The 246,550-nt window shown below is 42.8% G+C and overlaps 9 protein-coding genes, 1 long non-coding RNA gene and 1 other non-coding gene across 30 annotated transcripts in view; 6 read left to right on the forward strand and 5 right to left on the reverse strand.

Moving 5' to 3' along the window:
• Positions 1 to 61,214, reverse strand: part of MECOM (MDS1 and EVI1 complex locus) — a 327,724-nt gene extending 266,510 nt beyond the window's left edge. For all 5 annotated transcript variants that reach the window (XM_039557123.1, XM_039557119.1, XM_039557124.1 and 2 more), the window contains exon 1: positions 61,048 to 61,214. In XM_039557123.1, the coding sequence (XP_039413057.1) occupies positions 61,048 to 61,084 (37 nt within the window). In that variant the 5' untranslated portion in view covers positions 61,085 to 61,214. The remainder of the gene's footprint in view (positions 1 to 61,047) is intronic.
• Positions 61,215 to 86,029: 24,815 nt separating this feature from the next.
• TRNAV-AAC lies at positions 86,030 to 86,102 on the forward strand. The gene has a single exon. It is a non-coding gene; the product is annotated as a tRNA-Val (tRNA).
• A 187-nt stretch (positions 86,103 to 86,289) lies between these two features.
• MYNN (myoneurin) lies at positions 86,290 to 98,291 on the forward strand. 2 transcript variants are annotated; one of them, XM_039556839.1, is made up of 8 exons: positions 86,290 to 86,353; positions 87,010 to 87,305; positions 89,165 to 89,979; positions 91,616 to 91,775; positions 92,421 to 92,599; positions 92,828 to 92,911; positions 93,339 to 93,425; positions 94,572 to 98,291. In XM_039556839.1, the coding sequence occupies exons 2-8, from the start codon at positions 87,040 to 87,042 to the stop codon at positions 94,838 to 94,840; spliced, it is 1,860 nt and encodes a 619-aa protein (XP_039412773.1). In that variant the 5' UTR covers positions 86,290 to 86,353; positions 87,010 to 87,039; the 3' UTR covers positions 94,841 to 98,291. The 2 variants fall into 2 exon arrangements, with proteins under 2 accessions (XP_039412773.1, XP_010395705.1); XM_010397403.4 differs by lacking the exon at positions 86,290 to 86,353 and adding an exon at positions 86,838 to 86,882.
• On the reverse strand, positions 89,974 to 109,858 carry LRRC34 (leucine rich repeat containing 34). Of its 3 annotated transcripts, none has more exons than XM_039556840.1 (13): positions 109,324 to 109,858; positions 108,843 to 108,961; positions 107,842 to 107,963; positions 107,619 to 107,683; positions 106,771 to 106,854; positions 105,634 to 105,762; positions 104,279 to 104,374; positions 102,742 to 102,896; positions 102,482 to 102,637; positions 101,216 to 101,342; positions 100,750 to 100,949; positions 99,271 to 99,371; positions 89,974 to 90,812 (listed from the first exon to the last, which is right to left on the reverse strand). In XM_039556840.1, the coding sequence occupies exons 1-12, from the start codon at positions 109,633 to 109,635 to the stop codon at positions 99,317 to 99,319; spliced, it is 1,620 nt and encodes a 539-aa protein (XP_039412774.1). In that variant the 5' UTR covers positions 109,636 to 109,858; the 3' UTR covers positions 89,974 to 90,812; positions 99,271 to 99,316. The 3 variants fall into 3 exon arrangements, with proteins under 3 accessions (XP_039412774.1, XP_019140225.1, XP_019140226.2); XM_019284680.2 differs by lacking the exon at positions 89,974 to 90,812 and adding an exon at positions 109,169 to 109,236 and having other exon boundaries at positions 96,723 to 99,371; positions 109,324 to 109,413; XM_019284681.3 differs by lacking the exon at positions 89,974 to 90,812 and having other exon boundaries at positions 96,723 to 99,371.
• A 1,887-nt stretch (positions 109,859 to 111,745) lies between these two features.
• LRRC31 (leucine rich repeat containing 31) lies at positions 111,746 to 125,888 on the reverse strand. The gene is made up of 10 exons (XM_010397402.4): positions 125,566 to 125,888; positions 124,966 to 125,220; positions 123,953 to 124,102; positions 123,407 to 123,574; positions 120,800 to 120,967; positions 119,767 to 119,934; positions 118,846 to 119,013; positions 117,624 to 117,791; positions 116,317 to 116,484; positions 111,746 to 115,163 (listed from the first exon to the last, which is right to left on the reverse strand). The coding sequence occupies exons 1-10, from the start codon at positions 125,576 to 125,578 to the stop codon at positions 114,844 to 114,846; spliced, it is 1,746 nt and encodes a 581-aa protein (XP_010395704.3). The 5' UTR covers positions 125,579 to 125,888; the 3' UTR covers positions 111,746 to 114,843.
• Positions 125,889 to 133,597: 7,709 nt separating this feature from the next.
• On the forward strand, positions 133,598 to 153,467 carry SAMD7 (sterile alpha motif domain containing 7). Its single transcript, XM_010397525.2, has 9 exons — positions 133,598 to 133,758; positions 141,056 to 141,159; positions 141,868 to 141,994; positions 142,139 to 142,275; positions 143,373 to 143,451; positions 145,810 to 146,489; positions 147,155 to 147,276; positions 147,543 to 147,653; positions 148,311 to 153,467. The coding sequence occupies exons 2-9, from the start codon at positions 141,057 to 141,059 to the stop codon at positions 148,581 to 148,583; spliced, it is 1,632 nt and encodes a 543-aa protein (XP_010395827.1). The 5' UTR covers positions 133,598 to 133,758; position 141,056; the 3' UTR covers positions 148,584 to 153,467.
• A 3,517-nt stretch (positions 153,468 to 156,984) lies between these two features.
• SEC62 (SEC62 homolog, preprotein translocation factor) lies at positions 156,985 to 173,638 on the forward strand. The gene is made up of 8 exons (XM_039556745.1): positions 156,985 to 157,080; positions 164,968 to 165,076; positions 165,457 to 165,562; positions 166,578 to 166,788; positions 168,491 to 168,583; positions 170,601 to 170,661; positions 170,964 to 171,083; positions 171,641 to 173,638. Exons 1-8 carry the CDS (start codon positions 157,045 to 157,047, stop codon positions 172,105 to 172,107), a joined length of 1,203 nt encoding a protein of 400 aa, XP_039412679.1. The 5' UTR covers positions 156,985 to 157,044; the 3' UTR covers positions 172,108 to 173,638.
• On the reverse strand, positions 171,080 to 181,489 carry LOC109144356. The gene is made up of 3 exons (XR_002045075.3): positions 181,403 to 181,489; positions 176,016 to 176,151; positions 171,080 to 171,312 (listed from the first exon to the last, which is right to left on the reverse strand). It is a non-coding gene; the product is annotated as an uncharacterized LOC109144356 (long non-coding RNA).
• On the forward strand, positions 181,079 to 184,916 carry GPR160 (G protein-coupled receptor 160). Of its 4 annotated transcripts, XM_039556746.1 has the most exons (3): positions 181,474 to 181,565; positions 181,938 to 182,121; positions 182,616 to 184,916. In XM_039556746.1, exon 3 carries the CDS (start codon positions 182,670 to 182,672, stop codon positions 183,687 to 183,689), a length of 1,020 nt encoding a protein of 339 aa, XP_039412680.1. In that variant the 5' UTR covers positions 181,474 to 181,565; positions 181,938 to 182,121; positions 182,616 to 182,669; the 3' UTR covers positions 183,690 to 184,916. The 4 variants fall into 4 exon arrangements, with proteins under 4 accessions (XP_019140173.3, XP_039412680.1, XP_019140172.3 ...); XM_019284628.3 differs by lacking the exons at positions 181,474 to 181,565; positions 181,938 to 182,121 and adding an exon at positions 181,079 to 181,331; XM_019284627.3 differs by lacking the exon at positions 181,938 to 182,121 and having other exon boundaries at positions 181,477 to 181,565.
• On the reverse strand, positions 184,547 to 215,668 carry PHC3 (polyhomeotic homolog 3). Of its 8 annotated transcripts, XR_005602606.1 has the most exons (16): positions 213,670 to 213,738; positions 210,752 to 210,899; positions 209,858 to 210,016; positions 208,384 to 208,461; positions 206,705 to 206,863; positions 206,174 to 206,272; positions 204,821 to 205,055; positions 202,468 to 203,342; positions 200,892 to 201,042; positions 200,318 to 200,571; positions 199,459 to 199,615; positions 198,080 to 198,194; positions 197,203 to 197,353; positions 196,880 to 197,111; positions 196,623 to 196,723; positions 192,950 to 193,036 (listed from the first exon to the last, which is right to left on the reverse strand). XR_005602606.1 is itself a non-coding variant. In XM_039556741.1 (15 exons), the coding sequence occupies exons 2-15, from the start codon at positions 210,875 to 210,877 to the stop codon at positions 192,882 to 192,884; spliced, it is 2,946 nt and encodes a 981-aa protein (XP_039412675.1). In that variant the 5' UTR covers positions 210,878 to 210,899; positions 215,500 to 215,668; the 3' UTR covers positions 184,547 to 192,881. The 8 variants fall into 8 exon arrangements, 7 of the variants coding, with proteins under 7 accessions (XP_039412675.1, XP_039412671.1, XP_039412670.1 ...); XM_039556741.1 differs by lacking the exons at positions 196,623 to 196,723; positions 213,670 to 213,738 and adding an exon at positions 215,500 to 215,668 and having other exon boundaries at positions 184,547 to 193,036; XM_039556737.1 differs by lacking the exon at positions 196,623 to 196,723 and having other exon boundaries at positions 184,547 to 193,036; positions 206,705 to 206,830.
• PRKCI (protein kinase C iota) lies at positions 215,543 to 242,920 on the forward strand. 3 transcript variants are annotated; one of them, XM_039556743.1, is made up of 19 exons: positions 215,543 to 216,170; positions 216,677 to 216,721; positions 223,289 to 223,410; positions 227,847 to 227,936; positions 229,298 to 229,348; positions 230,472 to 230,557; positions 231,585 to 231,725; positions 232,571 to 232,625; positions 233,107 to 233,165; positions 233,633 to 233,809; positions 234,533 to 234,630; positions 235,605 to 235,691; positions 236,283 to 236,418; positions 236,926 to 237,013; positions 237,932 to 238,057; positions 238,161 to 238,240; positions 239,181 to 239,270; positions 239,573 to 239,688; positions 240,400 to 242,920. In XM_039556743.1, exons 1-19 carry the CDS (start codon positions 216,055 to 216,057, stop codon positions 240,485 to 240,487), a joined length of 1,851 nt encoding a protein of 616 aa, XP_039412677.1. In that variant the 5' UTR covers positions 215,543 to 216,054; the 3' UTR covers positions 240,488 to 242,920. The 3 variants fall into 3 exon arrangements, with proteins under 3 accessions (XP_039412677.1, XP_039412678.1, XP_010395698.1); XM_039556744.1 differs by lacking the exon at positions 216,677 to 216,721 and having other exon boundaries at positions 215,958 to 216,170; positions 240,400 to 240,586; XM_010397396.2 differs by lacking the exons at positions 215,543 to 216,170; positions 216,677 to 216,721; positions 230,472 to 230,557 and having other exon boundaries at positions 223,288 to 223,410; positions 240,400 to 240,586.
• Positions 242,921 to 246,550: the final 3,630 nt, after the last annotated feature.

Genomic DNA, 246,550 nt, shown 5'->3' on the forward strand with positions numbered 1-246,550 from the left:
TTCAGCAAATTCCCATCCTCTCCTTGCAAGGAGGGAGGAGGAAGTTGCAGGGCGATTGTAACTCCCAGCCGCGAGAGATAGCGGCGAGCCGGGAATACTCCAGTTGGGATTGCTGCTGCTTATCGGGTTGCAAAATCCCATCCTATATTTAAATGGCATTCTTTTTTGCATCAAATTGCCCGGCCATTCCACACTAGAACTGGGTGAGCCTGCTCAGCAAAAGCTATAAACACTGAATATTGCAACGCTGCAATTCAATTTACAAAATAAAGTGACCCATTTACTCTGATAAAGGGAGAAGCAAGAAGATTTTAAAGAATTAAATTGTGGAACAGAACCAAAATTTTTAAATTATGAAAATTAACTTGATCTGAATAATTTTCCCAGTTCTAATAAAAACATAGATGAGGCTTTCATAAAAAAACATAGTTTAGCATAAGAATATGTGAGTTCTTATTACTTTTCATAATCTTTGTATTGCAGGCAAGCTGGAAGATTTTGGATTCCCATAGTGCCTTTCCTAAAGATGGCTCTCATTTTTAAACACATATGGGGGGAAAAAATAAATTCAAAAATATCCAAACCAAGAAGTGGTGTCAGCTACAGAAAAAGGCAACTGGGAAATGGCACATTCGAAATGGGAAGGGGTTTCTGTGTTACTGTGCAGAAAGACCCACGAGCCACAGCCAGATATGTACATACCCTGCAGAGGTGGAGAAACCACCCTGATGTTCACATCCAAAACCAAGACTTCCACTCCAATGCAAGGAAGCCACGTACCCTTGCAAAATGACTTTCTTGCAAACAAACATAAAGTTAACTGTTTAAAAGGAAGAGAAATAAACCCATCAAGGTTCTAACTGTTTGTAGCTGCTCTTCCACCCTCAGCACACTCTACAGTGAAGCACCTCCCCGTGGACTGCAGCACTCCATCCCGGGTGTGCTGCCATCCCATGCCCAGACGTGGCAGGGCAGTCCAAGGACAACCTGTCAATCTGCACTTTGGATTTCCTGACTTTTGTTAGCTTAGTCATAGCTTTAACATGACTAAAATATAGACTTTTCTATGTTCATCTGGACTGTCCTGTGGATGCCAGCCACAGCTCTGGTTCAAATGCTAAGGAAAACATCACAGCGAGGCCTCTCCTCCACGGGACGATTGACTCATGCAACAGCCACGGCACTCTCCAGGTCGGGAACAGCAAACAAGGTGAATGAGGTAAGGGAGGTCATTCTTCATAGCAATGGTCTCAGGAGAATGGGAGAATCCAAAAATAAGATATTTGTTGACTGGATGCCCTTGAGCTGGCAACCAAGCTGGAGTGGTAACAGAGCCAGCAATGGACACTGGGCTGGGCTTGCTGCTGCCAAGCAATCCCAGTAACCAGTGAGAGTTAGCAGGAGAGAGACTGTGTGATTTAATAGATTAATAAATAGGCCAGGAGCCAGTCACTCCCAAGTTTTAATCCTGGCTATGACATCAGCTGGAGTTGGAACCCGTGGTGTGAAATTTGCACTTTTAAGCAGGGATGGATGTAAGGATGCATTAACTGGAAGGTGAAGCGGCCACTGCCCTACACCCACTCCCATTCCCCTCCATGAGCACCACCACCAACCACAGCACACTTGCCCACTGCTGGACCTGAGGAGCAAGTCTGAATTTCAGGCTTATTCTTCAACCAACCAGTGCATCCATGTCCTGATGGGGAAAGCTTGGCTCTGATAATTTTAAGTGGCTTAAGCTCTATTGAGCTTAAGGGAGTTATTCAAGTCTTACAGCCTGGCAAGCCTGCTTTGCTACCCTTGCTTCTTTTAAATCCTGCTCTTAAAAGTCTTACTAGTGACATTTACAGAGGAGCTCTTCCTACAGCCCTGGCCCATGGAACTGGCAGTCCTGGGAGAAGCTCTGTAGTTGTACCGATCTGGACGTGGCTGTAAGGTGCCAGCTGACAGCATTGTTACTCTATACAAGTCTGTATTGGCAGCTTGCTGGAGGTTGGTGATATCTGCAAGTTCTATTTCTGACAGAACAAAATTTTCTGGACCCATGTCTCTGAAATAAAGGATTGTAGCAGCTTTTGTTTTCAATTTCCTGTTAAAAAAAAAAGTTCTAAAAATGTTTAAGAGAAGAAAATCTTAGTTAAAAAAATCATTAAAAATTAAAGTCTGTTGATTTGTATCATGATAGTCTCAGTTTTCACTTGCTGATTTGGTAGGGACAGAAGTTCTGGCAGAGGTGTGACTTTGAAGGTGACAGTGTCCATTTAACTCAAGTTCAGTACCTCCTCTCTTGCTGTACCTGCCTGGCTTCTGTGTGTTCAGCAATCAGAGTAAGAGCCAATTGATTTTAGTTTATAATGATCCCACAACCTTGGAGGTGCACTGAAAGGGAAAAAACTCCAGCACCCTCTGCTGTCTGCACACATCCTACGCCAGGATCCACCACCAGCAAGTCTGGATGTTTACAAAACCCTCACCAGCTTCACACAGGCTGCAGAAACTGAGCCCTGGAAGAGAGTCATATGGGACTCAGTTTAGATGCCCAATTTGAGGTGAAATGCCATCCTACAAACTGTCTGTCAAGTACAACAGAAATCTGAACCATCTGCTCAGAGGTGGGCATGCTCAGAGACACCTACAGCAGATAAATCCCACCTTGACAGTCTGTGAACTGGAAGAAATGAAAAGCTTTGGCACAAGGACACATTACAGCAGATGGTCTTGTCAGATGTTTTGCCAATGTCAAATTTGGTAGGACAAAGTGAGAGATTTTTTTTGGGTTGCAGGGAACAAGTTCTGCTCCCTGGCAGCCAGAGAAAGATATGAAAATTCAAGAAACAACACGAGCAGGAAGAGCCAGAAGGGCAGGGACTGCCACGCTGGAGAAGCACCTATTTGCTATTAAATCTGGGCTTCAAAAGGTTTTCTCCCACCTAGCTCATTCCAAATAGCCTAATTTCAGCAGCTACATTTTTGTTGTAATAAAGCGCCTATCTCCTGTCACCAACACCTGGGAAGGAAGAAGACCTGCCAAAAACACATTCTAGGAAAGTAACATTCTGTACCTTTAATATCTCTAAAAGTTACAGGTACCTGGCTGACTCTAAAAGTCCACTACAAAAGAGATCCTCATAGAAAACTTGGGTGAATTAATGCCTTCACCCAGATGGCAGAAGGAACAGATTTCTTTCCAAAAATCCATGTTTCTGTCAGGGAGAAGAATCAGTCACTTTCACCTGCAGCAGTTTTCAGTTGTTGAGGAGATACAACTCCTGCCTCACCCAGCCATTTTGTCTCTTGGAGATGGGAGTGAGTGCACTTCTCTATCGCCTCTGATGGTTTTTTCTTTAAAACTACACAGCTCCCCAAAGGAAACACAGAAATGCTTTCAAATGTCATCTGTCAGAAAATCAGACCATCCATTGACACTACAGAAGCACATGTGAAATCAAAGCTAAAGAAAACTTGCTCTTTTAAATGAACTGAACTAACATCTTTGTTTAGCCCATGCATGCCAGCAGCAATTTAACTCCAGAAAGCAGTAATTTCAAGCTGCTCGAGCTGCCATGATTCACCACTGTGAATGATTTTGCCTTTCATGGCAAACCGGGAAGTTGTGTGAATGGCTTATTTTCCTGCTCCGATAAGCTCCAGCTCATCATTTTGCATATTTGTCTTTGTTTCTTATTTTCCTCTGACATAAAAATAATCTGAAGAATCAAAGGAAAAGACCTGAACAGGAACGATGATCTCAAAACTTATTTAGTCGTCTGCATCTGTGTGGGAGCAGCCGCTCTCACTTCCTGCCAGTCACCTGTCTGCTTTATTTTTCCACGTCCAAGGACGTTCCTGCAAGGCAGAGCTTTATCTTTCTGACTATTACTCAAAAATAGCAGAACTGAAATGCCAAATAAAATTGGAAAGCTCTGTTTTGGACCAACTCCCACCTCACTTTTTGGTTCAAAACAGAAGTGTGAAGTAAAAGAGACATCACTTTTTCCAGCAAAGTAAACATCGGTGCATCTCAACACTCAGTCAGCACATCTGGGGTTTGACCCATCTCATTTTTTATGTGACCCAAACAGGCTGCCAGCAAGGCTGTCTGTGAGCACCCAGAACCTGGAGAAGAGCTTCATCTTCAGCTGACATTGAACACCACTCCACACGGGTGATACGTCTGCAAAGCTCCCGGGCCATTCCTCAAAAGTTTTATTTTCCACAGCCCACATGTTCACAAAGCTCACAGGTGGTGACAACCATCCATCACCAGGAATGTGCTCCAAGTGCTCTCAGTCTTCCACACACATCAAGAGGTTCTCAGCTCTACCTGAAAGAAACAATGGTTTTCCTGCACGTACCTACACAGCTCCTGAGCTGCTTTCTGAAATGGTTTCCCTTTTGAACCAGCTGCAGAAGGATTTCCTGGAGTAAGCCACAAACCAGGACTGTGTGAGACAGCTCCGCTGGCTTTTTCCAGGAGGTCCATCGGGATGGAGGCGTGGCTTTATTGCTACAGTTTATTACCAAAGTCAACAGCCAGGGTCTTGCACTGGTTGGAAAAGGGCCTGCAACACACTCTCAAAGTGTCCTGCTGCCCAGTTCTGGGAGATGCAGGGTGTCCTTTTTACACCTCTCACTCTTCTGAACTCCTCTGCAGGCCAGCTGTTCACCTAGGAAATGTTAATTCCTTCTTTTGCACACATTTTATCAGCATTTCCCACCCATAACCTGGCTAAAAGAGAGGTGTTTGCAAACTGCAAACATCCCCTTGGGCACCCCATTGCCGAGGTCAGCTGGACACTGCAAGGTGAGGATGAAGAATATGTTTGGGGACCTCACAGTCTCTCCAAATGGCTGCTGCAGATGACCAATTTTGTACCCTCATTGTGCTGTGTCCCAGGACCAAGCGTCCTCCTGCTTAACCCGAGCCCGGCTGCTGCGGCTTTCAAAGAGGAAAATTACTACAGCTCAGCCTTTTCCAACTGGAAATGATTATGCTTTTGTTGCTACCGAGGGTGCTCCTTGGCAGGCAGCCCAGGCACCACAGGTAATGGCCGCAACAGGAGGTGCCGCGGAGACATTGGCATTTTGTGGCAGGGGAGAAAAGGGGGAGAAGGCACTATCTGAGAGCCCCACACAAACAGCTCAGGGTAAACCCATTTGTCAGAGTGGCAAGTGACCTTTTCCGTTCACCTGTGATTAAGGAACCAGATTTCTTCATTAAGGCAAATAAACCAAATTAAGACGGCTGGGTGCAGGGGATTCAAGCAGCTTTTGCCACCCCAATCCTTGAGCCCATCTTATTAGAGCAGCCTGGGAAGTGGAAGGAGTAACTCGGGGCAGGTCAGGGCAAAGCAGTGCTAAATCTGTGTCTCTCGACCCGTTGTTAATCATCTATTCTCTTTCTATAAATGAATTTGGAATGTGGAGCAAATCATACTAAAAGATTTCTCCTCCTTGCTGAATACTTCAGGAGCTTTAAGGAATTCAGCTCAGGAGCAATGCTTCATTCAGGGCTGTTGATTAGTTCCACCGTGGAGTGCACTAGACAAGACAATAAGTAGACGACAGACACAGTGATTCATAGATTACTCTGCTGAGAGTTGCAGGTGTTTCAGGATCGAATGAAAGGAAAGGAGGTTGGGTCAGTTCTCAAACCCCCTTCCTGTTAAAGGATTAGCATGGGTATCCCAAAGTTATTAAAATCACTCTCATAAATATAGAAGTTGGAGTTTTTCCTCAAAGTTTCCTTCCCCCGCTGCTCTTCTCCTAGCAGAAACAGCAAATGGAGTTTAGAGCTGGCAGCAGCGCCAAACTGAAAGCAAAAAAAAGGAGCCAGATCCTCACCTGGTATAAACAGGAAGAGTTTACAGAAAACTTTGTATAAGAGTCCAAATAATGGATTTAACCAAAGCACTGAAAAATTTCTGACTTCCCAACGGTAACATAAAATGTATGCAGTCACTTAAGATACATGTATAGGACTACACAACCCTTTTCCTTTATCAATATGAAGTAGAAAAAAACACGGGGTAAAAGGATTGTAGGGGAGTTGGAGAAAAGGAGAGAAAACTATGCACCTTGCTGAAGCCAACAGAAGAGACTTCCTGCCTTAGCCTGGGGAGAGCAGGAGCACAGGGGAGGTACCAGCCTCAGCATGGGGACACAGGAATGGTGCCAAAGCCACATCCCCTCAGTAGCACATCAGCAGGGAGACCAGGCAAAGGGGTTTTGCTCTCCAGGAGTACAAAAGGGAGGGAGCTAGGAGGGAAGCAATCTAATTTAACCATGTGCCCTGCTTAGCTAAAGCAAAGAGCTGGTGCTGCTGCAAGCGCTCAGCCACCCACATCCAGGGAGACCAATTGCCACCTTTTCCAAAGATAAACCAAAATCCACTGTTTCTCCACACTTCCACAGGATCAACACTGCCACTACCCCCCGACACCGCTCTGCCAAGCCTTGCAGAACCCTGCACTGACGTACACAGGCCCTCGAGGAACCAGTCACCAACATACTTTTGAATCTGAGGCTTCAAATGGGAATGCAAATCCCACATTTCATGCATCACGGGGTGTTTTACGCTTTGGCAGGGAATGAAAGTCACCTAAGAAGCAATTGCCATAACAGGGTGATGAGCACAATGGAAAGACATTTACAGGGCTAAACATATTATTGGTGTGTCTGGTTTGACAGAGTTTCGGGACAGCAAGACACGCAGTTCACTTATCAAAAATATGTTTTCAACCAGAAGCACAGTATTCTACTCTGCTGTCCTACAAACACCACCTAAAATAGCAATTAGGAAGTGCTATGAATTATAAAGCAATTTGTATTTGGTGTATATTAAGAGTAAGGCATTGTGTTCCTCTGGGATTTTGACTTGAGGAGATTCCAAGTACGTAAAACAAAACAAAACAAAAAATCCTCAGTGATTTTTTGTCAAATCATAAAAGATACACTAAACAGAGAAGATGATAAGCAATATCTGTGTTTTTCCACTTTTAGAACCACATGCAAACCAAATTCCTTTTTGTCTTTGATATTTGGGGGGATTATTCATTTTTTAAAATCCACCTGCCAGTCTTAAGACATGCTGAATGGCAGCATTCATGTTGACTGCCACAGTTTCTTAAGCACATTTTATCAAATGTCTTTTACTTGCAAGTAAAGCTATCTTTCTCCTGTTTTTCTTTCTTTCTTTCTGACCTGTAACCATTAAAGCCAAATTGGGCTGATAAGAGCAGGTCCCAGTGAACATCCCTGCAAGGGATGGCAGCAGGTCCCCACTGCTGTCCATGCTCCCCTTCCCACTCCCTGTTAACCCAGGGCTGAGCTCTGGCCATCAGGTGAACAATTCTCCACCTGCATTTCTTGCAGCCTGGTTGGCAAAATCTGCCAGGTGATGGAGGATGAGCAAAACCCAGGAGATTCTGGAAGGAGACCAAAAGCTGAAAGAGATTCTCCATCTCCAGCCAAGACCAAGCTTGGCTCAGAGCCCACAGCTGCTCCCCAGCCAGGGCCACTGGGCAGCTCTTTCGTGCTGGATGGGAAGAGCAACATCCATTTAGCAACTGGCCTCAGCTTTTTCACTCAGCCTGGAGGGAAAATTCACGCCTGCAAACAGCAGCTGGGAAGAGCCAGGTGGGAAGGTCTGAGCTGCACCATCCACATCAAGGACATGCTCCAGGCTGGGAAAGAGCAGCGCTCCCTGAGCGGGCAGAGGCAGGGTGAGAACTTGTCCACATGTGTTTTACCCCAGAGTCCAGCATAACAGCATTTCAGTGGAGGGTTAAATAAAGTTGGAAAATAATCTATAAAGCGCACTTTGATGTCTTTTGGGATAGAAGGCTCTGTACTGTGCACAGCAGGGTGAGCTACTATCGCTGAAAAGAAAAGCTTCAAAATACTGAAATGTGCAAGATCACTCAGTACTAAAGTTATTCCATGATGAGCCAGGATAAAAATTATTTGCTAAACAGACGATCTATACACAAACAAAACATGCCAAGAGGCTGACACCTGATCCTGGGTAGGCATGGTGTGGAAAAACCAGCCCCTGGCAGCACCCCTCCGGACCCCAGTGTCCTCACCTACCAAAGCCTAAAACACACTTGTTTGTAGTTTGTCATGTCACATTAAATTGAAATCTTTCATTGCCTGGGCGGGAAAGATAATAGAAAGCAACATTTCAAGGTGATCTACCCTTCCAAACATAATCTTTAGCAAATTAATAATTAACCAACTTTTTATTGGTCGGCTGATACTGCTCCAGATATGAAGTTTCAGGCAAGGCACCAGTGAGATCTCACACAGCCGTACTTATCTTAATTAAGCACAAGTGAAAGGATATTTCTGCTAACCCAATTAATTTGGAGAACCTTGGGGTAGGAGCAGCAGGAGTGTGATGATGCAGCTCTGCATCCCAACCCACCCCTGAAGGCTTTTCCTCCTGCTTTCCACCATCCCCAGGTGACCTCGTCAGGGAGCCACTTGTCACACCTTCAGAAAAAGGCGTGCATAGGCTCTGCTCTGCCTCAGGGATCATCTCCCTCGAGATTTGGCCCGTGCTTGGGTACCTCCACATGGGATCGGGCATCCTTTCTCCCAGGTTCTTCCCAGCCTGCCAACTGCTAAACTTCCAGCGTGCCTGCAGCCCCCTTGTGGAATGAGGCCGAAAAGAGGCATTGTTTTAATTTAAGAGCACAGAGTTGTTTTTAGCTGCCACAGGGCTGATCCCGCAGGTGCTGCAGGCTCCTGAGGCAGGAGCAACTCCTGGTACGCCTCGGGATGCACTGGAGCCTGACGGAAGACTCAACTCCATATCATATTTAAACACCAGCAAAACGTTTGCATGGTTTTTCCACAATCCCTCAGCGCGGGCTTCTGGTTGAGTTTTTTGTTTCAGTTCAGCCCAAAATTGGGGATTTTCCTTCAAGCCTTGTTTCCAGCCCTCCAGACCAACTCTCCGCTTGCTGCAGGACCAGAGGCACTTCCAAGCCTGTGCTGCAGGCTGTCCAAGCGCCTTTCTCACTTTCACTGTTACCCTGATAAAACAAATTGCAAGAGATACCAAGTCCCTTTTAATTTCACTTTCACTGCAAACATCTCGATGCTTCTCAAGATGGCACACCCTCAAAATCCCGAGTGCCATGCAGGAGGCAGACAGTGGTCCAGGAGCAGAGGCTCCCGGAGAGAGAAGCACATTTAACATGCAGTGCTTCCCCAGCACAGCATATCAGGGAGAAGTGGGTGGGGAAAAAAAAAAAACCAACCCCACACTGTGGTGTTTGTAATAAACTGAGAAACTTTTTTGACTTTCATGATGTACATATGGCCGTTAATTTCCATGTCATGTTATGATTTTTGGCTGAGCCAACAGTATGTATGTGTGGATAGGAGCAAGCAAAACAAATGCATTTTGTATTCAAATTTATACAACTCCATACATTTTTATGCTGTTTATTTGAAAATTAATTTTGGCTTAGGCCTTAGAGACAGCAAATGTTGTCAAGATTTGAGGGCTACCTGAAAAGCCTTGGGGACAGCATTACCCTTATGCATAAGAAACAGCAAAATAAAATAAAAATAAATGAATTTCCAAATACGTCATGGCTAATCCCTTGAGCTGACCTACAAATGAATTATAGAGGGTTTGCTACAGGACTGAGTAGATCTTGTGATTTCACTGAGAGATTTATCTTATTTTCCAACTTATTTTCATATCTTATTTCCTTTTCTTTTAGAATTAGACTGTAAATAAAAGAGCTAAGACCGAATGAAGCTCCCTTTCACCACACTCATATTGGATTGATAAATTAAAACGGTGAGATGAGTTTTGTATGACCCATCCTCGAGGATTTGGGAAATTTAGCCGATGCAAAACAAGGCATTAATTTGGAGAGGCCTAGCTACTTACAATGCTTAGTATTCTGACAATGATGAATGGCATCATTCCAAGCAAATGGTAATTTCACTTTTTGTGACAGTACTTTAGAGCAAAACCGACTTTCTTCACACAAAGAATTTGCAATCCTATTGAACAGAGGCTGTACCTGAATATCAGAAATCCTTCATTGTTTAAGTATCATCTGATATTCTTGATTGGCTCCAGACTGAAGGTTGCAGTTGAATTAGGGAGAACGGAGGTTAAGTCCTAACCTTGAAAGATTTAGCAGCCATTGAAACACTGCCTTTGGGCACTTATTGGCCTGTATTTATCAAAAAACTTTTCAATTCAATGAGGGGAGGGAGAAAACACAAAACTTGTCACATTCATCAAGTGAAGCCACTGGAAAGACATCTACAGAAGAACACCCAAAAAGCATAATCTTTCAGAAGAGCTGATAGAAATGGTAATTGGATGGGATGAAGAATAATACTTCTAAAGCAGGGGTATAGAGAATATAGCTAAAAAAATCAAGGTCAGGAGAAGAGAATGCATCCTTTTCAACTTAATAAAACTTACATTTGCCTTTTGTATTGTGGAAAATATTCCAGGTACCATTTCTAATTTATTTCTGCATAAATACTTCTGAGTGAAAACAGGATTACAGACAAACTGGCAGCAGGTTTTCTTTTAGTTTACGTGCAGCAAACATAAAAGCATTGTTAGTAGATACAATTAGAAAAAAAAAACCCACAACACAAAACAAACTCCAGGACTTCCCTATTATTTAGAAATGTGGCTCAGCCTTCAGAAACACAGAGAGCATCTTTAAAAAAAGCATCTCCCTAAGGCACTCAAAAGCCACCTTCTATGATTGGCAAAGAGCACTGACATTGTCTCCCAAACAGGGAACAGAAATGATGAATCATAAAAACTTGATTGCACTTCTTCCTGCCTCCTCACTAACAAGCTAATCAGACACACAACGAGTGTCATGTGTAAACGGATGAGTTGTCCAGGGATGCTATATTGTCCCATTTTTATCTTGCACAAACACCTCTGGCCTGAACTTTGAAGGCTTTTGGCACATTTCTCAGGTTTTGTATCAGGGGTCCTATCCAGCTGGTGAAGGAGGGGAAATACTGAAGTGCTGTGTTGCTCTGCTCGCCGGGGTTGCACGGATGCAGGTGTCTCCTTACTGACGAAGACATCAGCTAAGGGGAAAAAAATCTGCAAAAGGTCAGTATCTGCACACACGAAGCCTCCAGCCAGCTCCCTAAACAGTTAACAAACAGCACCTACTACCAAAACATCCCCATAAATAATCCCTGTAATGAAAGTAGAGATGAAAGCATTTGTTAATTTTCCATAGTCCAGGGAATTTGGCTATTGATGCCTATTAATCCAAGAAATATAGCATTATATTTGTCAAGAGCGTCTCAGGATGTAGGGCTGGAGGAATAACCTGTGATTTGTGATGTCAACATTTTCTCCCCCAGACCAGGTACCATATTTTAGTGCTACAGGACGTTTAGCAATAGCGTTGACTGATCTACTCAGGGCACTATCCACAAGGTTTTCCCACTCCAAAGTACCTGAAAAACAACATTTGCCAAGCAGAACTGCAGGTCGTGCCCATTTCAGAAACATTCACCTCAGCACATGGTGGGAATAGGTCAGACATGATGAAAAAGGCAACCAAGGACAAAAAACATAGCAGCAGCCTGAGAATCTGTAATTTGGGGTGAAACCTGCCATCTGGTCTTCAACACCTTGACATCAAGAAAGCAGTTACAGAGGTGCCCTGGTGTGCCGAGGCATTTGTGGACATATGGTATGTTTTACCATTAACTGCAAATTTCCTTACTTTTATTGTTTTCTGTCACAAGCATAATGTTTGCTTTAGCACAGATTTGTTGCACGAGCGTATTTATTGTACATTTCATGTTTTTCCCAGCCACTCCCCACTTCTCGACGTTTTTGGCCTCCACACTGGTCCAGGCCATGTCATGCCACACCAGGGACCCATCCTGGGGACACTGACTGCCCTGTGGGATTTTGAGCACCCATTTCATCATTGGAAATGCTCCATGCCATGACAGGGGTCTGCAATCCAGGCTCTGCGTTTTCTTCCACACTGCTTAAAATCCCCTATAAATCACCATCTAACTGCTTTACACTTCTCCTTAGCACAGGGGCCTGCCAAATCCCCCCAAGCTGCCCACCACCCTGCCAATGGCCAATCTCCTCAAGTATTTTCCTAAAGATTTTTATTTTCCTGTCCAAGTCAGACTGGACATTCAGGCACATTTAGCTCTGGCACAAGCAGAGCCTGCATTGCCCCCACTGGGTGCACCATGCAGCGTCTCCTCCCTTGTCCCATCAAATAACCCCAGGAAGAAAACCAGCAGCTCATGGGAAAAATCAGATACAATCCTGGGTAACTCAGTGTCACATAATTCCTACATGGTCACAGCTGAAATAAAACCACATCTACCTCAGTGTCTGAAAAAGCCAAGGAAGGATTTTTCAGGACATGGCCTGTAACTGCAGAGACACAAACTGGATGACCACAGTCCACATGGTGATGGTGAGACTGGAAAAGTCATGCTATTGGTGATGAAAGAGAGAGGCATTCACAACATCACTGCTTTTAGGTAAAATCTGACTTCAAACATGTGAAAATTAAACATATGTTGACTATGAAAAGAAGAACTAACCTCTCACATCTACAATAAATTCCTGTATCACCTGTAGCTATTCAGAGACAGATCTTACATCCCATCTCAACAACCCTCAGAGCTGCTCTTTGATAGCAGAGTAAGTTTTGACCGATCAGAAGCTGAATAAACACCTCAGAATTTGGCCCTCTGATGTTGAGCAACCAATCTTAATTTAGAGAGTACATTTCCCAAAATACATTAAAAGTGTAAGTCTTTAGTACAGCAGGCTCCAGGAAAGCAAACAGGACATTATTTGTGGCAATGGTGGTGTGGGTGATTTTCCAAAAACAGGCTGGTTTGTGGGAAATCACTGAATTAATCACTGCCCCACATAAAAGGAGTGGATTCTACAATGATTTCAGCATGCTTCTATGAATTTATTTTTCTGCCTAATGCCACCTGTTTCACTGTCAGTTCCTCCAGCCACATACCGAGGCATCGCTGAGGGGGTCAAAGCAGCAAAATTCCTGGGGACCATCTGCTTATTCATAACCCCCAAACCCATATTTCCATCTCGGCATCATATACGCCCTTATCGGGGGGCATTGTGCGCTAATGACCATTATTTAATTAACAGATGAAGAAGCCCTGAAAGCCGTGCCGGCAGATTTTGAACTTGATCTTCTCTCATTTGCTGTCAGGCAAGACCAGATAAATGACAAGTATTTCGAGAGTCTGCAAAGGCCCTTTAGAACAGCTGCACAGGCTTCACCCCTTCTTTGCAGCAGGTTTCTCACTTAAGAAAAAAACACGCTTCATTACATCGCCTCTTACTTGAGCTGCAAGGGTCTATTCAAGGAAGATAAGCCTCTTAGAAATGAAGTAGCGTTGAATTTAGGTTTTGAGTGACAGGAGGAAGGTTTATCCATTCAGCAGACAATACTGCTTTCTCTGCATTAATCTAGGAGGCGGACAATGATCTGTTTTTTAGGCAGCATCTCATCTCTTTTCCCACAGCAGAAGGTGATTAGAGTTCGGAAGCAGGGACTGTGAAAGAAAGGCGAGCGCTATCTCCCAAGCCCTCCTGTTTCCTGAGCGGGCAGGAGGGAAGTTCTCGGCCAAGTGCATCAATCACAGGGCTGGCACTCAGGATGGCCTCTGGTCAGGGGCTGACCGGGGGCTGGCAGGTGAGGGCACGGACACCCCTGTAAAGCCCAGCCCTGATCTCTGCAGACAGACACACTTGCTCAGCAGAGGGAGGGTCATAACCCCATGTGTCTCGTGCTTGGGACCGGGGAAAGCTCCATGGTGTGAGCCCAGGGTAGGTAATATGTGTCAGAAATCTCTTTTTATTAAGTGGGTCCAGCCAAAGGGTTGCTTATCAGTGATGAGCATCAGCATTTCTCACTCACCCTGACAGCAGCACTCTGCCCACCAGCAGCTCCATCCAGGAGAGCTCCCAACGCTCACAAAGAGGGTCAAACTCATCTTGCTTTGCAAAGAGGGCAATCAAGCAACTAAGAATCAGATTTGCCTGAGACCACAGCAGTAGAATGATTGACCTCAGAAATTTTAACCTTCCTCTTCCTCCACGGGACCTCCCAGTGGACTACACACAACCAAAGGAGACAGGAGCCAGCTCAGGGAGTCTGCTCACCCCATGCACACTCCAATAACAGTGGTCAAAGACAGCTATAACCTATTTGTGTATCACATCAGCTCCATTTTCCATGTTCAAAGAGCAACCTGCAGTTTCAGTCACCTCTCTGCTGGGAGAGGTGAACTACCAGGAGGCCACATGAGAGCGAGGCGGCCACAACCTGCCCAGCAGCACTGGCATTTCTCCCTGCTTTTCCGAGATTTGTGCCCCCAGCTGTCAGGCTGCAGGGCATTTAAGCACTTCAGCATTTCAAGCACACATGTGTAGGCATGAGCAGGCAAGGAAGCAGGGGAGGCAAATATAGTCAAAGGTGAATGAGTAAGCTGCACAAATTCTGGTGCATGGGACAAGACACCAAGATTTCCAAATAATTATTAAGCTATCCATACACGCATCTTCCTACATACAAAAGAACCTGCAACTTCAACTATTTCCTTCTAATCAATATAGAATTTAAATCTTCACAAATTAATGTTGCAAATACTGACTAACCCACGGAAATCAAGTTTCTCATCCTGGTTTGACAGGGAACGCAGCAAACGTTATACCCATAACCAAAGGCTGTTGCAATCCACTGGGGAATAGCAAGATTGAAAAAGCTAAGATCAAGGCATTTTGGAAACCGCATCCTTGGCTGCCCAAGGACCTGTTCAGAGCTCAACAAAAAAATCCAAGTCTACATGAGCTGAGTGATCAAAAAACAAAAAACTTCCTAAAAGTATTTCTGTCATCTTACGTAAAGCCCCACGGACACTATTTTTAAATAAGCAAACCCTCTGTAAGACAAACATTTTCTACATCAGAAGGATTTTGTTGTGTCCCAGAATGAAGCAGCTAAAGGGAAGCCTTTTTCATTGCCAGGACACTCTGAATAAATTTTTAGGGGCAAGACTGCAGCCCTTGCTGCTGTTAGCGACAGCCCCCAGATCAGACTGCAATGTGCTGCAGAAACACGGCCAACCTTCCACAAATAAGGAGCGTATTGACACATTTTCTCTTCACCCCTTTGTGCTAAGCCTGTGTAACTGTGCTTCAGTGAATGGCTTTTTGTTATTCTTATCTCCGCGCCTCAAAATTCCTCAAAACACATCTGTCACGGCACAGCTTGAGAGCCAGCCCCGAACAACTCCGGTGTCACAGCTCTCCTGTCTCCTCTCCAACCTCCCAGGTGGGAAGAAGTTTGCACAGACATTTCTTTTGCTCATCGGAGCATGGCTGGCGTGCCGAGTCAGCAGCACGCAGACCCACGTCCTCCCCTTTTTTCCTTCTTTCCCCCACCCCATCTTTTTCTTTTTTTCTTTTTTTCTTTTTTTCTTTTTTTTCTTTTAAGAAGACTTAATTGCTTCGTTTCAGATGTTATGTTTAACCTCAGGAAATGGTACTATAGACATGGCAAACAACTTTCTGGTTGTTTCCAATCAGTACCATATTATAAAGTACAGCCAGTTAAGAATCCTATTCATTTTCTTGCCCTGTCATCTTGATCTTATTTGAATGTCTGGGGAGCAGGAGGTGCTCGCTCGGCCCCACATTTCAGAAGTGGGGGCAGGAACGTCTGTGCAATGTGTTAGAGACACTGAAAGTTTTCATTTTTGACTCCTTAATGAGAGCGACCTTTGCCACAGGCTGATGAGTTCCATACCTGTCCTGGTGTGTTTTCTGAAAACATTTGACACTGCTCACAGGTTTGACGGGGATATGACTAATGAAGTCTTGGTATAAAAATAATGGGCTGCAATTGCAAGTCATTTGTGTGAAACCAAACTCCTTAAAAACTTGTCTCTGCTCACTTTCTGTTTTCTAAATGGGTCAATAATACGAATCAGATGGCTTGAAGGAATAGACCCCCAAATATTTCCTCTCTCCCTTCTATAAATTAGCTGCCATTTTGTGCAATTTTTGTTGCCTCCAGGCACGGTTTAAATTGGACTGTAGTTACTAGATTGCTGGAGCTATTGCAAAACGTGTAGGCTAATACATAATACCTTGTTTTTGTTAAATGTATAGTAACAGCTCTTCTTGTGAGGTCAAGAGGCCCAGGCTGCTACTACTTAGAATGCACAACAATTTTATGTAAAGTAATGGGGAGGCAAGCAGGAGCATGAGTTTCTGCTGCAACTTTTGAATAATCAAAAAAACTTATGTATTGTTTTCACCTATTTTTTATCAGCTACAGAGGAGAGTGATGCCTGTTGTAAGGCTGTGCCTTGCCTTTAGTCCCTGCTGTGGGAATTACTTGTGGGCTGGGGGAGTGCAGCACCAGGAACCTCCCAGATTAATCACAGAAGGGCATTTTGGAGACACACCTCCATGGCTCATCCCCCACTACCAAAGTTTGAATTCTCTTTTCAGTTGAATAGGTACATCATGAATCTGACCACCTGGGTAGTCAACTCAGAATATATAACACACTGCAATGACAACAGAAATACCCTGGAAGCTCATGAACTGTGCTATTATTCATAGCACAACTCAGTGTACCACTGACTCTTCCAATTTTAGCATCAGTACTGAAAATTTGAGTTTTCTTTAAGCCTCAGCTCTTGGAATCATACAAATATATGAGGATTTTAACTATTAGAAGCAGCAGCTTACTCCATGAGAGAAGATGGCCTGAAATTCTCACCCAAGCTACCTTAGACAACTCAAAACCTTGAAAAAAACCCTAAAGAAATCCACGTACTCTAACTTCCATGCTTCCAAGGCACCTAATTCATGGGCTTTGATTGTTAAGAACTGGGAAGCCTGTTACAATTCCTGTGAAAACTCCTGTCATAAACTACTCTGATTTTAATTCATCCTGACACTGTTTGTTGACAACAGGTCCATACAGATCCTAACTTTCCTTAACATATCAATTATTTCAAGTCCCCCCTCCAAAAACACCCTGCAACCTGTGGGCTACAATAAAAGGAGAAGTAGAGGCATGATGAGGCTGTATTTACATGCTCTGGTGGAAAAGGGTTCATATTGTTTGGTTTTAGAGCCCACATGGACTAGAAGGGGCCACCACTGCAGGGACCTCCAGCCACCGCTGGGAGTTTTGTTTGATGTCGAAATACGCAATCGAGATATTTTATATGAGATACTATTTTAGACACATTTGGATAGGCAATTGAAAGTCAAAGGCCAGCATTTTTTCCCTTCGGTTCAAGGATGCCTGTGTACCCCCCACAAGCACAAACACACATTGTACTCCCGTACGTGTGTGAGCATTATGGATGCGTGGAAGGAATAATCCACACAGGTTACAGACATTTCCCATTACATCCTGTGTGCGGGCTCGTTAGACCAAAGCTCATTTGTACTCAAAACGCGCAAAGTTAGGAACATGCATAAGCCTTTGCAAGACCAGGGCTTAAGTACACACTCAACCTCAAGCTCCAGGTTTGGACATGCTGTTCTTCAGCCCCAGAACAAACGCAAAGCTCCGTACAACTAAATATAGCCAGCATACAAGAGATTTTGTTTTGTTTTCTTTAGCAGCTCCCCTGTGACCCAACAGAAGTTACGAAACCAAATGAATGTAATAGAGCGTTCATTCCCTGCTTATTGATGTTGCCTCACCCTTGGGCATATTTGCAAAATTTCCTTCTACATAATAAAAAATGGCACGTCGCTCGCTGCGGCCAGTCGGGCTGCGGGCCGGCACCAGTCAGGCACAGAGGCTACTCGCGGCTAAATGCCTGCTGCTCCTTCAGGACAAAGGCACTCCTGGACTCAGGTAAACGGGATATTCAGCAAGGATGGTACAATGGTTTGTTGGTGGTGTTGCCCAGAGATAGAGCAGTCTCTTGGTTGGGAGTTTGCTCACAACACAGATGCACTGTGTTCAGTGGACACACAGCTTCCCTTGGAAGAGCCACACGTCCCATTTCATCATCTTTTTGCCTGCAGAAACAAACACTTCTACTGTCACTGACATTTTCCTTTCCTCCAGCCCCAAGCAGCTGCCATCAATGGTTCACACATTAGACACAGTTTGGCAGAAATAGCAAGAGAACAGAAATGACAGAGTCCACATTTTTCTGTCTTCGTTCATGGATTTGCTGATAAATCCCCTTTGGCCAGACGGAGCTGCTTTACTCCTACCCTCCCACAACCTGTGTGGATGCAACCCAGCCTTGGAAGAAGAGCATTCCAACACACAAGTACTCAGGATCCCACCTCACCCCCAGGTAAGAAGGTGACCTGGCTGATGGTGAGGGCTCCTCTGCGTGCCAGCTTCACACAAAAAAAACTATAACTACAAACTCTGGCATTTTAGTATCTACAGCTACCAAACTCTACAGTCAGAAATCAGGTCACCTAGCTTTAGGGAAGGCACTTCTGAGCAAGTGCACACCCAGGCTCTTGCTGCAATCAATGGAGGAAGATTGGAGACCACACCCCAGGGGGATGGATTCACTATGGTCTTCTCACTCTCACCCACTGAGAGGGCTTTCAGTGCCGCATCAAGGTGGATCCAAACATTCAGACAGCTCAGGATAGTCAAGATGGATCTCACCCTCTGTGGCAATCTACAGAGAAGTCCTCTCATCCTTTCTGTTTCAAAACCTCTCATATTTTCTGTTAAAGTATATGATATCAGCCATGGCAGAGTGAGGGTCTTTGGCAAAACTGTACAGCTCACTGTGGGATTTTCTACTTTCTGAACTGTCTTTGTTTTTGCTGGCTCAGGCTCCCTTATAGGTAACTCTGCACATATTTTCACCCTCCCTGTGAACCACAGTGCACACTGAAGCTAAACCTAATTTGCAGTTTGGGTATAAACGAGTAATTAGGCATCTACTCCTGCCAACATTCGTGCCAGCAGTTTAAAGCTGGTATGGAATTACTAGGTTAAAATTGCACCTTACACCTTGACACCAGCTCTGAAGAGGTTGGTCCTGGGGTATTGGACATTACATAAATATATGCACAGCCAGGATTCTTTTTAATATATCTCCTTAATTCAAGGGCCCCATTATATATAGTGCTCAGGACGGGAAAAGGAAGACTTGTACCCACTTGGGGGGGTGGGTTATGGTTTAGCCACCAACTTTCCTTTTTGCTCACACAAGGGCTAATTCATAGGTTAAGTGGAGGATTATAGATGATAGAAATGCAGCAGCCCTTTTCCTTTCCTCCCCATGCTTTTCATGTAAAGAGAAAGAAGGCTTCTCTCATCCCTTCTGCAAAAGTGTCGACACATTTCCATAGCTCTGTGAGAGGACCTGCCATTTCTGTCACTCTGCTACCCCTTGTCCTTTTGTCCCCACAGCATCTTATTTCAGCTTGGAGAAGAATAATTCATGGCTTCAGAAGATAAACCCAGATTTCCTAGGAAATAATTCCATAAGAAAAGCCTGGACTGTAACCAAGCCTGGCATAACATGAACCCAGTTCTCTTTTTCACTGGTTTGTGAGTTTTGCGACAACTTTAAGAGAAGCAGAAGCAGCCCTTTACAATATGTCTCTTTCAAAGCACTATCTCAGCACACCAGCACCTGCAAAGCCACTCTGGGGCACGTTTTGTCAGTGGGAACAAGGTGACAGCGTGGAAATTCAAGGACTGGACAAGTACCAGCCTGTCTTCCAGTACCCAGCTGTACTGCCCCATCAGAGCAGCTGTCTGCCTTTGCCTGGCAAAACTTTAACTAAATACCAACTTAGAGAAATCAAAAAGATTGTTACAATGGCCTAAGGATGCAAAGAGCCACACGGAAAACAAACATGTGGGAACAGAGAGACCCACTGGGCTGCTGAGGAGCCAGAGTTACGGACTGGAGCTAAACTGTGACCATGGATTTGCTTAAAAAACACCCTGCTTGTCCTGAAAACTTAGGAAAATCTACAGGCAGATCCCTTTTGCATTTTTGCATACATTGCAACTCAAGGACAAGGTATAGGTTCTGCGGGTGGCTGCATTTTTCATCATAAGTTATCATATGCAATAAGCACAACAGTAAGTAAAGCTCAGATATGAAACCCGTGTAAACTTTTTGCTGGCATGAAAATTAAGGTTTCCCCTAACCTTCCAGTAATTTAAATACTTTCCCTTGATAGTTACCCCCTTTGTTTCTCTCAATATTTTTTGTTTTGTTTTAAAGGAATACTTGGAATTTTAGCATGGGATCTGCAAATTGCCTTTTTTTCCTGACCCCTCCCTGTTAAAACCTTGACTCTCTTTGGAGCACAAAACAGAGACATTTGCTGGGTTCCCAGAGGAAAAAGGGAAATGGAGGGAAAAAAAGTGAATTTGAAAAATGTATTTTTTGAGGGGGATAAATGCACATTCCACCCTTGTTCTTTTATGTAGGACTCCCATCTATCTTACTCAGAAGCTCTTTGGGTTTTGAAGAGTAAAGTGGGGAACCAATAAATGTCTTTTTATGAAGAAAAAAAAAGTTTAGGCTCATCTATACATGCTTTTTTCATGTATTTTCTATGGAAACATGGCCAGAGCTCAGTTTCCACCTTAGGTACATTTTCCCTACTTAATTAAACCCTCTTTCCCCACATGACAAATGGGCCCTTCTCAGGAAAGGGCATGATTGCAGGCACGGGTGAAGTCAAAGAGGGCATTCTTAGTGATTAGACATGAAATACTGACTTGGAAAACAGAGGTTTTGAATGTAAAGAGGGAATAACTTACTGCATCCTCAGGGTAAAGATAATTTATGCATCCTTTGCCTAAGTGAGTTTTCTCTATCTGTTTATTTTGGGTTTAAAAAGTCTATTTATCTGGTTGGGTGTACTTTTAAAAATGTACTTCCCACGGCCCTACTCTTCTGTTTAGTGCTCATATTTTTCCCAAGCCAGATTCATTAGAAATATGGCCTGGATGATATGTGAGCTTTCAAGCGTGGCATGCAGAGAAAGCACGGGCACCGACGGGCCAAGTTTGGGGCCAGTGTCTCGGACCGACCCCAAAACTGCACACTGCCAATGTGCAGGATGAAAAAGTCATGAATTAGGAGAAGGGGGACCAAAAACCATGAGATCGTTTTTGTTTAATGAGGTATTGGGCTTGGTGCTCCAGGAAATGTTTTCAAGTGCTACTTTTCTACAAGTGGTGCTGGAAATTCTCTGTATTTTCAATGAAAATTGAGGTTGCCCCATTTGCTTTCCCTATAAAGTTTTGGGCTGAGAGGTGTCACCAGCTGACACTTGCAGCCAACAAGAAAATTTGGGAGGTTTCTTCCTTTCGTCAAAGGCACAATGAGCACCAGGGAAACAACAAGAACTGAGCTGAGGAACTGGGGCAAGATACAGGGCAGCAACACAGAGGAACTGAATATATTTGAGGGATACCAAATGTACTCAATTCCTCCCACATCCTAGAGCTCAAGGACCACTTATTTCCTTAGCAGTTCTGTTTCTACTTAGTTCAGATAGTGCAAGTTCCTCCAGTTTAAATGGGGAACTAGTTTGAGCACAGGGAAAACAAAACAAACTAAACTCCACCATAAGACAAATTTATTCTTGGTAGTCCAAGTAACTTCCAAGTAACATGGCTAACACTGAGTTCAAAAGGCACTTGCATAAGAAAAACCAAAAAAGAGTTCACAGCCCAGCAGAAAAAGTGGCCAACCCATGGTTTTGGTAAAGTTCCCCCATTTTGCAATTATAAAGAAGCCTTCTAAAGATTTCTGTGGAGTGGAACTTTTAATTTCTACCAGGCATTAAACTGTATTACAGTGTCTGGTCCACTTTTAAATAATAAATCAATCCCTCACTGATTCAGATGTTCCTCATATTCAGTTCACAGGATCTCTTGATCAGGTGCTTGTACTTCAGAAAAGCAGTGATTTCTGCCCAGGTGTGCTTGGGTAGAAATTAACCATTTAGAGAAGATTGGTTGTGTACAGCTGTGGTTTAAAATTGGGAACATTTTTTGAAATAAGGACTATGCATGGCTGACATTCTTCCTCCAGTTTTACAGACATGCAAGGGTGCAGCAGGAATGCAGAGATTGGCCATGTTCAGACCTGAGACACATATTCACCTGTGGTTTAATGAGAGCAAAAATAAAATTCATCATACAACACATGAAAAAAACAGAATGGAAGTTGGCACCATGGAAATTCAAAAGATTCTGGCCCAATCCCATTTTCTGCACATATCTGTGGGGTTCTCCAGCACATGACCAGCAGTGCACCCCACATGCTGCCCCACCACACAACACAGCCCTTCCAAGAGCCCCTTGCACCTCTCCTCTGACAGCCAGTTTTCCAGATGGAAACAATTCCCTGCTTGCTCCTCGCTCCAACTTATCTCCAAACAGCCTTGCTTGCACTTCCCTCTGGTGATGAGACCTCCTTGGAGCTGATCCACCACTCGCACGAGCCGCCAAGGGTGATGCCAAGTGCTTCGTTCTGGTAATTGCTACATGCCGAGTACTCGGAGTAGGAAAAACTACTCAAAGCTGGGCCCAAAACCAGGAATAAACCCAGCATATATCCACAGCTCTTTTCTGCCATACCTTAGGGATGGTAAAACACCCTGGCAAGATCCAGCCCCATTCCCGCAGCTCTCCCTCCCGTGGCAGCAGGACTCCTTGCATGAGTTGGCGATGGCTTGCACAGCAAAAGAGCTGCAGGATCGGGCCTTTAATTGCTTAAAAATACACTACCCACCAATAGTTACCTAATTTAGCTGAATATATTACCTCTCTGCTTCATAAATCTTAATTAAAGCTGTTAGTTTTCCTATTATATGATCAAGAAACGCCCCATTAAAGTTAAGCAGTTTCTCCAAGTAATTATATACATTATGTGGTGTGAGTGTAAAGATGCATATAGCATTCCACTACCAATTATTTTGCATACCCTGAGAAGCACTATCTATTAAATAAAAAACTTGCAGAATTTCATTAATGCACGATTTTTTAATCTCCCAAAAGTCGAAGCTGTCCCACAGGAGCTTGTATGCTCAGTGTTGGCTCCTTATAATACAATTTAATGCTCACAAACACAACTAAAGTATTTAAGCATTTACAGAGGTTGTCATAAGTGCTTTACTTATTTTCGATCAAATTCAAGTCTACGTTTAATACAGTTAACTGTGGTTATTTAATTTCAAAACTCAAGAATCCAACCTCAAAAATTTATAACAATATAAATTTAGTTACGTTGATATAGGATATGTATGCTACTGGGAAACCATTTTTCAGTAAGAAGTGTAGAATTGTAAGACCTAAAAGGAGTTATTTTTTAAAGTAAGCATTATTTCAAATAAACCTTGTCAGATTTCAAATAATATTTTCCTATTCGTCTGCAAAATGATTTCCTAATTTTTAGTAGCGCGTTTCAAGCCAGTGCTAAATGCTACCAAAAACTAAATGTACTTTAATTACGCTTTCTCTTTTGGTGAGAATTTCATGTAAATACAGAACAAATATTAAACTGAGATCTTGCAAATATCTTAAATACATTATTAACCAAAGCACTTCATTTCAGAGCAACTGGCTAGAGAGAACGAAATTTGGAAAATTATTCTTAGCTCCCCATAGACAGTGAATTTATTTCCTGACCACATTAACAATTAAAAGGTACATGCAAGATGTTAGATGTTAAAATATAATGGAAGGAGCTTAACATCTGCTCATATACTGCAAGGAACCAACTCCCACCCCTAAAAGTAACCTAATCAGGCTTGCAAGAATGTAATATTTTACTTTCAAACAAAATATTATTCTTCAAAAACTGCACAGAGTCAATCAGGCACATAAAAAAGAGGAAAAAGGAAAGCAGAAAGAGCAACAGCCCTGTCAGATGCTGACAATCTTTGATCCAATACAGTTTCGTATCATCCCTCAGAGCTGACAGTGCATTATTAATTGAAACATTGGGGCTGTACTTAGTCCTCTTCTGTAGGAATTGTAATATAATTATATCCCATAGGCAGAAACAATATTTCCACCTCTGCCCCTGAAAAAGTAGTCTACAAACTGGCTTAGAAATGCGTGAAACAAAGTAGCACCCACCACACTACTCATGGTATCGGTACTTGGGGTGCATAAATCATGATGCATAGTCTGTGGAAACAGATACATGAGAAGAGCAAACAGTTTTTATATAATGTATTATGAAAGCATATTGGATAGATTGATTTCAAACAATTTGGCTGGGTTTTCTTTTATAATCCTCCTTTTCTCCCTGTTTTTAATTTTTGCACAGATGCAGTTATATAAATAGCAGTATTTCCTGGAATCCCCAAAACGTCAAACCAAACATATTTTCCAATATTAAATGATTGCATTCCATTATATCATTACCACTTAGAATGGGCTATAAATTCATTGATTGAAGAGTTTAATAGCAATGCCTGATCTTTTATATACCATACTTTCACTAATAGAAAATCGGCTTCTTCTGAAACATTAGCACGTTACCCTTTCTAGTAAAGCATATCAAATCACATTAGTGAAAAAGTTGCCAAGTCAAATGGAAGTTTGGTGCCAGTTTTCCTCCTTTTTTTTTTCTTTTTTTTTTCTCAAGAGGCAGAGAGAGAGAGTGTGAGCAAGAGAGAGGGGATTAAATTTCTTACTAAACTTGTGGCAGTGAACATAAAATATAATAATACTCCTTTAACATTCCTATCATGATTTTGGTCCTAGCACTTAAACCAGCCAAGGACTGAAGGAGTTAATACTTTAAAATGTGCAATAATTCAGAGAGCTGGCTCGCATGATTTGCAATACACTTTCTTCTCTGCAAGATAGACTCCGGAGCAGACGGATCAACAAAAAGAAGTAGGGGGAGAAAAAAAGGACAACTCTACAACCAATCAAACCAAATGCCAGAGCAGAGGGCAAAGGGATATGGAAACTGAGAAGATAGACTTCCAAGTCCTTTCCTGAAAGTGCTTGGATTTTGAGGAGAGTCCAACATCGCCTGACAAAAGTGTCTTTGTGCAGCAACACTGGGGAGAAGGGAGGAGAGCTCAGGAAACCTAATGAAAACAGGCCAGGCCTTGTACATTAGACCCCATGGAGAACTTTGAATCATACGAGCTGCAGACAAGCCCCGAGTATGTAATGCCAAATTAAAGACCACCAAATATGGGGAGCATCGGAGCAGCACCGGGGTGGATGCGCTCCTGGTGTGGGCCAGAGGATTGCTCAGTGCTTCCCTCCATCCCATCCCATCCCCTGCAGAGAGCCGAGCATCCTGGGGCAGTGCACTGTGCCTCCCCTGCAGGGACCTGTGGCTCATTTACCCACTAAAGAAAACAAAATGCATTTTTTTTAAACCTTTTTCTGCAGTCTGGTGGAATGTTAGCAGTGTTAACATGCTAACAAAGAGGGTGATGATCTGCAGCTCCCATTGCAACATCCTGATGTGGGTCTGAGCTGTCACCTCCTCACCTGTCCCATCCTGCCTGGCTTTCCACCATCATCTTTGTATTTTGGGATAGACAGTGTACTTATTCTTGTCTTTGGAGGACTCACAGGACTTTAGCAAGGTGCAATCTTTGCAGCTCCCCCTCACACAAAGCATGTGGCTCGTGATCTGAGCAGCAGGGCAAGAACAAACCAACAAACTGCAAACTCCTCACGCCCAACCACCGCAATGTTCCAGAATCAAAGTGTGTTTGTCATTCTTCTCCCACCTGCTCATCCTTTCCCACTGGTAACATTGCAGCACATCATCTCCATCTTTCAAAACAGGCAGGGTTTGCTTTGCACAGCACCTAGTCCCAGATTTCCCTGCCTGCCCTCCCCAGGCTCCCCAGGGCATCCTGTCTGTACTATCCATTCATATGAAAAGCATCCTGATCCCATTTGTCATTCTCACACTGCCACCCTCTCCCTACAGGGCCCTGCATGGAGGAGAAGGCACCAGATGATGTGCCTAAGCAGTGCTAAAGTCATTATAGAAGTATTTAATAAACTCACAACTCTGCTTTCATGCAAATCAGCAAAAAAAAGCTGCAAATAACCTGATTAAGAGCAGAGGAAAGCCTTACATGTGCCTTGATTTGTGTCCCATCTCTCCCTTTGACAGCCCATGCTCCTCAGCTTCCCCAGCCTCTGGTTCCAGGATGCAGCAAGAGGGATAAGCCCTGAGCAGGGGCAGGCACTCCCACCATCCCTGCTGCAACACAGTGACAGGCAGCCACACATCCCCAATTATTAATTCCTATGTAAAGTTGAATGCATTTTGCACTAAAAACCTTGGGAAAATCTTCTTTTAAATAACCTAAGCATTCTGCCCAGTGCTCCTTCACCAAGGGAAGCTCATGGACAAAGGGGATGAGTTTTGCCCTGTCAATGCTGCTGGAAACTCTTCATTTCAAAACCGTTTCTTAAAATAATCAGTGGATGAAAAATTTTAAATCTCTCCATTTTAAGGGCAGTGTAACACAGAGATACACCTCACCCAGCAGTGAGGCAGAATGAGAGCCATCAGAAAATAAACCAAAAGAGAAGAACCCACCAAGCAGGTGGGGGCATGAAGGGGGCCCATTTGTCCCTCCCTGTAACAGCCATGTATTACATGAAATTTGGATGCACTGGACCCATTTCCTGACTGGTGACAATGGGCACTGTTGCTTAGTGGGCAACAAAGCTAAACCTTCTTGCAGAAGAGCACAGAATTTATTCCTGTTAAATCCAGAAAGCTTTTAGGAAATGTAAAAGTAGATGGTTTGTGGTAAAGGAGAAAGGAGGTACAAAAAAAAGCAAACCCTAAAGTAACATCTTGATTTAGCTAGAAAAGACCAGCCCCTTTTTAGCTCTGAATAACAAATGTGAAAAGAAAATCCCCTGTATTTAAAGTAACACTTAGAAACATGAACACTGTGTTTCCTCAGCAGCAACTGAGCCAACTCCTTCACTCAATCACCTCAAGTGTAGAGCAGCACCAACTGCAGTGAGGTCACACTTGTGTGAGTGACCTCCATTGGCCAAACCCAAGCGCCCGTACCCGGCGGAAAGCCAGAGCAATCTCCAGCTTTGGTGGGATTGCCCTGGATTTGCACCAGTGTCGCCAGGGGAAACACGTGGACCAACAATTCCTTAAAAGCTCAAGGTGGTTGTTTCCCTGCCTCCACTGACTGTGAAACCTCAGCGAAGGCAGTGGCATTGCACAGACTAGATCACTACAGGTTCTGGTGATTTCTTTTCTGCTAGATATTTCCTGGTATTGGATATTTCTGGCAAAGTTTGTCCTTCCTTTATACAATAGCAATCTTGCTGGATGCTCCCTCAACATCTGTCTGGTGCAAGCTTGACCCACAAGTCAGAAAACTCTTGGTTTTCCAAAGTCTTGTAAGAAAAGACCTTTGTACTGTCACTACTATTTGAATTCAGTTGCTTCCCCTTTCTTTGCTTCTTCCCTCTCTGCTGGAGTGTGTGCTCCTCTCCACCACTGCTCCAGAGTTCATTTTCTCTAACTTAGCCTAATAGTGACCCAAACTACTGCTCCTCACAGCACAGAATTTCCACCGTCTCTCAAGATATTTTTTCTTTCATTTCCCCATCAGAACCCTTCCAGACCTTTGTGTCCCATCTGATCCTTGAAATATTATCCTTTAACCAGGGACAGAAAAGGCTGTTCATCTCTCACACCTCCTTTCTCCTCCCAGCTCCCCTTGTCCTCCTGCCATTGCCCACGTTCCCTTCCCACTCTCACATCTGTGGTGCCACAGCATTTCAATGATTCCATACACCCACAACTTGCTTGTTCCTCTCCTTCTCCAGCAGGCTGGTTAGATATATAGATCTATATACAGCAAGAGGGTTCATCGATCTATTGATTTCAAGACAATTTAAAGCGTGTTTGGCAAGATACCATATGAAGACAGCCCTGTGGGCCATTCTTCATCCCACTACAGTTGATGGGATTGTTCAAGTCAACATCAAGACCCAACACAGCATTTTTGGTTCATAAGCCAGAGACTTGCTTTCATGTTGCCTTGAATATTCCTTTTCGAGTCATCAAATTTACAGTCAGTCTAGTCCCAACAACACATCTGATTACTGATAATTAATATACTTACCAGGCCACAAAAATGTACTATATTTATCCATCAAATGGAATCTTCTCTCATGAATGGCAGGTAATTTTTACTAAAAAGAAAATGGATGTGCCAAAGAAATTTCTTAATGCTATTTGTGCACAGTAATAGAAAAAATAATTAGAATAGTCTTAATTCCCTATTTGAACCCTGGCAGACTAATATGGAGCTGAAATCAGGATCACCATTCTGATGGCTGTGAGATTATACCACTAGTATTTTATAAAGATCAATTCATCACTATATGCATTAACAACATATCTCCAAAGCTTCTGTCTCTAACATCTAGAGTAAAGTTAAAATAAATATTAAGGGACACAGAATAAGAAAAAAAAAAGACCATAATACTGCTAGACTGCAGAAACCCAGATTTGACTTGAAAGCTAATTAATATTTCAGGGGTATCTGAATCCCAGTTTTGACTTTTGGGTTCTTTGTTATAATTTATAAAAAAGTTTTTTCCATCCTTAACATGAGGTGGATTCATTTCTACTGTCATTTACTAAAGACTGGACATACCTTGGGGCTACAAAAGAGCAAAGACGATGGCAGCTTTGGCTTTTCTGGGGAATGGCGGGAGAGGGACCTCTTTGCCTGCACACCAGGCACTGTGAGGGCTCCCAGCACTGTTACTAAATTAATACAAAACACCAACACAGAGAGTGCATCTCATTTTTTAGAGCCGTGTGTTTTCCGAGCTGCTTATTCAATAATTCTAACAACTTCTAAACCCGCGACTCATGCTGCACGTGTCCTTTCAGTGGGAACCGTAGGTGATGTGATCAAAGTTAGCCTACACCTAATCAGCGTGCGAGACATAATCAAGAATCTTTTTTTAAGATGTGTTCAATTCAGCGCAGGGCAAAGACTATTAGTGTTTTCCTTATTTACTACGGTTTGGGTGAAATTCCCATTATTTCCATTAATACCGTTCCCACCATATCAATTATTATAAGGTGCACTCAATAACGCAGCTAGGTTATACCTCGAGCAGTGTCTTTCAGTGCGGTTTCTCAAGCAAACAAGATTTACATCCTCATGCAAGATCCACTGCTCTACCAAACTAGTGCCATATGTCTCTTTCTTTCCATCATCGCCCCAGTGACAAAATCCGCTGGGTAGATTCAATACGGAAAAGAATGTTGGAAGGTCTGCAAAGGAAAAGGAGGCAAAAGAGAAAGTTGGATGGGATTGATTAAAGCAACACTTAAGTGTGTTGAAACAAATTTTTCCCTACTGTGGCAGAAGAAATCTGTCACAACAGATTTAGTTGTAAATCGTCCTATCAATACACAGAGAGGAGGAAACTCATGGGGAAGGGTTTGGTTATATATTGAACATCCCAAATCTGCACCCATTGGGCAACCTAAACCAGCAGCACCACATGTGTGTACATCTATGAAACAGCACCTCCACTTTCCTTTAATACAAAATTCCTCAACACCTGGATGCTTCCATGTCATGAAATAAATGCTTGTAGAATAAAAATTTACAGTCCCTCACATGCATTAAATTTGTTTAAACAGTTTTTCAAAGCAAGAGCCTTTTTTTATCTTTCTTCCCCCACCCCCCCCCTTTTAAATGGCGAGCTGTATTTTATAATGGAGCGCCAGCTCTCCGGCGAGCCTCCATTCTTCCAGCCCTGACAGACTGTTTGTCAGCTAAACTCCCCTTGTCATGTATCCCCACCACTGCCAACTCATGCACGGAGACCTTCACTTTTACTGCTACCACTTGCACCCTGCGCAACCTTTGTCATTGATCACTGATCCAACCCAGTGCCCACATGTTCTTCAAGTGCCTACACAAGTAATGAGGTACTTGTGGTGTAAAATTAAACTGTCAACTGTCAGCGATTGATAACCACAGCGAGAGCTGACCTAGAACACCTGCACCCGTGGCCAAGACAGGTGTGACACGTTTGATCGCTGAGCCCTACTAGTCAGCGTGACCCGACGGTGTCCCTCCATGGATTCTGCCCCTGACAGAGATGCCGTATTTCAGCCCCAGGTTTCCATTGCTGGTGCAGGAGCAGCCCCCTCCCCAGCCACCACAGAATCTCTCCTCCACCACAGGGGCTCCAATGTGAGCAACTCCACATTTTGGTGATGACAGATATTTATGGCCACAGAACATCTTTCTACCTCCCCATCTTGTTGTTCCTGCTTCTGATTCTTCTTCACTCCAGCTTGGCAGCAGCACCCACATTTATCAGCACTGTTCACCCCCTTTATCAAAGCTTTTGTGAGGACCCCAGGGCTCAGTCAGGGTCTTCCATCCCACAAGTGCATTGATTTAGGAACAGCATGGAGTAGCATTTATGGTTATTCTTATAGTGCAAAGCCTCTGGTTCTGCTTCTGCGACACTACACAGCAAGAGCACAGAGCTGAGTGTTGCTTTGGCATCGTTTAAGTAAACTCAGTCTGATGCTGTTGGGAGCGTGGAATAGGAAATCTTCATCCTCCTTCTCATCCACTCCATCACTGCAATGGAGAAACCCATCCCTCTTCACCCAGATCTAATTAGTTTTAGCTGTGTTACTACACAATGTTTAGCCTTCAGTTCATAATGAAATATTTTTACTCATAATTTTGAACTATTGATTTTCATTTTAAGCAAAGAGGGGCTTTTAAGGCACACACTGTCTTTTAAAACCCCCTGAAACACATCAGAAAATAATGGCAGGAAGGTTTCTCCCCTCCCCTCCAACAGTTGCACTATATTAAGTTCATGTGATGAGAAGATAAAAATCTATTAACTTGCTGCTGACCTTATCGACACAAAGATCTCTGCAGACATTACAGGAACCATATCTCTTCTGACTTTTACATCCAGAACCTCATGCACCAGCGTCCCAAACCAAATATAAAATCTTCATGATGAGTGAAACAGTGACACATACTCCGACTCCGGTCCTGCCGGCTGGCGGGAGACACGGGGTCCTCTGGGGCCTGGGACCAGCCTCTACTTTCAATTTGACTTCAGGGGCAGATTTTTCACCATATGCTGCTGGGGGCTCTGAATCAAAACAGTTTCCATAGGACCATATGCTACAAGGCAAATGTGCTGGATGCAGAAAGGCTTTCTGCTCCCCCATATCACCATGATGTATTGCAAACATAATTAAAGGTGAGTAACGCGGGCGCTCCTGTTTGGGTTAATCATTCCTTTTTACAACTGAAGCCAGTATAAAACAAACCAATTTTCAAATTAGACCAAAAGTCCATCTAAATACACATTGCTCACACACTCTCACACCTCCCACATTTCCATGTATGTGGCAGACGACTCCTCTGCACAGACAGTAGCTCTGAAAGAGCAAAGGATTTAAGTTTTTTAATTTTTATTATTATTATTAAATAAAAGCAGAGCAAGGACTCATAACTGCCTGTGATTCTTCTCCCATTTTAGCAATCAGTGAAATGGGACTGTCACAAGCACCATCATGCTCCAGGTGCCAGAAGGCAGGGATCAGGTGATCTCCAAAAGGCAGCAAAGGGATAGATAGCAGGCAGTAGGTGCCACCAGGAGGGCAGCAGCTTTTGCTGCCCCTCAGCTCTGCCTGCTGGGAGGCAATGGATTTCCAGGCCATTAGAAATAAACCTGCACAGGATTCCAGCAGGACTGCACCCCAAACAGCCCATGGTTGGATTATAACACATGAAATTAGGACATTGTGATACCATCAATCTCTGTTCCTGGGGTTTGCCAGAGTCACCAACACCTAAATTTCAGGAGAATTTGTTCAATAGTGCATTTAAGGGGATTTTGCTTGATCTGGGCCAACTCCAGGGGTAATTCAGATACAGCTCAGCAGGTAAGGTGTCACATATGCCCATCACACACGAGAGGCAGAGCTCTGTGTCAGCAAACCTCAGCATCTCCCAGCCCACAAACAGAGCCAGCACTCCACCCAGCTCCTCCACGCTTCGATTAAAACCTAGACCCCAATGCCAACAAATCATGGAGCAGCCAAATGTTTTCAGAAGGTATCTGGAACTCAACCGAGCTGCTCCCAAAGCTGCACAAACATCTAAGCCTGCAGAGCAGTTTCCTGGTGACGAGTCAGTGTGTGCAGTTATCACCTCCTCACCAGGGAGGCGTCAGAGCCAAACACAGGAGAGTTTTCTGGGACATCCCATGACTCACGTCTCCTGACCTTATGCCCTGCTCTGGCCACCCACTGCAGGAGACGAGCTGCTGGGCCAGAGGGACCTGTGGTCTGACCCAGCACATCTGGTTTTATGTTTGGGAGTGTGCTCACGTAATTTTCTAGCAGTACCTGGAAAATCCTCAAGTGTGCTATTAATTTGAAAGGCCAGTGTCCTTCCAAAGCTCCTGGCATGCCACCGCAAACCGCTTGAGGAGCTCCAAGCTGGAGCAGTGCCCATGCCCCATCCCTCCCCATGGCTCCATACCCCTCCACATGTTTCACTCCAGAGAGCTCAGAGGAGCTCGTGGTTAAGACAAGGACTGGCCAAACCGCAGTCTGTATCCCCATTTCAGCCCCCCATGTTCCTCCATGATCTCTAGGAAAATAGTTTCATTTATGTGCTGCCCAATTTACTCTTATTTTACAAGAGCTAATAGCAACACCCATCCCACAGAGGTGTTGGGAAGTGAATGAGGTGGTTAAACACGCCTAAGCCACATTCATATCACAAGTAATAAAAATACATTACAAATACCTAACAATAAAGAAATAACATGACTCAAGCCACTGCTGGTTGTGGTTGTGGTTTTGTGAAACAAAAAAATCTTACTGATGGGGAAAATTGCTGATGATTTGCTTCACAGAAAGAAAAAATAAACAAGTACAGTATAACACGGAACAAAGTTACAGTTTGATCGATGATACTCTTTATATTAATAACCAATGCAGGCTGAAGAATTTGGATGTCAATTCAAATGTTTTCAGGGCTCAGAGATGGAGCAGAGCTCTGCATGCAGCAGTCCTGACAGAAGGATTGCAAACAGCTCATGTTCATCCACTCCAGGCACCAACATCTGATACTGGAACTGCAACTCACTGCGTTTGCAAGCAAACCCCCATATTTTTATTGCCTATGCAGTTTTCTGTAGCTTTGATGCAACCAGGATTTGAAATTGGTGCACTACAATGGGAGTAGATACGTTACTTCTCACCGATGCTCCCTGCAAGACACACTGAGGTCAGACTGCAAAGCAGCCCAAGGAGAGATCAGTATGTAAAATATGTCTGGAGCACCACGTTCAGCTCACTCCAGCATGCGCCATCGAGGAGAAATTAATGATATGTGGAGAGCTCATTCCAGATGATCACAGTGACCAAAACTCTTGGACTTAGAGACTCCTATTTCTTTTCTCCCCCCTGCACCCAGAGAGAATCCCTCTTGTTTTTATTCTATTCACAGAGCTGACTGGAAAACCAGAACTTCCCCAACCACCCAAGTGGAAGCAAAAGTGCTGATTTCAGAGCAATAAGGGCAAAGCAAAACCCAGATCATTCACCTCCCATCCTGGGGTTTTGGAATCGAGAACAGTGCACACCTTCTGGCATCACAAACAGATACATAAAAGTAAAATTAAACAGCTAAGCTCTTGGGTATTCCTTGGGACAAGAAAAAAGTCAGCAAGAAGTGACATCAAAGATAGTCTGTTTACATATTGAGGGACCTGTCTGCTCGTCTCTTCACATTGATTTTTACGGTACAAAAATATTATTTCAGTGACAAGGATGTAAACCTTATTCAAAACAGGATTTAAACCATATCCTGTGAGTGAGGCATCTCTTCAGATAGCCTGCCTGCACTTACAGCATACCGAAGGCATGCTGATTTTCGTCTGCAGTGTTTGTTAAGAGGGTCACAATATCAGGAAGCAGGAGAAGGCTCATCAAAGCCTCCTCGCTCGCCTTCACCGCTCATCAGCTAGACAGTACCTTGTTTTTTAAAGCTGGGCGGAAATGCATCTCCAGTGACCCATTGTTAGAAACTTCCTTTTGTCTTTAAGTTTGCTGGAAGGAGTACGGGGCCCCTTTTAACTCTTTTCCAATAGGTAATTTCCCTTAATTAGGGCTCTCATTACAAGTGAGAATTTATCAGACATGATTAAAGAAGCATCTTGTCTCTTTCCTATCGCCTCAAAAGGGGCATATTTTGATCTCCCAGCGTGTCTTGCAAACACAGATAAGCACAGGCACTGAGCTGGGAGATCACAGCAGAAATTTGGCCCGCTCAGAAAGTTCATGTTTGGAACTCGGCATCCTCAGAGCTTCCCTCTGAATTGCAGGGTGTCAGAGCTGCCACTGTGGGGGAGCGGGGGGCTCCCGGGGCAGGCAGGAAGCCAGGCAGATGGGACAGCAGAGCCAAGCTCCGGGGCTTCTGGAGCCACTGCTCCTTAAAAACCCCATGTGCGCTACACAAATCACCTTCCTTCGCGTCCCTGGGCTTCACGCCTTCAGAGCATCCATTCCGTGCAGCCATTCCCTCAATATAAAAGGGCGACTCCTACCTATGCCCTTGGGGTTTTAATGAAAAAACCCAAGTATCACCATTTTGGAACACCCCTCAATGCATTTCCCCCAGCTGAATGTGTGAGAGGTCTGATACAGAGCTTGCTGAACCAAAATCCTGCATTCACATAATGAGTTTGCTCTACAGGTGCAGCCCTCTTCCGTCAATGCCCCAAACACTGGCCTTGCTCCTGATGCCTTCTCCTCAGTATCTGCTTCCCCAACAGGAGACAATCTCCCACTGACTTCCAAGGCAGCTGGATTGTGCTGGTATGTTGAAAATGTACTCGGGCTCTCAGTAACATTATTTACTTTTAATAAGCATGAGTGATAAACTCATGGCCAAGTGTACTGTTTTATAGAGTAACTATGGAGATGCAAGTTATTGTTTGCTTCTGTGAACTAACCAAAAGCACCTAAACTCACAACAGCAAGAATATTTATTTGCACCAAAAGAAAATATGCTTTCCAACCTCAAAACTACGTGCTTACTCTCATTAATGATCTAGTATTTACACTCACATTGAGTACAGGGTGAGCATTAGTCTGACAATAAAGAAGCAATAAGGAATTTTCCAAACATTAAAAACATTCCTAATCTGTGAATCACCTACAATCTGAGGTGTCACAAACATTCATCTCCATATGTGTCACCCACAAACATCTGTCCCCTCTTCCTCTCGCACGAACACGCATTCCATTCAACCACAGATACAATCAGGCTTTAATTTTATTTTTCTCACATAATGTTAATCAAGAGCTAAAAAGATAATTTCCTTCTACCACAAAGCAATTCCACTGTGGTGGAACAAACTGTTATCTTAAGTTTCACAGAGCAATTGTTCAATAATTCCTGTTTGTGGCTCTCTTCCAAATCCTTGAGAATAGCTCAGGCTGCCAACCCTTCTTAAAAAAAAAAAAAAAAAAAAAAAAAAAAAAAAAAATCACAACAGAAGCCGAAAAGCACTTGCTGTCACTCAGGGGTTCAGTGGTGGCAGACTCGACCATTTCTCAGAAGAAACTCCAGCTCTGAGACTCCGACACGCAGAAATGCACTGTCTGTTTGAAGACAATTGCCTGGAAAGATATAAGCTCCCAGACTGTAAATTTGTCGCAGCACTGGCCCTCTGAGATGGTGTTATCTTGGCTTGGTGATTTCAGTGAATTGGAAGCTCCATGAGGAAAAATAATAATAAGGATACTTGGCATTTCTGCAGTGCTTTCTACATGCAAAGCACAGAACAAGCTTCAAGTGTTTAATGTTTATTAAAGAATGGGAGGGTGTCTTGTTGCGTGAAAGGAAACTGATAACGTGGATTTCTTCAGCAAAAGTAATAAAATGTTCTGTTTCTATGGAAAAAAAAACCTAAAAAAAATAACAACAGCCCTTAGTCAGAAAGTACCCTGCATGTCAAAATCACAATTAATTTTAGCCCGTGATCTCACGGAGGAAGGGAGAGTCATTTACTACAGCTCGTACAATGAGCAGCACAACAGGGCGCTGCCCTGCCCAGCAGTGGGAGCTACATCAGACAAATATTAGAGCAATATTAATCACCACAAGTGAAAGTGCAGCACCAAGCTGCCATTTTAAAGTGTCTGCGTCCGAGCCGAGTGAGGAATAGGGCAGGGAGGGAGGTCCAGGGGCTCAGCCCAACAAGCACAGGGCACATGGAGCTGAGATCCCACCTGACCTCCAAAGCACCCCAAATTAACCCCATGGCATCCTGGCCAGGATTTTCCCAAGGGTTTGGCCATGACTTGCTCAAGGCAGACCCCACTGCTGGGCAAGTCTGCTGTTATCCACACCACTCTTGCATCATGTTCAACCCCAATGCTAAAAGGAGGGGTAAACCAGATGGTTTTTGCTCCAGAACATCAATATCCACAAAGATAATCTGTATGAGTGGATCAACCACAATTTTGGCTTCATTTAAATGTTTCTTTAAAATTCTTCCACTTTGGTACAAATGTATGTACCCAATGAAGTTATTCTCACTCTAGAGCAGAGTAAATTTTAAAAATCAAGCCTAGACCTCCTTCTCCAACCAAGAACAAAAGAAAAGCCCAGCAGGTTTTTCAGGGCTGGAATACACTGTTTTATCCAGTCTCTAAAATTTTTGGACTAAGAATAGAACAGAGAACAATCCAATCATTCTGGAAAGATGTTCTCAGGGCAGAAGAGGGAAAACAAACAGACGTAAATAACCAGCAGCTGCAGAAGAGCACGGCTGCATCCATACCTGCACTCTGCACAAAGGCAGTGAGATTTATACCAGGTACAGCTGAGATGAAAACCCTGCTGTGGAGTTAAGCAGGACTGATCCCCCACCAGCCCAGAGCACTGGGGTTATCTTACTCCCCCTCCCAAAAGAAGACAAAAAACCCCCACAAACACATTACCATCAAAGACAGGCTTCACATTAGCCTTTTGACCTGTTAGAGCTCACACATCAGATTAAATGCATAGAACCACCCCCAACAATGAGCATCAGCAAGAGCCCCTTGCCACAGTGTTAAAGCCCCATGGAAGAGAAGCCAGCTAGGCTTTCCTGCTGCAGGTGGACCATTCTCCAACCCATGTAGCTCAGTGTCTCTGCTATGGCACAAGGGGTTTGTCCTGTTGTGTCTCTGCTCTGGATGGAGCTCAACAAAAGCAAAATCAATAAGGACATGAAGAGGGGAGATGATAGATCCCATACTGCATTTTTGACGCTTCTGTCCTCAGCCATGGAGGTACAACGTTGAAATAATTGCCAGGAGTGAAGATATTTGTTAATTCCTCTTCTCTCCCGCAGCTTGCCAGGCAAAGCAGTGTTTATAAGGCCAGGTTCTTTTCATAAATCCTCGCACAAATCCCACTGAGGTCAGCTGGGGTGCTACACAAGCCTCCCAGACCATCAGCGGAGACCACATCTCCCATTCCAAATCCAGGTCCCCACATTCAGTAATTTACCTATTCCACCCCAATCTCTCCTGGCTTAACATCCCTGACTTTACAGGCGCAGTTCCCTTTAAGTTGCTCCTGGCTTAGAGATGCAGACATGGGAGAAGGGCCACCCTGGGCTAAAACACACATACACGCACATGACTTAACACCCTGATCCTCCAGGATAAACTATGAGCCTGTAAATCACCACACTTCCAGAAAACAATAGCCACCTCTTGTTTAAATAAAACTGCACCTGCTACATTAACATACCACCGAACAATCGCTTTGTTTTTCACCAGGCATCCAGGCTGAAGCCACGCTGCTTCCTGACCCATATACTCAAAGGGTATTCTTAGAAGGGGAGAGGGGTTTCACAGAGCGCACCAGTTTAGCAGTGATCACCTTCCTTCCTTCTTTTGTACTGGGGATACGTGGCTTTGTTTAGCTTTCAACAGGTTTATTTCCATCATGGCTCTTCCAAGACCTTGCAGCCCTTCTTTGGCAAACGTTGCCTCTTTTTGTTTCCTGTCTTGGACTATTGCAAGCTCTGAAGTGCGATTTGGGCCAGTTCGAGTAATTTTTCAGGAGATTCTTCTCCCATCCAAAGAGTTTGGGCCAAGCAGGTGCCAGCTGAAAACCTCTTTGCCAAATGTTGAAACATGGCAAAATTGTTTTGCTCTCCCCCCAGCAGGTTAATTGTGATGCTTGTTTCAAGTTTATTTATCTGTACTCTGTGATTTCTTATTGATTGTGCTGGAACGCTCTTCTAGTGAAGTTATTTTGATCAAAAAATGTGCTCAGTCATGATTGAAAAATGGACTGTTGGAGAGGTTGGGTCATGGATGCAGGGAGCAATAAGAGTTTTGTAGAAGTAGGCAGTGGATACAAGAGCCAGCTTCTCCATTTCACAAAGAAACACAGTGTCTCCAGGGAGGAGCACGGATGGGGCATTGCTAAGCCAAAAGAACGTTTTATTCCTGAATCTGAGCCCAAAGCAAACCCAAATCCAGCCTGGCCAGTACATTTCTGCTTAGATGTGCATCTCAAAACAAGCACCCTGCCTGCACTCCCGTGTCCACCCACGGCCAGGAGCGCTTCCTCACAACCAGCTTTCCAGGAACGCAGTGCCCACTCCTCCTCGCATCCTCTTCCTGGACGCCTGCCCCACGCCACGCTTCCTGCTCGTCCCACACTGCTCTCGGCCGGATCCAGCACCTCCCAGTTCACGCAATCATTTCCACTCTCAGCTGCCTGAAGCCAGAGAACTTTGTGGGAGCTGTGCTCCATAGCCCCAGTCAACAGTAACATGAAAGTTCCAGCCATTTAAAACTACAGCTGAACTTATAAAACACCATCTGGATTCAGACCATCCTACACAATCATAAGAATATCGGTCCTGCTCCTGCAGGCACTACTAGTAGGTTACTCCTCTTCCTTTTATTCAAATTACAGCACTGCAGCCTGAGCATCGAGTGGCTTTTAGCGAAGCAGCTCAGAATTGAAAAGAATCTTATCAAACTGCATTTCAAGGCACTGCTTGGAGTTTCAGGTGAATTCTGGAAGCCAGGTTGCAAAGACAGTCTTCAGTGAACTGACTGAGCACCATGGGAACTGGGATTTCCTCTCACACAAACCAGCAAACACACAAGTCCACACCAGCACCTACCACGACTCTTTCATAACAACACATCTCTGCATGCCTCATCTACAAAGTGCCCAACCAGTCCACTCTCATTATTGTTCCTTTCCAATCCATACAGTAAATTACTTTTAAAAAGCTTCCATATGCAAGGCATGACATTTCTCAAAGTCCCATATAGTGGAAGAAATTACCCTGAAAGCCAGGATAACCTCCTGGTCCCTCCATCAACAAGATGTGTAGCCCTATACCAGGAAAACAGATGCCAGCTCTCCTGAAGATCTGCCTTGACCAGCACTTGCTCTGCTGCACCCTCCCCTGTGATGGATCCCAATGGACATCTCTGGCCAAAGCCTCGGCCAAACCCCCCAGCAGCACCATGTGATTTCACTGCCTCCAGACCAGAGAGCCCAAACCGGGATGCAAAGGCCTGCTGTGCCTCATACCAGGTCCAGCACCAAGATGGCCAGTGGGAATCACCAGTGTCTGCAGAGTTTCGCCTCTGTGAGTCTCGCCAGCGCTGAGTCTCAGCAGTGACCGCAGCCACCCGTACACGAGTTGTCACTGTGCCAAAAGAAAGGCCACCTGTGGGACAGCCAGGTGCTGGGAAGCCTCTGCAGCCCAGCAGCAGCTTGGGGTCAGGAGGAACCAGTACATCTTACAATGAAGGGAAACTGAGCCAAGCTCTGGACCAGTCCCTTCCTGACACAGGGGCATTTGAATTATGGGTCAAGAACAAAGCACCCTGTTAATAACGGTTTGTTTCGTGCAGTGAAAAACGTGCAATATTGGGTTCACAAGCTGAATTCCAAGCTGCCTGGCCATTTTCCCTTCAATTTTCCAAATTTATTGAAGTATGAGAGCTTGGCTCTCTTTATAGTGTTCAAATGACTGACACATCACTCAGTCATGGAGACTCACATCCCCTTTCTCTGCCATGTCTGAGGGCAGAATCAACTCTTGCATGAGCACACACTGCCCAAGTTCAACATCTACCTGTGCATCCACAGGACAGTTAATTCCTACTGAGCCCTCAGTTATCAGTCTCCTTTTATTTTGCTGTGCTGGGGGCTCCTCTCCTACCTTGCTCCTTCCAAAAGCCAGTCAGTTCTATCAACAACCCTCCCCCAAACGCAGTGATTAACCCTGCAGGCATCTCTGGAATACAGATGACAGAGAAGCCACCATTGCCAACATCTCCCAAACTCACAAGGGTCAGAGGCACATTCTCATGTAGGAGATGAGAGAGATACCTTCATCCTCATGGCAGATGGTTGACTGCTAGCTGTAGATACATCCAACACCTGCCAAGCTGAGGGACCAGCTTGTGTCCCAAGGGGGTAAAGAAAAAAAGGATAACTGGGGAGGGAGAGCAGAGGTTGTCGTTCAGCCTTGGAGCAAAGCCTAGAAGAAGCACCACTTGCGTCTTTGGCCCCCACACCCTTCCCCTGCTCTAGTCACTAGAGAGTACTTCTTCCCTTCCCTTTTATCAGTCAGGCTCACAGATTGAATGTTATCAATTGACAGCTTTAAAGCTGAGGAATTGTATAAATTAAATACAGTCCGCAGCAAATATACTGAGGAGCTAGAATTTATATACACACTAGATATGGGAGCTCTTAGTTATTACCCACTTAAGGCTATGGCACTGATGAATGGTAAGGCCACCCCATCCCTGAAGGCACTTTTCATTACCCACAGTACAGGAATATTGAGAGAGTGTGTGTATGTATCCAGCATGACTGCTCATTTCCATAGTTCTCCATCAGGTTTGCATTCAGTTTATAAAATAAAAAATTACTCCAGGGACACATTTCACTCATTCCAGAACCCTTCCTCTCTCTCTCTCTCCCAGCCCATATCCTGGCTGCCTCTCTCCTTCTCCTAGACCCGATACTGTAACAATGCCTTTAAATCTGATGGTGCTTATTAAATGAAACAACTTAATTACTATCAGTATATAATGTTGTGTACTTCAGCCTCAACCGAGGCATCTGATCCCATTCTGCTCCTGACCTTTAATGGCCATCAAATCAAAGTAATTTTGGTCAGCTCAGTGCAGCTCTGACACATGCCCAGGTCAGGAAGATGAAGGGACACTAATCTACCATGTTACCCTGCCCATTGTTTAATACCTTTTTCAATAGAATCTAATAACTGGAGAAATGCCAGTTTTCTGTCTAGTTTGGGTTAAAACCTCTTTCGCTGAAAATAAATAATTATGGAACATTCTGAATAGCCCAGGGTTTACATAATTGGTGCCTCTTAGACAGAGCAATATACTTGCCTTTGAAGTTTGCAAGGAGAGGAATTTAGGAATTCAAATCAGCAGCAGCGCTCCTGAGTGCACTGTGCTCTCCATCTTGGAGGGACCAGCGCCAAAGCAGGCTTAATTAAGGGAAGTGAAAACCACTTTCGATTCACCAAGGTAACACAACAAGTGCATTGCTTCCTCTGAATTGTGGGGAAAATAGCAGGAATGCTTCCACTCAACGACAGCTATTCTGCAGGCTGGGACTCGAGTCCTTTGGAGGGGAGGGGGGAAAAAAAGAAACCTATCATAAAATAACCAGTACCCCATGCATAAAGACAACAGGAGTGTTTAGGTTCAAGCATTACTATTTATACATATTGTTTCCCTAGTGCTAAACAAAACAGGTTTTCCCATGCCAAAGCAAGGGATGCTGCCAGGAGAACTAGACACCCTGTCTGGATCGGACAAATAGCTTGACCTATTGACAGGGCAGCTGGATGCAACAATATTTTATAGTTTGCTAATGCACTTGCATTAGGCCACTCCCAAAGCAACCCACGCTCCAGCAAAAAAAAAATAAAAAAAACCCTAACAATCTAACTGCAGCATGAAAATGTCACATCAAGGCAGATACCAGCGACTTTCTGGCAAACCAGCCCTGGCTGCATCAAATGCAATAGCAGGAAACTGGGGAAGCATTTAAGGATTGCCAGGTTTCAAACCAGCCCTGCCTTTGCGTTGGTGAAAGAGGGAGACTACAAATCATATCTGCCCAGCTTTTGAAAACGCCAGTCACGGAAGCTGAGCAGAAAGCACAGAAGGATGTTTTTGTTAATTACCTGTTTCTCCACTGCCCATTCTTTACCTGAAGCCATTAGTCATGTAACAGAGCGGGCAGGTAACAAAACCCAGCGACGGAGATTTATAGGGCATCTCTCAACCCCAGGGTCCCACAGCAGCTTACAGGGTTGGGATTACATCATGCCAGAGCTCTTCAAAGGCTGAGGGGCCAAAACCGCCCTTGGTGAAGCCTCCACCACCCCGCAGGTGCCGCTCCAGGTCAAAAAGAGCTTCGCAGAGCCACAGGGACAGACTTCGTCCCTTCCAGCCCCCGACCAAGGGGAGCAGAAGCAGGATGTGGCAGGCTCTGTACAGCTCAGCCTCTGCACTATCCATGCGAGGGAAACAGGGAGGAATGCCATCAGCTCCGGGGGAGTTGTACGGGTGTAACTTAGAGCAGGGTTTGTAATCAATCCTCACCCAGACACTTACTTGAGAAGGAATTCAGGGTTTGGCTGTACGTACACCAGAATCACTTCACAACCACTGAATACATTTGTGATGTAATTGAATCCCTCAGTGATTTTTCTTAAAGACAAACCTTATCCATTTAGGGTTGATTCTGCATCATTAAAGTTAAAGGGAGTTTTGTCACTTACTTCAGTGACAGTGGGGCTGAGGAGGGATCGGGGCAGAGCAGATCACTCCACACAGTGTATCAGCTGCATCTCTGGCTGTCAACTTCTCCAAGAGTCAGGAAAGGAGTATTTTTCCATTGTTTTGGAGGAAAGTTTACTCTTAGAGGGCACAAACATGAAACTTGACCAGGAGTGTGTGGCCATACTTTGCCCTCATCCAGGCTGAAGTAAATCCCGAGGGAAGCTGCTGAAATCAGCAGGGAACCAGTCTCAGCCGGGGCAGTGGTCAGCTGGACATGGAGGGGTTTTAGCACTGCCATTATGTGCTTCCCCCACACTGGCTTTGCAAGAAAATAGTATCCTCTCTCCAGACACACAAAGCCGAAGTGCAAAATATCCTTTTGATTCAAAAGTAAGCACACAAAAGCATTTTTCCTCATGAACTGCCATGCAAACCTTTTCCCTTCTTCCCGCCAGCCGTTCTCTGCGTCTGATCCCACATCTGTTTGCCCTGAGTGGAAAACACTGGTGAGTTTAAATGGCATGAGTCAACTTCCATAACCAAGAAGGGCACAGCCTAGACCACCAAATCACAGCTTATGAGTCTTTCCTAGCATATTCTGAGATAAAAGATCTCAGTTTTATTCAAACAGAGCCAAACCCTGCTGATACCTAATTTTGCTTCTATTACCTCATTAATAACCTGCAGACATTTGCAGCTTACACTTCTTTATGTCTGCATTGTGGTTGTCATACCAAGGCACGAGGGCTATTTCTTGTTGTATTTGTTTTGGGTTTAATTCCCAGTTCTAGTCTACGCCTCTGCCACCTTTGCAGAGCTGGGCTCAATTAACCCTTTTGTGTTCTCTTTGCAATGAGCTGCAGCAGTCGACAAGCTATACATGATCTTTTAACAGTATTAAAGTATTCATGTGAAAATATTCATTGACAGCTTTATGTAGCGTGGCAATCACTAAAAGTGGCATTTAAAGTACAAAAGTGGCATTTAGTAGTTGAGTGTAAGGGCATGTTCACGTGTCAGTTAATTGCAAACATGTTTAAAATGTGTATTTTCAGCTAAAAACAAACCTATATGTTTAACAAATACTTTTCATATTGGTCAGACTGGCAAAACCAAAAACAAGTTAAAGTAATTTGACTGCATCAGGTAAACTCTTTAAAAAAGGGTTTTAAATGAGGGATAAAACTGTTTACAAGTTTTTAACTGTAAAATATTTCTTTTCTTCTTGTATCTTGCCAATATCAATAAAGAAACAACATGTATAAATATATATAAACAGACACTTGGCATAAGAACACAATTCATGAAATATGAGTAATAGAGCAGGAAAATTCAAAGTATATTTCTTTTTTTACTGTACTGAATGGACAGGTTACTGTAAAGAATACATTATGTGCAAATGGATGAAAATATAAAGTGCATGCAGGATATGTAGGATGTGAACAGGGTGTTCATTTCCAGGTAGAAATGCAAACATTTTGGTTCATTTCAGATCTCACTTATACTGCACTACTTGGTGTCATTTCATTGACTCCCATGTATTTGGACTTGAGTCCAGCAAAGCACTTAAACACATGCTTAGCTTTAAGCGCACAATAGTCCCCTTGAAGTCAAATTAAGCACATATTTACGTGCTTTGCTGGATCAGGGCCATACTACAGATTTACACAGATGTAAGTGAGCTCAGATGAGCTCAAGCCACAATGTTTGTGTCCAGATTCAAATCCAATTGGCAAATGCTTTCAAAAGCCGGAGGTATTTGGATTAGGGGTTTTGGTCCAAGCCAATCTGTAACTTTAGTACCTGAACCCGCATTTCTTGTGCGCCCAAGACTCCCATCGGCATTAGTGGGAGCTTTGGAGGCACAAGAAGTACAAGAGCAAGACCTCTGGGACTAAAGAGCCAATTTACTTAAACCCAAATTATAACATTTTTTAACCTTTAGATTAAACCAAACTCCCACCAGAGTTCAGCCCTCGCTCCATTACATTTCTCACCCAGAATCTGGATTTTTTGTTTATCGTATTACTATTGCTTTTGGCCAGCATTCACTTTATTATATAACATTAACCTAGGAAAAACTAATGGGCACCATCAAATAGCTGTTAACATAAAGCACTTACAAACAAGTGCCATTAGTGGACCAGCAGACAGCACAGGAACTCATTTATGTTACGTCTGTTAACGCTGGATAAACACGGATTTACAATTTTTAAATGGCAAATGATGCCTCAGTCTGGTCGGAAATCAACTGACAGGTTTCTCAGAGGCTTCACAGGTCCAGCAATCAGGTGCCACACACTGAACCCCCAGTTGGGGTACACCAGCCAAGAGGTGCTGGAGCACACGCCGACACGCATTTTCACCCACATGCGCCCACCTGCCTCCAACATCACCAGATTTTTCACCTGGGGCATCAGACAAGCAAGGCCCTTTCTATATGGAAAAAGAAAAATCTTCAAAGCATCAGGAACAGAGGTTATCACCTCCCACTCTGCACGGATCAACAGGTTCCTGCTTCTGGTATTGCTCAGAGCAGAGGTGGCTGCTGGCTTTGGGAAGCTTGTGGTTCCCATAAATGTGGGAAACACTAGCAAAAACATGGGAAATCCCCCCAGCCCAGCACTGAGGGCAGCACAAGAAGCTGGAGAGCCCTTTCAGCAATTCCTACCCTCTCCAGAGAATGCTCCTCATCAGCAACAGCCTCCAACACCCACCTCACCCTTGCTGTGGTCAGCAAAGCCTCTGTGGGACAGCTCTGCTGGTTTTATCAGATGCTCTTATAGGATTAGCACACCTTTTCTTGCTTATTGACCAAAACCAGAGCAAGGTGGTACTATTCAATCACCTCCATTGCTGCAAATACAACAGGCAAAGCTCTCACAGCACACTGTGAATGTTCAGGAGAAAGGCAGGTCCTGAGCACCCTTAAAACCATCTCCACTCTCACACACGACTGACCAGGGCAGCAGGGAACTAAAGAAACTCAGCAGATTCTGCTGCTGCCTGATGGTCATCCAAACCTGCAGCCAGAAATTAATTAATTTTTCCCTTTTCTATAAATATTTCTATACATCAAGGAAAGTACAAAGAACATGGCAGAACCACAGGGCTGGAAGGAGACACAGCAGAAGCGCACTAAAGGCTGCAACACAAAGTGAAACTAGATGTGGCATCCAACATCTATTCCCATAACATTTTAGCTGTGGATGGGGAGACTGTGCTGGGAACAGAGTGCTTTGTCGTTCCCCCGAGCTAATCTCCAACTTGATCTGAAATCACACAGGGGAGGAAAAAAAACCTCTTCCTCCTATTGCTTTGGGATTTTGTAACCAACACTGGGGAAAAAGAAAAAAATCAGTGCCAGTAGACACAATACTAAACAAGCGCAAACTTTGCAGAAAAAAAAAAAAGAAGAAAAGTAGGTATTTCTCAAGGAAACATCAAACCATTTCTTGTAGCCTCTGCCCAAAATACAGGAGAAATAACATTTGGTTGGCACCAGGTCTAGGGTGACACCTTGAGACTCCTGTTATAGCATGTACTTACACCCAGGAGATGGAAACACCCTCAATTTTTGAACGCAGGCAGCAAAATAGCAGCAGCACACTTTGCCAAAGCCCAAAATCACCCCCTGGCCCAAACCCACCACTGAATGAGCAGTACCTGAGATCATGACTCCACACACAGCTTCACCTGGAGCAGGGTGAAAAACACATTCCATGATGTCCTACAGGACAAACAGCAAAATATTTGAAAGAGAGAAACCTGCCTTCTGTCCAGCACAGAGCCAACTTTCCTATTCCTTAATTAACTTGCAAACAAGTGTAAAATAGAGAGCCCAATTTCACCTGGCACAGCTGAGCAGGTCCCTGCACAGCTGCATGGAGATGAAGCTCAGGAGATGTAGAATCACCCTCAAAATCTTTCTTTTCTCTTTGTACTGAGTGACCTTCACTCCTGTAGCTCCCACCAGCCTTCACTCCTGTAGCTCCCACCAGCCCCGTGTCTCATCCCCTCTCAGGCCATCTGACACAGTGAACACACCTGTGAGCTTCTGAAAATCTGAGAATCCTGATGCAATCACTGAATGAAATCAGCTGGACAGCCTGGGTACTTGAAAGGCTGTAGAGGACAACATTGGCAGGGCACAGTCCCAGTTCGTTAGTACATAATTACAAAAGCAGATGTCCTGCTCTTCTGTATTGCTTTTTGCTGGTTTTTTTCTTGCAGAAAATTATACCTTAGTTAACTGCCTTTCTTCACTCAAACATTCAGGAAGCCAGTAATGATATAACTCTAGTCTAAAATTTACTTTTCCTCAGGTGGTGTTGCACATCTCAAAAGAGTTTTTTAAAGATATTATATATTTTTTTAATAATCACCAAGATCAGCGTAGCTCTAATACTGGAGAAATATCCTAAAAACTGATATAGCACCGAGGGCTACAAAACACAAGAGTGACTGATGTGTAGTCCTGATAATTCTGTATATCAGGAAGTGGAATGAGAGATGGATAGATAACATAATATTGTTATATAGCCACAAAAACAAGCCCATAAAGATATTCCCAGAAATTAAAGCCCAGGCTGTCTCACCATGATTCTTTGCTGTGAAATAAATGATACCTCTGGAAGAATGCAAACCCCAAGGACACACTGGAGTACAAAATGGAGAGAAAAATCCTTATTTTAGAGAACTGAAACTATTTTCCACTTCTAAGTGTTAGAGACTAAATACCTTGACAGAGTGAAGATTGCCCTGTATCTGCTTTCTCCGCCTCTGGATGAATCCCAGGAGGAACAGCCAGCACTGAGTCCATCCCCTGCCAAAGCAGGCTCTACTGTCACACCAGTTTTACACCAGTTTAGCTCCTGTGCTCTGGGACTGCTTCTTCAACATTCTAAGAGGAAAAACCCCCTCGAGCCAGTGCTGTCTGTGGTGCTCCTGCAGCTCACAGAAGCTACAGGCTGGGGAAAAGGTCTGTCTGCTCCCGCTTCTCTGATGGTCTAGGAAAAGGTATCTTGGAGAAGAAAGGGATAAGAAGCTCCAAGAACAAGAGAATTTGGCTGAAAACCCCACCAGTAAAACATACTTTCTCCTGCTAGCCTCCTGCAGAATATGTCTTCAAGCTATTGGCAGATTTGGACACACATAAAGTATCTTTTGCTAAGACATTTTCACGTTAAGTTGATCCAGATAATTTCTGAAATTAAGTACCTTCTTCCAACTTAATGTGTATCAGCCATGTACTTCTATTAACTCAGTCCAGTGTCAAAACCTGCAGTAGAGGTTAATATTTGGACATAGCTGTTTTTCTAGCTATTCATATCACTTTTATTTCCTTTCCTTTTTTGTTCTTTCCTTAACCTCTTTTTTACTGCTGTTAAATTCCTTGCTTTCATTTTTGCAGGAGTTCAGCCTTCCAGCCCACTCTCCAATGCTGTTAGACATCAGCTCAGGCTCAGACTTATTACTTCTGATATGACACTCCTCAGGCAGGGAGCCTAAAGCAACACTGCTCCCTCCAGCCCTCGCAGGCTTCAGCTGGATCCTCACCGACCCACAGAGCACAGCTATTTCTGCAGCAGGAGCACAGAGGGAATATGTGGACCTGAAGAGTAAGCCCAGCACCTTAATTTACACTGAGCCTCTGGAACGGGAGACTGAGCTGGAGGTCAAGATGCACTGAGGTGATTTAGCCATGTTAGATGGCTGAGATCATGTATAAATATATTTTTATATATTTATATATAACTGGTATAGCACTGGGGAAGGAGAGGAAAGCAGGAGAACAGCATATTCAGGTCCTATTTGAAAAGCACCAATCATCTCTTAAAACGGATGTCCTGAATTATTCCTGTGCAGAAAGGTGCCAGCAGAGCTGATTTGTTTGCCTCCTTCTGCTTGGAGGTCTGACAGCAATCCATCAGACACGTCCCATCCCCCAGACCTCTTCCCCCCACCATCCCTGCCTACTGTCTGGTCACTTCCACCTTATTTCCAGTTCTGCCTTTGCTGCTGACAGTGGGAGACAGCCCTTCTTTCTAGGAAGGTTGGCAGGATGAGTTTGATGGTTCCTGGCTGTTGTAAAGTGGGTAAAAAGACATCAGATGTTTTCTTTTTCTCTCCACTCTGTGGCACCAGGAAGTGCAGCATATGAAAAGGAAATACGGTCATTGGAATTAATATTCCTTTTTTTTTCCTCTAGTTTCTTCACCTTTTTTCATTTCCCATGGTGGTCTCTGCATTCTCTTGTCTCATTCATGCTACATAAATAGTACTGAGCCCTGATGAGGTCTAAATTCTGTTCAAAACCCCAGAAAGGGCTTTTAAGGTTATATCTGAGTCCTCAGACCAGTTAGAACTGGAAGAAGAAATGTCTGTGATTTAGTGTCTAACAAACAAACCACCAAGGTCAAGATGGCATCTTCTCCCATATTGATGACCACTTCCCTCAACATTTGGAGCTGTTGCATGTATGAGCAGTACTCCCTTCAATGCCCAGCCATGTTTAATTTCCCCTCTAAAATGACTTCCCAAAGAGAAGTGGGTGTGAATTATTACATTGTAAAAAAAGGTTTTTAAAAGATGAGCCATGCCAAGTGTGAAACAGTTATTGTGTGAGGAGCAAACATAGTGGAGGCTTGTCTTGTGAATTCTGGACCTAGGTTTGCACACAGCCAAAAGGCTGAGGGACAAGTGATTTTAATAGCCTGGTTTAGAAAATGAGCCTGGAGATTGTGGTGATCACCTCACCTGTAAAAACCAGGTCTCTTAAATGTATTTCAAACCAGAAATGCTTCACTCTCCAAAAATAAATGTATGTTGCTCATCCCTGGACCTGGGTCAAACTATTCCTGTTTCTTTCAAGGATTATCCCTTCCAAGGGCTACCCAGCCATGCTGGCCTCAACCTTCAGCTTGCCACAGCAGAGCTGAGTGCTGTTGCCCTGTCCTGCCCAGTGGTCTGATCCAGAAGCCAGTCCAGGTCTGATTGATTTTGGGAATCTGGAGTGTATGGTACTGCTTCCCATGGCAGACCCAAACACTGTAGGACCTTGGCTCCTAACATTTCTCCCTATTTACAAAACGTTATATCTAAAACCATTACGCTGGTAACAAAATTGCAATCAGAAGCCCGGAAATTGCTAAATAAAGCCCATTTTACTGCTTAACTTCAAGGAAAACCATAAAATTATCAGTCCTCTCTTTCCTCGATATATTTTCCTCGCAGTTTGCGATGCTCCGTGGGGTATTTTGCTATGTGAACTCCGTGATGGTTTGGCTCCGAATTATCCGAACATAAAACTGAGCTTATGGAGCCTCACTCAGAGGTTGTGTGGACCCTTTTTATTGGCAGGGACTTAAAAAGAACCTTAATAAACCTTATAGGCTTGAGGGACTTCTTGGTTGCTGGCTCTTGCCAGCCACACTGCTCAGGTCCCTCTCACAGCGCCCGCGTGGAGAGCGGGCTGGAACCACAATCCAGGGATTTTATAGGGCTGGATTACCCGTCGGCGTTGCCTTCTTCCTTCCCTGAGAATCTCAGAGCTGTTTTCTTTGAAAGCAAGCAGGTGATGCTGCAAGGATACTCATTGCTTAATGCAGCTTGGTCACCCAAGAAGGTGGACACGGCCAAAAATAATAGGGTCGGCTAAAACAGAGCCGGGGGGCCAATTGCTTGTAGGGGGAAAGGGCTGATGTGATTAAAGCTGAAGCACGTTCACCCATGTGCAAGCCATGGAGTCCTGACTCTGTGGATTTTCCTTAAAGCATCCATTTCTCCTCAGGATTTTGTTACTGCCTCCAATGATGCTGTAATTGCACGTGTAGGGCAGCAGGCCCCAAGTTTAATCTGCATTTCTCAGGGCCCAAGCTCTGTGAGGGCTGCCCGTGTTTGCACAGAGCTCAGCACAACAGGCATCCAGTCCTGGCTGCATTCTGTGGCTGCTGTTTTAATTCAAGTCATAATAAATAATAATGGCAGGTTGGAAATAAATCTTCTGTGTTTGGTCCATGACTGATCCTTCAGCTTGGTGCTTGGTAGAAGCCCCAGCTGGGAAGGTTTGCTGCATCCCATCCTGGTTCTGACTCTGTACCACCCCTTCTGGCTCAGTCTCAGCTCAGTTTTCATTCAGGGCATTGGTACAATACAGATAATTTCACCTTTTCACTCATTCTGAGGCTGGTCACTGATATTAAAGATACTGCACTGATATTAAGACACTGATATTAAGACACTGCACAGGTTTATTCACTCAGATCTCTCTGATCTGCATCATCTGGGTGACCTAGTGCATAATTTCTTCATTTCTCAGTTACCTTGGCTTTATTGGGAAGCACAAACTCCTGGACAGTAATTATTCAGGCAGAGCACAGCTGCTTAATAGCATTTTCACAGGCAGCCAGTGACTACTGAAATCCTGCTTTCTATATGAACTGAAAGAATCAGGACAAATATCTCATGGTGTTTATATTTTACAATTAAGAAGTCTTCATTTTTGCTGTAAATCATCATTATCATGGCACAGTAACAATGAAACAGCAAAAGTATAAAGCAGTGCAGTTAGCTCAGATACAGCTGATATCTCTTTGCTTTTCAGTGTTGTATATTCTTAGACCAGTGCTCCATGCCAGTCCCTGGAGCCAAAAATACATCAAGAGACTAAAAAAAGTAAAAGAGACATCACTTCAAAATTATTTCAAACAACATATTTCCTTTTTTTTCTTTATACAGAGCCACAAAGAGAAAGGGAAAGATTAAAACTCACCAAAAGCATTGCTTAATTCCTCACCAAGGTGCAAGTAAATAAAACGTGCCACGGTAAGTTCAAATCACAAAGTTTTCAAGAGGGGAAGGTTAATCATTTCTGTCAAATGTTGGAAATGTTAAATGGTTTTTAAATCAAAAATATAGGCACCACCAGTGACTCAAGCTGTGCTCTAGACATGTTTGGGGTGATTTTTTTCCAGCAGTCAGTGCTTGTCTCTCACATACCTTCTGTTTGTCTGAGATGAAATCGGGAGGCAATAAATGGAGCACTTATTGGAGGCACCAGGTACTTTCAGCAACAGAGCTATTTGTTCAGAAAGTACAAATTCAGGCTGTCTGGAGAACCACAGTCCTTGGAATGGAGAACCAGGGGTGCTGGACCCCTCCCACATGCCCCAAGTGCCCACCGCAGCCCTCAGAGGTCCTCAGCCCATGGCAGAGATGGGGCACAGTGGGAAACGGGGATTCAGAGTCACCACAGTCCCCCCATCAGCAGCGTTCATATTTCATCCTAATGGCTGAAATGACTCTTAAATGAGGCCAGATTATAGGGCCAAGCTAATTCACTTAGACTGATGTAAATCCAGGTATCTGTTACAGCATCACATGTTGGGGCTCACCGCAGAGCAAAAGCTGCTGATAACCCCCCGCCCCCAAGGATGAAGGGAAGCAGATTCCTCCCAGGCAGACCCAGTTCAAGGCCCGTTGAAGTCGGTACAAGCTCCTTCAGCTCCAGTGGGTTTGGGATAAGGCCCGCAGTGAGCTCTGAGCCAGCTCTGCTGCCAAAACGCAAAATCCTTTTCCATTGGCTTTGCCAGTTTGGTGTTAATACATGTGTGAAGGAGCTTGGGGCAGGGGGGGAAGTTTTTGAGGGTTTGTTTTTTTTAAGCTGAGGAATGATTTCACCCCTGCCAGCATGTGGACTTTATGCAAAAGAACAGGAGAGGAGGCGGGAGATCTTTTTCCTGAAGCCATCAGCTCCGTGCTGCAGCATCCCAGCAGAGGGTGGATATGTCCTTCACAGGGACCCCTGGGTGCCTAAGACTGGGTTAGTCCCCTCTCTCTGCTGCAGAAGGGCAAATCTGGAGTCATGGGTGGGCATCAGTACAGAACCCTGCTCACCACACCCAGATGAAACAAAAGGAGGCCTGATAAAACATGGGATGTGGGAAAAAAGTATCCCTCAGACACAGGTGAGCCTCCCATCCCAGTATAACAGGACCTGCTGCAAGCTGGTATCATTTCTGTCCCATTTTCCCTAATAAACAACACTGCCTGAAGCCATCCTCCAGCTTTCTCTGCCACTCAGCTCTTTCCTCACTGCCTAGTTTTACATTGCACATGTCCCACACATGATGCTGTTGCCCCTTTGACTTTCCAGGGGAAGGGCTCTGCCTTCCTGTGGCTTTCAGAGCAAGTAGCCCGGCTGGTCTCGGAATTAGACTGGGGCTTTTCCAGGCTGTCTCAGTATAAACAGTTGCAGTAGGGCACATGTTATATGGTAAGATCATCCGAAACCAAACATTTTCCCACTGCACACAATAAACATCCATAATAAATTACATTATACAAAATATATTTATGGCTAATTTTTTAATTTAAACCACCTGGGAAATTTTTGTTAGGCTGGTTGATATGAAGGTCTCAGTATTCTGGTAATCTAATGATATCTAATAGACAAAATAGTATGATGTTACAGCAGTCTCAAAGCTTTCATTTTCTGTATCCCTCTCAGAGATCAAACTGGCAGAACTCATATTTTTTGAAATTTTATACATAATTGGTGATGCAATTGCCAAAAATAACCTATTCATAGAAGTCTTGCTCTTCTGGTTTCTAACTTACTGTAATCACGGAACAGAGCAGCACTCTGCTTTGCAATGGAATACGGGTTTGGGTCAGGGAGCAAGGGCTACGACTGTGTGGCAGTTTCCATTCTGAGGATTATTTTACAGGCAATTTAAATTTAGTTTGGAGTTTAAACAGGGCTAAAATGTACTGCACCCATTCAGACATATAAGCAATTTTTCAGAAAAGAAATAAAGCTGTAACTTTGGTATATTTCTTTTCTGAACCAAAATTTTGCTCCAGTGTAAGATTTTCTAAACAAAAGCTATTGGTGTCAAAGGAGACAAGAGTGCTTCTGTTGCATAAATTAAGCCCAGAACTGTAATCCTTCCACCATAAAACTCTCATGCTCATCACAGATCAGTCAAGATTTCCAAAAAGACTCAAGACCATCACAGATCTCTGTCTAGTCAATACAAATCCCAGCTCAATCCGTGCTGTGGATCTGCAACGAGCGCTTGCGGCTTGGTAGTTGCTGGACTCATTTTAAAGTGCAGCCCATAGCTTTAGCTACTTCCTTGCCTCCTGTTGTTCCTGGGACTTGGAGGCCATGTGGTACATTTCAGCCTTAACTCTGAATTTCCTTTATTCTGAGATCAAACTCTGACATTCCCTCAAGGTAGTGGGGGTTATGTCGTTGCGTATATCCCAGTTTAAAAGATAATGCTTCACTGAAACAGACCACAGCATTAAACCCTGAAATAAAACGAATTGTATTTCACTTTCCGACTCTTATGGCTGGATTAACTTACATTTCTTTCTCTTTGTTACATATTTAGCACCAAATACAATATTCATTGCAGGCTAGCTTCCCTCCTCCCACACGTATCCGTGCCTGCCCTTTCTTCCAGCAGCACTGGGGAAGGCAATGCCTCGGCATAGCCTTGAAATGCAAACAAAAGGGAGGGAACATAAAGTCAATGAGTGATCAGGCAGGGCTCCTTATACTCTGAGAATTTTGATTTTTTTATTTAAAATGGCAATGCAAAGGGGCAGAGTCCTGGGGACAACAACATCCGCTTCTCCTTAGCTTCTCCATCCCGTTCCCTACCTGGCTCTTTCTCTGCCAGTAAACACCTCCCTCCAGCAACTCCTGCAGCAAAGGGGTCCTGGAGGTGCTTCCTGATGCTTACTGGTCTATATCATGATCTATACTGGTCTTGTCTGGCTGTTAAGAACTGCAGCAGTAACCTGTTGCACAGAAACACAGCAGGAACCCACTGGAAATCCATCACAGAGCAGTGATCAAAACACTGACCTCAGACCCCGCTCTCAGAATCCAAACCTCATCTCCTACACCCTATTCCTCCTTCCCAACTTTGAAAAACCCATCATTGCCTTTGCCCTCAGACCCAGGGACAGGGCACTCTTTAGGACACCTGTGATCCAGGTAAGCAGTGCTAAGGATGGAAAACACTTCGAGCCAGACATTGGTTCTGTGTGGTCGGAGCTGAACCTGGGTTTTTTAATGACCATTTCATTTTTAAGTGCATTCTGTGATCCTAGCCTTGAGCTTATGCCTCCATATGAAACTGCACTGCTTTAACTGGGTGCATAGATTATAAAACCAGGAAGAGTGGTCTGGTCTGCTCCCCCTGTATAACACAGGCTACAGGAATTCCCTAAATTAATTCCTGTTTGAATTAGCTCATATCTTTTTAGAAAAACAGCCAACCTTAATTAAGACAAAGGAATTCCACTGATAGTAAAACCCACCCAGCTCTCAGTAAATAGTTTTACTGGTTAAATACCTTCACTACTTAAAATATGAACTGCATTTCTAATCTGCATTTGTTCAGTTCTACCTCTGTCTACTGAATAACATGACACTTGCATCTGCTAGTTTGAAAACTATGTGGGATTAAACCTCTTTCTGCTCTTCATAAGCATAACTAAACTGAAATGATGTCAAACTGATTGTATTAAATTACAGCAAAAGAACACCGACTTGCTCCAAAAATGACAGCAAACCTAGTTAAATTTTAAATAAACAAATATTATGAATTCTTAGTTGGAAACCTAAGTGTCTGAACAAGCCCTTCCAAAGTACATATGTTTAAAAAGTGGTTTACTGCAAAGCAAGGCAATTCTGTGGACAAGGTTTCATTAGCTGAGATTTATAAAACTCCATCTGCTTCCCCACTGCCCTTTCCTCATCTACCCTGGTCTGGAGCAACCACCAACACTTTCTTTCTTCCACCACATACCTGTCCTGGCAGAAAATTCATCCCACTTTCTTCTTCAGAGAAGAAAGAAGAGAGCTTTATCAGGGAGCTGTGCTCCCCAGGACAGGCAGAAATACCTTCTCTGTCCAGCCACCTTTACTTCCATGGGAAGGCAATAAAGATTTTACAATGGATACTCCCTCCACGGAAGCACACAATTAGTGCACTTGGGAAGCATCCCAGGGAACAACACCCAGGCTGCTGCACATCAACACTGTGTTCCCTACATGCATCCAGAATGTTTCAGAGCCTTTGTGGGTGTACAGATATTGGTGTCAGGACTAGAAGCACCCCAGGAGCCTGTGCATACCACAATTCTCTCTAAACTACACACTGTACATATATTAATCACAATTAAAAGTATCAAATGGATTTACCTGCACACGCAGACACAGGTATTATACACATAGATAAATATATCTCCACAGCATAACCTGAAAAGTATGTTCTGAACACACATGTATGCACACATCTCCACGAGCACAGCCACATCCACACTTATATAAGTAGGTGAATAGGTGAATATGAACACTAATAGCCATTTATGGCAAACAACAATGAAAGCTGTCCCTGGAGCCCGCCTAGAGTACGGCAGCCAAAATGATTGAGTATGTACAGGGCACTGCTGCAGCAATGGCACTCACTTGGGCCTCCTTTTAGAAATGATTAATATTTAACTGACTTGGTGAACCTGGCTTTGGTTTTAATTATGATTAGATAACAGGGTGCACAGAGCTGTCCCACTAAGGACGTCGTGGGATGTCCGAGCAGCTGTCAATCGTGCTTTGTGAGAAGACAGACAGAAAGTGAGAAGGGGAGAGAGGGAGAGATAGGAGACAGTGAAAAACAAAAAAAACCCCAAAAGTACTCAGCTCTGTTTGTGTTTGTTTGGAAAGAAAAGGGGGAAAAGCAGCCCGAGAGGCCGGTGTAATAAGACGCTGTAGCTTTCATGAAAGAGGTGAAATAATTTTAAACACAGACACACAATGAGTTTATTTATTTAGAAAGTTGTTAAATAGAGTCTGGGAATTCAAATATTCAATGTTGACATTGTACAGAGCTGGCAGGGAGCCAGCTCCAGCTCTCCAGAGGGACCCAATGGCCACGGCGCCCAGGCCCTCGCCCCTCCCAGCCCACTAACTAGGTAAAAGCCATTAGTTATACCCACAAGCAATATCTGAATCCGAGTCAAATAATGTTGCCTCAGCCAGCCAACTTCAAAGGCGTGTAAGTATGTTTGGCTTTTTAGTGCTGGAACTGGAGCAATATGTCACACTTTTGAAAGAGTTTTGTAAACAGTTCCTTCCCTTTTGTAGAAACATTTCTTAAGTTTCTTGTACCCCATGTAAACAGCGTTAATTAACAAGGGTTACATTTTTCATTTACAAGCAGGGCTGTATTAATAACGAGCTCGCCTTTCCGACCGTCCCTTTTCCATTGTGTCCTTTCTCTGCCCGGCACCGCCGCCGGCCCGGTGTGGCCGGGGAGCAGCCAGGAGGCACCACAGAGCTCAGCCCTGGGCTCAGCTCCGGGCTGCATCGCCTACCACGGCACCACATAGCTGCTCCTGAATTCAGGGGTGGCTGTTGGCCCTGAGTAAGAGAGAAGGATAGAAAGTGGGGAGAGGGAGGAAAGGGGAAGAGGGGAAAAAAAGGAGGAGGAAAAGAGAAAAAAGAGAAGAGAGAAGAGAAGAGAAGAGAAGAGAAGAGAAGAGAAGAGAAGAGAAGAGAAGAGAAGAGAAGAGAAGAGAAGAGAAGAGAAGAGAAGAGAAGAGAAGAGAAGAGAAGAGAAGAGAAGAGAGAGAAGAGAAGAGAAAAGAGGAAAAGAAAAGAAAAGAAAAGAAAAGAAAAGAAAAGAAAAGAAAAGAAAAGAAAAGAAAAGAAAAGAAAAGAAAAGAAAAAAGAAAGAAAAAAGAAAGTAAGAGAGAGAAGAAGCGGAGAGAGTGAAGGAAGGGCAGAAAGAGGGAGCGAAAGCCACACGCGCGCTCTCCGCCCCGAAAAGGGTTAATGAAGCGCCTGGTGAAAATGTGCCCGGCATATAATGGGATTGTCTGGCCCGTCCCCGCAGCCCCCCGTGCCCGCGCCCGCCGCGCAGGAGCTGCCCGGGGACAGCGCCGCGCCGGGGATGCCGCCGGGCCGGGCCGGGCCGGGCTGTGCCGAACCGGGCCGAGCCCGGTGCCGGGGCGGTGCGGCCGGCGGCAGCAGCGGCGGCGGGGCCGGGCCGGGCCGGGCGGGGCGGGGTGCGAGGGACCGAGGGACAGAGGAACAAGGGACCGAGGGACCGAGGGACCGCCGGCCTCCCGCGCTGCCGCCCCCGCGCCGGGCCCGGGGCATCGGCACCCGGTGCCCGCGGCGATGCAGGGGCCCGGAGGAGAAGGCGATGGTAAAGCGATGGCAAATAAACAGACTCGCCGAGAGGGCCGGCAGGCGGGCCACGGCAAACATCTCCCTGCTCGAAAACAAATTCCCGGACAGTCTTAAACAGGCAAATAAACTTGCCGGCTCTGTTTTTCAATCAAGCCTTTTAAGTACTAGACTGAGGCAAATTACAGGCGCAGGAAAACCTGCTGAAACTTAGGAAAGTGCTATTTTACTATCTCAGATGGTTAGAGGGATCTGGATCTACCTTGACTGCACTAAATTGCCTGTAAAAAAGTGGTGATAAAGTGTAAAAGTAACAAGTGCCTCCTTATTCACGTGTGTTCCCCTAATCTGATCACCTTCTGTCTCTTTATGAGGCTACTGGGTGGCTGGGGCTACCCCGGGCCGGCTGCAGGGCTGCGGCGGCCCGTGCTGGGGCGGGGGTTATTCGGGGATACGGTTTCACCAGGCGGGCACAAACCCACCCGAGTGGAAAAGCAGCTGCCCCGGGGGCCGGGGCCTGTCCTGGCTTCTTGCGGAGCGGGGATGCCCGCGCAGGTGCAGCGCGGTTGAGGGCGGCCGGGCCCGCACCCCCCGGGCCCGCAGCCCGCAGCCCGCACCGCTCCCCGCACCCCGATCCTCACCGCCCCGCTCCCGAAAGCGTGGCGGGCAGACCGACTCCAGCGTGTGTTTTCCCTTATTTTTACAGCTGGACATTTAAAAAATTCACTGGCTATTCCCCGCGTGGCTCTTTTTGTTTCTTCTGAATTATTTTTCTATTTTTTTTTTTAAGGGGGGGCAAAGGCTCAAAATTATTTTTCAGCAATTTTACACTGAGGTCAAGAAAATACCCTTCAGGTATTCTCCCTTAATTAAGAGGGAAAAGCTTGCCTGGGTATTGGCGACAGTCACGAAATCGGGGCGATTTTTTGTTTCACGCTTAAAGCAGTAAAAGTGAAATAATACAAGAAGTGCGCTTTAACCCGATCTATACCTTTTTCCACGTAAAAGGGTGAAGGCTACAAAATATTTTCTATTCCTAACTCAGACAGAAAGAACTGAAAAGCTAAAACCTTTTTTTCTCGAACGATTAAATTAAAGGGGTCGCCTCCAACCCTCCTTCCACTTGCCATGAAACTGAGACGCTCTTCGGGGGGGAAAGAAGCAGTTTTTCGGAACACAAAAAAGAAATAAATCCCGGCTTTTTAAATATGATTTCCTTTATGAGTCGATTGTAACCGAAGGATTATTTAATGCAACACATCTGTCTAGGAGGGGAAAGTGCTGCTGCTGCTGCTGCTGCTGCTGCTGCTGTTGCTGCTGCGAAAGCCAAGACGCGCAAAGTTTGCAGTCGATCGGATCTCGCCCGCGGAGCTGGAGCCGGAGCAGGAGCAGCAGCAGGAGCCCTGCATCGCTGCGCAGCGAGTAAAGCAAGGGAGAGGCGAGGAAACCTGACGAATTTTGTCGGGGATGGGAGATTTCTTTTCCCATAATTAGCTCCAAAGCAGGGATGGCAACCTTGAGATTTAACAATATATTTGTTTTTAAATTGAGGGCGCTGGATTATCCACTTTAAGATCACCTAATCAAACACAGGTTGCTGCTGTTGTTCAGGTTCACAGAAAAGCTGATGATGATCCAGAGACATCTTTCACTTCCCCTTTTCCCCGCTTTTCTATTTTTTCCCCCTTCACAAATAAAGAGTAAATATGCATCTGCTTTTTACGTCACGAAACTTATGCAACATTTCATCTGACTTTTTTTCCCCTGCCCATTTTTTTTTTCACTCGGGAATGTGAGCTGCCATCGCCATGGATATCAAATGAAACTTGCCCAGATGTGTCAGAGAAAATAAAGACATCAGTTGCTTTAAAAATAGGACGCGAAAGCTGGCGAAGTTTTGTTGTTGAATCCCTCTTCTTAAACAAAAAATAATAATAATAATAATAATAATAATAATAATAATAAAAAGAGCCCCAACACTGCAGCAGTTAGAAGCAGAGATCCCTATCATAAAGGAGAAACAGATGGGGTGAGCGTAAGACAAATAATTAAGCAATTCGGGCTTTGCGTGTGGACGGCCGAGCCCTCGCCTCGCGGAACACAGACCTTCGGGCGGCCAAACTGTATAAAAAAGTGCTGGAAAATCGCCTGAAATTACAACATTTACATCAACTTTTAGCGGGTGACTCCAGCGGGCTGGGAAGCGCTCCTCGCTGCCCAGCGGCCCCGCTGTCCCCCGCCGAACCGCGCGGGGCATCCCGGCCACGCGGGGCTTCTCCACGGCCCCGCCCGCCCCGCCCGCCCCACGCGCGGTCCGGTTCGGCGCTGGGAGCCGCTTTTTGGCACAAGCCCGCGGGCGAGCCGGGGCAGGGCCCGGGGGATCCCCGGTAGCTCCGCACCGGCTACCTGCGCCCGGGGCTCGCCGCCTCCCCCGCGGAGCCGCCGCTGCACCTCCGCGCACCCGCTCTCGCCGCCCCCCCGCGGCCCCCGGCCCTGCGACAGCCCACAGCGCCCACTATAGGGCCCGGAGCCTCTCGCACCCCCCTTCCCCGACCCCCCCCACTCCAGCCCCCGGCGGCGGCAGCAACTTCCAGCGCTCTCCACTGAACTTTTCCTCAACTCCTTCCCCACCTCCCGCCGGCCGCCCGCAGCCCCCGGCCCGGCTCCCGCCGCCGCACCCCCCGCCCCGGTCCCCGCCGCCGCCCTCCGAGCCGGGCCGGGCCGGGCCGAGCCGAGCCGGGCCGGGCGGCTAGGAGGGGATGCTGCAGGTTGCCTGCGAGCTCCGCGCCGCACCAGACATGTCTATGCAACATGGCAGAGAGGGAGGGTGAAAAGCCAAGAGAAAGGGGTATTGCACCTACTTGCGGCCAGCTTCCTCGCCCTGCCCTTGGATCGCATGCTGCCAGTCCCGCGGCCGATGCTGGCGTGGGCTTGGGGTGGGGGGGGGGCTCTTTTTTTTTTTTCCTCCTGGAGCTTTTCCTCCTTTTTCGCTCCCCTTCTCCCTCTCTCCTCTCCCTCTCCCGCACACACACTCTCCCTTTCTCTCAATCCCGGCTCGCTATCTCTCCAGCATTGTCAGTTTGGACACCTTCGCACATGCGCACGGGCGGCTCCCCCCCGCTCTTCAACATTTCAGCGCCGCCAAAAAAAAGTTTGCAGCGATCCATCACCGCCGGTGGGGACCCTGACAGCCGGCACCGGGGCCGGGACGGGCCGGGACGAGGCGCGCAGCCGCCGCCGGGCTGCGCCACCGCGGCCGCGGGGCAGCCGCTCCACCGCCTGCGCCCCCGGGAGGGGTTACAGCGGGGGAGACCTGCGCTCCCGCGGGGCGAGGGCTGGGGGGGAGAAGTGACACCTTTCTTTTTCTGCCTTTTGTTTTGTTTTTTTTTTTTTTAATACTGTTCTGGAGTCTTTGCAACGTTTAAATAGTTTATTCTCACCCGGCAGCAATTACCGTAGATCTTTCCGCATATATAGGCAGAGAGATATAATTTGATTACATGTTTTATTATGTATGCGTACCATGAAATCGTACACTTTCCCGGCGCGCACACTTTTTCGCCACCTTGAACTCGGCTCAGCCACCACCAGTTGGGCAGAAAAAAAGCGTTTTAAAAACAGTAACACCGACCGCTCTAATCTGTTTTAATTACAGGGTTTGCCAATCAAAGGGGGAGCGCGCAGAAATTGGGAACTCCTTTAGGGGATGGCTGTGTCCGAGGTATGAATCAATCCAAACTACGTATAGATTTTCCCCTGGTACAACCTCCTTGCATTAAACAGTTTTGTTCAATACCTTCCATGCGCTATTTATGTTCCCATTAATATCTGTTGCAAATCCTGCCAGACACCATAAAAGAAAATTACAATCTTTCAGACTCGGGGCTGCGCCAGTACATACACGCTGCTCAACTTTTTGTTTTAATAAAATCCTCACCATCGCCCCTTCCCCCTTCAATCCCACCCCTCACCCCCCGGCTGCCGGTGCTGCGGATCGGGACCGCCCGTGGAACTCCCCCCGCCCCCGCCCGGCCCGGCCCCCCCGCCCGGACCCTCCGCACCCCACCGGTGACAACCCCGCGCGTGGGGCGAGGGCACCGCGGATCCCAAGCTGCTGCCCCAAACGCCCGGCAGACGGGCGCAAGCACTTGAACCCGCTCTGTGGAGCCGTCCTTGATGCCAATCGTTCTTTTTAATCTGTAACTTGGATGGTTTTTTTTTTTTTTTTTTTTAGGGACACGCAGCTGCTCTCTGCCCACTCCATATCCCCCCCAGCAGCCGGGCAGGGGCGCGCCTAACGCCCCCCGAGTGGGAGGGGCAGGAGGGCAGGGAGCTGTGCGGGGCTCGGCCTCCCCTGACCCTCTGCAACCCTCGGGGTGCCCTGTCCGGGCTGTCCCGGGAGGAGCTGGGCCACTCTGTCCAGACGGAGGCAGGGCCGGGACAGCCGGGGAGCGGCCACAGGCTGCGCAGGGGACGCACGGGGCCGGGCCGAGGGCCGGGACTGCTCTGAGGGTCCTGGCACTGCCCGACCCCCGACCTCGCTCGCAAACAGCGCCTTTCCTTGTGGGGCTGCACCGAGGCGTCCCCAGATCACCCCACACACCCCCCTCGACCTGCGGCACCGGGTCATTTGGGAGAAATGAACACGCCCGTGAACTTTTTACAAAACTCCCCCCGCCTCCCGCGACCCCGGGTTCAGCGGAGACCCCGGCAAAGCCGCCCGGGCAGAGATGCGCGTCCTTCCCCGTGCCCGGGGACCCGCTCGCATCCGGACGGCCGAGCCCCGTGCGGGGCCGGGAGCACAGATGCGGGTTTCCCGGGCGGGCAGCCCTGACCCCGGCCGTGCCCGCCTGTCACCGCCACCTGCCCGCCGTCCCAGCGGCCCCGGGAGCCCGGCAGGTGCCGCGCCGCCCGCCCGGGGCTCCGGCCGCCGTCCCGGGCCGCCCCCGGCCGCCCCCCGCCGCCCGCCCGGCGGCCCCGGCATTGCCCGCCCGGCCCCGCCAGGTTCGCCCCCTTCCCCGAAAGGTCCCGGGCAGTCCCCCGGGAATTCCGTTTCGTTCGTGCGGGAAACTCCTCCGCGCCGGCAGCCTCCGCTCCCTCCCGGGTGGGAAGCGACTGGCGGCGAGGATGCGGGGTCGCTTTCAGCAGATCCACGGGGAGAAACAGAGATTTAAATTTGGGGATATGTTTTTCCGGACGGAGGGTTGGAATTAAATCTATTTCTAATACAGGCTGGGAGACCAAAGGCACCCCCTCATACACAGGTTTCAGTGCATTCCCCGTAACAGGAAATTTTCTCTTCCTTACATTATAATTGAACAAGCCCTGCAGTCTACTTGGAGAAAAGTTGGAATTCTTTATCGAGGTATTTGTTGTGCTATTGTCTTTGTGCAGTGAACTTTACATCGTGTTATTCAATCTCGATCTATATTCTCCTAGCTACCAGTAAGATTAATTTAATCATTGTAATGCAATTATTAATACTGTTTACCCAACGCTTGATTTCAGGTTTGCTGTTAAGAAATTAAGCTTCTTGCTGGGTGACCGAAAAGCTATGCAGGGATTTCCAGCCCACGTCGAAATAAAACAGTCCTCTTTATTTAGTCTCAGAACTCCAGCTTTCAGCCACGGGCTCAATTAGCCAAAATGGAAACAATTTTCATTCATTGCAATAACTCACTGTTCTGCTGATCACTTTCAAAATATACACTTTATTATTATATGCTGACCTCGGTGCCGCGAAGTGGCAAGGCTAGAAAGAGGCAGAGGGATCTCTCCAGCCCCCTTGGGCTGTAATTATTAGAAATTAATTGGGTTCAGGACCCTGGGTAGCATGGGTAAATTAATAGCTTGTCTGGTTGCTTAAATCCGAATTCTCAGTCCACAGGAGAGCAGGGGAGGGAGGCTCTGCCTCCCCGAACCCGCCCCGGGAGAGCGCGGCAGGGCTGGGGCAGCGCGGAGCCGCCGGCTGATTTCCCTCCTTCTTTTCACCATCGCATTGTTTTCGAGGAGCTATTTAGGGGTTAAAATCAAAAATAAAGATCCTGTATACTTGGAGCTGTCGTGCGGGAGTAAAAGTGAAAAGGGAGCCTTAGGCAAAAGGAAATTACTGCAAGCCCGCGTGACCTTTCCGAGAGGTAATCAATCAAGTGATCAACAGGGATATTTATCATTGCTAGATGGGGCTACTTTACAAATGCACAGGAGGGGGGGCGGGGGGATACAGACACACACACAAAAGTTTGGATAAACCCGATAAGTCTGAAGACAAATACGTAGACTTTAATCACTGGGAAGATTGCACATTTTCTCTTCTGAGTTCTCAGAAGGAAAGGAAAGGAGAAAGCCACTGCAAAGTTTCCCAGCAGAAAATGCCTCCTGTACTAGGTGGTCACATGGAAGCTGTCCACTTTGCTCTGCACTCCTGGGAAAGGCTGGGAACGACACATGTGATTAAAAAAAAAAGAAAAAAAAAAAAGCCACCAAATACAAGGGAAAATAATAGCGAGAGATTGAGGCTTTGATAACTGGGTTCGGTGTTTGTTTTTATGTAATGTGTTTTTATTTGCTGGCTTGAAATCCGGAGCTGTAGAGCTCAGCCCTGCCTGCCTCTAGTCCCCGAAACAGTTAACTCCGAAAACAAAACAAAAAAAAAACCACCCCATGCCCCCTACTATATGAAATCAGCGATCTGGTTCAATTAAACTTGCTCTCCGTAGCATAAAGCATCCACCACAATACAGGCAATGAAATCCAACAATAAAAGCCCATGCATTTTCTGCACAGTTTCCTTCTCCCTTGTAAAACATGCCGTCGTGTAAGCACCAGACATTTAATTTTGCTTCCTATAACTTACCGGATTCCTTAACAAACCTACTCTGACCACTTTTTTTTTTTTTTTTTCCCTTTTCTCTCCCCCTTTTCTTTATTTTTTTCCTGCTTTGCGCTGTTATCCACGCACACGCCTGCACAAAGCCTCCCTGTCTGCGCCCCGCGCTGCTGCCTCTAAACGACTTTAGAGGCTGGGGAGCACCCGCGGAGCCCCCGCCGCCTCTCGGGAGCGCTGCTCGAGCCGCACTTGCGGAGAGATCCGCGGGGAGCGGCTGCGCGCCCGCGGGGCCGGCGGCTGAGCGCGGAGCAGCCGAGCGGTGCCTCCGCCGCCGCGGGGCCTCTCCCGGCCCTTGCGCGGCCCTTGCGCGGCCCTTGCGCGCCCCTGCGCGCCCCCGCGGCGCCCTGCGCGCCCCTGCGCGGGCTCGCCCGGCCCTTGCGCGCCCCTGCGCGCCGCACCGCGGTCTGCGGCGCCCCCTCGCGGCCGCGGCGCCGCACTGCAGGGCGCGGGAGGCGGGTGCGCACCCCGCGCTGGAGGGAGGGGAGAAAACCTTCCCAAAAAAAAAAGGTGTTTGGATGGGACGCAGGTTTAGGGTCCGGTACGGGCGCCTGCCGGGAAGCGGAGCTGGCTCGGGGCTTGCAGCGGGGCTGGGGCGAGGCTGTCCCCGGTGAAAGTGCCACTGAAAACGCGCGGCCGCGAAGAATGAGATGCATTCATCGGCGGGGAGACGCGCTCAGCGCAGCGCTGAGCCCTGCACAACACTCCCCGAGAAATGTTTCCCTACGAAAACGGTGCAGGGTGCCAGCTATGAAGTAGATCTTGTTTCTGCCTGTAGGAAGGACCTGGATTTCCACAACATTGAGGCTGAAAGGAAAACAGAGGAAAATGAACAGGCCAGAGGCAAGATTGAAAGACCGGTGTGGAGGCCACTGTGGTAAATGAGGACGCTGGAGAACTGAACCTGATTTTCTGCTTCCTGGCAGATTTCCTGTGTTACTTTGGTATTTGGCTGCATCCCCCTATCCCTCACCTGAAATGGCCAGAGGCTTCCCCAAACCCAAAAGCTGGAGGTCTCTGTTTTAAGGTGCACAGCAGGGTTGTTTGCCTCTGTCCCCAGCCCCACTAGAAGGTGGTGATGCAGGACCATCCCCAAGCATGAAACAGGACTTACATATTATCTAACTGCATCCAAAAAGGTCATTTACCCCTACACCAAAGAGAGGTGCAATCAATACCCTCAACTCAAGCTCTTTTCCGAGACTGAAAGCATTTTCTGGCCAAAAATGTCATATCCTCATATCCTCAAGAGGTTACCCCCAGTATGCCTTGCTCTTAAAGGAGCATCAGTGGAGAATATAATTGGAAAAATTAAAGAGCAGGAGGGGGAAAGTAATTACAGGCCACTAGAGAAAAACAAACATGTTCTGAATGTAGACAAAACATTGAAGAGAGGGGAATTAATAGTACTACAAATCAAAAGGGAAAAATGTCAGCAAAGATCAGCAGAAAGTGAACATCCTATTTAAAGTGAAAATAGAAACAGTCGAAATCACAGAGAAACACAGAAGGGGGAAGGAATTTGAAAAGCAACCTAAAATCAAAATAAAGGAATGGAACAAATTTTACTCGGTACACAGTCATAGTTAAAGCTGACGCATGAACGTTTAAAGAAACTGAAGTCCCACCATGAAGGTGGGTCAGCAGGTGAGAGAAAACTTCAGCTGATCAGACACAAGAGTTTTGTGATTTATACCCACTGGGCCAGGCTGACTCCCATTCTGCCAAGTGAACTGGGCAAGGCCGGAAAATCCCTGTAGAGGATGAAAGGGGATTTTCCAGTATGTCCCATAACCTTCCCCTTCCTCCCTGGCCTCCCCAGTGGCTTCCCAGAAGGACAGAGCTGGGGACCAGTGAGATCTGGGCTTTGAGGAGCTGTTGTCCCCTTTGGCCAAAGCAAAGATGATGAACAACAGGGGCTGCTTAGCTCTAGCAAGTCAGCAAAACACTCTGGTGAAGTACATTTCCTTTGGCTGAAGCCACGTTCTCAAACAGGCCATGAAGGCTGGGGAAAAAATTGGATATTAAGCTGTTTAAAGATAATACCAAAAAATATGAGGAGTACAATTGTAATGGGATGATGGCAGACAGGCTCCCAGAGCTCATAGTGCTGAAATAAATGGAATTTTGAAACGAAAAAATCAAATCATCTCTTCGTGCGGTAAAAGCTGTGTCATGACCAAGGACTGTCATCACAAACGTGGGGCTCCCCTTTGTTCAGGGCATTATCTGCCTTCACTCATGGTGTCACTCCCAGGCAAGAGTGGGCTTCTTGCTGCTTGTCTTTAAAGGAACCACAAAAGCAGGTTAACACATCAGCCTTTATAAAATCCACAGCTCCACTTTTCCCTTTAAAGCATAAGGAACACATTCATATTTCACTCTCATTTCTCTCCAGTACAAAAGCACGGGGTCGGAATTAATGAGCAAAGTATTTGTGTGACGTTTTATATTGTATTGGCATTTATATAGTGCTTTTCACAGGCTTCGTGTCAAAACCCTTTACAGGGCAATAAATCATATACCTTTCCTGATGAAATTGTATGTAGGCAATTGGGCACCTATCCTGCCCTCAGCAATGTCCCACGTGTGAGACACGGGGAGTGTGATGAAACCTGCAGAAGTGGGTCTGAAAAAAATGGATGTAGGTCAAACCTTCCCCCCTTAATATCCTGCAACACGTTAAAAAGTCTTTAGAGCCCACTTGAACAGCCACAGGAAAGACCTAACCTTAACATGACAAAGCTTCTATTACAGTCTGAATTACTCAACATGCAAATCGAATTGTGGGTCTTACACTTAACCCCAGGTTTTTTTGCCTCTGAATTAAAACAAGTTGTCCATTTACATGGAAAATAAGGATTTTTCAATTGAATTCATTTCTAAAAATAGTGTCCATTCACAAGGCTGAACCCAAGCACAGAATTTTGGATGTTAGGCTTTCTGTTAGCATTCACAACTATCCCTCCTAACACGAAAGTCTGCAATGTCACAATGCATCTCTGCCCTGCTGGCGTTTCCCTTCTTATGTGCAGTTTTTCAGATAACGAAGAGTAATGAAGTTCCGAGAACTGTATGCCCGATTAGACTGACTCTTTTACACGTTTATTTGCATTCCTGCCGTGTTTCCAAAGCCACTTCGGGGTAAGAAAAAAATGGAAAGTCACTTAAAGTCTTTTGGGGGTTGGGAAGCAGGAGCCGGAGTTCTGCTCCCCTGTCTGTCTGGGGGAATCACAGCACTTTGCCCAGTTCAGGGATTTTGGATTCCATTGGTGCCAAAGGAAGCTCTGTGGAGGGTCCCTCCTGGCAGATCGTAGCCCCTCCCTTTCAACCCAATCGTTCTGAGACGGCACAAAGGCAATGGCTCAGAAGCAAATGGAAAATCTTCGCAGTAGCTAACACCATTTGAAAACCACTTTTCCACCTCCCCTATCTGTAACACAAGAAAACTGATAACATTCTGCACATACTGGCTGATAGTTCAAATACATTAGAAGCAACCTAGTTATGATTTATGAGCCGGAAGAGCTGTTAGAATAATTTATAAATGTGAAAGAATACAAAAAAAAAAAAAAAAAAAAAAGGTGCTGTTCTCCACCAAACAGACATTTAGATTACTTAATCTAAAATCAAAGTAACACAGAACTAGAACAAAAGGTAAAGGCACATCGCCCGGCTCCATTAACTGCCGTGGGCTGGGTTAGAACTGGAGGGTTCTTGCATCTTTGCAGAGGTGATTAATGCCCTGTGAGACCTGAGCACTCACTGTGCAGATGCACAGCCAAGGAACAAACTAACCCGGCCTCTGCTTTCTTTTGAGTTTTGTGTCAGGAGCTCTGCACCCACAGGAGCTCAAATTCACACACTGTTGTCGTGCTCTAATAGAGCCTAATTTTATCTCTTGTTCCCATCTGGGTGTATATCCTATTTAGCAGTTTAAAGAATGATCTGTAAATAATACACATGCACGGACTTCACTGAGATGGATGACAACAATAATTAAAATGGTCTTTGCAGTGGGAGACACTACCAGCACCAGTAGTTAAAGCCGAAGTTCAAGAGTAACCAACACATTACAGCCTGAAAGTTCTATTCTTTCTGGCAGTAATACATTTGAAGATTAAATTAGATAAAATGTTGTTACAACAAACAGACTTCTGTTAGCATTCGGGATTATGCTCCCAGTCAATGTTTATTATGCTTTTGGTCCTATATGTTCTAAAGGTCTCAATTTCCTACTTCCATAATTTTTTGATCAGTTTTGTTTAAACTGGGAGCCTTTTACTTTTCGCTTTAAAAATTACTGCTTCTTCTTAAAACTTCTAACAGGTTATGGTATCTGGAATGAGTACTAAGGAAAAGGAAACAAGCTAAAATAAATTACTATCTAATCTAACCCATCTGACTACTTCTAAGGTACCTATTATTGTGGTATCAAAGTACTGGATCTCTGATAGCATGTGATCTTTGATCTTAAATTGGACCTCCAATAACATTTTTAATTAAACATCTTATTTGATGCCTGCTGGAGCTAAAATGCAAATAGTGTCACATAAAGAATGAAAGTTAAGAGAGCAGGGAACAGAAAACGATGGCTGCTTATAGTGTTGTTACTGTGCCAAAGCAAAGGACCCCATCCTCCAGACCCTGTGGAATTAAAACAATCACCCTCAAGGCTCAAAGACTGAGTAGAAACTACCTAGAAATGAAAAATGTTTTCAATTTATTAAAATTAATAGTGAATAAAACAGTTTGTCAGAAGCAAATTTGAGGTACACACAAGAATAATTTAGAAAAATTGTAAAATTTTTTGGCTTCCTTTGCCCTTCAGCACCCAGCAAATATTCCATTCTGTTGCAATCCTTCACTAGGAATTTTGTGGGACTTCCACACTGGCTGAGACAAACCATGTTTGTCCTCTTTGAAAGGTGTTTCCAAATCACTTTGTGCACAGAAATCACTGGTATTAAAGCACGAATTCACTGCCAGACTTTATTCAACTACACTCAGAGATGATTTGGAAGTGATTTCTAAGAGACATGAAGAAGGAAAGCATCCTCAGAGCACTGCTCTGTCAGTCTGTGGAGGCTTCCATGAGGGCACACATCAACCCACACCTTCTATCACTGCAGGGCACACACAGACAGAGCCTGCAGCTGGCAGCAGCCCAGGGTGTTCAGCTCCTCCCACAGCAGATCAGAATTACTCCCTCGTATGTTATGTGCTACTACTTCTGCTTGGGACGTAAGTACAGATAGCACTGCTCAGAACTTTCTGCTAGATATGGAATCCCCAAAGAATTCCATGGCACTTAAACCCAGTGTATATTAAAAGCCCATCAAGTGCAGTGTCACAATACTTTGATTACAGAGTAATTCTTTTTTTAAATGTCTTTGTAAGTTTTTCTAAAATATTCCCATTTCTTTCTTTCATTCTGCACTCATCACCATAATAAGAGCACACTAAACAGCTCTTAGAACATTTTTTTTCCTGAGAGGAGGATGAGTATATGTGAAGTGATTTATAAGATTTAAACTTCTCACTTTGATACAGCTATGCGTGAAGATATGACTACTCTGAGAGCCCTGAAGCCTGGAGGAGCAGCCTCTTGGCATCTGCTGCCTGGAAGAAGGCAGAGTATAAGCACTGGTTGTCCACACTTATCTGAGGTCAAAATTCAGCTCTTTTCTTTTAACTGTCACACAGATAACGACAAAAAAAATTACAGCCACGACCACAGCAAGCAGTAAATAACAATAGATATCAGATACCAGAAAGAACAGTGATGGAATTTACATTTATTTTACAATGCAGGTAGCACTCCTTACTGCAGGAACCGAAAAAGCCCGTGAAGGTGAAGAGCCAATTTGTGATTTCCTTCAGACGAAGCATCAGGGCTGGTGTTGATGACGGGATCAGTTCCAGCAGAGCCATGCCACTGCCTGCCAGCCCCCCGAGATCCCAGCAGACCCTCTCTGATCACACAGCAATGCCCCACCCACATCTCGTTTGAGCAGGAGCAGCCAGTTCTGCACAGGAGAATCTGCCTGAAGAACAGGTGACAAAACCCTACAGAAGAGGCAGGGGAGCGAAGATTGCATTTTTCTCCTTCTTCACTTTTCATAAGGTAACCGTGGTTTAGTCTTTTGGCTTTCATTTTCCAGGGAAGTCCTTAAGCTTAGTTCACAGCAGTCTTTATGGCTGAGAGCTCATTCATCAAGAGCAAAATCTCAGATGCAAAGTTCATGACGGAGTGGTGAGGTGCAAAGTTGAAAGAGAAGGAAAATATTTTTTCCCATCCCAGAAATCCTTTCAGTATTTGAGAAGCACTTTCAATGACAACAAGATGACCTCAGAAGTGGGATTTGCTTGTTGTTGGGGGGTTTTGTTTGTTTTTACAGAAGCCTAGGAAAACAAAGCACCCTAACATCCTCATAACCAAGAATTTGGACTCTCTTGGAATGTGAAGACTTTGGGGGTTAAATCCTTCTTCTCAGAGAGTCAGATCAGGGTTAGAGCACACCCCCCTCTAGATCCTAGCCTGAAAACAAAGTTTTATTACAGAAGTTTCACTGAAACTGGCATGTTCCCACAAAATGTTTCAGTGGTGAGAAATAAAGAGTTCCCAAGTGCAAAACACTGCCAAAAAATTCCCAATCATTTCCAGCCAGTGAGCAAGGAAATGTGTTGTTTTGCCATCAGTGGAGAAGGAAGCCCCTGTCCCAGTGGTGCTGCAAGGTCACGCTTCATCTTGTCCCCAGCAATTTGTGTGGGCACCCACAATTGCAGGTACCTGGAATAATGTAGGGCCATTTTCTAATGCATTTCAGCAGTTTGTATTGCAAATGCCTGTATAAAAACAATAAACATGGTTAAAGAAGACAGGTAGAAAGGTACAGCGACCTCTTTTCTATCCTTTTACAGCAATCTCTCTTCCCTGCATATACACTTACACACCCCTTCATGATGTATGAAGAGACCTTGGAAATAAATCTTCCAAAAATATTTACTCTTCAAACCTATATGCTTTCAAAAGAGAGGTGGGATACAGGTTTCACCTCTGGCACTTAGCACTTGCCTCTTGCCCACATATGGGGAAAGGCTGGGAAAGAGAAGCCCTTACACTGCCTGAAACTGAGTGCAAGGTGATACCTCCCTGATTTGTCAGAACTCAAACTCTTTCTGGAGAACAAACTAATCAACCCATGCTAACTCCATCTTTTCCCAAATTTCCTTTGCTATCCCCAAACAGGCAACACAACACCTGCTGTTACCCGAACAAAGCAAGCGCTAGCAGAGAGGAAAGGCACTTTATGTCACAAGCAAAGAACTCCTCCACTGGCTGCTCTCAAACAAAATCCAGCTGAGAAAAAGAAATCCTGCTTTCTCACTGAAGAAGTCCTCATGTGCTCAAAACAACCCTGAAAGAACTCAAATGCTTCATAACATTTTTAATTAATACTATCTAGACACACAGCAGTCTGAGAAGCTGTAGTGTTACATATATAACCTCCTTACGTTTCACTGTTTACATTGTGTTATTCTCTGGCTATTTCCCAACTTTATTCACTCACCCTAGAGATCAATTTAGGCACCAAAATAAAATATGATCTTATCTTTGCACTGCACAGAAAAGCGAAACAAAATTTCTCACGGGAGACAGGGGTTAAGGCACTGGACTGGGTGTCAGAGAAGTGGTGTTCTATTCTTGGCTCTACCACTCACTTGCTGTGGGAGCTTGTAGAGCAAGATACAGAGCAGGAATGGAGACTCCAGCCAAGAAATTTCTCCTCTGTAACTTTTCCTCTTTCATTATGCATGAGAGTGAGTTTTGCCAGTGTTCAAGCATACATCTGAAAGCTGGGGAAACACGATTCTAGCAAAATACAGAACCAGCAGAGAAAGAAAGTGAGTGGAAAACATCAATTACAAAGTTTTCTTGGGCACCTCTGAAGAACTGAAACAGAATCTCTACTGACGCAGCAAAGATAGAGAAGAAATTCAGCCCCAGTTTCAGCAGGCAGTGCTCCAAGGACTGCACTGGACCTGCACGTGGGCTGACTTTGGTCTGTTGTACTGCTACTCCTTGACCTATTTGCTGCTTCAGACAAGTTTTCTGAGACAGTGAACAACAAAGAATCAGGCCGGGGTGGGAGAGGGTTTGCTTTGGGATGTTTTTTTACAAAAATAGGAATCTACACTTTGCTTTTGAAATAAGCAATCTGACTTTTAAAAAGTAAAAATAGACTTTATTGAGACAATTTTTGTTCTAAAGCCACAGCCAGGGCTATATCCAGACCTGGAGTAACTAACTAACTGCCTAAATTAAGAATGACAAACTCCCGGTTAGCTCCTGCTGGAAGCAGTATTTCCTTCCATAGGAACAGGGCAGGCTGTACTTCTTGCTTTAGGGAATAGCTGTGGTCTGATACACAAAATTGAAACATTTCTAATCATGTTGGGAGAACTGAAGAAACAGTTAACGTGTAGGTCCTCACTTGGCATGGCTGCATCCTGTTCTACCCTGCCAGCTGATGAGTGAAGGGAGAGATTTTTTCAACTACTGTGTTCTGTGTGTAAAATGTATCACGAAGCTGATTTATCCTGGCCATATACCGCCTACCCAGAGAATCTGCACCACATTCTGCTTTGAGCCATGTTCAAGATGTTCACTGCACACTCAACTCATTTGCTGACAGTTTTACAGCTGGGTCTCAGACCCTTTAGGCTCACAGAAACAGAAAACTAATCCAGTCATAGAATATTCTTCAATATTAACCTTTTTCTTAAACTTCGTATAAGATATATGGTAATAGTATATACCTTGTTTTAACATTTTAAGAGTCATATGAAATCAAAGGCTGACCAATAACCTCACAAACGCAGCTGCTGTGTAGTGTCAGTTCTCAAACACAGGTGACCCTGGTTCTACTGTATAATAAAATATAATGTCTTGGCCAAAAAGAAGAAAATTTCTTATTCAGCCAATCCCTCAAAATGCCAGGTTCTCAGAAACTTTTGGTCTGAGAGTCAGGCACACCTGGACTCCTTTAAGGAGTCCAAATATAGAATATATCCACTCATAAGTGATTTATTAAAAATGTTAGCAGGGAATATTGGTCTCCTTACATACAAAGTGTTTCTTCCCTCTTCTTTGTTTGATGTCAAACCTCTAATATTTCTGATTTTTCAGGGCATGTAACAAACTGTCCAAGGCAGTTCCTCAGGAAGGTGAACTAGCTCCTTGATACATGAGAAAAATCCTTCCAATTTCCCACTTTTTAAAATTTTCTATATTTTAATTGCTGAAATATTAGGTAACCACAGCCTTTAATCTTTAATCTAAGTGCAAGCCACACTTGATATATAACAATTATTTCTTAATAAAATGTAATTATAAAAAATTCAAGACAGTCTCAGGGAATGTGCAACTGAAACTGTTAATACACCTGGGGGATTATTTCCACACTTATGTATATGAGGCACTATATAAAACATAGGATTTCTTGGGACATTATCAACAAAGGAGAACATTTTTTTTAAAACCTGCTTCTTACTGATTGCATTATCGAGTTCAATTTTATTAGCTTGAATCTTCTGGGAAGGATATGATTTTAATAATGTACAAAAGGTTTGCCTGGTAGTTGGCTGTTGGCTTTTACTGGGTACTTAATGTAATCTGTAATTACTGTAGCAGCTCCTATGTTGGCCAGTGTGTTAAGGTCACTGGAAAGCTCTGCTGGGTTGCACTTGGTGTACAAGAACATCCCCCTGCTGACTGATGGCTGCACCCTATGGAAATGTTTTCATTTTGTCCTTGAAGCATTCCTTGGAGGAACACTGACAGTATATATTCCTCCTTGTCAAGCAGCAACCTGGGGACAGCCCAAGATCTGCCTCTATACCAATGAGCACTCAGTAACATCTCCTTTGGCTTTCACTCTGGTTCCCAAATCTTCAACCAATGATGTACATATCTCTTAAATATTAGAAAGGGCTCATTTAAAAAGCACAATTTGCCTTGCACAAACATGAAGATGGAAAACTCTTGAAGCCCTCGCTATACTGTTTCTAAAAAGGAAAATAAAGTGTTGCAGGACTTGTCTTAGAGAAAGTAGATTTTCACCTTTTTAAACACTGTTCCTTCTTGCATATTTTTTCTTTAAGGTGAAAAATCCTGAAATGTCTGACACAATTGGCCAGAACTTGGAGTTGAGATACACACTTAAAACATGATGTGAACGGGTTTTATTACAACGCTAAACTGAATTTTAAAGTGTAACATTGCCAAGCCAGCGAGTCACCTGTGGCTTCATGTGTCACCTGCTTTGGTGGTACTACCAAGATAAACCTGGAAATAGAAGTAAAATACTGGAAATACTCCAGAACTACTGTATCCTTGAGCTTATTAAGCTTGAACTTTCTACTCACAAGATTTCCATTAAATAGGTTGACCACTAAACCACTGTATTAATCACAGAATCAGCAATTTAGCTATTAGTCCACAAGTGTTTATGATCCTCACTGGATGTAAACCAACTTTTCACCCTGGTGGTATAAGTTTGCTAAATTAAAAATGGCATTTCTGAGGAAAAAAATCCTTACAGGAAGTTCTTGTGATTGGAGAAGGAAAAATCAACTTGGTAGAAAAACGGATGATATCAAAAAGTTTATTAGTGGGTAATTTTTTTTCTGTATTACATAACAATTTTTGTACTGCCTAACACTACCTATAGATTCTATACATTTATTTCTGGGAAATTGTTCACATAAAGGTTCCTGTGCTTTCACAAGGAAAATCAGGAGAAAGAGTGTACTGTCATTTTTCTGAATTTACCATTTATTTAGTTTCAAATTCATGGTGGTTGCTCTCTCTGAAGACAAATAGAACATGGACTCATAAGCCATAGGAATAGAAAGCTCTAAAATACTTTATCAATAGTATTTTGGTATTAAAAACACCAATAAAGAATCATTATCTTAATTTCCAATAAAACAAAACAAACAAAGGCTCCCTGAAATGGGTTTTAAAGAATTTTTTCAGTATAGAACGTCATGTTTTAGTGAGTTTGTAACCCGTTTTCTCAGGGAAATTCTTTCATTTCATCTTCACAAAACAACCTGCTGCTCATCTCCAGTTCTAGCCTGTGGTTTTTCTGCATCTCACAGCTCACAGGACAAGGGTTACCTCTCAGGACAAGATCAATTTAAACTGTAGATAAGAGCCAAATGGATTTTTTTCCTTATACCAAATCTACTTAGCTCTTATTGCAAGTTTAAACCTGCTGCAAGATCAACACAGGTGGAAACTAAACATATTGTCCTTCATGTCTAATGAAAGAACAGAGAACTTGAAACATCATTCTCTGTAACTGCTAAATCGTTCACATACACACACCAATAGATCTCTGCCTTTGGACAAGTCTTGTGATAGTTCACTGAAAATTAGTTTTGTTTTACTCACCAGCTGAGTTGCATCATTCTTATTATCAGAAGAAAAAAAACAACCAACAAACAAACACAACCAACTGGGTGACAAACCAGCCAATATTTCTGTATCCTGCCTGGCTAAGTCTGTGGGTTTATCTTCTTGCTATAAATAAAAACAATTTAAAATCAACATTAATAGAGAAGAAAGCTGCTATTCAAGACATCAGTCAGAACCCCTGTTACCTGTAAGGCCACTACTGTAATCCCTGATAATTTCTTGGGACCAGAATCAAAGGACTACAGCATGCAACTTCAATTAAAAAATCCAGCCAGAATAACCAGAGAAAACATGAAAACAGTGATTTTTCTGGCACTCCGTTTGAAAGGAAGAGTTAAATTAATACATGAAAAGATCCTATCAGCTCTGACTTGTCTGAGTTATTAATTGAACACCTTCTTGGAAACGCATAGATAAAGACGTGTACCTTAGAGAATATGAGATAAGAGTGAAAGGAAAGGGAGAGAAATTAGCAGTTTTGCCAGTTCACTCCCTTAATTGTCAAGCTAAGGCTGTTCAAAGCTGCCTGGAGCAGCGCAATATGAAATGGTAACGAAAGTGTGGGCTGGTGATGCAGAAGATAAAAACTTCAGGATTATCCTTAAACGTACTTATCTTTAGACACAGAAGAGGCTGTAAAGCCAGCTGAACGATATAAAGCTGTTCTAAAACAAGACAAATATCTGCTCCATGTGTTATAAGCAGTTCAAGCTGCTTCCTGTGATGAAAAACATGGGCTGTATGGTAGACATACTACAGCTAAGTACAATAGATCCCATGATACAGTTGTTTAAAGGAATATTAGAGTGATGAAAGAAGCGATGGAATTCTGCTCTTTAGGAGGCTCAGAGGCTGAACCGGAGAGAAAAAAAGTTGAAGCATGCTGATTTGGTAAATGTTGCTGATGCTGGAAGTTTGAGAGCGAGAGGACAGTTTTATGCCCGGGTTCTCCGGAAACAATAGAGCTCGATGGGTCTCTTGCCCCGGGCAGGGGGAGAGCAGGAGAGCGCAGCTCAGCACTTCCATCCTCAGCCTCCAAAGGGCGGCGGGATCCTTCCCACAGTGCTACACAGGACGAATCCAAGCAGCTCAGAAGGGCACATCTGGAGTCAGTAGCAGTCCTGGGACCAAACCCCCCTCATCACTTCGTTTCAGTCCGTTTTCATCCTTTCTGCCTTGTTTTGTCCCCCGTGGAGCGCAGTGAAGCGCCCAACTGTACAATTCAGATAATACCAAATACAGTAATAAGAAACAACCTTATTAAAATACTAATTGCCACATTAAAATGTTTCATATGAAATTATCATAGCTGCCAATATCCCATCATTAATGTACAAAAGTCTGATTATCTTTTCAATAAAAACAGAGAAATACCAGCCTTTAAACTCGTTATCGTGGCAAACCAGAATGCTATGACAATGCATGAGAACTTCGGTTTGCAGCTGTAAAATTCCCAAAAGTCCTGTGACTTGGTTATAACTTTGTTATAGATGATTACCTTCCTCACTCACACAACTCCCACGTTTGCTTTTGGGAAACAGAGTGTATATTCCACAAAAGCAAGCAGTATATTTATTTAAATAAACGAGAAATATGGAAAGCAATTTATCCTACAACACATTGCTATGTACTGGAAAGCCTGACGTTTGCACATCTAGTTTCAAATCATACAATGCATTCTTAGAGGCAAAAGTAAAATTGAAGATTTGCAAATGCTGATCTCTGACACTATTTTCAATGGAGTCAAATTGTCAAAATGCTTCGCCAAGGTGAATCCTAAACAGGATAGACAGGAAATAAAATTCTTTAATTTTTGCAAAAATATGTTTTAATTATTTTCTCAACCAAATGCAAAATGAAAATTTGTAGTGTTTTGAGAAAACTTGAAAGGGAATAAAAGTCTAGTGTTAACCAACATTTCTTAATCAGTTTATCAGAATATACATTGAAAAATGCATTTTTAAATACCTTTTCACATAGCGATGACAGTTCATTTTAGTACCTTCCTGCGAGGCTTAAATAACATTTTTAAAATTTTTGCTTTGAATTGGATTCCATAAGAAGAATTTATTTAAATTGCAAACGTTTCCATTTAATGGCAGTTTGTCTGTACTTTAAAAAAAAAAAATCAAACAAAAAAACCCCCCCAAAACAACCAACTATTTGCACATAGTTTCACTTAAATTCCCCTCTTTGCACGTTAAACTGTGTAACGCACCGAGTTCCACTCCGGTGTTTTACAAATGAATGGCTGTTGCCATCTACCGTTGGAAAAATAGGATCAACAGCAAGAGATAACAGCACAGATAAGACGTGCGAAACAAAGGCTTCAGCAGCCACAGAGGATAAGCTCTCCCTAGTGAAATCTTTGAAATACAAAATTCAAGTGACCAAAGAGAGGTAGAAAAAAGTCCCTTCCACTCATAAGCCACCGTGACTCTGAGGTCTGATCCAGCTGGGAAGTAAACACGAATCCAAACATGGACAACTTCTTTATGTACGGATCTGAGGGTTCGGAAGGCTTCACCCAGAACTGCAGCTAGAGTACACACAAATTTTAAAAAATTAACTAATAAAGCATTATTTTAAAATTAGGCCCAAGTTCCAATCGTGCCTCTGCAGCCTGAAAAGTGTAAATACGGGAGGTAGAAGCCGTGCCCCGGATGCCGGAGCACAGCCAGGCAATGCAGAGCCTTGGCTTGAAAATGGACCTGACCTAACCCATGGAGCAGGGCAGAGTCACCAAGCACAGCACCAGGACCCAGAGCAGTTCTCCCAGGCTCTCGTGCCAGAGGTTTAGCACTGCCTGGGGTTGGTTTTTCCAAACTTCTGTTGGATAAAACAACTTCCCAGCTGAGCTGAATACAGAGAACTGGGCAAAGAAAGGCAAAGAAAATTATTATATTCTTACACCATCTTTAGTCCGCGGTTTTTAGCATTTACAAAGACTTGATTGCATGTCTTCACCATTAAATTACTTATGTAAAAATGATTGAGACTTATGCTTCTTCCGTTCCCTTTCCTGATAAATATCCTTAGATACCACATCCAACCACATTTTGAAGGTACCCCTTGTCTAGGCAATCTACAAACAGAATTAGGGTAGGGTTCTATTAATGTTTGCCAGACCTGTCGGAGGTTAAACAGCCTTTGAATTAAACCATTCTTTACTCTTTGATAATTATTATTTTTCCTTAAGACACTTTTTGTTGCCTCATAAGCAAGGTCAACTTGAACTGTTTTCTTAGACTCAATATCTCAGTACAACGTTAACTCTGCTCGTGCTGTTCTTACAAACTCTGCGTGTGCTGTCACCTCTGCCAACACCTTTGGGAAGTGTTTAGCAGAACTCTCAGTAACTGAAAAAACTCCAGCTTTTCTCTTGGTCATTTCAAGGGCATTGCTAAGTGGACTTTAAATTTGCACACAAAGTCACACCAACATGTGAATTTATACTTGTCCATCTTTGCATATAAACCTCTTGCACTGGTTTAAATCTTCCTTGGTTTGTTTGTTGTGCCCTGACACATCGCATCCAACCCAAACAACCATGATTAGCTTTCTCACGTTAGTTTGAAAACAAAACCTAAACTGGGAACAGATTAATGAAAGCAGTGTAAGATAAAATCCTGCTGCTTTCATGTACAGGGAGTGAAAAAGGGCAACGACATTGAGAGGTGACTGAAAGCAAAGGCCTAGGCAGAGCCAGGAGTGGAGAACAGCTCAGGACCGTGCCTGCCGCACAGCACCACAGCTGGAATCAACCCGGCTGAGACCTCATCCTGAGAAATGTGCGCTTGGAAATGTGGTAATGGGGGAGGTGTGCTCGTCCCCTCAGGGGCCCCAGGTCTGTCGGCTCCCAAAACACCCTCAGAGCTGTTTGCACAAGCACTGTAATGTTACCCCTCCTGCTATCCCGCCAGTTCTATGGCATCTCCTAAGGGATTTCATCCGTGGCCTGCTGATTTTTTTTCCTAGGTTCTCCACAGAAGAGGATCAATTTTCCCACAGGGACAGAAAGCTCTGGGGTGCTCATAAACAGCACACGAGAAGATGACCGTGCAAAAGGAAGGCAACCCCAGGCACAAAGGTGTGCAGTGAGGCCACTTCATCCTGCTGGGAGGGCAGACAGGTCTGGGTCACCTTTGGCCAGAGCACTGTCCCCGTACCCAGCCTGATACAGCAGATGTCGTGTGACTGACCTCAAACAGCCACAATGCTCACCTTAAACAGCCATCCTTCAAAGCTCAGCCTAAACATCTGCTACAGAAGCTCCTGAGCACTCGGTGCTAGCTCCTGAGCATCTGGCACTCCACAAGTCACCCAGGATGTGCAACCCTAAATCCCAAGCTAACAGAACGTCAGCCCGGAGTGTGAACCTCAGTAACACCCTTTCATAACTACTGAGCACAAGTGCTCCTCTTCTCCCAAACATAATCATAAACAGGATTTTTAAAAGATTTTTAAATCAAACAAATCTGGAGACATTAAGATGAGCACTTAGGTCCTGAGGGAAGAAAATTGACTTCATGCCAAATGATACAAGATGGAGCTGCTGACTGGGGCAGGTAACTACCGCTGGATGCCGGGTGACTTTATTTTCCTATCTTCTCCTAGGAGAGACATTGAATACAATTCCCTTGATACACTTGCAAATGGTTTTAAACACTTCAGGGGTGAAGTAGCTGAGAGCTTCTGTTTGCATTCCTAAAAAGCCACATTAGCACGTTTTTTGGCCTGCTTCACTGGGGCAGGTAGGGCAGCTTGCAGGCTGTTCGGAAACAGTAGCAAGCTGTACCTACAGCTCCGTTTGCCGTCCTCTCTGCAACAACGCCACGTTGCACAGTTTTCCTTGCTTCCATAAATAAATAGAAACAAAAGTAGACCACGTTCTGAGCATTTTCTCTCTGACACGGGGATCTGCAGAGTACATACTTTTTTATGACCACAGAAACGTGGCAGTTTAAGCTTATCACTTCTTTCAGAAGGGACAGCTTAAAAAAATCATTTAAAATGCCACCAAACCTGGTATATTTGGAAGACTTTTTTTCAGAGAGACAATTGTAAGTCGAGTTTCGTTCAAAAAAACAATGTCCTAAGCACATGAAATATCTTGGCTCTGCACGTTTAGTTGAGAGTTTGAAATGAAGTATTTGATGCTAAAGTGAAAGCTGTTGCTTGGAAACAAGATAAAACAGTGAAAACACAATTGTTTGAACCAAGAAAGAACATTACTATCAGCAGAGCCAGCACTAGTTTTAGCTGGATCAGATTTATTGAGCAAGTTCAGATTCCAGTACCACAAAGGCCCTACATATCTTCGTGTGTGCGGTCAGCCTCTCCTGTTTCTGTTTATTCTGGCTGCAGAAGGTTTCTTTCAAACAGAATCAAAAAATTATGTACCCAAGTTCACTCCCATCCTCTGTGCAAAGGAAAAAATAGAAGGCCACAAGATGGCACTGGTCAAACGCTCAGGATATTAAAGTTGGTAAATGAGCACTGATGATGCCCAAGCGCAGTTTGTAGGGCTGTGTCTGTGTTCCACACGTGCACCCGCAGGTCTGGTGAACCTTCTGTAAATGGTTGATGCCAGATACAGAAATATCAAAGAGGATTGGCAATGGTCAGAACTGACAGCAGAGGTAATCAAACAGCCAGTTCCTGTGATGGTGATGGCACAGGATGGGCCCTGGGCACTCCTCCCTCAGGCGGGCAGGGCTGGGGCTCAGCACATCACTGCAGGTTTGGTGCTGTACCCCTGGCACAAAATAAGCAGGTTTGGTGCTGTGCCCTGGCACGCATTGGAGAGTTTCTCTTCATGGCAGTGCCAAAGCCTGAGCACAGGGAGAGGAATTGCTAAGGGAAGACAAGCTACAACACCTTCCCCTCACAACCTTTGCTCCACACTGCAGCGAAGTATCTGTCCCCAGCTTCCCGTGCTCCATCTCTCACGTTTTCACAAATTCAGCTCTTTGCCGCCAAAATCGATGAGTGAAACTCAACATTTCTTGAACTCGATGAATAAAATTCAGCATTTGTGAGCTTCCATCACCGCAGGGCTCTCCTAGATAAGATCTCGGCGGCGGCGAGCGCATCCGTCCCACCGCCCGCACTCCGAGGGGAGCACACGACAAATCTCGGCGGGGACCGACGCTTCGGGAGCTCCGTTCGGGGTCCCCGGCCGGCCCAGCAGAGCCGGGGGCCGCCTGGACACCCCGACCCCGAGAGGCCGGGTCCTCCCGGCGGGGATGGGGGTTTGGGGGGTGTCGGGGCGGCGCCGGCCGCGCACCCCACGTCTGAGGGAGCCGCGGCTGCTCAGCGCCCGGCGGCGCCGCGCCCGTTTTGTTCTGTTGGGGTCCCCCGGCTGCCCAAGGTGGGCGGGCCGGCCCTCCGGTCCCAGCCGCCGCCGAGGCTGACAGAGACGAGCTCTTCGCGGCGGTAGTGGCGCTGAGCCTGCCGACCGCGGCCTCCACGAGGGGCGACGGCGAGAGCATCCCCGGTTGCGGAGGAGAGATAGGGACCCCAGAGTGGGCCGGGGTGTAGATCCCCCTCGCTGGCTTTTTTTGAGGCCGTACCTCTTTCCCCCCACCCCCCCCTTTGCTTAGGCCGCTCCCTTTGCCCGCTGAAAGTCAGCGAGTAAAACAGCGGGCGGGCGTGAGGGGCGCAGCCGCCATTAGGGTTAGTTGGCCGCAGGACCTGCCCACCCCGGCACGGGGCGCGGGCGCGCCGTGCCTTGCGTATTATAACCCGTGGCCACGCCCCCCGCATCCCCATTGGTCAGAGGGGCGACCCCCCTCCGCTTCTATTGGCTGCGGCGGGGTGAGGGGGCGGGGCGCGGCAGGTGGCGGGAGTTTGGAACGCTCCGCGTGCTCTCGGGAGCGCGCCTGGAAGGGAGCGCGCCTTCCGTGCCCCGCGGCCGCGGTCCGGGAGATGCGGCCTGGGTCTAGGACGGGGACCGGCGACCCGGAGCCCGGCCTGGGGCTTGCAGCGGGATTTGGGGGCTGGTGCCTGGGGTTTGGAAATCAGTGCCTACGGTTTGGGGGCGTGTACCGGGATTTGGGGGCGTGTACCGGGATTTGGGGGCGGGTATCGGGATTTGGGGGCTGGTGCCCGGGATTTGGGGGCTGGTATCTGGCATTTGAGGGCTGGTGCCTGGGATTTGGGGGCTGGTATCAGGATTTGGGAGCTGGTGCCTGGGGTTTAGGGCCGTGACCCGGTGTTTGTGAGCTGGATTGAGGGAGCCTGAGCCTGTGTTCAGGTCCATCCCGTCCCAGGTGAGGATCCCTGGATGAGGAACCAGGCCATCCCTCTCCCACCGTTCCCCCAAAGCAGGGCTGTGCCAACCCCAGCAGCCCCCTCCTCCCCCTCCCATGCTGTGTTGGATGATGGTTTTTATTCATCTCTGCTGTGACCTCTCTTTGTGCAAGGCGGATGCTCCCTGCGGTGCTCCCTGGAGCATTCACCTCGGACCCCTCTGCTGCCTCATGTTCCCCAGAGAGGCTTTTGTGCTTTTCAACGCTGAGATTTCCATGGAAAAGCAAGGTGTTCTGCAAGTGCAAAGGAGTGTGAAACAATAGTGTAGAGCTCTTGGTCTTCCCAACTTTAGTCGTACGTATGCTGTGCAGGGTTGTTCTGGTAAAGAGCCTCTCAAAAAAAGTATTTTATACCTATTCAGAAAGATGTACTCACAGACTAAGAAGGAATAAATTGTGTGAGATATTATGGTTTTTACTGGTGTGCTACAGACACAGACTTCTCCCTGATTGCTCCCAGGTAGCTGTAATCTTGGGTTCTTTTCCAAGAAGTGTCAAGGAAAATCTATTGTAAGAACATGTGTTTTAGAAACATTTTCTGCGCACTGTGTTAGGCTCAGCCTCCCTGTGCTCTGTCACAGTAATCTATATGGGCTGGAAGGCACCCAGGGAAGCAAGGAGCCTTCTGTCCAAACTGAAATCTTATTAGCAGAAGCTTTGACTTTCGCCTCAACACCCGGAACCATGTATTGAGCTTAATTCCAGGGAAGAGGCCACCAGAAAACACAAGAAAGGAATGGAGTGGAAGCCCTTATGCCAACATGGTGATGATTTATTCATGACAGATTTGAGGCAGGACTTGCCACTCCCTGCTAACTGTGCCAAGATCAGGAGGGTGGAAGAGGCTTTTAAGACAATTAAACCCCTGATTCTGAACTATAATGTCATGGAATGTGGAAAGTTTTTTCCACATCACTGGGATTTTTAGCCATCCCTTCCCAATGCCTGAGGCACACATAACATTGTATTTCTTTAATGCCTTGTACAAGCAGCTCCTCAGCTCCTGTGACTTGTGAAGTGCCACTTTCAGAATCCATGTTACATGAATTGTAAGCCCACAGCTGTCCAGGTCAAACTGGAAAATACCAGGGGGAAAGCAGCAGCCTTCAGAGATTGCTGTCACTGATTGTCTCTGTGGGTGACACCGTGATTGGAGTCTGTCACACAGCCTGTGCTGAGACTGGAGCCAGAGTGAGAGCACAGCCTGGACTGACACACAGAGCTGGCACAGCAGCCTGCTCAAGGGAGACCCCTGCCATTTCTTCCCACAGCCTCCCATCTCCCCAGGACATGACAATCCCATGCTTTTATTGATAAGTACAGGAATCAAACAAAATACAGTGGTATTGGATAAGCACTTTGCCACGTCTCTGTGGCAACACCAGCATCTCTGGCATCTCACCAGCATCTTTGGTCAAGATATTTTGGGGATGTCTCAGGTAAAGGACATTGGGAATGTGTACACTTCAATTATGTGTTTTGTTTTGAAAAAAATTCTGGGAATGCATTTGACCTGTCACAATCGAGGCAACTTCAGCATCTTGGAAAATGTTATAGGTTGTATCTTTCCACTGGTTGGAGTTTGGCTCATGTTTCCCTTTGCAAAGAGTGGCAAAACCACATTCCCTTCTGTGGCTCCTGCCAAGATATGTTATTTTAGTTCCTAGTGCGCTAGAAAATCCAGGAGGATTAGTCACTTCCCCATTCTCCAACTCCGGCTGTAGCGAGAGGCCTGCGGAGCAGACGCTGACGGGTGTCACACGCTCCGTGTCCAGCTCCCAGCTCTCCTGTGCGCTGCTTCATCCCTGCCCTGCCCTGCCAGCAGTGCCAAACATTCCCTTTCTCCTTGAAGTTTCTCGTTCCCACCGACGCTGTCATTCCTGGTGTGCGTGGGGAGCGCATGGCCCCCCCTGGAGGGGGTGACCTGCCGGCGCTGCAAGGGGACAGGAGGCAGGGGGAGGATGCGGGCTCCGGGGGCGTTCGGGGGTGTCCGTGGGGTGCAGGTCCCGCCCGAGCGCGGGGTCCGGGCGCGGTGCGGGGCAGGAGGGGACGCGGAGGTCGCGGAAGGGACAGCGGGGACAGGCAGGGTGGGACAGCGGAGACAGACGGGGCGGGAGGGCATTAGGGAAGTAGCTGGAGCAACCGACCGCAGTGGTGTTTCCGTAGTGTAGTGGTTATCACGTTCGCCTAACACGCGAAAGGTCCCCGGTTCGAAACCGGGCGGAAACACGACGCCGGCCGACTTTTTATTTCGCTTTCTGCCGGGCCGCGGCACTATTCTCAGCTTTTCAACCCCCTTGCCCGAGTTATTTTAATTAAAGCCGCGGCGCGGCACGGCAGGAACATTAAACCCGTTTTATTCCCCAATTTCCCAAGCCGCCCCCGGCGCGGAGGCCGGAACTCGCGTCCCGGAAGCGGCGGCGGCGTCACCGGGACATGGCGGCCTGAGCGCAGCGCTCGCCTCTCTCTCCCCTCCGCAGGTGCGCGGGGGCCGCGGCGCTCGGGCCGGGCCGGGCCGGGCTGGCGGCGCCGGGGGGACGCGGGGGGACGCGGGGCGGCGGAGCCCCGGCGGGGCCGGGCCGGGAGCGGCGGGGCGGGGAGGGCGCTGCGGGCTCCGTCCCGTCCGGCGTCAGGGCTGGGCCGGGGGCGCCGCGGGGCTGCGGCTTCCGCGCCCCGTTCGCTGCCGAGGCGACCCAAACCCCGGGCCCGGGGGCCGCGCCCGCACCGAGTGGCGACCGCGCCCGACCCCCGGTGCCGGTGCCCAGGAGCGGCCGCCCCGCGGGCTGAGCGCTGCCCGGTCCGAGACGCGCGTTCCGAGCCTCAGGCCGCTCCCTGAGCCCGGGTGTGACACGGTGTGACAGGTCCCGGGCTTAGCCGGGCTAATCCCAGGGGCCCGGGAGCGCACGGCCTCCGCCCGCGCCCCCGCGCTCCGCCGCTGCATCGCAGCGCCCCGGGTCGAGCAGCAGCCAGCATCGCGCTGTCCCTCGCACCGCTGCCAGACTGTCCTGAGTGAGCACGGGCAGGGTCGGACTTCGACTGCTCTGTAATCATTAACTCTGTTAAGGAGAGAAAAAAAGTAAAATCTTGCATGTAAATTGATTTTTTTTTTTTTTTTTTTTTTTTTTTTCTTTCGCAGATCAGAAAGCGGCTGCAGCGCGTTCTCAAAATGCAGTATTCCCATCACTGTGAGCACCTGCTGGAGAGGCTGAACAAGCAGCGAGAGGCTGGATTCCTCTGCGACTGTACCGTGGTCATCGGGGAATTCCAGTTCAAAGCACACAGGAATGTGCTTGCCTCCTTCAGCGAGTACTTCGGGGCCTTTTACAGAGATGCATCTGACAACAACGTTGTGTTGGATCAGACTCAAGTGAAAGCTGATGGATTCCAAAAGCTCCTGGAATTTATTTATACAGGAAACTTAAACCTTGACAGGTAACGCACTATTAAAGGGGGAAAGGGAATAGGGAAATAAACTTTGTGGTAAGGCAGAACTGGATCTTTCATAATAAGCTGTGGAGAAACAAGTAGCAGTGGATGTGATACATATTGACAACTTGAAGTTCATCTGTATGCTTTAAAATACCCCGGGACATGTGAGTGCGAAAATAAAGATGTGCTGTCTGATATTTCACTAATTGATAGTTTCAGTCTCCTGCTGTTTCTGTCTGGGTTGGGAGAGATTAAACGTCGTGCATGATTACCAGGAGAGGGAAGGACAAGTGTGTGTCTGGAGGTGAATTACAGTAGTTCTTTTTTTAAAAGCACCCAGGAACTGTGAATGTGGTAGAGACTAAAGTCTGAGGGATGGATGAGGATAGGCACAATTTTTAAATTTGCATGATCTATTACTTTAAATTTTATATTACATTGCCCAAAAGGAGTCACAGAAAAGTGTGTCCCCTCATTACTGCATTGGTTTTGTGCCTGTTGTGCTGCTTCACATACAGTGAGGGTGTTTTTTTCTTTGCAGTGCTTTTTTCTCAGTGAAAGAGATTTTATCTCTCATTAGGGAGGTGTGGCTACTTAGAAGTACCAAGTCCAGGATTCTTACTTCTTTCTCAATGTCTGATGTCAAATGCAGGCTTAAACACTCTTCATTTCTACTGAAGTGTGGAAACTCATGCTCGATAATTTTAAGTGCATAGATGCAGAGTATTTTTTTTTAATTAGCTACAAACTGTATCAGCAGCAGAGCTGAAGTTAGTGATTGGTGCTTTGCCAATTACAAAAGAGCAGAATTGTGCAGAGTTCTTGATGTCCATCTGGAACTGCAGCAGGAGAGTTTCTGGATTTTCTGAGCAGGTGGATCTCTGCAGGAGGAGGAAGGTGAAAGTACCGTTCTTGCCCAGAGAGAACTATTTGGCTACAGGTGACACCTGTCATGTTGTCCTGTGTCCCTTTGGGGCAGCTGCAGCTGCCTGCAAGGTGTGTTGTCCTCAGAGGCAGTGGGTGCATGGGTACCCCAGGAGGGTACTTTGAACCCAGCACTCCCATGGTACAAGATCCTGAAACAGTTGCGTTCATATGGAGAGTAACTGTGGCAAGTTGTTCATTGTTCAATTACATTTACTGTGTAATAGATTGTTAGAATGAGTTTGTTTACCATTAATTTCTCTTCAAAGTGCTGTAAATCCATAAATGCACTCATGGTATGTGTTGCCACCTTTTCCCTATCATTTTTTCCTAAACCATCCTGCCCGTGTGGCAGGAACTGAAAAATAGAGTGTAGTGGTTTAAATGAGGACTTCCTTGGTGTTAGTGATGTCTGTGTGCAGCTAATACAGAATTAAGACTGTTTACAAATCGTTTTATAAAACAAGATTAATACCTGCTGCAGAAGTGCTGAGGTGAATGCACTGCTAGGGAATTACCTGAGACTTTGGCCAGAATGTTTATGAAATGGTATTTTATGTATTTTATTTTCCAGTGTTTTATCTCTTCATGCTGTTATTTCTGAGCTGTTTGGACCAACAAGCCCACATCTGGCTTCATCACCTTACAAGTTGACTTTTAACTTAAAATTCGACAAGAGGCATGTGACTAAAATAAAATCCTCAGTTTGAGGGTCTGCAGACCTCACTAGACACGGACCTTCAGTTCAGAAATAATTGACATTCTAGAGCCTTGTGGCACTACAGCACGGAGAAATTAAATGTTGCTGTATGTTCTCAAAGTTACATTTTCTGGCAGTATAACTCTTCTGCAGCTCTGTGTCCGTGTGACATACAGTCGGTGCAGAACAAATGTTTGCTTTATCCAGAATGTTTCACCCAAGTTCTGTTTCTTTGCAGCTGGAATGTTAAAGAGATTCACCAGGCTGCTGACTATCTCAAAGTAGAAGAAGTGGTCACTAAATGCAAGATCAAGATGGAGGACTTTGCTTTCATTGCTAATCCCTCTTCCACAGAGACATCCAGTATCACTGGGAATGTTGAAATGAATCAGCAGACTTGCCTCCTGACTCTCCGAGATTACAATAATCGGGAGGAGAAGGAAGATGCTGCTGCTGCTGCTGCTGCAGAGCTGGTTCAACCACAGGCAAAGAAGGCAGCTCTAGAAAAGAAATCACCTCAACCCAAAAAGCGAAAGAAGAATTTCAGTCCCCCCAAAAGCATGGAGAATAAATCCCTACAATATGAGAACGAAGTGGCCGGGAACACATCCTTTGAGATGTTTTTAGATGCCAATAAGCTGGCCACCCACATAACAGAACAGGCTGCCCAGGGCAGTGATAACTCTGAGCTGCAGCTGGCAGCAGTGGTGGAGAGCGAAACACTGGCGGCACAGGATATCCTGGCCCAGACCATGGCAGCCAAACAGAAACGGGGAAAGCCTCAGCAGAGCTGTGCCCTGAAGGAGCACTGCATGTCCAACATAGCCGCTGACAAGGGCACTTACCAGCTGGAGAGCTCGGGAGAGGAGCTGGACCAGAAGTTCTCCAAGGCCAAGCCAGTGTGCAACACCTGTGGGAAGGTGTTCTCCGAAGCGAGCAGCCTCCGTCGGCACATGAGGATACACAAGGGGGTGAAGCCCTACGTGTGCCAGCTCTGTGGGAAGGCCTTCACCCAGTGCAATCAGCTGAAAACGCATGTAAGAACTCACACAGGTAAGCCACTGGCTTCAGTGTCTCGTGGGCTGTGGAGGCCTGGGGTCACACACAGCCTGGGAGTGCAGAACTGGAAAGATTCTGACTTCTTCCTCTTGAAATGTTGTCTGCTGTCGCTGTGCATGCAGGGGTGGTGCCAGTATCCTGATAACATGAAATGTTTCAGCATTTTTCAGTACAAAATCATAGTTTGTACTTTCAATAGCTAGAGAGGACTGTATTAGTCTGAGCATTTTGATTTGTCTGAGCATCTCAATTTCTGGAAAGACTCAGGAGAACTGGCTGTCCTTCAGCTCTGTGGAGTGGCCAAAAACTACTGTCAGTAGAGCATGAAAAGCAAGCTGTACTTGATACTAGAACTCCTGTTGCTTTTTTTTAAACTTTAAAACATAATATATGAGAACAAGAGTGGGGAAAAAAATCCGCCTTATAACTTATCCTATAGGGTCTTCAAAAAAAGGTAGGAAGGTTGGCTGAATTATTACAACGCTTGGGATTTTATTTAGTAGATGTGCAGCTGAAAGGTGTGATGGTGTTATGATCTCTGCATTCAGTAACATTACCAGGAGCTTGGGTTATATCAAGCATCCAAGAGAAATCACATAGGAACACTGAAACAATTTAATCCAGCATGTCTGACTTAAAATGATGATGAGCAACAAATTGCTGGAGCCTAGGAAGATGCAGGGGAGAAGTCCTGTGCTTGTCTTTCCATATGTTCTGTATGTTGCAAAGCTCTGAGCAGAGGTCACAGTGGAGCTTTTTCCCAGGAAGCTGTGAAGAGGAAGGAGATGTGGAACAGCTGCAGGAGAACACCTTGCTCTTCCTGTGACCTAGGGAGAGAGTTTCAAATGCTGTCAGCCAGGGTCTAACCAAAGATTCACCCATGAGGTGGAGCTTGACTGCAGAATTCAGGGACAGTGCTGGGAGGAATGTCAGCTGTACTTTGTACCTTTGAGGGTATTGTCCTGGGAATTTTTGCAAGAGTGGGGAGGAAATTCCATGGTGTTGGTTGCTAAATGGCATGCTAGATGTCTAATACTTTTACTTTTGAAGTTCTTATGTACATTATTTATTCATGAGGTTTGATTGTGCACTGCCACAGAGTGGCAGAAAAAGGCATTTTTATACTTCATAGAAATGCAGAGTTGCACAAGCCCTTACAGGAGAGAGTTCACCACTAAGAGAACATGGATAGTCAGAGAAGTACCTGTAACATTCTGCAGCAGACACTGATGAGAAATTAGGGAGCACTAGACTGTATGTTGAAGACCTGTTGCTGTTAGACAAGCAAGAAAATGCAGATGATTTGTTCATTTTAAATATTCAGAATGGTGAACAGACATAACCAGCAACGAGTCTGAAACTGAAGTAGCAGCATTCTTAAAATAATGTGGAGAAGGTGGCACTATTAAAAACATTATTACTTTTGCTTTTTACCCAAACATAATGTGTTAAAAAATAGTCCTGTTATGGTCTGTGTTCTATCACGTTCCTCTTCAGTGGACTGATTACAGGATGTTCCAAGATGTTATTTGTAAGAAGCATTAGAACATACTCCTGATCTTTGGTCAGGTCATGGATTGCAAAGCTTTCTTATGTAAATAGAGAGCACAAGGGTGTTGTCTTTCACCAGGGGAGAAGCCATACAAGTGTGAACTGTGCGACAAAGGCTTTGCCCAGAAGTGCCAGCTGGTGTTCCACAGCCGGATGCACCATGGAGAGGAGAAGCCTTACAAATGTGATGTCTGCAACCTGCAGTTTGCAACCTCGAGCAACCTGAAGATCCATGCCAGGTAGGCACAAGTGAGATCCTGCAAATGCTTATCCTTGGGTTTATTTAAATAGAAACATTTACTCCGGTGTGAGCAAGAGTTACACATTCACGTGATTGTGGCATTGCTACTCCTTTTCCCATGGGACTTCTCTCACAGTGCCTAATGGAAAAATTGCATGGATGTACTTGCTCATTAGGGAGGAGACTTGTGCTGGGTGAATGGTACAGGCTGGGTCTGGTGTCCTTGTTTTAAACTGCTTGTAGCACCAGAGAGGAGAGAGTTCCATGGTGGGAAGTGAGAGACGTTCTCACTTCTGTCTGTGTGGGGCTTTTGGCATTTTTGGCAGGAGCGGGAATGCTATTCCCATGTTAGGAATCATCATCCTATATTTCAGTACCCTAGAGTGCAAAGCACGCTGAGTTCCCACGGTGCACATCACCTGTGCAGGGCCTGTGGTTCAGCTCAGCTGCCCTGGAAATCACGGATGTGCCGATCCCAGAGGGACCAGGCCGCGAGTTTCCCACCAGACTCAGCTGTACCTCTTTGCTGTACCCCAGAGCAGTAGCAGGAGGAGCTCTGGGCATCCAGCGCTCCCTGAGTCCAGTTCCTCAGCCGTGGCTGCTGCTGCCCGTGCCCGAGGGTGACTGGGGCGCGTTGTTGCAGGAAGCACAGCGGGGAGAAGCCGTACGTGTGCGACCGCTGCGGGCAGCGCTTCGCCCAGGCCAGCACGCTGACCTACCACGTGCGGCGGCACACGGGCGAGAAGCCCTACGTGTGTGACAGCTGCGGCAAAGCCTTCGCCGTGTCCAGCTCGCTCATCACGCACTCCCGCAAGCACACAGGTACGGGGCACGGAGCGCTGCGGGCGCTGGCGGGGCTGGAGAGGGGGAATGTCTCGGGAATCCGCATTGGGAGTTGTCATCCAGCTCCCTGCTCGTGCTTTTGTATATTTGATTCCGGTTTAGGGAGCGCTTTCTCCCGTTGGATGTTATCTCTGTTTCGTTTTAGTTGTTCTTGGTGTGTATTCTGGTTTGTATATTGAAATAACAGCGTGCTCTTGTTTCCTTTAGGAGAGAAGCCATATATCTGTGGCATTTGTGAAAAGAGTTTTATTTCCTCTGGAGAGCTCAATAAACATTTTCGGTCCCATACAGGTCAGTTTTCAGACAAGCTGCTTCCTGCACTATAAATTATAATCTACTTTTACTCTTTTTCCTTTAAAATACACTGTATTGGGCTGTACTTGAAAGTAGAACAGTTTCTTAATTTATTTATCTCTGGGTTAACATAATGTAAAGAAAATATTCATTAATTTTGTTTAATTGCCTTTTTCAGAGTAGTATCTGTGCCACAGCGTAGGTATTGATGTATGATGGAGGTTTTACTTAAAATGTTTGGGTCTTGTTGCTTTGTTTTAAACTATTATTCTGGAAATAATTTTATTCTGAATAGAGAGACAGACAAAATAAGAGTTACAAAGTTGTATTTCAAAATAGAACGTTGAAATCTGTTATCCTATGTCTCTAACTGTATTTTTTTCAACACCAAGATTGTTCTCACTGCCAAACCAATTTTTTTCAGGTGAAAGACCATTTATCTGTGAAATGTGTGGAAATTCTTACACAGATATAAAAAATCTTAAGAAGCACAAAACAAAAGTTCACACAGGTGAGTTCCTTGTGCAAAGAAAGGTTAAGAAACCACATCAGCTCTTTTGCCTGCCATGCTGAATAAATCTTCTTGCTCATCCAGGCCTGAAATTAGAAAACAAAAGAATTTTGGATAGTAGTTGTTTTTAGGGCCAAAAGCATCTGTATCCAGCCTTGTTCAACACTGGCTCCATACTCCTCGTCCTCTGTCCATCCTTGTGTATTGACCATAAATCTCTTGCTCCTATCATATGGAAAAGGGAATAATTGGTGTCTGTGTACATCTGGATTGGGAGGGAGAGGGTGAGAAAATGAGCCATATGCAGAGACAGCTTTGAATTTAGAAAGGCCCCAGTGCAGCAGGAAGGCAGTGGTGAGGGCAGAGCAGCACTGAGTGTGGAGAGCACCTGGCAGAGCTGGAGGGGTGAGCTGGGAGAGCTGCCAAGGCAGGCCAGCTCTCATGGAGAGACAGCAGGCAGCCACAAGTGCCTCAGCACTGAAGTAATAGGCTTTGGAGCATGCTTTGGTAGAGGAAGGGTCAGATACCCAATGTGGCTTTATCAGAGAGCCATCCAAGAGCAGTGGCCGGCTGCATTCCAGCAGGAAGGCAGCAAGGAACCTGCTAACAGGCATTTCAGTTCTGAATAGAAAGTAATTTTTCAAGTGACTGGGTAAAATCTGGCTGGCTGGAATGAAGTTAACAAATGTTGTCTTCCAAAGAAGTTTACAGACAGATGATACTTCGTACTCTGCTATCTCATTTAAAGGAGGATGCTTGGATGTGGCTCTGCTTCTGAGACTTTCTGGGGTGGAAAATCTCAAGGAAACTTTCATGATTCCATAGATCCTTTGTTCACTGTGATGTTAAGGGTTTGTTATCTTCTGTACCATGCCAAGTAGAGATCAGGTTGGAATGCATCATCCTTCCAGTTGTCACACTACAAGCAGCAGCAGATGTGATTCCCAGTGCTGACATTGTACTTACAGCTGGTCTGGCTTTGCAGCACATGGAAGCACCAATATCCCAGCTGCCCAGGCAGCCTGTGACACACCAGGTGTTGGCTCTGACAGTCTTTGGAAAGGGAATTTGCAGAATTTGTGCACAAGCTTTTGAACATTTCTTTCTGGGGTTTTGTTGTTTTTTTTTGTTTGTTTGTTTCCACAGGACCTGAAACTCCCCCTGATTCTACTGCACTTGATAATTCTTTCAATGAACAAGAATCCATTCAGAGTCAGAAAAGTCCATTATCGGAGTCCATAGATGTGAAACCCTCTGAGATGTCTTTAGCTCTTCCTCTCCCCATTGGGACTGAAGACCATCAGATGCTGCTCCCTGTGACAGGGAGCCAGTCCCCTTCATCAGAAACATTACTGAGATCTGCTGTGACTGGATATTCAGAACCTCAGTTTATTTTCCTGCAGCAGTTGTACTGACAGAGCAGTGCAGAGCTATCCAGGTAGTTTGGTAGTGAACTTGGAAATGTTTGGTAAGATGAACACAATCAAACAACCAGTCATGCTCTCTGAATTGGACTTGTTCTTTGTTTTCCTCTGTGTAAAGACACCTGTAAGGCATTTCCATTGTGCAGTGCTGAATTGTGCTAATCTACAATCAAATTTCTGTTTGTGATTAACACTGATTTCCAGGAGATGATTCCTTTCCAGCAACACCTGCCTTAAGAATTCTCTGTTACATATGTTAATGTATTTTGGAGTTCTCTTCCCATGTTCCTGCTGATTTGATGTGTCACAATGCCATTTGAGAACAGATGTTTTAAGCCATATTTGATAGTTTAGGAAGATCAACCCAGAGGTGTAGAGGGAAATCATAATTTGGATGTATTAGTAAGCCTGCACTCCAAGGTGTTCGAATGGTGCATGATGAGTGGTCAGTGCTCTGCTGAGGTGCTTGCATAGGTTTGCTGCTGGCTGCCAGAAGTGCCATCTTCAGGGGAAGCCTGACCAGAGGGAAAGAAAGGTTTGGGTGTATTTTCCTGACAAGGAAAGTAAAGGAGCGTTAATTTTTGTCTGTAGTGTGGCAAGTTGGAGGGTCCTAATGGCATAGATACTACTGGGTCTTCTTTCCAACAGGTTGCCTTTGTTTGTTTGTTTAAGTGAATCCAGCATTGTTGTATCTTGTCCCAGAGTTATTTTTCACATCCCTGAAACATCCTGGGTTTGGCACAAATAGCAACAAAAGGGGAGCTGGGACATGCATGCTGTAGATGAGACGGAAAGATGCAGTGAGTTAATTAGTGAGGCATGAATCAGAGCTTCGTAATCCTTTCTTTGCTGTAGTGCTGCTTCTTGTGCTAGAGAGGAAGTACAAAAGAGGAAATAAACCCTGCCCTTCACTGTGAAAATAATAAGTGAACACTACATGAGGGGGCATTAAAGAATAATACAACAGAGCAGATTGATGTTCTTCCAGGCAAGGAATTGTTAGAGTTTAACTGATTTGTTCTAATTGAAGTTTTTGTGTATTGCTTTACCTCTCATGTCACTTGTCCACAGTAACTGCACAAAACTGGTACCTAGCAAGGCCCATGTAAAGATAGGTTTTATTACTAGCAACAGACATATTTAAAAAGCAACATTTTAATGTCTTGGTAGGGTCATAAAAGACTAGATGACAATAGAAGTACTTTTCTACTCCATTGTGCCAGTTTGTGCCATTAACAATTGTAAGCATTATTTATGTAATCATCAAACAATAATGAAACAGTCATGATACTGTACCAACAATGCATTTAAAGCTGTCCTTTGTTGGTTATTTACTTGGTGCTAGCATTTATTTCCACCGATGCCTTGTGTCCAGACACTGATAAATAGAAGAGCATAGAAGATACCTCTTAACTGATTCTGTTCTACATGGAGTAATAATTAATCTGCACCTTAATTAAACAGACTTGTGAAAAATTTCCTGGAGGATTTCATTTAAAGAGTCTGAAAATGGTCCCTTGACTCCTGAGTGTGACTATAATTTTTTTTTCTCTTCCTACATGTTTGTATTTGTCAAGTAATAGACCTTTTGCTGCTTTGTGTTGATCATTTTAGTATTTGGTACATCTCTAACCTGCTGCTTGGTCACATTTTATGCTTTAATATATGGTAGATTTGCTGATGAAGCCTACCATGGACAGCAGGAGTACAGCCATGTTCAACAGGAACATCCCTAATACAGGAATCTCTCACACTGTCCCCACTGGACCTAATTATTGCTGGGCCTTTAATTTCTCTGCTTGTCTATCCCGCTACGCTTATGAACAGCTGATGTTCATAAAGCTGGCAAAAGACAAAGGATTAAGTTCTCTGATTTTTTTTTTTTTTTGGCATTTCCCTTTGTCTCCCCTCTTGTCTCTTTCAGCTTCTGTTGTTGGTGTAGCCCCCAAGGGATTCCTCAGCCTTGCCATTTAAGACTGAAGAACCACAAAATCGGGATCTTGACTGTGTGTAGCGTGTACTAAGCTTCCTCTTTACTGTCTCTCTCTGAAAGTAGAGCAGAAATCTTGGGATAGACACAGGTTTAGTCATGAATACTGAGAAAGAAAACATCATACAACTTCCATATTTGAGCAGCTTTGGAAGACAAACTGATGATATGCTGCTGGTACCCGAGGAAAAGCAGCTCAAGGTAAACATAGCCAGGATAAACGACCAGGAGAGAGAACTAGCTCTGGAAAGAAACCTAAACAATAAATACATTCCTACATAGAAAATGCATTCCATAACAGTGTTTGTTTGGACTGTTTTTATATTTCTAAAATTATAGCTTATTACTGTATTCTTAGATTTCAGACTTTTTTAAAAAATACAGTGCTTAGATTTATACAGGATTTGTTTAGATACTTATAACAGTAACAGTTGCTTTATTAGTCATTTAGTTTTCTTTATAGACAAGAAGATATTCATTATTTTTTACAAGACAACAATTTTAACCTTTCTTAATAGAATACACAGGCTTGTAGTTTTGTCTTGGAGCAATAATTTAGTGACCTGCACTCTTGAGTCCCCATCTGAGAATCTTGATTTTTATCCTCATCTTTCATGAAGATATCTCAGCTGCTGAGGTATGATCTCTGCCAACTGTATTCATTTACTAGAATATAGATTTTAAATAAATAAATATATATATTTGTAGGTGTGTTCAGGCTGTAGGTCTGGACTGTACCTTTTGCCAATAGATGCATGGAAATCAGCTGCACATCTAAGTCCTAGGCTTAAGGATTCTGGATTCATTTTGAAGTACAAGGCTTATAACAGTACTGGTAATTTCTGTAAGGGATTAATATGGGAGAGCATGGAATCTTTTTAGGCATACATGTCCTTTCAAAAGAAAAGAAAAGAAGGAATTTCAATAATTCTATTAAGAGTAATACAGAGAAAATGACATGATTTGTCACACTGCTGTTTCAGGCAATTTTGCACTGAGGTTGGTGCAAGTTTTGCCTGAATAGCTTATCTGCATCTCTAAATCTCTGAATTGACTGTTTGGAAGTAGTTAGGTGAGATTAGCTCCTTGTATCACATTTACTTCTAAATTCGTGCCTCTAAGTGGGCACAAAGCATGACAACCTTTCTGAAATCATGTGCTACAAAACAATTTTCAAGTACAGACAAGTTCCACATGAAGGATTTCAAGGCTGTGATCCTGGAGAGGCTCAATAAGCCTTGCAGAATTAAGTTCAGATAAGGACTAATAACTGATTTTTTTGGTTAAATTATTTTTAAAGTATCTGTCATGTATATACAATTTTTTCTCTGTTATTTGTATATACCTCAACTCTCAATTTTATAATCCCTTGGGAAGGGAGGGAGTTGTACATATTTAGCCTGAAGTGTTTTATGTTAGACTTTAATAAACTTGTTTTGTAATTTTCCCTCACCTTGTGTCTCCTGTTCATAACTGCAAGGGGTAGCAACAAAAGCAGGAGGGAACCAATCAGACACAACCCCTGTCACCACCCTGGCACAAGGACATGGTAGGATTTGGGGGACCTCTGCTGCACCCCTGCCCTGCTGGATCAGTCATTTGCCTCTCCTCTAAAATAGGGGCAAAAATGCTGCCTTTCAGTAAGGTACAGTGAGGTCTAAAAGCTGAAAAAATGGTTTTCAGGGCAGGATTATGCTTGCTTTAGCTACTAGAATAACTCAGAAGGACATGGCAAAAAATTTCTAGCCTATGTAAATTCTCTCATTCCAAAGAACACAAGATGCATCTTCTAAGAATTTCAAGGTCAGAGAAAGGAAGCAGTAAAAGTCTGGCACAGGCCTCTTTAAGCAATACAGGGTTTTGCACAAATAATTGTCTTTGTTTGCAGGAAGCTGTTTATACAGAATTTGGTAGGAATTACTCTGCAGCCCTTTCTTAAAAAGGAGTATCAGAGAAAACTGTAACACATGAACTGTTTCTATGGATATTGTCAATAATGGAGAGTGCTTTATGGGCAGAACAAGTAGCTGTTAAACAGGGGTTCAGATAGAGTGCAAGTACTTCAAACACATACACCAGCACTTTTGAAAGTAGATGCCATTTATCCTTGATCTATGATAGTGCTGCCATCTTACCACATCACTAAAAACAAAATACTGCTGTTGGTGAAGTTGGGTACCTGTGACCACCTCAGATTAACAAATGTCATTCCTACAAGTAAATTAAGACTTAATTTGAGCATTGAATTAGCCTGAACTTCATATACCTGACAAGGGAAAGAAAGATACACTGAAAAAATACCTGTCTGAATCTTGCAGTGGTTTTTCTGGCAAGAAATTCTGTCACCAGTGTGTCAGTACTGAGACTATCAGAGTGTAGCCTGCAGTGATCCAGAGCAGCAGCACTCAGAAAAGCACCAACACAGGCTTACCTAATTATTTCAAAATTTAGGAATGTTCGTAGTGTGCAGATTCTTCTCAAACCACCACATTCAGTGTATCCCCAACTTTCGTTTTCATTGCTCCATCCTTCCTGTTGAACAAGAGTTAAAATATAAGCTCCTCTCTAGAGCTGGGTGTTCACAGGGTGATGTATGGACTTTGTGCTCAACACAGTGACTGCAGGCTGGGAGGGCCCTGTGCAGGTGTGCAGAACAAACATACCTGCCCTGGGCTTAGCTCTAAGTCCTCTCAGGATACCAGGGGCTCTTGGAGCGCCAGAGCCTGAATAAGTTGTGTTTGGGGGTGGGGACAATGACAGAACAACAACGACAACCAAACAACAACAAACCTCCACCAGCTCTTGCAACTGCCCTGGTCATTTCAGCTGCAGAAGAGTTTCCAAATGTCTTCCTGTTCCTACACTACCACAGTGATAGTACAGAGTCAGAATAGCAGCAGTTACATTGCTGCTTCCCAGCTATTTTTACTGAAATAACTTTCTTACCTTTTTCCCCTCATGCTTTGATCTGGTACGTACAGTCACAGATCATTCTGGCACTTCATGCTAATATTTAACAGGCACATTTAGAGGGGCAGAGGATTGCATTAATGAAAGGCTTGGAGCAAACCTCTGCTGTCCTGTTTGGTGACTTTTTCTGTTTAGCAGCATAAATTAAGTCACTTCTGCAGGGATGAGCAGAGTGAATGGAAAAAGGAAACAAGCAGAGTGATTCCCAAACACACAAAATCTGTATCCAAACCATTAAACAATGTTTAACTACCATTACATGCATATGTTGTCTTACTCGTGTGTAGGAATTGCCAGAGGGCTATCATTATAGAAATGTTTTTAGGCAGTTTTCATGAGATGAGAAGAAATGATGGCAGCAGGTTTGGTGGTGGTTTCCATTTGTACTACAAGAAACATGTGCTACAATTTAATCAAAATTCCATGTATATCCCAGCAAACTGGGGTCACCAGCTTTAAGTTCTAGCATGGCTGTGGCTTAATGCTTAAGTTCACTTACCTTGGTTTTAAAAAAGTCACTATTGGAAGAAGATCAAAAGGATGCAATTATTAAGGAAAAGGAGAGAGTACATGGAGAGCAGTGCTAACAAATGGATTTACCCAGAGCTCTCAACTTCAGCGGGAATCTGACTCTGCAGGATACCTGAACTGCTGCCCAGCAGCAGTCCTGGGTGTTACTTTTGTCAGTGTGCTCTGCCTGGGTGTGAATCTTTTCATAGTTACAGACTCTTAATAGATGGGGCATTATTTAGTAATGAATTTCAAGGTAATTTTTTCAGTATTTTCTCTCTGTTGCCATTTCAAGCTGGTTTAGATTCCTCCTAGGCTCAAACCCCAAAGAAACAACGTGCAGCAAGTCTGATACTGATATAACCTATTTTACTAGAAACAGTAGGGAAAGCTCAGGCACAGGAGTGCCCTGGGGTGCAGCCTCACTCACAAATACTCCGAGACAGCGACAATGTCCAGGCTGGCGTTGGCGGCGCCGGGGGCCACGGTGGCGCAGCGCGGGGCCCAGTAGCGGTGCTTGGCCAGCCCGTGGGACAGCTCTGCCAGGAAAACCTTCCCGTCCACCTTGTAGGGAGCCACGTCGGTGCAGCCCAGCTGCAGGCGGCCCATCTCGATCAGCTCCGAGAATTCCTGGAACAAATAAAACCAGGAATATGACACGTGGTACTGCTTTGGACTGCGGTGAAGGCTCTGCAGGATACCACGTGGCACTTAGTCCCTTCAGGGTGCAGAGCTCCAGGGAGTCTCATTCCAGCTCCACCATATTATAACCACAATAAAAAAAGACCATATAAATCAGGTGTCTTCTTATTGCTGAAGTCTTCCCAACAGTGGAAAGACAAATTAGAACAAACAAACCCCAACCTTCTCAGGCGAGTTCAGAACCAAACACTTACCACACAGGTGCTTCTATCAAATTTGTTCCCCCAGATGTAAATATGGGAAAGTTGCGTGTTGAATTGCATTGTGTGTGCAAGAGCTACAAGTCCTTTGCCAGTTATATTGTTGCTTACTATGGACAACCTAGAAAACAGGGAAAATGTGTGCCAAACCATGGAACTCCCATCTCTTAGTTAAAAATAAGAATTTAACTATTATTTAGTCTTATTATTACATATATATATTAATAATATTTTATTATACAATAATATTATATATAATGATATTACATGTATTATATATTAATAATTATATATAACAGTAATAATATTTTTATTAATAACATTTATTTGTATCAAGGCCAGTCCTACTCTAATATCAAGTGGCCAAAGGCAGTTGGCCTATTCTGTTTCTCAAGGCACTTCCATGACTCATGCAGCCAGGTTGTTCACTACTGAGCTCTTCAGTGTCAGTGACTTTGCTGCATGGTGGCCAGGTCTCATCTCTAGTCTGCTTTGAAGCCCAAACCTTGGCGTTTATCCAGACTAAGCTTTGATCTTTGTGGAATGGCAGTTATTTTTATATTAGTGAATATAAAATATGAACCTGCAAGGCTTTCAGAGGCACCTCGCGGCCGCCACCTCCTCAGTCTGCTACTTAAAACTAATGGCTTCAGGTAACACCTTTGATCGGCTTTTACATCCTGCCGGCAGGGGTTTACCGCGGCTGCAAAAGACACCCTGATGAAGAGATTACAGCTCTTCTGGGTTCACCTGAAGCGAACTTAAACAGAGGATTTTCTTAAGTGTTGAAGATCAGAACCAACAAATATAGTGCCTTATCCCAGCGTGGAATCTGATTATCTCAAAATTCTGAAGACCTACAGCTCTTGTTTTCGTTTGTGCGCCACAGGGACCTGCACTTCAGAGATGTGGAAAGAACTAACAGATCAATTGCCTTTCCCCTCACCCTCTTAGGGTGACTGTGAAGGCTGGGAGGGCTCTGAGCAGACCTGGCACTCACCTCCAGCACCCCAGGGTATCTCACAGGTCTTGGGGCATCTCACATGGCAGCAGACACCTATGCTTAGCAAAGAAATCCTACCCAATCTCTCACTCATGGGGTTTTTTTCCCCAAGAAGGAAAAATTGGCCAAAACATTTGAAACTTCCTGACTTTCCTGTTTTGATCAACATCAAGGCTCAGAGCTTTGATGCCATTTCAGCCACTGCAAAGTCCAGGTTTCTTACCTGCAGTCTCTGGGGAATCTGTGCAAATACTTACGCCTGCAGAGTCCTGTTCCATGTAAGCAAGGCCTCACTCAGGTAAATGGCTCCAACATCTTCTATTCGGTTTGCATTAAGATCCAGGATCTCCAGGGTTTGGTTCCTTTTTAGTAGCTCTCCCAAAAATTTCACACCATCACAGGTTATGTTATTACTGAAAGAGAGATGCATATTTTTAATTTTTGGGTTTTTTTAAAGTTGCCAAGAAAATGAGTTACTAATGTTAGTCAGGGCTGTGTCATGTTTAATCATTCTCACCAGCTAAGGTCAAGGTATCTCAGGCTGGAGTTTTCATACAGGGCCTCACACAGTCGCTCTACACCAAAGTTTTTCATTTCATGCTTGCCCAAGTGTAGTTCCAGAAGAGAAGAGTTACTCCTCAACATCCGAGCTATATGAACTGTGGTCTCTTCCTAAAAACATACACTCCATTTTATTAATCTGGTCTTTAGGATAAGATACAGTCTTGCTTCAGTAGGAGGCAGATACACAACTAACTGCAAGATCTGGTCATCAGTAGTGTTCTATTTTGTATACTGTAGAAAAATAATCACAAAACAACATCTTATGATAAAGCTAAAAATGAAAAAAAAAAGAAAAATACTACAGAGATATTTGCAGATTTACAGTATTACCTACATCCCTGCAAATATCCGTGAAGCGTCAATGTTTAATTATGTCTAATCAGTTTCCCTCCCCATTACTGCTCTTAAAAAACTGAATGTTTGAGTCAGTCTTTGCTAACATTTGAAAGTATTTTGTCATGATGCTAATTCTTTCATACGAGAAGGAATTGGTGAAAGTTTTTACTTGATCTTGGAGATCTTTTTCAACCTTAACGATTCTGTTAATTCTATGCAAAAGAAGCAGGACTGCTATGGGAAAAAATATGTCCAACCACTCTAAGGCAAAGGAAGTTTGTTTGAAGTTGTCATGTTTAGTTAAGAAAATAACTGAGTGAATACTGTGAGTCAAAAATAAAGAAAAAAACCAGAAGCCTCAGAAGATGATAGAGCTGAAGGTGGAAACAATGACAAATAGAGTCTCTGGCAGGTCCAGACCAGGTCCTTACTGCATTATCAATAGCAGTAGTTTAAACTGACTTCCAAGGCTGGGGTTAGGCAGATCAGGCCCTGCCTTGAAAGAGAAACAACTAAAATCTGTACAAACTGTTAAATTTACCTTTGGGAATTGAGGAGGATCTGGCCTTCATGACAGTTTAATTTCATTCCTGACATCAGGAAAACACTGATCCTGTCCCAGACACTTGAGAACTACTGCCAGGCAGGTGAATTCACCTCCACCCAGCTCTGCAGCCAAGACCTGAGCAGCACCAGCCATGCACAGGATGAGACAGCAAAACCACCCAGCCCAGAGAATGTGGGGTACTGCTGCAGGGTCTTTCTTCTGTAGGCTCAGGCAAACAGCATCCTTTGTGCTCCCTCTCATTTCCTGCTACACAGTATTGCTCCCTCAGTTTGCTGAACAATGCAGGAGACTCCATGTTGTAACAACAGAAGGAGTACTTGGTTCTCCAATACCAATCCCTCTCCACTAGCCCATTATTTAATGAATGTACCAACAAAGAAAATTTTTTGAATGTAACCTTCTAGTTAAACAGGGGCAGTCAGTGACTGCACAAAACTTGGAAAGAGAAAAATAATATTCCTGCAACCATTTTCTCCAGTTTGTAAGGAAATCTGGAGAGTTGTGTAGTTCAGATGTCCATAAATACATCAGTACTGACTTGACTTATGCCCCTCTCTCTGAGCTGACTGCACAGTCACTCACATACCTGTTGGTTGGACAGCAAAGGACGATTTAGGTTTATTGCTTTGAGAGATTTGTTCTGAGTCAGGGCTATGGCTATTGCTATCAGACACTGCAGGCCCTGGGAATAAAAAAGAAATAAACTATTTAGAGAAACCTGTTCAGTGTATAAATTAAGCTACCAAATTACCATTACTATTATTTCTGCCTTCATGTACTCTGGAGGGATGAGAGTACAGTAGGCAACTGTTTACAGACTTGTAACAGATTTTCTGATAATACCAATGCCAACTGCCTGTGGAATAGCAGAGTGAAATTAGACTAAGTAGTACAAATGACATGGCAACTCAGAAAATAAAAAGCAAAAATAATGGATCTCAAAAATACTTGTACATTCATTTGATCCTGTATTTTGATTTCCCTGGTTTATGAGGCAAAATCAGCTTATGTGAGTTCCCCTAACATTTATCCACTAGGTAAATTCATATTTAGTATGAATCAGGCAAATCTAGACTTTTTAAAAAAAAATTCCTCCTAATTTGCCCTCTATTTTATATTTGTGCTACTTTTCAATTAGGCTGGTCTGTACCCAAAGCCATTTCATTTTAAACCAACTCTCTATCAACTCCCTACCAAGCACACACATGCTAAGCTTTTGAATAAATCCTACACTGCCTACACTTTCCTTGTTCATGTATTCCTAACACCATCACATTTTCTGAGGGGTGTTCCCCTTCTGGCTTAGAAGCAAATTCCGAATTTCCAGGAGGCAAATGTAGCCTTCTAAAAGTGATGCACAGCTTCCCAAGTCTCCCTGTGCTCTGTGTAAGAAGTTTCAGTGCCCAGCTCTAGGAGGAACCACATTGTCCAAGAGTAAATGGGTGCTTTTCTACTCAATTCAGCACTGCTGTGCTTATGCCCTTCATGGGTCAAGCTCTGAGAGGCACAGCAGAGCAATGGGATGGGTGACCTTCAGGTGTTACAGGCACTGCACACTTTAGAAGGAAAAGATTCTCTGGGGAATGAGAAGTCCATTCTTCAACATGAATTATACAGGACTTAGCTTAACAGAAAGGAACAGCAGAAAAAGCTTAACAGAAAGGAACAGCAGAAAAACAACTCAGAAAATTTGCAAGCCAAGCACTCGAATTCCTGGAGAGACACAGTGGCTCTAAAATATCCCCAGTTCTGACTTCACAGGTGCTTTATGCAATGTGTCTTTCCAAGCACATGTTGCAATATTATATATAGTGTTACCTCTGGCTGTCACAAAATCAACGACAACAGATGGCATTTCCCCCTAATTAAGCACTGCAGGACCCTTGTAATACCCTTGAAAGACTAATGTCTTATTGCTGATAATTTTACTGGGTTACTTACCACATCACAGTCTCCAAGATCCAACTTCTCTAAGGTTGAATTAATTTTTAGCATTGAAGCAAAGAACATTCCACCTTGGTTTCCTATTTTGTTTCCAGTCATTCTCAGGTGCACAAGACTTTCATTCCTCTAGACAAAATTAAAAAAAGAAAAAAAATCCTTTAAGATGGTCTGAAAAACAACACTATCTTTTTTTTTTTTTTTTTTAATGTGAATTCTCCTGGTTGTCACACAGAGACAAAACAAACTTCCAGAAGAATTGTATCTAAGTGATAATACTAGCTCAGCTCTTGGCTCAGGTTCCCCTCAGTGGCATCAAACACAGGAGAGTCTCCAAGCAAAACTCCAGTATTTGGAAACTTTTGTTTCTTCCAAATTCATTAATTTCATCACACTCATTAAAATAATCCAGGCAAATATTTCTGCCTAAATTGGCATCTGAGATGCAAATAGCATCAATACTGATTTAAATCTGGTAAGCCTTGTATGAGCCCAGCCCTGTACATCTACTGCACAGCCTTAGTGTTTTGGAGGCCTGTCAAATTTAGTTGAAATCAGTTCAGGGTTCAAAGATGTGAAGGAGGAAGAAAGAGCTCATGTGAGTCTCCCTTCACAAACACAACAAATCTTACACACAAGCTTCATTTCCTTGGGAAACCACATTAAAAATAACAAACTTGGTTTTGTGGTGCTGCCGTAAGGCAAAGTTTTGAAAACATGTCTCAGACATCTTGAATCAAGACAAATATTGATGTCAAAGTACAGGCAAATTTAATCTAATTTTTTTGGGAAAAAAAAAGGGAAAAAATTATGTCATCATATATCCTACAGCATAGCATTTCTCACACAGAAAAACCCAGCTGCAATAGTTGTGCTTTTTATAGACAATTACGTGTTTTTATAGATAATTAAGTGTTAATGGCAGCACAGTGCAACTTTCTCTTGTGTGAAATCTGATTTCTGAAGTGTGCCTTGGGAAAACAGGCAATCCCTGTGACACAGCAACATGCTGAATGGAGCAAAGACAGAGGCCCCTTTCAGCCAGCTCTGGTGTTGGCAGGACAGCCAGTACTGGTCATCAAAAGCAGAAAGATCAAAGGAGATGCCATTGTCTAAATCTCCCAGGCAAATACTCACATGGAGTGCTCCTGCTATCAGCTCTGCTCCACTTGCACCTATGTCATTGAACATCAGGTTCAGGTACCTCAGAGTGGACTTTTCCTTGGGAACAAACAAAGCAGAAAGCAATGAGAGTTTTTTCTAAAGCACAGCTTATTTTCCAAAAAGGAGATCCCAAACTCTGCCCTTTGCAGCATTTCAGGCAGCTCAGGCAATCACTTGGAGAAGTGATTAAAGAATGCCAAATTATGTCAGGTCATGAGGGCAAGGCACAAAGCCTGTTGTGGGGAGGGCCCTCACAGGGCCTCAGGAACCACCCAGGAATCCTGTGCTCAGCATGACCAAACAAGGCAGATGGTCAAGCTCAGATACACAAATTCAGGCATTTTGTGAACGTAACAGTGCCCCTCACACTCTAGGAACACAGGCGCAGGGTGACAACTCACTATTTTCCACCTGTACCCCAGTGCTTACAGTGACAAAAAGGCTGCATTATTGTTCCCTATGTTTAAGCCTATAAAAAGGTTAACAGAGATTATAAAATAGCTGAAACAAAGGCCCTGGCACACTTGACACAACCATTACCCCCTTTGTTGAATTGAACTGTGAGCCTAAAAGCCTCATAGTTTATTACATCATTCTTTTCTCAGGACACTCCAGCCAAATATCCAAAGGTCTTCAACGAGAAATTAAAAATCTCCACAGAGAATACAATCTGAGGTTCTAGAAGGATGGATTGGGATGTGATAATCAAAATTATTGGAATTTTGCCAAGCCAGCTCATTCTTGTTCCCAGTACACCACATATAAATATTACTACAGACAAATAAATTCCAAGTTGCTGAAAGGTGAATATCTCTTGGCACCTGGAGGAATGTTGCCATGGTCTTTGCTCCAGCATCAGTCAATACATTATAGGCAAGATCCAAACCTGAAAAAGATGAAGAATAAGGAATGTGACAGATGCATATCTACATTGAACTGATCTCTGAACAAAAAGAAATAAAGATGAACTAAGGCTGAAATCAAGACTGATCATGTTTTCTTATATTAACACAGCAATGGCAAACACACAGGGAAAAACCTTACCTGTGACAAAGGCAGCTTGGCCTAAGACAGAGACAAGAACTCCAAGATCGTCATCTGTAACTCTCAGCACAGGCACCAGATGATTATTTCCAGCTAATTTTAATGTGATTCCTTTTGAACTTCTACAGTAACATAAAAAGGTAAGCACATGGGAGAAGTAAAATGATAGAGAGAAATAAATTCTCTCTCCAGATAAGAGGTGTGCCCGCGGCTGCCCGCACTGGTGCACTTGCCACTGGCTTTGGTAACACCGTGACAGAGAAGGAGATTGAAGCTGTAGCTCAGCACTGCCCTTTCTGAAAGCACTGCTCAGCTGCAAGGCCACACTTGCACAGAAATCAGAAATAACCAAGATGAGGGGATGGCAGATGGAAATAAAGATTATCTCAGAGGTTACCTCATCATCTTCCTTTTACTTGCACCCTTTCCTTTATTTACTTTATCCTGCCCTTGGGATCAAAACCTAACGCAAACAATTTCATTTTCTCACGTTTTTTTCCCCCAAAGGACAATTAACTTTGACCCCAGCACCATCCAGTACCTTCCAGAGGAAGCAGTACCCAGCCCCTTAATGAGAGAGAATTTGTGTGGTCAATAGCTTGGCAGGATTTAGAGACAGCTCAGGGAAGCATGACCATCTGGAAGGCAACTGGATGCAGCTGAGGCTTTTTAAACAGGAGTGAGAAACAAAGAAGGGAGTTAGGATGACTAGACACTGGGTTTGGCTTCTTTAAGGGACAGAAAGGCACCATCCTGTACATTTTTCACTTTTTTTTTTTATTTCACTGCTTGTAAAGCTGCCCAGAAAGGATATATAGCTACAAACTTCTGCCAAGATGATGTCAAGATGATTCAAACCAGAACTTCAGCAGTAAACGTTAAATTTGATTTGTGTTTAAGCCTGAAACTGCATGAACTTTCTCATTTTTCAATTCCTCATCCCGCTACCCCGTTTAAGGCTTTCAGAAGCATCTGAAACACAGCGTTTGTTATCTCCTTACATGTCATCATTTTTATTAGCTTCTTGAAGCACAGGAGCAATGAAGGGGTTTTCAGGCTGGCTCAAATTTTGACAGGCCTGCACATAGTGCAGGTGAAGATCTTGAAGAACCGACATGACCTGCAGGAAAACAAAACCAAGTGTTACTGCATCGTTGTGGTAGCCTAGCAACAGCACCAGGAGGGATCTGCATAACAATATAAATGGGCTTGGTATGGAAAGAGTTACAACTCCTGGTTTGGAGTAATAGATACAGGAAAAGCATGAGGAAAAGGGTGGGTGTGTTTCTGATGTGCTGTAGTTGGTTGAGCACGGTGCTAATAATACCGAGGTGGGCCGTTCACTTCAGAGTTGAACTTGGTGGTCCTCGTGAGTCCCTTCCAGCTCAGGATATTCTGTAATAAACTCAGAGATAAAAGGATCTGAGCTAACAGGGAAGCGATCGCTGTGGCAGCTGAGCCCCCCAGCCCCGCAGGCCTTACCTGAGCGATGACCACCTCTCCCCTGTCCCCAGCCAGCCTGCGGTGGCCGGCCCGCGGTGGGCTCGGTAACGGGGCTGCTCCGAGCCCCGGTCGGTAACGGAGCCCGTTCCCAACGAGGGTGTCCCGGGCCCGCAGCAGGAGCTGCCAGGAGCCCCCCGGTGTCCCTGCTCGGGGCTGAGCCCCCGGTGCTGCCCCGACTCTGCAGGCGGGGCAGGGCAGGGCAGGGCAGGGCAGGGCAGGCTCCTTTCCGCGCCCCCAGAGCACGGATTTGTCTGCCCGCGGTCTCCGAGGAGCCTTTGCAAAACTGTCCATGGTTACACGGATCAGCTGCTCCTTCAAAGATTCCTGTGCTGGCCCTTTCCAGCAAATAAATCCCTCTGGTGATTTCACCACTGCCCTCCTAGGCAGGAGGGGGTGGGCTCCGTTTTCTTGCACTGCAGCGCTGCCAGGAGCTGGCTGTGCTGCGTCTGGCTCGTAATCTCCTGCACGAACTTCCCCCAGGTTTGGAGAATCCCCCTGTCACGAGAGCGCTCAGACTGTCTGGACAGCCTGGAGAAGATCCCGCGCCAGCTCTGCTGCTGGCCTTCTCTTTCGCGTGTTCGCGTGAGGAATACCACATTACACATTGTACCTGTGTTCTCCGCCAGGTTAATCAGCGTCAGGACACTAGATCTGAGTGAAAAACGCTCTGATGCTATTCCTAAAGGAATACGCACTATGAAAAAAATGTATCTGTTCCTTTGTTTTAATTTTTATTTTATTGATGCCTCCATTTTGCACAATCTAAGTTCTCCATTACAAACAAGTGCCGCTTTTCCCTACCACAGGGAGAAGGGACATTCCACTGGTGCACACCCGAGCCTGGGTTCCTCATTAACACTGGCATCTCAGCATTCAGGCAGGGAGAAAAAAGCAAGAATGTGGAAACACTGACCTCTGTGTTGAATCATAAAGATGGAATCCTGACTGGAGGGACTGCTGCAGGTTTTTTTGCACTTCTTTTTTTTTTTTTTTTTTTTTTTGTGTACACTGGAAAATAAGAGCTGCATTTGCACAGAATCAATATGTCATAAAGTGAGCAAAGGGCAATATAAAAATGGATGTGATCTTGTTAATGTCTTTAACTCCATGAACATTTGCTGTTCATTTGATAATGAACAATTATGCACCCTTGGGCTATGGTAAGTGTAAGAGTATTCATAGACATCCTCATTTTAGGGCTCAAAATACACTTTCCTTTCTATATAATGCAATGCTTTTCCCCCAAGGATTTTTTCACTGATGCAGTTTTCTTCTTGAAGGTTACATTTACAGAAGTAGTAGTTTATGCAAAAGACTCCCTTTCAGATTTCATTAATTTAAATTGCTTTCCCCTGCACTGTGCATACAAAGGAAATGAAGAAGCAGACTAATGTTTCTGCTAAGAAATAAACCCATAAGAAATCTTTCCAGCACAGGAAACAACATAGATGTCTTTGCCAAAATTTCCACCATACTGTGAGGTATAATGGGACATTAATGAGCAGAATATTCTGTGTTCATCTATCAACAGTAATGCAGCTCCACAGAATTTTCTTAGGAGATTTCTTCCCTAAAAACAAAATCTCAAAGATTACTATTTAATTGACATAATACATCTTTTTAATGACTGTGTCTAGATACCTGAAGAGGTGAAGGAACTGAAAATTTTAAATGCCTTAGCCTGTCTGAAAATCAATTTGCTATCTTTCCAAAGGAGGTCTTTCTCCTGAAGTCATTGGAAAGATTATAGCTGGGACAAGATAAAGGAATTAAATGTCTGCCAGAAGACATAAGCAAATTGGAGGGTGGAGCAATAGAAGGGGGAAGATCTCTGCAACACGGAAATTCCATGGACTTCAGCTGCTCCCAAATGCAGGACTGGAGGGACTCTTAATCTCTTTAGGTACATGACACAGCATCAGGCCAGAGCTGTCACAACAGGGATAATATCAAAGCTCAGTGTTTAAAACTCATGTTCACTCTCTATGCTTAGTAATGATTCCAATGATATCACAGTTTATAAACCTTACTTATGCACTTTAACTCCAGAGACAATCAGTACCTTGTTTGGAAATATGGAGTAGGATTCCAGACAGGCAGAACACACACTTCTACCAGGACCTGCATTACCATCCTGTGGGAACCCAGAGTGCAGAGAATATTTCTCTGCTTGTTTTGAAGGGTTCTACCCCCTTGGACAACACTGGTTTTGGCCTTTGTCCATGGAGAAAGTTGCCTACCCTCTGGGAAGAATTAGAATCTACACTGGTGTGAACTAAGTGATAGAATATAAGATTGTCACAGGGTGAAAAATTTAGAGGTTTTGGGTTTGTTAATATAGTAAATAGATAAAAGCAAAAAACATCAAAGTAGAGGATTGTTGTTGTTCTCCAGACCTTCTTCTTCTACTACTCCATATTCTGCAGTAGAAGTAGTTGATGATTAGACAAAGAATTCCACAGTTCCTGATTGTGTGACTAGATAATTAGTAGAAAAATAAAAATAATGTACACTTTTAGTGACCATTGGTTAGTTTACCTTTAAAAAGCCTTGAGCTTTCCTGCAACTTGCCTTTTGTATTTTGCTCTGCTTCGTGCTATGCTGTCGGCATGTGAATTATTGATAAGATATAATAAACAACCTGAAGACAGAGAAAATACAGAAATCCCATTCATCTCCCTGACTCCTGGCAAGGACTCTAAAAAGCCTCTCCGATCAAGAGAGATACAATTAAGGCGCTGGTCTGTGTCAATCCTGTCTTACAGCGGTGTAAAAAGCTGTTTGAAAGTATCTCCACACTTTCGCAAAACTGTTCACTGATGTTTTGACAATCTGCAGTTACAGCACTTTGAATGACTGCAAGCTGTCACGTCCTTAGTGGTACTGCTCCTCTCTAAGATGCTTTGGTGACAGTTTGTGATGTGTCTGTGTATGACAGGCTTATTTGAAAGCAGTGGGTCTGCAGGATGCAATTTCTGCCATGATTCTGGTTCTGACGCACCATAACACCTTTGTCATTAAGAAGAACCATGACAAACATAATATTATCTAATTCTTGCATGCCAAGTTTATGTGCAACCATGTCTTTCCACTTCGCCTGACACGCAGGCAGCTGCTTGTCCTAGACACATAATGTCCTTGTCTAGTTTTTATTCCGTATTGCTCAGCTACCCCTTAAGTCCCTCAGAGTTTTATTTGCAGTGTACATAGAGCACAGAGCTGGACTGGGGCCAGCCACTGTGCAGGTTCAAAATGCAGAGTGGGTGGGAGCAGAACCCTTTGTTTAGTTTAACTGGCTGGTCAGAACTGCAGTCCTGCTCTCCCTCCCCTTGTCTCACCTCAGGGAAGGTGGTGCATCCTGAGGGAGTTGGTGAAGGCAGGGCCACTGAGACAGCTATTCACAGAGTTCCATCCCCAGGCAGTGCTCTCTGAATCTGCATCCAGGGTATGGAACTCATTTCTGTTTGGCTCTTGATTGATACTGAAATCTCATTAATATGCTTGTTGGCAGGAGAGAGCTGGGACTCCAGGAAAGTGGGACAGCTCTGTTCTGATTTTCCATTTCATTAGGTAACTGAGGCTGTTTTGATTGTTTGGAAATGTCTAATGAAATTTTTTCACCCTAAGTAAAGGCAAAGAGGAACAGATCGAAGGATGAATCAGAAACTGCCAAGGAGGAAATCGTTGGAAGAGAAATTTCTGGGAAGACTGGCAGATTGACAGGACATTTAGTAGAGGTGATAAAAGGAACAAAACGTTTTTAGTGGCACAATAGGTATGACAGAATAGTAAGAGGGCAAAGGACTGAGCAGGGGGATCAGGCCCAGGGGAGAGTTTGCCAGCAGTGGGTCTGTACTGTGCTCTGGAGATGAGAATGAGGAGCCCAGCTATGAAAGAACAAGAAACCCCAACACTGAAGTTGAGTTCAGTCAGGAAGCCTTCAACAGAATGTAGACATTAGAGGTGAACTGGAGAGAGAGGTTCAAGTGGGAAAGGATTAATCCAGAGAAATTATCACAGAGCAGAAGAAAGATCAGTTTCCCAGTTGGATCAAAGGCAGATTTGAGCAGGAAAGTCACATGAAGACAAGTGATAAAAAGAACAGGTTGGTGTGCTGCTGCTAAACAGACATGATGGTATTTCCCCATTAGAACAACTGTCCTGGCTTAAGTCACTGCTTGAAAATCTCTTGTTAGCCCTGTATGAAGCGGGGGCTCTTTTCTTTATTTCAGAGGTTTAGGATCCCACACAGCAATTGCCTACTGCCTCTGACCAAGGGACTCCAGTTCAACCCATTTCTCAAGCTGGGGGAGCCAAGTGCACTTTTCAAGTGGAACTGCAAGTGGAACCAGGAAGTCCAGGGTGACTCCTACATGAAATCATGGATTAAATGATCAATAGGTATCAGCACAGCATGGTCAGCTGCTGGTTATAGCCCTGAACAGGCAAAAGGTGATGTTGGAAGGGTCACATGGACTGAAAGCTGAATGTTGATCAGCATCTGCAGGGGAGAACTTGCTGAGGGGGGCCTTAGCAAGTTAGGAAAGTGCCACTGAATGATCCTGTTGTGCTTCTCCTCCAGGAGACTGCTGCAGCGTGTAGAGATGCTCAGAGCTAATTGAGCAGTACTTTATCCCTCAAGCTGTCTCAGGATTTCTCTAAGACTCCTCACTCAGTGGGCACATCTAATATCTTTACTTCCTAAAATACCTTACCGATGAATAATCCCACTGCAGTCCTGGAGCTCACGTGTTAACATGCTCCATGGCACAAGTGACTATGCCAGAATTTGGCATTTATTGATTGCTTTGTGTCCAAAATTCTTGTTAAAGTAGCAGGACATATCTCTGATTTAATCACAGCTTTTTCCTTGCCCCTGAGACTTGCAAAGACACCAATTAATGGTTTCTTACCTTGATTTTATTCTGATCCTCTACACAGGACTCACCTACACTATGAGATGGCATCAAGGGCCAGAGCAGAGGCAGACCAGCTCCTTCTGTATTCTCCTTACTGGACTAATCTGTAATGTTGAGTTGTTGGGATGGTTGCCAAATCTCCCAATTATGATTTAATTAATTCACAAAGAGGCAAAAGTTTGGGGGGAAAAGAAACTAAAATTAAAACATGGAGGTTTCAGGTATTTTCACATTAGAGGTATTTTTCCGAGGCCACATTCACACTGCCCACCCACTTGCACTAACACACACCCCAGCCCTTCCCTCCATGGCCAAACCTGCAGTGCATCCCCTCTGAATCCAGCACTGCTCTGCGGGCAGTGACCCTGAAGATAAAGTAGTGTAAGCATGGCCCAGAGAACCTGAAAGAATATGTTATTAAATGGAATGATCTGTGGTGCAGAAGGTTAAATAACAGTTTTCTATAATTGTGAAATTATTTCAAGAGATTATTAAAAACTGCAGTCTTCTAAGTCAGAGACACATAATGCTTGGTTCATGTGCTGCTCTCAAAAGGCCTTCCAGACACCTCCAACCTTCATCAACAGTAAAAACGAATGTTTCTTTTGTTGTCTTGATTAAAGCTTTCCATTTGCTTCCTCTGGGACTCTGAAAGGGCCCATCTTTGCATGCCCAGCTCTGCCAAGGCTGGCAGCTGTGTCAGTGCTGCCAACAATTCCCTGAACCATGGCCCACAGTCCCGGCAGGATGAAGGCCGGAGGCTCACATCCAGCTCCGAGAGTTCCTTGAATGCTCCTAAACCTTGGCAGAAGACAGCCCAGCCTTCATCAGAGATGTTGTTATTATAACTCAAATCCAGCTTCTGCAATCTGGCTAAATGGCCATCTTGCCTCAGGGATGCTGCAAGAGATGACAGACACAAACATAACTAATAAATCCTGGCAACTGCTTTAAAAGCTTCTCAGAAAGGAGAATGGTATTTTAATACCTCATTTCAGCAGTCAAACAGCAAGATTTAACTCCTCAGCAGCATAAAACCACTTGCTGCTGATCTCAGAAAGACAGTTTTATAACAGCTGAAGGAGTGTACAACACTTAAAGCACAGGCAGTTCAAGAAGAACAAAGTATTGAGTTAAAAGTGTATGGCAACCCAAAAACCTTGGAGTCAGTTGGAAGGAGGCTATATCAAGTGCCAATTATAAGAGGCAGACAGGCTTTACAGGGAGATTTAGAAAGAGGAAAGCAAAACTAGGTGAGACTGCATGACTACAACAGCCACCTCTCACTGTGGGAGGGTCTAATATACCCTAAAGGGATCCTTAACATATGATTGGCAAAGGAAACACCCATCAAGGGTGATGGTTTTTAAAGTAAAAAATATTCAGGCTTCACCTCACCAAATTTCACATTCCAGGGCCTCACAGCTGTCACACAGCTATTGCCAATCTCAGACACTCAAACCCCTGAGTCGGGCCCACAGAATCACAAGGATGAGTATAAAATAAGAAAGTTTCAAAAGAATCCTAGAATTTAGTCCTTTATCAGTTTTCCAGTACTTCTTAGCAGCTGCTAAGAGGTGGGTGAAAACATTCCTGGTTTAATTCTCCCCAAGTAGCCTGACTCCAGAAACCCACCTAATGGACTGGGAGCTGCTAGTGCCTGTATTACTGGCTGTCAGCACAGACATTTTTTTCTAAAGTACTGAGCCCTAAAACAGCATCCGAGAGAAATAAAACTCCTCAGAGGCAGCTTTAAATATTTGATATAAAAAACAGATGCAAACCCTACATTTTCTAAATGATGCTTTTGTTTGTATTAATACATAAAAGTGCTAAAAGATTCTTTGCATTTTAGCCTTTTAGGCTTTTCCACTGGGCATGTCCAGGACACACAGAAAAATGAAACCCCTTTCTGGGAAAAACACTTCTGTATTTTCCATGTTTTCATTTGATTTATGCAAAACCATGCTCAGCCCATGGAACAAGCCCCTTCTGAATTGTGGTCTAAATGCCCTGGCTCCTTGAGTGCTAGTAAATACCATGTTATACGTACTTAGAAGTGCCAAGTCTTCAGCCACCAAGTTACAGCTGCTCAGTCTTAACACTTGAATCTCCGTTGCAAGCTTTAGTGCTCCCAAAAGCAGCTTTAGGTTCCCACCAACGCACTTATTCCAAGAAAGGTCTAATATCTCCAGTTCAGGAAGGTGAAGGGCAGCCTCAGCTGAAAAGATTAAGACCCGCAACTTCTGCTTACTAAGAGAAAACAACATGGCCTCAGCAGACACCTCACCTGCAATTCACCCATAAATAGGATCCTAACAGGCTGAGTACCTGTGCTTAGAGTGAATTTTTTTATCCCAATAAAAGTCAGACAAAAGATAATAAGAAGGGTCTGCCTATAGAATCTATGAGGACTCTAAGGAGAGGTTTTCTTGTCTTTCTATTCACATTATTGCCTTGGCCTTGTTGCACTGAATTAATTTAATAACTTGCTTTTAAACCATTTTATATTTATTTAAAAACAGCAAGTTTTTTTGCTGTGAACTCACTATTTAGGGTGTAAAGCTCTCTATCTTTTGACAGCTCTGATTTCCATGGTGTCACTCTTATATTTATATCACTACAATTATGTAATACTCTTTCTGCAAGGACCTCTGACCAGCTTAGCTTGCTACTGCTTCTGCTGGAGGCAGTCAAGTCTTACTCCAGGTTTAATGTCACTGTAAACAGTACAAAATACAAGTGCACAAGACACAGTAACTGAGAGATCCCTCTGTACTAAGATTTCATGTGCCATATGGAACACCTATCAAAGGCCACTAATCCACAGAGATTTGCAATAAGTAGGCAAAAGAGGCTGAATTTACATGTCCTGTGTTAGATTGGACTTTTCTTCATGGCTATGCAATATCTGTTCCACCACTGCAGTCATTTCCTCCATTTCCCCATGCTGAACTCTAACCCAGAAAGTTTCTACTGAAATTTTCACCTGCAGTGAGGTGAAAAACCCTCAGTCAAAACTTTAGCCCAGTGAGTAAAGTGTTACACCCAGACTATGATTACAACATAACATAAAAGCATGTTTTTCTTTTTTCCCCCAAAATTAGGGAATATCTAAAAGCTCACAATCAGACAAAGGACTAAGTGAACTTCACCCCCTCAGGTATAGTAGAGGAAGCCATACAATTCTCTTCCCTTGAAACCTGGTCCTACAAAGCACTGGTTTCGTCACAGGCATTTCCACTCGGGACCTGAGGTATAATGTAACCATGATCCTTGGAGTTCAGCCAAAGGAGAAGGGAATGCTTTGTCCTACAGGGATACACAGAGAACAGGCACACTTTAAAGAAACACTCCTACCTAGTGATGAAAGGGACTCTTCACCTAAGCCACAATTGCTGATGCTCACAGATCTCAGCTCCGGTAAAAACCTGAGCCTGCCCAGAAGAGGATCAGATGAGAGTCCTACATTTTTATTCGAGGATAAGTTCAGGTCTTGAAGACTGGAGAGTAAAGGTATCACCTGGCCTATGAAAACATGAAATATTTATTAGACAGTCACTAATCCATAAAAAATGTGTAGTTGTATATTTGCCTGACATAATTTCTTTTCTTTATAAATCAATCCAAAAGTCAAGACCAAGTTTTTACAGTCAAGTTCATGGTGAGTAATGCTTTAGACCATAAATAGCCTTGTCATTTTCAGTAAAACTGTTTCAGAAATTAAGTCTTCCATGCTGTGTGGAGCATTGTCAGAATATGGCTTCCTGGAAATTTTAGGTGAAGTAGGGAATTTCCAAATGCATTCATTGCTAACTGAAACTTCTTTCTTGTCTTAATGCTATTATTCTCTATTATTCAATAAATTAAATCATGATTGATATCACTAATACTGAATATTTCCTAAAGCTTCATCATCATCATGTCTTCAAGTTGTTTGTCATGGAAAATAGGATGTGGGCAATATAGGCTTTGAGTCATGGGATTTTTTTTGTTGTTGTTGTCAAGAGTAAAGACAAAGTTATGGTAACAGAGAAAAACAGACTGTCTCACAAACTGATTGTGAAATGCCTTTTTCTTCATAGTGGTTTCTAGGTACATCAATTCAACTTGGAGAAAGCACACAGCAGCAGCAATGCAAGACCTCCTAAAATACCCTCTACTCGGTGTGCAGTTCATCAAGGGAGTTTTAGGCAGTTATATTTCCATGCACATACACACCATGGATCCATCCCGCTTATACCACTGGGGCACTGTCCCTGGATATTTCCTAAATCACTGATTATCAGAAAAAGCACTGCTTGGTGGCAGTTCCCACATTCCCATTGTGGGTCTGAATCATGGCAGATTCAGGTCCTTAGTTCCACATGGGATCAGACACTCTGAGATTTCCTTTGGTTCAGCGAAAAAACCCCATTCCATATTGACCAAGAAAGCTCTCCCCCACAGTGTACTTTCAGAGGTGCCTGATGAAAAAAGTCCTGAGATCAGTTGTTCTGCCAGGCAGAATCTTTTATGTCTTTGAGATATTTTCAGAAGGCAAAACTGAGATCCTTAATGGATTTCCTCAACATGTCCTTACACAAAACGGTCATGTCCTCTTCTGTGACGCAGCACTGGTGAAGATCAAGGACTTCCAGATTTTTCAAGCTGGCCAAATGAACTGTTGAGTCTTTAAAGCCACCACCAATCTCTCTGTTGCACGAGATGTCTAATTTCCTTAGCTCTGCAAGGTGCTGTAAAGCAGTGTCTGAAATGGAAAAGGGAACAGGCTGGTCACTGGCTGCCACAAGAGCCCAGGTCAGGGCTTTGGCATCTATTTACTTCAACGTCAAAGTTTGCCCAAGGTATTGCAGGCAAAGCTCCTGGGCTAAGCTTCAGTGTATAATCACAGCAGACACACAGTAATACAGCAAAGCCTCCCTGTCCATGCAGCTCCATTCTTCTCTGGGAGAGCAGGTGAAGGTGAGGCCAGCTCATCCCCCAGGTCCAGTCAATCCTCAGCCTTTTGCAGAAATTACTGCTGGATGTGCTAATTAATGCCAGTTGTTTTGCCACATCCACTAGGGAGGGGCACATATAACAATCCCATTTCATGGGGCTCCACTGGACACTCTTTAAGTGATAATGGAAAATTTGGATTTCCTTTGGAAAGTAGGATTAGCTTGTTAAAAGTTAGCTGACCTGTTTGTGTCTTTGTCTGTGTTCTGTCTGGGGAAAGAGGAAGCACATCCAGGGAGCCACAGCCCTGAGATGTGTCTCAGATAAATGGTGTGGAGGGTGACTCTCCCCACTGACTTTCACAAGCTTGAGCTCAGGGCAGATAAATTCCACTCCTGCTGAAAGGCCCTGCAGAGTCTTTTATCAGTCCTCAAACAGCAAATAATGATTGCCCATTAATACTGCCAAACCATCAGCAAAATCCCACCTCATTGCCTTTCTTAAATGGTTTTCAGATGTACAATTTATTCAGAATGAAAGTCTTCTGAACATAAAGTCTAACCTAAGCTCTGGAGGCTGTCTTGCTTTAATCCACACATGTGCAAGTTTAACTCTTTCAAGCCTGGCACATTTTTCAGATCCTGAGCAATAACCTTCATGCTGCAGCCAATGTTTTTGTTGATAGAGAGATCTAATACTTCGAGGTTTGGGATCACATTTAGAATTTCAGCTGGGGAGAAAAAAAGAAAAGAAAACTAGAATTGGTAATTGTCTGTAATACATACAGATGAACTCTAGAAAAGTACAGCACCATGATAAACAGGAAGAGGTGGCCTGGGTTTGCCTGTAAGTGTGGTTTAGACTTGCTAAATTCCTGTTCTACCCAAACAACACAGTAACATAAAGATTGGATAGGAATCAAGAAATCTGTGAAAAACATTTATAAAAATAAAAGTGAAAAAATACAAGGACTGTTAGAAAAATACAGGGGAATAAAAAGCAGAAATACAAAGAGAAAGAAAATTTTCTACTGAAAATACATAGGAATGTGTGTTACATATGGGGCTCCTCCTACAGTGGAGATGAGAGCCATGAGGCTTCTCTTTACTGAGCAAACACCTTTTAAAACACACAATGAGATAAAAAGACCACACAGGATTAAGCTGCTATGGTGAGAGGACAGAAGGAAAGGGTGGTCAGTGGTTGCCAACTCAGCCTAAATTCCCAGTCCTCAGACCTTCTTTCCAATCCCATGGCCAACTACATATTCAGTTGCTTAATTTTAAGCAATCAGTGGTGGAAATTCTGGCACATGTTTTTTGCTCAAGGTCTCAAAGAATCCAGAAACCCTGGACCACTGAGGCAGCCAGACTGTGGTTTAGATCTTCTCAACCCTCCCTCATACGATTAGAGCGAATAATTTCCTTCTTTGGAAGAAAGTGCATTAAATCCCCACATCATAAATACTGTTATAATGCAGAGCTTGAAATAAATTAACTTTTCACTAATACTGAGCTCAGTACAACCATCATCTAAGTCAAACAAGTTCCATTTTTGTGAAGCCAGTCTCAGCCCAGCTCAATGGACACACATACCAAGGGATTCTCCATCCTTTGCCGTCAGGTTACAGTCTGTAATTTTCAGACATTTTAATTTGCATCCATCCTGGAGTTTTTTTGTCAGCAGTGATAGTTTTCCACCTATGTTACTGTTCCATGATAAATCCAGTTCTTCAAGCTGAGAAACAATTTCAAATGCCTCTCCTGTAATGGAAGTCTAGGATGATTCATTCTATGTATCAATTTCAGTGCAAACAAAAATACAGGTTTGGAATATATTAAAGAGGAAGGTTAGATGCTTAATACTCAGTTTACTTTATATTGAATGTCTTGTCGGGAAAATTGTTAAATAAATGAATTATTGCTTCTGCAGCAGTGTTGCATAAAATCTCACATTGTCTAAGGAGCAATATAGATCACAAGTCATTGTCACAGTGCACACAAACATGAAATTTATTTGGATTCCCAAACCCTCCTCAGGCTGTTTGGCCTGTGCTGGGACCAGAAAGTCCAGTCTAGAGGGAAATCAGTATAGATGACAAGTCTGAATTTACTGTCATATAGAATTCTGCTCTGTTTTATTTGGCAAATTTCCAACATCCTCTGTACTGTGTCCACAGATCATTTTGGAGGGAATGAAAGAAGTCCTCTCACAACCACTTCTGAAATGGGAAAATTTCATTTCTGACAGGAATTTCTGACTCACTTCGTAAGAAACCAAGATGAGTATTGTTTTGACTCAAACTAACTTTCCCTTGATTTCAAGGCAGGCAGAACTGACTTTTACTACATTCAGAAAAATCAGCCTTTTCCAGGCTTGACATACCTGCCAATCTGAACTATGTTAGGGTTTATTTGAAATACTAACATCCCACGGTAAAATCCAGCTTCCTAGCTTCCTTTGTAGAGGAGGGAGGCAGAGCATATTTGCATAAACTCATTCCCACAAAAGATCAATTAATCAGACCATATGCAAATACAATTTCAAAGTGTCATACACAATTTTCTTGATCTAAAGTCCAATAACTGAGAATTGTATTTTAACAGTAACATTTTTTCATGTCTGGGTGGTTTTCATAATTAATTTTTCACAAAAGATTTATAATAGAAAAATAATTATTTCTGTAAGTGAATATCTGGGTTTGAGAGGAAAGGACATGTCTTAATTTTTATTTTTGCATTTATTTTAAATTATTGCCTCAGTATTGAACACTGAGCAATGCTCTACAGTTGACAAGTGCAGCATAGCCTGTTTCTGTTCTACATGAGGACTATAGAATTCCAGACACATTTTCCTCCCAGAAGACAAATAAAGGAATATAACTCCAGGAATGGTTTCCTATCACCTCTCACAGTCAAGCTCTGAGCAATCACATAGAATAGGTTGATATTATGGTTCTATTTCAGACATTGATTTCTAAGCAGGATGTGCTGAGTCCACAAGAGGCCACATTTCTTCAGAGAGATGTGGACAAGGTCACACAGCCAGGATTGGCCTAAATATACAAGTTGTTTTCAAAATCACAGGCAAAATCAATGCAAACTGACTGTTGCTATTCCACATGTCAAGGACATCACATTTTGACTGGAAATTCAAGTCCTGCAATCAATTTTGCATCTGTCCCAGAAGAAGCTAAACCAAACTGGGAAGGAAATGGCACTGGAGAACCTGGCAGAATAAAGTAATTGTGAAAATAACCAATAAAAATCAAAAGGAAAAAAAATATGAGAAAGGGGTTGGAAAGAGAATGAAATAATTTTGAAAAGAGGTTAGAAAATTAAATACACAGATTTTACACTCATCAGAAACAGAGCAGTTATTTTCACCAGCTTTTGTAGAGATGCTTATTTCCTCCCCAAGAGATAGCATGACCCACTTTTTATCTGCCACCATACATGTTGTATTATTTCTGAACCTTTCCTGGAAAAGGCTTGGATATGGATGACATAAACAAACCCCAGCTTTATGACACAGACCCCTTTTAGAACTTACAAAATAAGCAGTAACTTTTATCATTCCTAATTTATTGTGTTTGCCCTTCTTTTAAATACAAACCACAGATCCACCCCAGAGTAAACTCCAAGCCCAGAGGTGACTCCATGTCAGAACCTGAGTGTGTAACACCACCTTTAAAACCTTTACATCTCATGCTTTGCAGAAAGCCGGGTGCAGGCACTCCAAGCAAAGAAGTAAGCAGAGGAATAAGCTTCTCCCAGACTTGGAAAACACCAAGCCATAAAGCTCTGAAGCAGCACTTCTGGTTTTAAGTCTCCTCCCAAAAGACCACTGGGGTTCTCATGATGAGCACTCACCTGTCCTGCAGCTCCAAGACCTAAGCTGGCCCTATTGTAACTGACTCTGCTTCTAGCCAAAAAAATCCTAATCCAAATTGAAAACATTCTTTCCTGCAAATAAGACTGAATTCTGTTCCCTTCTGAGTGTGAGAGCTTCACACCCTGAGGAATGACTCTGCAGAGCTACCTAAAGGTGTAAGGTCACCCATAAGCCCAAGTTTCTACTGTTTTGCAGCAGGAGTTTACTTTGCTCAGTGTGGAAGCAGCAGGAGCAGGACATAGGAAGAGATGAGATGGATTACATTAGCCCCAAGCTGTCTGGAAGTAAATGTAAATGAAATCCTGTACCTAAGGAGATGACATCCTCAGCTGTCAGCCTGCAGCTGTTAAGTCGGAGGACTTTTAACAGGTTCACATGATGAAGATGGACAGTGAGAGCCTTCAAAGTCCCTCCAACACAACCATTCCAGGACAGACTGATCTCTTCCAGCTCTGGGAGAAAGGGCAGTAAAGAAGCTGTAAGGAAAGAAAAGAAAAACTTTTCTGTTTCATGTTTCTGCACACCCTGGATATCGATGTATATTGAGATGTTTTCTACAACCAATACAAAATTATAAAGCCATGAGAATTTGTACCTCACTTTTCTTATCTGTATCTGAATGAAGGACATTCATCTGCTTCACAGATCTGGATGATTTTTATATTTATATATATATTACAAAATTTATATAATTTGTAAACTAATATTTCTCAGGGACCTGGAACCATTAGATGAAATGTCAATATGGCCTGTATAAAAGAAAGGGAAGGGAAAAGAGGAGAGGGAACAATTGAACAGGCAAATAAAATTAAAGGAATATATGAAGTGATTAGTTGAATAAAATGTGCATTTACCCAGCTCTGTTACATCTGCCGCATTTAACGCACAATTATTTAGATCCAGATTCTTGCTGTTGGGTTTCTTTCCCAGTTTCTCCATGAACTGGTTAAATCTCTGCTCACCAGATGGTGACTCCACTTCAGAAGTGAGATGTGAAAGTCCATCTGAGCAACAAAGAAAACAGGGCCCTGGTTACCTCTGCTACGAAACACCACTGTAAATCCTGCCTGAGGCTTGCAGGTGAAGGCTTTAGGAAATGAATCAAATCTGTCAATAAACCAGGCTCTATTTTTCATCAATGTGGACAACAACCCGACTGATAAGATCACTATAGATCAAATCAGTACAAAGTTCCTGCTGCATTTTCATACATCTGTGTGAGGCAGTTCCTGATTTTCTGGGCTTTCAAAGAAAAAGTTACAGAAAATAGCAGTCCCACTCTCAGTAGCTGCCCTCTTATTGTTTCCCCAAACTGACCCAAGCCCCTTAGGACAAAGGATGGGGTACTAAGCCTCACCTTCCAGCTGCTTTTGAAAAATAGTTCCATTTTCTCTGGAGTGGATGTAAAGAGTATTCTTGTGTGTGCAAAATAACATAAATGATGGATTCCCATTCCCTTCCCCTCCCCCTGCCCAGTGTCAAGGGATAGGAAACATCTGCTCCTGTTGTCTTCAGACTGCTTTAGCAGAACAGAGACCCATCTTAAATACAACAAGCCAAGCTACTGCTCAAAGCCTGGCTCTGAAACCAAATAAGCTCTGCAACTAATGAGCTGACTTCAGCACTGACTCTCACATTGCAGACCAAGAGAGAAGTCATCCAAAAGCTTTATCCTTCCTCAGCAACACGGATCTAACTCCTTGCTTGGCCTCTATCAAATCAGAAAACATGCTTGATAATGTTCCAATCAGAAGTAAATCCTGGCTAGAGGATAAACTGTAGGCAGCAAATACAGGATTTTGGCTAGCAAAAAACCAGCTGATTTTCTCTGAAATTAAAATATTTACTCATATTGTACCACCATTACCTTCTACAGAGAGATCTTGCTTGTCACTCTGGTCATCAGCTCCAGCATGGCTTATTTCTGTTTCTTCAACTTCCCTTCTGTCCTTGCCTTCAGATTTCCCAAAGTCAAAGCCCTTGAAGAATTGTTTGACAGCTGAAGGCTGCTCTTGCCTTTTTTCAGGAGCACACCTCTTTCCTTGGAACTGCTTTATAACAAAGTCAAATGGGGAACTCTTTGGGTTGTCCTCTTCATGCCTATCCTGGCAGTTCTGGTCATCTTTCAGGGGATCAGCAGACAGAATTCGATTTAGTAACGTTTACTCTTGCTTACCTTTTTTCAGATGCACTGACAATTTGTCACCATTACCTCCATCCAAACATATATCATAGCCATGATACAAGTGTTCAAGAGCAGAGCACTTACAATTACAAAAAGCTGAAGCATTGTTTAAAGTCTGGGTCTTAATATGTTGTCACAGCTGTATTTCTTAGAAATACAAAAATGACACAAACCAGTGGACCTCCATGTACACTACAGCTCTACTGAGCTGTAGAGAAATCCTGCTTTTTCTGGTTGTGATTTCCTGCTGTGGAGAGATATTATTTTAAACAAAGAACATACCTGTCTTTTCCATGGGCAGACCTGAGGATCCCTTTCACTCTTTTCAGTTTTTACAGCACTTTCAGGGTTTCCATGTAGTTTTCTCTCACAAGTTTCTCTCTTCATCAGTACGATAGCAGCAGCTCTGCACAAGTGGTTTGTGGGCTCTTTCCTGATGTCTCTATTCCTCTGTACTCTATCCCAAAGTCTGCCATTCCTGGGGCTGAGAAGTCCATTTAAATGTTTCGGTCATGTCCCAGCTTAGATCACTCTCAAGGCAGAAATCAGGAAGTGGCAGCAAAATCTTCGCTACTGCTCGCAAACCACTGCATGTCCCTGAGACAGCTGTTGTTAAAGAGGCTGAGTCACCGTAGAGATCAGATTACAAGACTACCTGAAGAAAAGCTCTTTGTTTTCCCACCCCTTTTGTCCATACTGGTCAGCAATAGTGTTGGAGGCTGAGCAGAGCCCTGCTGTCAGCAGGATGTTGCACAGCTCAGTAAGAAAAAGGGATACCGAGGAGTAGGATACTCCTGATCATTTTAGGGCCACAGGAGACAGGAGAGGAGAGGTCACAATCATCTTCTGGGCAACACCATGATACAACATTACAATGCAATCATTGGACACACCTTATATATACCTCAAACTTCAGCACACCTTTTTTTTTCTGTCTGCCCTAAAGTCTGATTTCCTCAATGGTGAGCATCACAATTTCTGTCCTAACCATACTTATGGCCATTTATGCTGAATCTCTTTAGGCTTGATAATCTTTTTCAGTTCTTTCCTTTTGTAGGCAAAACCAGCCAAACCCTTCTCGTCTCCCCTCATGTGAAAAACTCTCCATTTCCCTTTTCATTTCCTGCTCACCTTTGTCTCCACCTGCTGCAATATAATTTATACTCCCTTAGATACAAGGGACCATCCACAGATATGTATACACTAAAGACATATGCAAACTGGAGTGATTTTAGTGGGGAATGATAAAGCTGGTAAACAAAACCAACAATTCCTTTGCAAGCAGGTGAGCAGACACCAGCCTGAGGACAGGCTTGGCTCAGTGTGAAAACAGACAAAGGATTCAGACAGGGTGGAATGAGGCACAGAGTGATGCAAAGAGTCAACAGGGTAAGATGAGGAGAAGAAAAACTTAAAGTGAACATCAGGAAAATCCTCTTGCCCATGAGAGGTCCCATGCTGGCAAACATTTAGAGCAGCTAGAAATGCACAAAACCACTGGGATCAATCATCTTTCTCTGTAGGAAAGGAGGGCACACTTCTATTCCAGAAAGGATCTCCAAGCTGGCTTTAGGGTTTCTGATACCAGGAGTGGTTGGCCTGCCCCAGTTTCTGAAATTAGCATCTCACTACAGACCTGTATCCACATCAGGAATTTGTGCTAAGTCACTTCATGTGTCCAGGCATCTCAGCTATGCAGATGATGGAAAATCCCAGCATTTCTGTTCGTAAACAACTGAATTTGACAGTTCTTCGCTCGTGCTTAACAACAGTGACCAGGAATGAAGCAGAGACCAAGGAACCCATGTTTGTGAACATGTCCCAAGACTTCTCAATGCCCACTGCAATTCAATGAGAACATGGAACAGAAATATTTGATAATCTCTGTCCTGTGAAACTGGAGAAATCCTTAAGCATGTTAAGCACTAATTACAGTGGTTATCCTGGGCTAACTCACATGCTCTGATATCAGTATTTCAGGTGATGTGCTGCCAATTGAGCAGTTCTTTCACCACTTGAGGCTGTTGAATGACAGTGACAATACCCCACAGAACCACGACAGCATCCCTGTAATCTGGTGAGAAGGGAAACACGGTGGTCTCCTCTTCCTAAAAAGCAAATCTTTACCTTTTTTCACATCAGCTATGAGGAAAGAGGTGACAACAGGGTTATCCCCCTAAAAAAGCAGGATAATGAGGATGAGGTGGCTGCACTGGGCTGAAAACATGAGCATCACTCTGCAATAGGCCCAGGCTGTGCTGTGAACGTGTGATATATCACACCAGCCAGGCCCAGCCGTGCCCTGTGAGCTGCTCTGTCCATCTCCCCACTGCCACACTTCTGAACAGGTGTCCTGCTCCTGCCTGGCAGAGCCCTGTGTCTGCTTCCTGCAGGATGTCATGGACAGCACGGGGCAGGCTTAGCTTTTGGAGTTTAAAAATAATAGACGCCTTCCCCTTTCTATCCAGTTAAATGGCCTGTGACCATCTGCCAAGTGCTCAGTGTCACACTTGTTTACATCTACTCTTCCTTCTGTCTAGACCTGGGGCAAGGTTAGGAACAGAACCAATTTTGGAACAAAATAGTTTAAGTTGCATCCCACACAGCACCCACCGGGGAGAGATTAATGTGGATTTTTGTACTTTGCCTCATTGTGACTCCTTAATCCGGCATATATTCCAAAGAAATAATGCCATTAGAGGATTAGTGCCACAAGTTCATTTGAGAAAAAGGATTTGCAAACACTGAAATCCTATATTCTATGTGCTTAATCACTGAGTATCATTTTGGGGATTTCCTCTCCCTTTAGTAGTGTCTCTTTCAATGAAACCCAAGCACATCAGCAACTCTGTTTTGGATGGCCCTTATTATCCACTAAAGGAAAACAAACCCCCAAGCATCTAGTTAAAATAATACAGAGTCTAAACACACTGGACTAAACCCATCCTTGCTGTTGTACAATCACAGTTATATCAGGGAGACACTTGGCCCAGTATTTATATAGAATGTAATTATTTGGGTTATATATCTGTTAGGGAGTTTTGATTATCTGAGTCCTGCAGCACTTAATAACACTGCGACCCTTGTTTGCTTCCATGGCCATTCCCTTCCCCAGCTTTGCCTCTGCAGGGTTCTCTTGCTTGGCCTGACTTGTTGCTGGCTGTGCTGATGAAATGGGGGCAGTTACATGGGGCAAGAAATTGGTGGGGTTGCAAAAATGTTCATTGCCCTGTGGCTAACTTTGCCAGTTCCAGGTGATGCACTCGTGGGCTGCACTGACTCAGAACACACATGCCAGGAGCTGCTGCCAAGGGAGGGTAAAGGAAGAGTGGCCTGGTCCAGCACCAGGTTTGCTGCCCTATTCTTTCCCAGACACATGCTTCAAACCATGATCTCTACAGCTCTCTTCATCCTCTCTCTCCTGCTCTGTCCCTTCCACTCATCCTCTGACTTTGACCCCTCAAAACTGAGGCAGGAGAATTCAGTGTTGCCCACACAGCTGGGAATCCCTCAACTGGCACTGATGCTTTGTTGCTCATGCCAAGCATCTGTGTCACCCACTAATTTAGTGTTGACTTTCTTTATACCCAGGCAATCGACAGAGCAGGAGGGATGGGCTTCAGAAGAAACTGCACACACAATGGCCTGGAAGGACCATTCCCCAAGGAATGCCTGCCTGACCTGAAGGGGCTGCACACTTGGCAGGTCAAGGCCAGGTTCAAGGCCAGGCTGGACGGGGCTTGGAGCAACCTGGGATAGTGGAAGGTGTCCCTGCCCTTGGCAGGGGGTTAGAACTGGATGAGCTTTAAAGTCCCTTTGATACCAAACCATTCTGGGAACCTATGACAGTCTTGTAAGAGCATGTGCTGGATGAACTGGTTGTGTGCAGAGCTGTGTGACAGCCCCTGTTGTCACTGATTTTTAATAGCTGTAAGAATTCCAACCTTTGCATATTCCAGCATGATCAGCTAAACATGATCTATAGAATTCTGAAGCAATCTTTTTTTCAAAGCCAGAATTTACATTACCTACTATTAAACAGTAGTGACAATAAGTAGATTTTTCCAACTAAGTCATACTGAATATACGTTTTGAATTCCATAAAAAACAGGACTTACAGATCTATTGCAGCAAATGTATATCTATACACAGAATGCAGATACTTTTAACACTCAGATATCAAGTTACTCTTTTTTAAATGGAGCTACACAAATGCAAATTTAACTTTCAATCTCTATTACAATACACTAGATTGATAGAGAAGATTTTCAGTCTGGAAAATTCTTTTTGGTTGAACTTCTGCCAGGATTAATCCCCCTTCAGTTAATCATTTACATGAATGGGCAATCTGCAGAGTTCATGCAAGGCCTGCAAACTATATTAATTACTAGAAACCTAATTACAAATCAACAGAGTCACGGGATCAGTGTTACCTCCATAGAGTACCATCTGGTACAATGGGGATGGATAGTTCAGCAAAACTCCTCATTGCATTCTGTGGAACCTCAACCTGGACATGTGTTGCCAGAGAGAGCAAGTTGATGCAGATATAGGAGCTGGTTATAAAGCATTTTTAGGCTCATCCTAAATGACAGCATCCAAGCCCTGTATTCTAGCTGCTGTTTCAAAAGTTACTTCAAAAAAGAGTATTTATTCAACACTTTTCTTTTTGAATGTGATACCAATGCTGTCATAACTTGCCTTTCCACATCCAAAAATACCCTAAATCCATACAAAAGGTAATGAAAAAAATCACTAAACAAGCAAATATGAAAACATGTCTACCATAAAATGCTTTCATTAAAGGTATTGCATGTATTGTCATTCACTTCACTAATTATTACTCCAATTTAAAAGTTATGTCCAGAAATTCCATAAATGACAGGAACATGGCACAGTGAAGCTTCCATTAAAATGAAATGTTGCCAATACATTTGCTCTTTCAGAAAATGGCCAGTTTGAAAGTTTTGACCAAAACATGTCAGTCTTGTTTTACACCATGTTAGCCAAACAAAAATTCAGATATTTGAAACCTCAACTTGTATGGTTTTCAATCCAGACCTTCTAAACCATTTTGATTCAAGGTCACATAAAACACAGTATTCTTTCCACAAACAATGTTTGATCAATTGAATTTTGGAAGGAATTCAAAAGAATTTTCAAGGGTTAGCCATATTTCATCCCTGAGGTTCACTCATTGGCTTTTGGAATTGAGATCAGCCACACTAAGCACAATTCAGTAGCTTGAGTTTTGCTCAAAGTTCTCCCTGATTAATTCTAAGATTTCCATCAGGAATGAGACAGCTGTGTAATCCACCTAGTCTCTCCAAATTCTCTCAAGAACTGTAAAGTAAAGCTTTTCCACTGGGTTGCAACCTCTTCCCTTTGTTGACCTTGTCAGTGTGAATTTAGTACAGGAGAACACCAAAGTTGGGCACTTTTTAGTGTCCTGCAACTCAGGAAGGAGCAAAAGCACCTACCCTGCAACCAAGGGATTGGGAAAAAAATTAACTCCAGAGGAGTGTTCCAACTTGAAGGACATTCTGCATAGCCAGTCCATTACAGTGATTCTCACACACAGGTTTGCCTGTTCCCTCCTCTGGTTGTTTTTCAATTTCTTGTGGACCAAGACCCCATTTTTAAGCCAGTGTATCACTGTAAAGTCTGATGTTTGTTTCTGATCCCAGGATTCGAGGACACAGCTTCTGTTCAAGTTCATTCTTGAACTGGTCCCAGACTTCCTAAACCATCCATCAGACTACCTGCTCTTTACTTCGCTTGTGGCAATTGTGCTTTTCTATATTAGACCTTTCTGGGGAAAACATGAAAGGAAGCGAGGTTTAACTAAATCTGAACACAGATTTCATGTTGGAAAAAGACAGGCTGACCTGTGATACATAAGCCTTTTATCAAGTTCTGTATCAGTTCATTTCATGATACGTCTCCATTAAAGGGGAGACAAGTAGATTTTTATCTCACTCCAGTAAACTTGATAAGAAGAAACAGGGATTATTACTCCTTCACAGATTCCTCACTTATGACAGACAGTGTTTAGAAACAATGGATTAAAACCTGCTCAGGCTCTAGTTTAGCAGGTTCTCTACTTCTACAAATCCATTCCAGCACTGCATTTTGGTAACCAACATAATTCTTGAACTGGTAATAAAATTGTCTAATATAATTTTTACTTTCCATTTCTGAAGACCATAAATCCCATCAGCTGAGCTATGTCTGCCATTGATTTTGTCAAAAGAGAACAAAGAAAGTTCTGACCCAAATCAGTGCTAATAAAGTGTTTAGTGACAACGGTAAGACTGTATCTACCTTAGTGCATAGAGCTAATTGCACACTGATAACCTATCCTGGTACTTTGGGAATTGTGAAAGATGCAAAGCAGTTGACATTTCTTTTGAAATTAATTGAGAGAATCTCCTTGTTCTAAATTCAGCTTTAGAATAGTACCCAAACTGCCCAAAACTATTCATGAATTTCTTCTGTTCATAGCTAATTTCCTACATGCCTCTCTCTCCCGCCTTTGGTGCTTTGCCATTTTTCCTAAGGTGAAGACAACCAGCAGGAACAGAAATGCTGAGGGGCACACAGACCAGTGTGCAATACAGAAGTGCACTCACTCCTGCCTGATGCCTGCAACATCCAGTCAAGAACAACTGGCTCTTCTCTGGAGAGGGACCACTGAAGGGTCTTTATGAACTGTGTTTGTCACAGTTCACTACAGCACACAGCAATCCTGCTTCTGTGCCAGAAACCAAGGGCTACGTGCCAGAGACCTTGCAAAGCAACATCTCTCTCTCCAAACTTCCCCCATTAGATAAAACAGGAAAAAATAAATATATAACCTGATTATATTGCTGGGTTTATTTCTACCTAAGGAAGTAATTTTTCCTGGTAATGAACTTTTTGTGGTTTTCCTGAAACGTGATTCACACAGACTAAAACATCTGATAGAAAATGGATGCTGATGCAAGGTTTTACTTTTATTTATTTGGACAATCCCACATCTTACACAGCATTTGCTCCAGCCTCACTCAGACAATCTTGAAAAAATCCCAGTAGAGGAACTTTTTTCAAGGCTGTATCTACTCACTACATTTCAAGTCACGGGTTTCTGTAGGCAGCTACAGACTGAGTGGACTGAACTGAACACAAGGTGAAAATTATCTTTAAGCCTAGAATGCTCCTTTGCTCCCTTGTCTGTCTGCACTTGCAAAGATTTGGATAACCACATGAAAATTATTTTCAGTTTATTTGAACTGGTCTCTAAGAATTTAATTTTTTAAAAGGAGGACCTAAAATTATTTTTAAAACCCAGTAGTGGATTTTAAAGCAATATTTCTGGGTGTGATTTTCTTCTGTATAAAGAAGGTCCAGGCAGCAACAAAATAGTCATTATGGGATTTACAACAAAAATATTTAGACTCACAGTCACTTAAAAAAAATTAAATAATCCCACATTAAAAACGATATATTTTGTGTTATAATAATTTTTTTTTCTGTGAGGTTGAGAAGTATAGCAGAATTATACCCCTTTGCTAATGACAACACTTCCCTAAGAGTGATTTTCTATAGGAATGAGCCCACTTGCCCCAGGTTTAGGCGCTGTGTTAGTGTTCAAGAGAGAACAAGGGGCAATTTTTTGTTGTTGCAGAGAGCACCTGATGAATTTTAGGCAGGTGATTAAGGATTAACAAACATCAAGCCTGACATCCCATCAGCTGACACAGATATCAGAAGAAACTAAGCAGTCCCTGACATTCCAAACTTGCCATTTCTAGGCCTTGGTTCTGAGAGCCAACTCATGGCCAGTGAGAATTAAAGAGTAAATTGCCAGCTTGAGCAGTATAACCAACTGATCCCTGTGTTAGCCTCACAATATGCTTAACAGGATTTCCACCTTACAGCTCCCCCCAATCCCATTGGATACACAGCTCTGGGATATCACACTTCTGGGACAACTGCTTGCCAAGTCAGAAGTGCACCTTTTCTGAAAATCAGTATAAATAGGTAACAACAGCAAAGAGCCAAGCAATTGCAAACCTTATTTTGTATTTCTTGTTGGAACAGGAAGATTTTAAGTGAATGCATCAAGCATCTTAAAAGCTAACAACGGCTTAGCAGGTTAAATGTAAAATAGGTTTATCAGCTCAGTGTAGTGCTCTTCATGTAATTATGTTTTTACAGCCTGGTTAGGGGATGGTATTGGAGAAGAGCTTCTGATGTCAGAGTGGGGAGGGCTTAGGAGCAGGGATGAGGGCTAATCAAGACAAGTTCAGTTTGTATTTAAAGTAAAGTCAGCGTTAGTTAAGGCAGTTTTTGACACGTTAATCTTGATGTGTTTTAAAAGCTGACAAACACATTCCTGAGGCAGCCCAGAAGGACGACTCAAAGACAAGGGACACACTCTTGGATGTTCACGGTGGCTTCATTGTACCCAAAACCAAGGTCTGCACAATAGATGTAAGTATACATGAAATAAAATGTGCTGGGTTTTTTAATGTAAACGGTGATGAAACACCCGTTAAGTAATATCAAAACGTGTGCGATTTTTCAGATTAAATAGGAAAGATTTGTCTCACAGCAGAAATGGAGCAGATCAAAGCAAACTTGTTTGTGGTGACTATTTAAGAGCAGCACTTGAGTGCACAGAGTAAAGTTAGGAACAGGCAGGCTGATATAGAAAAAATAAAGTATATGATTATTCTGATTTCTCAGCAATCTGCTATAGGTATTCTTCTGGGTAAATAATTCTGCATATTCAGGTACAAATGCTGTATTTCTTATGACATAACTTGATCATTTTAGAAATACTTAAAGATCTGTTTCACAGAGGGAGGATTTTACTTCAGGAAGGCTTGTCATTGCATATTCAGTATTTTTCTAGAAGGCTTTGGATTCAGATTGCGTTGCTTGTTATATATGCACAAACATTTCCCTCTCTTGTCTATCCATAACAAAATATTCTTAAAAGCTAAGTGGTTGTTAATACATATATCTTAATCTTTGTGCTAATTTATCTTTTAAAGTACAACAGAAAAATCTCAATATTTTATAGTTATTTCCTGGTGCAGTGGATTTTCCAAATCAGCATGCAGTCAGAGCTAATCAAGGTCATCATCACACAGATATATTTGGCTGCTTTAGTCTGATGTACCTACATTAGATTTACCCAGTGGAAATTTTGCCTATATGTGTACAGCCATCATAACAAACCCCAGTGCTGGCAGCTTTGTGGGACACCAATGTATGCAGTGGGATAAAATTTTTTAAAATAATATCATAATGTAATGAGGATTCCTTACATTTTGTTATTATCTGAATATGTGGGCAGAATTAGCTATAGAACTGAGAAAGGCTTGGCCACTATTACATTGTCTTTGGAGTGAAAAATTCAAGTTCCTTAGTTAGAGAACCTGTGAATTTCCAGACCTCCACAGGGCACCAGAATATGGAAAGAATAAGAGAGGGAGGCAATCCTACTGCAAGTAATTCTATCTTGGTCTGATCCTTCAAACTGGAGCTGAAAATGTTCCGTCTGAGATGCTGAATTCTGAGCCTGTTCACAGGGTCAGGTGTGTAATTTCACATGCTTATCTCACAAGGGGAAAAAGTTTGTATTAAAACCTGTGACTTCATACATGAATTTGGATAATAATAGTGGGTTTAGTACCTGGCATCTGTGACATACATACATTTTAACAGACCTGTAAATATTTTTAAGATGTGTATGTGCTGTATTTTGCTTTGTAATAAAGAAAGCTGACCTGAAATGATTAGTGTTAGAAATCCACATCATTTTGATTTACCTTAGTGGTGGAAGACTCATCAAATGTAGAATTTTGGAAAATCCGAGTGATACTGCTTCAGTATTTAATATTCTAACTGAAAAGGGCAGGTACTGAGGATTCAGTACAAATTTTCTACATTCAAACTCTTAGTTAGCCAGTTAAGTTAGAGAGTTACTATTTAAAAATAATTTAAAATAGCCTACCTAAAATTTATTCCTTTTTCCACTACCTGGTTACTTTTGGCACTGGGAGAGTTATCATTTGCATTAATATTTCATGTAAAAGCAAGACACAAATCCACTAAAATTCAACTGCATTTCATTTGGGAGTACTAGCCTGGCTCTCCAATGATCAGAAAGCTTTCTCTCCCACAGTTTCCATTCCCAGTACTCAAAAATAAAATAAAAAAGCAACACATTTCTTTTTAATGCTTTAAAAGTAATAATTATCAAAAAGTAAAAAAACCCAGAGTTTAGTTTCCTTTTAACTGATCCCACTTTTGCCATATTTTGCAATCTCTAAGCTTCTGAAAGTTAAAGAAAGAGGATAATGTTTCAAGTGTCATCCCTAATTATGAAATAAATCCACAAGGAAAACAAATGACATCATGCTTTTATCTCTGTGTATATAACTGGTGTAATAGAAAGACCCATCCCTTGTAAACATCTTCTCCTGTGCAGTGTGCCAGGATCCAGGGTGGGCGTACAGTGTTCTATGTGTGCACGCACACCTTCTCCACTGTTTTCATTAGTTCTTGCTTAGTTCTTGTACTTAGTTTTTTAGCAGGAGTTGTTAAAGCCCTCAGAGTGATCCCAGAGGAGCCCTTGGGTGCTGCCACAAACACAAACAGGTATCAGCCCTGTGGTTGTGCAGAGACCAGTCCCGTGGTCACAGCGCCGAGCTGAGAGGGAGAAGCACTCAGCACAATTCCCACCTCAGCTGCTGACTGTCCTGGATGTCTGTGCCTCCAATACCACATCAAACAGTAGGAATTCAGCTCCATTTTCCTCCACCACCTGTCTCTGTCACCTCATAGGCTTCGCAGTCCCTTGCTGTGTGTTTGTGCTCAGCACAAAGCATCTCTACCTGTGGGTTTAGCCCATGCCTCAGGCTGACTGCTGCCTTAGTGGTACACAGGAATAAGTCTCCCCTTGCCTGCAGCCATTCCAAGGGGCACAAGATGAGCCTCTCTCATGAGCCCAGCTTAGCTCCTGAAGGATTGAATTTGCCAACACTAAGCCTTGACTACTTCCTGAGAACAGTGTGGTCCAAAAACAGTGACTTGCTCCTCACAGTTTTACCAATCAGGTGGCTCAAAAACAGGGAAACATCCAAGACAGTGTGAAGGCATGCAACACAAACTCTGCTGGCTGACACACACAGTATAAATATAGTTATTTTCCTTTCTTTAGGGAATGTATCATTCTCAATCCAGTTTTAGGATTACACTCTAATCTCAGTCTCTGAGCAGTCTGTGCCCACGTATCTAGGATTAGAATTTAGCCCCACAGCCTCTCCAATGGCACCTTACTCCAATTAATAAGACATATTTCATGCTCCTGTATGATATAATGTTAGTATAATTGCTTTTTTCCTTTCCAAAAGTTATTTATTTTGCTGACTCTGGATTCTGGAATAATTACAATCTATAGTTTTATGACTCTTAGCATAGATTCAGAGCAAGAACCCTTGATCCTACAACTAATAACATTAAGACTATTAATAATATTGGAATATTTATCTGTTTTTTAGAACAGCACCTGGTTTCTCAAGCAATCAGATGAGCTTTTTCTAAAAGGGAAGCCAATGGAAATGTAAATGAGATTATATATCTCATTATATATCTCCATTCATATGTTTAACTCACAAGCATGAATACATGTTCATATTACATGTTTGACTGATTTATCTGACACAAATTTACCCGAGCATTTTAAACAACATTCAGCTTCTTCCAAACAGTCTGTGGAGCCACTGCTGAAGTACACTAAACATTGACTTTTAAGAATGCTAATTCCATGTGTTTGATGTAAATAAAAGCAGTAATAGTTAATGAAATTTCAATGCATTTACCTAAAAAAACAGGTCTTCCAACAAGTCTATACTATATACAAGACTAAACTGTATTTTGCCAACGCAATTGATAACATCAACACCTAGACTGCTATAGACATTTTGAAACTGTTGCATGATCAGATTTGCAAATGCTTCTGGTTCATGAAGTTCGTGTCTTGCCACATCTCATCTAATAAATTGAGACAGAATTAGTCCTGGGTGAGTGGTTCTGCCTGCTGCCAAGAAGGGTTTGCTAAGGGTAAGACTCTAAAGGTAGAGATTAACTTGTCTTCATCCCTGTAATGTGCTGTACAGCCAGGATTTGTGCAATAGGATCAGAGCAGAGCCATATATGAATCTAACACTGGACAGCTGGTGTGTATGAATTTATATGAACCCTGATGCCAGATTTTGAGCTACTCTCAAATCCCAGCTAATAAATGTATCAGAAGCATACTTTCCCTGTTCCCTCACAGATCCTCCTCTGCTGATGTGGTTTCTAATATGCAAGTTGTTATGAAAATAGTATGAACCTAAACCACCCTAAATTTGACCTGCAGGTCAGAACCCCAGCTAAGTAACTGAAAAAGGTGTTTTTCCAAATGGAATAACATGGATTAGTGAGGTTCAGCACCTCCTCCTGACACAGAGTTACATACAAATCTTTATATTAGGTTACTAAGCTATTTATCCCACCTTATCATTTCAATACTTCACTAACAGGAAATTCAGGGAAATAAAGAAGTAATTTAAAACAGATAACACATACATACAAAACATGTCCTTTAAATTAAGTTTGGACCATACTGATATTTTGCCATTCAACTTGGAGAAAGAGATTTGAATTCTGGTGGGAATAACATCTCAACTTTATATCACAAATACCAGAGTTATTTTTACACATCTGAGAAGAAATCCAAGATAAGTTAGATAGGATTGATTGGCACACCAATGAAAAAAACAGAATGATTTCATGAAGCAACTCCAGTGAAAACCTCATTAAGGAAGCAAACTCTCCTTTTGGCTCATGATGATTCAAAAACTGGGTCAGCGGAAGCAGTAAGCTACAGTTTTAGTGGAAGAAGATACCAAAGAACTTTTAAATCATATTATTCCATTATTTTTTCAATACTATATCTTTTCCATACTACATCTTTCTCTTCAAACCAACAGACCGCATAGTCTGTCTTTGCAAGGATAAGTTGTTTAACTGATGCACGTTGTCTGAAATGGTGGTCTGTGAATCTTGGTCATCTGGTGGATAATAATTATCAGTAAATATGGATCACTTTGCTGTGGATGCTGCTGTAATCAGTACCCTACAATCAGGGAAAATACCAACATTTAAAAAAACCTCATATATAAAAGGAAGTTTTAAAGAAAGTTCTTACATAGTTTCTGCTTCAGCTCTGAAAGGAGGCAGTGTGAGACTGCCTGTCAACAGCCACTGTATCATCCTTCACATCCAACAAAAAATCCAGACTTATTTTGGGAATTGCACAGACTACACAGAGAATACCACAGTGATACTGGTGCTCCTGGTTTCTAACCACTTACTGCTGCTTGCTTTTGGATAGATGTCTGTCAGAACAGGCAGGGTATATGTGATCCCACATGAGGGATTTGGGCCAGAACAGATGGCTCTTTTCCTATTAGGTTTTCCATGATTCTACAGTTTAAAGCTGCATCATATAATTTCAGTCACCAGTGTGATTTTAGGGGGAAGCATAGACGTTCTAGGAAGGCCTGATGAAGACATTCCCCCAGAAAAAAGCACATTCACAACCACGATTTAAACAGGGGACTGACACATGCTAGAAGATCCTAAAGAGCAAAAGTGGCACAACTTGTCAGTTATCTGACAGACAAAAATCTACCAGTATTAAAATTCACTATTAATTTAAATTTTTTTCCCCTGATTTACAAGAATAAAAAGGTTAAAACCTCCTGGGTCTTTTTTCCATTATGTCTATCTGAACCTCTGATGGTTTCTTTGCACCTTCATATCACAGAATCACAGAACAGTTTGGGTTGGAAAGGACCTTTAAGTCCATCTAATCCAACACCCCTGCAATAAGCACTGACATCTTCAGGTAGACCAGGTTTCTCTAGTCAGGTGCACCAGGCAAAGGCCAGGCTGCAAGAAGGGCAGCATGAAGTTTAAAATTTCAGTTTGTTTTGCAGAGTATTCAATACAGAGTCTTTATCCAAGAAAGGAAAACACCTAAGTGGCTACTGAACAACATGGTATGGCAAATACCATCATCCCAGTTACCACCTATTTTTTGAGCTGCTGAAAACTTTAGTCCAGCATTAAATCGCTTTAGTACTGAGCTTTAAAATGCTTTAGCAGCTCAGAAGCACTTTGGCAGCTCAAATGCTCTTCATGAGGCACCCAGCATCCTAAATCGCTTTAAGTCTAAAGTATCCTAAAAAAAAAAGGCAAATGGAAACATGTCCAGCAGCACACATTCAGATACATATGTCAAGAACAAAGGCCATGGTGCTGGTCTGGGATTTGACAGACTTGTCTGCTGCCAGGACGACCTGAATCTTGGCAACACAGAATCCAACATCTACATTTACAAATGTAAAGCACTTTTTATTTTGGGGAGCACCAGTGATTTAGTCCAAGTTCAGCCTCTACTTTCAGTCTAAATGGCTGAAATGACTCACTTGTTTACCTTTTGGAAAACTGATTTTGAGACTAAGTATCTTCACCATACCAAAGAAATGGTAAATTCCTGAGGCGCATGAGTTAGATTGATATCTATAACTTAAATTATTTTAAACTCATCAATAGGTCAAAGGTAATAAAAGAAGTTGTAATGATAAATCTAATTTATAAATGGCTTGGGTAATGAAATGAAGGACTTGGCTTTTATCTCATTTTTGGATAATGAACAGTGCTCCTGTCTTTGCATTTCTCCTGCTGTTATCTCTACCAAATGCTGGTTGAACTCCTGGAGCTGTAAGTCTCTATCTACAGGATGAGAACACTTCAGCATTACATTTCCCTTCTTTCAGAAGACAGAATGAATCCATTTCATCAGAGCTAAATAGGGATGGAAATTTAACTCCTTACTCAAAAAAAGTTTTTAAAATCTAGTCATTTGCTGTGCAAGTCTAGTGTGAGATGAATGTACAGATGCTCCCGCTGCTGCCTTTGGAGCCAGCCTGCTCCCTCTGCCAACTCCTCAACTCAAAGCATTCCATACAGGATAGCTTTTTAACATCCAGGCTCTGGGTTACAGAACTTGCTTCCTTTATAATTATTAATTATATATATATATATAAATGGTATATATTAATTATATATATAAATTTACAATTAATATGAGTCTTACTGGTTTTATCACTACAAAACATGTTCTTCTATATTTTTACTTCATTTGGCAGCCTTAAGGGGCTGATGTCATTTGGAACAGATAATTTCTACCATTTTTTTCCATCTGCTTCACTTAGTTTACAGTAGACAGGGCTCCAAACTATTACAATTCTGAAATTAAACCAAAGATAACTGCCTTCCTAAGTATGAGCACATCACTGCTCTCAGAGCTGCTGTGGGACACCAGGGGCTAAAGGAAAAGGCTTGGGCTTAATCACATCCTTTTAAGCAGGTGTTATTTCCAGCATCCTGATTTTCCTTGCATAATAAGATCCAAGAACACTGAACAACTCAGTGTATACAAGGGCAACATTTGCATTGTCCTGAAAACTGGAAGTTTCTACATGGAAAACACTACAACCCACGAGCAGTGAAGGGTACGGCCGTGACCGGCAGGACCAGCTGCTTATCTGAGAAACAACCTGCATAACCTGCTCTGTTTCTCGTTGTTGAATGCCTTATTCCTCTCTTTGGTGCAGCTGCTTCAGTTCTTTACATCAGCAAAGTTGTTGCTGTCTCCCTGCAGCATGACTCCCCGGGAGCACATGAGGAAGATGTCCATCCTGGGGGAACAGGGAACACTGGAGGAAAAGCACCTGTACCGACTGGCAGGTGGCATGGCAGCAGGAGGTGAGCAGCAAGGAACCCACCTGCACACGTGGTTGTAGGACTGCTGATATCTGTACAAGCTGCAAGAAACAGCCAGCACCAGGTTTGGTGTCTTTAAAAGGTGTTTCAGATTTATCTTAGGAGTAACTGCAGAAACACTTCTTTTAAAGTCATTAAAAAGTTAACACAGAGGACTCCTGGAATTCAGTGTTTGATTAAGAGATGCTGAGCATCTGGAAGACAAGTGAACGTCACACAAGAACTCTGAACAAAAGCCACAGCTGGACATTATGATGTTCTGGCTCACCATTGTAGGCTCTTTTTTCATGACAATGTCGGTTCCACCTAGTACGATTTTTCTAAAAATGAAACTGCATTAGAAAGAAAAACCCTCTCAAGCAGAGAACTTAACATGCATGGCTATTTTCTTCTCTTTCATAGTGTTATGTGAATTATTATTCATTGTACTTTGTCCTTTGGTACACTTGACTGAGCACATCCTGTTTATTTTTACTGCAGTTCAATTGCATAAATCTACGTTATTTAAACGAAGTAGTTCAGGTGGCAGTGAAAACATGTTTTTAATTGCTGCTATTAAAAAAAAAAAGGGTGTGATTTTCACTTGAGGAAACAAAACAAAACCTTTTTTTTCTGGTAAAGTTATACTGCAGCCAGAACCACTTCCTAACTTACCCCACTGACAGCAGAACTGTGTGTGCTCTGTGTCAGAACTGCGGCAGCGGCAGGAGATGCTAATGAGGAACCAGCTGATGGCAGTAAACCCGCAGCTGATGGGGCCGGGCCCGCAGAGGATGCAGGCGATCCCCGCCCAGTTTGAGCCGCGACTGGTCGACAGGTACCAGGCACTGTTTGTCTGTACCAGCACTGCAGTTAATCACGACTCTGTGTGTGCTGTCCCTGAGGTTGTAAAGACCTTTGGTTATTCTTAACTAAACAATATCCTCTGCATATCTGAATGTATTTTTTTTTTTCCTCTCAGAGATCTGCTACCTTCAACTGAAATGATGGCCTCAGCTGACCCCAGACAAATCCACATAGCATCTCACCTGGGACCCACAGTCCCACAGCACCCGAACATGCCAAACCTATTGGCCAACCGTGTCTACCAAAGCCCAGGTAACAAAGCACCCCCAGCATTCTGAGAAGTGGGAGCATGTGGATCAGAAAGCAAACTGCACACACTCGTTTTCCACAGATTTATTGGTAGTGTCAGTAACAGTTAATTTTATTTAGAAAAACAGTCTCAGTAAGAAGAGGCAGCCTGCTCATCAGAGATTCTAAACTGTGCCAGTTTAGGTCTAAGCATGTCCATCCCAGATTTTGTTAAATATACTGTTTTCAGAGTCTTTTGCATGTTTTTGTTCACTCCTTTTCTTTTTGCATTTTCACACCCAAAAAAAGGGCTATAGCTAAAAAAGAGCTTCTCAACAACACTTTTACACTGCATTTTATCCTTGCTCTTATATGAGCTTTGGCTGCTTTAATACTGATCATATTCTCTAATGATAATATCCCATGCCACTTAATTCATGTAGGGCAAATACATGTCCTTTTTAATAAAAGGCTCAAAATTACAGGGCACAGCTCCAAGGGGAAGGCTGGACATCACAACTATGGCACTCATGTCATGTTGCACACAAATTTACATATTACTTTATGCAAAGTGAGCTTAAGATTCTTTATTTGAGATGAGTGAATGAATTTTCAATGCCACATCAATTTACCAAGAAAAATGTCTGACTTTAGCTTTTTTTCCCCCCCCCTTAACGTGGATCTCAAATAAGAGATTCCCTCAAGAGAAAATATCATTTAAAATTACTCAGCCTCCAGGCTTAAAGCAATCTTGAAGGAGCAGGTTTGCTTTGCTCAACTGATGGCTATTATTTTCTGAGCAGTTATATGTACTTCAAAGTTGTAAGCCACCAAATAAAACCACCCTGCTGTCTCCTTCATTTATGGTTAGTGGCAGGTATTCCTAATTACCAATCTGCTCCTGAAAACACCTGATGCTGTACTTCATGTTCCTTCTACAAATTCCCACTAAAACAACGACTACAATTAGGATTTAACTTGAAATCCTGTCACCTTCCTGGTGAAGCCCACAGCTGAAAACTTACAAAGCTTTTTAAAGTGTCTGCATTGCTTTGGGGTTTGTGCATTTGCATGAGAAAACAAGTGAATTTAAAAAAAAAATGTTTCCCCTTCCCTTTAAGGATACAGCTTTCTACAACCAGAATCCATGGAAGCTGTGGCCAGAAGACAAGAATTGGTTCAAAAGCAAAATATTGCCAGGTAATTAATAGCAAGCTTTACTCTGAGATGCATGCCATGATTAAAGCAGCAAAGTGATTGGGATTTTTTTCAAGTCACCCAGAGAAGCACACGGTCCTTGAGTATCAATTAAGGCCTGAAGCTACTGACTTTCTGCTTGCCCTATTGTGCTTTTATTCTTAAAATGATACAACAAAAATAAATAAACCCCTTAGCTTGGTTAAGGAAAAAAACAAGCTACAGCTACAGCCCTTGAACTGTGGATCCAAACACCCTGAAGTTACAAAAGTTCAGAAACAAATTCAAACTTTACAGCTGTGTGATATCACACACAACACTTTAAGCCTCTGCAGCTGGGCCCTTGGGATGAGCAGCTGTGTCTCCACCCTACCAGGGTGGGCAGCTTTCCTAGTTCAACCAAATAGTTGGAATATCAGAATGACTGTAGAAAGTCCAGTTATTTATACCAGTTTCAGTGTAGTCAGTAGCTGGTTAAGAAACCACCAGTGCCTTCCCTCATAGCCACACCATTTCCACAGAGGAACTCTACCCTCAGCTGCTCCTGCACTGGGCTGTAGCACAGTACTCAGTGGTAGTGTCCCTCACACAGTGAGACTAAGAGCAAAGAACAGAGAAGTTCTTTATGTACATCTGAAAAGAATTATGACAGAAGTGTTTTGCATTTTTCAGTCAGCAAAGCTCGATTACTGAACTCCTCCAAGCACAAGATGTGCATCAGCAATGTGTTTCCTATAGCTCTTGCCACATGGCAAAAACCCTGAGAAAAAACAAGTGAAATAACAAGCGGCAAACATGGCCATCTCATATACCCACAGCCACATCAGAGCTGGTCCTACCTGTTCAGGCTCTTCCCTCAGCCCACCAAACAGCAAAACTCCAACACAAAACAGCTCACCTAAACCTCAAAAAACTTTTAACCCCCATTTTTTGCCACCCTGGTAATTTCTACTCTGTTCACACAGCTTTCTGCAGCACAGGTCATCTTTAGGGCTGCACTTCCTCCTTTCAGCTATTCCAGAAGACAGGTGTTGACAATCTCCTGCACTTGGTGCAGCTGTGCTGCTGAGCACCTGGGCCCAAATCCTTGTTCTCCAAGGGACTCTGCCTCATCCCAAAGCTCTGTCTGCTGGTCCTGGCAGGAACAGACTATCTCAGCTGGAGGAGTAGGCAGGAATGTAATGCTTTCTGCTGTTTATCTGCACCTCAAGAGCTGAGTGGGAGTAGTGACAATCAGGCAAAACGTACAAGGACATGGTACACAGACAAAACACTTCCTTTGTATCTCTGAGAGCAGAAAATCAATAACTTGGATGTTGTTTCAAAGATGAAAAGAAGACAGAGGAAAAGCCCTGAATGAAGTGATCAAATAATTCCTCCTCAAAACAAAAACCTGCTTTTGCCCAAATTATTTTCCTGACAATTTTACACTCTCCTAAAAGTCAGACTCTCTCTGACCTGTTATCCTCATTGCAGCTTTAAGAAAGCTATCTAGGTGCACTTTAAAGTGCTTTACTTCACAGGCTCTTTTCCAAAGATGCAGAAATCCCAATGAAAGCTCCTCAAAGCTCCTCTAGGAGCTCTAGCTTTCTGTTTGATCACTGGCCTGGCTCCAGAGAAAGCTGATGCCAGCAAAGGTTGGTACAGCAAAGACAAATACTACTACTTGTATTCTCTGTATCCCACTGGTAAGCCCTCCTACCTACTATGACAGGAGCAGGAAGCTGGCACAGACTCTGGAGCATTTATCCACAAGGAAGGAGATCAGTTGAACATTTGCCACAAAGGATCTCACCCTTTCACACCCCCAGAGTCATGCTCAGGTGCCAGGCACTGTGGAGAGTTACTCAAGAGACTTAGCTTTAGCTTATTCTGAATGGATGCACAGGTTTGATAGATTAAATCATTCTAGTTCTTTATCATTTACAGTATCACTGGAATTTTGCAGTTTTCAGTACAAATTTCTGACTGATAATGTAAATCAATTATTTTCTTTAGTTTTCAACACTTATGACCTGGGAAACAATTTTCCAAATCCCAAGTGAATATAATCACCATGCCTGGAACGGCAATACACAAATAACACTTTTTCTGTCTGAAGTATTTTCTAGAGCCATCACACGGAAGATATGCTTTCTCCTTCTTTTAACTCACTCTGTGTATCTGACAGCACATTAAATACAGCCAGGTTTGCCATTCCATATGCAATTTGTGCCCTCTCACACACAGCAATGTAGCGGAGAGACAAAACAAACAGTACCCTTGCATATTCCTTTATCTGAGTTTTAATCTGCTGCTGAAAAAAAAAGGTGATGAAGGAACTGAGCTGCCCTAACTGCTCGTGCTCTGTGTGTCTCTTAGAATGGAAATGGAGATGAGTGCTATTTTTCAGCAAAAGGAAATGGAGAAAGCCCACCGGAAAGGACTCCTGGGCCTGGAAGCCCCTTTCCTGTACCACGGGATGCCAGCGAGTCCCATTGCTTTCCGTGGCAGGCACAGACTACCTGAAGGGCACCTTCCCAATGACCTGTATGTTCATCGTACCACCCTGGATGAAATCCACGGCAACACCATGCTCATGGCAACCAGCCCATACCCGCCAGTCACCACACTGCAAAGGGAGAGGGGACGCCGCCCAGGGAGAAGAGCTGGAAATCACAAAACTGCCGAGGGCAGCGCCAATGGCACAAAGAACCAGGCAGATGACAAATCCACAGACTCTGCCTCAGCTGCAGTGGATGATGAGAAAGAAGACAAGAAAGAAGTAGAGGTGGAGACACCAAACAAACATGAGCAGATCAAAACCCAGACTGAGCCATCTGCAGTTGCCAAAAACTGTAAAGAGTTTGAACAAGGCTTGAGAAAAAACTGTGCTACTCATGAAATTCCTACTGAAACCACCAGCTGCAGCAACACAAATGAGAAGGAAGCCAACAGCTCCTGTGCTGCTTTTGATGACAAGTACCTGTACCCTTCTGCAATCCCATTCTCAGCATTACCATATGGATTTCCAGTGCCCAACAACCCATTGCTACCTTCAGGTTTGTCAGATCTCCAGATTACAGTTACAGTGGCATGTTGATATAATCTGCTATTGATTTGGTCTCTCAATTATTCCCTCTGATTTAAGTGAATTTTTGGTATGGTAGAGTCATTGCAACTAAAAGTAGAATTCCAATGCTGCAAACAGTAATATCTATATTCAGTTCCTGTTTTAAAAAGGAATTTCAATTAAAATAAAGAAAATTGCTGAATGAAGTTGTGAGTTAGCCTCTCTCTTCAGCCCACAATTTTTCTATATGTCCTAACTCACAGTAGGCACTAAGGACTAGCAAAGGCTTGGATCTGTTCTACTGAAATATTAGTCAAATCAAAGTAACAGTAAAGTCGAAAGAAGAAAAAGCATTGGATAATGTACTCATCAGAGGAAGTCCTGCAGCATGATTTATATGTGTAGTGACTGGTAGGTACAATGCCAGCAGTAAACAAAAGAAGCCACCAAAAAAACCCAAAAGACCTTCAGAACCAGGTTCTGCTCATTACCCGGTGATTTTACATCTAGGATTCCTGTATCTGCCTGTTACTACACCCTGTTGTTAATATATTAGGGTCTGAGAAGGTGTAAAAATTGTCATGATAACAATAATTTCCTCCTGATTTGCCAGCAAAATTCTACCAACATAACTTCTGTGTTTCCTCCTCAAAGGAACTCATGGCCTTATCCTGAATGGAGAAGACATTTCTTCCATCGAAGACATTCGCAAGTGGACAGTTGATGATGTGCACAACTTCATCGTCAGCCTCCCAGGCTGCTCAGATTATGCCCAGGTGATTATAAACATTCACTACATTTTCAGGTCTTTAGGACTATCGGGATTTAAATGTCAGCAAACAAATGTAAATGTGAGCGGGTAGTTGATTGTCCCAAAGTTGCAAATATAATAGTAGTTTTCATTGTGCAGTTAGGAGATAAATACAAAGATAAAATGGTAAAATTATTATTTCTTCTTTTTATTGTTTAATCCTCAGAGTTAAGCATGAAAAATAACAAAGTCTATTTTATCACACTATGATGTGTTTTATTATTTCCCCAGATATTTAAAGACCATGCTATTGATGGAGAAACACTTCCACTGCTAACAGAGGAACATCTCCTGGATACAATGGGATTAAAACTTGGACCAGCATTAAAAATCCGCTCTCAGGTATGACCATTAAATATATGCCAAGATGGTGAGTCACAGAGACATGAAAGAGCCAGAAGCTGATAGGAGGGAATTTTTCCAAATTAAAGCACTTTTTTTCACTTGTAAGGTAACTGCCATAATACTGGGAGAAAAGAAATTACTCCAGCAAAGTTTGCTTTACTTCTTTATATATTACCACAGCACACAGGGACACACTAAGGAATATGACTGTACATTTTTCAGGAACAGACTGTCCCTCGCTGTTTGCAGTTTTCTTCCTTTAATTTCATCCATTAATATCAACCCTGTGTGTGTTTCTGTTGTTGTCTGGTTCTTTTCCTTTTCTCTAATCCCTTGTACTCTCTCACTCTTCTCTCATTCCAACCACCTTCCCCACTCCTGGCTGGCAGTTTGCCTCCCCTCTGCACTTCAGGAGCAGGAGGATCCTGCTGTCAGGCCCAGCCATCCTAAGATGAGTATTGACAAGCTCCTTCCACAACCCGGGCCTAGAAAAATAGGAGAGAGAGAAAATGGAAGACACTTTTCTCACAAGCATCTGATAACCCTTTGAGATGACTGGGATGTCCCTGGCATTGCTGCACCAGAGTCAGGCTTGATGTTTAATGGCTTTAACAGCAAGAAGTAATTGCTGCAATTGTGCCTTTGTCTTTACAGGTGTCCCGACGTCTGGGCAACGTGTTCTACATGATGAATGTCCCTCTGTCCGTGCCCCTGCCTCCTGCTCCAGGGAAAGCCTCAGAGCAGCCCTCTGACATGGCCTCCCCTCTGCACTGCAACAGCAGTGGTGACACACTGGACAGTCCCTGCTCCCAGGACCCAGAAACCTCCCAAGCAGTGGAACAGATCGTTTCAGAAAGCAGGGAAAATCCATGTGACACAGCTGGAACTCAGGCTGACTTCCAGATGATTGCTTTCCAGAAAAGTTGAGCTAAGTCCAGGACACAATGTGTTTTTAATAATACAGGAACCTCTAGTTACAAAAGTGTTTGAGAAGAAGCTATAGCCTGAAACCTCTGTAAGGCCGCGGCTGAAGGAAGTAAGCTGCCAATGCAGCATGAGGAAGTGTTGTATCTGAAAGGCGTTAAAAAATGCAGCTACACGTTAGTGCAATTACTTTCAAGTGCAATTCATTGGAAACAATACAAGTAGGGTTAACAGGTAAATTGAATTTTTCATTGAAGTCCAGGGTCATCACTGAAAGCTACCAGAGACTCAGAGTGCACTGTATGTCTTACAGTGTGTTCCAGTGGGCTGCTGAGAAACTACATGGAAAAGTCACGGCTTCCAAACATAGCTGACTTCTGCTTCTGTTGAACAAAATTTATACAGAACATTCATATGGAATTCATTGGGAGAGTATGGAATTGCCTGCAGAATATAGAGAAATACATCCCAGACTCAGCAATTTGAGTTAATCCATTGCTACTCCAGAACAAAGCCTTTCTAAGTGCCTGGCAAGGGTATACAGCTTATAAAGATACACAGATTGAACAGGAAAATACCATGTTTGACAGTAGTTTTAATTATTCCAAGGCATTCTTATCACCAGGGCTGGAATTTGCTTTGCGTGACTGCAAGATGAGATGAGTCACCATGAATGAAGTTGTGGCCATGAAGGCCAGTCACTGGGACAATGACATTCCCTGAAGGCAGCAGGCTCAAAGCCACCTGGTTCCTGCCAGCCTCTGCCAGAATGCCCTTCCCATCAGCTCACCTGGACAAGCCATGGAAAGCCCTTCCCTCAGCAGCACGTTTAGTGTTCTTTACTTTGGAAAAGGCCATCATCTTAGCCTGAAAGCTCCCTTTTCTCTGGAAAAATATGGTTTCCCCTCACTTCTGCCACTGATGTGACAGTCATTATCTCACAGCACACAAGAACAAGAAATAGAGCTTTTAGCTAAGGACAAATCCCCAGCATTTACTGTGATTCCTGTGTGACTTATCCTTGTTCCCTTTTTAGGGGTTTGGTCCTACACTGGTTTTCCACATAGACTTTGGAAGTCAGTACACTTCCAGTCTCTTCCTTGCAAGAACTCTTCTTTACTCCAAAAGACACACAAATATCTTTGACAAAATCAAGTTCTGTAAATTGAGGGCTGATAGACTGTGGACCTGCTGTATGTTGCTACTTTAGATTCTCTCCCCTTAGTTTAGTTTGAGTGGCCTCAAGTACTTAAACCCCAAGAAGTATGAAGTCGTTTAGATGGTGAGTGGCTAAACACACGAGGAGGGGAAGTATTTCCATATTCTATTATTTTACGTTAGCCAGAGATAAATTGTTTTATATCTTTGTTATATTTGTGCACTAGATAATATGGGATTAGATATTTGCAATAGCAACCTCAGATGTCCATTTTACCATACTGTCCAAACTTTGCAGCCTTTGGAAAAATGGCAAATATCTGTGTTCTTTTTAGCACGTGAAACAGTTTCTAACTTATTTTTTGTACAATTGACAATCATGTTGACAGCGTCACGTATCTAATTAAAACAGTTAATGACTTGGTTTTCAAATGGCATCCTACCTCCTCTCTGTGTGAAATACTCGACTCAATCCACATGAGACCTTCTCCACCCTGGAAGAGGAATCTGTGACACTGTTCCAGGGGAGTCAGGCCACGAGATGTCGCTGCAAAGCTACTCGAGGTCACCTGCTGCCCCTCCGGAGGGAAACGCAGCGCATCTGAAGTACCGGGGGCATATTAAGGGCAACAATATGAAGAAACTGAACTTGTTTTTCTAAAGCAACAGCAGAAAATCTTGACTTGAAGTCCCATACGCCAGGGAGGAAGGATTGAAACGTGGTTCTGAAGAGTGTGATTATTTTTGTAAATGGGTCAGACGTGAACAATGCCAAAAGCTGAGAAAGTTGGGATGCAAAGTTTGCAGTCTTGTATTACTTCTGCAATTAAAAAAAACTCCACGAAACATACAATCCTTTGCACATACTGGGCTCTTCTTCCCAAAATGACAAAAGGAATTACTTTATAGCTTCCTGTACTGGGGGCAGATGTGCTGGAGCAGCCAAAATGCAATAAGCCCTGAACGGTAAACAGCTGTGAAATGAAATAGGAAGGAAAGGAATTTACCTAAACAGACATAATAGATCCTATTTCTAATGGAGGAAATACCACTGGTAATGAATGTTTCCTCTCCTACAAACGCTTCAGAGAAAATGAAAATAAAAGGTAAAAATAATAAAAAAGTACATAGAATCAGTAGACAGACCAGTATTTCCAGACTTTGATGTGTTTTCAGGAATTGTGTTTATGTGTAAACACTGAAGTTTTATTGACTCTCGTGTTCTTTTTTGACATTTATTGTTTATTCCAGCTGCAAAGGGGTTCAGGTAGCAATCACAGGTACCTAAGGAAGCTGGCAGAACTCTGCTTCCTAATGACTTTCTGGTGCCTGTGCCACAATTGCATTCATTTTTTCTGCAATGCAACTAAAATCCAATGGGATGCAGATTATGTGTTTTAATACGAGTTGCATCATTATAAATGTTTCATTTAACATCTATTGCTGCATTAGTCCATAGCAGTGATGCAGTTAATGAAGAAGAGAATGTTTTCTGCGAGGTGTTGTAGAAGTTCCTGATTTTGTCTGTACTTCCACTAAATGTGTGGGCTCCTAGGGACAGAGATTTCCAATTTTTAATTTTTTTTTAATAGGGCCAAGGTTAAAGAGAAGATTAATAAAAAGGTACAACAAACACATAGCAAAATGGTCCTGTACCATAAATAACAGATTTAGGAAAGTCCTGAAGAGGAAGAAATGTCTTTCCTACAACAATCTGGGTTTCTGGCCTCATGTAGGCTGCAGATGATGATGATGTGGAATACAAACTCACATGGACCTAAACAGATAATTCTCTGATCAATTCCCCAGGTGAAAAAATCTATAAAAAATGCTATGAACATACCAAAGTCATGCAGAATTCCCATCTGGTCCAAGCCAGGCAGTCACTCTAATCCAGCACATAAACACAAGAACAGACAAGTAAGTCCATAAGGTGATGGTATTTCTAACTGACCCATACCTGTGCCACCAGCTACTTTATAAAACTTTATCTTCTAAGACTTTATACAATTGTGAATCTGCCACAAAACAGTTTTCAGAATGTTAAATTATCCTTTGAGTGTGAAACAGAAAAAATACCCCCCTCTGGTTTTTAAAATCACCTCTAGTTTTAAACTCTCTAGAAATGTCTTGTATTTTTGACTTTCCAAATACCCTCATACAAAGTTGATTGGTTGTGCAGTGTTTTGAGTCACCTTCAACATCAGAAACTTTTCAGAAAAGCATCCAAAACTAGATATAACTCTTGTTTTGGTACCTTGCCATGGTAATGTTCTACCTAAGCCCTTTATTATTCACTGGAAAATAACAAGTCTACTTTATGAGGCTGAGTGTTCATAGAATTACAGAATTGTTTGAGTTGAAAGGGACCTTAGAGATCATCCAGTTCCAAATCCCTGTGTTCATCAGGGTTCTGCTGCCTCTGATGGTTGGTTTTGATTAGCTCTTCATGCTATAATAAATAGCTGTAGTTTTATTGCTATGGCAATTTCAGTATAATAATACATGTTATATTAAGAGAAAAGCTCACCTCTCCTTTCTCATTTGTTTAGGCTTTGGGGGGGTTTTGCAGTTTCCAGGCTCCTTTCATTCTTTGGGAAGGCTTTGCTCCTCCTATCACCTGTACTGAGGCCACAACAATTACTCTGTTGACTCGGTCCTTATGCTGTCCTTTTCTTTGTCCCATTCCTAAGATAATCCAAGTCTGTTTTTTCCCAGACAGACATTAATTCTGCTACTATCCCCATGCTCTTCTTGAACCACCAATTTCCCTGTTGGTGAGGAGGCAAATCTTTAATTCAGCCCAGAGAAAAAAGAACCTGTTGTCTATGTAGTATAGAGAATGATGCTGTATTTCTCCCCATAGTACAGCAAAGACATGAATAGACATTTTGATTCATCAAAATTTAAAACCACAGGTAGCATCTCTGTGTGTGAGTTATTGACATAAAGATCAACCAACCAAAATGGCAAAATAGAAAAAGCACCACTGACCATGGGAAAAGAGAAAGCATCAAACCAACCTGGTCCTTTGCTGCAGCCTTGGCTCATTAACCAATCTTTGCTGATTACCTTTCAGTTCCAAGGTTCCAACAGCTCTGCTAAAGGAGCACTGTGCAGCTGGGATTCATGGGACTCCAGCAGTCTCTGAACACTCTGCACTGGAAGATGGTTTGTAAAGCACTCATTGGCTTCTAGTTCAGCCTGTTAAATGGAAGGATGCAAACTCGAGACTTGAATCCTTATATAAAAAGTATTTTTAACTCAAACACTTGTACTCATAACAAAAAATCTGATCTTATAAAACAATGACAGGTAGTTTTTTCTAAGGCTATACCTTAAATATTATAATTCTTATCCTCCCCTCCTGCCACTGGCAAAAAGAGATAACCCAAAACCTCAGCTGATTCTTCCAGAAAATGCATTGATGTATTTTTCTTTTATGTGTCCATGTACATCCTCACTGACTCCAGCATGGTCTGATTGACAGTGGTCTTTAGAAAGAGCTGATGTGCCATCCCATGTCAGGAGAGACATATCCTTACTCGGGCTCACAAGTTATTGCTTAAATGAAAATATATTCTTTCAATGAACAAAGCTGGTATTAGAAATAGGTGCAATTAATTACAGAAGAACCAGAGAAATTAGGTTTTAGTTCAATTGGATTTTTGTCAGTTATATGTACCAAATAATTCTGGGTTGTGTAGAAATGAAAAGGAACTTTCAAGAGTGGAAGTATTTAAGAACTTTCTTAGTGAAAGATAATTATGGAGATTTGTCTAATAAACCTTTGTTGTTCTGCTAAATTAAAAGCTAAGTGGCTAACTAAATATTTATAAGCTTTTGAGATGGAAGTGACTCAGGATATGTCTACATTGGAATATGTTTCTGAGTTATGACTCATGTATTTGTGGGTGGATTTTATCTGAACCTTCCTTGACAGTATGTGATGCTGTGCAGCACAAGGCCCATATTGTTTATATTCTGAGCCCATTCAGTGTTGAAGCTGACTGGATGAAAAGGGAGGTCACTCCAGAGCCTGCAGTGTGCTACCATCTGTAAATAATCTAGGAAATGGCTCCTAACAGAATTTCCTTCCTTCCTTCCTTCCTTCCTTCCTTCCTTCCTTCCTTCCTTCCTTCCTTCCTTCCTTCCTTCCCCCCAAATCCAGAAGGATTATCTGTGGGTCCAGAGGACAAGCTGCTTGCAAGTTCATTTGTTCAGAACTGACACTTGCTTTGACTTTGAGTGTCTCTCCAGCTGTTTTGCAGAAGGCTGTGTGACTCCCCAGGTAATTAGTGACATGTTTGCCAGTAATTCCATTGCCAGCATGTGGCCTTTTCTTTCTGATGTGTCTGTAGTTGTGGTAACCCCACATCATTTTATGGATCCAGAATGACTGAACCCAAAGCAATCAGACATAGCACAAAGGCCAATAAATTGACAGGAATAAATGAATACAAGGGTATAAGAAAATATGTACCACAGAGTAAAACACTACCTAACTCAGTGTCCTGTCCCGGGGCCCAAGACATGATACCTAAAGCAGAGCATAGGAACAAAGCAATAACAAATTCAGGATAATTCCTTTATTTCCAGGGTCAAACAGACAAAGAGAGGTGATGTCTATATTTAATAGTAGCTCATGATGCATTATTGTTCCATCAATGTATCCAGCTGTTTTTTGAGCCAAGCTTCCAGCATCCATAGTGCTGTATTAGATCACACAGCTGGGGTAAAGAAGAGGGAAAAGAAGTTAATGAAATGCTGTTGGTTTGGCTTCAGTTGAAAGAGGAAACCACTCCACCAGTATGCAACATCCTTCTCAACAGTAGTTCTGAATCCACTCTAGTCACAATGGCAGTTGGCCCTTTAGGGGCTGTGACTTCACTGCCTGCTTCTGAAATGCTTCTTTCTGCAGCCTGCCCCACAGCTGACAGACACTAACCTTAAACACAAGCTGTTTGAACCTTCATTTCCACTCCATGGCTTACTTGGAATTCAGCCACTTGCTTCTCTCCTGCTCTGCCATACCAATGACTGAGAATAAACTTGTTCCATGTGCAACTCAGTCATGATCTGCTCTTTGCTCCAGAGTGGTAGGAACTCACCATCCAGTGCCTTACACATTTCCTTGCCCATTTTCCATCCCTCAGTCCTTTCTTAGACATCTGCTTGAAGTGGTGGGTTTGTTCCCTGTGCTGCTCCATGCCCAGCTGTCCTGGGAAGAGCTCCTGCAATTAAGTGTTTCTCAAAGATGAATAAAAATTTTTGTAGGAAAAAAAAAAAAAGAGATTAACCAGATATCCAAGGTGCTTTTCTGGCAGCAAACAGCTTGAGATACTGCAGATAACACACCATGCCAAAAAACCTGCAAAATGAAGAGCTAAGCATTAAAGGTGGGTTTGTGAATCAGCAATAGATTCAAAGAGACAGAGGGCATAGAGGAGTAAGATCTTAAAAGATCCTGAAAGTAGAAGTATGAGGGATGATGACCCACCAGGAGGTGATTGCACCCTTCAGGAGGAAGCCAGAGTGCATCTCCCATGGAGCAGAGAGAGTTTCACAGCTGAAGCTCAGTTTGTGCCTGTGCAGGGAGAGCAGAGGGGTCAGAGCTATGCTGTGCCAAACCCCTTACTGCAGCCATCGTTTATTATTAGCAATCTGCAAGTTACAGATGGCTGAAACTTCTTCTGCAAGAAAGCCTCCATGTCAGATGTACTTTTATGTTACTGTAAGTCAAGCACATGAAATAACAGTTAAAATTATTGCCAACTTAAAGCATGTATTTTTTAATAAATGCAGTCTGCCTACTTTTTACGAGGCATTGTTTTATTGTAACCATAAAAACTTGCATTCCCTCTACCTAGAAGTTCATCTTTTGAATTACACTTTTCTAGTTCACTCACTCTGCAGTCAGTCAGCTTAATTTGTAACTTGTATAGATTTTCTGCCCAGCAACAGCAAAAGAAAAACATTCAACAGAAGAAGATGTCGTACCAGAAAGAGCACAAAACCTGGCACTGAAACTGAGGGGCAAATACATTGCTGGAAGCGTTTTTAGGTTCTTAATTGCCCAATTTTCAACCTGAGAGGTTTCAAATCATAGGAGCAGGAAGGTGCAACACGATTTGGGGGGACTGGACAAGACGATGCAGCACTGCACATACTTTTCCACCCCAAAGTGTCAGGGTGTGGTTTGAAAACACAGAGCTGGGATAAATGATTATACGTTTTGCTAACTCCAGTGACCTCATAGCACAAGTATGTGGGACAACCTCTGGCAAAAGGCCCTTCTGCTTTATATAGGTTGCTTTCTGAATCTAATTCTGTAAGTATGTGAAGAGGTCTGAGCAATGAGTCTGTTTAAAAATGTACCAGCTAACAAAGACGCTGTTTTGAGCATCTTTAAGGCCTTACACCCTATTTCGGTGTATCAAAATTTAACATAGATTTTTACAGTAAGAGCTGGAGCAAGGTCAAGGGCTGGTCAAGGCCTGAGGGGGGAGAGGGGCTGAGGGGTTCTTTTCAGTGGTGCCCAGTGACAGGAGCAATGGCCATAAACTAAAACACAGGAACTTCCACCTCAACATGAGGATTAATTTCTTCACACTGAGGGTGGCACAGCGCTGGAACAGACTGTCCAGGGAGTTTGTGGACTCTCCGTCTGTGGAGACATTCCAAACTCACCTGGACGCGTTCCTGTGTCACCTGCTCTGGGTGACCGTGCCTTGGCAGGGGAGTTGGACTGGAAGATCTCCAGAGCTCCCTCCCGGCTTTAACAGTTCTGTGATTCTGTGATTCTGTGATTCTGTGACGGGGGGCTGTGAAGAGAGGGCGGTGAGGAGCTGAGGGGCCGAGGTGTGGTGGTGAGAGCTGAGGGAGGTGGTGAGGGGTTGAGGCGGGATGAAGAGAATGAGGGACCGAGGCGGGATGAGGGGCTGAGGCGGGATGAGGCGGATTGAGGGACCGAGTCAGGGCGCTGCGGGGCGGTGATGGACCGAGGCTCTGAGGCGGGATGAGGTGCTGAGGGACCGGGATGGGACGAGGCGTTGAAGGGCGGAGAGGGGACGGTGAGGAACCAAGACGGGTCGGTGAGGGACCGAGGCGGGTCGCTGAGGCGCTGAGTTACGGGAGAGCTGCGGTGAGGGAGCAAGGCAGCTAACGGAGGCGCTGAGGGCGGGGGGCGGTGATGGGCGGAGGCGCTGCGGGCGCGCCCCCTCCCGCCCCTCCGCCCGCTCCCGCCGCCTCTCGCGAGGCCGCCGCCCGCCCCGCGCGCGTCACCGGCGGAGCGGACGGGGACAACATGGCGGAGCGGCGGCGGCATAGGAAGCGCGTCCAGGTACCCGAGACTCCCCCTTCTCCATCCCTCCCTCCCCGCCCAGCGGCTCTCCCTCCGCGTCTTCAGAGCGGCTTCCCCCGCGGCGTTCCCGCTCGACGCTGTTGCGAGGCGGCGGCTGCGGGCGGCCCGCGGTGAGGGAGGAGAGTACCCCGGTCTCGGGGCACCGGGAGCCCCTCAGGCCGGGGCGGGAGCCCGGGCTGGCAGGTTTCCCTCAGAATTTTCTAGCAAAGTGGTAAACGCTGTGAGAACAGAGCGGGGGAGCTCAGGTAGGAGCGTTTCGGGGCTGAGGGGCGGCCGGCGGGGCCCCTCGGCACATTAGAGGCGCCCCCGCTTCATCCCCATGGGCTCTGCGCCCTCAGAAGTTCTTCATCTCTCCATGACCAAAAAATGAGATTTGGAGCTGTTCCCTATTTTTAATCGCCGTGTTACACTCAGAATCTTCCCAGTTATCAGTGTCGAACAATAGCTTAGTGTGGGTAACACCAAAACACCCGGGAGCTGCACCTTCACCCAGCCTGTCCGGCCCAGGGATCGTAAGCAAAAAACGTGGGACAGATGGTAAAAGCATCTTAAAAGCAAATGTGTCCCAACCAGGAAATGATGCGGGAAGGGAAGGAAATTTGTGTCTGGAGCACATAAACAAACAGGCACTCCTAAAAATAGACCTAATCAGCTTTGAGGTCGTGTTAAAATGTAGTGATAATTGTGTGGTGGCACTGAGAGGCAAACTGAGGGCTGCTTCGGTGTTTTCATTTACCTGGGAGTCTGATAGGCCAGGGCGCAATTTTTACAGGGAGTTTTACAGAGTTTTTTGTGCGTGTTTTGGGCGTACTTGCAGTATCAGTGACCATAACACTCGTTACTGTTATGTGTTATCAACACTCAGCCTAAATAGTGTTTGTTTGGGGCTTATTACTGTACTGTAAGAGCAGATAATATTCACGAGAGAGATCACAGAGCCATTCAACAATGCATGCTTCATATGTCACCCTTTTGCTTGGTTGCCCTCTCTCCTTTCTCATCCTTCCCTTTCCCAGCCCACTTTCCCTTCCCCCAGGAAGATGGAGATCTGCCTGTACTTGTAAAGGTTCCTTTTATTTCCCCTGTAATTCAAATTAGCGAGGCAGGGGGAGAAATGCAAGGAGTAATTAATCAAAATCTTGTTGAACGAGCCCTGTCCATCACAGCGTTCAATGAGTTATTGTAAAACATCGCAGAATTATTCTCTTTTTAAGATTTTTATAGGTTGTCCTTTTCTAAGGATGATGATAGCTCAATAAAGCATCCATCAAACCAAATTTAAATGTAATTTAGTGTTTGTATAACACCCAAGGCTGTGGTCTTGCAGGCAGTTAAGCACATACTGAATTTCCAGGCTGTTAGCAGTAAAAGTATTTCCCAGATCATTAGTAATTAAATCGATATCTGGGTTTTAACACTTAAGGTTGTGGCCTAAATTTGTGACATAATTATGTAAATAAATGTGTATCTTCATACGTTCCCAGTGTAGGTCAACAACAATGGGAAGACAAGACAGTGAACAAAGAATACTGGTGAATGCTCAAGGGGTGATCTTAATTGGTCAGTGGATAAAACAACTCATATTTTTCTTGGTAGTTGGTTTTGGGTTTCGTTTTTCTTAAGCTTTTTGAACTTTACTGGCATATTTGCAGTATGATTATCACGTTTTCAGGCTCATGCTGCAAGTGTCTTCTTTTAAAATGAAGTGTGGGATTTTTATTCATAGGTGCTTCAAGTGTTTCAGCAGTGTGTACTTAATTTAAGGTGATATTGGCCCCATAAAGAGATTATTTATTGCACTGCATGCAAGTCTGACATCTGAATACCCTGCTGTCATTAAACAGAGCTGTATTTCTTGACAGGAGTGAGGTTCCTGGGAGAAGTTGGCATAGTTAGCTGTGGAATAGGCTGATGTAATGGAGTTCAATTAGAAAAACACGGGCACAGAACCTGGGTTTGGAATGAATTTTACAGGATTTCATGCCTGCCATCAAGATTAGAACTGTGGTAGTTAGGTCAGAAAGCTAGACGTGAGAAAAGGCTCAAAAAATAGTTCAAAGTTCTGTGTAGCCTACTCTGTGTTTCCCGTTGGAAGCAGTCACAGGAAGGATGTGTTTTATGGAATGCATTTTCATCAAAAGACACGTTGCCCAATGTGTGTTGCATAGCTTAGACTCTTCCTCTGAAAGTTGCAGAAGTTGCAAAAATTTTAACTTCAGAAGTTTGAACAAAGATATTTTAGAGGTAAAATTCTCTTAAGTGTCATTCCTGATGGTAATTTAACTGTAATCAACACGGAGATTAATTCAGACATGCAGTAGTGAAAGGCGGCTGGTCTGTAGGATGCAGATTGCTTACCCAGTGGCTCCCATGTGATTCAGATGTCTGAAATCAAGAATGCTTGCTGTGTATAAAGGATTTACTGAAAGAAAAACAACATATGTTGTCTAATGGCTAGTTTAAGCTTTTTATTTTAGACAAAATACAGCTCAAAAGATGGGAGATAGCTTTGAATGCCTGTTACTCCAGCAACCTGATCAAAGCTATTTCATGTCTTGGAGCTGTATTTTTTTCCATATTGTGTCCTGAAATATTCACTTAACCACAAAATGTTGAGCATTGGTTCCTTTGACAAGCGTTGGGCCGGGTAACACGTGGCACTGTGCTGGCAGCTCTGCAGTTTGACTGTTAAATAGGCATTACGTTTTCATTACCTTGGCTGTGTTCCACGTGCGCAGTTTTAGTCTGCCCGTGTCAGGTTTTGGGCTGATCTTTGCGTTAGGATTAACAGCACTTGCGTCGCCCCTTGGTGCTGTGTCCTGCACTCCAGAAATGTTAATGCACGTGAATACTGCTCCTAAAACCAGAGAAAACAGCTTCTGGGCAGTTTGGGTGTCAATGTCTCACTGCAAATTGATGGCTGAGGTGGCATCAGCGCCATTAATGACAGGTACTTTCCTTGTTGACTTTTTTCCTTTGATTCAACCTCTGAGATTCTCCTGATGAAGGACATCTACTAATCATTAACTGTTGTAGCCTACAGTTGTGTCCTGTCATGATTTGGGTTCTGCTGCAAGGAAAATGCAACAACTGGATTGCTGCTCCTGTGCTGCAGTTGTGTGTGAATGACTCTGAAAAGGATCTGCAGAAAGGGCAATGGAATGGTTTTCCAATAATGCATATTGTAGTCCAGATTGCCCATTTGGCTTTATTTTCTTCATAAATTGTAGTAAAGATGAGTGGGATGATAACTAGGGAGAATGGTTAAATTACATCTTCGAAAGCTGAGTGGTATCAGCTCATAGAGGAGGAAGAAACAAAGATCAAGGGGGCAAAAAAAAAGTAGAAAAATGGGAATTAAAAGTAGCAGCCTGAGTTGTCATTAAAACAAGAATCAGTTTTGGAAATCTTGAGTTACATTTTTGGAGGTGGGAAGGGAAAAAGTCAAAACAGCTGGCCTGGGGTTGGAAGGGGACTGAAGCTGGCACGTTTCGGCTTCAAAATACTGTACATTGCTCCTTGGATCTGTTTTAGAACCCTGTATGTTTACAGCTTTTGCTCAAAAAAATTAGCAGTGGTTGAAAAGAAAGAGGGAAGAAAAGAGATACTTTTGTTTTCATAGGATACGTACTGCACTGAAAATCATCTGCTGATCTTTTTCTGTGAAGAAAAGTTAATGTTTTGTGGCCAGCACATGGCCATGGTAATCCAGAAGAACTGGTTTCTCCACATGGCTCTGCCAGAGTTTCTTTTAAGAGACCTGGGGCAGTCCTTATACTGGTCATCAGTGCAGAAGCTGGGCAAGTTTATGTTTGTTAGTCACTGAAGAAAATAGAGATGGAGTCCTAAGAGCAAGTCCTAACACCCTGGTGTGTTTGTTTCCCCCCAACCCACTCCAATCATGCCAATTTGTGTGCTTTTTCTTTATCAATGGCATGCTGGTTTCTTTTAGGCAAAGTACAAATATCTCAGCATCACCCATTCCCCTGCCACAGAACATCCACTCTGAGGTCCTGACAGTCAACAGGGAAGGGGAAAAGATAATCCTGCAGTTCAGCCCAAGCTGTGATGTGCTCAGCACTTTCAGAGAAGAGAAGAGGAGGCTAATGCAGTTGTGGTGTCTTCATAATGAGAAGTGTGTGGAATGGAACCTGGGCTGACAGAGTGTCATTTTTGATGTAGCCTCTCAGCTTGAAAAACAGGCGCCACATGATAAATGTGCTTAAATTTTTCCTTTCCTTATCTGAAAACTGTGTAAACTATTAGGCTTCAGCAGTCTGCTTTGAGTCATGGTGTTCTGAAAATCTAAGAGCAAAGAAATCAACTAGATACTTGTTTCATTGAAATAAAAGAATTTTGATGACCCCTTTGAAACAGAGGAGCATAAATCCTTGTAATGCATTTGTCTGCACACAGAATAACTTGTTTTGCTTGTGACACTCATCATTTACTCTCTTCTGATTTTCCAGAAGCCCTGTATGTTACCAGGTTGTGGAAGGAAATTGTCCTGTCTTGGGTCGTACTTGTCTTCTTGCAGCTGTGATGCAAACAGGGAATAAAATGAGTGCAGTTTTCAAACCAGAAATGTGCTTTGCCCTTTTGTCATCCATTAAGTGTTCCAGGAGTAGGAAAACCTGAATAAATCATGCTTGGGTAGAGCTGAGGGGGAGAAGGAAGCTCATGAGCACACTGGTTTCAATAGCTCCGTTCAGATGTTATTTGTGATGTGTTCAGGTCCCTCTGGTGCTGCAGTCCCAGCTGGGGGTTGAATTAACTGGGAACTACATCCATGTATTGAAGTCCAGAAAGAACTGTGCTGTACTTTGATTTGGGAGGTAATGGTAAATTTGATGAGGATTTTCCCTTAACTTCAGTGGGTCTGGAAGGTCCCTGGGTTTGAAAAATCTCAATGTCCTTTTATAAATTCATACAGGGCAGGATTGTGATTGAGAATTATTCTTAAAAATTTAAAATGTCTTTGCATTTCTAGCAAGTCACTAGGCTGAGCACTACTTTTCCTGTCAGTAGGTGGAGTTCTTCTGTCTAGACAAGTAAGAAATTTGGTTTGATTTTATTTTTAACGGCCAGAGTTTGTAAGTTACCAGGGATTGTAAATCTCTAAATTTTACATGCTGTCTAGTGACAGCATGCATTTTTCAGTATACAAAACTAAAGTAGATCTAAGAGTCTAAAACAAAATATAGAGCAGAAATATTTGGCACTACCCTATTTTTTCATTATTTTATAATAGTTTAATCATAGAATTTTAACATTCTACAGCATTCTAGAAATAGATTACACAAGATCTTGAATCTTTCTGTCCTTCCTATAAAAGCAAACTTTAAATAGCAGGAAATTTTCATACTCTTCTTAAGACTTTGTTACTTGGTTTAAAGCTTTGTAGTTTTTCAGAACTATCCCTCGATTAATTTGTATAATCTTTTCCTAAATGTCTAAGGAGGCTTCAGGTGCCTGGGTTTAGGCTATTTTTACAGCTGAACACAAAATTTGACTGAACTGCAACTTCTGAAAGTTGTGCCCAGGGTAATGAACTTGCCAGTACTTTTGTTGAAATCATTTATTGATGGAATATAATGCTATTTTCTGTCAGTCATCTATTTTCATATTTTATCAGAAGCCTGGCTCTGCAAACAAAGGGATGAAAATAGGATGAAAAACGGGAATTAAATCGCAGAGGACGCTTTCTCAGAATGAGCTCAGTTAAACTGTGGCAGTCTCACTCACAGGGAAGCTTTTTTTGTTTGGGCTGTTATGAAACTATCCCTCGTGGACAAAGCAATAGAGAGAAAGGAGCAATAAAAAAATCTCCTGGTGCCAGCCCCTGCCTGTGTAGTGCATCACATGACCCAGCAGGATCATAAATATTTTAGGAAGAAAGGGAAACCACCTTAGCAGAGGAATTAACACTAATGTGAATATCTGCAGCTTCTCTGACTGTTTTACTGTCTGTGCTGTGAAGAACATTTGCCCTGTGAGTTGTTCCAAATTTCATTTGCTGATAGGAATGCCTAGAAAAGCAGCGTTTCACACACAGCTGCTGCCTGCACTCCCCAGTTTCCTGGTGCCTTAGCCCATGTGGTAATGATGGGACGCAGTCACTCGTTTTATTTCAGTGCATTGGAGCTCCTTTTGTTGCTGTTAAATTACTCTGGTACCAAGTTTGGTGGTTTAGTTTGATTTGCAGTTACTGGTACAACTGTACTGTATGAGAGGACCTGAAACCACCAAACATAAATTGTGTGCATACACGCACTGTCAGGGAATAGTTTCTTTATCTGATGTTCAATACGGATTTTTAAAATTTAAAAATAAAAAAAAGGATTGACCAGGCAGAAGGAGGTAATATCCATTTGAGGCCCGTTAGGATCATCTGGCCTAACTTGGGCACATGTTTTTGAAACTAACTGGTGAGTGAGCATATTTCTGCTTTCATATGGAGGATTTAGACTTTTTTAAAAAGTCTCAGAACTAACAACTATGGAGTCTTGTGGTCACTTGGATACCTTGTGTCTGTATTATTCTCTTCAAAATTCTCAGATAGGAAAAGCGACAGTCTCCTCTAGGATACTCATTAACCAGTTGGTTTTGAAAGTTAGCTGTTCAAACTGTTGAAAATTAACAACTCTTACCATCTGAAGCTTTTGTTCTGGTGTAACCACATCTATTTGACCTTGCATTTCCATTTAACATGCTGCTTGTGAGATTATGATTATACATCTTAAAAGCAGTAATGGAGCTTGTATATGTCTATTGACCTTTAGGAAAATTAGGTCTTTAAATAGACTCTGAAACTTTTATTCCTGTAAATGACCAATCTGGTTTGTGGCTTATATAATCTGTTTCTTCAGGCAGCATGAGAGGAACAGGTACAGAAAAGGCCCTGCAGTGTGGAAAGCTATCCCAGTGTTTCTGTGTTACTGATCCACAAGTAGCAGGGGGGGTTGGAGAATTAAACCTTATGGAAAAGAATTTTGAGGAAGTTAGCATAAGTCAGTTTAATATCCCAACCTGTGGTTTTTTCAGATACGTTATTGTGAAGCAGGAGCATTAGAAAGTTCTTCCATTCCCTTTTTGCAAATATTAGATCTTAATTTTACATACCTGAAAATGCCCATCTCCATCCTTCTGCCTTACACATCTCAGAGTTCTGTTACCTCTCTGCAAGGTGGTAAAAGCACAGAATTTCTGAATGTGTGCAGACTAAGGGCTCCCTGTCAATAAAACACTGGTTTTGATGTTCATATTTAATCCTGCTTTGCTTTTATCCTGATGTTCTACTCTGTAGATTGGAAGAATCTCCTCAAGGGTACTCTAAAGTCTCATTCTGTAGTCATGCAGCAGCAAAGAACTTTTCTAGCCAAATCTTTCAGCTTCTTTTCAACATGGTTTTCTCCTTTTCATGTGAAATCTGGGCTGTTCTGTGTTCCATTAGAGTGCGTACAGTGCTGTCATTTCATACACACTCATTCCTCACTCTGTTTTTTCTTTATTCCCAGCTTCACAACGGTTTCCCTCCCAGCTCTGTGCCTTAAGCAGCTTCCCATGTGCTGCTTTCCTCTTAGGTCTTCCTTTAGTTTGCTCTTTCTACATATCTGCTAAAGGAGTTTGTACTCCTTACCTTCAGTTCATCTGACTTAAGATTTCCTGCTTTTTGCTTCATGTAGACAAGAAAGTTCTCAGAAAAAATGACTTGACCTATTTTCACATCCTTTATATTTTATTTGTTATTTATATATTGCTGTGAAATAATGAAGACTTTGCAATACCTGGTTTTTAAAGCCCAAATGAGTGATTTTCTTATATGTTTAAAACTGTATTAATAATTTTTGACTTTTCCCACTGTAGGAAGTTGGTGAGCCATTCAAGGAGGAGAAGGCTGTTGCTAAATACTTGCGATTCAACTGTCCAACAAAATCCACCAACATGATGGGCCACAGAGTTGATTATTTTATTGGTAGGGTTGCTTTTAACTAGAGAATTAAGGTTTCTTCAAATATTGTACTTGGAGGGTGGGAGAGGCTGTTTTATTTTTATTAATAGTACTTTATCTAATAAGTACTGATCTTAGAGTTTGGTTTTGAAAACTTATCAAAGTATTAGGAAGTCACAAAATGAATTTCACTAGCCTGGAGTAAATGCAATAAACTTTACACTCAGTGATTTAAAGGTGTGTTTTGTCAAGAGGAATATTTTTCAGAATATTGAGTAGTCTTACTTGAAAGATTGAAAGGATGTGGAACATCATCAGAACAGACTGGTCATTGTGGTTCAAGGAACATAGACTAAATGTTGAAAATAATTTTAATACACTTTAAATTCCATTTTTTCTTCTAGCCTCAAAAGCTGTGGATTGCCTCCTGGATTCTAAATGGGCAAAGGCCAAGAAAGGGGAGGAGGCTCTCTTTACAACCCGAGAGTCTGTAGTTGATTACTGCAACAGGTATGACCCAGGCTACTTCATCAGTGTCATTAATGACTGTAGTTGTCCAGACATCATAGTTATTTAAGAATCAATGTAACTTGGGCTTTGTGCATCCTAAAACTTCAGTGGTTGTTTGTATGCAAAAATAATGATTGTATTTTTATTGCTGTGTTTGAGTGTGAAAATGGTGTCGTTTTATTATTTTTGTTCCCAAAACTCTCTCAGGCTTTCACTGTACTGCTTGGGGCAGCAAGATGAACCAAATGAATTTCTGGAATTTTGACAATATTTGAAGTTAGTAGGGTCAGAGCTCTCAAATCTCTCTGTCCTTGCTGTCTGAGGAGCAGGATTCTGTACTGCTCTTCCTGTTGGGAATTCAGCTGTGCTCCTTTCAAGGATGTTTCTTGTTGGTGACGACCTTAAGAATACCAAGTACTACATCCTGGTGCCCTGCTGGCCCTGCATTTTTATCTTTATATCTACATACATATATAAATAATATATGCACTTGCAGTAAGGTCTGTTTGTAGCTGACAGAAAGGGAATACTTGCATATGTACTATAGTTTTAACAGAGCGGTTCTGTTCATCGTGCATCACTTACCAATGATCTTGATGAGCTCTATGTCCACTTCCTTATTTTGGCTATGAAATACGTTGACATGAACTTGAAAATAATTATTGCAGAAATTGCATTAATGGGAAAGATAATTGAATGGATCTGGTGGCTTTCTGCATCCTACATCTTGTGTGTTCATTTATATCTGCAAAATGCTGCCACAGAAAAGTACAGTTTTTACCCAGTTTTGAACAGATGAACCAAAAAAAGCAATGCAACAGGCAAGATACGAGATAATTAGGTCTGGTGTATGTAGCTGTAAATAGAGCAGATGATGGTGACCTTGCCTTTCAGTCATGCTGGTCATGATTATGTTAGAGAGATGATCTAGAATGGTGTCTAATAACATAATTGAGTGTAAATGTTGTTCTCACAGCTGCACTTAAATGAATCATTTAACTTCTTTTGTTTTAAGACTCCTGAAAAAACAGTTCTTTCATCGAGCATTGAAAGTGATGAAAATGAAACCTGACAAGGATACAAAGAAAGAAAAGGAAAAAGGAAAGGCTGAAAGTGGGAAAGAAGAGGAGAAAAAGAGCAAGAAGGAAAGTGGCAAAGATGAAAAAACTAAGAAGGAGAAAGAAAAGGAAAAGAAAAAGGATGGTGAAAAAGATGAGTGTAAGAAGGTAAGTACTCTGTGTGTGTAAGAGAAGAGACAAACCTGTAACAAATACATCGACTGATTTTTAAGATTGCACTGGCTGAAACATTGGTTATTCTAAAATATGCCTTGCTTTTTTTTCCTGCTTTCATCTCTGAAATATGCTGGATTTTTTTGTTACCTTTTCAATTCTTATTTTGGTCTAGATCAAAAAAGAGGCTTCAGTTGGCCTTTATGTACCTCGTCATCTTTTAATGTGGGCTGAGTTAATCAAAACCTGTTTCTCTCCAGTGGCAGCAGGCAGGGAGGCTGTGTACATCAGTTACCATGGAATAACACATGTGCATGTGACCAAACATCCAAACCAGTGCAGCTGCATGAGTGAAGCACAAACAGTTTTTCGGTGTTTGGTAACAAGAATGTTTGGAATGTCACATTTGGTGTGTGGGGCCTGTAACTGGCTGTGGAACAGCAGCCGTGTTGTGTCACAGCTCCGTGACTGAGCTGCATCCTGCCTCCTTTCACTTATCTCCAAGTTTAAACTACTACTGCTGTATGGGTTTTAATGTAAGTTTGTTTTCACTCCTGATTGGTTTTATTACTTACTTATTATTAGCAGAAGAGAATTTCTAAATTAAAATGTTGGGAAACTGCAGGAGAAACTTGATGAGTGAATATGGTGTTTCTTCTATACACAGTGGTCTGAATCAGTGAGAGTTAGTAGGATAGTGCTCCAAAGTTATTCCCGTTCAGGCATTCCTAAGTGAAACAATGGCACATCTAGTGAGAGTTATAGTCTGTCTACAAAGGTTTGGGTGTCAGAAGAAACCTAAATGGCAAATAAAAGAATTATAAACAGAACATTCCCATTGCAGTCCCAACACAGTGTAAGATTACCCAACTCTTGAGGTACTGCAAAATGCTGAGTATGAAAGTAACAAACTCCTCCAATCCACTGTCATCAGGGGAGGTGCATTATTAAATGTATGTTAATTTTTAAACTAATCATTATTTATTGAACAGATATTTAGTGGATTATATAAGCCAGTGGGTAGGAACTTGAATGAAACACAGGACCAAAATCACAAAGTTAATTTCTCACAACGAAATAAGCAGAGAGAAGGAAACAGGAGACAGAAGAGGAAGCACAAGATCCAAAAAGAGATTGAGGAGGACAAAGAATAAATGGGCAGAAACTGATTCTGCCAGGATGCCCGTTTGGTAAATACTGCACTTAAATAACAAATAATTCTAACAAAGTCAGTGATGGTGAAGTGTTGTTCCCTGTTCATGATCCCTGTACAGACTTCTGTTAGTATCAGCCCAGCTTTGCTAGGCATTTGACAGCACAGTGTAATCCTGAAGTCATAGTCTAGTCCTTAGACACTAACTAAGAAATTTCTATTTGCTTACAATTTTCCTTGATTTTTGAGGTACCCAGTTGGTAATAAATACGAACAGGAGGAAATAAAGTATCTTTACTTAAAAAAAAATGTGTGAACATGATCTTAAGTTTGTGAAAAGTTATCAGATTAAATATATTAACAGATACTATAAATTAAATAAAAATATATCATAAAAATAATATACAATATTAAATATAGAAATTTTAAAATCTTAATTTTTTGTAATTTATATATATAATTATTTGCATATGTATTTTTTTATATATTATAATTTATACATATAATATATTAGATATAGATAAAACACTTGTTTGTCCTCAGGATGACACCCCAGGAACACCCAAGAAAAAAGAAACTAAGAGGAAATTTAAACTTGAGCCACATGAAGACCAAGTTTTCTTGGATGGAAATGAGGTAAGATTTATAGGTGCTTTTCAACTTTGGGTGTCACCATGCTATTGTCAGACAATAGCTTAATTTACTAGATTTCTGCAAACTCCTTCGTGACATGTTGAAAGAAAAATTAATGGCAGTGTGCTGTCTGATCGTAAAACCAGATTTTCAGATATTTGCAAGGAGGTTAAAGACAGGTAAATATAGGACAGTAACTTCAAAAAAATCCCAAAGAAAACTTCCTTACCAGTAGTTGAGGTGTTGGTGGCCATGAGGTGAAATGTTTGTCTTCAGGGTGGATTCAGGGGCTGGTGGGGACAGGAAGGTGGGGACAGGAGGGTGGGACAGAAACTCCTGAGGTTCCTCCAGCTCAATTTATCCCATAGCCACTGCCATGCCAAAGTTGTTCTAAACCAAACAAGCCTTCCAGGACACCGTGTTCAGTTGCAGGAGGGGAAGTAAAAAATACCTGCATGGCTTTGTGATCCGAGCAGACAGGTGACCCTTTGGCATTCCTGAATGCTCATCCTGGCTTTAGCACTGAATTTAGCACTTAAATTCTTCTCTCTGCTTTGCTGTTCTGGAAGACAAAGAATTTAATTATTTACCAGCTCTGTAATGTACAGAGTCACATTTGTGTTTCTTAAGTTTGGGATAAGTGGTAAGTTTTACTGTGCTGTGCTGTGTGGCTGTACTGGAATCTCCCCCAGGATTCTTGTATTCCTTTGGTTATAAAATATACATGGCAGCAAATTCTGTAAATAAATCACTTGTGCAGAAAATGTGCTTCCTATTTGTATCTTGATTTTACCTTTCTCAGTTCTTCTACATGTGCTTTGCTCTGTTTCATCCCATCTCATGTGGAATCACACCCAGCTCTGATCCTCCCTGTCGTCTTTACATGAAGTGCGCATTCCAAATGAGGCTGCAGACAATATTTGCAATATCACAGTATTTACTGCTTGTCTTAACATCACTTACTCCTCTGGTTATTAATGAGCTGACATTTTTTAACAACTGCAACTCACAAGAGCTTTTTTTAAGTAGTTGCTAATTTACAGCCAGTCCTTGTGTATTTGCCTTAGAGCTGGGTTTTTCCCTTTTCTTCATTATTTTGCACTTAGAAACACTGGATATCCCCCACTTATTGCTCAGTCACCATCTTCAGCTTGCTTGGGCTCACAGAGCAGCCGACTGGCAGCAGCTACACCTGAATACAGCCAACTTTGGCATCCTGTGAGAAGCAGAGTGTTAAATATTTATTGCATCACACAGAATCACTGCTGCCTCCCACGTGTCCTTCCAGTAGTTGGTATTGACACATCTGCAATGAAGGTTGCTGGTTTCTAGTAACCAGCAGCTTCTTTTCAGTTAGAAGCTCAGATTCAAACTGTTTAGCTTGCTAAGAAAAAAATTAAGATTTTTCTAGTTCAGAAAATCCTGCACTTTACCCAGAAGTTTCTAGCTGATGGATGATGAGCTCAGATTCGAATGGACCCACAGTTCTCACACAAACATTGGCTCTGAGTGTTGCAACTGTAGACATTGAGGTAAAAGTGCTGTGGGACAGAGGGTACAGTGACACTGATGTGAGCCTAGCACAGGGCCTGCAGTGAGCGTTCCAGCTGCATCCTTTGTTCCAGGTGTTCAGTCTGGGTGTTTTCGAAGTTCACAGGACTTCTTGTTTCTACTTGGTGGACTTGGGAAACTTCTTTATTTTTTGCAGAAGTTTTTTTTTGCTTCATGCTGAACAACGTTAATGAATAAAGATACAACCAAATCTTGATTCAGTGATACTTCTGAATCTTTCATTTTCCCGTCAGTTCTGCTGTCTGATTGTTTTCCTCAGGATTACATCACCTGTCAGTTACCCTTCCTAGGAATCACGACCCCTTGCCCTGCCCGGGTGCTGACCAGAAGGCCTTTTGCTCAGCACCAAGCATTGCAGCCTGGCAGTGAGTGTTTGGGTGAGGGAATACATGAGATGTTTATCAGAGAGCTTGTTTTCTGAGTGTAAACCAGATCGTTTCTGTTGTAGGTGTATGTGTGGATCTATGACCCCGTTCACTTTAAGACTTTTGCCATGGGACTTGTACTTGGTAAGTCAGAGTCGACACAAAGTTGTTTATTTGTTGCCTGAAACCAACCAGTGAGTTGTCCAGTGGGCAAATGTGGGTTATGTAAAAATATGAAATATGAATGATAGATTTCTGACCCTAGAACTTGTATTTGTGTAGGATAAGACAAATCAGCTAATTTTATTTTTTTAATCTGAAATAGCATAGATGTTAACTGAGTCTAAGGCACTACTTTGAATGAGCAGTAAGCCTGGAACCTCTGTACATGTACCAGGAAAAGCTAATGATGCTTCTCGTGCCTCTCTCCTGCCCTCCCTGCTCAGTGATTGCCGTTATAGCCGCCACCCTGTTCCCGCTCTGGCCAGCCGAGATGCGTGTCGGTGTTTATTACCTCAGCGTGGGCGCCGGCTGCTTTGTCGCCAGTATTCTGCTCCTTGCCGTCGGTGAGTGTCGGCAGGCGGGGTCTGAGAGGGCGGAGGCGTAGCCCGGCTCTTTCCCGAGCTCGGAGCTGGGCGGTGCCGCTTCCCGGGACGTTGTTCAGCCGCAGCCGGGCGGATCCTGCGTGCGCTTCCCTCCGGCCAGCGGGTGTCACAGTTGTGCCACGGGAAGAGAGAGCTCAGGCTCGTGTCGCCTGTTGGTGTTTCCTGGGTAGTGCAGATCTGTTTACTGCCTCTGGTTAAACAAAAAAGTGCAGAACAAACTCGGAATGGCACATACAAACAGATTTTAGAGGTGAGAATGGTGTCACCAGGATTTTAAAGCTTTCTGTAGCAGAGGGGTTAAGAGCTAAATCAGAGATAAGAGATCCATGGTTAGTGGGGTGGGGAACACGTGGTAAGAACAAACTACTCCACACAGCTATTGTGGAGTGAGAACTTTCCCCCCAACAGCCCCCAGTCCCTGGTTGGGGGTGGGAATTAGCAGTGAACATCTCTTACACCATGGTTGTACACTGTGTGTGTCTACAACAAAATCCAAAATTTCCCTTGTTTTCACACAGCTCGCTGCATCCTTTTCCTTATCATCTGGCTCATCACTGGAGGAAGGCATCACTTCTGGTTCTTGCCAAACCTTACAGCAGATGTGGGATTCATTGACTCCTTCAGGCCTCTGTACACACATGAATACAAAGGACCAAAAGCAGACTTAAAGAAAGAGGAAAAATCAGAATCCAAAAAGCAGCAAAAATACGACAGCGAGGAGAAATCAGATAGTGAGAAGAAGGAAGAGGAGGATGGAAAAACAGAAGCCACAAGGAACTCGGGAACAGACGGCTCAGGAGGAGAGCGACATTCAGACACTGACAGTGACAGGCGCGAAGATGACAGGTCCCAGCACAGTAGTGGCAATGGAAACGACTTTGAAATGATCACAAAAGAGGAACTGGAACAGCAAACAGATGAAGGGGATTGTGAGGAGGAAGAGGAGGAAGATACCGAAAGTGGGCCTTCACATGGAAAATCATAACTCACTGTGGTTTGGGACTAAGTATGTGCAAATGGTTGGGATTTTCTTTGTTGGCTGATCACCAAAACATAGACCATACAGTAGCATCTTCGTTTGCTGAAATATCTGTGTTACCAAACAGTTTTATATCTAGTTCCTACATTTTTTTTTTAACCATTAACTTGATTACTTGATACTATGTTAATCATTAATATCCATTTACGGAAGTTTTATCAATTTGACAAGTTTTCTATTGATTGATAGATTGCCCAGATTGTCCTCAAACATACTGAAAAACATCATTTTCTGGTACTTGCATAACTGGTGAATTAGTTTAGCTTCTCAAACTTGCTTTTGTAAACCAGATAAAAGTTGAATGACCAAATCTCAGATTATTCCTAGTTATACTCATCTGATAGTTAGGTAAAGCCCTTCTTAGCCCACAGCCTTCTTGATATTTTTCTTGATTTTGTTTTCAAAAGATTGTGAGAACTTTCCTGAGAAAACTAGTTTTAGCAGAAGTATTTTGCTGACAGTAGAGGAGCTGGTAGTGCTGAATTTGGCTGCAGTGTTCTCTGTTTCTCCAGCCTGTGTGCCAGCAACTGAGGAAATCCAAACTGGTTTTGTGCATCCGGTGCAGAGAAGAGATGTCATCTCCAGCAGGTGAAGGAAGCAGCATGGTTTGGAAATGATGGCTGTTTTCTTTCTCCTGCTCCATCATAATTAAAAAAAAAATGTATTCTGTACATAATTTACGAATAAAGCAAACCATTTACTTTAACTGCTACTTATTATTTAGAGATTTGATCCAGCATTCAGTTTGTATTATTGAAGCCATGTTGTGGTGTATCTATCAGAGAAATGCAAGTCGAGAGGACCTCACAGAGTATTTGTGTATGATTGGTAGCTGTTCCACAGAAGCTTTAGTTTTGTGCCAACATTCCATGTATTTGAGTAAATTGATCTTTATTAAATGAAAGCAAACACCAGAGCTGTATGGATGCCTTAATGTTAAACCTCTCTGTACTCTGGAACTGGAGTAGTTTTAAGCTGAAGAGGCAGGAGAGTGTTGGTGTGCTCCCAAGGCTGGGTGACTCAGAGCTGATGTGAGATGACCATTAATAACTTGTTTGTAAATCCCCCGGAGGAGCCGGTGCGGTGTCTCCTGCACATCCCTTCCCACTGGCTCTGTGGAGGATGGACTGGAGGTTCTGGCTGACTGAGCATGGAAGAAGTTACAACACGGCCTCTTTCTTCTCAAGGACTTTATAGATTTGATTGTCTCCCCAGTCCACTCAGAGAAGATGAGGGTAAGAGAATTTTTTTTCCTATCCTAAATTGCTTCCCATCCTTCCAGCGTCCACATTTTGGATGAAGATACTAATTTTTCAGATTGTGCAAATATATACATCATCATGGGTGTGTTGATAAACAATTCATGAATATGGTGTATTTGCTTCTTAAATCCTGAATAGTTACTCCATAAGGAAACAGATCAATTGGATCATTTTTTTATTAATATAGCAAAAAATTAAAGGACCCATTAACTAAACAGATTGACTCCTGGCCACGTGTGTGTTATCACTAATTAAAAGAGCTAACAAAGTCCTGTTGTACCTGACGGGGGTGTGCGCAATGTGACGGGGAGAGCAGAGCCTGCACTGGGGCATCACAGGGCAGCCAAGCTCTGGACAGGGTTCTAAGAAGTTAATGCAGTGGGTTTTAGTTACTTCAAGTACGTTTCCTCCGCCAAGTGAAATAACACCTTCAGGGCCTTGCTGAGCAAATCAAGTGACAACGGTCAAATAAAAACTGATGTTGCCATCTGCTCCCTGTTCAGGGGCCGTGTGCCACGTGCCAGCGCTGCCCACCTGGGGACAGGGGTCTGGGTCTCAGAATTAACCATCAGACACTTGTCACCTTGACAGAGTTCTGGGCTCCTGCAGCCTAGAAATGGAACTGGCCTTAAACTCCTCACTTGATCTGCTGTGAACAGCTCTGATCTCTGAGGTGGGGTAAGAAAGATTTGGTCAGTGGTTAAGGAAAGAACTTCATGACTCATTACTGTAAGGTAGTTTTCCCAGAAATATCCCCCAAATACTTCTGAAGTATTTTGGAATAAGATAATGAAAAAGAAGTGGTTACAGCATGCCAGTAATAGCAAAATTATGAGTGGTCTTAAGGTATCATGACCAAAAACTTCCAGTTCAAAGAAGAAATCACAAAAGGACTTGGCCACCTTTAGATTTTTATATCAGGCATTTCAACATTCTTCTTAATGATTTTGATTTTTAACTTGTAGAGTCTAGGGTGACCTCATGAGAACAAATACACAGATATTTAGTGGAAAGTTATAACTACACTACTAAAATGTCCTTCCTGCAATAAAATTTTATACTGGTCTTACTGATATTCCTCCCAGTATAATTTTCTGATTTTCTTTCTTTGCAAGAAGATATGATTATTCCAACATATTTTAAATTAAATAATTATTGATAAAACACAAAGGAGTATTAATGCAGATCAGTGTTTAGCAGAGATGCTACACCCCAGTGTGCTCTGCTCTGGTACAGATACAGTAACCTCAGCTCACCTGTCATGTTCTGGGGTCCTTAAACAGAGGCAGGTAAAGAAAACTGGAGAATGTCTCAGTTCCTCAGTTCACTCTCGTTACACTTTCCCAGGGCTCAGGTGTGTGGTGGCAGAAGCATCTGCCCCATGTAAACACTAAGTGTAGACAATGTAAACATGAACTGTAGAAATGGAAAACACCTGCCAGGCTTAGCTTTTATGTTCCTTCCTGCAACCCCCGGCAGGTCTCACCGTGGCGCTGAGCCCTCAGAGCCTTGCCAGGTTCCCTGCAGCTCCTCTGAGGATGTAATTCTTTCCTAACAAGGTCTCACAGTGACAGCAGAGCAATATTCCTGCCTCACAGCTGGCATCAAAAGCCCTGGGCAACAGAGAAACATCCTCTTCCAGCTGAGGAGATTGACTGGCAGCAGTTGGAAGTCCTGCCAGAATGCCCCCTGAATTTGTTGGCAGAATCAGTTCAAGGGAGCTCAGCTTACAGAACATTTCCTCTCTGTGCCCTGCCCTGTGCCTCCCTCTGTTGAGCTGTTGAGCTGGGTACCCCTTGCAGTGTCCATGCCAAAATTTCTATCCCAGCCACAAACATAAGCAATTTACACAATAAACTACACCGAAAAGCACCTGGAAAATTTAAGTCTCAGTATGTACATACCTGTTTTCCCCCTGGAGGGGCCATGGTGAGGACAAAGACTGACTTCACCTTCACTGGGTGTCCCAGAGCCTAAATGAGCTCTTGGTCCTGATGGGCCTGACTGTAGATGACACAGCCCAGCTGTTTGTAACAGGGACCTATCCTTCCCCTCCCTCTTGTCCCCAAAATCTGCCTTATCCTGACCTAGATCAAAGTTTCCAACAGAAAATTCTACATGTATTATTTCCTTGAGTTCTAGAAAGCTTGTGTTAGCCTTACTTCCTCATATTCGAGTCTAAATTCTTCAAGGAGTTGTACTGGGACAAATTCAGAGTAGATCCACAAATTAGAGCCACCACAAAACCAGAGCAGGAGACAGATTCTGGAGATAATTTCCTGCTCTCACACAGTAGTCACAAAGGAGATGCTCAGGACCTGCATGTCCTCCCACTGCTCCTTCTACCCTTTCCCAGCTGCTGTGGGAAGAGAGGGCTGTATCACTTACTCCTTGGCTGACATCTCATCCAGCTACTTCTCATACATTTTTAAAACCAAACCTTGAATCATGCAAGCTTGAACACCATTCTTTATTACACTATTTGTACAAGAAAGTCTGTATCAAACATTTCGCAAGATCCAAAGCAGTTGAGCTGCAGTTTCTCAGTGGTTTTCATGCAGGGCTTAGCATGGACAATAGTGCTGGACTCACCTTTTCTTTAAAATGAGGCTGCTCTTGTTAAGAATTAGTCTGTCCTGGGAAAGAGTCTCCACCTACTTGCCAGCACTGCTGTGATAGATGTGTTGACTTTTAAGTACAGCAGAGACGGATCAATTCTCTTGGAGACCTATAACGAAGGAGTGGTGACATTTAACTCTGTTGAGCAAGGCTGACCCCCAGCTCACTCCAGCGCATTCCTCAGGCTGCTGAGGTATTTTGTCTAATGAGAAAGACTCACTGATTCAATTCTCGACCTTTCTGATCAACCCCTCTCTATAGAATCAGAATCAAAGAGGCAATTTTTACCTGTTTTATCACTGTCAGGATAAGCTGATGTTTGCAAAACACTCAGATGCAAGGCCTGAGACACTGGTTTCTAACAAACTTCTACAAGTCCAAGGTACTTAATTACTGAGCATCACTGATTACTGATTCTGACCAAATCTTCCCCAGGGAGAGAGAGGAGAGTGGTGTGAGATGGTCCAAGGCACTGTGCCCTTCTCAGAGCACAAGGAGAAGGGTGAAACAATCCTATCAGTGTAAGTGAACTGAGACTGAAGCAGCTGCTGAATGTTTTCAATGGACTTCCTGGTAATGGCTGGTACAATTTCATTAGGGCTTCTCATTTTATTTAATAAAGCATTGGATTATTTTATTTGTAATTCATCAACAGGTGCAGGAAAACAAAAGGCACATTTCCTGATAGTGCCCACAAAGAGTCCATTACTGCCTGGCTGACACAGAGGCATTCGCTTTGCCATGTGTTTTTTTTTTTGTTTTTTTTTTGTTTTTTTTTTGTATGTGAAAATCACAGAAAAAAATTGTTTTGTGATAAAAGACTTCTGAGAGAGGAATTACTTTTAGAGTTAGCAACAGCACTGTGCAAACAGTTTCAGTGCAAGTTGAAGTAAAGAGGGAGCTAACAATACTGGGTTAAACACTGATCCTGCTTTAGATAAAGGTCAAAGACTTTCTGCAGGTGGTAACAACCATTAATCCTCATCATGTACAACAGAAGGCAAACACAGGAAAGGCTCAGCTTGTGATCCCTGAAAGTCCCCTGTAGCCTGGATCCAGTGAAGGATGGAGGTGCTTAGGAGAGAGACACTGACAGTTTATCATTGCTAATCAATAAAAACACAGAGCAGAGCCCCAGGTGACTCTCACTGGCCTTCACAGTAAATTCTTACTTTCTCTTTCTGGCATGTGAGTGTTCAACCAGTAATTAGTCTGTTTGTTGGGAGTCAGAAGATGGAGTTTTGAATTCTTCACACTGAGGGTGGGATTGAAATTGCATTTCCCCCTTTTTAGCCTCCTTTTAAATTAAAGTGCCGCAACAGCGGTTAAAATTGAAGTCTACCAAGAAGTACTAACATACTAAAAGGTTGCAAAAGATTTTGAGCTCTGCTTTGATGTTTGTGAGCAACACAAAGAGAGTTTGATCACACCCTGCACTCCACATTGGCTTCAGTCTTAATTTTAGTTTTGTGTTACAGTGACCAGTAAACCACAAACTGGGTTTTTAAATTACTGGTATGTGTAATGTAGTTTTGAAGGCTTGGCTCGTACCATCTTTCTTCCAGTTTCCCTGAAAAATTATTTGTGTCAAAGACAAGACAAAAACCCACCAACACTGCAGTGACATCTTGAGCACTAGGAAAGGTTACGTCTTGTGTAGTGACAGCACACAGCAGGGACACAAACCAAGGAAACACCATTCCTGCAAATCCAGCAAGGCTGACACCAGCTCTGTACTGCATTTTCTGGATTTTCACTGAATAAGCAGAATTAGAATTCTATTTAAAAATGCCTTCAAATTAAAAATACTATGGAAATGTGTTTCTTCTCAATAAGATCTTCCTAAGAATGAACTTGTTACTTTTGAGCACCTCAAGTGCTCTAAATGAAGATCTACCACATACTGTCTGTGCTTCTTTTAAAAAGTTCTTGAAAAATAAAACATCTTGCAAATGGGACATCAGTCAAGCATTTTCTTCCTTAAAAGTAAAGTTAGTTAAAAATCAGTTTGGTTACGTAGTTTACTGGTTACATATTCTATTAGTTAAATATTCAATTAAAATTATAAAATCTTCATAAACTCTCTCTCTGAGCCACGCAACCTTTCAGGACCAGCAGCTCCACAACCACTTGCCATTGCAAAACTCGGGTTGCTAATCCAGTGCTGATAAGGCACAAGCTCTGTCAGGGCATTAAACAGGTTCAGCTGGGCTACACCCAGTTAAAGGCACATCCAGGGAAAAGGGGAGGATGCAGGCAAGGCTGTCAGACTGGCACTCATCCCACAGACAAATGTATTCCAGAGAACATTCTGCAAGGACCATGGTCCACTGCCCCTGGCTGTGGGGACCATCCACCTCCAAAGCGAGTCACCCCCAGCCTCTTGCTGCTCAGGAGAGGGAATGTTCATAATCATCTGTGCAGGAGTTCACAGTGTGCAGCTTCCCCCACACATGACACCAAAATGCATAGAAATTCATTTGATCTCCCTGTCTTTGCCCACATGGCTTGAGGTGTCCAAGATGCCAACATAAGATTGCTTGAAATACACAGAGGTGAGATTTAAATTTACTCCCCTGCTCAACACAGTAGAGGGACAGGTTGCAATGAGCTTCTAAAGCACAGCACATCTCCAACAGGAAGAGCAGGGGGAAAGTAAAGACTCAGCTCTAGCTGCACAGGAAGCACAGCCCACACTCCTCTGTGTACAGGAGCTGTATTCATTATCTGCACCTGCCCCTGTCGGAAGGAAACCTCCTGCCCTAAATCAGGCAGCAGCAACATGCAGGGACTCTCCTGGTCCATACTGCTCTTCCTAAGTGACTTCAGAGGCTGCAGTGACCCATGGGGCTGCAGTGTTGAGTTCCAGCACAGCAGGGAGGAGAGGGTCGAGCCCAACACCTGTTCGGTGGGACAGTTTGTTCAGTCACTGCTTCTTTCAGAAATGATCCAGTTAGATTTGAAATTAGAGCTGGTCTTTTTTCTTGTTCTTTTCCCCTTTGTCCTAAAATCCTATTGTTAAGGTTAAGTTGAACAACAGTACCCAAAATATGAGCAACCAGCAACAGGAAACAGCCCCGAAGAAGGAAGGAAGCCTCTATGCAAGTATCTCAGACGACACAGAACCACTACATGAGCTTTTAATACACAGCTTTTACAAGAGATTTTCTGTATTATTTCAGGTACTCTCCTCCTCGAGGAGGAGTCTCCTGTCTAGTTTTCACATACAGCTGCCTTCATGCAAATATAAACAAATTTCTTAAACCTTTCTATTGCTGCTCATGGACATAAATGCAGCCTCTTTGACTAAGCAGGATGGGTTCAAGCCATTATTTAGCCCATGGTGCTTGTCAAGTACCTGCAAGTTTTCCTGTGAAGGAAGAGGCAGCCCCTATCCGACATGGAGTGAGCAGCTCCTGACAGCAAGAAGGACCTGCCAGCACCAAGCCCTGCATTTGATTTCCAGACATCCCATCTTGCACCATCATTTCTCTGGGATGGAAGGTGAGATGCAGCACTCAGGAGCAGAAAACAAGAGTAATCAGTGAGTACAAAGCAAGCTTCCAAACAAGCACAAGGTGGTGGAGGGAAAGGGAAGCTGAGAAGTGCCACAACACCAACAGGGGATGTAATGCAGGCTGAGGGCCACGCTGAGGAACTTCCCCAGAAGGCTCACTGAACACAGAGCCGACACAGTCTGGAGGTCACACACTCACTGAGATTTTTATCAGCAGAAAAAATATGTCTAAACTGTCCCTGTCCCCTCCTGGTTCCTCATTTCCACCATCCACGCATCTCCTCACACAGGCCTGTGCAGAAGTTCCTGCAGTCCAAAAGAGAGACGTGAACAGAAACAAACCCAGACATACAAACAGTTCATTTGTTCCCACTGGGAAAATCACTTTCACTGGTTTGCCCTGGGTTAGAGCTAAACAGAAGATGACTATGAAATCATCAGTATTCACATACCTGTAGGTGGACTGGGTGCTCAGAAGGTGCAATACCCCTCTCAGGTGTAAACATTTTCTTATTATACTACAATTTGTGCAACAGTGCTAGTAAACACTGCGTGGATAAGTAACTATGGTCTGCATGAACGTTGCTGAAGATTACTTTAAGCTGTCTGGTTGTACAGAGTACTGATCATCTTGTTTTTCCACAAAATCCCAAACCAAACAAACCTCAGAACTTTTTTCCCCCTCAGGTTTTTTTAATCCTTAAGATGACCCATGGAAGGAGAAGAAGGAAGGGGGGAGGAGAGGCGCAAGCAAAAATAGAGGGGGGGGAAATCACAACTTAAATCTGGATTTAATTCCAGAGAGTTAGTTGCTTTCAGAAGTCCTGCCAGCTACTTGATACTTTCGTACACAGAGATACATCAAACAATACCCACCGTGTGGGCACAGAGCTTTCCAAAGGGAGCATCCTGTGCTCCCTGCCGTGCAGGAGGACCCAAGGGCTTCCGCTGAAGCCTCCTCATGCCCCACCATTGCCTTTTCTCCACACACACCTCACACATTTAGAACCCAAAATATTCATCTGCCACTTTTATGAGGATCTTGGCATCCCACCATGCTGCACTCGGCACTGGGGCACCATGAGGCTGCTTCACCTCCCACTGCCAAGGGATCAAACACAACACACTGAACCTGTTCCTCAGGGTGGTTGTGATATATGTGCTATGTGTGTTATATGTGCTATGTGTGTTATATGTGTTATTTATGTTTGTTACGTGTGCTAAATGTTATGTGTTATGTGTGCTATGTGTTATGTCTGTTGTGTGTTGTGTTATATGTTACGTGTCATGTGTGCTACATGTTCCAGCTGTTATATGTTATATATGTTCTGTTACATGTGTTATATGTGCAATATGTGTTATATGTATGAGTTACCTGTGTTATATGTGCTATATGTGTTATATATGTTATGTATTACCTGTGTTATGCCCTGTTTTCCCGGACACGAGCCCGCACGGCCGCTCCCCGCCCGCCTGGTCCCGCCCGGTCGCCGCGCCGGGGCGGGCGGGGGTGGCGGCTCCGCCGGGCGGGAGCGCGGAGCGGCGGCCGCAGGTGGGTGCCGGGCCGGGCGGGGGGAGCCCGGGCGTCCCTTCGGAGCCCTCCGGGCCGCCTCCCTCCCTGTGGCTCCGGAAAGGAGCAGGAGCCCGCCGGCAGAGCCGGGGCCAGCGGCGGAGCCCGTACGGGAGCGTCCGGGACGAGGAGCGGGAGGCGCCGGCAGCCGCGGGGTCCTCTGTGCGCAGGATGGGGGCTGTGCCCGCACGGCCCAGGACAGGTGACTCCACGTTACAATATTTATTCTTTTTATTACTACTATCATTATTATTATTATTATTATTATCTTACCGAACGGGACCCTGTTGGCGTGCAGGTTCCCTCCTTTCTGCGTACGCAAGTGCAGCGTCCGGTACACGAAGACGAAGCACACCGGAGTTAAGTCGTACTGTAAATCCAGACCAGGTTTCAGAGGATGCACTTGAGCAGATGAAGAGTGAAGGGGTGAGCCCAGGTAGGCTTGTAAACAAACTCCGTGGATGCTTCTCGAGTTGCGCTGCCAAGGACCTCTAGTTGCTCTGCTGTAACTGCTCTAACTCTGCTCGCAGGACACACAAACTCAAATGTGCACTAACACAACACTGACTGTCTGGCAAACCGGTCACAAAGCGCAGGTGTTTGTTTAAATCGAAGCGATTTGCTGTTAACACAGAGCCTACGAGTCAGTTCCTTTTTACAACTGCCTTGGCTCCTCAGCTCGTCTTTGCTCTCAATGACATCACTGACACCATCCTGCTTCTTTAAGGAAAGAGAGAAGAAATTCAACAAAGCTGTCCGTGCTGCTTTGCTGACATACACAGAGCCACTCTATGTTCATTTTCCTTAGGAATTAACACTTGGGAAAGAGTTATCACAAACAAACTTGTGGAAGTCTGAAGGGAAAACCAGCTGTTCTGAGGTCTCTGTCATTGTAGTACTTCAAGATGAACAAAAAAGCCCAATTCACTGAATGAAGCCCTTGTGCTTTGGATTGCCTCGGAGTTCCAGGATTTTTTGCACCAGAAAAGGAGGTGATGCTTGATGCTTTTTCTGCTTTCAAGATATTTCTGCAGTCTTGACTTCCTAAAGATTCTATGAGCATAATGAACTGTGAGGCTGTGCTGTAGCATCTCCTCAGTGTCTTGTGTGATTTTTGTCCTGTAATTTCTTCAAAATACGTAGGCATTCTGAAACTTCCATCCCTCTGCCCAGCTGGACAGAAAGACCTCTCCATGCTTTCTAAAGGAAAGGAACACAGTCAACCTTATTTCCTAAACCTTTCCTTGGGTCAGTAGCTAGAAAAGTAAATTATGTTGACCTTTTAACACTCAAGAATGTAATTCAAAGAAAATAACATTTAGGCAGTTGTTGATAATTTAATGATGAGTTAGTGAAACTCTTTACTCTTCATTAAGGAGCCTGAAAAATATCAGACAAATTGGGTAGTTGCTGTGATGGAGAATTAACTAATTGGTAGAGGTACACAGAAATGAATTTTTAGAAGGTTTTTTTTTTTTCTTTTCAGAGATGAAGCACTGTGCCTTGTGATATTTATTTTTGCTGTTTTCACCACTGGAGGATGGCTGCCAGACGCTGTGAAAATGGTTCTGGTCAGTACCACTGCACCCACACCAGCCAACCTCTTGATATCAACTACATGTTAGTCCTGATTATGCTTGGAAAAGTCTTCCTTGATTTCTTCATGTTGCAAGCTAAGCCAAAACCCGTGAAAACCAGTTTTATGGCATGCTTTTGCGTTTCAGTGGCACTTCTTGATTTCACACTGCTGCTGAGTATCTGCTTCATTTTCTGTTTTGAGGACTTTGCACTGTGGGGCACGCGATTCACAAAGTACCACATCTGCCTCCTCACTCAGATCACTTCTCTGACCTACGGAATTTTGCATTACCCAGTGTATCTTGTGGCTGCTCTGGATTATTACACCACCGTCTCCCAAACATCTCAGTTCCCTAAAAGAGCTCGGAAGTTACTTTATGTCTTTGCTGTGGCAGTGATATGGATTTCAGGGTTTTTTTCCACTCTTGAAGCTCCTGCTGTCACCGAAGAGCCAGAAATGCAGAACAGTGTTTCCCCTTCGCAGTGCCCTCTCTCTGGCAGCCTGCAGAGCTACTCAGTGTCGTGTGCCATGGTGCTGCTGCTGGGCACGGCTCTCCTGGCTCGCTGGAAGGAGGTGACAACCATGCTGCTGTCTGCCAGGCTCCTCTCCTTTTCCAGCCAGCCTGTTCTGATGTTCTCCTATGTGCCTAACACCACCACCACTTGCTTTAAGTGGCAGCTCCTGAGCAGGCTCCTCCTGTGTTTCCTTGGCACTTGGGCACCGTTTGTTGTTCTCCAGGCCGTGGTTCTGCTGCTGGGTGTGCAGATCCCGGCCTACGTGGAGATGAACGTGCCCTGGCTGTACTTCATCAACAGCTTCCTCCTGGCAGCAGCCTACTGGTGTCGGTGCCACGATGTGGAGCTGACAGAGGAGGGGTGGTGCACAGACCCATTTGTCAGCTGGAAATTTTGCTTTATGCCGTTCAACAATGAAAGCACAGAGCCAGCTGATAAGCCAGACACAGGAATCGTCATCTGTTAATGAGCTGCCGACTGAAAAGGCTGCAAATAAGCAGAACTCTGATGTTCTGTGGCTGGGTCCTTACGGACAACACAAGGAAACATCTCCAGTGTCCAGCAATACTGTAGTGAATATTGCACTGGAGTGCAGGACACCGAGGCCCAGTGAGCAGCAAGCACTGCCAGCCCAGGGAATTCAACTTCAAATTACATGTTTAAAAGACCACTGCTTATATAGGACAAGGTTCCAGTTAAACCTCATGTTTCTCACTAGAATTTTACACTTCCTTTAAATGGAATTACCTCAGGTTTTACAGTACAAAATGCAATAAAGTCTTCAAGGCTGGAGTTACATACAGATGCTGACCTAAGGTTCAAATGATTTTTTGAAGTGTATTTTGTTGTTAAAATGTGGATTTTTGTCAGCTTGATGGAAGGCAAGGGTTGCTGTCTGTTTAACAAGAAATAACTGGTTTTAGTTAAAGTTACAACTCTTACAGAAATAGAAACTTTGTTTACACAGTACAAAACCAGCGCAAGATGTGCAACTTCCCCACCCACGGGAGAAGTGTTGTTTCTTTGTTTCTTTGCTGCTGCTCCTCAAAGGTATATGTACAAATTAAAAATTAAATAATTAGAGCAACAAGCATTATACATAAACACACGTCCAAGGTTAAAGAATGGTTTAAATTAAAATATAGTTTATTTTTAAGCCAAAATTACTTTAAAATAGTTAAATATGAAGTGGGACTACTTTAGCAGGAAACGAATTAGTCAGGCTTCTAGAAAAAATATTCCTAATTTTCAAATTCTTACAGTTTTATGATGGACTTGATTTGATTTTGTATACGAGAAATAAATGATACACAACCAAAGCAGACAAATGAAATTAGCATTTATTTCTGAAGCACTAAACTCACAATACAAGGTTGTATTGAAAGAGAAACTAAGTAAATGATGCTGTAGGTTGGTGAATCGTCCCCCAGACCCACAGGGAACAATGATTTCACACAAGAATACTCATTAAGAAAACTCTGCAGATAACAAAAGGTGCAATTACAAGCAAGTTTAAGCAGCATAGTTTAAGGTGCTTTGTTTCAGCATTTGTAGGATGGATTTTACCCATTAACAGACAGATTGAAGAAATTTCACTTTTACAGATCATAACAAATGAGAGAATCTAAAATTCATTCACATGCTAGTTGGTAATAGGAAAGTGCTTCTTAAATAAAATGGTTCACAAAGTAAAGATCATACTTTATATAGTTCATTGTGTGCTCTTCAACTGTAAAATTTAAATTCTGGGTAACAGTTTACATTATTATATATCAATTATAGAGATAGATTTAATTGCAGAATTTAATACTATATGGGTTAAGTTTTCTTATAAAAGAATACTCCAGTATTTTACTCCATAAGAATACACAATCACATCTCAATCATAAATTAATCTTCTGATTTCTGAAACATATAAAAATCCGATTATTTTGATTTATTACTTCACCTCACATAGTGCTTCTTTCACCCACAGTCTGTGGTAAATTTGAGATTTCTGTGATATAATCAAAAGGGGACAAGCATTTTTCAGCACTAGAAAGTGGTTTTGGGGGAAAATCTGTTAAGAAGGCCATCAAAAGGACAGTAAATGATCAAAAACTGAATTTTAAAACTAGTGCAATAAGAGGAGACAATGTTTAGCAACATAGTTTGAAGTGTTTGGCACCACAAATTATTTCAATTTTTATGCTGGAAAATGTACTTGGAGGAAATTCTATTTCCACGTTAAAAGTAGGAAAGCACATGCAATGTTAACTGGAAAAACAACCTTAAGCAATCACTCCCTGCTCTCTCAAACTGTAATTGCTGTTAGTAAGTGCTGGAGATGCTATAGGATAAACCATGGCTAAACACAGGGGTTTGACACAGCATTTCTTCAGGTTCTATAGAAACTGGACACCCACTGAAATGGGGCTGACAAAATATTTACAAAACCTAATTCCATTTAAAAATCAGCAAATACCTCAAATATAGGAATGCACCAGGCATTTCAGAATCATGAAATAACTAATCCCTACAGACTCAGCAGGCAGGGGGAAATTCCTCTTTTAAAGTTCATTCAACACCAGATGAAGGCAAAGCTGGTTTCAAGCTTGTTTCAGGTGTGTTTTGCATGGTAAGTCTCACACTTCTGAATCACTAACATGCACAGAACTGGAACTGCAACCAGTTGGGTGAGGCTGCTGACATGTTTTATTTATCAGTGTGGTTCAGCTTCCCAAGCCCTAATTAAAGTTTACACAACCCTGTCTGCCCTAACGTGCCAGAATTCCTGTAGCTGCTGCAGTGCTCCTAAAGCCACTTGAAGTTTTTAACATTTTTTACAGGGAATCCACAACATGCAGCCAAAGCAAATATTAATGGATTGATGTTACATCACTGTATTACTTGTCAGATTTATTCTTCCTTACTTTTTGTGGAAAAGTGCCAAAGAGCATCAACCTTTAGGCTGTCACCTCCATCGAGGAGGCAACAGTGGCACTGCAGGTCTCCACCAACATCCAACTGTGGTGCCTCAGCCTGCCAAGTGACTATTTTAAAACATATTAGTGGTAACTCTCTTTGCAAGCCCACTTTTACCCTTGGCATTCATGGAGGGAGACACCAGCTGTGCAGTGATCTCCATCCTATTGCATTCCTTACAATTATGTCTTTTCCTCTGTGCATTTTTTTTTACCTGGTGCTTCTGGGCAGTCCCAATGCTCGTGCTTGGGTCCAGCCACGCAGCCCTGGACCATCCCTCTCTAGAACAGGGTGCCAGTTTCACTGCCAAAGAGGCCAGAAGCTATGCCAGGAAGGTGGTAATATCTGAAATAAAAGAACTACAGATAACCACTGCTACCTCTCCTCTGTGCATCACTTCTTGTGCCTTACACCATTCAAATACCTTACTGTCCTTAACTCTTACAGGATTATTTGATATTAATGCTAACAACAGCTAAAGTGTTTACCCCTTATGGGAAACTTCTGTACTTTTCTCATTTAAAGAATCTCTTACAAATCAACATTGATTTTAATGAGATATCCTATGTGTTTTCAAAACCAGAGTATTTGGCACTCAATGATAAAACCCTTCATCTTTATACTCATCTTTCCTGGTCAGTACTGGCTCGTTCATTCTATAACACAAAGTCTACTTGGAAAGGAAGTTGGGTGTGCAGAATCCTTCACTGTTCTTTCCAAAATTGAATTTGCAAAAAGCTGCCAGAGGATGAAAACATCCCGGCTGGGTAGTGGAGGACAACACAAGCCTTCCACAGGCTGCCCAGGCTTCACCCACAAAGTAGATCTACCTCATGAATCAAAGACATTTGTGCTTTGAGCCTAATCCCATAATCACCACAGATACCCTGCTTATTACCTAGCAACAACACTACAAGCCTGTCAACAACCCTATGTACCAAAGCAGTGCTTCATAGACACAATTAGAATGCTCCTTCAGTGTTACATTTTGCACGTAAACAGCGTTTATGATCACCATTCTATGAATGCACAATTGTGCTCAAGTTACAATTACATCTAGGTGGAAAAAATCTTCTTAAATCTCATTTTTCTAGTTCCTTACTGTTCAGAGTCATTTGGATAATTCAGCAGGAATACATGCTGGAAGTTCGAAAAATTTTAACTTGAAATCTGTTCGTAACACTGGCTCCCAGAACTGTGCTTCAGAAAAGTTAAATCCATGGCTACAAAAGCTGGACTATGGGCTTACTACATACCTGCAATTACCAGCATATTCACACATTTGAACTTTGCTTTTTCCCTTCCACTTTGCTGTAAGAGATCAGAAAATACTATGCAACCTTCAAGTGAATGAGCAGGAGTGTGTTTTAATGCAGAGGTTACACAAACCTACACAGCATCTTAGGATGGGGCCTTGAGCACACGTGGAAGTGCTGGCAACAAGACCCATGGGATAAAGCAGGACACAAAATGCCCCAGCCCACAGAGCTCACACCAGAGCAAAATGCCACACTCAGAGATTGAGTGGGGAAGGAAATGTCAGAGTTCCAAAGAGATGAAGATGGTAAAACCAAATCAGGCTGATTCCCACAGATTAGGGTAATGCGTGCTCACTGTCTTGGTGCTCAGTCTGTGTCCCAGGCCCTGACTCCATCAGCTCAGACCAGGGACAGCTTCCTGAAAAAGCTTCCTGGAAAACCCACACAGCTGGCACTTGTCTGGACCATCACTACCATCTCTTTTTCAAATGCCACTATTTTCAAAGCTATCCAGGGGATGTAACTACATAGAACCTTTCAGGCCTAAATAAATTCGCATGACTAAAGGCAAATTCTTTTTAAAATAGTTTAATTTAGGCTCATCCTAAATGAACTAAGCATTAAATGAATTTAAAATTTCTTTCTTCTAACAATATTTCCTGTCTGAAACTACAGGTCACTATGCAAGAATGACTTGAAAATTAATTCACTATAAGCAATTAACACTTTACACTGAAATTATTCATTGATAGCTCTGCTCATACCTGTTCCACTCAGCATTGAATAGAAACAGTATATTTAAAACAAAATACTCTAAAATATTAGCTTCTCTCCATCTCTAATAAACTAATTCAGGTGAATATTAGAAAAGTATCCTAGACTGATTGTTTTGCACAGTCATTATCTGCAGCCTAGAACAATGAGTAAATGTCTGGTTAATGACGACAACTATATTTCTAAATATATGCTAACAGGACATCTCTATACAATACTGGTGAGAAAATAACCCTGCAAGCTTTTATACATGCTGAATTTTAATATGAGCAGTCTCAGTACAATCAGAAGAACTACTCATGTTATAAATGTAATTATTTGCAAAATCAGGACTCAACACAGCTGTCACTGAAGTCTTTGATCACTCAGAGCTGTACATTTGTCACTTAGTAAGAAATCTGTTGAGCTATTGAGGTGGAAGTTTCGGTGTGGATATTGTGATATTAGAATGAAAACATCCATCTGAAATTGGCATTAGTTTTAGCTGCCATGCCAGGCAGTGACACACCACACGCAGCCCAGTCTCATGATGAACTTCCATTCAAACCACACTTCACTGGTTTTGTACCTGAGTATTGCCTTACAGCTCGAGATACAGAAATGATGCAACAGCTATCACAAACCTGCCCAAACACTTGGTTTTATCCCATCCTTTTCCTGCCACATCTGCAGTGACAAAGGACTCCATCTGTTCTATCCAGAAGGCTGGATTCCTTTTTGGACAAAGCACAAGTGGAAGTCAGGAGGTAAAAAACATGCTTTCATGGGAAAGAAATGAGGAAATGGATGCTTGTGGGACATAAATCTTCTATTTGAAATGTCTTGTTGACAAAAATCTAGCAAAGGCTTTACCCTCCCTCAGGAACTTCGATTCTGGAAAAAATATGATAGGTTAATGGGTAAAGAATGGATTTACAATGCAGCCTGTTTAAAAACCCTTCAAACACTCTCTGGTTATCCAAAACAGCTGGCACTTCAAGTCAGTGGAGGTAGCCAAGCTTCCTCAGGGGAGTGCCCTGCTCCTGCTGCAAGGCAGGAATGCTGAGTGACACGAGCCAGATGGATCAGGGGAGGCTGCACACCCATTAGATCATTCATGTACAATTTTTAAAAGCCCAAACCAATCCTGAAACTGAGACAAGTGTAATAGTTCTTAATTCTATTGGATGAAATCTTGAAAGCTACCTTCAGCCCAGTGCTCTGCAAAAGGGCCTTGCCCTGAGCTAATGCTGCAGTTTCTATTAAGGAGTAGGGTAGGATGGAGACTGGTAGAGAAAAAGGAAGGGGAAAAGCCATGGAATGTATCTCCCTTCTGAGCTAAGATCCTGGGGCATCCTACATTCCTTTCTATGGAAACTGAAATACTGCAAGCATTACTGTGAGGCGTAGCCTGCAACACCAGAAGGCCGAATACAGAAAGCAAAATCCCAGGAAATAAAGCTAATAAAAAAGGTTTCTTGTAGATGCATCCTGTGGGAACAAGTGTTAAAAACTAGTTAAAATCTTCAATACTACTCCTTTTGCAAGAGGGTACTACCTAATGTGTGGGAAAGCCATGGGAAATGGTAGAATAAGCCTGGGAAAACATCACCTATCTGAACAGCAAGTGGCTGGTACGTAAAATGGTTCTGGAGGACTGTTACCCTAAGTATTACATTGTTTTTTGAGCAAATTCATAAACTTCCCAAGTAGACTTCAGCTGCACTTGGAAATTTTCCAGCCTACTTTCACATACAAGTGTGAATTTTTTAAAAATTGATTTTATTGACATGGCTACACTGGGAAACACTCCCATACAAGTGCACTTCTATCAGTACAGGTTGGTATAGCTGTGTCTGCTTTTAAGTTCCAGTTAATTGCCAAAATCACTGAAGAAGAAAAAAAACTTTTAATATGCTGAAGGCCCACATTCTAAGTTGTTGCATTCATGAATATTTAAAGCATAATTCATTATCTGCAGTTCTCCCAAACCCACAGGGAATGTTACATACCAGAAGAACAGGACCAGATGTGCCTTACTGGGGTCTGCTCTGAGCTCCCAGCACCTGGCAGTGATTATGGCTGAGCTGGACACAAACACTAGCTGAAGAAGCTCTCCTCAAAGCTGTCTAGTAAAGCAAAATTAAAGCAGCCATGAAATTCTCATGCAGGTAACACTGATTAACTACAGGTCTAAATAAGACCCCTAAGTCCACATTTTCTAGTACACCTTAAGCCATTATCAAACCACATTTATGTATCCCTACTTTTTACATTGCCTAAGAACAGTACAATCAGAAGACAGATTAAAAATTAGCCAGTGAGATTTCTGTATAAAAATAATAAAACTTTAAGACAAAAGCCAAAGGATAAATATCTAAGATATCTTTAGTCTTCAGTTAGCTCATCAAAACAGAACATATCCTTTAGAACATATGTTACAGCTATGCTACACTGTGTATCTTACAGAAATGCTACAAATGGGAACCCACTGTCTCCATCATTTAAATGTCTTTCAAATGAACATTAGCAAATGTTGGAACTTCAGCTAAGAAGTTTATTTTACAACAGTAACTGAAAACAGAAAAAAAAAAAAAACAAATTAGAAAGTGCTTAGCAACTTCCCTCCAAAATAAATCCAGGCATCAATTCATCCTCTAAAGCTTTGGTGCCGTTTGGATAAGGGCTCTCACCACATACCAGCATGTAGCTGTAATGTGTTGTCCTAACTCGCAGCTTCAGTGGTTAATAAAAACATTAATAACATCTGCTATTAGCAAGCTCAAACAGTTGTAAGTAAGAACAATGATTCTAATATTGATCTCCGGAAGGTAATGGTAGAAAAGTCTGTTAGTAGAAACAAAGCAATAGTCTAAGTAAAGGAAAATGAAGCACAGATTTTTCTGTAATCCAAATTTACTCTTTAAGGTCATCAGTTAAATAATATACATATTAATCTGTCTGTCACAAACCTGCCTTTTAGCCAGTGTATGTGCATTGACTCCTTTTGATCTAGGGCAGCAGTTCTCAAACTTTAGGTCAGTTCCTCCTCTCTTCAGGAATACTGTACAGTCCCCCTCAATACTTCCCTACACAATCATATATTATGCATTAATTTGCATAAAATACAAAAAAATACATTATTTGCAGACACGTACACATATTTAATTCAAATATACACAATGACTATCAGCACACGTACCCTTCTTTCCCTAGACAAGAGCTTAGGGATCCAGGTCTGTACATAAGGGGAGTGGAGCTGCAAAAGGGAGGGAACAGAGGTAAAAAATACATCCATGAGCATCCGTGCACGGGTGGTGGGGAAGCAAAGGCCAAGAAGGTGCTGCTGCCTCAGAGCCCAGGCAGCTGCCAAGAGCATCAGTAACTGGGGAAATGTATTTGTTCCACAGAGTGTGAGAGAGGGAAGATGGAGGGGGCACTAAAATCCTACCACCTGCAGCATCCAAGACAAAATCTCCTGCCAGAGGGACAAAGCAGGGCCCCTGGATATTTATCCCAGAGTTGCCAACGTTGGTATTCTCCCTGCTGACCTGCAGCTCCAGGCTCCCTCATGGCAGCAGCAGCTGCTCCTGCACAAGCTCTGAGGGGGCCTCACTGCTCCTTTCTCAGAGTACTGCAAGCACAGCTCACACTGGCCACTGGACAAGTAAAAGGTGCCTGGAAACGTCCAGGGGGGCAATGGGAATGCACTCCAGGGAAAGACACGTTAGAAGAAGTATCGAGATAAAGAATATCTGAGCTATGCTGTCCCTTCTCTACCCCCAATCTCTAAAGTAACTTGTCTCAACACAAGCCGGTCCTGGCTGCAGTTTTCAGCTCCTCACACCCAGGCATTTGGGAACCTGAGCCCTGAGTGCTCAGACACCTCCTCAGGGTCCACTCTGAACCCTCATTTGAGAACTGCTGGTCTAGCTTAACTAGCAGCATGTGAAACTACAAACCTAACACTTAATGCCCCCTTAGTGCATAGCAGCATTCAAAGAGTAAAGTAACATGTGCTTCAGTTACCTCTGGCAGGAGTGTCAGTAGCCTGATCATGAGGATTTTGATGAGACATCTACATGGTTTATAGTATTTTACAGACTTCAAGAAAATACTATAGTGGCAGAGATGAGGGTAAACCTACATGAGGAAAACCAGCTGCCAACCTACCCCTTACAAACAATTTGCTCAAGACTAAAACAAACTCAGAGAGCACAACTAAATGCATAGCATTTTACTGGTACTAGTGCTTCCACAGGGCCTGTGGACACTTCTGTTAGTTCAGTCAAAACACTGCTGTATGTGGGAAAAATCTTTCAGAATACAGCAACACAATTCAAATGGTGTCTAGATTGGGGTGGGGACTGGGGTGTTAATCATAACTCATAAAATGAAGTACACGGGGAATATTTAACCTATCACAGCATATTTCACTTCATGTTTTTCCATGAAAAATTTCAACTCAAAGCATTACTCAGGCTTTACCATAAACCTATTAGTTGTTGAAAACCACAGAGGACTCCTGGTATAATCAAAGGAACATTTTAAAGTCTTTATGTGGGGAGAACCCCACCTATTTAACAAAACATCACAGTAACACATGCCACAGTGAAGATGTTGGCATATTACTGTTGGTTCTGTCATTGAGAAACTGTTGTTTAAACCTTCGTGTTCACCTCCTAAGATTCTTTCAAGGAATTGATACGTGCACAGATTTTCAGTGCAGGTCCAAGCTTAATATTCATTGCACTCATAAGGTGATCCTCCTTCAACAAGAGGAGAGCTTGTCCATCAATTTCTTGTGCTCTAAATTCATCCGCAATATCTTGACAACCTAAAGGCAATAAAAAAATATGATTACTGGTTTTGAAATGTCCATTCTTAGATCCAATGATTTTATCCACACTAGAGCTTTTCAGCTACACATTTTCCAGTGCTCATCCCTTCAGCTTGTTGAACCTAAATTACATGCAAGAGTACAATATTATGATGGGAATTCTGAAATAATCTGAAAGTAATTTTTACTACAGCCTCTAATTACACTGTATTTATTGGAGAACTACTCATCGGGAATTTCAAGTCCCAGCAAAGACAGAATTTTCATTTCATTAAGAGGAACAACCTCTCATCATTAGAAGAGACTGGGAAAACAGCACTGAAATAGCAATCAGAAACATAATTCAAGTGGGTTCTTTCCAGCAATAAAAAGATACTATTATCTAATTCTATAAAAAATAACTATATTACACTGCTACGTGCAAGTCAATGAGAACATTCACATAGCTACAATTTCCAAAAGGAGTTAATTCCATCTGTGTATTACACCACTGGGTTAAGGAAACAAAGTTTTGATGTATGGGCTTTGGCACAACCATCTCATGAAGATATTTATCGTTAGTTATCAAAATGAATATTCTACACACAGCAGTAATTCACTTCAAAAGTGCAAATTTAAACTGGTTGGATCTTTTTTCCATGTTAAACTCCTTTTCTCAATGTGAAATACCAGTCTCAGGTTACTAAAGCTTACAACATAAAAAAAGACTACATGGGTTGGACTATCCCAACTAACTGAGGGACCCTTTCCACTGAAGAACACTGTAGAAATGAAGGTTTCTCCAAAGATGTTCTGGACATGTGTTGAGCAGAATCATCCAGTTATGCCTTGCTCTGTGGCAGCTCTGTTAGATGGATAGATGTCTTCTAACAATGTCCATGAGAGCACTCAGTGTCAGTTGTTTATTTGAAGCTTCTTTCTCCCAGCCATGTTTTTAATGGGGGTTTTTAATACATTTGTGTTCTCAATCCAGCAGTCTCTCCATCTGTCTGAGCCTTTCAGACACACTTGAATTTGTGCCCCATCTTCCATTCCTGACTTCAATTATTTCTCAAGTAAGCTTATTTTTTGGCATTTTTACATTTTCCCTTTTTAAAAGTACGCTATTACAGAGATACAAAATTGCTGTGAAGAGCTTTTCTACCTAGATGACATCAACTAATTTCATATTCTCTTGTGTGTTCAGATTTAAATTCTATAAAGAATTGATAGTCTAATTTCCTGATGGATTTACAAATGTGTACAAGGCAAATGGAAAGGAAACGTGGAAGGAAGTACCAACATCGAAACCTGAATTCATTTGAATTATTACTGTGTGAAGGTTGTAACATTCAAGGTTGGAAAAAGTTAGCTTTTCACAAAGAATAAAGCACTATTTTTTCCTTAATGATTTGTTAAACAGACCTTGTGCAACAGTTAGCTCTGACATCATCATAAAGGTTTTCTTATTGAAGTGCTGGCAACAGATAAAACATCTGTAAGTCAAGTATTGAGTATTTCTGGGAAAGGTATCATGGCATGTCTGATTGGAGACCTGAACGTTGTGATTGTCAGACCACACTATTTACAAACAATCTGAGAGATGAAGAGAAGTTCTTACATTTAAGAATAAAACTGGTCCTATTGAAATAGGAAACTGGATGTTTGTTGTTGCCAGCTTTTTCCTTTAAGCAGGACATGAAGAATATCCATTCAACTTCTTAAAATACTTTTTATCAAAGTCATTTTTGGAAAAGCAGTGGATGGAAGTTGAAGGTACTGCAGCTCCCTCATCCAAGCACATCTGGGTGTATTCTTAAGCACTTCTGCAATTGTTTGTTGTGCAATAAAAAAAAAAAAAAGGGTGGGGAGTGGGTAAAAGGTCATTTATCTTTCAACTGAAGAGAGAAAGGAGAACAATTCTGCTCAGCTTAAGCCATTCTGTCTCTTCCCCCAGAAAAAGCAGCTAACAGTGCAAGTGTCCTGGACACTGACTTCTCCAAAAGGCTCCAGAGGAACTCAGGAAAAGCCTGACAAGGACACGAGTCCATTTCAGCTACAGATTGTGCAGAAACAAAAACAGATGTCCCTAATCTTTATGGAAAAGTGATGAATCACCATCTCCTATAAAACAGCAGATGGTCTGCACAGACTGCACCAAATAGATATATAATATAAAATGCCATAATGAAAATCATCTATATTATTTCCTGCATTAATCAATCTATATGATAAAATATTTTTACAAGAGAGGGACTTGGGAATTTACTGAAAAGAAGAAACCCCAAAATTACCAAAAAACCCAAATGCAGCAACGTAGCAATAAAAATTCTGGCAGGTTGTGAATATAACTTTAAATATCTATTGAACTTTAAAAAAAAAAAAAAGTATTTGAGAAACTAGGCATTCATATGGATAGGAATGAGTAATTATAATAAATTCTCATTAAAAACAGACAAATATAAAGTTTGTTTAAAATCAAAGATCACCTTATTTATAGAATACAAAAAACTAAACCAGATCCAGCAGCTGGTGAAATATTGTAAAAGTAATGGTTTCAAAACAGAAACCACATTTTAAGAATAAGATTTTTGGTTTTATACTTGCAAGTGAATTGGGTTTATGCGGCACTTCAATTATTCTAGCACAGGAGCTACCATTTATTGAGAGCCTAGAATCAGTTATTGAATTAACTAGTGCCTCAAATCTATAAAAGCAGTAACTGAAAACAGCAGTGATACAGCTACACTCCATAACACAGCTCAAGTACAGAAACAGGAATGACCACATCCTAAACCTAAGGAGCTTTGCTTGTTTCTACAGACATCACTGCAGGTTCCCAGAAGCAGATACTGTTACTGAATTACAATAAACTATCAGAAGAAATGTACTTCAAGGATGTCTTTTGCCAATTTTAGACATCTCTTACTCAATTCTTTGCCTGACTTGCTACAAAAGACTGTCATAATGCATGTGTATGACTTAGCAATGAAGATATACTCCTTACAGGCTATTAGTCAAATGGGAGTCACAAAAAAAGGGTACAGCATTCTGGAAAAAGTAGAAAATTAGGAACAAATGTAGCCTGGGTTTTAATAGGTAAGCAACAAAAATTCTGGTATGACTGCTACTGTGGAGATCTGCCTTGTTATCTGTAGGGATTATAGTGTCTGATCAGATAAAATGACATCCTTGGGAAAAGGTGGGGAGTGAAGCTTTAAAGGTTATGATAGTTAGGAAATGGTAAATGTCAAATAACCTGAAGATGACATAAAGGTAACTGTGAATATCGAGCTACAGAAAAGGTTTGTGAACAAGGAGAAACCAGATTATTTTTTCTGAGAACAAACTGTGACTAGCAGTATGCAGAGTCTCTAGGGAGAAGACCTCTGAGCAAAGCTATGCAAAATAAAGTTTAACTTTATAGCAGAAACTTGCTTATTCTTTTTTAATGACTTGTATCGTGACAGGTCTTTCAAACTTTACAGTTGTATCAAGGGAAGTAACACTGCTCTTGCTTTTCCTACTGAATAAGCAGTAAGGGAGGAGGGAAGAGAAGAAAGCAGTGTAACAGGAAGGAAGTGTGTCTGATCTCTCTACTGACCTCTTGAGAGAAGTCAGACTGAAGGAAGGAACAGCTCTAATCTCCATCAGCTGGGATGCAACAGCAGAAGTGGGACTAGTTCTATCAACATGGGATTTGTGCTGAAGGAACAAGCAAGAGGAAACAAATCACATTCCAGTCTCTATCACCAGCTAACACTGCTGCTGTTACCACACCACCTCCTCATCACAATGCTGCTATAAAGCAAGGAACTTCATTGCTAACACCAAGAGAACAAGTTATTGTCCGTTCCATACCAGGCAGAGAATGTATAAAGGCCCAAACTTCATCGACAGTCCATACTGAGGGGTCAGTTTGCACCACTGGTAAGAGGTCAATGCTCTCCGGCATTTTCCGCATCCGAAGCTCCCGAAGCTCCCGCTCTCTCTCCCTCTCACTCTGCCTCCGTAGGCGCGTGGTCATGGCTGTTGGAACAGCATCTTCATGAGGAGCCAGATCTTCTTCTGCAGATGGATAAGTAATTGGAAGCTGGAAAATGCAGTACAAATACACTACAGTATTAGGCTTTATTTGCAATTCCCAAAGCAATGTCATAGTTTTAAGCAAATATTCCACAGACCTGTCTAAGAAAATGATCTCGTGACGCCCCCTCAGGGCCGCTCGGCCGACGCCCGCGTCGCCCAAGACTTTGGCTATCTGACTTCCGATTCCAACGACTGGTCTTGTCTGATGGAAACAGCCCAAATTTCTTAGTGCAACTAAGGCTGTGCCTAAAGAAGTAAGATATATTCAATAATGCACTAGTAGTTTTTTGGACTGAATTCAATCAAGTAACCATAAAATCACAGTGTTGTAGAAATGCTGCTTAATTACAACAACAGCTGTCACAGAAATATAAGAGAAAGGTATCTCAAAGGCCATTTACTCAAAACCCTCATCTCAGTGTGGGATCAAGTACATCTAGATTACCCCAGAAGATGTCTGTCCTTACGATTCTTAAAAATTTTCTCTGATAGAAATACCTTTGTGTTTTATCACCTAGTACAGTTGTGCTCTAAAATGTCCACTGAAAATCTAAAATCACATTGTATTTTCTGTTTTCATTTTCACTACCTAGCTGATACCCCATCAAAGGAGGATAGAGGCAAAAATCCCATGTTAAGATTAAAGGGCTAAATCCCTTTAAGATAATTTTGCTTGTGGTGTCCCAAGAAGTACCAAACCAAAAACATGTATTCCCACTACTTGAATGGGAATGTAGCAGACATAAGAGACAGGTCATGTCCAGACACACTGATGCCAAAAAAGAGCTAAGTGGTGACTAGAAATGGAAAGCTATTCCCCATTTCTAAACCTTATGGTATTAAACATCAACTTTCCAACTGTAATAATGGAAGACTTTGCATTCAGATGTTGACTGTGAATTCTTGCTCTTTTAACCAGGAGAGGTTAATCCATTAACCAGATAATAATAAACAATAATTACATAGCGTTACCTTTTGGCACAGGATGTGGAGCAGAATCTTTTTGACCGCAGAAACTTATTGGGATATCCCATTTTTCCACAAAATTCACACTTCAGAAGATCATTTTCAATTTCATCCAGTCCCTCTAAAGAAAGGAATGAGGAATACAGAAATCAGTTTCAATGACAAAATTATGTTCACATCTCTCACCTCAAGCAGGCAAAAGATCTTCAAATATTTAACACATTCAGTTAAATACTTTGATTAACAGACAATTACACAAAGCTAAGCAAGTCATAGACTTCATTCTGTCTAGAAAAGATCTTAAGCAAACTGAACCTTAATGAATCTTCAATTAAGTTATTCAATGAACTTAATCAGTTTTTTGTTTAATTTCAAGCCATCCATGAGCAGGTCTGCCCTCAAACACAGCAAGCAATTTAAGAAGAAGGGTTACAGTCCTCATGAATTGCTTTATAAAGAGTTCATTAAGAGAACCAAGCCTTCCACAGTCTAAATGCAAACTCCCCTGTAATGACATAATGAATTAACCTTTTAAAGTACTTTCTTTGAATAAGCAGCTGTTACAACCAAAGGGACTTGTGAAAGCAAGGAAAACATTGAATCTTGAACATATATATAACATTCAATCTATGAAAAAGATAAGCTGCACACAATAAAGAAAAGGATTATGGCATCTGCTGATTTGAAGCTTATTGTTACAGAGTATTTTTCTGTTATTGGTGAGGTGAGATGGCCCTTTTCCTGCACTAGTGCAGCAAAGAGCTGGAAATACTGAGAAAGGTATTTGAAGGGTGTTTCTACCACACACACAATCATACCCTGGTTTACTACCAAAAAATCTCCTCTACTCAACTTCTGTGTATGTGGATGTTTCCTACCAGCTTATCCAATGAGTAGTTACCAATTCTCTACATAAACCTAACACCAGCTGTCAGGAACAATAACTAAAACAAAAACCATGAACATTTGAATAACTCCACAAAACAGACAAGCTGTCTGAAATCTGAGACACAGTATATTGTTAATACTGAAAAGAAAATTGAATTAACATCTAGTGAAACAAATTAAGGACAAAATAACTGCTGCAAAGGGTTTTGGTATGGAAGAAGGAATAGAACTATTCTAAGAGAATGAAAGAAAGAGTTGCATTAAGACATTTAAACAGACCACCAAAACCAGCTCTGGTGCAGTAAGGATACAAGCTGTGGGAAAGAAAACCCAGAGGTGGCTAAAAAATTCTGAACTTTCAAATCTTAGATGAATTTATACAAAATGTGTGTTCACAGAATAATTTGGCTTTTCTGGGCCAGGCCACAGTTTGATTCCCACTTCATAGCACACAGAACTAGAGGGGAAAAATGGGCATTTAAACAAAAACTACAAACCTTCTGCAATCATATCCTCTATCTCCGTGTCTGAGGAGTTGTCTGCATGTTTTGTGTTCTGCAAGTCTGATTCAACACACACCACACTCATGATCTGACCCTCCACCAGCAATCTCTTCTCTGCAGGCTGTTCCACCAACAAAGATGAACGACTGACCTATTGCAATAAAAGCAAAGCAACAGTGAGTAACTAACATTATTCACAACAGTGAATAATTAAAAACAGTATTTCTGATTTAACAGTTGTAACTAAGAGGATGATCAGGTTCTACTCCATATCAATGAATCGTAATTATATCGTGCCAAAGCTCATTCCTCAAACAAATTAAGACTCACTCCTGTTCTGCAGAGTTTGCAATTATATTTACCAAAGGAAGAAACACATTATATCTACAGAAATGAAGGAATGGGAAAATGAGACACACATGAAATTAGTAAGACAAGTTTTAAATTGTCAGTTTGTGATTTAAAATTTTCCACAGTAATTCTTACCAGACATGGAACTAATTACAACTAGCCCAGTTACAAGTTGCCAGTGCTTGAAACAACAAATTGCAGCATTTTAGAATTTTAACACAGACTTAGTTCTGAGGTTTAAATTAACGTATCACTTAATTGAGGGATCTGAGAGACAGAAAAATGTAAAAAAATTCCAAATGGTAGCCTAAAACCATTCTCTGTAGTTATCTACAGATACTGCCTACTACTCAAGTCACCAATCAGTGGAGAAAAGGTCAAAACCAACATCTGAAACATAATTCAAGATCTAAATATCTACTAGCCACAAATAACATCATTCTTACAAAGAGTTTATTTCAAAGATTAGTAGTAAAAAATTCCTAGCAACTTTTAGACTTACAGGGAATGGCTCCAACCCCTCCTGAATCACAAAGCCTTCGATGACGTGGGTCAGGATCTGGGGCTTAACAATAGCCTGTGGAGGTTTATTTTCTAGGCTGGGAATGCTATTGGGCATGGATGTGCTGTTGCTCCTTGTCGTTGCTGCTGGAAGCAAAAGAGGTGGTGGTGGAATAGAGGCATGTGAAGGATCAGACGGAGATTTAATTACTGAGGCACTGACTGATGATGTCACTGAAGGCAGTCCCCCGTGTTCTGCAAAAAATAACAAAGCATGTTATGTTTTATCACTTATATCCAACCTAATGGGCTCAGAATTCTGGAAGTAAGAGGTGATAAATCCCCAAGACCCATCTCTCCATCCATCAACCCCTAACGCAGGCTCTTCCCTAGGCTTTATAGATTCCACTTTTAAAAGAAGATGTTTTATCTTGACAGACTATTCCACAAACACACCCTCTTCATACAAACAGTTTCCTTTACTCAGTACCTACTAACTACAAGCACAGTTGGCCATTACTTACTTAAACAAACCATAAAACCAAAAGCTACCTGAGTCTGGCATTTGTCCTCACCTGACAAAGGATCTTCTGAATTAAGAGCCTCTCCATTGCCCAAGGTTATGGCTGGGGGAGACAAGGTGGGTGGTGTAGGTGTTCTTGCCATGTGGACGCAATCTGAGTCCTCGGGCATCTCCTCTTCACATACATTGTCCACTTGGTAAATCTGCATCCAACAAACTATTGCTTTAGAGAGATTTCCATTCTATCTTAATACCTTGAAAGAGTTGCATAAATACAGTTTTAAAAATAAATTACCAGTTAAAATATGTTAATCTTTTAATAAAATACTTGTTTCCAAACTCCATACCAAACAATGAACTTTGAGGACATCACAATATCTATGACAGTAAAATCAAAATATTTTGTTACAAACCGCAATATAAAAAGAAGCACAGTTCTCCAATCAAATAGATCAGAGAACTTGACTTTTTTAGTATCTTATGTGTATAGTTTACTGTATTTTTATTTATACATACATCTGATGTTATTTAAACACATCTGCAAAATGCAAGTTTAATGACAAGTCTGCAAATTGTTCTATCTTATACAGCAGTGTAATCAAACTGACTATTTCAGAGGAGTACACCAAGACTATCAAGCATTAGTGGTTGTAAGAGATTTTAAGGTCTTTTCCTCAAAAGTGTTGAAATAAATTTACATAAATTCCTGACAGCCAGTTTAGCAGATTAAAATGTAAAACACTACCCTGTCAAAAGCAAACCTGGCTTCTACTCTTTTGCCCAATTTCTCCATGAAATATCAGTTGAGGTTATTACCCTCTTAAAATAAATCAAAGATGAACAGCACACCTCCTTCCTTAACCTGTTGATAGCCTCAAAAAAGCCTACAAGATCTGCTAATTCTTTTGCTCAACTTAATCTCATTAGCATTTTACCGCTAAAGCCCAGCAACTCCATCTTAAATGTCAGCATTATCTGCATATCACTTTATTTTCCCATACACTATTTTAATCCAGTGATTGAAGCCAAAACCTTCAATTACAAACTGCAGACATCTGAGACAAACACTGAACCAAATTAAATGGCGGTGCTGGGTACAGTACGAAAATTCCCCTATTCTTTTATGAGGAGGATATTTTTAATGTTAGTACAAAATTAATTATCCAGAAACCTATCATCTTAATAACCTGCTATGCACCTTCCACCTAGTACAGATGATTCTCCTAATCAAAATCTATTTGTATTGAGGTAAAAGCTTACAGTCCATGTCACATTTACCAAATTCTTTATGTAAGCATTGTCATATATTTACTTATATTTTTTAACTTCAAATGCGTTGTAATTTCATTAAGAAACAAGATTTTAGATCTTAAATCTGCACTTTCACAATTCCTGGTTGATATTCTTGACTGATGATCCATTACAAAAAGCCAACAAAAAAAACCCCAAATCAAAACATGAAACAGAAGAAAAATGTCTATTAGTTTTCTTAAAACTCAGTTCTGTAATCAACAGGTTTCTTGCCCTCTGTCTAGCACCTGATTTAGCTCCCTTTTAAGTCAACGAGCCAGACTCACAGCTCTGGAGAAGCTCAGGGAAAGAATAAAGGATGCAATGTTATCACTCACCACTGGAGTTTCAATCGGAACTGACGGCTGCACCTGGAGATTTACTGCGACAGTCTGTGGCGGTGGAAGAGTTTGAAATGGCAGCTGGACCAAAGCTTCTGCAGCAGGAAGTTCTTCCTCAGAAACCAAAGTGTTTTGAACCAAAACCTGGCCCTGGGACAGAATTTCAGGCTGCACTTGTAAAGACTGCACAGACTGCAAGGGTAGCGGTTGAATCTGGGTTGAGGATGCCGAGAGCTGAGGCGGAGCTGCCAGAGGGATGGGAGCGGATTGCAGGGCTGGATACTGCTGGTGTGGCGTGGAGGACACGAGCTGCTGGCCCGGGGAAACCAAGCTGGGCGGCTCCACGGCCCCGATGTGCACGGCGGGGGAGGGCGGGAGCGGCAGGTGCGGCGGGAGGCTGAGCGGCTGCGACGGTCGCACGGGGTTGGCGGCAGCCGCCTGGGGAGCGGCCGGCTCGGGCTGCAGAGCCGCCGGCACCAGGGAGCTGGCCTGGGACTGGATAAGGGCTTGAGGGTGAATGATTATGGTGGGTGACTGACTCGGGGAGTGCGATGGCGGAGGGGACACCACCACTGACTGCTGAGCTGACTGGGATGGGGTAGGAGAGAGCGTGAGAGGCGGAGGATGGATGTGGATAGGGGAGCAGTGGGACTGGACGCCGCTGGGAGCCGGAGGCAGCGCATGGCTGGGGAGGGGCAGACAGTGCTGGGATGGAGGCGGTTCCGGGCCCGGAGGAGTCTGAAGTGCAATCGGCTGGACTTGCTGCTGCTGCTGCAGGATCAGCTGATGATGGGAAATCTTTGGAGCTGGCGAATGAAGTGGGATCTGCTGATGTTTTACTAGAGAATGAGGTTGCAATGGAGAATATGAAGCTGTGAGGGAAGGGAAAAAAAGTGACAATTAGTATTTATTTCTTCAAGTTCTGAAAATATTATAAAACACCTCAAAAATTCTCACTTTAAAGATCAGTACAATTTTTTAAACATTTACTATTTAAAAAATATATTTGTTTAGAAATATCTTCTTTGACAGCATATAGAACACAGGAACAATTTATTAGGGGAGTATATCAATTTCCAAAGTAAAATGCATAAATGAATAAAGGAATATGGCCATGCTTTTTACATATATGTACTTTCTATAAAGAAGTATCTAAACTTATCTTTTTGGTGCTAGGTCTAACATTATTGCTGATCCAGCCTTATTTAAGAATTTAATGCAATTTTAAATGGATTTAACTTTTGCTTTGAAACAGACTTGAATAGAAATGATAAGCACATCACAATCAACAGGTTTTGCAGATAAGTGCTAAGTTAAAGTGTAGATAATACTGTTTTAAGATACCAAATAAAACTCCAAGAGTTCAGTATAAATTTAAACCATTGAAAGCATTTGCCTGAACTTGAACACAGCAACTGAGAGGTACAAATCTAAAAATAGTGCAGCTTCCAGAGAAATCACATCACCTTTAAGTGAACCAGTGACTCACCAGTCATTTCTTACAGCACACATATATATTGTCTTCCACACGCAAATCTCTTCTTGCTTTGTCTTGTCCACTTGAGAAACGACTCATTTGTGTAGGTTTTTTGATTTGTTCTGCTACTAAGGACAGATTTTCTTCTTACCAATTTGAGTTCTGAGAGCATTAGGGTTCAATACCTCCAGAATGTCTGCCTCCAAGTCCCACTCTTTCTCTAAAAGCCGTCACTAAGCCAAGCTACATTCCACAGAATTCAAACCAATTGTCTAGACTACCATCACTTCTTCAAAATAAGAAAGCTAGGATGCAAATATGCTGCATGCAGTGCAAGTGCCACTCCAACTAAGAGCAGGTTATTTGGATTTCTCTCAATACAAAATACTGAAATTCTGAGCATTGTTACCTATGGGTTTATAAAAGTACCCGATATAAGAACGTTCTCATGACACAAACGACACAAGAAAAGAAAAACCAAACCACCAACAAAATGGATTTTGATGGGAGCAAGAGGCTTGAGATGGTTTCAGCCCACATTTTGCTGCCCGGAGATGTCAGGCATGTCCTGACAACAAACACACAGAGAGAGACCAGGAATGAGAATCATGTCTGTGCTGTGACTCAACAGGATATTGCAGTTGCTATATTGTGCTTGTATTGTGATTTAAGAAAATTCCTGCCTCTGCTTAATCAAAATCCTGTGCAGCATCCAATACCAACAAATAAGTGAATTTACTAAGAAAATTTGAACTCTATTCATGTGGAATATCTATAATAACATGGCCAGAGAGCACTGAACTCTGACAGAACTGTGATATACAAATCAGTTTTAAGTAAAGTAACTTTCCTATAGCTCTGTTTTCATCCCACCTGGTGTTATTAAGTGGTGTATGCTGGATGTCCGTGTGACCGGCGTACTCCGACACTCCGGAGCTGGGCTCTCGCCTTTCCTATTGCTTTCTGAGGGATCTGGCTGGCTGCCCTTGGAACTGCTGACAGGTTTACTGGGGCACAGGGACTGAGTTTGACTGCTGCTCTTTGGTGGGCCATTCTGTGAACTTGACAACACACCCAGCTTCTGACTGCGCAACGTCAAGTTCTGAACCTGGGAAATGAGCAAAACATGAAAAAACCCAAACTCTATAAATACCTATGACAAAGATCAGGCAAAAACAGCAAAAAAATTTATATTTTGTAATGCTTCTCATCCCACGTGATCACAAGAAGCTAAAAATCTGCATATCAAAGTATCTTTAAAGCCATAAAATTTAGAGAAGGATAGGGATCTTTATTACTTCAGTGATAAATACAGAAGTCTTTTTTCCCTTATTGAATTTTTAAAAGAAATGGAAATTTTTAATTAATTTGAATTAAAGCTTTTATTTTTCTCTTTTATTGTGCCTTCAAAGTAAGTGACACAAGGCATCTTAAGCAAAGGCAATTTTATTTTCACACAGACACTGCAGAAGTGCAGTGGTCTGTGAGTGAGCTTCCAGACACCAACGTAAGCTAGAGGCTTGGGTGGACAGTGGGACCAGAGTCTCCTCTACTATCTGTGTGTTAACAAAATGGAGACCTTTGTTTCTACACCAATATTAACCTCCCTTCTCATCACGACACCTCCAATATCACATGAAACAAAAGGTTTTGTTTTCTGAAATGTAAATCAGTCAGGGACCACTTTCCCTGAAGTCTGTTATATCACACCCAGATTCTGTACATAACGATCCCAGATCTCCAATCCTACGTGCTGAGCTAAAATTCATTTTCAAGGATAATGCCTACCCTCGAAGCACTAATTCACATCATCTTTTACATGAAAAAGAAGACTAATTGTTATCTTGTTATCACCATCCCCTATTTTGATTACATAATCCCTTCCCCACTCAGCAGTTAGTACCTGTGTAATGAACAGCTAGTTTACATTTCACTTCTCACTGCTCCGTGTGTCACCACAGGGCACATTCAAACCCAACTTGTTTCCTCACTGGCATGCAGGAGGCATTCACTGCCATTCTGTCCCAGTGAGGACAAATCAACCTTCAGCACATCTTCACAGGTAAGGTGACTCAGCTGGAGCTTGGCAGACCCACCCCAGCAGCTCATCTGCTCTCTGGTCTGGGGTGCAAGTAAAGCTAGAAAAACTTAAGCGCAATATTTCTTTACTTTTCAGTTTTGTCCCACTCGACTGGACGGACCTTTAGTAAGCTTACACAAGCTCACCTGAGTAGCTGCAGACTGACAGGAAGATGAGGAGGATGAGGAGACAACAGGAATGTCAGACTGGACAGCAGCCACAGTGGTCGCAGGAGTAAAAATAAGCTGTTAAGCAAGAAAAAAGTACATGGTAACAGACTGAAATTTTTAAAATCTGTGAAAGAAATGCAGTATCTTAAAGAGATACATAACTTACACATACTGATGAACAGCTTCTAAAATTTACTTTTCAACTTCTAGATTAATTTATTTAAAGAGCTATTTATCATGGTAATTTAAATAAACAAAACTAAAAGAGAATAATGTAAACCAAATATAATATTTGTTCTGCATATTGAGAAAAATCTTTGAGATAAATAAACACATCTATGATCTTTCATACAAGCACTTAAGAGAACTTTCCCTTCAATACTACAAATTAGTGAAAAAAAGACAAGAGAAGAGCCCAATATCTATTATATTTAAGAAAGAGAGCTTAGATCTTCCAATAAGGACAGACCAAAGCCAAACTTTGTAAGGACTGCAGTCAAAACTTACCATCTGAGCTCGTAGATACATTTGGGCCTGGCTTGCACTCAGGGTGGGAGAGGTGCTGCCCAGCAACATCGTCTGTTGGGTGATGCTGCTGCTGGTGGTGTTGGAGGTCTGAGAACGGCTTATTATCTGTGCAGGTGTAGGAGAGGTGGAGAGGTTAATCTAAGGAAACAAAAATATTGCTTCTGTCATGGAAATTCCGTCACCCTAGGGTCTAAAGCCAGAAAGCCTTTGACAAAAATGGCAGGGGCAGTTGGAATCTCTGAACTGTAAAGGTATCAAAAATATATTGAGCCAATCATCATAAAATTGGATCCTGGCAAGACTGTACGTTTTTATTCTTACACTGCAAGCAACCACTTTGCAGTAAATAATAATAAGCAGTCACAAATATAAACAATGATAGGAAGTCTGTAAAATATGCCTCATAGAAATACACATTTATTGAATATGTAGAATGAGTTTTCAATATTTTAAGAAAAACACCTGAACTTTAATATTTAAGATCTTTAAATGTTTATATTAACTGCCTGGACTGGTATCTTCCATTATGCAACCTGATCAGGACGCTCATTTGTGCCACCACGTATGGACTTTCAATCCTCATTTCATATATGCACACTAAAAAATGACTGAAGACTAAAACCTTCTCCAATTTCATATTAAATGCTCCTCAAGAACCACTCTTTAGCATCTTCTTAAAAAAAGAAGCTGTTGTGATTTTGCTTTTCCTTTTTTTTTCTAACCAGTCTAACAGAGTTAAGTGCCCAGCTCTTTTTCATCACTTACTTAAAAGATTTCCTTGAAAAACCCCAGCCCAATTATTTTGTTAAGTTTAACATCAGACATCTTAATAGACTTTCCCTCCTAAATTTAATGAATGAATGGTTTTAGTTCTAACAGCTGTAAGCCAAGCCAAGCTATGAGAGCTTAAAAAAAATACACAGTTAAATCACTGAAGCTATGCACTGGAGTCATGAACAGCTTGAGGGTGTGATTAATAAGCAGGATGTCTGTAGGACTAACAAATCCTACTTCACATAACTGTAAAACTGTACAGAAGAGACTGTGCATGTCTGATAATGGCACTTAAAGAAATACAGCATGAACTGAACACAGAGCCACTCACAACTGAAACCTGAGCACATGCCTAGAATATGGGAAGTGAAACTGCAAAAAAGATGCATGATAAAAGATGATAATCAATAAAAGAATGAATGCTATAAACATTTAATCACTTTCATAAATATATGTGAGCATTGACTTGGATTCTTTAGATTTAGTGCTATTTCATCCCTGACACACAGTTACAATTTTCACCTACAGTAGTGCCCTGAATAAAAAACTAACGTAGAAAATCCAGTAAGAAATCATGTAAGAGATGAGAGCTCAGGGAGTGATTTCTACAGGAGTTTGAACAGCCACTGGTGCTTGTGGAGTGAGCAGCTGCCCCTGAGAGAACCAAGACAGGTCTGGAACTGGGGAAGCCAACAGCGGCCAGCAACAGTCACACACAGCACCCGACACTTATTTCAGAGTCATCATACTTCTGTTCACTGTGTCTGTAGTACTGATTTTAACAACACAAGCTGAAATGCTAAAATATTTTCTGCTTTTCCCTGCAGCCATATAAGAACCAAGCGGGGTTGGGAATGGAGGGAGGGCTTGGTGCAGTTACGTACCGAGGTCTGCGACATGCTTGACTGCTGAGTGACACTCCCAGTGGGGGAAGTACATTGCCTCCCACCTGACAGGCTTGCCTAAATAGCAAGAATATGTGTCAAATAATGAAATCAGAAAGTGCTTAAGTGATGTTCATTTTATTGTATAAACCATGAGAAACAGCCCTCTCTACCTTTACATTTTCTCTGAGTTAACAGTAAGAATGCTTTACTTGGTGGAAATAGTTTTCAGCAAAGTGCACTCTGCACTATGGGATGCTACCTGCAAGGTGCAAAATTCCTTGAAGTCCTACCAAATTTCAGGCATATAATTCTTTCAGATCAAGACTTGAAGAAAAACAATCAGAGGTAAAGTCTGCCAAACTGCTAATGATGTAGCTAAGTGATCACCTCCCTGCCTATGGTGCTTAGAACTTAAAATGCAATATCATTAAGAACTGTTATTATTAAAACTCACATCATAATTTTATTGTGATTAGAATAGTCTAAAACAAAGCAAACTTTATAAATGCTGTAGAGAACAGCCTCATATTCTGGAATGGTAACTTATGTATGCACATCTAGCATCTACCACTGGATTCTATTCCAGCCCTTCAGATGAACAACAAGGACAGTGATTTAGGTTTATGTATGAACAGAACCAAAACTTTCCCAATCTGATTTTCTTTGCTCTGTCTCAGTAGCTGTATGTCCATATAGAAATCCATCACAACAAAAAAGACAAATCAACATATTACCACAACCTAATGAAAAAGGTATAGAAGAAAAAGCCAGGAGCAAAAATTAGTCAGTCCAGCTCTGACACCAAACAGCCCTATCCCTGAGGTCTTTAACTCCACTTAGCATTTCCCTGTGTAAAATCATTAACAACCACCTCTCTCTGCAAGATCATATTCTCAATCCAAGGCCAGCTGAGGTCAAAGGAATTCTTGCCACTGCTTGAATTCAAAATGGGCCTCCTCCAGTGATCACTGATGTTAAAAGCTGTGTTTCAGATATGAAATGTCATTTGCCTCCTACATTTTCACACTCAGGGTTAAAATTTAATTTTACCATTACTTATAATGCAGCCAGATGTGAGGCAAAACACTAAGATGCCAGATGTTCATTATTTTTTATTTCACTAAGATACAATGCTATTCATTGCTCCCCCCATCAACTTTTAGAGAAAATCATGGGATGAAGATTGAAGTAGTCTATTTTTAATATTTTTTACTGCTTGATGATTTACATGATGCATTATAATGTATGCAATAAAGCATGGAATGGTTGCCTACTGGAGCATCTATACCACTGGACAAAATCCTCCCAACAGTTTGGAGGACGATACAATTTAAAATAACAACGTCATTAAAATATAACAGTGAATTATGAGGCACTAAGCTCAGGCACTTAAGCTGTTATTACGTTTGACAACAACTGTAGCCCTGCTCTAGATAATACGCGGTTCTTTTTCAGCAATCTTCACTCTCACCTGTGGAACAGTTGCCAGACTCTGAAATTGGGTACTGCTTAAGTGCTGCTGCTGCAGAGCAGCAGTCTGCAGCATTAGATGCTGCTGTTGGGCTGCATACATCTGCTGGAGGTACTGAGCAGCTGAGCTAGGAGGACGATGCAAGGCCTGCTGAATAACCTGTGATGAATCAGTAGGTAATTAATTACAATTACAAAGCATACACCATGCTGACATGATGTTGAAGTTTACCCTTACAAGGAAATAAAACCAAATAAATTTTTTTCACATCAGTTATGAAATACTGAACTTGCTCCCTCACTGTTCTTGACCAAGTCACAGAGTACTGTCAACATCAATATATTCACATTCTCAAGGACAGCCTGACAATACAGCATCACTCCCAACACATCATCCCAGCCTCTCAGCTGCTTGTCAACACATCCTACACCATGTTCTGCTTTTTGAGAGATCAGAATAGTGTGTGAGAAATCCAGTTATCAAACACAACAGAATGGACTGTACAGAGTTCAAGGAGACCTAATTTCAACAACAGCAAGAGGGGGCTGGATCCCACATAGCACTTAAACCCACACAAATACCTTGGATCCCTGTAGTCAACGTTGGTCAAGCAAACAGCTTTATTTTGCAAAGGTTTATGTTAATAATCCACACCCTCAGCAAATGGTGAACAAACCAAACTTTCTATCATAGCATTTCCCCCTCTCTTATTTGGGAGACTATGCTTCAGTGGTCTGATACCCTCCAGTAAACACCTCCTGAAAACCAGCAAGTCAGCTATTGAGAAAGACAACAGCAATTAGGAATGAAGAGTTAATCCTGTGTAAAGTACTGCACAATGCCTGTATTTAGAGCTCTGTACAGGACAGGGAGGAAGACCCCAGAGCCCAGTACCTGGACAGCATGTCTGTCAGAGCCGCTGTAGACAGAGATCTGTGGGAGCGGCGTGCGGGAGGTGGAGGTGGTGGTGACGGTCGTTGTGGATGCAGAACATGTTGTTGTGTTGGGTTCATTCTCCATAGCTGTGCAGCGTTCGTCCAGCCTGGCAGGAGCGACACAAACGTAGTTCACAAACAAGGCCAGAACACGCTGATTTTAATGCAAAAATTACATTTTGCTGAGACAGAACAATAGACAATTTTCAAAAGGTAAGTTTCACAGAATCACAGAATAGTTTGGGTTGGAGGGACCTTAAAGATAATCTCGTCCCACCCCCTGCCATGGCAGGGTCACCTTTCAATACACCAGGCTGCTTCAAGCCACATCCAACCTGGCCTTGAACACTTGCAGAGATGAGGCAGCCACAGCCTCCATGGGCAACCTGTGCCAGGGCCTCACCAAACCTATAGTAAAGAATTTCTCCTTAGCATCTAATCTTAGTTTGTAGTATTTGCTATTACTTGATGCAGTCTCTTGAGAGATGTAGTTATAATCTTCTAAGATCTATAAAAAGTAGCAATAAAGAACCAATTTAGGAATACATCCAAGATTTCCAGCCAGCTACACAGGACAAGGATCACCTCCCTCACCCCCATGACTGAAATTGCTGGCTGACCCTGGACACTGAACAAAACCTGCTCTTGGCAAAAATCACCAGTGAAATACTCTGTTTGGGGAGAGAGGGAAAGGATACAGGCAAAATTCCTTTTAACAACACCTCACATAATACAGCAAGAACCAAGGAACAAACTACCTATTTAAGCACCTCAAATGATCCTCCCCAGTCTTATGCGACTTCCTTCTGTTGCAGAGCACAAAATGTCATCTTTAAAACTGAAATGAATCACAAACCTCAATATATGTTATGGGGGTGTTTACTGCAGTTTCTTTCTCAGTCTTTGTATTATGATTAACAGGAAATAGCATAGTAGCTGTTTATTGCTTTCAAAAGGATGCCAAAAAAAGGGAGAGTTGAGAAGATGTGTTTCCTTCTTACCATAAAGAGGGGCTCAGAGAAATAATCAGAGAGAGCTGCAATATACTAGAAAAAAAGCAGCTTTGCCAAGTTCTTAACAAACCACCCATTGGATGCTGCATCAAAAGGGAACATTATCAGGAGTTTCAACTCACACAGCTGGAAGAAGAACAGGACACTGCCAGGCTGCCACCCTCAGCTCCCAAAACACGACTACTCTACAAGCAGAGGGCTGCACGTGATGCTGCAGTTCCTGAGGACCTGCAACAGCTAAACTTTAACAGATACATGGTCACCTAAAGACCTCTTGCCTACCCTTGCATTGGGCACTTGCATGGACTTTCCCATCAAAGAAAATTCGTGGCAATAACGGATGCTCTAAAAGCAGAGATCCCTGCTATTAGAACTGAAGAAAAAATATGATTTGTTGTTAAAAAATCAGGTCTGTTGTGCATTACTGATGCCAGTTGTCTACCTACATCAGGGCACAAGTTAAGACACACAGCTTCCCACTCCAACTGCAATAAACCCAGCATCATTCCTAAAACCCCTTTACGTTAATTTCACATCATGAAAAGTATCTTAAAATAAAAAGTCCTGTCTCCTCCAGTGGACATGAAAAGCACTTCAAAATATTTACACCTACAACTTGTCTAGCTGGTTTTTGCAGAGTTATGCAACCAGTTAAATTAGCTTAAAACATTAGATGTCTCATTTCCTTCATTCTCAGCCGTGTTTTGGGTGTGTTATGAGCAAGATGTGCAACATATCCCACTTAGTAAATATTCCATCACAAGTTCACTCCAAGAGAGCCGTTAATCCTTTAGCTCAAAATTATTTCAAAAATAATATTGTCATTGCTCAGGTTGTTCTCACAAAGGATGCACAATGAAAACAGTAAAGAGCTCCCAAAGTTTTGGTCAGCATCTCCATCTATCCTCTGACACCTCACCTCGAGTGGGCATCAGATGTTAATTTACAAGAAAATTAATTTTGTTTAATGATGGAGACCTTGCGATGATGCTCCCTGAACAACTTTAACTCAAAATAATCTCTGTAATGCAAAGCAAGTTTTAGAAAACACATTGACTTGCAACAACCACTACGCATTTAAGTGAGCCCAAAACACAAAACACAACAGAAAACTATATTGAAAAACTGTATTTATTCAAGCAGTAGCAGTACAAGACACCACATAACTTCAGGTTACATTATGCATAAGGTAAATATTCCAAAGTTTTGTTTCTTTATATTTTTCTTGGTCAAAGCAACCACCTGAAGTAAAAAAATACCTGCTATTCTATACCGATTAAGAAACTACCCTCACGGTGGACACGCGAATGTCATTACTCATGTTGTGGAAAGTTTTGGTAAATGCCATGGTAATAACAAACCCTGCTGAAAACCCACATCCACAACCACAACCATCCACAACCACACAGTTTATTTCTTTTTTCATTCACAACCTCTCCCTGCAACTCCAAGGAGACAAACCACAAAAAAACCCAAACTAAACAAAAATTTTCTCCAAGCCTAACCCCTACCGTATTCCGTATTTGACAGAGGGCTACGAAATAATGAATAAAATAAAATGAAATAAATAACGAAGGTATGCTCTGTGGGAATACCCCCCACGACATGCGGAGTACCACCCCCGCGCTGAGGCGCCCCGGTGCCCCTTCGCCGGCCGCCCCCCGCCCAGGCCAGGCTGACCCACCCTCAGCCCCCGCCTCGCCCAGCCCGGCCCGCCACCGCCCCCTCAGGAGAGCAAAGGCAGGCGGGCGGGGCCGGCCCGGCGCCGGGGCGCGGTCAGGGCGCGGGTTCCCCGCCCCGCGGCCCGGCCGGGGCCCCGCAGCTGCTGCTGCCCGCGCTCCGCGCGCCCCGCCGGGACACTCGCCTGGGACGCGCCGCTCAAGGCGCCGCCGCCGCCGCCATTTTCTCGCCTCCCTCACGGGGGAGGTGCCGCGCGCGCGCGGGGCGCGGCCGCCGCCGCGCACGTGACGGGCCCCGCCGCCATGTTGGCGGCGGCCGTGAGGGGCCGGTGCTGAGGGAGACCTGCAGCGGGCCCGGAGAATTGAAATATGCGGTGTTTTCAGCTCAAATAACCTATCGACTTCTATTTGTAACAAAACAGGGAGCGTCTTTCAAGTGCCTCCCGGATTTAGCAGCTGTTGCTCAGGCACTGTCAGCAGTGCATCCATCCTAATCACAGTGTGAGCATCTCAGGTTTCCTTTTGGAGGCTCTGCTTGCTTCCTTCCACCCTTCCTGCCACTCACCAGCTCAAAGCACTGGGTGAATATGACTTAAAGTAATTATCTCTGTTATCTCTTGCATCACGCCTCTTTGCTTTGGCACCTGATACATACACGCTTGCAAATCTTTGTACTGTACGTACAGGAAGCCTGTATGTGTGCATGACTATGGGAGGTGCCTCCAGGCTAAATCCTCTGTAACTTCCACGCTTGACTGAGTTCAAGAAGTCTCTGGACAATGCAGTCAGGCACGTGGTGTGGCTCTCAGAGATGTCCTGTGCAGGGCTAAAAGCTGGACTTGATGATCCTGATATTCCTTTGGCTATCACCACAGGAGCCAGGCTGGGGGATCCCCATGGAAGGGTTGGGGATGTGGGGGCCACACTGGGGGACCCGAGAATGGACCTCTGGAATTCCATTCGGAATGGAAGTCTATTCGATACCGACTGTACAGGGAGGTAGTGGAGTCCTCATCCCTGAGGTGTTCAAGGAACGACAGGACATGACACTCAGTGCTCTGTTCTGGCTGACAGGGTGGGGATTGATCAAAAGTTGGGACTCAGTGATCTTGGAGGTTTTTTCCAGCCTAAATGATTCTGTGGTTCTATGATTGGGGGGCGGGGGGGGTGGGAAATTGCCACATACCTACCAGCTAGTTGGGATAGGTAAGTTCTTTGCAAAGAAAAGAGACTCAGCAAGTGTCTAACAAAATTCAAACACCTCCCAAGGTATTAGAGATGAACTTAAGCTGTTGACAGGTGAAGCAGTTGCACTGAGCACAGGTGGGATGCCTGTGACAAGTAGTGACAATTCCACAGGTCTAATGAGGATGCCTCATTTCTGTAAAAGATGACGTGATTCAGCAACCTGTGTCACGGCTTCATCACCCTCACAGGGAAAAATTTCTTCCTAATATTTAATCTAAACGTTCTCTCTTTAAATTTAAAGCCATTCTTTTTTGTCCTGTCACTCCATGCCCTAGTCCCAAGTCCCTGGCCAGCTCTCTTGGAGTCCCCTTTAGGCACTGGAGGGTGCTCTAACGTTTCCCTGGAGCCTTGTCTCTAAGCTGAACAGCCCCAACTCTCAGCCTGTCTCCAGAGCAGAGGAGCTCCGATTCTTGGACCCTCTCCGTTGCCTCCTCTGGACTCGCTCCAGCAGCAACTCGTTCTTCGGTAGACGGACCAGACCTCAGAGCAGGACACAGCACTGCAGGTGCTCAGTATGAGGTGGAGAATCCCTGCTGCCCACGCTGCTGGGGATCAGCCCGATCGGTACTTGGGTAGAACAAGTTTTCCTCCTTGGCTCCCTGTCACGGCAGCCACCCGCGGCTGAAGCATCCCGCATCCCACATCCCACATCCAGCATCCAGCATCCAGCATCCCGCATCCCGCATCCCGCATCCCGCATCCCGCCCCGCCGGCGCCACAGCCGCGCCACCACCCGCAGTCCCGTCATGCTTTGCGCTGGGCCGTACCAAGTGTGGGTGGCGGAGTGACGCACCCCGCGGTGCCGCCCCCGTTCCGGACGTGGCGGTGGGAGCGGAGGGACCCGGGTGCGCGTTCGCACCCGCCTGACCGGGAGCGGCCGCTGTGGCGACTCCGCTACGGGGCCTCCGGTTACCTGGGTGCCGCCGCCGCCGCTGCCCCCCCTCCGCCGCGGCGTGGAGCATCCCGCTCCACAGGTGTGGAGTCCCGCCGGGGAGAGCCCATGTAGAGCGCGGGGGGACACCCACAGGACTGACACCCACATCCGGGGGGCGGTGGAGCTGCTGCCCGGCCGCTCTCGGGGCGGCTCCTCCGCACCGACGGGGGACATCCGGCGCTGCCCTTCCGCGCCGCCCCGCGCGGCTCCGCGCTCCCTCCCACCGCCGCTTCTGCGCGGTCCCCTCCCGGCCCCCGCGCGTGGTGCCGCCCGGCGCGGGCGGGACGCGCTGGAGGCGCGGGGGTCGCGCAGCCGCCGCCCCGGCCTGGCTCGACCCTGCGGTTCCCCCGCTCCGAGCCTGCGGCTGCCCTGGCCCGGCCCGGGGGCGATGCCGACACAGCGGGACGGCAGCGCCGGCAGCACCATGTCGGCTCCGGGCGGCCTCGGGGGCAGCCTCGGTGGGGACGGCGCCCACCAGGTCCGGGTGAAAGCCTACTACAAGGGGTGAGTGCGGGCGCGGAGCCCCCGGGGGCGGCCGGGCGGAGAGGAGCAAAGCGGCCCCGCGGGTGTTCGGGGTACCCGGCACGGGCTGCTCTGGAGGGGCTCCCGTGGGTACGCCGGGCTCAAGCTCCGGGTATCCCGGGACTTGCAGGGGAGGGGGGAAAGAGCGGAGGAAAAACACTCCACGACCAACCAGCCGTGCTGAAATGGATGTCAAGTGCAGGACTGGAGTTAGGGTTCAGGGGGGAAGCCGGATCCTCCCTTCTTCTGGGGTGGCCTTCCCGCTGAACAAGGATGTGCCTGAGCAGCCTCTGCCCTGCTCACCCTGCTTCCCGTCACCCCCAGGCCCTGGCTGTCAGTAATAAGTACATATTCCTTCATAACACACGCCAAAAGTCGCACTTGGTATGTTCGGAGTGCAGCTTTGGTCCTGGTCTCTCTATGTTAAGTAATGTTCAGGACTAAAGGAAGAGGATGTTTGTATGAAAATTTGTTTCATGGATTTTTAGGCTGTTTGCCAGGCACCGAGCGATTTCCAAGGGAGTCTGTGAATGGTAAGCCAGATGCATCTACTGTCAATTATGCTTTTTCTGTTAAAAAAACCCCCCAAAATACTAGGTGTCTGCAGAATGGAAATCTGAATTTTTGGGCCTAATTCAGTGGCTCTCCAGCAGTAACACATAAAAGCAAAAGAAACATCCTGCCTTGGGTTCACAACACCCTATTAAATAGTAACAGTTACAGGACTTAATAAGTTTCGGTGCAAGGGTTGCCAGTGGTTCATTGGGCCATTAAGTCTGAGGGGAGGTGATCTAAGCAGAAAACAATGTAGGTTGCATTTTTGGATTGAGTGAACACATGATGCCCTTGATAGCTTCCTTCCAGTTATCTGTGTTACCACAAGAAGAGGTGTACTACATTTTCAGTATTTACTCTCTGCTGTCTCTAGCTGTGTAATTTTAAGGAGAAGTATAGGAACCACATTGAGCATTTGGTATTTGCTGCTGTGTTTGGTTTCTGGCTTGTGTCTGCTTTGAGGCTTTTCTTGACAGAAGTCTGTAGAAGTTACTGTAGAGACTGGCACAATCTGTGGCTTTAAAGGACATGTGAGACATTGTCAAAGTATGTGAAATTCTGAGCTCTTTGTTTCACAGTCCCTTTAATCCACCTTTAAAGAAGTGAAGATGCCCCTGGCTATCAGCTGGCAGAAGGGTTCATTTGGTCAGACAGTGAACTAAAATGGGAACTGGTCTGGGTGAAAACCATTTATTTTTCTTCTATTGGGTCAGTTTTAATCTTGATCACGTCCACATGCAATCACATGGATTCTTGCTTTAGCACAGGGAGGTTGTGGAGCAAGAACAGGGAGGAAGCAGCTCAGGGTTGTGGGAGTGAGGAAAAAATCTGCTACATTGGACAGGAATGCTGGCTCATGACACTGGTAATAATTTCACAGGCGTTGGAATGTTTCTTTTGAGTCCCGTCCATTGACTTTTTATCTGTTAATGCAGTTATCAGTTTAATAATGGCACTGAGTCACAGAGGGTGTTGGTTAACCATTGTGAATACCAGCAAACTAGCAAGCTGAATGCCTTAGTCATGATTTATTTTGAGATATAAGCAAATTATTCTCTACACTTTCTTACAACAGAAAGTCTCAAGCCCCTTCTCAGACTTGCACTATCAAGTGGGTATCAAAGCCAAACATTTTATCTGCACTTACCCTGAAATGACTTGGAGACTGAGGACTAGATGCTGATACCAAAGGCAGCTTTTCCCCCATTCTTCAAATAAACTGTCTCAGAGCTGGATCGAGGAATTAATGGGAAACAGCGTTAATCAGGAAACGTTAATCTCTCCTAATTTCCTTTTAATGGAAGCATTTGAGTGGGTTGTAGAAGTTATTGGGAAAGTCTGGCTCGGAAGGTCTTTTCATCTTCCAAAAAGAGTTTCTGGTTGAAAAGAAAAAGAAACAAAAAAGCCACCAAGCCAACCCAACCCAGCCACTTAGAAGCACAGATTTGTTCTTGAAACGTTTGGGAATCTGATAGTTGGGATACTTGCCTGGGGCAAAGAGCTGAGCCTGAATCCCCAAAACTTGGCTGGGTCTGGCCGGGAGCCCAATTACTTTCCTCAGCCAAGACAAAGACTTCACACAGGACCTTTTGAAGAGTCTTTGTTTCATTGAACTGTACAGTGGTAATTCTTTGTCTTAAATTCATGAAATATGTTAAAACAGGATGGAAAATTTCCCTAAAAGCGAACAGAGATCATGAGAATAAGGGGATGGAGAATTCCCAGAGACTTGGGAATTAAGGCATTCAGTTGAGTTTTTCCAGGTACTTCCTTCTCTCAGGTAAACTGTGCTTATCTTTCACATAGGACTGGTTGTTTAAAATGCTTAAAATAGTGTTATCTATTTTAAAGAGTTACTGTGATCTGTGCAGTCTGTGTAACAGAGGTTCCTGAGGCAGTTTTTAGGAATTCACTATGTTATTCCAAATATGGGGGGTTTTGTTGATGCAGTAACAAAGTATAGCAGCTCCCGGTGTATGGCACTGATCAGCATCTCTAATTACAACCATTTCAGTGCTCTGATGATATTCAAAGTTTGCCTTTTGTCTTACTTCATTTGCTGGAGATGCTTTTTGTCAGGTCAGTATAAGAAGTTGTTATATTATTCATACATATGTTGTGGGAGTAGAGAACAGGTAGGAATAATTCACTGCTTGTGCTCAAGGAATCCTGTAGAATTCATGCTGATTTAGAAAAGAAGCAAAACCAAACAGCTATAATAATTTTTCTGTCATGATTAGAACTGCTAGCTTGTATTCTTTCAGTGCCTGACATAGATTTTATGCTGGTTTTAGCTGTGTAGGCTGTAATGTAGGTTAGATTTTTAATAAAAAGGGGTAGATACCAATGCTTTGCCCACCTTCAGTTTGATTTGGTTCAAATGAAGAGCACGCCTGACAGTCCTCTCATGATACATGTTAAACCTGCTTATTTTCTTGATTTTAATGTAATTACATGAGTGGAAAAAGTGTGAGGAGAAAATAAATTTTAGTTGTTAAATCAAAATGTACCTCCATAAAGATTTCCAGAAAATTTATTTCTTCATGATTGTTGAATTCTTCCATAATTTATTTTTATTTTTATTTATCTTGGGCACTTTTTGATCAATTCTTCAGCACAGTGACTTCTGTTGTCTGTTGACATTCATGTTCTTCACAGGAGAGTGTTCAGCTTAAGAAGACTTTGGACTAAGCCTGTGAATACATTTTCCCCCCTTCTTGCTGTTTCAATATTGATTTAGCTTTCTGACAATATGTTTTTCCAGAAAAACAGACTTGCACAGGGGAAAACAATGCTTTAAATGGTTGTGAATGGCAGTGGCTGCACCTCACGGTACAGAAATGACACTGACACAGCAGAATTCCCCCAGAGTCCTGTGGGGCTTCATTGCAGTGAGCTCTAATTAGACATTTTCAAAAGCCTTAATGACTGGCCCAGGTGTGTGATACATGCATGGATATGTAGGTAATATGTATGATGTATCTGTACATTTCCACGTACATAACATGGGGTATATGAGGCTGCAGGTGGAAAAGTCTAAAGCAGTAGTGTCTGTTCTTACAGGGTTGTTCTCTCACAGGAGTTTAAGCTCAGTGAAAATGAGCTACAGATAATTGTATTTAATTGTTGGCATTGGTTTGGGGTTTTTTGTGTTGGATGGTTCTTTTTTTGTTAAAGGGTATTACAACTCTTGGATGATTTGTAAAAGAAAATGAGGAAAGCTGTTTGATCTCAGGAAAGGTGGAGAATATGGTCTTCTAGATGTATTTAAAATACATTCTCTAGTGTGTTTAGATTTACCATTTGCCTTTTCTCAGTCTTCCTAAGATTTATGTTTACTGATTCTGATGTTTGCAGGATATTGACACAGGCCTTCTAGTAGTATGCATTAAATTATCTTTATTAATACTTATGAAAGATAGAAGTGATAGCATTTTCAGTGAAAGTAATTCAGGACAAGTGCTGTCTTGTTTATTTGCATGTTCCCTACACACAGGTTCCTGATTAAGACCAACTAGAATAGTGCTAAAACAAATTGTAAAAAGTCTGGTGCCTCCACAGTAGGAGTTAATTGGCACCTCCAGATGTGGTGATACAAATGTGTGCTTGAATCAGATTTTCTTCTAATTTCCTGTGTGCGCCAAGAGGTAACAAATAAGGATGTTTATTTCACCTTGGAATAGTTTCATGACAAACATGATTATTCCAGGCAGTGTATAACCTTATCTTCATCACAAGGAAAGGCCTATTGTCAAGAAAAGTTTTCCCACATCTCAGTAAAAGAAAACATTTTGTATCTTTAATGCAAGTCAGCAGGCTATGGTCCATATTAACTTTCCTTTGTCCCTTAATTTGGCCTACTAACTTTTATTTAAAATACAAAATTTTGTCTTAATAGAGTTTAGCTTCTCCTTGGCTTGAGTGAATCCAGCTTTTTCCTGGAGAAAGGCATCATCAGTGCTATTAGGGGCAAGAAGCGTGGAGACACGAAGGTGTGACAACAGAACCACTGTGAAAGTGAGACCTGTCAGGGTCATCAGTGGAGTTCAAATGGCAAAATAAAGTAGTAGGAAGACCTGTAACCTTTCAGTTCCTGTGTTTGTAGATGTTGTTTGTGGAACCTTGTTTATACTTAACATCATCTTTCTCTTGTAACATTGCTATTGGCTAGAGTTCTCTGAAAGACTGATACTGTCTGCTCTAGCAGAAGAGATATTCCAAATTATTTAGTAACTGATACTTGTCCTGCTGGAGGTATTAGAGTACTAATTTAGAGAACATGCTTAAATTCTGAAATAATTAAACTCTCATTTTTTGTGAAGGACAACTGGTTTGCCGCTTGAAGATACCAACAAGTAGTAAGAGATTTTTTTTTTCAGTTGGTACCAGCTTTTACTTTAGAGATATGAAGAGATTCCAAGGCTGTTCAGTACATCTTAACATTGTGATTTTTCCTGTTCACTGCAGTACAGATAAATCTATTTCAAGTGAACTTGAATCATCAAATTTGAAAATATGCTGAACAGATTTTGATAATATATATATAATTTAATCTTCAGTTTTTGCTGAAACATCAGTGATTACAGTCTTTAAAAGTGTGGTCTGTAACTCTGTTTTTCTGGCAGTAACAGTCATTCAACAAACTTTCTACTGAATAGTTCAATCCCAAAAAAACCTACAATGTAAATACATAAAAATATAGATACTTTGCTTCTCTTCACTGTTCAGAACTAATTTTTTGTTTAAGAACATATTCCAAAGTGGATATATCTGTGCTAAAATGTGAATAAATGAAGGAATGGTAAACTCTAGCACCAAATCAGTGGAGCTGCTAAGTAAGCAATGCCTTTTTCCTTCCCGGAAAAACAGGAAATACAGGTTAAGGCTTTGCCTCCTAATACAGGGTTGCTCTGTGGTGGCTGCCAGTGTGTCTGTGACAGTAACACACCGTCAAATCTGCCTTCTTGGCATTGGGTTCCCAGTTGGTGTTTTTAGAGAGGATGTAAAGGGAGACCTTTGTGTCTGAGAGACCTTTGCCATGTTGGATGGATGCAATTGGGACTTTCAAATAAAGCCCTGTTTGGTCTAAATGACTGTGCTATGTCTAAATACTGGGGTTCAAATGTTGTTCTGTTTTGCATTTTGTCTCATGTGGGAAGAACAGGAGTGATTCCTCTACCAAATCATGTAGCAGCTTTTTGACTGCTTTATTCAGATTATTGAAGAGATGTCATGTTTATCCTGGACACACATCTGCCCTATTTACTGGAGTCTGTCCCCTAACTAAACCCAACTGATGATGCTCATAAATCCAGAAGCAGGCTCGCTGTTCTTCCACAGTGCTTAGAAATTGCCAGTTAAATTTATTCCTGCTGCTGCTCTAAGAGGAGCCTCAGGCAAGCAGTTTATTTTTTGTGTGCTCTCTGCCCCTCCTGAGCGTTGTTCCAGTTCCATGACCACAGCATTTTATGTTAAGTCACCTTCTTGATCCCAATCTGTCCATGCACATGATGTTTTAAAGATATTTAACTTGCTGTGTGTGTACACTTCAGTCTGGTAGGAACCTTGATGCCATTTCTGACCAGGTGAAAACTTTGTTGCTTCAATAATTTACTTTAGCTCTCCTCAACAATCATGGGTGCTGGCACCCACCGGAGCAAATCCAGCTGGATGAGGTTTTTATGGGAAGATTAATCTTGTAGCTCAAACATGGGGCTTTTGTGCTATGTTTGAGGAGTGTGTTGTAAACAGCCTTCCTCTAACTGTACCTCACAATTCCTTTGGTTAAGGGACTGAGCCCTGAGTCACCTGTTCCCCTTTAAGGCCCAGCCAACACAGTGGGTCAGCATTTTTTGCTAACTTATTAAAATCAGGTTAACTCATTTTTAATTGTAATCATCACAGAAATACTCATTCTGCATAACAGTAAAGCAGTACATTTCAATTCTAAATATATGTTTCTCTGTCAGCCTTCCCCTTCATTATGTGAAGCACCACTCTTCTTTTAAAGGCACTTTGAATATTTGGCACATCCCCCAAAACGCTAGGAAATCTGTTTAGTATTTGTCATTAATTTTTCATAACATCTACAGAATCAAAATTTAGTTGGGGTAGATGTATGTGTTTTTACATTTTGATATCTAATAACAAAATAACTGTTAAAGAGGAAGTAAAACCAGAAATATGTTATGATCATAATTTAAAACATTTGCAGCATTTCATTCTTGAGTTTCCACTGGTGTAAGAGATCTAATTTCTCTCTGTGGTTAATGTCTGCTGCAACTCACTTCATAATTAATTTGGGCATAAAATCTGAGGTTTTTTGAAGAAGATACCTGGAGGATTAAATGTCAAGTAATAAAAATCACTTAGAGCCTGACTTTGCTATAAGAAGGGAACGTAGGTACTTTATTTTACTTTAACATTTTGGAAGTAGTTTAATCAGGGATGGGGTTTATATTAGTGGTATATGGAAGGTGATAGAGATGATGATCAATGTTGTGTTTTGTGAAATAGTTTCTGAACTTTATTTTTCTCTTGCTCAGGGACATCATGATAACCTATTTTGAGCCTTCCATCTCCTTCGAGGGACTGTGCAGTGAAGTTCGAGACATGTGCTCCTTTGACAATGAGCAGCTTTTCACCATGAAATGGATTGATGAAGAAGGTATATCAGTGCTCATCAATACATTGCTCTACATCCTACCTTTTCTTTCCCTTTCATCTTTTCCTTTCCCTCTGCCTTCATAAGATAACCTTATAAAACATAGAATCTGACTCCAAAAATAAGTTATCCAATGCCTTCTTAAGTAGAGCTTAATAAAGAGGTATTTGTTTCACAGTACTTAGTGTGTAGCTTGCTCTCTGTCTTTTTAAACCAAACAAGACCTCAGTGACTATTCAATGTTAGCACTTCTCATGAAGGCAACAGAAAGTATTCCCTTATACTGTTGAAGATTCTGTTTATATCTTATATTTTTGAAAGAGTTAAACAGACATTAGGTTTTACAAATTGCAGTATTCATCTAAAATATTGATACAATTTAATGTATAGTTGAGTTGTATGTGTAACCAAAAACATTTTATCTCAAGTGTTATTATCAGCTGTTACTTTAGCAACCTAAAGTCTATTAACACATAGCTGCTAATAAAACTTTTTCTAAATACCAATGACATGTAGTAACTTTTCATCAAAGTGCAGAGACAACCTTGACTGAGAACTCTTCATCTCTAGTGCTTACATTATCCATCCTAAAGTTTACCTTGGATGAAAAGAAGTCCAGTGTGTTCTCCCTGTTTACAGATGTCGTCCGTTGAGCGGTGTGTGTACAGTGGTAATTTTTTTTAAAGGTTATTTGTAGGTTCTGTTTTCTCAGTGGAATTAGTTCATTCTACATGTAAGTTTTGAGCTACAGCTACAACGAAGAGCCCTCTGAATTATGAGACTGCTGTGGAGTTATTTTAGCTGATGCAGTACATAAAAGGCTGCAGTGTGCAGTGATTTGTTGGCTGTGGTTGGTGTTTGCATGCAGTCATCAGCATAAATGGTGCTTATAGAACTGTTTCCTCCCATTTAAAACTGGGCTACTGCCAATTTATTCAGAGCTTAAAGTTAAACATGGAGCAAAGCTGGTGTTTGGAAGTGCCATGTAGGCAGGTGTGTTAAGATTACGTGGTCTTGGGAATCTGAGCAGGTGGGGTTTTTTCTTCCCCTCATCATTCCAAAGTTATTTATACCAGGCAGATGCAGTACAGTAAAATGAGCAATGTTTATGACTGAACTGTGCAGCAGAGCTACTGGGAGTTGAACATTTACTTTATAATAAGCTGGCTGTGTTGTTTTATCATCAGGAAGATAATGGACTCGTCACTGTAGAGGAGTTTGCAGTGTCAGTCATAGTAAGAAGTATATATATAATTTTTTAATAAACATTTTGTACTGATTCAATAATTTACATGAAGCCACAGTTTGTTCTGTCTCAATTTCTGCTCTTTAATTAGAGTTACTTTTGTAAAAGAAAAAGCAAGGCTACAGTTCAACTGAATTATTTTCATGTGTTCACATAGGATTTGATTTTCACAAGCAATCCATGTTTGCTTTAATCGTTGACAGTTTAATGTCAGGGGAGAAAAAGTTAATCTGCCAATGAGGAGTGTGTTTAAAACAAATCCTCCTGTCTTTAGTGAATAATTCTTGCATGTACAATGCATGGCTTCTTGCCAAGCCCCCTGCCTCCTCTCTCAGCACCACTCTGTAGTGTTTTCAGTTGATATTCTTTCTAGAAACCTGTTTTCCTTTACTGGAAAATTCATATACCACATCCTCTTCACCAAAACTGAAGTTCGCTGTTTAACAGTAGCATGAGGAAAGAGGTATGTGCTGTGGGCTGGTACTTGTTACACTATTACTCATGCTTTTTATAGTGTAAGAGAAGATAAGGGGTCTGGGGCATCACTATTTCCTGACTAAACTGGATTTACCTGGTCACTAAGGTTTTGATTTGTCATATAGTAAATGCCTTTGCAAGATGAGGGCATCATGTATAACTCCTCTGATTTCATAGAGGTAATGGCACACAAAGACTGATCTAATTTAATTGAGCGGAGTCATCTCCAAAATCCTCAGATGCAACTGGAAAACAGAATTAACTTGATTAGATTTTAGACAAATTTCTATTTTTTCCATATATGGTCAGTTCAGCTTCACTCTGCTTTCTGAAACATCCTGTGGGATGGACCCTGGCCTTGTGTGTCACTTCAGTCTGTTGTTTCTCAGTATATAACTCAAAAGTAAGTATTTTCCTATGTATCCCAGTTGTCTTTGACTGCAAAATTTGTACTACTCAAGCTTGTTGAAAGAGATGTCCATAAACCTTCTGTTCTGAGTTTGCTTGTTCTTGAGACCCTCTTTTGCTTCTGCCAAAAGGAAACACAGAACTGTTTGCACAGGTGTTGGAAACAAAAGAAGAAAAACCAGTTTGTTGATTCCCATAGTGAGTCTGAGTAAATACAATTGTTCCTTCTCCTCCCACCCTGCTCTGCACAGTGTGCGTTTGTGCCGTGGGTGGGCACTGTGGTGTCCAGGTATCCAGCTGTTGGGGGGAGTGGTTTGGTGGTAAATGACTGTAGGTGGCTTCAAAGCGTCATCTTTAGGATTTTGATGTGCAGAAAACAATAAAGACAGAACACTGAAAATGGACCATTTACATTTATTACTGATATTTTAGCAACAGAATAGAATGCATAGAATCACAGAATGGGTTGGGTTGGAAGGACCTTTAAGATCATTTCATTCCACCCCCTGCCATGTACAGGACACCTTCCACAAGACCAGGCTGCCCAAAGCCCCATCCAGTCTGGTCATGGACACTTCCAGGGATGGGGCAGCTACAGCTTCTGTGGGCACCCTGTGCCAGGGTCACACAGCTCTCACAGGGAAGAATTTCTTCCTGGTATCCAATCTAAACCTACTCTCTGTCAGTGAAGTCATTCCCCCTGTCCTGTCACTCCAGGCCCTTGTAAACAGTCTCTCTTCACCTTCCTTGTCGGCTCCTTCAGACAGTGGAAGGCCACAATTAGGTCACCCCAAAGCTTCTCTTCTGCAGGCAGAACAATCCCAATTCTCCCAGTCATTCCTCACAGCTGAGTCCTCCATCCCTCTAATCAACTTGGTGGCCTCCTCTGGGCTGGCTCCATCAGGTCCATGTCCTTCCTGTTGTGGGGGAAGATACATTAGAAACAAATGCATTGTGATACATTAGAAACAAAACAAATTATCTGGAAAAACTTCTGGGGGCTGAGTTTAAATACCCCCGGCTGCTGGGTGTGTGATTCCACTGAAAAGCCTTAGCAGTGCCTGTATTAATTTAGAAACCTTGCCATATAAAACACAAAGAGAATAGCTGAGAGTCTGTTGCATGAGAACTTTCTAACTGTGGCATCGACTGAGGACTCAAAGCAGTAAAATTTCCAGATTGGATCCAGTTTAGCTGGGATGGAAATTACTCTGCCTTCTTCCAGTTTGGTTACCCATAACCAGTTTGCCACTTAAAGACATGGAAAGTAGTATTTCTGTTAAAAATTAGAAATATGGAAAGGCAGACTTGCTGTATGGGATTTGGGCTAAAAATAAACTTGTGCTCATGCTGGAGGATGAGCAGGCAGAAATAAATTCCTTGTTCTTACACAGAACATCTTGTGTAGATGAAAAAGGGGAAGGAAGTTAAGCTAATAACTAAGTATTTTCTTTCTTTGGGGCAGTGATGACTGGGACAACATTGTTTTAAAAATGTTTCAGTTACAGTATTATTTTGAAAAAGGCTTATTCTTTTAGGGGGCTAATTTTTTTATAATGTTACTAATCTGCATCAGACACCAAAGAAAACAAGTTTGAGATAAAGTTTGAGAAACTTTATCATCAAGGATTTGGCATATAATTTAGTCTGCACCATCACAAATGGTCAACAAAACTGCAACGGTTTTTCTAAAAAAAATAAGAAACAAAGCCAACCAACTCCCACTTTTTTTCTGCCTTGGTGCCCTTTCTTTAAAAGATTTTATTTCAAATAGCCCTGTGAGTGTGAAAGTAGTAGTTACAAATCAGAAAAATGGGGTGTCGTACTTAGATTACATTATTTGTCAAAAGTTTCCATTTTTGTTTGAGGAGAGACTTGAGCACTGACTGCTTTTGCAGCTCCTGGTGCAAGTCTTGGCAGTGCTGAAGGAGCTGTGAAAATAGAATTGACTCAGTTCTAATTAAAAAACCATGAAATAAAAGGTAATCTTAGAAAGTTTTTAGGTGCTAGAATATAGCCTGCACTTCCTGTACTGAAATAATGTGTAACCGTGCTTGTAGCAATGATGGTTTGTTATTATGATCTGCTCACCTCTTGGGAATATCCCATATTTTTATTTTCCCTGGAAGAATTCAATATGACTATTTTCAGATGTACTCTTTGAACAGTGTTAAAAAGAAATACTACCACATTTGAGAATATTGGATTTTTGCTACAATAATTATCTTGGAACCAACTGTGAGGGAACTCCTGAATGGTATGGAACTAATTGGGTTGAGTTTTGTGTTGTTCTGTTTTCTTTCCACAGGAGATCCATGTACGGTTTCCTCTCAGCTGGAGTTAGAAGAGGCCTTTCGGTTGTATGAACTAAACAAGGATTCAGAGCTTCTGATCCATGGTAGGTGAAATTTACTGAAATTTACTGCTGCTCATGTTAGTACCTGTGAATGAGTGGAATTCTTACCTTGCATTACCTGTACTTTTGGCAGCCTTCTCCCTTCAGGCCTGTGGCCATCCTGTCAAGGGATGCTGATGACCATTCACTGTACTTTTAGCTCTTCTTTATTAAATTAAGGGAGGAAAATACACTTTGCTGTTAGTTTATTCATGAAACCCAGCCCCTGTCTTTTCATTCATTCAGCCCAAGTGCCTTCATACACTTGCTGGCAGTGAATGGTAGAAGAGATAAGTACAATTTATTTATTTATTAGATGTATATATTATCCTGAAGTTGATTATGGATAAGTGCTTTAGAGCAGCATCTCTGTTAGGAAAAAAAGTTAATGAGCTCCATTTGTGATACCAGATTAATAAAAGTTTGACTTTTCTAAAATTAAGTACTTCAGTTTTAAACTTAATAATATTATGCCCCTGTTGAATGTGTGATTGTTCAATTTTTATTCTTCAGGGTTATATTTCTGTTTTGGCAGCTTCTGCAGAATATTTTTCTAGCTATTTGTAACTTTTTACCAGTAGAAGGTCGGTCTTGGTTTATCAGAGATTAGAGCAGAGAAGTGATCATTATGAAGTGTTGCTGTGTTACACTACAGTGTCTTAACAGGCTCCTGCTCCTAAAAAGATGCAAAAAATCTAGTTTGTCGTCAGCCCATTTGAAAGGAAAAGACAGCTTGGCAGCTTCCCACAGAGAGTTTTAAAAAGGGGAAGAATATAATCCCTTTGTAGATATGTTTCACTGCTTCTGTATATATTACTTGAATTTTTGATCTGCCCTTTCTCCATTATTTTTTGTGCTTGATAAGCTTCTGATTAAACTGGCACCAGGGCTGTCTCTCCACAGCTATACTTCTCTCTGATGGTTACTGAAGCCAAATAAACTGTAAAAGAGGGGTAGTGTTACTGAAGCTAAATAAACTGTGAAAAAAAAAAAATACTTACATAGTCAACATCCTATGTAACTGTTAGGACACTGTCACATAATACATTTATAATGTTCGGAAATCTTGACTCACTGTGAAGATTGGTCACATGAGAAAACAAAATCATTACTTTTTCTAGTTACTTTCTTTAAGAAATAACTTGATTTATTCTGCCTTTTGCTTGTATTTCTCATGTACGTCATTGCTATGCCCAGCAAAAGGGCTTTGTGATGCTTTGCAGCTCACCTGTTCTTAAACAGTTCTGTTCTTCAATGCTGTTCTCTAGATGGTTGAATGCCTTTCAGGAGTGTTGTATTTAGCCCAAAGATTTATTTTCTGTCTGAAATAAAAAGCTAATCAGAAGTTAATGTCTTTCTTGCAGTATTTCCTTGTGTCCCAGAGCGGCCTGGCATGCCTTGTCCAGGAGAAGATAGTAAGTAGGCATTTTAGTTAAGGAATACAGAAAATCAGATTTCCTGTTTTAACAGATTTTGATGTTTGGTTTGGCATCCTGCAGTTATGAATATTAATAATGCAAATCTGTACAAATCAAATATTTAGAAGGAGTAGAAAGTCCTGCTAAACTTAATGTTTGTCACTTCTGAATCATTGTTAATCAGCATTTCACATTCCTGTTAACTACCCATGTCACTCTGCTTTCCTTGCTTTTGCCTCTTCTATCATGACAGTTTTTTATCCTATTCTTGTCTTTTTGGGAGTTGCCAGATTGCTGGCTGACAACTGTGAGCAGAGGCTTATAACCAATGATAATGACTTGTGTCACCATTTACAGATCCATGGTTAATTCATTTGAAATTCAGGAGGATTCTCCAAAAGCCTCCCTTGTGTTAACTAATGTTCTAGACATTAAAGAGGTAATTTCCCCTCAGTCTTAAAGTTTTATAAAAGAGTGTGTGTATGTTATGCACTGACACATCTGTCAGCTTGATATCCAAATCTCTGACAAATGTAAATGTGCATGTTTAAAAGTTAACTTGGGCAGAATGGGTAATGCTGGTTATCCGAAAAATGAGGTTGGAGACTGAATCAGATTTACAGCTCAGTGTAGTTTTTCAGTTTTGTCTTCTGACATGCCTAAAGTAATGAAAAATAAAGTAATAGTTTAAAAAAAAAATAGTGGCAGCTGTGGATTTAAAACACTGGAGTATTTGTCAATCAATCTTATAAATCAGGACATGCTCCCAAAATTCACCTTCCTTCCTCCTTTCCCTTCCCCACAGCTCCTCCCCAAGTTGAGGTGTATACTTTGCACACAAGCACTTGTATTGTTTGGACAATTTCCCTTTTCTTGACTCACTGTTCCTTTTAACTTTGGAAAATCAGAATTAACTTTGAGTTGATCAGGATTATTCTACTTCAAATATTCTCCAAAACTTAAAAAAAAGGAAAAGATACTTGGAACATTCCTCTGTTTCTGTAAGGTGTAGAAATGAAACTTCACTCTGCAAGTCACTCTACACAGAAACCTCCAGGAGAAGATGTTGTGGTTCTGTACTTGTATTTGTCTGGATATAATCCTGTGTTTTTCCTCTTAGAGTCCATTTATCGCCGAGGCGCCCGCCGGTGGCGAAAGCTCTATTGTGCAAATGGTCACACTTTCCAAGCCAAACGATTTAACAGGGTGAGACTCTTGTTGGGTACTTAAAGCCATGATACAGGGATGTCTTACTTTGATAATGATGATGCCACTGCCTTGAAAAGTTATCAGGTAGTTTTATTCTCATTTTTGTTGTTTGTCTATACACTTTTGGTAATCCTGTATTTTCAGGAGACCTAATCAATATGAAATCGTCAGGAACTTAAAATAGAAAAAACCAAAACAAATTGGTTGCAATTCACTGTACATATACTCTGAAAACATAATATTAAAACTCCTGTGTTCACTTAAAATCTTCCCAGAGTGCAAACTGGAATGTATTAGATGGCTAAAAGTAGGTTTTCAGTTTTTCAGCTTCTGGGAATAAAATGGTCTGAACTTGCTTATGATGCACAGACTTTTCTTTCATGACTTTTAGAGGAGAAAGCTGTGATGTTTCTCCAGGCAGCCTGTTTCTGGTGCCATGTAATCTACTGAAAATAGCAAACCATTCAGAATGTTTTCGGGAAGCAATGGTCAAATAGAATTAGCTAAGGACCAAGAAGGCTCTGCTGTGTTTAAAACAGCAGCAGCAAAAACCAAACCCAAAATATTTGGGTAAGTCAGGTCCCTTGACAGCTTCAATAATCTTTCCTTCTTCTCTAAGCTTAGTGTATTGTGTGCTTAATGCTTGAGATTGTCTCCACTAAACTTCATCTTGAGCATCCTCTTGTCTAACTTCAGCTTTTTTTGTTGTTGTTTTTTGACCTCATCTGGGTTAAAGGCTGTCAAGGCACCATAGTTAAATCAGTTTCCACTCTTGCCTCCGTAGGCACCCTGTTTTCATGGATCTTTGGAGTTGTTTTGTGAATGTCCTTCAGCGAGTGTTGATCTTCCCATTCACGTTGTCTGGCTGTTTAAGGTGTTGAAGCTTCTGCTCTCCTGCCTTCCTCTGTAAGGACTCACCTACAGAGAGATGAGGAGATGAGCTTGGTTCATGCAAGTGTGGCTGGATAGTTTTTATTGTTTAGTTTTGCTCTTTAATTAGAGTTGTGTTGGTTTCTGATTGCAGAGAGCTCACTGTGCCATCTGCACTGACCGGATATGGGGCCTGGGGCGCCAGGGGTACAAGTGCATCAACTGCAAGCTCCTCGTTCACAAGAAGTGTCACAAACTTGTCAATATTGAATGTGGCCGACATACACTACAGCCAGTAAGTAAAATTGTTCTGAAAAGTTACCTGGGAAAAGCAGCAACCAACCAATCAAACAAATAACCCTCCCTATTTTATACTATTGGTTTTCAGGCTGCAGCCTGCAAATAATTGCAGTAGTTGAAACATCATTTTTATGGTTACCATGACTTTTGTGAGAAAGTTTGGGATTCAAGGAGCAGAGTTGCAACTTAGTAGCAAGACAGGAGTCTAATGTGCACATCTGATGTTTTTCCCTTGTCACATATGAGGGACATTTATCCCACTGTTCACAGGGATGTTACATAGTGTGTACATATGCACGCACACACTATTTTACATCTTCAGAATGGACTACAGGTCGAGTAAATTCTCTAAATATCTGATACATTATTGGATTATTTCCCATTTACAGCAAAGGAATCTGAAGTGCAGAAATTTTGACTTTTCTCCCAAGAAATTCAATCATCTTCAGTTCTTAAGTCCTGAGAAAAATTGAGATTGTTACTGCTCCTGGTTTAATAAAATGGACAGCTACAAGTCCATATTTTGGGAATTCTTTTGACTAGTATGTATACTGCTGAAGGACTTCAATTTTTCTATCTCACTTCTCATCTCCTGTATTTCTTTCTCTATTGTACCAAGTTGTCACTTCTGCAGCTTTTGGAAACATGTCATAACTTCCAGAAAATAGGGAAAATAAAGAATGCAGTGGTTTATTTCATTGTGTATGTTTTAGTAACTATGTTGACTAATCAAGTTAAAAAGTAGCTAGATTATATTCCTCAAGGGTCGTTAATTTAGTTTATTGTCCAAGTGTCTGACACTTGGACAGTCTATTACAAAAATCCTATCTATGTTTGCAGGAACCAATAATGCCTATGGATCCATCATCAGTGCATTCAGATAATGTAGAAACAGGTAAGATCAATAATTTTTTTCTCTAAATTACTGTAAGTTGCTGAAAAGTGAACTTTGAAGTAAAATTATTTTAAAAACCCCTCTTTACTTTTTCATAGAATACAAAAAGACAGCTTCTTCATGCTAAGGAGCATATAAATGTAAAAATTCCAGTATTGTATATCTTATCAGTTTCAGAAACTTGATTAAAAAAAGAAGAATTTAGGCTATCAGTTACATTTAGTAAGCTGAGTACTTCAAATGCCCTGATCAGGCAAAAAAACCCAAACCCTTAACAGCAGTAGCAGAGCTTCTGCTGGAGTGGAGGCCAAACATGTTTATTCTTGTGGCAGTCAGAGTGATGATCCTAATGCAAACCTATCGGTTTTGAATTCTTGCAATAGAAACATTTAAACTGTGTTTCTCTGAATGTGGAAATTTTAAGGCAGAAGAAAATCCTGTTGTGTTTCATTGGTCTAATAAATTTTTCTTGCACTTCCAGTGATTCCATACAATCCCTCGAGTCATGAGAGCTTGGACCACGTTGGTGAAGAAAAAGAGGTAAAATATCTTAACCAGGCTAACTCTCTACATAGGATCACAGAGTATCTGAAGTTGGAGGGAACCCATGAGGTTCACTGAAGATCTTAAAGCCTGTGTGTTTCAATTTCAAGATTTTAGTAATTTAATTTGTCACAAACTGAAAATTAGCACAAAGGGTGCATTTGGGTTGCTCCTGAGACATGTGCATGTATGGCTGGCACGCTGCTTTATTTTGAACCTTGAGATGTGCTTTGATTTAGAAAGTGTTCCAAATTCTTCCAGTTTGGTTTGTTTCTTATCTTCCAAGTCTCTTTTGCTTCCTTTGTTTCCCAGCACATTCCTTTCCAGGACAGTACAGTCTTAAGATAACAAGTGTTAATTGAATTACTTGTTTATATTCATTTTGAAATGTTTGACATGCTGACTTTTGCAGTTGCTGACAGTGGCAAGGCTGCTTCCTCATTTCAGTGCAACTTTATCCACAGGCGATGAGCATTAGGGAAAGTGGCAAAGCTTCCTCCAGTCTGGGCCTGCAGGACTTCGATTTGCTCCGAGTCATTGGAAGGGGCAGCTATGCCAAAGTGCTGCTGGTTCGGCTGAAGAAAACCGAGCGCATTTATGCCATGAAAGTGGTGAAGAAGGAGCTCGTCAACGATGATGAGGTGGGCAAGGTGTTCTCAGTGAATTGGGCAGCTCTTCCAGACAGCTCCAATGTCCCCCACGAGGTGGGAGCCAGGTCTGGGCTGCAGCACTCAATGAGAATTCAACACGTGGTTTTTTGGTACTGTTCTATAGGAGGTTCACAAGGCAGGTAACCAGGTGGAGTCTGATTTTCATATGTTCAAGTCTGGGTTTTTGTCACAAAGAAATCTCACCATATTATTTTAATTGCTTGTTAAATCAGACTCCTATCTTAATTTTTGCACAGTGATTAGTAAAAACATGTCAGAAATTGCACTATTAAACTGCTGAAAACCTCTTGTTACTAAGGATTTCCCCTGGGTTTCTTTAGGCTACTCTGAAATGATTGAAGTGACTGTGGCTTGCTGTCCAAGAGATTTGCATTTATTTCTCAGTCTACCATTGATTCCTTCTGCATTTCTTGGTGCTATTTTACATTTCCCTGCATCAGTTTATCTTTTATAGATCAGTGTGTTTTCATTCCCAAGGTGGTTACACGGTGAGGCTAAGAGTAAGGGACATTGAGGAAAAAAATGTATGCTGTCAGCTGTTGCTTCACATTTCAGAACTATAGAATATTTAATTTCTTGCAAGTAAAACAAGGACAGCAAAGCCCTTTTGTGTCTTCCTGCTAATTGTCATTAATACGTGACCTAAGAAGTGCAACAGTCCTTTTCTGAATGTCACTTTTCTTCAAAAAATAGGATATTGATTGGGTTCAGACGGAGAAACACGTCTTTGAACAGGCCTCAAATCATCCCTTTCTGGTCGGACTGCACTCTTGCTTCCAGACAGAAAGCAGGTAAAGGTCATAAATTAATAATAAGATAGTCTTATTAAAAACACCTCATCCTATCAGGCACCTCAAAGGCCTATTTAAAGCATAAAGCATTAGGTAGCAAAGTCAGTGTTTTGTAAACCGTGTAGTATTTTATGATCCAAATGCCATGTGCATCTAAGGTTTTCAGATGGGGAAGATGCAGAAGAATGTAGAGTACTGGTAGATGTGGTGGGGAGGATTCTGGAAAGGAAGAGAAGTGCAGCTAGTAGGAAAAAAAAAGGATTGAGAATATGTGGTAGAAGAGAACATAGAAGGAAAAAAGGCATGAAGAGGTGAAAATCAGAAGTACAAAAACTGAGGAATAATTGTCTCAAACTTGCCTGGATTCTCTGAAGATGAATCTCAATAAATAGAATCTGAGTTTTCAAAAGGAAAACTGAGTAATAGAGATGAAAATGATTATTTTTCTATTCTATACAGTAATAACTTTAAGTACATATAAAATACAGCTATTGTATATTTGAACAGTATCCTTGCTGTTTCAAAAAGGTGACAAGCTAGTGGAGGGAAGTGAGAAGAAAGAGTATTTGTAATACACTTACTGTATTAACCACAAACAAAGGAGACTAAAGGGATCAGGAAGGAAAATTAGATTTTAATTTTTTTTTTTTGGTTTGTGCATAGAAACTGATGTGGCTCTATACAGTCACGTGTAGTAATGACAAGCAGTACCTGTAATGGATGAGGAGTATGGGAAGGATTACTTACATTCCTTTAACAATGAAGGAATTACCTAGAGAGACTTTGTATACTTGATTTTTAACTTTGGAAATTTAGTCAAAGAGTGGTGGGGGCGGGGATGGGAATGGTGAAACCAGCCTGGTGCCAGAGAGATGGGTAGAGTGGAATGGGCATTGTTCTACAATAGACCTCTAACATCTCACACCTCTTTCAGCCGTGCACACAATCACTTGTAACAATCCTGTGTGTTCCAGGTTATTCTTTGTTATAGAGTATGTCAATGGAGGAGATCTGATGTTCCATATGCAGAGGCAGAGGAAGCTGCCAGAGGAACATGCCAGGTGTGTCTCGTTCCAGATTTCTTGCATCAAAACAGTGGTTTTCTGACACAGTGCAGCAGTGCAGAGATTATGAGGGATGAGCCAGCAAAGCCTTTCCAGATGTTAAGGATTTAAGAAATGTGAAACTGCATCCTCCTTTTGCTGCTGCAAGCCACTGTGTTTGTGTTTCGAGAAGGAACTGTAATAGCATTCAGATGCTGTTCGCATTGGCATTACTCTGTATGACTTCAGTCTGCTATTTTTTTCTAGAAAAACAGTTTTACAGGGTTTTTTTTAATGTCTAATGATATCAATGTGTTTCTTGTACAACAGCCACTACCAGCTGTCCAGGCAAATGCTGAGTTCTTGGTGCATATGCTTAATCTCAGATGGTGAGATAAAAGGGATGATTGCAGTAGACATTACTATTAACTAAAAACAATTTTTGAAGTGCATAGAAACATTTGCGTGATTATAAACAATTTGCCACTTCTCTGTGGAAAAAGAATAGAATACTTGGGATTATGTATAGAAAATATCATACTACCAAGACTGTGTTATTGAGCTTTGAGTTTTGATTACTGAAGTAATCAATATTTCTTTTTACACTAGGTTTTATTCTGCTGAAATCAGTCTAGCATTGAACTATTTACATGAGCGAGGGATAATCTACAGGGATTTAAAACTGGATAATGTGCTCCTAGATTCTGAAGGTCATATTAAACTCACAGATTATGGCATGTGCAAGGTAAGATCTAGTTTTTTGCTAACCAGGAAAATCAACAATTAAGAAATGTTATAAATTAAAAGATGCAGAGACTTTAAAAAGTGAAGTTTCAAGTTATCTCTTTGTACACAGTGCACACAGGCTGTATATTCATTTCATTTCCACACGTGGAGAAAAGGCAAATGCCAGAGTGCACAGACCACACTTGCATGTACTGTTTATGTTTTTATAAAGCTTCTGGATCAACTTGTCTGGGAGGGGTTGGCTGAAATAGTCAGGATAAGGTGATTTCAAAAGAGGTTGAAATTACCAGTCACTTGCTCCTGTTTGGATTCTGTGGCACTGCCCATTTCTTCTGGGAAAACTTTTGTCACTACAAAGACACTGGATCACGGGTTTGACTTTGCTGTGGAATTGCCATTATGCTGGTTATTCAAGACTTAAATTAATTCTAAGTAAAGCTCTTAACAGAGGAGTGTGGGATCTTCAGTTAACTGTAAAGTATTTTCTTCCCATCTTTTCCTAAAGGAGGGGCTGAGGCCCGGTGACACAACCAGCACATTCTGTGGGACTCCAAACTATATTGCACCTGAGATTCTCCGAGGAGAGGATTATGGTAAATGGAATTTCTTGATGCTACTTTATAATTTTCACCTTATCTCTTCTTACTGGAGTTGTTTAGCAGTAGAAAGTAAAAATCTCCATTAGACACATAATCAGTCTTAATTCAACATCCTGTCTGAAAAAGTAAATAAAGCCTTCAAAGGAAGAGCAGAAAACTTCATACAAAGCAAATGAGATACTCTGCATTCCACATTTTAAATTCTTTTGACCAGTCTTGAAGAATAGCTTGAGTCTTCCAAATTTATTATTGTTTATAACTATTTTAGATAGTACCAATGATGTACTTGCAGTCTGGCATCGTGTTTGGTTTTGGAGCTTTACATTTGGCAGCAATGATGGATTAGATATAAATTCATTGCAAAAGGCCTAGATAGTAGATGTCCCTTTACATATTTGTTTTTAATCTACCATCTTATTTCAGTCAAATGTCTCTTTCATACTGGCTTCAGATATTCCTGCTTATCACAAGCTTGCTAGGCCAGCCAGCCTGTATGAGCCCCAGCCTGGCTACTGGGATTTCCTGTAGCAGTGAATAGTAGGGGAGATAAGCTTTGCTCCATGAATGGCTGACTTACTGCTATTAAGACTCACATAGTTCCTCCTTAGCCTTATCTCCCACCCTGGATAATGCACTGTTGGTTAGTAATGACTAGGCTTAAATATTATCTATTTGTTAAGGTCTTAACACCAACCTTTAAACTCTTTGCATTTCCTCTGTACAGCATCTCCTCCTGTTGTCTACGTAATGATCCACGTAATGTCTGGTACAGCCGTTATCTCTCCTTTATTCAGCTAATTGGAGAACTGGCAATACTTACATTTTTGAACTCGTTCTTCTCTGTCTGTTTTTAGCCCCAGAGGTGTTGGTATTTTTGTTGTGAAATGTGGTGTTTTCTCTCTTGAATTCCAGGCTTCAGCGTGGACTGGTGGGCCCTTGGTGTGCTGATGTTTGAGATGATGGCGGGCCGGTCACCGTTCGACATCGTCGGGAGCTCTGACAACCCTGATCAGAACACAGAGGATTATCTCTTCCAAGGTAAGTACCATGGGTGTTCCTACACTTCAGTGCTTTGCTTCCACTTAACCTTTAAACTAACTACAAAGATGCAAAGGCTGATAGGAACCTTGTTTTCTTGCAGTAATTTTGGAAAAACAGATCCGAATTCCCCGATCCCTCTCTGTTAAAGCAGCAGGTGTTCTAAAGAGTTTCCTTAACAAGGTAAGAGCTGATGTACTTTATCTGCCACATACAGAAACAGGGTAGAAAAGATGAGAGCCTAAAGCACAATTTCAGTGGGGCTGGGGGCCCTATTCTAGATACTTCTCTTAAAATCTGAAGCTCCTGGTTCTCAGGCTGGGATTGAGTGTAAGTTTCAAAGTGAAAGGCGTAGAAATGCTCCAAGTGATTTCTTTAAGCTGGAGAATTGAACGAACTTACCAGATTTATTTTGGTTCTGAGAGAAGCAGCTTAGCAAATCACTTGGACAGCTTCTGATGACTTCATGGAGCGAGATGCAGAGGCAGGATGTGCTCGCTGCTTGCTGGAAGCTCTCTAGCCTGAGAGTCAGAAGGTGCATGTGTGGTAGTGGATGATGAGTCCAAGCACTTGCTGGCTTTTAGTGAGTGTTATGTGAGTGGGAAGAAAGAGATACAGGAGAAACCAGATTTGGTAAAGTTATTCTAAGAAAGTAACACTGTTCACTGCACACTGTTACAACTCCCTGGTAGTGTGTGCATGTGTGTACATGGAGATGGAATTGTCTTACTAAAATAACCTCCTTTCCACACTATTTACCAGGAACTGCAGTTACTGCCCCAGTGTGATTTCCTGGCATAGTCTGTTCAGGGAGGAGCAAGGGAAGGTGGGGAGAAAGAATCAAATTCATTAGTAATCTAACAAAGCCTGCTCTGAAACCTATGGTATGTTTAAACAGATCTGAATGAAAAGGAAGAAAAGCAGCATAGCCATTTATATTCCTTATATTCCTGCCTATTTCAGAGGGTAAATTGGAGCAGTTTCCAAAATAAATAATCCTAACCTAGTTCTTTAGTGTTCCTTGTAATTCTGGTGTTTCATCTCTCATGGGATTTGTAATAAAGGCATTTTATTCATGTGTAGACCATGGCATCCATTTAGAAATATTTTCTTCCTTGCCCAGGATCCAAAGGAACGCTTGGGCTGCCATCCTCAGACAGGGTTTGCAGATATCCAGGGACATCCCTTCTTCCGCAATGTTGATTGGGATCTGGTATGTGAATGCCCACTGCCGTGGCTGAGTTTCTTTGCATACAGTGATGCCTTGACAAAGTTGTTTGGAGCCTAAGATCAAAATGGAACTTAAGATCAAAATCCTTAAGATCTTAATTTATGTTGTACCAGAATTACCATACACAATCTTTTATCCCTTTTACAGACAGTAAGTGCAGTAGATTAATAGAATGATTGTAGAAAGTATAATAAATAAACTTAATAGTAATTTCCAGCCTTGTTTAAAAATAATTCAATAGGTTGTAACTAATTCTCAGTGTGACTAAGTGCATTTATTCTTAGATGGAGCAAAAGCAAGTGGTGCCTCCATTTAAACCAAATATATCTGGAGAATTTGGTCTGGATAACTTTGATTCCCAATTCACCAATGAACCTGTGCAGCTCACTCCAGATGATGAGTAAGTAATGTAGAATTTGAAGAAGTTCAGATAAGAGAAGACGCTTTGTTTGGCTTGTTTGGGTGTTTTACACTGTTGGTAGTCAGGTAAGATTATCCTGGCTGAAAAACCTTTATAAAAGGCATGATAATGTGCTTGATTTTGGTAGTGGATTTGTGGTTCTTAACTCTTGAAGAGCCCTGACCTTTCTAGCGTGATTGAGCTGCTGTTGTTCACATTTTACAAATTTTTGTAGTGTTTTATATAACATTCACATAGTATGTAAACACGAACAGTCAATATTAATTGTTACCTGTGCACCTTAATCAGGTCTGAAATCCAACTTCCTTCTTCATCCCTTTCTAAAGACAGACTGTACAAAAAAGGTTTAGAAAAGTTGCTGATGCAGGTGCAGTATCTATCACATCCTAATGTTTTCGGGTCCTTACAAAACTGTCTGTTTAGGGCATAGTTTTAAAACTGCAAACCTTGCAGACTGCTTTGTGGGAGAGTGAGTGCAGCCCAGTCACTGCTTTTGAGGGGTTTTGTGTTTTGGTACCATTATTGGGGTTAAAAAAACCCAGTGGTAACTGTAAAGGTAGAGAGAGACGAAAGAGAGAAGGGAAATGTTCTCAACTGCAGTCCACTGTACAGGTTTTAATTTTAAGTCAAACTATCAGTTAATGTTATCTTTTTAGTTTTGCTGAACTAATGACTTTTTAATCCTAACAGTGATATTGTGAAGAAGATTGACCAGTCTGAATTTGAAGGCTTTGAATACATAAATCCTCTTTTGATGTCAGCTGAGGAATGTGTCTGAATTCTCCATTTCTTAACTGTGCCAATCGTTACTCCATTTGTTTCTGCATGGATAAACATCTCTCCATTTGGATGCACTTGCATAAAATGAGTAACTCAACATCCTGCCCTTGCCACCTAGTGTGAATTTTCTTTTTGTATTGATTGTTGTCCAGGACAGTTGTTATGCTGAACCTTCAACTGCCAGATTTAAAATGTTAGAACTTTCTAACAATTTTGCCAAATTTGAATTTTAATACAGGAGTTGGTCTCTGGGGCTCCTGACTGCACAAAGGGTCTGGCTGTATAGTTTGCCAGTACAATGTTCTGAGCAAGGAAAGGTTTTCAGTGCTTAATGAACACAAATTGTATCAGGTGATGTAATAATCCTTCAAGGATTTCAGATTTTTCAGCAAGATGAGTAAGAACTTATCACTTCTGTAGTTCCAAATGTCTTCTCTCTAAATATCTGATATCCCTGTTCTAGACATAGAAATTAGAGCTATGTTAGTGCCCTTCAGACTGAAATGACAGCAAGGAGAGCAGATATTTACACTGAATAGGTCAAGACTCTCTGCTTTCATGGGGAATATTGATCCTATCCTGAAGGAGACTATTAACTCCATATCAGAATTGGTAGGCTTTGCTCCAAAACTCACACTAGGAATTGTACACTGATACAGAGAGTGCCTTTCTATCCTGGCCCTTTCAGCAAGGGTTGGACACGGCATCAAGTGTCAGTTTAATTAAAGAATTCAGTTAACAGTTAGAGAAGTTAAAATCTGAACAGCATAATTTAGCAGTAATGAGCAGCTAATACTGAACCTCATACTATTTATTGCTTTTATACTTGCTGTCTTAACTGCATCAGAACTGCACACGGTACAGCCACAGCCTGGAAAAGGACATCAGTTCCTTTTTTTATCTTACTGCCACACTGCTGGGAATGAGTTCCACTTTGCCAGTGGAAAAAGCATATCTAGAATAAAATAGGTGCTGTCCTCAATGACTCCCATAACTTCTGCCCTTAGAGATGGTGATCTGTACTTAAAATCAAACCTGAAATGTTGGTAGCAGGCTCAAAGAAAGCAATTGAAAGAATGGTTCAAACTAGGACTAGGAGGTGTGTTTCTTACATTTCATGTTAGGAAGCAGTGTAATATACAGCACAGATAATCCTTATTTTTAATGCTAAAGCAGTAGTTATGAATGTGATGGGCTGAAGAAATGCCAAATGTACCACTTTTTTTTTACTATTATTTTGGGGAAAAGGGATTAAGAGACACTGAGGAAAGGAATCTGTGTTATGTAAGAGCCACAATACAAGCTAAGTGTCACTGAAAGCAGATCTGAGTATCTGTAAGCACAAGTTGGCAAACATTACCTGAAGCTTTTAGTAGACTTTTGCTGGCCAGTGTCTTTCTGTGAAAATCCTAATTTTCACTAATTTCATAGCACAAGTTTTCTGGTGTATGTCTGTTCACTTCCATGTCAGCTGCCAGCAGAGAGATTGCACAAATCCACACTGGTGTCACGGTATGAGATTTAGTTCATGTTTTTCTTTGCAATGTGAGTAGGAAACTCTTTAGTATTGGGCTGAGTTTCCAAAACTGGGAAGTGATTTGAGGGACTTCAGTTTCAGGGAAGCATTGAACCTTCTCACTGTTAAAAATCAGGTTTCCTTAAATTCCAGTTGTGTCTTTTCAAATGTAAAATATCAGAGTGAACCTTCCTTTAAAGAGCAGCTAATGACTTCAGCACATCTAATTTGGGTCAAGTGAACTGCTTACGTGCAGTTTTAAAATGGTGATTGTTTAGCCTCTGACTCCTGCACCCACATGATCAGTTTAGACATCAGGGCACAACTGATATTAAACTGGGAAATCATATAAAGCAAACAAGAAAAGCCTTGTCTCTACAGTGGCATAATTTCCTATGAGGTATTAAGGAAAATGGCTTTATGTAAGGAAGGGCATTTCTGCCATTCATCAGAGAAGACTAAAGCAAAAGTTAATTGGTTTTTTTATAATGTCACAGAAAAAATACTTTTTCTATTTACATATCTAACCATTAAGAATGTTGCAAAGTGACAAGTAAATTACTGTAAATCCATTTTTAAACTTTAATTTTCTCCAAAGTGCCATGATATTAACTGTTATTTTTCATTGTTAAGCATATAGTAACTGTCATAAATATTCAGAAGGGACTTTGGGTGTAAACAGTCCAGTGCAGTAGGTTTTGTTTTTTGGAGAACGTGTCTGCATCAGAAGCATGATGTATTTATGTGGAGTAACCTCCTTTTTGTATGCGAGTTGGATTCCTATGGGTGCTCTGCTAGTTAATATTGTCACTACTATTTTCCTGTTTCATATGGAATATGGTCTTGAGCGTTGTTGTGTAATCATTCCCTTTATTTGTGCACACTTTTTACTTTAAATAAAACATTTCTATTAGACCTCTGTGTGTTAAAATCTCAGAGAAATACTGTGAAATGCTGGTCTTTGCTTGGGGTCATCATCTGACCGTTTTTAACTATCCACATCCCATGGGAGCCTTGTTCTAATCTTTTCATTTCTTGTAGAAAATTGCACTGGGATAGGCCACAGCAACCCAAGAAATGCCTTTCTCACCCTGCATTTACTAGACGTGTCTGAGAGTGCAGGTTCTGCTCCAGCATCATTCCCCAGCCTCATGCTCATCTTGTCCTTGGGAAAAATACCATCCTTGTGGGTTCTGGTTTTCCTTCCACCACCAGTGATGAGACAAAAGCAGTGAGGCATCAATCCTTTGCAGAGAGACAGAAATCTTCAGGGAAAATACAAAATGCTGCTTTAGCCTGTTCGTCCAAGGGCCTCTTTCAACTGGAACTCGTACAACATCATCTCAGCTGCCAGAGCTGGGATTTGGAGTTCACAGCAACGCTCTCTCGTCTGCTGCACTTACTTCTGCATGATTTATTTCTTTGTTTCTTCAACTCCTCCCCTGCATTCTCAGATTTCTGACACAGAGGGTGATGGCACTTAGCTCATACCCTGCCACAGTTGCAGTGGTTTAATATCTTTTTTAAAAGAGATTTTGTCTTGCCTGTTACCACGGGTGTGTGTCGGCAATCCTGGCGGGTGCTGCAGATGGCTGCGTATCTTACATGCTTAACCTCCCCCCACGCACGCTCCCTGTTTCTGTTCAGTTGGGTGCCCAGCTGCTCTCGCCTCAGTCTGAGCAATTGTTTACACTGAGGCACTCTATGAAGGAAGCTAATAGCTTGGATAATCTATATATACACTTGATAAGTGCTAACCAAGCGTCCTCACTTCAGCATGGATGGTGGAAGGCGTGTGAGTAACAGAGGTATCTGAAACTGGCCACAGAATAATGATGTTTCCCTGGGAAGAGAGAAGGTAGGGATTGGAGCCTCGTTGGGAGGGAGATTTTACCATATCGCATTTTTTTGCAAAGAGTTCCCCATGGGTTTATTTTAAGAATTTTTTTTTCTGCTTATGATAAAGGGATCTGGACTGCATAGTTGAAAGGTGGACTCTTAGAATTTAATCAGCAATAATTAAAGGTAGAACAGCATCTACATCCTGGGCCTGTGCAGCTTTTTCAGGCATAAATAGAACCAGGAATCTTTTGTGTCCACGTTTGACTTCTAAGTATGAGCAAAGTGTCTGCGCTTATACCCCCCTTACACCAGAGGAATAGTTCAAGTTCTTCAGTTTTGTGCACTGTCCCCACTCTGACTCGTCCTGTAGTAAGATGTGGTGTCTGCCAAAATCTATCAACTTTTTGTGCTTAAAACCCAATCTGTAATAAGGTATCTTATTTCACAAGAGTGAAACTTCCTATGACAGATTAGCTAACAGTCTGAACTGTTACAATTTACTATTACACATTGCTACCAAAGTGGTTTTTTTTCTTTGAAAAGCACAATATAAGCTCATCAGAGAAGAAAATGCACCCTCTTTATTCAGTTAAATTGTGCTCTCCAGGGCACAGTTCATAGTTAAATTGTGTATCTTCAGGGACTGTGTATCAGGGAAGTTTGTGAGCTTCCCCAGACCCTCAGCACTTCTTGAAAATTCAGACACTTTATTAATCAAAGCAAGATTCCTCTTGTGCTATTAATGCACTTTATTACCGCTTGCAAAGGTCTGTAACTCAGGTTTTAGTCGCAGTGTCTTCAGAACTGCTTTTCACAGTCCACAGTAGAAGTTGTAGGCAGAGTTAACATCTTTTTTTAGACAATCCTCTACCTACAAACTTTGTCTTCCATTGCCTGATTATTGTAGCTCTATAGCAACACTATCATTACAGCACAATAGTTACCAGAATTTGCAACCTGAAATGGAACATTTCTGCAGCAGAACCTGAAAAAAAAAAAAAACAACCAACAAATTAAACAATGCCACTGAATCCTAAACTTCCATTACATCAGTAGGTCTAATAAAAGATGGAATATCTGCCTACATATGTTGTCTTCCTCACAGACATCGATCAGTCCAGCTCTGATGTTAGACACCTTGCATTTTCTTCAGTAAATTCAAAAGGGATTATGACGCAGTGCATTTTACTGATTGGTATTTGAAGAGATTTTTTTTTAAATCAGGTCCTGAGGCCTAAGAGGGTGAAGCAGAAAGGAATGTCTAGAATGCCTAGATAATTCCTTCACAGGTCCATGTCTTTCAGAATTAGCTCCAAAAGCTGGGGGATTCAGAAGTCTTGTTTTACTCTGCCATATTGTGGCTTTTAAGCAGACCTTTGTATCTGCTCAATAAATAAGTACCCGGTGTTAGTATCCTTCACAAATGTGTTTGCTTTTTTATAAACTCCTTATGGTTTGGGTTGGAAGGGTCCTTAAAGATCACTCAGCTCCAAAGATATTGTAGATATTGTTGCAGGTACCGCAATTTATGTGGTGGTTTAAGTGCGAGTTAAGTGGCGACTCGTGAAGCAGCTTTGCAGTGATGCTCAGGAGTCTCTCCATCAGCGAGCCCGGCCAGCCCAGAGGAAATCCGAGCATATCAAAGGTGCGAAGTCAAGGATTAAAGAGCACCAAAAGCCTCTCTCAGCTGATCAGCAGCGAGGCAGGTTTTGTGCCTGTACCATAATCCTCCTGGGACGGCATTAGGGAATAGCGCGGAGGGGATCTCGCCGGCCGCGGGCAGCGCTGGCCGGTGCTAAGCGGTGCCTGGTGGTTGTACAACTGCCCTATTTTCATGTGCTGTGCTTTTGTACTCGCATCAAAATATGTAACTGTGTGGGATGAAAGGAAACGGCAAATTGGATTGCGCCGTAATCCCAGCTGAAGCGCTATCTTCACAAAGATGTAAACTGAAAAGCTTTGGGCTTCTTGCAGGCAGAAGAAACTTGTAATACATGAACAAGTTGTACAGCGACTAAGCTGTCCCTGAAGAGCATCTTCCCCGCCTCTCCGCGGTTTGATCATTTCCCAAAACATCTCCTGCGCTTCAGCATCTCCTACGAGCCCGTGGCTGGAGGGAGCGGTCTGTGACACTGCTTCGGGGACAGACACCATCACAGTCACCCGCCTTCCCCACGTCTCCCCGTCCCCAGCAGTGGGGTGTCAGAACACAGCCCACCCTTGGGACAGCCCTCGCTGGGGGTCACTGAGAGACCCTTGCTGAGGGACCCTCTTTGAGGGACAGTCACTCAAGGACTCTCACTGAGGGACCATCCTTGAGCGACCTTCTTTGAGGGACAGTCGCTGAGGGACCTTCTTTGAGGGAGCCTCGCTGGGGTACAGGCACTAAGAGACAGTCACGGCGAGCCCCTCGCTGGCGGCCTCTGCCCGCCACCGCGCCTCAGGGGAGCGACACGCCCGACAGCTCCCCGACAGCGCCCGGGCCTCCTCCCACCGGGCTTTTCCTCTTCTGCCATGGCCGCTCTCCCTCCCCCCCACCCCAGCTGCCGCTCCGTCCCCGTCCCTCAGCCGGCCCCTCTCGGGCGCTGACGGGGGAACGGCGGCACGGCGGCGCGGGGCCGGATGTGACCCGGGCGGGCTGAGGGGACGCCGGGCAAAAAACCCCCACTTTCCCATGTATATTCACTTTTTAATCTATATTAT

This window comes from Corvus cornix, chromosome 9, assembly GCF_000738735.6.
Source record: "Corvus cornix cornix isolate S_Up_H32 chromosome 9, ASM73873v5, whole genome shotgun sequence".
NCBI classification, from domain to species: Eukaryota; Metazoa; Chordata; class Aves; order Passeriformes; family Corvidae; genus Corvus; species Corvus cornix.

Excerpts from the sequence above, each read along its gene's own strand:
- MYNN (XM_039556839.1), top strand. The coding sequence starts at position 87,040 with ATGCAGTATTCCCATCACTGTGAGCACCTGCTGGAGAGGCTGAACAAG. Across the intron at positions 89,980-91,615 it reads GCATGTAAGAACTCACACAG|GGGAGAAGCCATACAAGTGT; the intron begins GTAAGCCACTGG and ends GTCTTTCACCAG. Across the intron at positions 92,912-93,338 it reads ACATTTTCGGTCCCATACAG|GTGAAAGACCATTTATCTGT; the intron begins GTCAGTTTTCAG and ends AATTTTTTTCAG.
- PHC3 (XM_039556741.1), bottom strand. The coding sequence starts at position 210,877 with ATGGAGAATGAACCCAACACAACAACATGTTCTGCATCCACAACGACC. Across the intron at positions 201,043-202,467 it reads TTCCGATTGAAACTCCAGTG|ATTTACCAAGTGGACAATGT; the intron begins GTGAGTGATAAC and ends TGTTGGATGCAG. Across the intron at positions 197,112-197,202 it reads GAGATCATTTTCTTAGACAG|CTTCCAATTACTTATCCATC; the intron begins GTCTGTGGAATA and ends TGCATTTTCCAG.
- GPR160 (XM_019284628.3), top strand. The coding sequence starts at position 182,670 with ATGGCTGCCAGACGCTGTGAAAATGGTTCTGGTCAGTACCACTGCACC.
- SAMD7 (XM_010397525.2), top strand. The coding sequence starts at position 141,057 with ATGACTCCCCGGGAGCACATGAGGAAGATGTCCATCCTGGGGGAACAG. Across the intron at positions 142,276-143,372 it reads CCGTGTCTACCAAAGCCCAG|GATACAGCTTTCTACAACCA; the intron begins GTAACAAAGCAC and ends CTTCCCTTTAAG. Across the intron at positions 146,490-147,154 it reads CAACCCATTGCTACCTTCAG|GAACTCATGGCCTTATCCTG; the intron begins GTTTGTCAGATC and ends TCCTCCTCAAAG.
- PRKCI (XM_039556743.1), top strand. The coding sequence starts at position 216,055 with ATGCCGACACAGCGGGACGGCAGCGCCGGCAGCACCATGTCGGCTCCG. Across the intron at positions 229,349-230,471 it reads GCCTTGTCCAGGAGAAGATA|AGTCCATTTATCGCCGAGGC; the intron begins GTAAGTAGGCAT and ends TTTTCCTCTTAG. Across the intron at positions 239,271-239,572 it reads GCAATGTTGATTGGGATCTG|ATGGAGCAAAAGCAAGTGGT; the intron begins GTATGTGAATGC and ends ATTTATTCTTAG.
- LRRC31 (XM_010397402.4), bottom strand. Across the intron at positions 123,575-123,952 it reads GGCAGATGTAACAGAGCTGG|CTTCTTTACTGCCCTTTCTC; the intron begins GTAAATGCACAT and ends CTTTCCTTACAG. Across the intron at positions 119,014-119,766 it reads AGACAGCCTCCAGAGCTTAG|ACACTGCTTTACAGCACCTT; the intron begins GTTAGACTTTAT and ends TTTCCATTTCAG.
- SEC62 (XM_039556745.1), top strand. The coding sequence starts at position 157,045 with ATGGCGGAGCGGCGGCGGCATAGGAAGCGCGTCCAG. Across the intron at positions 165,563-166,577 it reads GTAGTTGATTACTGCAACAG|ACTCCTGAAAAAACAGTTCT; the intron begins GTATGACCCAGG and ends TTTTGTTTTAAG. Across the intron at positions 171,084-171,640 it reads TATTCTGCTCCTTGCCGTCG|CTCGCTGCATCCTTTTCCTT; the intron begins GTGAGTGTCGGC and ends GTTTTCACACAG.
- LRRC34 (XM_039556840.1), bottom strand. The coding sequence starts at position 109,635 with ATGGACAGTTTTGCAAAGGCTCCTCGGAGACCGCGGGCAGACAAATCC. Across the intron at positions 107,964-108,842 it reads GCTAATAAAAATGATGACAT|AAGTTCAAAAGGAATCACAT; the intron begins GTAAGGAGATAA and ends ATGTTACTGTAG. Across the intron at positions 102,638-102,741 it reads AGATACCTTGACCTTAGCTG|TAATAACATAACCTGTGATG; the intron begins GTGAGAATGATT and ends TCTCTCTTTCAG.